This window comes from Cupressus sempervirens, chromosome 4 (genome assembly GCF_028749045.1).
Source record: "Cupressus sempervirens isolate cs-2001-9-10 chromosome 4, ASM2874904v1, whole genome shotgun sequence".
NCBI classification, from domain to species: Eukaryota; Viridiplantae; Streptophyta; class Pinopsida; order Cupressales; family Cupressaceae; genus Cupressus; species Cupressus sempervirens.
In genome coordinates this window covers 86954519-87242876 of record NC_143121.1, presented here as the reverse complement: position 1 = coordinate 87242876, position 288358 = coordinate 86954519, and the positions used below count along the sequence as shown (strand labels likewise).

The window sequence follows — 288358 nt, the reverse complement described above, 5'->3', positions numbered from 1 at the left end:
AGAGCAGAGTATTAAAGAAAAACTACTTCTACAGTTTGTTGATAAAACTCATGCATTTTTATTGTGTAGACATATCCTTTCTGCACATGATAGAAAAAAGATTGAAGACGACCATTTGTACATTTCTTTAAAAAAAAAAAAAGTAGGTAGAACACATTGATTTCTAGGTATATAGAGGTGGAAAGCTTGATGTTGGTTTGCATTTATGTATCTTGCTTTAATAAATATATATAAAGAATGATTTACATAGTGCATCTACATTCTCCTCTTTTCCCTTAAAGTCCATGATCTTTGTCCCAAATAAAAGAATTGGTTTTCAGTTCATAGAAAGTTATTATTGGACCTTGGAGATCAACTACTCTTTGTCATGTTTTAGCTTGGTAATCTACGTTACAAGACATCAAGTTTTGTCTTGCAATAATAAAGCATGGCTACTGGAAATCACATTCAAGAATATGGTAATTTCTACAGAAACATGAAGGGAAACAAATGCTACCGGTTTATAGTGATTATCAGATAGTTAAGAGTATTCTTCAAAGGTTCATACATAATACATCATCATATTCAAGAACTCAAGCTCATAGGAACTTACAATTTTGAGTCACCTTTATTGACAATTATTAAGAGTATCACTCTTCTTTCTATATATACAACTTAACTTTTAGAACATGTATATAAAGATTTATAATATATCTATGTCATGTATGTGTGAACAAACCAACCCATACTTGTACTCCAAGAAAAATAATTCCAAACCCAAATCAACAACTGAATTAATTTGAATTAATTTTAACATCATTCACAATGCCTAAAAAATGACCTCCAAAGTTTGTAGATCTATTCCAAAAGCACAAATTAACATTGTTAAAATAATAAAACATAATTTTGGAAGACCCCAATTGAGTTGGTAGGAGCAACCCTTTTTTACTTCGTTGCCACCTTTTTCCTTGACATCTGACAAAGTAGTGGTGGTACATCCTTTTCCTATGTGGAAGGTAAGTGTGTGTCATGCTTTCTTTTATGGACCCTTTTTATAGTTGATTCTTGGTAGTTGAAATAGTTCACATGACCTAATTGGTGGTTGATGTATTATGGTGGATACTTGATGTATTCTTTATGTGCCTTGTTGATTAAATCAAGGTTACAATAAGTATGTTCAAAGACAAAATTATAATCCACTGATGCAGGAGCATCTAGTGGTGTAAGGGCAATCTTGTATTACCCAAAAATATGCTTAGTGTTAGTTATGTTTAATGTTTTTTTAAAAAAAATTTCTGGATACCAATTTGGGTCAAATAGAGATTCCAACTCTCATAGTTCCACCATTGATTTTTTGGGTTGGTTTTTTTAGCACCTTGGGATATGTGCTTCAAAGTTATATTGAGGCACTAAATGGCCTTGTAAGGGCCCAGAAAATGGTGGACGATCATAGCTCATCCATAGGGCTATAGAGCGCTTGGAGAGCTTTTAAAAAATGTAAACAATTCGTCAATCGGAGTCCTAGATCAAAACTTATGCCTCCCATAAGTTGGACTACCATTTCTGGATTCTTCTAATTTTGCACCAACTTCTGACGTGTTTTCTAGAACCTTATGTTTTGGCAATAGATTCCAAATGGCATATTCTAAATTGTATTCCTAACCCTAAACCTAATTTGGATTACTTAAGGTCATTTTTGGCAATGTAAATGCAGTTTTGGTGGAGTTTGGGAGAAGGTACTATAAGGAGTGTTTATTGTAAGCCCCTAGGGCACGTCATTGATTCTATTTTTATAAATGTAATAGAATATCACTTCTAATAATAATATTCCCCTTTTCCCGTTGGGTTCATTTTTTCTTGGGTTGTGCCCTCATCATCCATGTGCCTTATGGTTCCACCATGGTTATCATGGACGTCAAACACATTTCATTTTGATTTTTGGTATTCAAAACTTATGTAATATATTTAATGTGAATGATAGTATCATTTGGTCATTTGTAAAACTTGGTTTGGTTATTATGTTTTCAAACCCTAGCAAGGTAGTCGTCATCATGATGTTGTTGAAGGCAGATACAAATGGTTCTAACTAGTTCTCTCTTACGGATGTTTGACATGTAATGGACATGCAATAAAGATTAAAATGGTGCTCTTCTCCCATTTTTATGGGATTAATTTGATAGTTTGAGGAGTACACAGAACTATTTTACATTTGTCATTCCAGGTAGCATTGTTTTTCATTTTTACTACTCTTTTCTTAGAAGAGTTACATTTGAAAAGGAAGGAGTTCATATTCTTAATGTAGTTGGGACAATTCGATAGTTTTCAAGATTAAGGTGAAATCAAAATGAAATTTGTGCTCATCTAGTCACGAGTTTAGAAGATTTTATTTATAAAAACTATTAACTAGGGTTTGTATACACCTAGCTTGAACAATATTCTCAACAACATGGTGATGAATTTATTTGGGGTTTTATCAAAAATATTTTAGAGGTTCTTTAATCTTGTGTTAACCCACATTGGATTAGTTACCCTATTTCAAGTGTTTAACTCTGAAGACATTTCTAAAACAAGATTACGTATTATCATTTAAAAATTAAGACATTTTCTTTAACAAGGTTGTTGTATCAATTGTAATTTCTCTCTTCTTACTATTCTTTGTCATTTGTAAAATTATATAGAGCTATGTTCAGAAACTGAAAATAACCATGTGTGTTTGTATATTTGATTGAAAGGACAAAAGAAGATGGGTGTTGTATATCAAAAAAGAGAGAAGGAAAACAAATATGTTCTCACATGCATTAAAAAAATTGTGATAAAAGAAATAGAGTGAGATTTTAAGACAATGATATTGTGCTTCACAAATTAATCATTTACAGTTGTAGTTGGAAATTTTGCAGATCATTTATGTAATCTCATAAGGCTAATGATTGTATAATTGCATACAAGGGCCTACAAAACAATGGTAAATTATGAGCCTCTTATTTGGGAGGTCTTAGGTTTGAGTCCACTCGAGTATAATAAATAATAATAATTCTTGGCTTTAGCCTCACATGACGATTGATATATGGCTTGGTGATCCTTGTAGTCGCTACCACTAAATAGATGTAATTGAGTTGGTGCTAAATTTGGAATAATATAATTTGTCATTTGCATTATTTTTTTATGCTTCGGGATTTTTCCGCTCATCATAGATTCTTATGTAACCGAGTCATGTGCTTAAATTCCTTTCTTCTTGCTTTAATATGAGTGGTTTAGATCATTTGTGTATTTCATTATGCCTTAGCAAGATCCTCTACTATTTTGATACCTTACCATTGTCTTGAGCTTTCATTAAATTCGTGTCTTAAATATTCATATGCTTTATATTACCATTCACTTTAGTATTGATTAAAGCCACAAGGTCACTTTTATCAGATATATACTTAAATGTTGAAGTCTTTGTCTCAATAATGGTGGGAACCAACAAAGTATACTTAATGTCAATCATCATTTACATTGACTAATCATAGAAATACTTTTTGAAGAACTTATGTTAAGTTGACAATCAATTATTTATATTCAATTTTCATATTTCATTAAGGGGTTTAAAAGTTTGAAGTCTTGGAAAAATTCTAGGTTACTCTCATTTTCCTACAAGCCTTATTGCCTTCACTCATTTGATGATTTTTTAGAGAAACCAAAAGAGTTTTCTAATATCTATGTTTTTTGGTATAAGACACACAATCAATCAAAAACATAATTAAAACCCTAAACTACAAAATTCATAACACATCCTTATATTTAGCCTTCACTTATGTACACCAACTTCTTCAAATGTTTAAACCATCAAAAAATTGCTTAGATTATTAATTATCTTGAGTTGATTGAATCATAAGCAATTTTTCAAATTAGGTATCTTCTATAAGTAATACAACCTAGCCATTGAAGTTTACAATGAGAGGAACTTCACTATTGATAAATATCATTGATGAGAGCTTTATTGGAAGATAGAGCTTACAACATATAATGGTTTACACTTTACCTTACTTTAATCCAGTAGATACATAACAAATCTGAAATTCGCATCAAAAATTTTTCTAGACACCAATATTGGATAGAAAATGTAATGTAGGACATAGGGAATTAAGACAAATATAAATAAGTGTCATGTTACCAAAGCTCATTACAAAGAACACAATGCAGCACGTAATAAATAGAGCATAGTCAAAAATAATAAGACAAGGTAATGAAGATCAGGAAGAATCACAATCATTCTTACAGTATCTTTGAGGAAAGGAACACAAAGACTAATATCAAATGTAAGGTAAACATATTTTATCTTGATCTTATATAGAGTATATTTCTTGAAAAGGCTACAAATCCTCAAAACTGTGAGCAATATATGTGTAGGAAAACCCCCGAATGTCCATCATCATTAGAAAAGAAATAGTGAGCTTAAGTGAGAACTCATAAGTTTGCAAACATAGAAACCCTTGTTTTAGGAAAATATAGAAGATTTGACAAACTTAAAAGAAAAAGAATAACAGAGTCATGAATGGAAATATTCAGTCATGGAATAACTCCCTTCTTAGAATCTACAAATACAGATTGAAAAACAATTAAAGAATCCTCACTCCAAGTTGATCAAAGAGCCCTATAGTCACAACATAATCGAATAAATCCTCAAATTTTCTAGTTTTCATTGCAAGGAAGGTGATGGCACTATCGACCTCACAAATGGAAATGAAAAAGTGTTTCTCGTAAAATTAATGTTGAATTAAGGAAAACTTTTAATAAAAATAAAATTAATGTAATTGACACAAAATTTTAGTGAGAACATAGACTAGTAATAAATCACAATGTATCTAAAAGAAATGTTTTTTTTATTATAAATAATTTAGTTCATAAATAGTTGATTCCATTGCAAAATAACTACATGGAAATGAGAACATCGTTAAGGATACAAGAAATATAATATTTTAGATGATAGAGTTTAGAAACCATTTTCTACTTACTATTGACGATGCACCCATAAAGATGGGAAACCTTCTATAATGTCATTCTCCATTCATGAAGCTTTTGTGAACTACATATATTACAAATGTTATTGTGGATGTAGAATTTATCGTGCATTTTTCTATTCTGGTAAAATAGATTGCTCATACCATAAACTGGGAGAAAACATCTCAAGTTTTTCATTCATCCAAATGCATTGAATAACCTAATAAGTGTTTAATATTGTAAACAAAAAATATTAAATAGATTTTATAGTGAATCTCATTATTATTATGTATAATAACCAACTACTGGCATTTAGGGCTACTGAAAAAAAATTGGTGATGATAAATACCACCTCAACAATTTTAACATTTTTTGTCCTTATTTGTGTTGAGTGTCAAATAAGAGCATGGTGTTAATTGTTACGATAAAGAAATAACTCAATCATTAAGTCATCTTGACTTGATCATTAAATTACCTTTACTTCTCTCATAAGATATCACTTTATGCATAAGTGACACTTATTAATTATAGGATGGTTACTTTTTAGGATTTCTTATTTTAGAGCTTTCAATCTCCTCTTTAAGGATTGATCATTGTATAATTTAATAAAATTTTCTAAGATTCATTTGATCTAATAATATAATCTTTCATATTTTTATAGCCCAAACCCTTGCTCTATTATTCAATTCTTCCCCCTAACAGGTTATCTTTGCATGCATGTGATATTGGCTTCATGAAGTTGGATTGACAACTTTTACATGGTATCAGAGCGTTGACCTGCTACAACTTGCTCTAGTTTTTGAATATTTTGAGTGACTGGGGTTTTCTCAGACGGATCACAACTTTTATTCTATTTTTTAATAAATAGGGGGTCACCTATGTTTTGGTACACTTTGAGCCCAAACAAACCTCATTATTGGGTTTTTTGTACCCCAAAACCCCTATTTTCATATAGAAATTGTCAAACAACCTAACAACCTTGTCCTAGTGCCTACATGCATGGTGCACCTTGTATGGCATAGTCCCTTTTGCCATGTATTCGTCAGCTTCTCTACAGGGACACACATGCAACACTAACTGGTAGGGACACACAAGCAATACCAACCAATGCCACGTGGTAGCTGATGATGCATGAAACTTAGTCTAGTTGTTGGCCTACACAACCAAGGCTTCCATGTTATCTTGGACCCACCAATGTTTCCATGTCATCTGATACCCATCATCACGTGATCAACACCACCTCAAAGCCTAGCCAACAATTCCAACATTTCAGCCCACCATTGGCTATGACAACTCTATATCACTCGTGCCACATCATCTATGGCATATTAGTTCCAAGTGGAAGGGTTCACTTTTTGTGTTGATGACCATTTGACTGTCAAATTTAAGCTCATCCTCTAGTGACATCACCATTGCATCATCATTTTTTTGAGCCCTTTTTGGTGTAAATAAGTACTTTACTATTTACACTTACTTAAGTTTACTTAGGTTAATGCATTATTTAATTATATTGCATTATTTTATTATTTTTATTTGTGAGACACTTAGGAGTTTGCACACCTTGTGAGTTGTCATGTTGACAACATAGGAGTATGCACCTCTATTTGAGCACATGGTGTCTACAACACTGTTTTGCATGTCCCACCCTTCTAGGCTTATCCTCTCATCACCGCACTTACTTTCGTGCTTAATGGAGGATAATCCATATCTGGTGGACATGTGCTTGGTTGTATGACACATCATGATGCTAACTTCTATGCATTCTAGAATCTCTCCTGTAGCCTTTATATTCAGGCACTCCTAGTGTACTCTAGTATCAGTTATTGAATACATTGTTATTCTGATCATACTCTCTCCATTTTTGGTCTACAGTTGTGCTTGTGTTTGAGTTCTTAGTTCTTGGGTGAATTTTTCCCTTAGGCAAATTCTTACAGCCCTTATGGCCCTTTTCAGTGCACCTTGTGGTTTTTTAGTTGTATCTTTCTCCTACAAACTCTATTTTTTGCAAACAAGATATCGATGAAATGTTATTTTCGAGCTCATCATAGTGGTGTAGGTTATTTTGACTGTTGTTGTTGTTTGATTGCCTTTTATGCACTAAAAGGCATATGAATGTTTTTTTCACTCCATGAGACATAACTTGAGCATATAGACTCTATTTTTTAGAAAAAAAAAATCATTGGAAAGATGATTCTATGTACTTCCCAATGATATGTGTATTCTTTCAAGATTCTGCTCCAAGGACATTCTATTCATTTTTTGCAATTTTGCACTTTGGTGGATATCTTGGATGTTTCAGGTCTGGGAATCATTTTCATTACATGAAATGACTCGACTTGGCTCAATCTTTATATTTTACCATCCTTGTGTCTATTATGATCTTTGTAGACATATTTTATAAGTATATATTTACAAATACACTAAAATAATGTGTTATTATACCTTGTATACTTGAGATCTACCACATCTTGTGTCTTATTAGACATGCACTACTTATAAAGTCATGTGGATTGATGTTTTCTTTTTTTTCACAATCTATCCTATTCATTTGAGTGTCCCATCTTCCATGACTTTAGCCTCATGATCCATGTCCAGAGACTAATCATCTTATGACACTATCATGTATTTTATGTGCATCTTATTTTTCTTGGTTCCTTGACATGTAGTTCTTGTTGGCCATCTTTTTTAGATTCCTGTCACCTCTCCCTTGTCTATACTATGGGGGGGTTTCTCCTATTGGGTCTAATGCTTATTTGGTTCATTAGAGTGATTTTTGTATATAGTATTTTTTTCCTATGTACTAGGCAGATGTAGTGGCTAGGTACCTATGCATTTTGTTGAGATGAACCATTTCCCATATAGACACATTTTTTTGTTTTTATTTTGGAGTCAACCTTCCATGTCCAATTGATTAGCTCTTTAGACTTTGGTTTTTTATGTCATCTATGCCTTTGAGCTCAATATTTTTCTTTTATTTGCCTCTTAATTTTAATAGTACCATCTAAGGACACTTGTGGAGATTATAGTCTCCTCTACCTAGTCATGTTCCATGTTTAATTGATTAGCTCTTCAAGCTTTGGTTTTTATGCCATATGTATCTTTGAGTTCATTTATTTTCCTTTTTTTGTCTCCTTATTCAAGTAGTTTCATCTAAGGGTACTCGTGTAGATTATAGTCTTCTCTACCTGGTCATGTTCTATTTTCAATTGATCACCTCTTTAGGCTTTGGTGTTTTATGTCATTTGTATCTTCAAGTTCAATTTTTTTCCTTTGTTTGCCTCTTGATTCAAGTAGTGGCATTTGAGGGAACTCATGCAAATTGCATTCTTTTGTACCTGGTCACATTCTATTATAGTGGAGATTCTTCATATCAAAAGTTACTTTTTTACAGTGTGATGTAGAGGCTATGTGAGTTCACCAATAACTTTTACTTCCCCAAACTTGATTCTGAACCATTTTATGGTAATGTGTATCTAGACCTTCCCAAGGTTTCAAAGAGTTGGGTTCTACCTTCACAAGATATTCTCTAGCCCACTCCACTCTTTCCTATCCAATGTCATTAGCCTGAGTGATTCAATTCCTTCAAATACCTAACTCACAAAGCTTCTACCAACAAGATATTTAATCTCTTTATGGTTCCTTGTCCTCCTTCAATAGCCAAGAATAACCCTTAAGTTGGGGATTAATGGGTTCTCAATAGTTTGGCAAGATTCAATTATACTAGTTAACTGGGCCTAATAGACCTACTAGAATTAGCCCTCCATTTCTAGTTGTTTCACCTTCATTCTTGTATCATCTTAAATTGGAAGCACTCCAGTTTAGTGAAGGTTTAGTGCCCATTTAATTCGATTATATCATTTATTTACATTTATCTTATATTGTTCTTCCATTTAAATAGTTAATTACACCTCATTAGACCAATTATTAATTTAAAATTAATATAAATAGGTTGGACCTTTATTTTTATTAAATATGATGTCCTCGTTCAGTTATATTGATATTTAAAATTGATCCTATCGTAGATAATATTTATCTCCCCTATAGATTAATATTATATTGTGATGGTTAAGTTGTTGAGTTGTTATCCTTGCCATCAAGGTTCAAATCTAATGGGGATGAGGTCCCCTATTTGTGTCCTCACTGGTTCATAGCTCCAAGTCAAAGCATTTACCCCTAAAAAGAAAAAAAAGAAAAAAATATTATGTGTCTCCTCTTATTTTATAAATTGGGATAGACCTTTATTATTTCAAATTAATAATCCTTAATTTATCCCCCTAAGAAATATTATTTATTGCTCCACTTTAAGATGGGTCTTACCTCATTTTGAAGTTTGAAGCATTGGCCACCTTGTGATCTCTATTAAAGGGAGCCTCCTCATTTTATTTACACATTAAGCATTCACAAGATCAAGCACTCAAGCATTCTTCAAGCATTTCCTCCATTGAAGATCAAGTATTCAAGCATTCAAGCATTCAAGCATTTGAAGGAGTTTATCTATCAATATCTTCTTCAATATCCTTTGTTGCATCTTCTACATCCATCCATCTTCATCTTCTTAATCCAAATCAATTAGTGAAGTAAGCACACTACATACAATTCAAGAAATTATAATTGTAAGGTGAGTCGTACATTTGATTTACATTTTTGCAATTCAATTATTTCAATCAAGGTTAATTCCTAGACTAGGGTTTGACTAAGGAAACCAACCCCCCCCCCCCCCCCCCCCCAACAACAAAAACCCTTTATTATTGTAGGTTGCAGATCTCAGATTAATGAACAAGTTGCAAATCTAAATACCATTTTTTATTTTCTTTGGAACTGTAAAATCAAAATCATCATCACACACAATCCATCAGGGCCACAGTTCATGTCATGCCCAAATATTCAAGGTAAAAACACACTAATTTTTATTAAAGGGGTATAATTGTGTTACAGATACACTAACTTTGAATGAGGTGCAGTTAGGATAACTATAAGAGAATGTTTACAAGTCTTCAACTTTCAAGGTTACACGAAGAGGTTACAAAGTGTTGGTTAAATGTTTCCAATTAACATTTATAACCTAGGTGATATTCCAATGATGAGGCTAATGTATGCTTAATATTTTTATTGTCATTATCCAAGTTTAACAATACTATCAAATTCAATTTAACTTTCCACTATAATTCACGTCATTATGAAGATATTCTTAATTAAGTTGATAAGACATAATGTCTTTGCTATAGGAACATGAGGTAATAAGGTTTAAAAGGTTTTTCCTTTTTTTTTTCGTAGTGTAGTGTAATTATTAAATTATATCAAAATATCACGATTCCATGAAATTTCCCACCTATGCAATTAAAGTGTAACATACATATAACCTATACATTTGAATGTATCTAGGTAGAAGCATTAAGGTTCATGTGGTAAAATGATTAGGAGCACATAATAGAAAAATAATAAGGGTTGTGATTTTAACTTTACGGGTATATCATTTGTATTAAATAATAATTTCTTAATGAATGAAATATATTATAGTATTCAAATTACTAAGACACATTAACTATGAATACATTACATTCTAACCATAAAAAATTCTCATAAGTAGACTAAAAGCTAAATTACTATCAAATCTAACTACATCCATTATCTAATTTAACCATACCTAATTTCCATACTTAGTAACAACATCATTCTCTAACTTAAATACATTACTTACTGACCACACTAAATAACTATACTAACAACCTCATTTGCTAATACCCAATTACTAATATAGCTTAAATGCAACACAACTAATTAAATCTAAACTATTTCTAACTTCCTCACTTACTAATTTACTAAACAAATTAATTCACCTTAATCTATATATAATACATATTTACCATCTAATTATCCATTTAGCCATTACTAAATATAATTACTAAAGAAATAAACTGCGCACTAAAAAACAAAACTACTAACTAGTTATACCAACTCAATTCACTTACCATTTAATTATGATTTCTTACTACTAAGTTGAAATCATTTACAAAAAACTAAAATTATAAGAAAAACAATTTTTGAAAAAATACTTTACACATTCCCCTAACTAGCTATCCTACTCATCTACTCTTATCTCTATCCTACACCCTAACCTACTCTCCCCCTATCACCCTATCCTTCCCACTGGCCAAGTGGGCCTCTACACTTGGATATGTGGTTACCAAGGGAGTTGTAGGCCCCTTTATTGTCAATTCAGCCTGTGACGAAGAGGATCAGGTTGGAAATGAAGTGAGGAAGGTTGGGGGGTGTTTGCGACCCACCCAACCAAGGGTTCCATCAAACCTTTGCATTCCCTTGTATTTTTTTTGTTTGACAATTAAATCCCTATCAAAGGTACATGAACCAAGGTGAGGAAGGGAGTGGTGGGGTGTGGGGCCCATGTGGGGTCACATCCCGCCATCCCCCACTTATCATTTTAAAAACCATTAATTTTATTTTTTTGTTGATGGCTTTAGAAGGGGTATATTATAAGTTATACTTGTAATGATATATTTTTGTTGCTTTTAATATGCACCTATGTATTTTAAATTTCAAAATATTCTAATGGAAAATTATTTGTTGCAACTTTTAAGGAACTAATTTATGTCTCATACATTTTCGAGAGAGCAACCATGCTCTCCTAGAAAATGTATATGCATATTGCTTATAACTTAGCTTTTTCCTTAAGGCTTATATTTCTTTTTTTTTCCTTAGTGGTCTATGGAGTTTACTAATTTTGAAGGATTATGTTAGTAACATAATGTTTGGTAGGGGCTAACACAAACTTCTTCCCAATGTATTTACTTAATCATTTAAATCTAATGGTCAAAACTATAGAAATGCAATTTCACAAACATGATATGAACATTCCCTCAATTTATGAATGCCATTGAATTTTATAGCTTAACTGAGCACATTACTGACATGAAAAGATTAATATATAAACAAGGCTCAATGTTGTGATCTCCTTAATAGAGTTAATTCATCAAAATCTAACTTTCACTACAATGTTGAAACTACATTTTAACATCAATTTTCTTTCTCTTATGCATTGTATTTGCTCCTAGATTCATTTCATGAACTATATAATTCATTGAAATTGGAATAATTGAATCTACAACACATGATCATGGAAACTACATAATGAAACATTCTTTCACTACTATTACAAAATATGAGGAGAAAGATTCACACAATATTTTTAACTAGTGATATCAACAAATCATCCTTTATTTCAACTTGAAGAATCATACAATGCAAGGAGATTGACATATGGAGTGAGAATTTTATCACTCTACTCATTACAATACATGGAAAGGAATAAAGGTAAGAAATGGAGAACTCTCTAACATTAACACTTAATCACAAACAATCATGAACTTCTTTCTTCACAAGGCTCCAATAGAAAGTTCAAAGACTCCCAAGCTATCCAACAAGAATCCTCAAACCTATAAATAAAATTGAACATAACCATGGAGATATCACCTCCCAACCTAGGTCTTTATGAGACCACCCATTGAGCTTGGAGAACTAAGACTAGATGGGTTACACACAAGCAATACTTACAAATGTATAACATCACTAAACAAAAAAGAACTCCCATACTTAGAGAGCACAATGTGTTACCTATGAATCCATAAGAAAGGGTGAAGGTGTACCAATCTAAGAGGATAAGTCATAAACAATAAGTATTATGTCTCATAAGGGCTTCAAAATCACATAAACTATTTCGTGCCTCACAAGGGATTCAAGATCATAAAACTATTTCATGCCACACAAGGGCTTCAATTTCATAATTTTTCCTTTTGTCACGCCCAAGTGTAAAAATCATTGTTTTGGAACATGAAGCCCATACTCCATGTTTTTTCCCTCTTCCCTCAAAGGGAAGAGACTCTAAAGTCATGGGTTTGCCTGACTAACCCCTTAATCCAAGGCTATTTCTTCCCTCATAGGGGTGAGTAATGCCTTCACACCCACGAACAGTCCCTCAAAGGAAATGCAAGAAAAACAAGATTGAAAACACCATTTCCCAACCCTTTATAAGAAAAAAACAATGCTACATAAAATACATGAATAAGATCTTTAACATGCTAATCTATTACAAAAATTGAAGAACATCCTTGGCAAGAACCACCAACCTTACTCACAATGTGATGGAATGGATAGTTCAGAAGAGCCCTTTCCTTTTTCCTCCAATCTTCAAACCCTAAAGTCTCTAAAGCTAAAGAGTGGGTGAACACCCACTAAGTTGTCCAAGGCCCTCTAAAAAGACCTCCAAAATCTCACTCACCCACTAGCAATAAGTTTTTGAGTTTGCTTCTAGTCCTTAGTCTTCATTCTTGCTTCTTACCATTAATACAAGTTTGGGCAAGTGTGTAGGTAAGTGTGTCAGCAAGGACATAAGACTACTCCATTTTCGCAATGTTTGGAAAATAGGTTGTTTTGAGGGTCCTTGAAGTTACCTAGGCCTTATAGTGGTGAAAATTAGGTCCCTAACTCATACCCCTACCATATGGGCACTTAATTTTCACTAAATTAAGCTCCTAGTATTAGTTTTTGGCCCTCAAAAGTGGACTAAAATTTTGAATTCAAATTCCTATTTGGTGGGACTTCACATAATACTTCTAAATAAATGAGATTAGCTTATGCACTAAATTAAGTTCAGTTTTAGGCTAGGTGTCTCATTGCCAAACCCTAATTTCCATGTCACTTCCACATAGACATCACATGTGTCAATCAACACCATTAAATTACATTACATAAATTATGTGACATGTCTACCAAAAAATGAATTAAATCTACTACATACATTCGAATTATGATTACAAAGTAAAATACACCATAACAAAGTTTAACTTCTTCATTAGGTTAAACTTTGGCTTTCACAGATTACACATATTTTTAGCCATGATCCATTAGTTAGTACTATGGTTAATTTTCTTGCATATTAAATTTGAATATTAGTAGTCCAATGAAAAATCACACACACACAATGTATGTATCAAATTAAAATTGCCTAATTGAATTAACCATTTCACATCCATAATATCATTTCAATGAACTTATCTTTTCTAAGCAATATTCACATAAAATACTTATGTAATTCAAACACCGTGATATAATCCATCAATTTCAGTCTTAAACGTTTTAAACATAATTCATCAAATCAATATGAATCTAATTATGATCAATTTAATATTCAAAATGAACTATTTGAATACATATAAATATAATAATCAAGGTATCATAAATAACATCATCATAAGGTAAAACACCACATATAATCAATAGTACTAATCAATGTTTAAACAATCAAATAATGTATCAAGTCTTGAATCATAGGGTATCAAAATAAGAACGTATCAACTGATATCAATTTCCATTAAAACACCTAAACCATAAAACATTAATTCATTTCCATCATCATAATCAACTAAGTCCATTAATTTTCTAACACTTGGGTACATTGATGTATCCTACAGAAGACATGCGACGTTTATGATTTAAACCATAATTTCTAATAACCAAATAACCCATCTCAATACAGAATAATAACCTCTTGTACATAATGCCCTAATAACCTTAACACACCATGACGTACTTTTGATATTTAATATTAAGTTACCCTAAGGGAACTTCTAGTGGTTTCTGATAATTTATATCTTTATCTATCAGTTGGTACTAATCTTCCTAGATCTACTTACCTTAGAGTTGGGATTGAAAGGATCAATATTTGTAACTCCTTTGAGTTGTGTAATTTTGGTTATGTGATGAAATTATAGTTTTATTTCATTGATTCATGTTTCCCCCTTAAGAATTCTAACATTGATTCAACAAGGCTATGATGTTTTTACTTTTTTAGGAACTCATTTGGATGTTTCAAATAATATCACAAATTTATATATGGGCTTGCTCATAAACCTACCTAACCCTAAATATCCACTTTCTTAGGCTTTTAAGCTTTAGAGGACAATATTTGACATATCTAGATTAAACTTACCACAATGAATGCAAATTTCTAATATAGAACTTGGAGTAGGTACACCAAAGCTTAGAAAACACCTTTACACCAATTGATCGCCTCATTAAATCCAACTATTCAACTATCATGGGTTTTTCCCAAGCTTTCTTGGCTCACCATGATAGAGTGATCAATATAGGATGTCAATTAAAAAATAGAAAATCAATAAAGAACTTCCTAAAACTACCAAAAATTAAATATATACACACATACCTAGCATTCCACTAAGCCATTTGAAATTCTAATTGTGGAATATCAGGATTTTGTCCATTTTTTAGTCAAAAATCTTATTTTGGAGGGTTCAAATCTATCTGGACTATGACTCATGAAAATAACACACCAAATCACTTCTATACTTTAAACCAATTGAAAGTAGAAGGTTATTCTAAACTCTACCAACTCCAATAGCTTTGTTGATGTGACAATATGGAATTGTACGAAAGAATATACATGAAATGCAAAAAATAGTGAAATTTTCTTGAAATTTGATCAAAAAATAGACAAATTTAGTTCTCCAAGGCTTTTTTATGCTCTTGTATTAGTTATGTTACCTTCCACCTGCTAGATGGGTCATAGGTGGTATTTTTTGCACTTTTTACAAAAAGTTGTGAAAGTCATCAAGTTGCAACATTGCAACTTTGACAACTTTGTTGCATCACCTAGAAAGATTGTTCTAATGTGTAAAATACCTCACCTATGTCATCTGAACATAAAATATGACCTCTAGCATGCCTAACCACTCTTTGACTCAACTTTGACCATCCTAAGCAAACTTGACCTATTGGTTGCATAAATGCAACTTTAGGACTTACAAACCAAAATTACATCCCTTTGGATCAATTACACTAGATTTTTTTCCAAGAGGTTTTATTACATCAAGTTACTCAAGCTACAACAAAATGCAAAGTTCTTATGGGTGCTCTTGCACCATAATCCTAGGGTAGGAAGAAACTCACGTCTCATGAGTTGTGAGGCCTAGGATAGTCTTGTCGTGTTTGATAATGTCTCCTTCTATCATCCATGGTGCTTTAGCTTTAGGAAGACCTTCCCATTTCATTAAGTACTCCTTATATACCCCTTTCCTTATTTTCTTAATTTTTTAATATCGAGAATACATTCTAACTACAGGGTTTTGGGTGGAGGTATGTATGTTATCAATTCTACTTCTATATCTATATCTTTTTGCAACTAAGTAGAGTCTCCATTTGGATCTAAACCTTTATAGGCATAGAAGTCACTCACATTGAAAAATAGGCAGCATCCCCATATTAGTAGACATTTCCACTTCATATGCATTATCACCAAATTTATGAACTATTTTCAAAGGTCCAATCTTTTTCATCATAAGTTTAGTTGGCTTACCCTTGGGAATCTTTTCTTTATTGAAGTAAGTCATCACTAAATACCATATTTTAAACTTTTTTATTTTTATTTTTATTTTTCCACTTGAGCCTTCTACTTGTCTTCACTTTGTTGTAAATCCTTTCTGACTTGTTCATGAATATCCTTGACATTTTGTGCAAAGTTCTCCCCCAAAGTACTCATTTTCTCTATTGTTCCTAAGTATCTTAACTCTATTATACCTCTGGGGTGATAGCCATACACTATTTCACAAGGACTTCTACCTATACTCATGTTTACTGAAGCATTATATGCATACTCTACTTAACCAATTACTAAATCCTAGATCTGTCCATCTTGTTTGGTAAGACTTCTCTGTAGGTTGTCCATTGACCTATTTACTACCTCAATATGACCATCTAATTAAGGATGATAAGATAGAGATAATTCCAAACTAGTGCCCAACTTCTCCCAAAGAGTTCTCCAAAATTGTCCAACAAACTTTGAGTCTCTATCACTCACTATGCTTAGTGACAATCCATGGATCCTCACAATCTCTTTGAAGAAGATAACTTCTATATAGTAGGCACAATTGGTACTTTTGCATGGTATAAAGTGAGTCATTTTGTTAAATCTATCCACTACCACATACACACTATTATAACCCCTTACTACCTTAGGGAGTCCCAATACAAAATCCATACTAAGGAACTCCCAAAGCCTAGTAGACATGGCAAGAGGTTGATATAAATATGCATTTTCTCTATGATAGATGGTACATTTCTCAAAAAATTACCTAACATATTGATGTACCTTGGGCCAAAAGTAATACCTTATCATTTACTCAAGCGTCTTGTCTATTCCAAAATGAGCTCCTAGACATCCTTGGTATTTTTCCCTAATGATGTTTTCTCTTATTGAACTATGTGTTGTACATAACTATGACCCTTTGTGTTGGCTCCTGATTTAATAGGATTTCAACTACCTTTTATGATATCAAAAAACCTAGGAATCAACTAGAAACTATATTGGGTGTTCTGAAAACAAAATAAAAGGACCAACTAACAATACCTTAGGGTCTTCTACACTTTAAATTTTGCAAGATTTAGGCAGGTTTACAGTAGGAATTCAACTTGATTTACTTTAAAGACAATGCTCTCAACATGAACTCCTAAAAAATAATAGATTATTTAGCCTTCTTTCTTCTAATTCAATGGTAATGAAGAGATGATAACAAGCTATTTTACCAAACCCTAGACACCATGAATCAAGTATAGATTAACATACATTACTTAAACAACAAAACATTAAAATATTGATTGAATATAAGTTTTCTGCATTATGCAAAACATTCCAATCAGATTAGTTCACAAGGATGGTCAATGCATAATCCATTGGACTATAACTCATAGAGATCACACACTTACTTCTGGATCTTATCTTAACATTTTGTGTTAAGATGTATGTATATTCATTTCTAGATCTCATACATATCATATGTTTGCTTAAAACTATAGTGTTCTTTCAACTTACATTAAGAATTTATATAATCCATTATATTATCATAAAAAGAAAATTGAAATATAATTTAGAATGCATTACAACTGAAACTTAGTAAACTTTTCTATTAAATTTCAGAAAACAATATAGAGACAAGATCTAGGATGAAAGTCAACTCTCAATATTTATATCAATTCCTTTGAAACTGTATACAATTTCAGTGATCATCTCTATCAGAAAATAACACCCATAGACCAGCAACTGTTAACTTGTTGTATTCAATTCTAGAATTGATTTACAATATGCATGGACCAACTCAAAATTTACATAGACTCATGCAACAAAATAAATTCAGACCTTCACTCCACATCTTGGAAATCCCTTTATAGACAAGGATCGCACCGTGCTTCAAATGGGGGGACATTTGTGACTCAAAAAACAAATACAAAGATGTTTTAGATTTTTTTTCTTTTACAAAATATTCTCTATACTTGGACAAAATGGGGAAGGCAGTTCCAACACTAGTAGGTGGCAGCTCTCTTTGGGTGTCTTCAAGATGAGCATGTTCTGCACTTTAACAACCTATCATTATCATTACCTTTTTTCTCTATTTTGTCCCTTCTTCCATCCAATTAACTCTAACTACTTCCTATTGGTAGAGCTTCGATCTCTCCAAGTGCTTCCCAAATGTATATCTCCCTTTTTATGGGCCATTTAGTGTCTTGACTCAATCCAAGTCATTAACTGCTTTGCTCCATTGGGCATCTGTTATAGCCCTTGATTTAGTTGCAAACTTGTTTAAGTCTATTTCTACTTTAAATAGGGAATCAAATAAATCATTGAAAGCAATGTCACTTTCATCTTCAAAATGGATGCTACTCTTGCCTGTGTTACTGTTGAATCAAAGAAATCTGACCATTCTTGTCAATCCTTTAATTTGTTGTTAGCATTCAAAAGTGGTGGTATGTATGGCTCGATCCCTCCTAACAAAATCTTCATTTTGTTTTGTATGATTTTTAATTTGCTAATGAAGAAGCCAATCAATTCTTTCACAATTTTCAAGCCTTTCTTCACTATGAATATTTTGTCAGGCAAATTTGGCTTCTTTTCCATCAACAAGATTAGTCTCTCTAAAAATTGAATGTATGGCCCCCATTGACTGAAAATAGGGGATAGCCATGATAATGCTTCATTGCAAACATGCTCAACACTCTGCAAGGAAATAAAAAGGCTATGTTCCTACTAAGATATATTTTTCAAATTATCTACTCTATGGCCTATTATGCCTTTTAAGACATTAGTCCTCACCTCACCACCTTTCTGTGGAGTTTGATCATCAATGCTCATTCTTCTTGGCTCTACATCATCTTATACCAACTCTATCGTCTGAGGAAACATATCTAGCATGACCCTGGTTGGTTGTTCATTGTTGCTTTATTCTTTGCTCTGTTCTACAGTATTTAGTTGCTCCTTTAAGGATGTAACCTCAACCTCTAGCCCCTAAGCTTTTTCCTCCTACCCTTCTACTCTTTTTCTATAAACATAGCTCTTTCTGAGCTCTTCCTCATAAAGTTTCCCGATATCTATATGATCATAGAAGGTTCTAGCAACTTTTGTTTCTATCTCTTCTACCTTAGCCTCATTCATTAATGAGAAGTGTTTCATGGCCTTAGAGATTTGTGAACCAGATGTTCTCTGCATGGTCCAGACTATCATATTGCCTTGAGTAGTGTTTTGTACATTCATTAACTTAGGCTTGTTTATTTCAGGATCCATGCTCCACACTACCAAGGATTTGGAATCAATATTAAAGCTTGACCCCCTATGAAAACCATCAGTACTGAATGCTTCACAAGAAATTGAATTTTCATGTCTTCCAATTTGGTCAAGCATAAAAGCTTACTCTAGATCCCATCTTGGTACTAGAAGCATTCTACTTCTTGGAACTAGGTCTCTTGCCTTTGTAGGAGTCATTTATTCACTCTCTAGGTCATAGGCATGTAACTTCTCAACCAGTGTTGAAATTAAAAAATGGGAAGAATACCTCTGAGAGGGGGGGGGGGGGGGGGGGTGTGAATCAGAAGTAATACATTTTATCCTTAAAAACTCTTAACTCATAATAAATTGCACACATGTAAACATATTAGATAAACATAAAGCAAACACATGCATCACACCACATAACCCCAAATTTGATCACCCAGAAACCCTCCAAAATGAGAAGGTAAAATTAGGGTGGGGATGATACCCACAAAATATCGCTAGCAATAATGTTTGACCACTTCTGATGGTCTGCCCTATTAAAGGCTTTACATTGTGTCAATAGTGACCTGTCTAAAGGATTTACAAACACTTTAAATGAAGTGTCACCTATCAAAGGATTTTATCACCTTGTAAAAGGTTCTACAACCTAGTTGTTAAGCTAACCTATCAACATAGGATTTTCCTTCTAATACAATTGCTAGAGAGTATTAGATTAATAAACTTGATTGCTTACAATCCATTATTTCTGATTTTAGGCACTTGATCTGCTCATTCTGCTCTGATCCTTGCTTGATATGATATTTGTTTGATGCCCTTGCTCTATTTTGACCAACTGAATATGGAATTGTTGATCAATTCACTAAGTCTTTAACACCCCTGATGCTTGCCCTGTTCTGCAATTTGCTCCCCTCAACTGTTCATCTACTTAGCAACTTTAGATCATGGGGTCTTAGCCTTATTATAAAGGCTTCAAAGACTTAGGGTTAGGTATGAATCCATGAACTTATTTTTCTTGCTCAAATCCTCATACTTTTCCTATTGGTTGCATGAAATCTCCACTTTTCTTATTGGCTACGTGCTAATTGCATAGGTAAAAGAAAAGATTCAATCTTATCTCTAAAATCCTTTGTCATTCATCAAAAAATGGTTTACATCTGAGTTTGTGAAGGCACAAACTCATATGTTGATTCTATATTACTCAGCACATGAAGGATTACTGGTGCTTGACACATATAGGATTTTGGCTTGCTCGGCTCCTATAGCAACTCTGTCTCACTCGGCATCCATTCACTGCTCGACACCTATAGTGATTGAGTAGATATGGTTCACTTGGCACCTAAAGTCACTTGGCACATTTATAACGCTTGGCACCTAAAGTTTGCTTGACAACTATTGGAATTTTGGCTCGGCATGTAAAGTGTACTCGGCTTCTATATGAAAATTGGTTAAGTGTGTTGACACTCAATTGGCAAAACCAATCTAAGACCAACAACCAGTTCTTATATTTTTTCTCCTGACTATCCTAGCTCACATTTAAGAACAAGTTCACTCTACTTTACCTTGTATAGAAAGCTATTGAATTTTTAAAAATTGAGGAACTCATCATCCTCCATGAACTGTTGTGCTTGGATGATATTTTCATCCAACCTTGTTGCTACTAACTCCAAGTTAGTCAAAGAATTTTCTACTACATTCATCCTATCTTGCAAATAATTCTACCTTAGATCAAAAAAATATTGATTCTTCCCAAGCATTAGCTAAAGTGTCATCTGTTTTACCTTTTTACGTATCTGGATCACTTTTTGTCTTTTGTTGCCCTTGGAAACCCTTGACACCTCTACAAGATCTTCTTCCTCAACTTCTAAAATAACATATGGCTCAGGGGATTCAGGGCTCACTCTTCCCTCTTTACCTATTGTTTCTATGTGCATTTGTGCCATGATCTCATTATAATCTTCCACAATCTTCCTTAGTTTGCATAGATAGGGGATATTAGGATAGAAACCTTTGAATCTTGGATCTTCTCTCTTTAGTTCATTGTCAACCCTTAAGACATCTTCAAATTTTGTTAATTTATCTGTAGCTTCCCCTTCAACTACAAGATTTGTAATTAGGTCTTCATAGGGTGACTCCTTGGTATTTGGCAACATATAACCCCTAATTTCTTTTAAAGTGTTCCACATAAAGCCCTTTGGGTCATACATTCTGTATGGATTGGTGGACAAGTTGTAATGGTGGAGGAAAGCAAGAATATGTTCTAGAGATTCTTTTCCAATTGAAAAATCTCCTATTCTAAAACACCTGCATAGAAAGGTTCCTTTATGCACTTTTGGCCCTAGGTATTCCCTATTAACCATGAATATCTACCACATGAATTCAATGATGCAAAGTCTAGGAGGGATATATTTTGGAATTATATGTGGTGCTTGGGGGCATCCATAGACTCCCATGAGGGAAATTTTTTGAAACAAGAATATATCACGCCAATTATGGTCTAGCCTCTTAGGTTTAGGCAATAGGTTTGTTCTCAAAAAACTCTTGAAAATCTCAAGAGCCCTAAAGAAACTAGGGTCTAAAATTATTATAGAATGAAACAAAATCTAAATAATGATATAACCTATCCCATACACATGCCCATAATTACACTGGAAGCTCTGTATTTGCATAAGATGTTTGGTCAATGAAGTCTAGGTTAATGTACCCCACATTCTTGTATAGAATCAGATGCATCAATAATGAATAATGGTAGAATTTGAGATTCCAATGTTCTCTTTCATCTTCTCTATGATGTAAGCTACATAATCATATTCCCCACCATGATATGCATCTTGTACATCTCAGGATATAATGTAGATTGACCCATACACCATATCAAACCTGTCATTTCCCACCACCTTGTGGACACCATATGTAGTCTTTTGGAAATAATTTTTAAACTTGTCCAAAGGCATCATTTTATCCACTTTCTTTGGGTAATCCCCCACTTTTTTGAGGTCCATAGGGATTTGTTGCATCATATCCTTTCTAGTGTAGGCCTTTGTATTCCTCTTGAACTTTCCTTGAAGTTCATCTCTATCTAGTGGCTCTCTCATTTGACCCTCTAATCCAAAGGCTTCAATGAAAGAAGCATGATCCAACGTACACATAATGCTCCTATTGTGCCTATGAAATGATTTGGTTACTAGGTTATAAGATTTGATCAAGGCCTTCACCAAATTGACATCTACAAATACTTCAGAGAATAGGAGCTTTGCTAAATTCTTCTTCCATGGATTGCAAACAAGGATCTTTCCAAATCTATTATTATAGAAATATCTAAAGAGCTCATACCCATTGACACCAGGGAAAATTGTTTCCTTGTAGAACGCATATGGGTCTTTGAAGTCATGATCATTTGCATAAATGACATTTGATGAGTCTTGGAATATCTTCATCCATTCACTTGCAAATTTGTTTGGCTTTCTCTGCTAGGGCTTTCCTCCTTTAGAAGTAGATGTATTAGTAACTTCCATATCCTTAGCTTGAATCTCTTCTACCTCTTTTTTTGACATATTGATTGCAAATTAACAATATGGAAACTCTATAACTAGCAGTGAGAACTCTAAAATCTTCACACTGAAACCCTACAACTTCTCAAATTCCTCATGCGTCTACAAACGATAATTTGTTATTGTAGACACCTAAATTTGATTACAACGCTTTGGCAATCTAATTTAGCCATCTCTAAAGGCATCATTAATTAAATTCCTATTTAATTAATCCTTTGCCATCCCCTAGCTGATTAATTTAATTAATCATCTATAGTCCTAATTGATAAATCAAATAACCTATTATTTATCAATAAATCCTATTCTTCTATCTAATTCCAAAATCCCCATTTATTAAATAAATCTATTTGATAAATAAATCCCTCAAATCTAAAAGCCCCTAACTTATCCCTAAACCCCCTTTTTAGCCTAATCCACCCCATCCACCCATTCTAACCAAGCTTAGCCACTAACTCACCCACCCTCATTAAATTCCATCCACTTGCAAATCTCTAACAAGCCTAATCTAATCCTAAACCCAAGCCTAATCCACCCCCTAATGTTGTCACATTCCCTAAGTAAGCTTAAGACTTTCCTAAGCCAAGGAAAGTCAACAATCTCAACTCCCTCCAAAATATCCCAACCACCAAGCCATGAATGCTCTTACAAAAGCCATAAAGACTCTTACAAGCCCATTCATTGCTCTTACAAGCCATTATGAAGAGTCTTTATGAAGATATTATCCCTTGAGCCTCCTTTGTTGACTCATCCATCTCCTTGCCTCCATCCACTCACCATGTGACATGTGTCACTCCCTGGTTGGCGCTAAACAAGCACAATCCATGTGCTCCCCTTTGAGTGCATCCTAGCCCTCCTTAAGCTTTTTTCTTTCCTTCCATCTTAACCCTCCATTCCTCATGCCCTTAGCCTATAAATTGAATCCCCTCCCAAGCCATATCATCACAACTTTTGAGCTAAAGTTATAATGCTAGTTTGAGAAACAAAGCCTTTAAACCATACCCTTATAATGCCAAATTGAGAGCTCTCAAGCTACCAATTTTCCATTTCCATCTCCATTGAAGCTATTTTGAAAACTTTGAGCATACATCCCACATCCACATAGCAGACTCATCCCTAAATCAAGTGACCATCCTCATTGGGAGAGCCATTCCATGGTTCATATTCTCATTTGAGGGTTTCACTTTGTCTCTCATATATGTTATGATTTTTATGCTAGTTAATGCTTTTGTTGTCTTGATAGATTAGTGTTTCTTGCTAACATATTTCTCATATACATTTTGGCATGCCCGGTGGGACCCCACTATGGGTCATTTAATCATCTATTTCTATCTATATATTATTTTTTGCTAATAATCTAATGTTTCTTGTTGTTTGAGTGTGTTGTAGGATTTAATCTTGTTCTTGCAGGTTAGAGGAAGCATTGGGGAGAAAAAAAAAAAGCTTCAAAAATCAAATTCCAAAATTTTTCTGAAGAAAATTCGCATGTTTTAAACCCAATTCTGCACAGTGTCGTCTCCGCAGATCGGCGTCTCCAACTGGACAACTGTCGTCTCCAAATCTTGAACTATCATCCCCAAAGTGAATTCTGTCATCTACGTAGATCAGCATCTCTGAGTTTCAGCATCTCTTCCTAGCTTTTATTGTCATCTCCGCCTCTAACCATCATTTCCACCTAGCTGATTTTCTTATTCAAAACACAAACTGTCGTCTTTGCTGCCGCCAGTAGTCAAACTATCGTTTCCGCTGTTGCCAACAGTCAAACTGTCATCTCCACTGCCGCCAGCAATCAAACTGTCATCTTCACCATCAAAATTTTTCAACTATCATCTCCGACGGCGCCAGCTGCCTTCTTCATTAGACTGCCATCTGTGAGTTTCAGCGTCTGCGACTTTCGCTGTCTCCGCAGATTGGCATCTTCACAGATCAGCGTCTCCACCTGATGAACTGTCGTCTCTGCCTATTTATGTTGCATTTATATTTTAGCATATCAGTTCTTACACTTTTTAGTTTTAAAAAAAAAAAAAAAAAAAAAGAGCATCCGATGGTGAAAACTTGGCAATTCAAGTGCCTTGGACAAGTACCATGATGAAAACTTGGCAAACAAGCATCATGCGTAATCCTGCCATCCCCAGCTTAGCCTATCACCCTCATGCTTTTGGTCATCTCTTGACATCCACCTCCATCTTCCAATCTATCCACCTATCCTCCACCCTCCAACTTCCATCTCACACCATCCACTTATCTTCTTCAGCTTCAGCCAATCATCCCAACTATCATCCATCTCCCTAGCACCTTCAGCTTTTCCATCCTAGCTTCAATCTTATCACACCCATTGTAAGACCTCCTTCCACATGTCATCTTCTAACTAGGGGCACTGTATTCCTTGGAGATCTTGTCGTGTCCATCCTCCCTTGTCATTGGTATCTCGCTCTAGGCTATCCTCATGCAAATCCAATGTCATCCTCTCATTAGCCATTCACTCTAGTGCCATCTATCAGCTCAGCTACCACCAACCTGAGCATTGTCCCCATCCTTGGTCGCACATCTATCATCATCATTCGATGCATCTTGCCAAATCCATACCTTTCGCTATCACCCCATCCTTAGCTTTCGCATCTTGCACAACATCGAACCATCCCGCTATCCTATCATTCTGAGCTTTTGCCTGCTTGTAACTATCTTGGTTAGCTTCAGCTTGTAAATATCTTGGTCAGTTAGCTTGTACATCCTCTTTAGCTTAGTACCATTGTATCTATCCATCTTTTGTGTCAGTTCCTCTTTGATCAACATCTTACACACATCGCACAACCCTTGGTTAGCTATTCCAATGCATCCTTTAGCTAAATCTCCTATCACCAAAGTGTTATCCTTCATAGTTCAGCTTGCTAGACGCATCACTCATCCATATCCATCCGCTTAGGTGCTCTCCAATAGATTTTTGCAGGATATAGCTTTCCTCGTGTCTGATCTTGGTCCGTTAGTACCTTGTCCCACCCATCTCGTTGGCAAACGGTTCTCTTTTGGATTTTCGATTTCTTTTGATTTGGAATCTTCCCTTTTGGGTCTTGAAATATCTTTTCCAAGCAATCTTTTTGTTCCCTCCTCAAGGTTGCCACGATCTTCCATATCATGGTATACTGCGAATGGGGCAATCTGAGTGTTAGGTCTTGATCATGTATTTTTCTTGTTTTCTTTTCTGCTTGTGGGTTACCCAGTGTCATTTCCACACTGCTTCCTTTGGGATTCATGTGTGATACTGGGGCAATCCTTGCGTGTTTTTTTTGAGTCAGTTCGTCAGTCCTCTGGACGGTTGGTGAAAAGGCCTTGATGTTCTTGGTAACCTTGGCAATTAACTAGTAGTCCTATAGCAAATCTAGTGCTCAACTACATGGTGGTACTTCTCTTTGAAGTATCCCCCTGCTCGAAAGGCTTCAATGGATTCCCTTCATCTCCATTATCCACCATCCATATCCAGCACCTATCCCAGCTTATGCATCAGTATCTCTTTGAATCAATCTTCACTTTTAGCTTTAGGGATCCACAATCCTAGTCTTAGGGATCCACCAATCCAATCAATCCACCAAGCCTCACCGTTCGAGATCCACAATCCTAGTCCTAGGGATCTCCGAAACCCATCTTCCACCAATCTGACTCTTTGAAATCCTGTTGCATCAGCTTTATAATCCCCTCATCCATCTCCCTATCCTGGATTCCCTTTTATAGCGCTCTGCTCCTTCATCCTCCCCCCAATCCTGAAAGTCTTAAGCTTGCTTCCTCTTGTGCCTCTGATTCTCCCTTTATCATTCTCTCATAGTGAGAGTTTGAGCTAACTAAACCTCTTCTCTTAAGCCAATCTGAGTCTCCTTGCTCATCTCGAATTCTTGTACTTTTCAAGAAGTCGTTGAGCCTCATTTTCTTTCCTCGCCATCTTCTTGAGGGGGCATCTCTAAGTCTAGTATCTCCTCTTCTTATTCGAGACTGGGGCAACCTTGTTGCTAAAACATCTTCCTCATGTCATCTCCATTCAAACTTCTTTGAAATAGTGTTGTCTCAACACTATGTCAAAGAGGGGCAAAATGTAGACACCTAAATTTGATTACAACACTTTGGCAATCTAATTTAGCCATCTCTAAAGGCATCATTTATTAAATTCCTATTTAATTAATCCTTTGCCATCCCCTAGCTGATTAATTTAATTAATCATCTATAGTCCTAATTGATAAATCAAATAATCTATTATTTATCAATAAATCCTATTCTTCTATCTAATTCTAAAATCCCCATTTATTAAATAAATCTATTTGATAAATAAATCCCTCAAATCTAAAAGCCCCTAACTTATCCCTAAACCCCCTTTTTAGACTAATTCACCCCATCCACCCATACTAACCAAGCTTAGCCACTAACTCACCCACCCTCATTAAATGCCATCCACTTGCAAATCTCTAACAAGCCTAATCTAATCCTAAACCCAAGCCTAATCCACCCCCTAATGTTGTTACATTCCCTAAGTAAGCTTAAGACTTTCCTAAGCTAAGGAAAGTCAACAATCTCAACTCTCTCCAAAATATCCCAACCACCAAGCCATGAATGCTCTTACAAAAGCCATAAAGACTCTTACAAGCCCATTCATTGCTCTTACAAGCCATTATGAAGGGTCTTTATGAAGATATTATCCCTTGAGCCTCCTTTGTTGACTCATCCATCTCCTTGCCTCCATCCACTCACCCTGTGACATGTGTCACTCCCTGGTTGGTGCTAAACAAGCACAATCCGTGTGCTCCCCTTTGAGTGCATCCTAGCCCTCCTTAAGCTTTTTCCTTTCCTTCCATCTTAACCTCCATCCCTTAAGCCCTTAGCCTATAAATTGAATCTCCTCCCAAGCCATATCATCACAACTTTTGAGCTAAAGTTATAATGCTAGTTTGAGAAACAAAGCCTTTAAACCATACCCTTATAATGCCAAATTGAGAGCTCTCAAGCTACCAATTTCCCATTTCCATCTCCATTGAAGCTATTTTGAGAACCTTGAGCATACATCCTACATCCACATAGTAGACTCATCCCTAAATCAAGTGACCATCCTCATTGGGAGAGCCATTCCATGGTTCATATTCTCATTTGAGGGTTTCACTTTGTCTCTCATATATGTTATGATTTTTATGCTAGTTAATGCTTTTGTTGTCTTGATAGATTAGTGTTTCTTGCTAACATATTTCTCATATACAGTTATTAGCCTGGAGAATGTCTTTTATGCTATGAGTACTTCATCAACTATTTTGTTGCATTGATTTCTTACATGCATGAGCCTTAAACTCTATTTGTCCTATCACCTCAATGGAGCATTGACATAACTATCTAGCTTAGCACTTTTCTGTACCTTCTTCAATTTTCATTGGTTGAGAAGTTCTTACTATTTTCCAGCTCATAGAAAGAAAAAATCACTTTTCATGTCCTATTTTAGGGCTTTTGATCTTATGATTCATTCTAAATTTCAAACCCTTCATAACCTCATAAGAAAAAAAATTGACCTTTAAGATCTTGCGATTAATCATTCATCGTATAAGTGGAGGGCCCTTTTAAGCTTCCTACGATCTTATGCCTAACATCTTATCATAAGATCAAAAACATCATTTGCTATGTCTTCTTCAAAACCATAAACTTGTGCTAGGTGGTTTACAAACCCTTTTGTAGCATCGGTAACAACAAAAATGAACCCTTATGATCTTACAATCATAGCTTCTTGTAGCATCAGAGATTACCTTTTTGTGACTTACAATCTCATTCTCACTTATTTTTCATATGATTGAGGGACCACTTAAAATCTTTTATGCTTATATGCTTTTCCATTCATTGTAAGATTGTAACACCTAATATTCACCAGAAAACACTTACGATGATACAATACCATCATGAGTGTAAGATTGACACCCATATAAAATACTCTCATGATTCTATGATTACATTAGATATAGTATTATCGAGAGATTCAACAATAACCTTTATGATCATGCAATAGCCTTTGTCTCGTAACACTGTTAGACTTGAAACCTTAGACCTACAACTCCATGCTAAACCCTTGATCATAAGAAAAGATAAAAAGCATGAAAATCAAATGTGATCTCCTGATTAACATAAAACCTAGGGTAAAGGCCAAATTTGATTGTAGAATTAAGTAAAACTTTCAAAGATAGGGTACATGATATAAATCTTAGGACATTGCAAGATCCTTTGTTAGGGAATTTTTTTGAAAAGGGTAAGGAAATAAACCTACAAGGTTAGGGTTTTTATTGGAAATTTGACAACAACATTTGACAAACCCTAACTGCAAAACATCCTTCAAAACATTTTCACAGTATATTTTTATAATTTTGGCACAGTGAAAATGAGGGCTATCACTTTGAATAGTAGCCCATCCTGCAACGAATAATCAAAATAATCCACATGAAAGATATTAGAAAAATTAGAGCAAACCTTGTGGACTTTTGCAAAATCTTCATCTCCTGTAGAAAGGTCCTTAAGTGACTCTAACCCCACACTTTGTAATTTAACTTCTAGTAAGACTAATACCCTCCTACTTAGTGTATCACCTAATGTATTGGTAGACAGTTTCTTATGCTTGGTTATGAAAGTATAAGCTTAAAGATATTCAACCCATTTAAGGTGTTTTTGGCTTATCTTGTTTATATAAGAAACTAAGGATATGGTTATCTATATAAAACTATGAACTCTTTTGGTAATAAATAGTGTCTCCACTTCTTTAGGGCTTGCACTATTGCATACAAATTCAAATCATAGGTAGAATACCTCTATTTAGCTTCATTAAGCTTCTCTAAGAATAATGTCACGAGATGTTCCTCTTGGCTCAATTCTACCCATATGGCTAGCTTACTAGCATCACACTCCATGGAAAAAACCTTATTGAAATCATGTACTTAAGATATGATAAGTCTACCACTTTATTTTTCAACATTTCAAAGCTCTCATCAACCTTAGGTTTCCATTTAAAATGACATTTAACTCCCCCTTTTAAGGTATTGAGAATAGGTGCACAAACATGACTAAAGTTTCTTACAAACTTTCTATAAAATGAAGCTAAGGCATAAAAACTTCTAACATCCCATAAATAATTAGGAGTAGGTCAACTCAATATAGCTTCATCCTTTAAACTATCCTTTTTCAAATATCCTTTTAAAACAACAAAACCAAGGTAGACTTATTCAATTTTAAGAAACTCACTCCTTTCAAGATTGATCATCAATTTCTCCCGACGCAATTTCCTCAAGACCATGTCCAAATGTTGTAAATGCTCCTCCTTAGTCCTACTAATGATTAGTATGCCATCAAGGAAAACAATCACAAATTTTCCTATAAATTACAAAAGTACCCCATTCATTAACCTCATAAAGGTGATAGGTGTATTAGAAAGCCCAAATGACATCACCAACCATTCATATAGGCCCACATTAGTCTTGAATAATTGTTTTCACTCATCCCCTAGTCTAATTCTAATATGATGGTGTCATAATAGAAAATTCACCTTGAAAAAGTATCATTTTCCTCCTAAACAGTCCATTACGTGTTCAATCCTACAAATAGGAAATCTATGTCTTATGATAATCTTATATATGGCCCTTTAATTAGTGCACATCCTCCATTTCCCATCCTTTTGGTACTCGCACACTTGGAACTACACATGGGCTCAAAATCTTCCTTATGAGTCCCTTGTCTAATAATTCTTGCACTTGTTTAGCTATCTCTTCATTTTGAGTAGGTGTCATCTTGTACACAACCTTGTTTGGTAGGGTAGACCCTGGTATAAGGTTTAATTGATGGATAAAATCACTCATGGTGGAAATTTATTTGATATTTCTTTAACCATAATATACTTATACTTATTTGATAGTTGGTGTATCTTTGTATGAACTTCAACTAATTTGTCTTGTTTAGGTCTCAAAATGATGGCATATCCTTGTTCTCCCTCAATTTTCAAGAATCTAAGGAACTCCTTTCCACTCATTAACATGATACTAGACCCTACCAATTTCTCATCCACTTGATTAGGTAAAGGATCCATTTGAAACTTTTGGCCCTCTTTGGTTATCATGCATGAGTTCTTTTCCTCATCATGAATGGCTTTATCATCATATTGTCAAGGATGACCTAACAAAAGGTGCCATGCATCTGTAGGTAACACATCACATAAGAACCTATATTTGTAATGTCCTATCTCAAACTCTACATAGGCTTGTTCATCCATTAGGATATGTTGATCTCTATTGAACCAAGATGCCTTGTAAGGGTTTACAGGGGGTAATCTCTTTAATTTTAGTTTATCTACTATTTCTAGAGATAAATATTTTTTCAGTCTACCCTAAATCCATTATGGCCTTACATGTTATGCCAAGAGACTTGCATGTGGTTCTAAAAAAAGTATTTCTTTGAGGAGGCTCCTTATGTTGTGACACCTTCAAGAGTGTCCTTCTGAGCATCAAATTCTCTCCTTCAAGCACTAGTCCAGCTTTGCCAACATGTAACGTCACACTAGTAGTATCTTCTTCTTACACAAGATGTGTCCTCTTTTCACTAACATGGAAACTAGTAGCTTTCTCTAGACATCTACTCATAGTGTGCCCTACTTGGCCATAATTATAACATTTTCCAATGATAATTATGGTACACCTGCCTTGATTACCAAATTTGTCTCTAGAATTATTTTTGCCTCTACAGACCCCTCTAAATCCTTTGTCACTTCTATCTCCACTTCTCTCTCCTAAAGTAGTTTCTCCAATCTTAATAAAGGAATAAATTCTTCCAAAAGACCCTCTTCCTTTATATCCTCTATTACCTCTACCTCTTTGATTTTTTTCCCCTCTTCTCTTGAGTTTATCTTCAACTCTTAAGACCAACTAAAAGCATGTGTGTGCACTATATTAGGTACCAAGATATTGATTTCATCTTTAAATTTTTTGCCTCCATAAAGTTACCTTGATAGCTTCTCTACTTTACTTTCTTTCTACTTGGACTTCAAACTAAGTTTATGAAACTCCTCTATGTATGAACAAATGTCTATGCCTCTTTAGATGATTTTTTGCAACTCCCTATACATCTATACCTCATAATTTATAGGGAGAAATTGAGTTTTGAGTCTTATTTGCATGCTTTCCCAAGAATATTTCTTCTTTCTTCCAGCTTGGGTTCTTTCTTCCTACATGATAGTCCACCACACCAAGGCAGTACCCTTAAGCTTTATTTTAGCCACACTTATCTTTTTGTCATCTGAAATATCCTTATTGGTGTTTTAAAACTACTAGGTTGCAAAATACCCTATACTAGGATACTGAAAACAAAACCCAGTCTAAGGATTAGCTATTTCCATATTCAACCAAATTCATCTCAGATTTAGACCAACTTCAATAGAGCACAAAGACTCTCTACACTTTAGGCTCTGCAAGGCCAAGGCTGGTGCAACTTAGGGATGGAAATAACAAATTATTTGATATTCTTTCTTTAAAATTCATTCACTCACACTCTTCTGTTTAGATCTATCCCTTATAGCAGAAATGGTCAACAATCTTCTAGATTTGTAATAAACTCCTTGATTATAGTAGCCAACTATTACTCAGAGGAAAGGTATTAAAAACAAGTAATGACCAACAATTTGATTCTTCATTACAAAGAGTAATTTGATTTAAATGTGCTTTGTGTAACCAAATAATTGCATCAATTTGCATCACAACTTATGATCATTACCTTATCCATTACTATACAAAGTCACACCAATAAATAATTGATCTATTTAATTGATGTACAATTAAATTCATCAGTTGTTCACCCTAGACTCCATTATTATGATATCCCTCTAATATGCCTAGAAACCCTATCAATTTATGGAAGCATTTACTTAATTGTTTGAATTAAAAGTAATAACAAATTGACATACAACCTACCCCAACTGCATTAAATTGTATGAAATTTTCTCGTTCCATCCCAAGATGATAAACATATAAAAATGAAGACATAATTTAGAGACACATATATTTTAGAACTCCCTCTTTATATTAATATTCCTTGAAAATAATACATCACTGGTATAAATTCAAAATAACTCAAGACATGAAAAAAACTATCATTCAAGATTCATTTGTATTCAATATGCAAATTTGAAACAACATATCATTAACACAAAAACCAGACTGACTGAAAATAGAAAACACATTAAAATTATATAGACTTCGAACCCTCATTCCACATCTTGGAAATTGTTTTATAGAAGGATTGCAATAAGCCTCAGATGGGAGGACATATGTCAAAATTCTATTAGAAAGAAAATACAAAGATATTTCTATACTGTTACATTACAAAACATTCTTTTTACTATGATAAAAAATAGGATGCAATTGCAAAATTGATAGATGACATTCTATGTAGGTGTCTTGAGCATATTTTTGTTTGTATCCTAACTACCTATGGATGTCTTCAAATTTTCTTTATCTTTTTGTCTTTTCTACCTTTAACTATATTTTTATACTGCCTAATCACTTTCTCTGAATGGTAGGGCCTTTATATCTGCTATGACCTCCCAAATAGCAATATCAATGTCTACATTAGGCTAGGTCACATCCCTAACTACATTCAACTCTTCAAGTTGTTTTCTCGACTTTGCATCTATTATGGCCTTGAACTCTGTAGTTATCTTTGACATTTTAGCTTCCAACTTGTATAACATATCTATCAAATCATATACTACTACCACACTTGCCTCATTATTGCAATAGGCCAAAAATCAGAGATGATTCAAAATGTTGTCAAAATAAGTCATTCCATCCAATTCTTAACTCCTCCATCACTGTCCAAAATTGTGGGCACAAAATTGGGTTTTCTTGAGGCAATTACTTTCATTTTGTTCTAAATTAATTACAATTTGCCAGCAAAGAAGTCATTCAAATATTTTACCTTATTTATCATTTTCCTGACATTTATAATTATTACCTTTGGAAAATCCTTATTTTGTGCCAACATTATCAAAAAATGGAGTGTAAGGACCCCATGCATTAAAGAGGGGAGATAATAGAGAAATTGCCTTAGAACACTTAAATTCTTCCCCTTGTAAAATAAGATAATTATTGTGTACATTCTAAGAGATCAGCTTTAATGCATTTACCTTGTGAGCCAGCAAGTTCCTAATAGTTCTAACTTCACTCTCCTTGCTGAACTCCAACTCATCTTCATCTATTGCCATGGCTTGACCTAATGTACCCTATGTCTCAGGTATTTGGCCCTCTATTTGTATGCTCTAGTCTTTAACCTTTGTAGTGGACTTGGTAGTGCTTTTCAAAGTCACTATTTTATTCTCCAACTGAAGATTTCTTTGTTCTAAGACACATGTCTTCTTCATTTTCTCTTCATAATGCCTCATGGTTTTAATGCACCACACATATGCTCCTTCTAGTTGTTCCTCTAGTACACCTATCATGTTTTTGCCAATCATTGATGTTGAATTTTGCAACCTATATATCTGGCTACTAGAAGTAGAATGCGCATTCCAGAATATAAAATTCCCCCTAGGGGACTCTTTAATTTCCATAAGAGTATGCTTCTAGTTTTCTTGAGCTAAGCTTCTTATTGTCATTATCTGGGTATCAATGTTATACCCATAGCCTCTTAATTCTCCCATCTGATTCTCATATTCAAAAGATATGGTTCCTTCTTGTCTTATCATTTGATCCAATAAAAATGAAGAGTTGATGTCCCATCATGGGAAGACAATCATACCACTTCTCTTCACTAGTTCTTTGGCTTCCTCTATGGTGAGGGTTTCACTAGATGAGTCATACTCTTGTAGCTTCTGAACCATCTCATCAACTACTTCATCTAAGTCACCTAGATTCATTTGCAGGGATAGCTCATTTTGTTTCAATTTAAACAACAAACCCTTGAATTCCTTTGTTTTGATGAAGTTATCATCACTCATGAATTCATTTGCCTCTATGATCCTATCATCAAGCATTTGAGCTTGAAGCTCAAGCATTTTGGCCCTTTTTTCATCATCAGTGGGTTGGGTTATCAAAAAATTTCTTCTCACAGTATTAAAATATTGGTTGCCCCTTAGGAAGATTTGTAAGGCTTTCTATGTAGCCTTTGGTGGAATCTCCTCCATTTTCTTCTTCTTATTTATCTATTGGGCCCACTCTAAACTCTCTACCTGGTCTTCCTCATCATCATTGACTTCTACCACAATGTGTTGGTTAGAAGACTCGGGGTCTACTCTTTTTCAAAAAATTTCAGGCACTTGAGCTGAAATTTCATCAAAATTCTCAATACATTTGTTTAGTCAAGCCCAATACTCCATCTATGGATAAAATCCCTTGAAACATGAATCAACCTTTTTCATTTCTTGTTCAAAACTAACAACATCTTGAAACTTAATCATTCTCTCTCTACATACATCTTCATCCAATTTGTCAGCAATGATATCCTCCTCCCTTAGGCATTTTGTTGGAGGCAAGGTATAATTCATCATGTGCTTCAAGGCATTCCTACTTACATTGTTGGGGTCATAAATTCTAGGAGGGGCCATTGGAAATTTGTATTCCGTAAGGAAAGCATTAGTCTCTTTAATTGCATTTTTTCCTATCTCAAAATCTCCTACTTTTGTATGCCTACACAGGAAAGTTCTCTTAACTTGACAATTTTCCCTAAGTATTCCTATTTAATGAAATTAATTACAAGAATATCTCTACAATTCCTAACCTCTCTAGCACAAATTTTGGAAGAAAATGGCGGGGAGGGGGGGCTAGGAGCTTCCAAAAACCCTAATAATAGTATAATCTTCAAAAAGAAAAAAACTACCCCAATTATGTCCTAATAGTTTTCTCTTATCAAAACATAAATTTGGCTTAACTATCTTCTTGACACTATGTAGTATTCTTTCATTAATAGTTCCTATCATCTTTAACACAGGGTGTACAAAGTCACTATACAAAGAAATAACATTAGAATGAGGGTAGAATCTTTGCCATACCCTTGTCCATCTTTGCACAGGTAATCCTTCTCCCCACTCCTCTGTGCACTCAAAGAAACTATGATAAAAAAGATCTACATTTTTGAACAATATCAAATACATGAGCATGGAGTAGTGAAAGAACCTAAAGTTCTCCAATCTTCCCTCCTATGCAACAAAATTTTTATCATGTATTTTGGTGATGATGTACTCAACAAAATCATATCCCACATTTGTGTTGGGATCCTGCATGTTTAATGCCATGATGTAATGTGCACTAGTAGCATACATGGTTCCATCTAAACCTAGAACTTTGTTCAAAGCAAAAACAATATTTTTTATATACCTCTTGAAGAACTCAAGAGGCATGATTTCATCCACTTCCTTTTTCTTTGGTATTTCCCCTTTCTCTTTATGTACTTGAGGGATTTGCCTAGTCATAACCCTGCCCATGTAAAAATTCTTGTGGCTTTTGAAATTTTCGTTAAATTTTCCTATGACAATTGGAAGTGACACAGGGCCTCCCAAGTCAAATGCTTCAATGAATGTCTCGTTATCCAACACCAAGAAGATACTCCTATCCTTCCTATGACATGACTTGCTGACTGGGTTATAACATTCTATTAATGCCTTCACTAGGTTGACATCCACAAAAACCTCTAGCATAATTAACTTTCCTAGATTCTTGGTCCAAGGATGCAAATTGGGACTTTCTCTATTCTATTTTTGTAAAAATACCAGAATAGTTCACCGCCATTCCTGTCAAGCACTTCTACATATCTGGAGAATATGTAAGGATCCTTGAAAGCATGGTTGTTTGCAAATTGTGCATTAGACAAACCAAGTAGAATATGCATCCATTCATCCATGAATGGGCTATGACTTTTCCCTCATGCAATCAGTTCTCCTTCTTTTTACATCATCTCTAAAAATAATCTTAACAATTCTGACTGCTGGATGCTAGAAATTAGCTTGAATTCACTCTACAACTTAATCTTTGCTTTGAAAACTTAAACAATCATGCAACTGGTAATGAAAATCTTCGTGCTTCTTAGAATTTATTTGTCTCTACAAAAGGGAGCATGGCATTAATGGATTTAAAAACCCACATGCTTGAAAACCTTGAAAAGCTAGGGATGTTTTCACTTTTTCAATTATCCATGCTTCCAGTTCATATTTTTCCTTCCAGCTTAGATATGGTCATTTTAAAACTTTTTTATACCTTTAAAAATGAGGGTTACAATTATGTGATGACCTATTTGTCTCTCCTTCACTACGGTTTTCTTAACTGTTATGTTTGGACCACGATGTTGCACTTCCCTTTAATTGCCACTTTGCAACCTCATTTCATTTTTTACCTCTTGGGCTTATGAGACTATGTTCTCTTCATTTTATGCTTTATCATTGCTTCGTAGTTATTTATCACTTTCATTCACTAACTGCTACAATCTGGCGATGACCATCAAACTAACCATCTCGCACCTTCATTGTGGTTCAAGACTTAACATTTCTTTTAGTTGCAAAATAATGGTGGCTAAAAAAATTGCCTTGTCATTTCTTTGTGACTGCCAGAGATAAGGTTTGTTGTAACTATGCGATGTTGCATTGAACTTTTTTGATAAATTGTCACTTCACAACCTCATAGCTCAAAATCTTAACAATAGCTTTGACCCCACAAAGATGCAATCATGAGCATTTCACTACTTCGCAACTTTGACCCTAAGTTAATCTTAACTCCTTGCAATGCTGCAATTGTTTTGACCTTAACTGTCTTGATTATTTTCTGCACCTTTGCAACTTAATATTTACTATAATTCAAACTCTTGCGACGGTGCGATGACCATTTCCTTTAACTATCAAATTCTCTTCTTAGTTTCACAACTTGAAATCTCTTCTTACCTGCTACAATGCAATAGCCATTTAAGGTTAACCATTTCATGCCATTGCAACCTCACAACTTGAATCCTTAACTCATTTCTTAATCTTGCGAAGATGCAATTACATGCTTTCGCTACTTTGCCACCTTAGCTTTGGGTTACTCTTAACCACTTGCGAAGATGTGCTAACCTTAAAACTTAAATAATGTTGCCTTTTGCATCCTCACAACTTAAACTTTAGGGTTATTTTATTTCTTGCGATGGAGCAAATGTTCAAATTTTGATAGCATGGTTCTTAATCACTCCTTTGCAACTTAAAACATCATAAGCTTGATACTTATTGCCACCCTACGATCAATATCTTATCACTTCTTTGCAACTTAAACTTGACATAAAACCTTAATAGCTATGAAGTTGCACTAACCATGCTGAGAACTGTTTCACATCTTGTCATCATTGAAAATAGTTAGCAATCACAAAGGAGCAATGTTGTTATTGAAACACTTTTGCAACATCACAACTTAAAAGAACTAAGAGGCATGAAACATAACATGACAAAAAGTTAAAAGACTTAGGGATATTTAAAATATAAGCAAGATTTTTCACATATCCCTATTTTACATTTGCATGACAATTTATGAATATTTCACCAAAAACAAGACATGTCTTATTTGCCCTAAGGTTTTTCATGAGGGAAAACAAATTTTTAGAAACCTTGAGCAAATTGAAACACAAATTCTTCCTAATTTTCACAAGATTTTACCTAGTTTTTTGCTAGGTGAAAAAGTAGGCCATCAGTGGCTCTGTTTAGGGATGATGGATAACTTGTATCCATGCAATAATTCAAAATTTTTGGGTTAAGAAGACCACATACATGAAAATAACATTGACAAATCTGAGAGAGCAATACATACACAACAGAAACAACAAATATAAAGAGGGGCACACATATGTACAAGAATACCTATTGTTCATGGAGATAAAAAAATACCTTCAACAGAAGTATTTCTTCAAGAATTCTCCATGTACTGGCAAGTCAAGAATGTTCCTTGATAGTTCTTTGATGAGATAAGAGTCTTCCCCCCAATTCTCATGGATGAAATATGGTCCTAATTGGATGGGATCAAATTTACCATGTTTACCTTTGTCTTCCAATCTGGTATTCCATAGCAACACCATGGCTTTAGGATAAAAATTTCTTGATACTACTTTTTTGTCATACAAATGTTTAACCTAAACTTGCAACTTTGCATTTGTGGTAGAGGCCTCTCTTCTTGTCTCATCTAACTGCATAATATCATCCATTCTAATCTTCATCTCATAAATGAGATCATCATCATAATGTTGAACAAATTTGTACATATTCCTATAGTTATTTTGTGGTAATCCAGCTTGTATTCCATATCAACCAAATCAAATGCTAAAAAACCTATGGCTTTCTTTATTGTTACTCTATTAGCCTAGAGTGCCAATGGCAATTTGGAATCCCAAGCTTTCTTCTTTTCTTCTAAAATTCTCTTGATGATCTTAAGCAAACTTTTGTTGCTTGATTCAGCCTACCCATTTCCTTGTGGATGGTATGGGGAAGAGGTGGATCTAGTTATACCATATTTTTCAAAAAAAACATTGTATTCTTCAGATCTGAAGCACATAGCATTTTCTATAACTATTTTATTTGGACACCCAAATCTAATAATGATATTATTCATAATAAAATCCATCACCACTTTACTAGTAAATTTTCTAGTAGGGATTGCCTCTACCCATTTTGTAAAATAATCAGTAGCTACTAGTATCTAGGCATGTCCTCCACTTGACTTGTTTGCAAACTCACCTCTAAAATCTATTCCCAACCGTTGAATAGGTGCTTGCACCTTGTTTTAATGGCAGATTTCTAGAGAATTTTAGTTTCCCACTGAACCTTTGACATGCATCACACTTCCTCACAAGCTTATATATATCCTTAAAAAGAGTAGGCCACCAAAATCCTACTTTGATCACCTTATGGGTTGTTGTAATAGCCATATAATGGCCTCCACATACTCCACGATGCATCTCATCAAGAATTATTGATGCATGTTTCTCATCAACACATTTCAACAACACACCTTCAATACTTCTCCACCATAACTAACCACTTACAATGACATATTTAATAGCCTGTAACTTTAAAGTTTTTCTCTGATTATCATTCAAGCTTGGTGGAGCTTTCATGCATTGCAAGTAAAATATGACATCCTTATACCAAATAAAGGTATCCATATCACATAATCCATCTGTACCATCACCATCAAATTGATTTATTTGATTTGCTTTGAGGTTGGCTTTTGCCATTAGCTTGGCAAGTACTTGACCTCTCACCAACTTAATGATTGAAATATCTATATTAAACTCTTGAGTTTGTTAATCCACCTACATCTTCTTCCTAAAACTCCTTATTGTGAGAAAATGTCTTTTGATGTAGCACTTGGAACAAATGCAATTACAGTAGCTCCCATCAAGTAACATCTAAATGCTTTTATTGACTTGACCAATACATAGGCCTGCTTCTCATTTATAGCATATTTTAATTCTGTAGCTTGCAAAGACTTACTGAATAATGCTATGGGTTGCTCATACCCATCCTCATTCTTTTGCAATAAAACTGTTGCAACAATATGGAATGAATCAAAGGAGAATATGTGCATAGACTTGGAATAATCAGGGGCTCTCAAAACAAGAGCATCTTTGATTGATTACTTTATCTCATGGAAAGCCATGCTTGGTTCTTCATCCCATTTGATCTCAGAACCTTTCTTTAGCATCTTAGAAATGGGTCTACTTATCTTAGGAATATTTTTGACAAATCTTCTAAGAAAATTGATTTTCCCAAAGAATGACTGAGTACCCTTCACATTCTTAGGTTTTTGAATCTTGTCTATAGCTCCAACTCTTTTAGGATCTATTCTGACTCCTTCCTTTCCAACCAAGTGGCCTAATAATTTACCTTCAGTAATAAGAAATGCACACTTCCTAGGATTCAAAGAGATACAAAACTTTAAAGCTTTGATGAATACCTTTTCAAGAAGCATGTAATGATTATTCTCATCTTTTGAATATATTTTCAAGTCATCCTAGTACACCACTAAGAATTTATCAATAATATTAGAAAAGGCCACATCCATGGTTCTCTGAAAAGTGGCATTGACATTGGTTAGGCCAAAAGGAATTCTGCTACAAACATAAGTTCCCCAAGGTGTTGTAAATGTTGTTTTGTATTATTCTAATTCCTTTACAACTACTTGGTTATAGCCAGAGAAACCATCCATCATAGACATCAATTATGATACAGTAACTCTTTGCAACATGGCTTCCATGTTAGGCAATCCATAACTATCCTTCAATGATGACATGCTTAAATTTCTGAAGTCGACACATAGTTTGATATCACCATTTTTTTTCTAATAGGGATTAGATTTGACACCCAAGAAGAATGCCCAATTGGCTTTATAATTTCAGCATCTCTTAGCTTTACCAATTCTTCTTGCATCTTTAGAGCTAATGTTGGATTAATAGGTCTTTTTTTTTTCTCTAAAAGGCCTAGCTCCTTCCTTCAATGGAACCTCATGCTAGAAAAAATCTTCTCTATATGCCTTCAAGTCAGCATAGGACCAAACAAACACATATCTATATTTTCTCAATAATTCAATCAAAATTTTCTTTATTTTAGGAGATAATTTCTTCCCTATGTATGTCTTCTTAGGTGCTTCTATCATCCCAAGGTTTACCTCCTCTAAGTCCTTTGCATCATGCTCTTTTTCACTTGTCTTGAATTTCCCATGATTATCAAAAACAGTTTCCTACACAACTAGACCCTTAGGAATTTTACTTGTTTTTAACACCAAAAAACAATATCCTTACCATCAATGGTTTCTACAAGTGTTGCACAATCAATCTCTTGCCCCCATAATTAGTCTTCACAATTTAAAAATCTTATTATCTCTTTGTCTTCTTTAAAGGCTTACACATTTTAAATATTGTCAGGGATTGAGGGTTTGATTTGTACCTCCACTTTTGATAGACCAGGAAAGGTTATATCATTAGGCTTAATAGCAATGTTTTCCAGTAGATCTGTCATCTTATTATTATTTCTATCCTTCCATGTGATTCCAAAGGCATCAAAAATCTTTATCATGTCCCAAACAACATTTCTATATTGCTTTAGCCTTTTATTCTTAGAAACATATACTTCCCTTACATGGAAAACAATCAATTCTAAATCTCCTATAACATGCAAACACCTTATACTGTGCTTATGAGCTACCTTCAATCCTAATAGTAAGGCCTCATACTCTGCTATGTTATTTGTACATGGAAATTTTAAAGTAAATGAGAACTTATAAGTATGGCCATTAGGAGAAATCAAAAGAATACATGCTCTAGATCTTACTTTGCACTAGACTCCATCAAAATACATCACCCATAAATCACCCTTATTTGATTTTGAGTCAGCTTCCTTTGCAATGGGTGCTTTTATTTTATCTTTATTTAGTACCAACACTTCAACCCCAAAAGAATTTACATCAGTGTCTACAAAACATGTTATATCATCTTCAACTTATTTCTCAATCATATAGATAGACTTAGGTTCTCTATTCACCTTTACCAACTTGTCATCAATCTGAAAAGTTGCATATGCTAGATCACAATGCAAACTCCCCCCATTGCTACACTCCATTTTCTAGATAGTAACATGCCATATTGGGGTGGCATGTCTACATCTAGTACACTCATGGTTTGTTCCTTTTTAGGATAAGAAAGTAGTTTGTAAGGTATTGCATTTATTGTCCCTATGACAATAATTTCCCTTTTGTCCATAGCACAACACCTAACCTAAGGAGTATCCACTTTCAATCCTAATTCCTTCATCACCTCAAAAGGCATTATTGTATTAGATGGTCCAAAGTCAATCATACAATTCTTTAAATTATTTCCATTGACAATAATGCTTAAGAGGAAATGATCCACACTTCTTAGACATTGATTCACTGAATCATCTAAATACATAAGTGGGATTTGAGACACAAAAAAATTAGTTTCTAATTTCTTCTTAAGTTCATCAGGGACTTGATTGGTATTACAATCATGATTAACCTTATTGTCTACATCCTTGGCCCATGCTATAGCTTTGCTCTTATGCTTAGTCTTAACAATTCTAACAGAGGAACTTTTACTGTGATTTGTGACAACAGTGACAACATATCAATAGGAGGAGCAGTAGAATTATCAATTGACATACCTTTTATCTCCTTTTTCTTGTTAGATGAACTTGGAGTATTATGATTTTTTTGTTTCTTACTCATAGTAGTGATTACTAACAATCGCCTTTCCTTCTTATTGTTATTAGTTTGTACTTCAGGACCTTTTGCAATATCTCCTTACTTGGCTTCCCATTTCTTGTTAACAGTTTTAACGTTGATATTATTTTTTCCCTTTGGTTCACTGATCTCTATTTTCTTTGAATCAATCTTCTTGATAAAAACACGAGACACCTTGTTTGATTCATTGTTTTGTAACATACCTTTGTTTTGAACTTGAGCAAACATGTTTGCATTGATCTGATCAATTTCCTCTTTAGTAGGCATCCTTAAGGTCAATTCATTTTTTGATGACACCATATTACAAGTTGTGTCATCCTCATCCTCTTCATTTGAGAAGATTTGTTGATGTATTGTAATATCAAAATGTTTTTTGTCCTGAACATCATTATCATTATCATCACATTCAGAATCATCATCATAATATGACTCAACCATTTTACATCCAACATCTTTAACACCACCATCATAACCAAGTTGTTCTTCATTTTTATCTTGATTAGCAATAAAAGACAAATGCAACAACACAATATTATGGTGCATGAGGTAATTAAAAAATCATAGACCATTGAGGGTCACAATATTCTGGTGCTCGAGCGGGTCCTACCAGCCCATTTAGCTAACTTGTTCAACACTTGCATGCATGGTTCTAGGGAAACACAACTTTTACTTAAAAAAAAAAAAAAACTTTTTGAGGGTACTCGTTATGGGCCCCACCTCCTACATTCTCCATTGTAAGCTTGGACAGACATTAAAGTTTGATGTAAAAAATAAAAAATATTTAAATAATTTAAGGATCAAAGTCCTACACACGGTAGTCCCACAACCCCTATATTGGGTGGCGTGTGAGGACATACCTCTACATACCTTAATAAAGGTACGTCAGGGTATGATAAAAGGTAGTTTTTTAAAAAAATATTCTTTAAAAAAAAATTTATTTGTTTTTAAATTAGATTTTACTAGAAAAAAATTTATCGATAAAAGGTCGTAGCCATATTATTTATATTGATTAAACAAAAAAATTACATTGTCTCCATTCAAATCAACACCGGTAGGAAAGAATGGAGAAGAAAACATCTAGTCTTGCTCGAGACATTTGTCCTATACACTTTTACATCATAAAATGGGCATACCCCAATTTACAAGTTTTTAAGAATTATCATTTCTTTAAATGATTAACTTGTATTCATTTTTTGTACAACTGCTTTGGTTACATTTTCAACTTGAAAGGTTTGCCTTTCATTGTGATTCCATATTTACTTCTTAGAGAAATTTGGTCTCTTGATTAATTTTTGCTTGACTAGATGCCTCCTTTCATTTGAATTCCCTTAGCTTTGATATTGTTTCTTTCTTCATAGCCTCTGTATTTTGCTACAAAATTCACACTCATTTAAACTGTTAGTCTAAATAAGGAATATCACTAAAATGTTTAACCTTTCTCCGCCATGCAATAGGGGGTATTTAATTATTAGTCTACATATATATCAATGGATATAGAAACTATCAATTTTGAGTTTTCTAAACAATATAGAAATCTCAAAGATAGAAGGGAGAGAGATAAAATAATAAAAATCTTCATTACCATGTCTTTTCTAATTTCTCAGAGTGGTGAAAAAAGGGAACATAATTCATCTAAATGTATTAATGTAAAAACTGTTTGAAAAAGGGAAGAAAAGCCCTAAAGTTAGGGGTATTAATGAGAAGGGATAAAGGGATACCATTTGATGACCAACAAAAAGAAAAACCAAAAATATGTGAGGAATTAAGATATGAAAATAGTTTAAATAGGCAACAAAGCTTTACTAATTATTGCTATAGTTAGAAGATTTAAGCTAGATGGAGATTTTAACGCTTGTTTTGAGGATAAGTCTTGATCTATCTAGTTTATCTATTTTAAGAATTTAAATAAGTTCTCAAAGTTTCCAACTAGATTGATTAATGATTCATTCTTCTTAGGTTATTAAGGTTAAAATCCTTGCTCCGTCTCCATTGAATTTTTTGATTCAATCAATAAGTTTCTTTTCATGTCAAATTTTCTATCCCTTGCTTCATCTTCTAGTATCTTTTGAGTCTTATATTTTAGCATTTCCATTTCTTAATTTAGATTTTAAGGTACAGACAAGTTAATCCGTAGGTTTTGAACCTATGTTTTAGAATATATGATTTGATTCAACCTCCTCTGCTTTTGGATTAAGATCACATTCGATTCCATTTTTAAACTGAATTCCTTTTTCTAAGCTATACCCAAGTCAAAGGCGATGCGAGCCATAAAGAAGTAGATTTAAGAAATATATTATATTGACTATCGATATGTTACAATACAAAAATAGTTTTTCATGTATTAACCCCAGAGATTTTGCTAAATGTTATTATTATTTTATAAATATAATAACTATTATATTATGTATAATATTTAAAATATATAGATTATTTAGTTTAATAAGATATATTCTATTAATTTATAAATATATTAAATATTATATTTTATATATTATTTAATATATTTATAATTATATATATAATGCAAAATATTTAATAAACATAATGTGATGAATATTTATATTGCAATACTATTTGGATTTGAAAGTATTTGGTATTATGAATAAAATTGAATTTTAATTAATGAATATTATTTTGTTACATTTCAATTAACAATGATCTACATTTGTTGGGGTATAATTGGAAGCTCAATAAATATTATAAAATCTTAATTAATCTATTTAGGTATTTACTTAAAGTTTCTATAAAACAATGAAAACTGGAACCCTAATTTAAACAATTATTTATTCAAGTGGCATTTAAGGAAGTTTTGACGTAGATGAGTATAATTTGAATGTGAGTTAGATAATGATAAATAAACTTAGTTGATCAACTGAAAACTTTAGTTCTATGAAATTCAAGATTAAGAGATTGAAATTTGAAATAAGATTCACATGAATATTCAACATACGTATTTAACTTGTATTATGAAAACATACAAATCAATTATCAACGTAGTATCAATGTAGTTACAGTTCAACATAGTTAACCATGTCGTTTAACCTCTTTAACTTAGTTTCAAAACTATTAGAAAAAAAATTGTTGGTATTTTTGTGTGTGTTTTGTTCATTAAATTTGGGCATGACACTCCCAAGGTTTCCTTTAGTAGCCTCATAGAAATTTTATTTTAGCCTTTCATTTGGTGAGTGGACCACCTCATCTGTACCTTTTTCTCCTTAAAGATTTCTAGTATAGAAAACCCAAATGCGAAACAGAAGGATACATCCACTCCTTAATCAACTCATCCCATGTAATGAAATTAAGGTCTTGCAATCTCAAAAGCTTACTATTGAGAGTCTTCATACCTGCAAGTTCAATCTTCTTGAGTAGCGCCTCAAAGGAAAGAGAAAATTTTGAAAATAAGTACATATTCTACTCCTCATCGATAAGGAAGGTATGCACTCCCAAACACCACCCCACAAATTGTTTGTGAACAATCTAGGTCACCTATCCATTAAATCAACCAACTAAGATGATTCTTAAGGCCAAGGTTGAGTTTGATTTGTAGCAAATCCTAACAACTTAAGACTACCATGTAATTTTTTAGTAAGTATTCACATGACTTGTCCACATTTAATACCCACCTTTAAGGATTCTTCTATGTTAAGTTGTCTATAGAAAAGATCTTGCTTTTGGAGGGTAAATTTCCCCCAACAAAAATCCTTGTGCCATCCTAATATTTCTTGCACAACCTTTAGAATTTAGTACCCTTATTGTTTTGAGTACCTACCATACTTAGCTTTGCACTATACAATATCATCCTCCCTACAATTAAAATCAATCTTATAATCACTGAATAGCCCTTTGAACAAAGCCTTCGCCTCCTCACTAACCTCCAATTTGTTAATCTCCAATCATTTTTCATCTTGGCATATTAGTCCCTCTAACAAGCTTGAGGTAATCAACCACCTTTGAATTGAATATACTCCAAGGGTGACACAAATATCATTTAATTCCAATCTTCTAGTGGTGGGAAGCCATTTCAACAGTTGCATTGGTTTCTCAAATTGTTGGTTGAAATCCCATGAGCTTGCCACTCAATGCTGGGACGTTCAATATAATTTGGGCAAAGAATGGGTTTGATCCTTTGAGAATCAAACACCCCTGCACTTTAGGCCTTGCAAAACCTAGGCGGCTTCACTTATGCTCTCTTTCAAAATGGTTCTATTGCTTCCAAAGGCAGGCTTTCTTGATGATACTCTTGAAAATGGCAAGTAGTCTTTCAAGGAGAAAGCACAATTATGAAATGAAATACCTTTGGAATGTTTTAGTGCAAGAATATATGTGAAAACATGTAGATGGGTATAGTAATGAGTATCACCAACCACAAAATGTTACCAATTCTGATGAGTCAATAAGACTAGTCCCTTATTTGATTGGGGAATGGAGTCTAGTTCAAACAAGTTGTAAATATCAAACTACTTGAAGATACATGTGCCACCATTAATTACTGGACAAAGAGCTCAAAGTTACATAACCCTAGTCAATTATTTTTAACTTCAATTTTTGAAGACTGATTAAGCAAAGCATACACATGCATATAAACTTCGACAATCAAGGGCTTGCACTAATTTCAATCTATCAACAATAATGTATATCCAAGAGGATAATTTACAAATGCTAGTTATGAAGATCAATTCCCTTCTTTGGAATAGAAATCATAGTATTTTATTAATTCAAAAAATTAGGTACAATTGGGCAATGACTGGTTGCAATACATATATGAATATTGCAAAAATAAGCTTTATCCTTCCTAGTAATATATCTATACATCTATCTTTTTAAATCTATATCGCTATATCTATTCAAGGTCTTGGCACCCCTTCTTATAGAAAGTGAAGGGGTGCACAAACCTTCACACCTTTTCAAAACTATAACTAATTCTAAACTAATTGCAACTAGTCAACATAAATTACAATCACAAACAAAAAAGTAAACCCCGAAAGGGCTAGAGTTCTTGCATCATTTCTAGAATTTCATCAAAATGCCTATTGCCTCACATGTATTAGAATTGAGAAAATATCATCTACAACCCAAGGCAGTCACAAGTATAACTTGCATAATTGGTCCTTAACTCCCATGCATTAACATACATACTATGAAGAATGTCTAGTTGATCTTCTTATTTCGGAGTCAAGTCTGGTTGCATGACTAGCTTCGACTCCTTGTTCTTTGTGTGCTCTTGAATAGGAAGTCTCATTGCCTCTTCATGATAAACTTGCAAACACAAAACAAAAATATGCAACTTATGCTTCAAGATTTTTTTGTTATTGATATGAAACACATGCCCTCGTAATATAACTTATGACTTTAGGGTCCGTTTGGTTCCTGGAAGATGACAGGAATTGGCTTTTTCAAAACCCGGATTTGAAAATTTGTGCGTTTGTTTCAAAATTTGCAAAATGGAATTAGCATATAGGACTTCCAATTTTGCCTCAAAACCAGGGTTTCCAACTTCCTAAAAAAAGTAGGAATATAAAATCAAAACCTGGTTTTGTTTTTTAAGGAGTGTAAAAACAATAGATTGGACTACTTTTTGAAATTTGCCTTCAATACCAAGCTTACGCATAAAAATGTGCCTTCACACGCATCTTCCAAGTGAAGCAAATGATTTCAGTAAAATTCCAAAAATCGGAATGAAGATATACAAAACCTTGATTTGGCTAAACCAAGGTTTGTAGAAATATGAGTTTTTTAAATTCCACGAACCAAACGGACCCTTAATGATCTCCCACTTCGAATTTCATTTGAAAACATATCCTACAAGATCACTTTCATTCATGCTTTAAAATTTTTTCACATTTGCTCAACCATTTAATTCCCTTTTGTACTTCCCAAGACAAATCATCATTTTTTGTTGTTTTGCACGCTTCATCAACAATGGGTTCCAAAAATGTGATCAATGTATCTTTCCCCTTTCATGGTTTTTTCCATTTCAGACCTCAGTGTAATCACCCTCTGTGATCTTGCTGAAATTCACCGCTTCAGAACCTTGTTTGGCCATGCCTTGTGAAATCGTGATTTTGAAAGATAGTTTCCAAGTGTCTTGCGAAATGGCAAATAATCTTTATTTCGCTATGCTCTAAACATAATTTATGCAAAATTCTAAAATCTTGCATCTTCGCTAGGTATCCAGTTTCATGTTTGTGAAATAGCGAAATTTCACTCTTGACCTTAAAATTGTTCCTTTCGAAAATGCGAAAAACTTTCTTATAATAGTTTTCATAATTTTGTTAGAGGCTCCATAAAGTTGATCCAAAAATTGACAAATTTAGGATAATTATTATAGATTATTTCTACTAAACAATAAAGACTTTTATTGCAATATTATAAAGAAAAAAATTCCCACCAAATAACACTTGTTCATTTCATAATAAGACACATTGAACTTGTCCATTTGATAATAAGACAACTATTGATTTTCCAAATATGGGGCATTAACTCGATACATCAAAACTTAATACCTTTCCTAATTATACATGATACGTACAATTATGAACACTTCCCAATCATACATTGATGTTCTAATTTATGGACGACATAGGGGAAGATATCAAATAGTGGATTGGGGTCCAATAGTTGTTCACTCAATTTTAATCATTGAATATAACAATAATGGAACATTTATATACCAATAGTTCAACAGTGGATCATTTATATACCAATAGTTGGTTCAATTTTTGGGTTGTTTGATCTATGATTGACTCATTTGTGCACCACTATTGGTGATTTATGAACCACTAGTAGAGTTTGCTAGTAGCTATGGGGCAACTTATATTTTTCATTCAATCAATCACCAATCACTAATAATTATTCATTCAATCACCAATCACTAATAGTAGTTCACAAAATATCTAATATGAATTCAGAAAACTCTACAGCTTCCTCTACGGAACAACATTTTATGCACCTTTATTCAATGTAAATATTAAAGTCTCCGATGTTTAGCATTAGCAAAGGGTGCATGTAAGTTGCCCTGTAACCATTGGCAAAAATATAGGCACTCTTCCATTAACAAGCGTAGACATCGATGATTGTTCAGTGCCCTTTTTGCTGACGGGTTGCGTGCATGGAAGAAACAAAATGGGCACGACATTTAATATACTATATCTCTCACGTCAAGGGCTTCCTTTATTAAAGATTTTCAAAAATTCAAGTGCGGTTGTAGATTTTCCACTCAATTTTTTCGTATCTAGAAAAAGCAATGTACAATAAGCAATGCACAATGATGAAGCAGTAACAGGACTTAAAAAGAAGAAACTGCAAATGTCATGCCAGAGACTGAGCATCAACGTAAGCAGGCCCAATAATAAATGTCTCTCGTATTTTCTGATCGAATAATGCTCATACAGTTCTTTTTGTCGCCACAACACCGTCACCATGCACGTCCTTCATAAATCCCACTCACAAAGAATACCTACTACCGCCTTTGCTAAAACTAATCCTATTTCTCACTCATATATATATCCTGAGATTTCCCCAATATCTGTATGCTTTGATAATCCTAGTTTTCTCAGATGCCCACTTTCTATTAATGTCTCAGAAGGCTTGACACCGAAGCTAAGAACCCTTTCTGCGAAAAATTTGGGGTTAAAAAACTTTGCAATGTCTACTGAGAATGAAGAAAAAAGCAAGAATAGGATGGAGGAGTTTGTTGAGGTGGGGAACAAGATTGCAGACGCTGCAGGACAGCCTATTCGTCAATATTTTCGCAAACATGTAGATATTGTGGACAAGGACGACTTAAGTAAGTAAATTAAACTATATGAAAAACTTTATATAGTTCCTAAGATTTCGATGAATTATTTATAATTATATGAGAATTTTTCAACCATGTAGATTAAATCAATTGTTTGCAATTATATAATAAATTTCAATATATAAAATTCTATATTGAAAAGTTTCAATCAATTGTTTACAATCATAATATAATTTTCAATATATAGATTCTATAATCTATTTATTGAAAATCTTCAAATAGTTTATGTGACTTCAAATTTTTATCTTTTTGAGAAATTTTAATTTACTTTTCAATTAATCATCTATAAATGTGATTATATAGTTATTCAGGGTGTAGTTTTGTCACAAGCAGAGTGGAATGAATCCACAACTCAGTTGCATCCCATAGTTTTTATGGAATTTGCACCTGTCCCATTGAATGGGTAGACACCACACTCAATGAATGAATTAATGAAGGTATTTTAATGATGTTCATGGGACCCAATGCTCCAAAATACCAAGGGACACCAAATTAATCCATTTTTAAGTTCTTATCCATTTCAACACTTCTGTTATGAATCTCGAGTAAGAAGCTAATTGGTTTGTGAAGTCTTGCCTCTTCAAAAAGCTCATTCAGGGTGTCCACCTTTAAATTGTTTTCAAAGTGACTGAGAATATCTTCATACACTGCACATTCTTTGATTAAATGCCATTCCATTTCCACCACTCCCTTGGCGCAGTAGATGCAAGTCCTTTGTTCCCATTCTTCTTTAGGTAGCTTACATTTGTTGGTTTCACATCTCAAGTGATGAGAACTAGTCCTCAGCTGTGCATTAAATTGTTTAGCCTTTTTCTTAATAGTAGATCTCAAATAAGCGTTTTCATCATGCTGCCATGGAGGCTTAAATTCTTTGACATACTATGCTTTTTTCCTGCTCAGCTGTTTTGCACGCACAATGTTCCTGCAAAGTCGCACGGATATGGATATGGATACAAATACAGATACGCTATTGGGTATGGATACAGCTGGACACGACATTAATAAATAACACATATACATATATTTAACACAGTTTTCTAAGTTATTATAAGAGATTTTCATTGCTTCAAAAACAATTTTGACGCATAAATGCTACATAAATATTTATAAATTAATTTAACACTTCCCAATATGTAAACATAATAGAGTTGCATTAGAAAATAACCCAAAAAATCAGTTGTTGAAATATAAAAACATTTTATTTGTTGTTTTCATTTGCTGCAGGCTTTGTTTATACTAATTTAAAAAATTGCTTTTATAAAGTTTTTTAAAAATTAAATTCGGGAAGATTTACATCAAATCTTAAAAAAAATAAAATTCCATAGTATTTGGCATCATTGGAAAATCAAGTGTTTTTAGGCAGATATGGGTGCAATATTTGACGTGTATCTGGGCAGTATTGGATACGTTTCCAAATTAGATACAGGGATATGCACACCCAGGAGGTACATAGGTGTTTGCCGTAACTCTGTGTTCATGAATTGTTCTGTCAACCACTTTTTTATCTCCTCATTGTTGTTTGGATAGTCATGCAGATGTTTCCTCGCTTGTTCATCTACTTATTATTCTGTATCTTCCGAGTTTTCCTCTTATGACCTAGCTCCTCTTCGACAATTATTTTGGGTTACTGGTGCTTATCCATATTTTCAACCTTTTTTAAGTAGCAGAACAACTTAGTAAATGGCGAAGCCTCAATTGGGAACATACCTGCCTCAGCTAAAATAATCTCACACGTGTTGATTTGACTTTAAGGCAGCTAGTGAATTTGTTTCCATTTGTGGTTTGACATGCTATTCCCCACAAACCTCTTACATGTAGAGGATAACTGGCACTACAAAGTACAAACAAACTGAAAAGAGTTTTCTTAGTTTTCCAATGCCACAACTCCACTTTTCTACACCTGTTTTGAAGAAGGTATAAAGTTCTCCATCCACGTTGGATCCTGTATGATATACACGTCCACCGAGCCTATTGTGAAAAATCAATTCCTAGGTACTTGTATTTCATGACTACCTCCAAAAGGCTAACGTTGAAGATAATACTAATCTGCCACTGTTTCTTTTTCAAAGGGAAGTTCATGACTTTGGTCTTGCTGATTTTCACTTGCATCCCAACCTTTTGATGAAAAAAGTTCAAGCACTTCCAATGCTCTCTCAAATCTTGTAGGGAGTTTCTAATAAGAATAAGTTCATCTGCATATAAAAGTAACTTCACAACATATTTCGCTAGTTGGATACCTTCTTCCATGGTTTTGTTTAACCACTTTACAACTTTGCCAATATATAAACCAAACAATTTGGGGGTGGTCACCCCTGTATTTTATTCAATTTCAGCACTTTAATATGTCTACTGGGCTTTGAGTGGATGCAATACTTTCCCTAATTTAAGCATGTCATTATTTTCCTTGGCCTTTGGACCTAGATCTCTTCTTTTCAACACTTAAGTTTTTCAAATGAGGTTTGAAATTGAGCCTCTGGACCTTAACTTCCACTCATTCCACAATGATTTTGGATGTACGCTTTTCCTAGTTTAAGCATTTTATTACGTTTCTTGGCCTTTTGACCTAGATCTCTTCTTTTCAGCACTTCAGTTGTTCAATATAGTTTTGAATTGAGCCTCTGGGCCTCAGCTTCCACTCATTCCACCTAGCTTTTCTCGATGGCAATTCTCCCTTAGTTTATTTCATACTGTTTGCTTTTGTTTGTTGAACTCCTGCTGTGGCAGTCACCTTTTGCCTGGTCATCTTTTTATTTAGTAAATTTCTTTTGTGGCAATTGCCTCTCGCTTTGATGCCACTACTAGCTGTATTTTGTTTGGTAAATTCTCTATACAAGTTTCTGGATTTGATTGTGTAAATTGTAATAAGTGATATCAGATTTCCACAATTCCTGACAATGAATTTTTACTTCTGGGTTCGATTGTGTAACAGTTTTTACACAATTGAACCTGGAAGTAAGAAGTCATTGTGTAAATTTTGTTTTTCCATCAAATCCTAAAATGTTTACGTATTTACACAATCAAATCCAGAAACTTGTATATCATTCTAATGGATTGTGGAAATCTAGTAGCTTTGATAAATTCTTGTTGAGGCAGTCACCTTTTGCACACTCATCTAGTTTGTTTGGTAAATTTCTGTTCTAGTGGTTTTCGTCTGCCTCAATGTTGCTAGCAGGGATATTGGTTCAATTAGAGTTGTTAGTTTGCATGTATCAATTAGGACTTGAATTAGTTCTTGTTTTTTGCTTTCAAGTCATTACTAGGTACATTCTTTTGATCAAAGTTGTATTATCATTCATGGACCAATCAAGAATTGAAACCAGGACTTCCCATTTTCATGTTTGAATGCTTTACTACTATCCTGCAAGTCACTTCAGTTTTTGCAGGTTCTTTTTTTGAGTTCAACTGCCGCACATTTTCTTTAACACCCGCTCTTGAGGTACACTTTGGTGCTCAAGCACCAAATAATACTGCTGTTTGAGGCACATATTGGTCCTCAGGTATTCAACTTGTCTTTGGCACCATCTTATTTTGCATGGAAGGGTTAGGGCATGAATTACAGGACCTTCCATTTGCATGTTGGTGTGCTCTTCCCTTGAGCTACTGCCACTTTAGTGACCAGGATTTTCGACAATATACTTTTAACAAATTGTTTATAGCCCATTACCTCCAATAAGGCTGACCTAAATTTGCACCTTGCCTTCAATCTGAAGCTAACAGCATATAACTATGAGTGCTGAAACCTTAATTTTCATGGAAACCTTGTATTTTCTAGGAAATATGATATATTCATGAACCCCAAAAAACTTAATCATAAATAATCAGTTTTGACCACTCTTGAACAGATATGGTTATACTTTGTATGTGCCATTCGAGTTTGGCTACAGCCTTGTGAGATCAATGCTGGGCAATATTAATTTGATAAATCAATCATAATCAAATGATTACATCCAACTTCATGACTCTTAATAGTCATCAAATTTTGCATATTGAGATCAAAGAAATTCCTAATGCACAACACTCTAAATTTTGGAACTTAATGCCTCATAAGGGAAAGCAAATGATCTGACACATTCTCAAAGGAAACAAAGGACTCTATCTACACTATCTAATTAGATATACATATGTGTGTTTAAAAAACTGGAAAATGCAAAGGATATATATTTTAGACAAAATAATTGGTATTCCTTGTGTGACCCATAATCTTTCAGTGGTACAGATGAGCATTGTCAAAAAATATCACGTTGACCATGGTCTATGAGGCATGGTTCATGCCTAAGGGATTCCATGCAAGCATCATTCCGTGTTATGGGAAATGTTAAGCATATACCAGATTGAACAGGCCTTAACTAAGTTGGAAGATGGATGTGGTGTTAATAGTAGGGACCATTGAGATGGATTTGCAGTTGATGCCAATCATGGAGTTTGAGCTGTGACATGGATCATCGACTGAATATATGCATTGGAGCTTGGGCTGTAGATCATACTTGCTATGTGGAGTCACATCCACATGGAACCATACTAATGCTCTTTTACTTCTTTATAGTAAATTATTTGAATTGATTCGTTGTACATCTGTTTTCTTACCGATATAACTCATAATAATGTTTATTGTATGAGCATTCATGCTTAGAATTAATTCTTCAAGCTTGACTTGCATGTCTTTATTAGGTTTTTTCATGCAAGATTACTGCAAATGTATGTGTACTTGTCTCAAATATCATTGCATAGCAAAAAAGTCAAATTGAAGTGTGTTTCCTCTGGTTCATAGAACCCTTACCCTTCACAAATGCTTTGTTTTCAATGTGTTTTGGCTGGTCCCATCTCTCAGTTTTATTATGTAGCTACTGTGGGTTAGTTTTGTAATCGTGTGTATTTTAGAGAGCCATAATGCCCTTCTCTTTATTTTTATCCATTGTTTTTTCCTCTTTTATGGGGTTGTTCTGATTTTTTTGATCACTTAAGAAATACTTTTGCTGATACATTTTTTTTCATTAAATGCAGGCCCTGTTACAATAGCAGATCGCGCTGCTGAAGAAGCCATGCGTTCTGTTATTTCTGAGCACTTCCCAACACATGCAATGTAGGGCATGGTTTTAATAGTGTATTTGCAAAAGAGAACATTTTATTTCTTTTATGTTGGGAGATTCCAACCTCTGGTATGCTAGTTAATTAGATTTGCAGAAAAATGGTAACTAGTTTATGTAGTACTTAATCTGCAAAATGATAATGGATCATGGCCGTGGGTATCTATTGTATGTTATTTACATTTTTCAGCAATATCAGCTTTTAAAATTTAAATGTCTTCTAAAAGGATGATTCTAAAAGAGATTGTTCACAGATATGGGGAGGAGAATGGATGGACTTGCAGTGAAGAAAATGCAGAATATATTTGGGTTTTAGATCCCATTGATGGCACAAAAAGCTTTATCACAGGCAAACTTTTCTGTCTTGACTTTTTGAATTCTACTTAATCTACAACATGTACATAAATTGTAATTATAAATAAATTATCCATCTTTGAGTAGTTAAATTGACTTGAGTGAAAGAGGAAACAACAAATGCATAAACTTGTTGGAAGTTTGTGTGTAAAACTCAAATTCTTGAATGATAATGTTAAAATTCTCAACCTTTAGAATAGGAATTGATGATTTGATTTTAGCAGTAAATTTGTTGTGCAGGGAAACCTTTATTTGGGACACTTATAGCTCTTGTTCACAAAGGAATTCCGGTAAGACATGGGGTTACCCTCTCTCTTATTTTGCATAGCAGCGATAGATAGCATATTTTAGTCATCTTTTTTTATCAGGGTAATATATTCTGAAATGTTTTATAAATGTCATATTTCATTTAAAATAAATTTTACCTTTACCAAGAAATCTGTATTTGTTTGAGGTTATTATATTGTATGTGGTAAGATTTGTTGGGTACTATATCTCTTGTTTTGCATGGAAGCAATATATAGCATAATTAAGTTATCTGTTTTCATCATAGTAGTATATTTGGAAATATTTTGTCAAGTAAGTTGTATATTTGGTTTCACTTTCAAATAATTTCACCTTGACCAATGAGCTCGTATTTGTCTGAGATTATTACATGTTATGTATTAGTTTATTAATTCCTTGTTTGTAGCTATTTGTTTATAATCTAGACTAATATTGAGATAAAGTAGAGCTATAGGAGTTTTATCTGATCGCATACGTTACAAAATCAGACCTATGAAACAAGATGAAAGAGATAAGAGGGGTGGGGATATGTTTAAGGATTGGAACTTAGTTGAAAAAGGGAAATCGTCAAGGACCCAAGATTTCCGCCCTGATTTAGAAGGAAGGAAAGGAGAGATTAAGGCGTTGAAATCAAGTGAAAGTTGTATCTGATCACGTACCTTACAAAATGAGACCTATGAAACAAGTTGAAAGAGAGAAGAGGGGGTGGTGATATGTTTAAGGATTGGAACTGAGTTGAAAAAGTGAAATCATCAAGGACCCAAGATTTCTGCCCTGATTTAGAAGGAAGGAAAGGAGAGATTAAGGCATTGGAATCAAGTGAAAACACAATCAGATTGCAACTTAACACAACGATGGAAAGGTAAGATTAAATTAGACCAAGTTTAGGGTGTGATGAAGGTTGAGGTTGTATGAGGAACTCTGATTCCTCTTGGCATCCTGATCTCCCTCTTAGGCTTGAGGGCTTGGAACAAGTTTTTTAAGGATAAAGGGTGATCAAATCAAATAAGTGCAAGATGATCAAGTGAAGGGAGAGTGGCGGAAAACAAGGTGCCATGAGTAGTTTTCCCTCTGACTAATTTCTGCCTTTGATATAAAGGATTCCTAATACATTTAGACTCTCTCCACAATTGACAGTTGGAACCAGAGTTGGCATGCTGACTCGGAAGTGAGGGATTAATATCAAATTGACTAAGTTTAACAAGGAATGGAGGTGCAATTTGGAGAAAGTCAAGGGAAATTCCTTGACTCCCTAGGTGAAATTCTGCTCATCTAGCTAGAGAAAAATCCTAACCATAAAGGTCTCTCACCCTGAATCTACAATGTTTGGAGCTTATTGTGAGCATGAAGAATTGAAAGAAATGAGGTGAAGTAGGAAAGGGGAATGTCGAGTCGGTAAATAATCAGTGAATGAATCCTATCCTAGGGGCAGAATTTGAGCCCTAGCTAGAATTCACAATCCTGACCATGATGAAAATCCCCCCAAAATTGTATGGACAGGGAGAGGTGTGAATATTTGAGAATTTGGTGAGAAAATGTGCCTCTGTCCTCTTTGACCAGTTGGCCTTGAAGGGGCTTAAAAAACAAATTAATTTTGTTAAATTAATAGGATCATTGCAGATTTAATTGAATTGTCTTCTAGGTATATTCTTTCCAAAGACAATGATCTTATATTTATGATAGAGAAAGGATCAAGAGTAGACATGTCCCATGACAGGACATGTCCTTTCATTAACATAATGATAATTATATATATCATTATATTAAATTCTCTAATATAATAATAGTATACAATTTCTCACATTATATATATATATATATATATATATATATATATATATATATATATATATATATATCACATTATAATAACCTCATATCTCAAATATATATAAATTATATCTCATATATAATTATATATATTTTTATAGGCTAATCCGATTGAAGCTACCAAACATCAACACTCCCTCTTAGCTAGGGAGGATAAACACAATATATATATTACACCATTAGTAATATTAGTTATGACAAATTTAAATTTATCTTTGATCACAAGATATTCATTATTTTGATATAATGAGTCTAGGTCTCCCAGAATATTGACATTCAATATCCACCAAGTGCTCAAAAAGTTTTGATATCACATTTGATATCATGAGTATTGGCCTCCTAGAATATCAATGATATTCACCAAGTACTCAAAAATGTTGGATATCACATCTGATATCATGAGTATTAGCCTCCCAGAGTATCAATGATATTCACCAAGTACTCAAAAATGTTTGATATCACATCTGATATCAAGAGTATTGGCCTCCCAGAATATCAATGATGTTCACTAAGTACTCAAAATAAGGTTTGATATCACATTTGATATCACATTTGATATCAAGAGTATTCGCCTCCCAAATATCAAAGACATTCACCAAGTACTCTTTGAGCAATGGCCTCCTAGAACGTTGAGATGCAAGACATTCACCATATACTCAATTGTTTGATCTCATAATACAAGTTATTGTAAGATCATCACCTCGCAAAAACTTCTCCAAATACAAGTGATGATCATGTGGAAGTTGTCACTTCCTCATGATGTACACAGGGGGTGGGCCCATTAAATTCACATGGTCACCATGTATATTCATGAATCATAGTCCTCTTGACTACTACAGTTTTATTTATTTATTTATTTTGATCACTAGAGAATCTATCACAACATGGTTTATTCCCTCTCAATCAAAATGAACGAGATCACTAAAGATTGACTGAGTCATATCATCTATCTTCTCCCTCTCTTTCAAAGTTACCTTCATAAAATGTTAATCTCCCTCTTTTTCCTGCAAGAACAATCTCAGAAGAAAAGATCAAGGCAAATCGCTCTTATAAAATAAAAAATAAGAGAGAAACCATAATAATAATCAAAGATAATAAATAGTTATGCACAATAATATTATTATCCTCTTACATATTTCAATGACACAACTCTTCAATTTAAAATGTTCAAAAATAAGAAATAAGATAACATAAACTCAATCTTCACTTTTCATACTCACATAATAAATCTCTTTAACATTTGGCAAATATTATATCAAAATTATAATGTCATCATTTCCTTACACTATCAAATATCTACCATAATATTAACAATGCAAGAAATTAAAATATATATTTCATAACAATATCATTTAAAAAAACATAATTAATATACCTCCATACTTGGTTGGCGGTGGGTCCCTAGTTCTCAAGATCTGTCAAATATTAATGGCTCTCTTGCATGTTATTCCTTACATGAGTCTCTCCTTTCAATGCATTGTGTGGACCTTTAATTATCAATCATCTTAATAGTATTATAATTGTGAGTTGTAAACTATATATATGTACAAACCCTTTGACCTTGTCATCCTGACCTTACTTGGCAATATATTAATTGACACACACACATATTTGTATCCCTTATTCCCTGACAACGTAGAATCCATATTATTTTTAACATCCCATGTCACTTGTGTATCTATTCTAATTCACAATGTTCTTCTTCTACCGCAGCAATCCTTGATTGGCTTGACTACGTGTTGTACGATACATTCTGCAGTTTCATATTTTTTTTCTTGGAATTCTACTCACTATCCACTTATTTGATTCTTTTCTTTTATCTTTTTCTTGTCTCTCCACAACGAACTTCTGCCTATGATCATGGTCATATCCGTATCCCTCCCCGTTTCTCATTTTTCTGCTCTCTGCTAGTCTCTTCTTAATATCTTCTATATTCATGACCCACTTCTGATTTTTCAATAGACTCTAGATATTTTTCTTCATTGATATTGAGTGAGTTTGTATGTCGCTCTCAGCAAACAAAACCGTAAACTAGTAATATAAAATATCTGATGTTCAATTTTTACCCTGTCTCTTGTTATGATTATATAATCATTTTAAACTTTATTTCTAATTTACCGTGAGAGTGTCCGACTCTTGATAAATAAATCTCAGTTGTATACAAACTCATTACTTTATGTTCACTTGATTTAGACAATGGTAAGATCCACAGGCCTGATTATTGTGCTTCCTTCCTTATTAAAGAGTTAAATAGGGGCTGTTGTACTCAATGGTGAAACTCACTAGCTGTCTCTCATATGCAAAAGGAGATACGTATCATTCTGAAAGTTTTAGATCATTATTATAATCACATTTCAACACCATTTCCCAGTGATATTCAAAGGATAGTCATGAATTTCTGAGCACCATTTAAGAGCACCATGCAACTACCAATCTGTCATGTATTTTTATTTGATTTACATCTACAAATAGGCTTTGATACCATGTGAAATTAATAGGATCATTGCAGATGTAATTGAATTGTCTTCTGGGTATATTCTTTCCAAAGACAATGATCTTATATTTATAATAGAGAAAGGATCAAGAGTAGACATGTCCCATGACGAGACATGTCCTTTCATTAACATAATGATAATTATATATATCATTGTATTAAATTCTCTAATATAATAATAGTATATAATTTTTCACATTATATATATATATATATCACATTATAATAACCTCATATCTCAAATATATATAAATTATATCTCATATATAATTATATATATTTTTATAGGCTAATCCGACTGAAGCTACCAAACATCAACAAATTGAAATAATTCATTGGCTTTCGAGAGCCAAGTCGGCCAGCATTGGGGACTGTGCATTTTCAAGCTCCCATCACCTATATAAGAGAAGCAAGACCAAGCCATTTCCACACAAAACAAATCAATTTCCTCTCTGCCTATGGGCAGCGAATTAGCAGCAGTAGGGCAGCAAACTTGTCCACCTATGGACTGCGAATTTCATTTCTTGAAGCATCAAATTGCATATGGGACAACAGATCACATTGGGAAAGGATGCATCTTCAACAAGGCAGCGAGCTTAAGGGGAAGAATTGATTCAAAGTAAGGGACAAATGAGATAAATTGAAGGAAATCTGGGCATGCTATAGTAGAAACTTATCTAACTTTCCAGATTTTTTCATAATGTTGATTTAATCTTTTTTCATGAAACTTCAGATTTCCAATGCATGTTCCTCTCTCTTGTTTTGCAAGGTGAGTCATTGGAGAGGGTAGGAAGGCACAAAGGAGATAACTCAAGTCGAGGACTCCAAATGAGAAGAATAATTCTAATGAGATTATCAAAGTACAAATTCAAATCAAGTTCAAGATGGAATTCTAGAAATCAAAATCTACAAGTGGAAGAAATTCTTATGAACTTGAATTTCCCCCAGAAATCCAAGTTTGCTTCAAAGGAATCCTTCCACATGAAGGACTTCATCACTTCAAGAAGTCAAGATTCAAGTTTATAAGTTCAAGTAATAGAGAAATTTTCAAATGACAAAGATGGCAAAAATCGAAGATCAAGGCTCCATCCTTCTTTGCAAACTTCTGTTAGGCCATGATAGAATGAAAGCAACTTGGGCTCCACTAGGGTTTTGAGTCTTGTATTGCCAAACAACGAAGCTTCTGAACAAGGTTGCACATTCACATGAATTACATGAAGCCCACTAATAGGAGAACAGTCCAGCTTTTTCCCAACCTTGCACATGTACAAAACTTGTAAAACACAACAAGAACCAACTATGAAGGTTCACCTCCGAACCATAGGCCTCTCATGAGACCACCTCCGAGCTGGAGAACCTTAGCTAGGTGGGGAAATATCAAAATTACAGCCATTCACACACACATAGCAGAACAGATTTACAGAATACACAAATGTTACAACATTCATATTACTCTCAAACCCAAGGCTTGCACGTAGGATCACCATTTATCCATTTAAAAGGGTGAAGGTGGAAATGAACAAATGGGGAGAACCACAATGCATTAATATATAGAAAACATGCCTTCTCAAGGCTATCACATACCATTCATATATCATCAACCTCTATTCATATCCCTTAATATTAGAATAATCTTTATGTTTTTTTTCAATGCTCACTATTGTATCTTATTATATCTTTGTAAATATTAGAATGTTTCTAATATTTAGGTGTAGTCTAGAATAGAATGTTTCTATTCTATTCGACTCTCCTCTTTGTATATATAGATCATTTTGATCTTTGATTAATAAGTCAAGTATTTTGCCATTTACGTTTGTAACATGGTATCAGGGCGTAGTTGAATTATTTTTCGAAAATAATAATTTCTTAATTGAAATTTTCGGATCATTATTTTCGAATTTGTTCCTCACATACCCGCTTCCTAATACCTAGTCACGGCTAGGGTTTCAGAGTAAAGGTTTGCGAATTCGTCTGGAAAAATGTCGTATTTTCTTGGGAGTTTTTTCTGAAAATCGCAAGTTAGTAATTTCTTGTGCGTTTGGTCTGCAATAAAAACGACTTCAGTAATTTCCAGCTCTGTCCGCGTTTACAAACACCTTTGAACAAGGGCCGTTTTTTTACAGATCTGCAAAACGCGTTTGCAAATCGTGTTTTTGTTTTGCCTCAAATATGGTATTTTTTTCTTGACAAATCTGCTTCTTGGCGGCACTCTTTGGTCTGCAAATCAGCTCATGTCTCTAAAACTCCATTTTGCAACCACAGATTGCATTCTTTTGGCCTGCAAACACATTTTTTTTGTTGTCTTTGACCTTCCAAGCCGCCGGCTAGAGTTTTGCTCGAAACCCTAATTTTTGAGGTCAGAAATTTTTTTTGATCACATATTCTTGGTGGGTTTTTCAAGATCTCAAATGGGTCTTCATCAATTTTTTGTGGGTGCCTTGTTTTCTGTGCCTCGATTTTTGAGCCAGTAGATTTGGATTCCGACAGCATATTATTTTTGGGTTTTTCGAGCTCTCGTTTGGGCACCTCCGATTTTTCTAGGTCTTTCATTTTCTCACCTCGAAGTTTGTGCCAACTGAGATATTCACATATTATGAGCATCAGAAGTCAGACTCAATTAAAAAGCAAGCCGATGCTGCCCAACACTCAAAGCAGAAAGAATCTATCTACCATGCCTTTATGGCTAGCATACCTACAGATCATGTGAAATCTTCTGCTTAGTACATAGATTTCGGTGCCTCCCGACATTTCACTCACAGGCGTGATTGGTTTGTTGAATTCACTTCCTATTCTGACTTAGTAATCTTTGGAGGCGGTGAAGAATACAATATTGTCGGCAAGGGCAATGTTCAGATTCAGTCCGGAGGAAGAAGACTCATGTTCCTCAATGTATGTTATGTTCTTGGCATGAAACATAATCTTCTGTTTGTTAGTCAGATTATGAAGCACTCCCCTTAGTTGGATGTCATTTTCAGTGGAAATAAGTGTTCGATTAGTGATCGTTATTCTCGCACTACACTTGCTATCGGTCTTGAGGATCATGGTATTTATAATCTTGTAGATTCAGGCGATTCCCTTTCGCGTGCCTTCATCACAAAATCGTCCACTCTCAGTAGCCTTTGGCATTAGCGATACGGTCACTTGAACATTCAATATCTAGCACAACTTGCTTGGGATGATTTAGTCCATGGTCTATCTGATATCCAGACCCACAAGCATCGTGTTTGCGGAGCTTGCCAAGCAGGGAAGCAACATAGGACACCATTTAAGGATGGTGAATCATGGCGGGCATCTAAAGTACTCTAGCTGGTCCACGCTGATGTATGTGGTCCTATGAATACTCCTTCTGTTGCTGGGAACAGGTACTTCTTACTCTTTGTGGATGGTTTCAGTCGCAAAATGTGGGTATATTTTCTTAAGCAAAAATCAGATGCTTTTCTTGTATTTCAGCAGTTTAAAGCCCTAGTAGAAAAAGATTCTAGTTCCCCCATCCGTACTCTTAGGACCGATAATGGGGGGGAATTCTGTTCTTCTGCTTTCTCTGCTTTCTGTACTACTCATGGCATTAGACGTCAGTTCACCACACCTCACACCCCTCAGCAAAACGGTGTTGTAGAGTGTCGAAACCGTACCATCACAGAAACAACTAGAGCTATGCTAGAACATAGAAATGTTCCCAGAAAATATTGGGCAGAAGCAGTATCCACCACTGTCTACCTTCTTAACTAGTCACCCACCCTTGCAGTTAACCATAAGACTCTTGAGAAAGCTTGGCCTGGTCGCAAACCTAGGATCAACCATTTGAAAGTTTTTGGCTCTCTGGCATATGTATGGATTCCTGATGCCAAACGCACTAAGTTGGATTCCAAAAGCCAGAAACTCATGTTTACAGGATACAATCACACACATAAGGCCTACAGACTGATTGATGTAAACACTGATCATTTAATCTTTAGTCGTGATGTTGTGTTTGATGAGGAACTCAAACCATTTCAGCTCTTTGCCTCCCCACCACATTCCAAGATTCAGTCTTCAACAATCTCTAACTTGGGTCCTTCTAGTTTATATGAGTCATCTGATGCCACCTCCAGACCACCTCGGCCACCTCCAGATAATACAGCTCCTGCTCCTCCTCATCCAGCTATTTTGACAGCATCTGATATTGGCTCCTCTACTCTTCGGCCAAAATGGTGGGCTCAAACGATTAGTGATCTTCATCTTGATGAACTCATTGAGGGTAGAACCTCTAGAAATAAGAGCATTCAACACAACACAGTTAATGTTGCTCTTATGGCCAACATCCACAGTATCCCTGAGCCCCAGACATATGCAGAGGCCAAAGGAATTCCAGAATGGGAACAGGCAATGGATGCTGAGCTTCAGAGTCTTCAAAAGAATCACACCTAGGTTCTTTTAGATCTCCCTCTTGGGAAGAAACCCATTAACTGTAAATGGGTCTATAAGTTCAAGTACCATGTAGATGGTACCTTGGACAAAGACAAAGCCATACTTGTTGCTCGAGGATTCACCTAGCACGAAGACATTGACTATGAGGAGACCTTTGCTCCGATAGCCAAGATGAGCACTATTCGCATTCTTTTTGCCATTGTAGCTTAGTATGGTTGGAAAGTTCATTAGATGGATGTGAAGAGTGCTTTTCTCAATGGTGAATTACAGAAAGAAGTCTACATGATGCAGCCCCCAGGTTTTAAGGTTGCCGGTTCAGAACCAAAAGTATGTAGACTCCAGAAGGCCCTCAATGGTCTTAAACAAGCCCCTCGGGCTTGGTACATAAAGATTGATCAGTACTTGGTTGCTCAGGGATTTCAGTGTAGCCCGTCAGATAGTAATCTATATATTCAACACTCTGGTAATGATATTCTTTTTCTTGTTGTCTATGTGGATGATTTGATCATTACTGGGAGTTCAGAACATTTGATTTCAGAAATCAAACAGGATCTATGTAGAACTTTTGATATGACAGATCTTGGATTGCTTCATTATTGTTTAGGTATTAAGGTTTGGCAGATTGACAACAATATTTTTTTGTCTCAATCCAAGTATGCCAGAAATTTGCTTGATAGGTTTCAAATACAGAATTGCAAACCTGCCTCCACTCCTATGGAGACTTGTTTGAAATTGTCCGCACAATCTGATTCTCCTCCTGTAGATGAAACACTCTTTAGACAGCTAGTAGGTAGTCTCATCTACCTTACTACTACTAGACTTGATCTCAGTTTTGCAGCCAGCTACATCTCATGGTTCATGACGAACCCCAAGACTGATCATTGGATTGCAGCGAAACGTGTGTTACGCTATGTACATGGTACTTCAGATTATGGTCTTCTTTACACAAGGAGTACTACTCCTCAGCTAAGTGGATTCACTGATTTCGATTGGGCCGACTTAGTTGATGATAGGAAATCTACTTCTATCTATGTGTTCAGTATCGGATCTATAGTAGTTACCTGGACCAGTAAGAAGCAACAGGCACATGCACTCTCCTCTACAGAAGCAGAATATAGAGGAGCTATCAAGGCAGCTTGTGAAGTAGTTTGGCTCCGTTAGATGCTTGCAGATATGCATATTCCTCAAGTAGGTCCAACTTCTTTGTTTTCAGACAATCAGGGAGTACTCGAACTTGCCAAGAACCCAGTGTTTCATGAATGAACCAAGCACATAGAGCTTCATTGCCATTACATCCGATAGTTAGTAGAAGATGGATCTATTCAGTTACTCTATGTCCCTACCTCAGAGCAACCAACAGATATTTTTACAAAACCACAAAACCACTTAGTCCTGACAAGTTTGTTAAATTTAGGGGATTTATTGGTGTAATAAATAGATTGAGCATTAAGGGGGGTATTAGAATAATCTTTATGTTTCTTTTTAATGCTCACTATTGTATCTTATTATATCTTTGTAAATATTAGAATGTTTCTAATATTTAGGTGTAGTCTAGAATAGAATGTTTCTACTCTATTCGAATCTCCTCTTTGTATATATAGATCATTTTGATATCTGATTAATAAGTCAAGTATTCTGCCATTTACGTTTGTAACATTATGTTCCCCAAGCAAAATGTGGCATATGGGGCCCATAACACCCATATGCTACCCCATCCATCCCAAGGAGAGACTCTTCACCCAAATGGATTCACTATACCCTTTACCCAACAAGCCTTACCTTCCCTCCCAAGGGTGAGGCTCACCATGAACTCCCATATGCATTTAGTCAAACAAAAGAAACTAAAATGTCAAGAACTCACATGAACACCATAAACACTACACAATTCAAGAACACCACAAAACACATCCACAATGCACAAATTTGCAGAACTACACAAGAAGATACAACACAAGACAAGAAGCATAATTATAACTATTTACCATGAACATAAAATCCACATGATAGGGGTGATGGAACCCTATTTTTTGGCAAAAAACTAGGTCTCCATTTTTGAAATAAGGATGGAAAATTAATGGAAATGAATCTCTTTTCTACTTTATATGATGATTTTGCTGACAGGGAAGAGATTTGGGGTGAGAGATCAATATAAATGAACTCTGTTAATAGTTCTTCTGCTGATGATGTACAGTCTCTCGAGAAAATGAAGGAAAGGACTAAGGCTTGCTCATCTTTGTCTTCTACTAAGGATTCCAGATGCAGTATCACAAAGCAAGATTACTATGCTTCCCACAATGATTCAAAGAAACCTAGTGTATCAACATGTGAAGAATCTTTACAAGAAGTATGCGACTCCAATATTGGATTGACAGCAGACAATTATGCTTGTGGTAATCAAATGACAAAACATTATATTCAGCACAAATATTCAGAGACATCTCAATTCCCTACAGAGTGATATATTCTCAATAGAAGGAAGCTTCAATGAGTTTAATAAGCTTGGGCACATATTTATGCTACCTACAAGATGCTTCTCCTAATCCAGAAACAACTATAAATGTGACACACAACAGGCTGTGTATGTTGCACATACGAAGATTACCAAATACAGTTCCGATGAGCAAAAAGCACTTTCATTATGGTACAGCCATAAAGAACAATAAGAAATTGAAGTGAAAGTACTATTTAGAGCCTGCAATATTCGGTCTATGGAGGAATCGAAACAAGCATGCAGTTGAGACACAATTGGTGTGTGATTAAAGAGAACCATGTCAAGCCCCATCAGCAATAACATATCTACAGATTCTGGAGCGAACAGTTATTTTCTTGACTTGGGTATGCTGAGACTAACTCTTTTTAAAAACAATCTTCTGAAGACCATGCAAATTCGTGGGTACAATTGGAGGGAAAGTACTCACAGTTGCAAAGATTAAAAGTATATTTGCGTATCAGTTTGATCAACACAAAGTTTTTGACCATGTCAATCATTATATTCAGAAAGCACAATTTTTTTAACTAAGCAACCTCAGAGACAAAGAAACCACAGCCATTCATAAGGAATAGATCCACAATGTAATGTCCCTTTTTTGGGACATTAGAAATATTAAAGGCATATTATATATAATATTAAAATTGACTTGGAGAGCGTGGACTCAAAATATTAAAGGTCAATTTAATATTACGAAGTGGGCAAAAAGGACAAGGAGAGATAAGACGAAAAGCCAAGAGGGAAGTCGAAGAGTCACAGCTGTGAGGATAAAAGGAGATGAGATTCTTTCATTTGGCATGCTTGATTTATCATTTAGATTTCAGTTTCTCTCTTGGGAGAGTAATCGGAAAGCTTGAGCTTTCAACCAGTGTGAGGACGTAGCCCTTCGCGCCGGCAGACATTGGATGCAAACCCATTGTCTGGGGAGACATCAATTTAGGTGTTTCATATGCGCTTATAGGTTCTTATTCTAGTATTCCAATCTGACTGTTAAACTGTATTTAAGATTGGATTTGTTAAGTGCTGGTTATTGTATTGCTTTTGTATAGTGCAATAACATATTTTAAGGAGTTATAAGAGTTTGCTGGTTTCTATATTACTGGTTTGTAACACATTGTTATATGCTTGAATCTTGAATATTTTCGGAAAGAATAGGTTATTATCTTGTGGAGAATCTTCTGGTTTTATTGTTGTATCGTATTACATTTGCCTATGTTTGAGTTTTGAATGTTATATTCAAGAAGAAGCTGGATAAATATCTGTTGGCATTTCTACTGGTTTCGATTGTGTTCGAAATACATCTGCAATGTTCAGCCTTGAATATACTGTTGAAAAGGAAATCGAGTAAATATCCGGTATGGGACATTTCAGTGGTATCAGAGTTGTGTTTCCTATCATCTTGTGGAGTTTATTTTAAGACAAGTTTCCAAAAGTTTTATCAAAGGTATTGTCAAGAATTTATGCAACAAATTCATAGGAAGTTCAAAATTATCTCTGTGTTGGCTAAGAATGTCCAAGTGAGGAAATACACGCAAGACTATGATTAGTTTATATTCATTTGGGATAACAAAGATACTTCTATTTGCCCTTTAAATTCGGGTATTGTTGTACTGCTTCTTTTGTCCATGATCAACAAAATCTGGTTTCAAAGAGAGTGATGCACGAAATTTCTTGCACAAGATTGAACTTGAAGCTTGAGTAGCCTTGGTATCCATTCATGGTACGTGAGCAATATAATCTCTACAAATTTCCAGCGTGTGGAAATGGGCAGTTATTTGCAAGATCTTTAAGCTTTAGATTTGATTTTGATTATATCTAACTATATTCATGAGGTTTGAGTCTTCATAATATGATTTATATTGATACTGACTTTTTGAAAGCTTAATTGGCTATGAACTAAATTGTTATTGTTGGCATTCTATAAGGTGAAGCCCTTTTAGGGAAAACACTTCGTATGCCCCTTACTCGCATATCGATTACAGGGAGTCGTCAACTTGATATAGATTGCCAACTCATTTGCAAGTTTTTTTTGTTTATAGTGGAGTAGAGGCCATCGAGGAGTGTATGAGTTGTGATGGAATGTTGAAGGAAATCAGTTGTAGAATATTGTTTACCGAGCACTTGCATGGAAGTGAAAGCTTCTTCATATTTCTGTCCTCATCAAAGTCAAGCCAACAACAAGTGTGTTCAGGTAGAGTTATATCTCAAGCTAGTAATTGTTCTATTGTCTCTTCCAACGTAGCTAATTCTCATGTGTTAAAGTTGGTTGCAGCGGCATCAAGAGACTTGTTTTCCAATGTGCCTAGGTGTGGGAAATTAATGTGCGTTAACGACTTCTTCCATTGCTGAAAATGGTGGTATCAGACGTGGCCCAATAATCTTTTTTTGCCCATACGTTTGACAGTGAAATATAGTTGTTTGGTGACTAGCGATAGTAATCTCCCTCACGTCCAAGTTCAACAATTGACTCAGAGTGCAGTAGGGAGCTAGGCAGCAACATACTAGCCTCGTCTCAGTTGAAGGATTGATCGAACTCCTCCAGGGAGGTTGGGTTGTCTACCATGTGTAAGGGCAGTTGGTACAACGGTCATCAAGGAGTTGCGTGAACAACAAACTCCCTCACAACCAAGTACAAGTTCCATTATCATGCACTCCATTAGCATTAACGTTATTAGCTATACAGGTGTATCATTGTTTTCAGCAACCGCTGGAGGAATATTAATAGGTGTCATTAAGGAGGTAATTTGTTTGAAACGGTTGTTATTGACATGTTTGGTAAGAGTCCTGATAGTTGGCAATACTGGCACATTCTATGAGCGTGGGTTAGCTGGAGTATATTGGTTACAATACAGAGAATAAAATTGGTTGAGTTGTCAAATATTAGCAAAGTTGGGTGCAGAAACAGAGAGGTATGTGTCGAAGAATCAGAAGTTTGAAGCCTTCAAGTAAGACATAATTGGTCAATTTCACCTGTCGGAAATGAAAAATTCAGCAGGCCTTATTAAACTTTCATATTATTAGGCAGAAGTAAATATACGAGCTATGAAGATTGATTAATCAAAGGAAATCACAGGGATACTTCGACCTGTCAGATACAACTATTTTGTCTCATTTCTGCAAAAGACAAAGGAGATTAGTAGGCATCTAATAGGCTTCCACATCATTTAACAAAGAGGAGTGAATTTGTTTTGTGTGACGACTTGAAGACAAAACTATGATCAAGTTGGTTGCCTAGGTGTTAGCTTGATTGCATGAAGTCAAGTCCAGAGGAACGATGTCAGACAGATATGATGTGATTGTTAGTGGAAACTGTTACGAGGCGTATTTTAATGGTAGATATAACATGCACTAGAAAGGTCGCTATGCATTAGCAAATATTGCCGTGATTGGAAATACTGAGAAGTTAAGTATTGGACTTCTGGAGATTCGAGGGTGTTGATGTGTTAGTTGGTGTGGCGAAGAGCGCTCCAAATTTCTGTACTATATATGTCATATCAAAAGGACATCATTATGAGGTCATTGTAATGGCACCTTGAGAAGCGTTTATGTTAGTAAGACATATACCATTGGTTTTTTAGATCAAATAAAAATTGGATTGACATTGAAGGCATGATATAGTAACAATAAGCAACAAGATACAAATATGATTCTCTTATTACAATCAGAATGAAAGTTAAAGGGTGAGACAAAGAAGACCAATAGCAGGGTATATAGCATCCAAAAAAATTAAATCAGCCAATAACACCCAATGTTGGAGCGTTGCAAACAAAAAGCCTTACAAAAAAGAAAGCCAAATAAAGTCTAGAGGTATAATGAGCATAATGAAGATTAGAGGACCGTGGTTGATTAAATAAGCAGTAATTTTAAAGCATCAAAAGTATATGGACACTAAACAAACTTACCATAATATCGAATGGAATTTCAATACAAAGATGACAATCAAGATAGTTTGACTATTTGAAAAAAAGGCAATTCTGGGGCAGAATGTAGCCGTGTTTCATGACTTATAGTAACAGGATAACAACATTCAGCAATGGGAAAAGATTTGGATAAAATCGGGAAGGGTACTATGAAGCCCCAAGAGTATTTAGTTTAGAATTTTGAATCCGATATAAGAACTGAAATACTCAACATTTACAAAGAGTATCAAAGACTTCCTACCCGAATTCAGAATGATTTACCATTCAGCGATTACTTGGAGCTTCATCTAGAGCAGTAAAATAAGATGGATATGGAAAAAAAGAAAGTACTTTGAATTGGTTCAGGATCTGCTCGAAAAAGAGCAGTGCAAAAATTTGTATAAAGAATTTGCAGTAGGTCAAAATCTTCTAATAAATAGTCTTGAAAATGAAGAACTATCAACCACCATTGATTTACAACCTTCACATGATTCCGTAGATGATGTTATGCAGGGTGTAAGTTTCTATGTTTGTGAATGGGAGGCTAGCCTTGACAAGCAGGTTGATAAATTCGGTTGCGCACAGGGTAATAGCATGACAAGGACTTTATATGATGAGTCTTAATATACAAATGATAACCTAACAACACTTTGGCCTTTGCGAGCAAGTCAAGAGAATGGAGGAAAGAAAGCCTATGAACTTGAGAGGTGTGATGAACCAGGCATTTCTTATGCCCATGACATAGAATTAGAAGAACATACTGAGATGACACTGCAAAACGATGAATTGCTTCAAAATGACAATCATGAAATGCATACCTTAAAGAACCAGTTGAAGGTAAATGAAGATAGAGTTGTGGCATCTCTAGTACATTATGACAACACTCACAAGATGGTTGAGGATCTCTATAGGAAGGCACAAAGGAAAAAGAAAGGAGATTGGCCTGTTACTGTTTTGCAAGTGGTCAATGTAATGATCCTGTGTCCTACGTCTACTCTAAAATGATCTTCCGTTCGTGGGGGAAAAACTCACGTGATGGCATTATTGCAAGGGTCGTATGGTGGGTTGGATAGTGGTATGGAATTGAGAAGATATTGTATGGTTATCAAGGAAATAGAAGCCATATGGTATGTTGTGTATGGTGAAGCAAAAGGAAGGATGTCCATACAATAGTATGGACTAGCCGTATGGTGCTTAGGAATGGTTATACAAAGTCTAGAAATGGCCATATGGTTAGCAAGGAAGATCGTACAGATGATATAGGGAGGCCGTACGGATGGGGGATGGAAGATGTAAACACACAAGGCCATACGATGGAGGGAAATAGAGCCGTACAAATGGAAACACCTGGTAGTACAGATGAACGAATGGGTGAGATTGTGATACTTCGAGCTGTGGGGGTATGTTGGAGGGAATGGTCAGTCATGCAATCATAAACTTATAGATTCAAAGTTACTCGGTAAAATCAAACAAGAATAGAGATTGAACACATATAATCTTTAATGAATATTTGCCACAAGATGGTGCTCCGATTTGCCAGATCTGAGAAAAATATTACAAACGACATAATAGGGTGAGGGTTGAATCCCATCGAAACCAAATAAATTTGGCGAGCGTGGACACAAAATATTAAAGGTCAATTTAATATTACAAAGTGGACAAAAAGGACAAGGAGAGATAAGACGAAAAGCCAGGAGGGAAGTCAAAGAGTGACAACTGTGAGGATAAAAGAAGATGAGACTCTTTCATTTGGCATGCTTGATTTATTATTCAGATTTCAGCTTCTCTCTTAGGAGAAAAATTGGAAAACTTCAGCTTTCAGCCAGTGTGAGGACGCAACCCCTTGCGCTGGTAGACAGTAGACAAAAGTCCATTGTTCGGGGAGACATCAATTTAGGTGTTTCATATGCGCTTATAGGTTATTATTCTAGTATTCCAATTTGACTGTTAAATTGTATTTAAGATTGGATTTGTGAAGTGCTGGTTATTGTATTGCTGCTGTATAATGCAATAACATATTTTAAGGAGTTATAAGAGTTTGCTGGTTTTTATATTACTGGTTTGTAACACATTGTTATATGCTCGAATCTTGAATATTATTTTGGAAAGAACGGGTTATAATCTTGTGGAGAATCTTCTGCTTTTATTGTTGCATCGTATTACATTTGCCTATGTTTGAGTTTTGAATATTATATTCAAGAAGAAGTTGGATAAATAATTTTTGGAATTTATACTAATTTCTATTGTGTTTGAAATACATCTGCAATGTTCAATCCTGAATATATTGTTGAAAAGGAAATCCAGTAAATATCCGGTTTGGGATATTTCACATAATAAGAGGCAAATCAAACATGAACATAATCAAAGGATATGTAGGAAAATTGTGGAAACTCCAATGGTTGTCGCGTAATGAATATAGAAGTGTAGCTTCTTGACCATGAGTCATAGTCACACATCATAGCATGGTGAGAAAATGGCAATATTATCATAGGTCATCGAATGATACTAGAAGTCTGTCATGAATTTATAATACACACCACCCAAGTCATCCTCCACGTAGTCCCAAAATAATTTATAATCTAAATATTGGAAACATCATTCTCCACATCGGGTGTATATATGGCTATTTGAAGCCAATAAGACAAGATATTCATAATTGCTTTTCATGCCACAAGAAAAGTCGGAAGGCATAGAATAATCGCAAGAGCACACCCCAGCGGTTGCTAGCCATTGTGGAAATCCAAAGCCTTTGCATTAGCGATGATTAGAAGAAAATAAACCAATAATGGCCTACGTGTTAAGGAGTTACTAAATGTTGGTGGCTTTATACTTTGAAAATGAAAACACCAATTTTGTGAAGCAAAACATGTTTTTGAACACAATACAGATAATGGCTCCAGCTCCGCGTTGAGTTATTGGTAGGTTGCGATTTACTTTGGTAAGGAAAAATATTGAATTGAAGAGCCTCGACACATGTTGCAAACAATTGAATTTGTTAATATGTTAACGAAGCTAATTTATTACTAAGAGAATAGGGGCGATTATGTGGATTAAAAGGAGGTGCTTTTTTATTTTAATAGGACATTGAAAAGTCATATCCTTTTAAGTATCAAGATATAAAAAGAGATTCAACAAGAACAACAAAGACACATTCTAAAAAAATACATTTCAAAGAAGTATTCATATATTCACTTGTAAGGAGGAATAAGGAGCTTAATATAACTTTATAATGTAAATTCAAATATTTTATTTTAATAATAAAATAAAAGGTCCTTTGTTTATTTTCAAATGGCATGGAGATTTAAGTTGTATATGATTCGTCCTATATAATCATTTTTCAAATTCTGTATACAATTTAAATGTCAGATAAGTAGATATGGTCATTTAGCATCTTAAACACTATCATCACAAATATTGTGAAATATTTAATTGTTTTCGTATCTGTGTCCAATTTGTCTCCCTATTAGAGGAGTTAGAGTTCAATTTGGATTAATTTAAGATTGCGTATATATTTGACCTGTCACATCTTGATTATTTAATTGTCGGCAGTATAAGTGCGTAGAACATTATAAAGTTGTATGTGAAAATCTTCATTGAAGTTGACTCTATTGCCCGAATGAGCAGAGGCACTAGTCTTTTTATTATTTAAGTCAAAATATGCATAACTTACCACAACCTCAAATCCATTGTTAAATTAAAAACCTTATACAAAACATTTAGCATTTAATCTCATTTTGATCGAGTTTAAGGACCTTGCCAGCCAAAGAACTCACCAAAGCTTATATTCGCTTTCTAAAAGCTTTGAACCAGGTGACCAGGTTCGAGGAGTGCTACCCATCTAGGTGTAGCAGAGCCTGAAGTGTAGGGGAATCAAGGCGATTCTTGTTTGTTGGCCAGAACTGATTGCGGAATCCATCGGAGAAGTGGCAAGCTCATGGATTTTCAATCTGCGGTTTTGGGAACCAACAAGGGGTACCAACCTCACTTCCAAGCTTGCACAATGGATCACTTGAACTCCTTCCTACCCAAGCTTTCTCTCCTTCCTTCCCAAGTTTCCTCCCTTGCCTTCACCAAATTCTCAAGAATCCTAAAATCTACTAACTTCACTAGTGCTCCCCAAAATTGGAGAGTTGGGAAGGCTCCCAACCACTCTCATCTACCATCCATCATGGTGGAAGATCTCATGAGTGGTTTTCTTCCATCCTTGTCTCCTTATCATGGGGGTAGATTTCTTAATTTTAGTAAAAAGAAGCCTTTTCCTACCCCAAAATTCATCTCTCTCTTCTAAGGCACTTTTGAAGGGTCATCATTGTGTTTGGGAAGTTCAAATGGCCTAGACGACCCTCTAGAGTTAAATTTTACCTCCAAAAGTACACCAAGAGTTGACCTATGAAATTGGGTAATGGGACAATCATCTTGGTTCTGTAAGCAAGAAATCTCACCTAAAACTCATACATGGTTACTTCTCTACCCAACCCAACTCACCTTGGCATACCATATCACAACACATGTCAATTGACACCACATTAAATACATCACTTTACAACTACTAGGCATGCCAACATGGATATTCACAATTACATTTAACAATTTACACCTTTCATTCCGCACAATGTGCAACTAAAATAAAATACAATTACAATTAGGTCATGTCCCTCCTTAGGGTCAGCCTTGGCCTCACAAGGAATTGCACAACAATTCACCTAGCAAAGGTTCTCCGTAGTATCCATGGTTATGCTACTTGCACACTCATGAAAAATATCAGTAGTCCAATATGAGGTATACATAAAATCAATGTACATGATAACATAAACATCATATTCATAAGTCGAGTATCCATGATAAAATAGCCAATACATAAATCAAATTACATAACTTAACATCCACATATTTCACATTCATTGACATTCTCTAATCTATATTGCAGAACATAATACATCATGATCACTTCTTTTTATTTCAATTCATAGAGTCAACTCACATAAACTAATATAGGAATCAAATGTAAAATGTAGAATTTCAATTTCCTAACATTAATAATCATGACATATAAATCATAAGCCCAAATATGTAAGCGTGTCCTAACATGATAAATAGCATCACATGGACTCATCGCATAGTCTGCATAATCGAGGATCACTATCCAAAAGAACCCAATGTATCAAAATAGTGTTTCACTGACATAATCAAAAAGCAAAATGTCAGAAGTGCTAGGATGGGTCGGGGTAGGACCTCACATTACTACCGTTGAAGGCTGCACCATTATCATTTCTGGCCATATAGGCCCTTTGGGAATTTGGTGTGAGGATCCAAGGTTGAAATGCTTAGGTTATGTGGGGTTTTCCATCATAGTTGGTCGTGCCTTGGTTATGGCCATTGCTTTTAGGCCTCATTGCATTGAGCAACCTTAGTTTAGAGGAGTTTTTATATAATTTTAGTGTTGGCCACCTCTGTTTTTTAGCGCCAATAAAGTGATGTGCATGACTGTAAATTAATATCAGACTAGCATGACAAGTTTTCAGCAAGTTTTATTAGTGTTTGGAGCTGATCCTCAAGGAATATTGGATTTGCATTGTTTGGGAATAAAGAGTGAGATGGGAGAGTGTTTTGGAGCGATATTTGTTGTTGTAGACCTGTAGCAGCACTTGCTGAGGACATATCAGAATTGAAGTATTTGTTATTGTCTATCATTTGAGCTATTTTCTTATGGGTATTCTATACTCTTCATTTATATCACACTTAGTCAACACTTTGGAGGGACTTATCATCGTAAAAAATTGTGTTGGCATTGTGTAAACTCTGATTTTATAAATCTAGAACTTGAAATAGTAGTAATGAAATGATGTTTCAGTATGACATACCAAATTGAAATACTTGAACATAGAAAATTCACAACACTAACCAAAACCATTGAACATCTAACATGGTAACTTAGTACATACCCAATACTAACATTAAAAAATCAAAATTCAAGTACTCATCCTAGCTGCAGTGTGGTTGTAGAATGGTGGAGTTGGGGTTACTCGAGTACTCCGAGAACCCAATGCGGAGATGTCTAGGGATAGGTACTTCGAGGCATGTTTAATTGGTTTTGCCCGTTATGAGGCCATCATAGTCTATATTGAAACCACAGTGATAAATTGGCAATTTATTGCTGATAACTTCCAAAAATATTTGTGATATTGTGATATCCCAAGTTTGATAATTGTTGTCGGTAAATTGTATATTGTAGCCGACGGGTAGAATAGTATCTGAAAGGGCGCATGACGGTTGAGTCACCTCTTCGGGAAGGTATATGTACACCATCCGGAATGGTCTTTGCATCATCATTGTAATCAATCATATCGAATATTGTAGTATCTTTTGTATACATGTGAATAATAAAAAGAATACTTTTGTGTTATATGTTCTTGTCTATTGTCTGAATGCATTAATAAACCGTTTACCCTAGACGGTAAACATTTGGCTTCGTTGCCTATAAGGACCGAGTGCTATGAATGTTGAACACATTGAATAAAGATAGAAATAAGAATCCAGAAGATGACAGCATACTTGTGGCACGAGAAATATTAAACCACACACAACAAAGCGACCAGAGGCATAGACTCCAACAACTTGCCGAAGGGTACGACAGTGGTGTCACATGAGGTGACCATAGTACCATGGGAGCACTGACGGACGGAGTGCAGTCACCAAGTCATTCAAGGGAGAGTGTCATATCCCCTTTTTAAAATAGAATTTTAATAATTATTAGATAATACAATGTTATTAAATAAATAATAATTTTATATTAAAACTAATACTAAAATATAAAACAAGAAAATAATAACTATTTAATCTATATTATTAATAAAATAATATTTAGTATGATATTTTAAATAATTAAAAAATAATAAAATTTCAATGAGTAAAGAAAGAAATATAATTAAATAGAAGAGACAATATTGTAGAAAGTATGTTAACTTTCTAAATAGAATTTAATAATAAATAAAATAAACACAAATAAGTAAGTAAATAAATAATATAGCATTGAATAATATAAATTAACTAAATCTAATAAAAATTCAAGAGATGTTTAACAAATAGACATGACTCCTTAAAATTAAGATATAAAAGGGAGGAGAGTTTATTTTAGAGAGGAGAATAAAGGAAGAGAAGAGAGGAGTTCAAAGAGGAAAAATAGAAGAGGAAAGTAATACGAAGAAAATAAGGAAGTGACTTTCTAAAGAGGTATCAATGGTATTGAAAGGATGCGAACCTTTGAAAAGGTCACAATTATGAATAATTGCGACTCTTCAAAGATATTTTGATTATAAAGTATTTGGACTTTTCCAAAGGATTTTAGTTATGAAGTGTCGTGACTTTTCAAAAGGATTGTAATTATGAAATGGTGTGACTTTTCAAAGGATTTGTATTATGAAAGGTTGTGACTCTTGGAAAAGGAGAAACAAAATAGTATATTTTGTCCTTTCTTTATAATTAGAAAATGAAGAATTTTGGAAAGTAAATATAGAGTTGAGATAATCTAGAATGAATAATTCATTGAAGGGCTGACTAAGGATAGAGCCACATGGACCAAGAAAAGAAGGTAAGAAAGGTATGTTTATGGATTATATTTATTTAATTATGTTTATGACTTTATTTATATTAATGAATCTATTGAAGAGAAATGTAGTACACATGTTAAGATAGTCTCATAGGTCTTTGAAGGATAATGGCTAATTAATCGAGGATTGTTTGAGGAACCTAGAGGGTCTTCCTAGAGGATTATAAAGCCCGACTTGAAAGGTAGTTTTAAGGAAGAAGGCCAAATAATCGAAGGCCATTCCTCATGAACACAGGGGATCCTCCTAGAAGGTTAGGAACCCAGAGTAAGGGATCCTCAAAGATGTGTAGAAATAGTAACATTCTTAGATATCAATCATTAGAATTGAATTTAATAGATTATGTTGCTAATAATTTCTATAGGTAAATTTGTCTGTAATAATACATTAATCTATTAGGAGAATTATAAGACTTGAAGCATGGGGGTAGCAAGGTATTAACACCTTGAACTGACCACCATGGCCAAGAATTCTCCATATTGCCAAAATATTCTGATGTTGTCAAACATATGCATATATCGTTGGCCTTAGATAGAGGATGCTCGTCTAAGAAGAATTTTAAGGGGTGCGCTCCTAGGATGATAGTCACGTAGTTATGAGCTATGAAGTCTGATCTGGAGACATCCTTAAGATTGGGGTTAGCTTAGAGGGTAGAATAATATAGTTAGTTTTATTATTGTTGAGATTCTAACCTTTATTTTGCAGGTATTACTTGTCCGTAACTAACCATATTAGTGGGGACATTACAAAGAGGTTGATAGAAGAAGCCCGAGAAAGGCGAAGGGTGATTGAAGGAACAAAGGAAGCCTTGACAAACTGGTGTACGCCAAGGGGGAATTCAGATAGAAAGGAAAGGACCAACACGGCTCAGAGTGTCGAAGGAACACGAGCATGGGGTGAACTCTTCGTCCTTGATACACCTGACGAGCAAATACAATTTGGTCGAAACAACCAAGTCCTTGAGGAAGCCTTCACGCCACTCGAGAACGTAGGTGTCTGTAACGCGGGTGTTCAGAGCAGTATGGGAGTACAAAACAACTCGGGTACTGATAGTAGCGCACAACAAAAGAAAGGGTACCGATGGCCGGTCCAAAGGAAAAATTATCAAAGTTCGACGGGGATGGCACGACTGACCCAATCAGACACTACAAAACTTGTGAAACAATTTGGATAGCAAATGGAGAAAATGACCATGATGAATGGGCAAGGCAATTTCCAGCCACCTTACAAGGTGTAGCAATCGATTGGTTTTCGAACACCAATCCAACAAAGCTAACCACATGGGAAAATGTAAAGAAGGAATTTATTACAAAGTTTCAACTGCTATGAGACGACAACGAGATAGTAGTAGAAATCTACACCACAAAATAAGGAAGAAATGAAACAGTCCGTGTATATGCTAGAAAACTAAAAGAATTAGTAAATAAGATGGAAAGTAAGCCAACAGACGGGCTGAAAAGGAGATGGTTCATAGAAGGACTACTCTCCGAGTTAAAAAAGAAAATGAAGATTGTATCGCCATTGTCATACACTGAAGCGTACAATCAAGCGAGGGACTTAGAGTGAACAAAAAACAAAGAAAAAGAAGAAGAAAAGTAGATCATTAGACTCGGATGAATCCTCTTCTAAGGATAGCAGTAGTGATGAAAATGGCAGTAAGAAGGTCCTAGCCCTCTAGAAGGATATGATAAGGATGATGAAAGAGTTTAAGAATATGTAGAAAGGGAATAGCTAGACCAAAGAAAAAGAGCTATGGTGCACAAAATGCAAGACAAAAGGTCACACTGAGGGATCCTATTCGAAGAATCAGTTCTATGATATCTGCCAAATTGCAGGACATTCCACAAGGAATGCCTGTTCAATATGAAAACAAGAGGGCATCAACAAGTGCTCCTGACATAGGAAGCATCCACGTCAGGAGGGAGCGGAAACACAAACAATGACGGTGCCACCTCGGGTGGGTACAAAAACAATAGAAGGCGACAAAACAACAACACCAACAACAACAATAATAACAAGAATAATGGGGCCACAGTCGGATTTAGTATGATGCGAACAACCGACCGATGGTTTAATGTTGGGCATGCAACTTGTGGGGCCACTTCGCACGAAACTGTACAATGATGAACACACTGTAACTGTTATGCAGATGGTGTGGTCCTAGAGACCATGAAGATGCCAAGTGCCCGTAATTGAAATCATGAGTGAATTTGATCAACATTGAATCGGGAACGGATGAAGAGAAAGTCCTAGCAATTACACGTAAACAGGCAAAGCTGTACCTAGACCCGACGGAAGAAAAGAAGATTGGAAGAAGCACGGGCAGAAATTGAGAAGGGGATGCAGACAGAGAAATCACAAATGGAGAAGGGGGACACTGCGGGTACCTCGATGAGGAACTACGTAGAACGGAACATCATAAGGCAGATATTACAAACTAAAGTGCTAGTAAAATTAAATGATCTGATCCTCACAATGCCCCAACTACGAATGACACTCACAAACATAGCTCCAACTACTAAACTACCAGAAGAACCTAGGAAGGAGAATGGAAGTGGAACAAGCGCAACAGATCCAGTGCTGCTAGCCCTTACATTAGGAAGGCATCCGACAGTCGTAGAAATGGGTATATTGAGAACGATCCTCTCAAACACAATTGTGGACGGAGGTTCGGGGGTAAATGTCCTACCAGAGGATACCTAGAAGAAGTTGGGACAAACGACGTTGTGGCCACCCGTGTTCCAATTTCTAAGTATAGACCAGCGTGGCATTAAGCCTCTAGGGATCCTGATGACAGAACTAGTAACGATTGGAACATAGCCGTTCTTGCTCGATTTTGTAGTCATCCTGCTAAAAAGAAGGGGATATGACGCCATTCTTGGACGAGGGTGGCTCGTATAAGCAAAGGTTAAACATGACTGGAAGAAGAATACACTATCAATGGAGAGCAGAGGATGAAAATTTATTATTGATTTACAAACACAAATGGTGGGAGAAGAAGTCGGATCGTTTGATTCAAAAGGAGAGGATGAAGGTAAGAAATAAATGTAACCGGATGAGGAAGGAGTCCTATGGTTAGAAGGTGGATTGAAGGACAACGATCTAGACTCGGTGAATGGCCTTTTCCACTCGCAAATAGAGGATTACGAGCTCTTTCCAAGCTGTAATATGTTAAGGATTGACGAAAGTGAGAAAGGAGAGGAAAATGAATGTCTGAAGGAATATAGAGAAGCGAAAGAAGGAAAGGTGGTTACGACTGAAGCTAAAGGGAAGAACATATCGTACGAACCCAACAAAGGGAAAGATTCCACCGTAAGGTACACGGTGAATGGACTACGTGGAAAGAAAAGGTTGCACCGCACCACGGATACAGTAGAAAGGTGCCGACAGCAAGGAAAACACATCGTACAGTTTGCATAAAGAAACAAAGAGGAAGGGCTTAATAAAAATTGCAGTTGTACGGAGTGAAGGTTCTAAAATCAAGAATATAGTTATGGACAGCAAGGAGTGACAGCTGATGGAATTCATGGTATGGGCAACGAAGGTTACATAGAACAGGCATAAGGCATGGCACGACAAGCACTTGAAGTTGAATAGACTTCAATCGGGACAGCTAATGTTGAAGTATAATGGACGCAACAAGATCAGATCAGACAAATTTAAAATAAAGTGGGTTAGGCCATATAAAATCTGCAAAGTGGGCAATAATAGAGCAATAAAATTATGGACGCTCGACGGGAAGTAGCTGATGCAGTGAATGGGTCGAAGCTGAAAGTCAATCATGAAAGAAAGAACACACCTCCGTGGACGAACAACTGGGAATAAATAATGAATATTAATGTATATATGTAAATTAGGTGTAAAATAAAATCTTTTTGTTTTTAAGTTGATAGACATAATAAGATATAAATAGGAGAACCTTGTAACAACAACCATACTGTACGGCCTTTGTAAAAATCACCAAATAGGAAATAAGATTGATAAGTACGGCCCGTAAGAAAGCATTAGAAAGGAGCATTGATTACGTTTAGTTGCGAAGAGTAAAGCATCGTACGGTCACATAGCAGAACCACTCGTACAGACATTTGAAAAATCTTGACCGTATGGCCATAAAGGAACCTGTACAGACATAAAGGAGGCATCATACATAGGAGATAAACACTGTACAACGTAAAAGAAAGGTAGGAGGAGAAGCAGGTAAGTTGTACGACCAACAGAGGAACAGTTACGATCATCAACTAAAGGATTGAAGTCATCGTATAGTACGATCAAATTGAAGAAACTGTACGACAAACTTACACAACATTGGTGCGGAGAACTAAGTTGTACGGTCTGTACGGAATCAGTAACCAGAGTAGGAAGCCTGTATGGTATCAGGAGGGCCATACGGCAGCAAGGAAATATAAACATTGGCAAATTATGAAAGAACTCAGATGTAGTGTCCTCCCCTATTTTTTTCCCAAATAAAGAAACTTGCAAGCTACTTTATGATATCAATCAATTTGCTTAATAACTCAAAATAGCATTTTTGTCAAACACTTGGCACACATACTACAAAATATAGGAAAATCTGAAACTTCTTATTTGCTAATTAAATATTAATTTTTGCCATGTAAATGTGCTCATACAATTGTTTAACATGCTGTGATAAATATCAGTCTTGTATTCAACAACTACAATGCAAAAGTATAAAAATTTGACAGAAGAAACTTGGAATTAGTTGTTGTAGTATTTTTGCAGATGTAGTCTGCAGCCTTCCAAACCCCCAAATCAGGAAGAATAAACAATAAACTTGTTGCAAATACTGTTCACGCACTGTAACAAATTCACTATTCATCCGCACTGTAGCAAAACACTATTCACGCGCACTGTAGCAAAACACTATTCATCCGTACTGTAACAAAACACTAAATGAAACCCAGTGTGTTTGGAAACACTGTTAATCCTCTTGACTGTGTCTTTCAACAGCGAAGAGAATGCTAGCAAAGAGGGATTCCATCCTCCAAGCCTGATAATCAGATATCCAGCAACATAACATTAATCTTCATCCAAGCATACAAAAAAGAAGCTCTTCCATTTCTTTTATAGTGTTCTCACAAGAGCTCAATCCTTCGTTTTCTCAATGTGGGATAAAACATAACTCCCTTTATGTAACTTATGTCTCCAATGTGTTATAAAATAAAGGGGACTCTTTTAATTTAAATATTTCCCACAAACTATAGTCTATGCATTAATAAAATTAAATATTTAAATTTAACTTTATAAAATAGCTTTATCAATGCATAACAAATCTTATCAATGATAAACAAGTCTTCTTGTCGATTTTAAACAATTACCATCGACATATCGTTGCCACTGGATGTCTGACCATGTCCAAGATGACTTACTATAAATAGTAAGTACGCCCAAAGTTGCCTCAAAACCCCTCAGAAAGACCTGCAACTGAAACTATGTAGGCAAAATGGCCTCTGAGTCCCTTTAATGTCATGGTTAGCCTACGGGACTGTGGGGAAATAGGCTAACGACAACATCATGCTATGAATGGTAAACAAAGGACATTACAGTCCGCCCTTTCCAAAATTGCTTGTCCTCAAGCAATTTCAACTCTGGATGCTGTAATATTTGCTCATTTTCCCAAATAGCATCCTCCACTGGTAGATTTCTCCACTTGACCAAGTACTCTTTGATGATCCGCCTGCGAAGCACCCTCTCCTTGGAGTCAAGTATAGCCTCGGGAACCAAGATAAACTTTCCCTCATCATCAAGAGGTGGCAATACTACTAAAGGCACCTCATTGTGGCCCAATGCCTTAAGGCGTGACACATGGAACACATTATGCACTTTACTGTTTGCAGGCAACTCCAACTCATAAGCTACTTCACCCACTCTCTTGATTACTTTGAATGGTCCATAGTAGCGTGGTTTCAATTTTTTTGCTCCACTCTTCTTGAGAGAGGACTATCTATACCGCTGTAACATGAGGTACACCATGTCTCCTACCTTGAAAGACCTCTCAACCCTGTGCTGATCAACATATTGCTTCTGTTGATTTTGTGCCTTTTGCAAATTTTCCTTCAAGGATCGCATAATGTCCTGACATTTCTGCAAAATTTCCTTGGCCTTAGGCACCCTATTGTCCCCAAATAACAAATCCAGAAAATCAGGAGCATCATACCCGTACAGTGCCATGAAAGGGGACATTTGAATAGACATATGGAAAGAGGTATTATAGCAGTACTCCCCTAGATGTAGCCACTTCACCCAAGCCTTCTGCTCTCCTACAATGTAGTTTCGAAGGTACCCCTCAACCCATTTATTCACTATCTTTGTTTGCCCATCAGTTTGGGGGTAGTAACTAGTAGTCGGAGTTAGCTCTATTCCACACAACCTGAACAACTCATGCCAAAAGTGGCTCATAAACCTACTATTCCTGTCACTGACTATGCTCCGTGGCATCCCATGTAATCTAAATACCTCTTGAAAGAATAGCTCTGTTGTCTGTACTGCTGAATATGTGAATGAAATCGCAAAGAAATGTGCAAATTTTGTCAATCTGTCTACCACAACAAAAATACAATCCCGACCCTATACCTTTGGAAGGCCTGTGATAAAATTCATGGAAATGCTATCCCACTTCTTCTCCGGTATAGGTAGGGGCTGTAGTAAACCCCCTGGAAAGGAATGTTCCTGTTTGTTCTGCTGACAAACTGCGCACTCCCTAACGAACTGTAGCACTTCTGACTTAAGCCCCTTCCAAGTGAAGCGCTCTCTCACCTGCCGATATGTCTTAAAAAATCTTGGATGTCCTGCTAATGGTGAATCATGAAATGCTCTCAAGATCTTTTGCTTCATGGCAGACCCAGGTACCAAATAAATCCTTCCCTTGTAAATACAACAGTGTATCAACTATCCTGAATAGCTCCTTCAATAACACTAGATGCCCAACTATCCTTGGCATACTCTGCCAAGATCAACTCTCTCCAATCATCCAAGACTATCCCAACATCAAGCAAATTAGGCCTTTTGGATAAAGCTGCGACAATATTTTTCTTCCCTTTGACATAGACTATGTCAAAATCATAGGCCTGTAACTTACTCACCCATTTCTGTTGCCTGTCATTAAGATCCTTCTGTCCAAGGAAATGTTTCAAACTGTTATGATCTGTTTTTACTGTGAATCAGCTCCTTGCTAAGTATTGCCTGAACTTAGCTAGCGTGTGCATGATTGCTAGCATTTCTTTGTCATAGGTACTGTAAGTTCTCTCAACACCTCGTAATTTCCTGCTCACATATGCGATGGGATGTTTGTCCTGCATGAGGACAGCTCCTACGCCCTCTCCCGAGGCATCACACTGCAGCTCGAAAGGTCTGGTGAAATCTGGAATGGCTAAAACAGGACATGTACTCATCAGCTCCTTGAACCTGTCAAAACAATCCTGAGCCCTCTCTGACCACTTGAAACTATCTCTCCGTGTCAAATTTGTAATTGGTGCTGCTATCTGTGAAAATCCCTTCACAAATCTGTGGTAGAACCCGCAAAGCCCAAGAAATCCCTTGAGTTGTGAAGTGTTCCTTGGCGATGGCCAATCCAGAATGGCCCTGATCTTGTCTGGGTCAACCCGAACACTTCCTGCACTAATAATATGCCCTAGATAGAGCAACTCTGTCATCCCGAACTCGCATTTACTCATATTGGCATATAATGACTCCCTCTCTAGAATGCTGAGCACTGCATCAATATGCTTCAAATGTTCCTCCCAAGTACGGCTGTATATTAGTATATCATAAAAAAAATCAACACAAACTTCCTTAACTGATCTCTGAATACTCTATTTATACAGGACTGTAAAGTGGCGGGGGCATTAGTCAACTCAAAGGGCATGACTAAGAACTCAAAATCTCCGTAGTGGCATCTAAAAGCTGTCTTCTCCACATCCACCTCTCTAACCCGTATTTGGTGGTAGCCGGATCTCAAATCAATCTTAGAGAAGTAGCATGCACCGTGCAATTCATCAATAAGCTCATCAATGCGGGGGATAGGGTATCGGTTCTTGATTGTCTTCTTGTTTAGCTCCCTATAATCAATGCACATCCTCATTGTACCATCCTTCTTCTTCACCAATACCACTGAAGAAGCGAAAGGACTCTTGCTTGGCTGTATTTGCCCCATGTCAATCAACTCCTTGATTGCCTTTTCTATTTCATCCTTATATCTCTTTGGATGGCGGTAGGGTGTGATGATGACTGGCTTAGCCCCTTCCTCTAACTCAATAACATGCTCGATTCCCCTATTTGGGGGTCTCCCTGGAGGTACCTCACCAAACACCTTAGTATGTTTGGTTATTAGTTCCTGTATATCAGGTGGATACTATTGTTCATGCTGCTCTGTCATCTCAGGCATTGCTCTGAACTTTGCTGCCCACTGTACCCGATCATGTCTAAAGAAACTCTGCATCCGCTTGAGTGACACTACTCAAAGTCTCCCATCTGACAACCGTCTGAGCACTATCTTCTTACCATTTGCCTCAAACCTCATTTCCATTTTCTGGAGGTTAAATGTGAACTCTTCGAGAGACTTCATCCAGTTCATCCCAAGCACCATATCCTGATCACCAATGTTGACCACAAAGAAATCTCCTGTCATGCCATAATCTCCCAAACGAAGCTGCAAGTTGGAGATTTTCTTGGTACAGTCGATTTTGAAGCCATCGGCAACCATCACCTTAAATCCCCTATGCTCCTCTATATGTAGCCCTCTGCATGACACAAACCTCTCATCAATGAAGTTATGTGTTGCCCCTGTATCAATGAGTGCCACAAATCTCTGTCCATCCAAAGTTCCCCTAACTCTGAAAGTGACGGCCTTCTGTATACTGGACAACTGAGCTATCGTGCTATCACTGCGTGCTTCCTCATGTGAAGAATTATCGTCATCTTCATCTGATTTTGATGACCGCTCTGAATCTCCATCCATTGACTCTTAGGCTGAAAAGTACTTCATTTGCTTAGCTTTTGCTTTCAATGGACACTTATGTGACAAATCCCAAGGCTCCCTGCAATGAAAACAAAGCTTCTTCTTCCTAAGATCATTAAGTGTCTCATTGTCCAACCTCTTACTTTCCTCCTTAGGTGGCTGAGCCTCTCTATGGAAAGGTTTCATGTCCTTATCTTTGCTCGAAGGGAAACTCTTTGCCTGAAATTTATTTTTAGAAGCAGAAGAGGAATCCATGTCACGAGCTTTCTTGATGGCTTCCTGCAAAGTGGGAGGGTTGAGAGCTTTAATCCACCCCCTCAACGGATCAACTAACCCATCCATAAATAGAACCAATATCTTCCGTTCAGATACATCTGTTACTAATACTGCAAGTTTCTGAAACTCTAAAATGTATGTTTCCAATGATCCCCACTGTTTAACTTGAGCTAATTGCTTGAAATGGAGTTCTGGATCCTTCCTGTCAAAATGTTCAAGCAATCTCTCCGTAAACTCCACATATGAGGTAATGTGTGCATGACCCATAGTGACCATACCATGATGCCACCACTCGTGTGCTAACCCATCCAGGTGAATTGCTGCATACTTAATAGCTTCTTCCTCAGGCATAGGGTTCAATTGAAAGTATGTGTCAAGCTTTTGAACCCAAGCTCTTGCTGTAGACTTCCTCGAGCCATCATAATATGGTAACTAAAGTTTCCCTACTTTCTTCCATAGCTCATAGCTCTGGTTCCTGTCATGTCCACGTGGCATATGCTTCATCCGCACATCCATATACTCCCTAAAGGTAATTGCGACAGTAAAATTTGGACCTCTAACTTCCCAATCTCTCCTTAACTAGTCCTGTATATCAGTGATCTGGGGTTCTGGTACGGGCTGCTCTGGAGCTCTAGGAGGAAATGTGGGAATCATGGGCCTCGAACTCACTGTCCTAGTTTGCTGGGGTGCATGACCGAAATTGTTCCCAACTTGTTCGCCTCCATTATGTGTCCCATCTTGGTTATTACTATTTTGATTATTTCCTCCACCCACATTAGCATTCAACCCCATTTGACGAGCCATCATCTGCATCATAAGCTCCAATCTCTGACTCTGTTCCTGTGCTCTCTGCTTTGCTAATCGCTGTCCCTGTGCCAAGGTGTCTAATAACTGTAAGAATCTTTCCTCTCCCTGATCTGGACCAGCATTCCCGCCTGTGCCTAATCCTGTATTCCTGTCATCTCGGTCACCCATATTGCTGTCTTGATCAAAGAATACCTCCTCTGTGTCCGTATGACTGGATTCTATGTCCACCTGCATGGATGAACTAGACTGTTCGCTCTGTTGGTCTGAAATCCTATTTTGTCTTGCTCTGGTATTGCGGAAATTATAAGGTCCCTGTCGCATGATCAAACATAAATTCTCTGATTTTAGTGTTTTGACATTTCATCAAACACTTTCCCCTCTATCCGACTGTTCCAAATTCCCTATAAGACCCCCACAGGATGGCAGGACTTATAGCTTTGATACCACTATAGTGTCCTCCCCTATTTTTTTCCCAAATAAAGAAACTTGCAAGCTACTTTATGATATCAATCAATTTGCTTAATAACTCAACATAGCATTTTTGTCAGACACTTGGCACACATACTACAAAATATAGGAAAATCTGAAACTTCTTATTTGCTAATTAAATATTAATTTTTGCCATGTAAATGTGCTCATACAATTGTTTATCGTGCTGTGACAAATATCAGTCTCGTATTCAACAAGTATAATGCAAAAGTATAAAAATTTGACAGAATAAACCTGGAATTAGTTGCTGTAGTATTTTTGCAGATGTAGTTGGCAGCCTTCCAAACTCTCAAATCAACAAGAATAAACAATAAACTTGTTGCAAATACTGTTCACGCACTGTAGCAAATTCACTATTCATCTGCACTGTAGCAAATTCACGATTCACGCGCACTATAGCAAAACACTATTCACACGCACTGTAGTAAAACATTATTCATCCGTACTGTAGCAAAACACTAAATGAAACCCTGTGTGTTTGGAAACACCGTTAATCCTCCTGACTGTGTCTTTCAACAGTGAAGAGAATGTTAGCAAAGAGGGATTCCGTCCTCCAAGCTCGATAATCAGATATCCAGCAACATAACATTAATCTTCATCCAAGCATACAAAAAAGAAGCTCTTCCATTTCTTTTATAGTGTTCTCACAAGAGCTCAATCCTTCGTTTTCTCAATGTGGGATAAAACATAACTCCCTTTATGTAACTTATGTCACCAATGTGATATAAAATAAAGGGGACTCATTTAATTTAAATATTTCCCACAAACTATAGTCTATGCATTAATAAAGTTAAATATTTAAATTGAACTTTATAAAATAGCTTTACGAATGCATAACAAATCTTATCAATGATAAACAAGTCTTCTTGTCGATTTTAAACAATTACCATCGACATACTACTTCCATTGGATGTCCGACCATGTCCAAGATGACTTACTATAAATAGTAAGTACGCCTAAAGTTGCCTCAAAACCCCTCAGAAAGACCTGCAACTGAAACTATGTAGGCCAAATGGCCTCTAAGTCCCTTTAATGTCCTGGTTAGCCTACGGGACCTTGGGGAAATAGGCTAACAACAACATCATGCTATGAATGCTAAAAAGGGACATTACATCAGAGCCATTCCGCACGATAGGAACTTGAGAAAGAAGAAGAACCGTATGATATAGGCATAGTCAGCTATACAACATAGAAGTCTGAGATCACTGTACTTGAAGGGAAGAAGATTCGAATACACCAGTAAACACAAAGGAAGGGTGATAGGAGGGTCGAAAAAAATAAAATAAAAAAAATGACAACAAATCAAAAAAGTTGAGAATGGAAAATGTATGGTTCTAGAGGGACAAACATAAATAGGTAATGAAGAAAACATAAGCGGTTGGCAGAAAGAGTGTGGGATTGGAAGAAAATCACAAAAAATGGTGTGTTTGTATGCCAGAGGTGGAAAGGGCACTAGAGAAGCCTTTCGAGAAGGGTGCTATGCTTTGAGACACTTGGAGTAGGTGTTGGACATGAGGCTGTCTTGGTGGATGCATAGAGAGCTCGGAGGAGCTGACCATCTAGTTGGAGGCAGTAGAGTGACACTTGGCTTAGTGTACCCAGGAGTGGAAGCATAGAAGGCGGCACAAGTGGCTATCAAGGTCAGATTGGCTAAGGAGATAGTATTGTGTTAGCAGAGGCTACATATGCAACGTGTTTTCGAAGATCAGTTTGGTGCAAGCATAGGAGGAATGTGAATATGATGTGACAGAAATAGATTTGTCTGATTATAGTTAGTCATAGTTAGTTTATTCCGTTTTGTTAATTTGTCTCAAATATTTTGTAATTGTTGTCTGGAGATGACTTTTCTTTTGAGGGGGTGATGTTGTTGGTAAATTCTATATTGTAGCCGATGGGTAGAATAGTATCTGAAAGGGCGCGTGATGGTTGAGACCCCCCTTCGGTAAGGTATATGTACACCATTCGGAATGGACTTTGCATCATCATTGTAATCAATCATATCAAATATTATAGTATCTTCTGTATACATGCGAATAATAAAAGGAATACTTCTGTGTTACATGTTCTTGTCTATTGTTTGAATGCATTAATAAACCGTTTACCCTGTACGTTAAACAATAATTATATTTTAATAAATGAACGAATTAAGTAATCGATTAAAAGAATATATAAAATAAAATAACTAAATGATCATAAGTAAATCAATAATATATCGATTTAATTGCTAACTATACTATCAATTAATTATCCAAATGATTCGTATAAGGGGAACAATAAATGATAATAGCTAATACCTAATCAAAGTCAAACTAATATATCAAATATTATTTTATATACACTTTGATAATCAAACAAATAATAAATAAAAATTAATAAACATAAGTTACTAAATATTAATAACTACTTCCTAAGTGCACTAATATTTCTTAAACACACCGCACAATGGTGGGACACGTCCACACGTTGGATGCCACATTATTTGAAAAGGATGTGACCTGTGGTTTATGTGAGTATATATATACCAAGCATCTCTCGGGGATATGAGCATGGAAGAGAGATAAAAACCATTCTGTGCGAATACTTATATTTGACATGGCCCATCGGCGGGAAAGACATGGAAATATCAAGCGTGCCAAACAAGGACAAATAAACATAGACATAAATTAATTCACTAACCCAATTTTCCTGCAAGGACTTGGTCAAACCATTGATTGGAGTAAACCAGAAGTTAATATTTTACATTGCTTGGTCATGTGGAACGAATAAGGGTGGGCCCTGACGGAGCCCCAACTATTCACAAGATTAAGACCTCCATTTATATTTTTCATTTCATTCATAGGATAAATTTTTATCTTATCAACTATGAGTCTTCTTGCTTGTTCTTAAGATTTATTTTTAAGCTTCATATCATTATTTTCATTCAGCAGTGCTGCTAGTTTTCAACCATTCAAACTATATGTTATTCTATGGATAAAGCTGCTCAGTTTTCATGTAGTAATCTCTAGTCAACCTAAAGGATTATGCATAGAAGAGAATGTGATAGTAACTGTAATGTGGATTGTATAGATGCAGCTTTAAATGATTGTGTCAGTGAGCTTTCTTTCAATGGGGAGGTTTCATGAGATATAGTTAGATGAGAGTGGATATATCCTAAGTGATATGGTTGCAAGGAATATGTCCATAGTAGAAAGACTTGTGTCATAAATGTTAGGTCTTCTTGAGAAGGCAGCAATGACTTCAAACAGCATAGCATAATCAGGCAGAATTTGTAGCATAGAACTATATGTGTACAAGATAAAATTTTGCCTGTGAAAGAGATTGAGATTATATCAGCCTGATCGGTGTTTGAAGAAGCAAGTAAAATGATTTATTCCACATATTTTCTTGACTGAAGTATGTTACATATATGGAAGAGTTTGAGGAACATGTGTAAAATGAAGCCACCTATTTTGATTGTGTATACAAAAGGAAGTTGATTACTGAGGATAAAAGGAATCTGTATGTCCACAGATACAAGCTGCCAGCCTGCTTGTTGATCCATAGAATGAGGGATTGGAAAGGGACTGTATTGATTCAGTTTCCTATAGGAATACTATTAAAAATATATACATCCACAACAACTACACCTAGAACTTTACCAATGTGAGAAAGTAGCCAAAAGGGATCTTACTTCAGAACTGTAAGACTCGGAGAATTTCGAGAAAAGATGACCAAGGGATGTTAAGGCTTTGATGCTGAAACTCACAAGATACAAGTTGTGTTTTTAACATGTCTTTGTCTGGATTCCCCCTGAACATGCAGGACAATTTAGTGGTGTGCCTGAGGATGCGAATGTTTTTTCAAATGCAGTCATGGAGACCATTGGGAGTAATGTCCAAACAAAACTTATTATCGAGGCATGGAAGAAGTAGCAACGATTTGAGGATCATGTGATATACATGAAGGCTATCAGCAATCATTTCCAGATATTCAGTCCTCATGAATAGTGAATTGTTTCTCTTCCAACAAAGCAAAAGAATGGGATCACAAGATAATTGTCAGTATATCAGTACATTCCGAATGAATTCCTATAGTGAAGAGATATCATTGGAAACTAAATGCAAAAGTTAGAATCATCAATCATAAAATATCTGGAATTTTAACAGTAGAGTTGCATCCTTTTAGAGGACCCTTGTTTAGGAGGGATGTGCAAGCAATTATGGTGATCCTTGGCCAAGGTGCAAGGGGCCAATCATAATCGTATGACCATTATTAAAGGATCTGAAGACTACCACGATGAGACTATTCAGGTATATGGAGCATGTGATTGGGAAGTAGTGCTACATACGAGCCATCCTGATGAAACAATGAACAAACAAATACACTTCTGAAAGTTGTCGTATCCTACAGTAGTCTCGTATCCTTCAGCAGCCTCCCAAGCAAGGATTTGTATCTATCATTATTTGATGATTTGTATCTAACGATGCTTCATGTGTCTTGCAGGTATGAATAAGCACATAGAGAGAGAGTGTCAGCTCAACATGGGATGAAGAAATACGTGCAGCAATATTGTATGAAGTTGCATCTGCATGTTTGGCGTTAGCATTACCATCAATACCCAGCCATGGAAAAGGTGTATCCAGTGCTCATGCTATTTTTGCATTGAAACAATCAAGTCTTTTGTCGAAATCCATATTCCATGAATGCGTGCGATGGCGGAGAAGGTATATATGATGCATTAGGGATGAAAGGGATTTACCCCCGATGTTTTGGTATCTCTCACGAGTATTTGAGGATCTCTTGAAATCGACGATGAAGGCAAAAATGTCCATGTCACAGTGCAAGAGGGAGAGTATATACAATGGAAGTTATAAAAATGATGCTGCCGGTTCTATTTTGACAGAATTAAACCATATTAAATGTTTAATATTGGTTAGTTATTAATTATGAAGAGGTGCCAAGTTTGGAAAAGCAACCGATGTCTTTTAGTTGTAGAATGGATATATCACAAATACCGATGTATGCTAACCTCATAGCTATGTTCCCCGTGGACGCATACCTGGCCTAAAACCCGACGTTTCGGAGACGGGGGGACGGGTATGGGACATCCCCTAGCTGTCCCCAAATGACCTTTTTTTTTAGGGGATGTTTCGGAAACTTGGGGATGTGGGGGGGAAAAAAGGGGACGGCCAGCCGTACCCTGTACGGAAAGGGGATGTCTATCCGTCCCTCGACTGTACCGGGTACGGCCGACCGTCCCCCTTTTTTGTATGAACATAACTTAAAAAAAAAAATAAAAAAAACTTTTAAAGCCTCCTTCTTGGTCGGCTAGTGGGCCCCACTCCTCCAAAAGCCCTAAAATGTATATAACTCCACACATTTAAGTTGTTTTAACAATTGTTTGGTTTTCATTTTATGTTGCAGCCTGCTGGAGTTTTCATTTTGCAAGTAGGGGAGATAATATTTTTGCTTCCAAGAGCTTGACCAAGGGTTTGATCTTTTATTTTGTCCACCAAGTAAGTATAAAACTCTTTGTGCTTCCATCTATCATTTTTTTAATAAATTTGCAGCTTGCAAAGTCTGATTTTTTTTTTTCATTGTTTCAGCTCATATATCTATTCAATTGCATATTTAAACACAATGAGCAGCAGTGGGAGTACAAGTAGTAGTAGTGAAGAAGAAAATGTAGGGGTTGATGTTGCTAGTAGTGACACTAGGCAAAAACCCGATCCTAAAGCTGATTTGTTTAAATGCCCTTCTGCCATTATGAAGAATTTTGCAAAGGGTCCTTTCAATAGGAAAAAACCTCTTCTCCAATATGTCACACCTCGGCCAAAAGATAAAAAGAATTCGGGAGGGACTAGGGTGTGGGATTGCTATGTTTGTCTTGATGATTTTAGGGGCAGCTATACAAGAGTGAAGTCACATTTTTTAGTTGTTTCATGCCAAGGAGTCAAAGTTTGTCCTAACCTAACTGATGAACAAAAATTAGAATGCCAAAGATTGCACTTAGAGGCTGAAATAGAGGGGCAAAATTTGACAGTTACATCACCATCCATTCCCTCACAATCATCTAGGCATATTTCATCTGTCATTGGTACTAGTGGCAACCCTACTGGGTCTAGAGGGAAGAGAAAGATGAGTAGTGGTGAGAAGAGCTCAGTGGAAAATATGTTTAATGCACAGGAAAATGAGAAGTGTGAGGCATCCATTGGTAGATTCTTTGTTGCTAATGGTATCCCATATAATGCAGCCCGTTCCACTTATTATAAACAAATGGTGAAAGATATTTTGAGCATGAATTCCTCATTTGTACCCTTCGGTGAACATAAGCTACGAACCACTATCCTAGATGAAGAGTACTCAAAGGTTGCTTTGTTATTTGAGGATACGAGACGCACTTAGGTTAGGAATGGCTGCTCTATTGTGATGGATGGGTGGACCGATGTTAGACATCGACCATTCATCAATATCATTGTCACATCCCCTGCTGGCTCTTATTTTTTGAGAGCCATAGATTGCTCAGGAAAGAAGAAGGATGCAAAATTTCAATTCACCATTTTGCGAGATGTCATAGAGGAGATTGGGCCCTCTAATGTTGTATAGGTTATCACAAATTCTGCACTTGTGTGCAAATCAGCCGGTTTGATGATAGAGAGTGCTTATAGGCACATATTTTGGACCCCTTGTGTTCATTCCTTGAACAATGCATTGAAGGACATAGGGAAGATTGAATGGGTGAAACAAGTGGTGCTAGAAGCTAGAGAAATGCAAATGTTTATTTGCAACCACCACACTTCACTTGCTCTATTCAGGTCCTTCTCTAAGAGGGACTCAAACCAGCCGAGACAAGGTATGTCAATTATAATTATAGTTTATTTTTAGTTTGTTTTAACTTTAAGTTATTTAAAAAAATTATTAATAAGTTTACTTACATGTGATGCTTTTAGTTTTAAATTTTAATCATTAATGTTTAAGTTTAAATTTTTAATTTTTAATTGTTGCTATAGGTATTGCACATATTTCATCTTGATGGAGAGGATGATTGAGGTGTATGAGGCCCTTCAATTGATGGTGGTGAATCCAGAGTGGGGACGATGGCCTCATTCTAAGTCATCTGAAGGAAAAACGGTGAGGCAAAGGATCTTTGATGAGAGTTGGTGGTCCACAATGAAGTAAGTTGCTGATTTTTAAATTTACTATTAGTCTTTTGCTTGCTGATTTTCCTACTAATAGTCTTAAAATTCTTAAAATTCTAATTTTAATTTTGATTTTTGTTGGCATCTTGATCTTGCAAATATATTTGCTCTGTCATAGCACCCATTGTTGATGTCATTAGATATGTTGATACTGATGCTCCTAGTTTGGGAGAGATCTATGAGACTATTGACAGCTTGTTGGGTAAGATAAAGAGAATTGTTGCGGCAAAGGATTCTACAATGGGCTTTTATGAGGAGCATATTAGGCCTATTGTGACGTGGAGGTGGAACATGATGAATACCCCGCTTCATATGGCAGCCTTTGCTCTAAATCCCAAATGGTATGCACAGTTGGGTGGAAGGGGCCTCCCATGTGATGATCCTTAGGTTTTGGATGGCTTCACAAGAGCAATTGATAAGATGTATTCAGCTCAAGATGCCTCTATTCTTCGTGCACAGTTCCTTGACTTCACCAACCTTCGTGGCCCAAACTTGGGTAAGCCACAAGCAAGGTTGGATAGATTTGTTTTGGCACAGAAGGATCCTATTGGATGGTGGACCTGGCATGGGAGAGATACCCCTAAATACTTGCTAGTCGCCTCCTTTCACAGGTTGCTAGTTCTTGAGCTGTAGAGACGAATTGGTCCACATATTCGTATATCCACTCTATCAAGAGGAATAGACTTACCTCTAAAAGAGCGGAGAAGCTAGTGACAGTGCATCATGCTCTTCGACTTGCCGATCGTCAGACTCCAGAGTATAGGCAGACACCAGCTTTGCGATAGGATGTTGAGTTTGAGGATGTGGCCTAGATAGATGAGGATGACACAACACTAGGCTTGGTTGGGGTTCCATTAGATGAGACTATGCTTCTTTTGGAGGATGACAGTGAGGAGGACTCTGATTTTGATGCCATGGTAGTAGAGACAGAATAGGAGTAGCAATCTGCTTCATTTTCTATGTTTTGCTTTTTATGTTGAACATGAACATGATTATGATACATTGATAATATGATACTTATCACTTTATGGCAGCCCTCTACCCTTTGGGCATATTTTGATTTTGATTTTCAGATTTATCATGCTTATCATTATGAGTCTTATGGTATTGACAATTGTTAATAACTTAATGTTCATTGTTCAATGTTCTTTGATACTGTATTGATATGCATTTTGACAATTGGGTACTAAAATAGTAAAATCGAATATTATTTCGTAGATGGCATTCAAATGTTGTATGTTATGGTTCTATAATGTTTAAATGACATGCTTTGTGCTTAGTTTCATATGATTGACATGTATATTTACAAATTTCAATGTATATTTTAAAATTTTCCTATATATATATATAGTCGTCCCCGTTTGCCGTCCCCCCAGTCCCCAAAATCGCCAAAAAAATTTGCTGTCCCAGAAACCCGTCCCGCCGTCCCTCGCTGTCCCTATACGGGAAACTCGAGGGAACATAGCCCCACAGAGTAATCCAATTAATACATAGGAAGTAAAACACAAAACATACCACAATACCAGTAGGCAAGCAAATGATTGTTTTATCAATACCAAAAACCAACATGAGTACATTACCAATGTTCCAAATATTTATAGATGAATCGGTTAGTTGGAACCCAACCGACGCATTTCTTCACCACCTAACTACCCAACCTGACTAGCTTTAACAAGTATTAAACATAACAAGTACTTTATTCCGGCTACATCTATCCCCCCAAAAAAGCAAGTAGTCTTCTAGACGACTTTAGAACATGAAACAAAAACAAGTTTAACTTCAAGAAGGATGGGAGGACATCCTTGTGCTCAGAGTTCCCCTTAGTAGTTGCAGGTCTTGCTCCACTATCTTCTGCTTTGTCGGAACACCTTGCAATACCCGTAGTGCGTCCAACTTTTTAGCTTCTGCCACGGCAACCTTGCTCTCCAAGTCAGCTTTTTCTTTGTTCCAAGCTTCTTGCATAGCAACTTTCTCTGCTGCCCACTACCGTTGAAGACTTTTTCTTTCTAGCTCCCAAACTTTAGCTAGGTTTTTCTCCTTTTGAAGTTTCAAAAAGGTTCCCCAAAAGGAAACCTCCATTGTTGTCAGTGCTTCTAAGAGAGGCGATTGTTCCTGTCCCATAGAAATGATAGAGCTGCCCGTCTATGTGTTAGCCATGTCCTCCTCTAATAGCCACCTTGTTCTAGTAGTTCCCAATCTGTGTGGCAGTCAGTTTGCATAAAGGCAGCCAATGCCTCTACTGCGGTAATGATGTTCTCCAGCATCTGCGCCCTGGCTTGCTACACAATCCTCCTAGTGGATTGCTCCATGGCATGAAGCTCAGTGAGGAATAGTTTGGCCTTGGCTGTAAAAGAGGCTGTGTCTGGTGGTTCCCCACGCTCACTTTGTATTTCAACTTGCTCCTCAGGAGCTGTCTCTATGGGTGAAGACACCATGCCTTCCTCTTCGAGTAACCTGTCCGCTTCCTCTAGGACGGTATCAGTCACATCCGCAACAGCTAGTGGCATCATGCTACCTTGGCTATGAATGTTCCCAATTTTCTTTTCTCCTCCCTACTGGCTGTACCACCAGAGGAACGAGATGGACTACTTCTGGACCTAGAGGTGTTTGTAGCCTCACTTTATGAGCACACTTCGTTTAGCACCTCAAGTCTATAACTTTAGTATGGGAGGGTTGTTCCGGATTGATAAGTGGCGCCATCTTCGGAACTGATACTTTGGAAGCCCCCATGTCGGGATTTGTTGCCTGCCACCTACTCCTGGTTGATTTGGCTTGGACGTATCTGCTGCCTCAGTTCTGTCAGGATCACTAGATGATTTCTGGTAAAATTCTAGAGGTTTTGCTACCCCTGTTGGAAGTGGTCCCTCCGTGGGTGCTAAAAATGTTACTGCTTGCGGAGTCCCCTAGAGATGACTCAGACAGATCTCCGCCTCCTGTGAGTCGGAAGAGGATGAATCCATATCGCTGCCTTCTTCTGAACTTGCATCATCCTCTTCCTCTTCTGCTTTTTCAATCACTGCTGTTTGTTTCGGTTTCTTTTTCTTGGGTTCACCTCCATTGTGAGATCCTACATTCAAGGTGTCCAGATGGAGCTAGTAGGTCATAGTTGGTTTATATGCTTCCACTCTACTAGCTAGTGCCAGTGTTCCCCAGTGTTTGCTATTCACCTGTGTGCGTACGGCCTTCAAAAACAAAGCCACCGTATGATGAGGCATATAAAAAGCTTTATGTTTCAGCTCCATGAATTCTTGAAGCCTATTAGAAAGAAATATAGCCCAGTTATATACCTGTCCTTTATACAATCCTTCTACTGTAGGTAACATCCATAGAGCAATGTCGGACATGCGGTTGCCCACAGTGAGCTTGCTTTTAACCAAATCTACCACACAATGCCATTCATTATTTGCTATGAAAATTTTCTTCAAACCCTGACTATTCTTCAAGATTCCTTCCCATTCCAGGCTTGTAAGATCTTTCCGACAAAATAATTTCAACCATTTTTTCTTGTCTTCTACTGTCAGAGAAATTTTTTCTACTTCTTGCCCTCTGTTTGGAATTCTGAAAACCCTACTTATTTCTTCTGCTGCATAAGAAACTTATTTCTCATACCCTGTGATTAAATTTCGTAATATAGACTCGAACTCTTTTAATTCAAAAATGGGCATGAAAATGATTTTATCTACCTCTGCTATACCTAATGCTTTCTTCAGAGGATGGTTTGTTGCTGCTTTTTCCCACCAAGTCTTGCACTCGCTTCCCATTACACTTTCAAATGTAATATTTTCAGCAGTAATGGTAATTTTCTATGCCACTTTCCCTTTACTCTTTGTCATCTTCCTCACCTCCTTTGCTGCAAATCTCTTCTTTTTGGAGTCAATTATGTTTCCCTTGCTCGGATTTCCAATGCATAGTTTCGCCATTGTGCGTCGCTGTGTTAGTTTCGAGATCTTTTGACCTGAATGTATATGCCACTTGTGCCAACCCTTCCAAAGTGATGCCTTGCAACTAACTTCCACGTGTTGTGGGCTCCGTATGGATTTCTCACATACCTCTGTTTTCCGTACTCGTGCAAACTTCTGTCATACGAAATTACTCAGGATGCCGAAACTGTTCCTTATGCTTCCTTGCCGTATGGGTGCCCATATGGATGAAAATCCTAGCCTTTGATGCCGTATGGGGTTGAATGAAAACCATACAAACGTGGCTGGAATTGATGGAAGTCATATGGAGTTCATTTGCTTCTGTCGTACGCTGCTCTATTCAAATGGAATATGACCCTGCTGTAGCTTGCTTGGGTTCCGTACGGATCTACATTGGTGCTGCCGCACTCTCTAGTTCTCGTACGGAATTAATGTGATGATGCCATACTCTATGTTGCTCTCGTATGAAATTGCATTGGTGATGTCCTGCTGTTGTACGACTTTCTTTGGTACCCTTTTGTACTGTCCACACAGCCGCCCTTTCTTCTACGACCGTCCTTCCCTTTCGTATGGTTGTTTGTACGACTACTCTTTCCTCCGGTCCAGCTGTCCGTACGACTATCTCTGCAATTTCCTGCTACTCACTGCAATTTCTTGTCTCTCACTTCCTTTTCTGTTTCTCCAGGTAACGTTGTGGTTAATGTTTTGTGACTCCCTCTTTTTATAAGGACTTGGTTCGATTTTTTCTCTTTTTGCTTTTCGTCCTTTTTCCTCTTTTATATTTATAAAATAGCTACTTGCCACTTTATTCCGTCTTTCATATGCTTTTAATTTAGACCCATTTACTAGGTCTTAGATAGGTTTGTTATCCAAAGTAGATAACTTTATTGCTCCATTCTCTTTTATCTTTGATATTTTAAATGGTCCGAGTCATTGAACTTTAAACTTTCTTGGTTTTATTTCATTCTTCCCATTGTATCTTAGTACCGGTTGTCTTTGCTTAAAATCCATTTTCTTTAAATGTTTGTCATGCCAAAATTTTCTTCTTTGTTGGGTGACTTCAGTACTCCATTGAGCAAATGTCCTTCTTTCATCTAGTTTGAGTAAAGTACATAGTCGCTCCTTGAGGCTCTCTTTATCCCCCAACCTCTTTTCAACTGCCACCCGTAAGCTTGGTGCTACATGCTCCATTGGCACAACCTCTTGTCTGTACATGAGGTAAAAGGGGATATGTCCAGTAATAGCCTTATATGTAGTTCTGTATGCCAAGACTGCTGCTGGGATTCGCTCTTCCCAATCCTACCCTTTGACTCCACAAGTTTTATATAGGATTGCCACTATTACTTTGTTCGTAGCCTCTGCTTGGCCATTTGCTCTTGCATAATAAGGATTGGATAAAGAATGCAAAATTTTATGCTCGTCATCCTGCTGATGGTGTGATTGATGAAATGTAATCCTTGGTCACTTGTTAGCTAGAGTGGAATCTCGAATTTGGTGACCACTTGCTCATACAAAAATCTGGCCGTGCTGAGAGCAGTATTGTCTGGAAGAGCTCGTAGTTCGGCCCATTTCATTAAGTACTTTGTTGCCACTACTATGTACTTACACCGATGGCCTTTGCTTACTGGTAAGGGTCCCACAAAATCTAGTCCCCACCGTTCAACTAATTCTTGTGGTTTGGACGGAAATAATGGCATGAAGTCTCTTTTGAGTGGCCTTCCTGCTATTTGACAAGTGTCACAACTCACTACCCATTCCCTTGCATTTGCGAACAATGTTGGCCACCATAGTCCTCCCAAAAGTACCTTCCTCGCTGTAGCATCTGGTCCCATATGACCTCCTGCCAGTCCTTCATGGGCCTCGCTTAGAACCCTTGGAATTTCTTCCTCCATTACACATCTCCTCAATATTCCGTCCGGTCCCATTTTGTATAATAACCCTTCAATTAGCTGGAATGTGCTACTTTTTAAGGCAATTTTTCTTCTTTCTGCAGTAGGCATTTCCTTGGGAAAGGTTGTTATTGATAAGTAGTGTCCAATTTTTTCGTACCATTGAGGTAATACTGCAATCCGAAATAGGTGTGCATCTGGAAAATCCTCCCACACCCCGCTACTCGAAGCTTCCCCTGACTTAATCCTTGACAACTGATCAACAATCACATGAGACTTTCTCGGCCTTACTATAATTCTAAATGTAAATTCTTGCAGTAGAATTAGCTATCTACTTACTCTTGCTTGGATCACCGGTTTATTCACTAAATACATTAGTGTTTGGTGGTCAAAAAAATGTAAAGGGTGTAGCTAGTAAGTAATGTGTGAATTTTTGCACTGCATACACCATACCTTATGCTTCCCTCTTCGTGGTATTGTAGTTACATTTTGCTTTCAATAGGAGCCTACTTGCAAAATACACAGGATGGTCCAACCCTTCCTTCCTTGTTTGTGTCAAAGTGGCACCTATTGCATAGTTGGAGGCATCCACATGGACACATAATTCTTTGTCCTAGTCGGGATATATGAGAATAGGGGCCTCGACTAATCTTTTCTTCAGTTCTTGGAAAGCCTCTTCCTTCTCTTTTTCCCACCCAAACCGCTCGCCTTTTCTAGTTAATCTTTCTAGTGGCACTAATACTTCGGCGAATCCTTTTATAAATCTTCTATAGTATCCCACATGACCCAAAAATGACTTGATACCTGTTACGTTGGATGGTGCTTCCATTTCCAAAATCATCTTGATCTTACCTAGATTTGTCTTTAGTCCTTCTTTGCACAAAATGTGCCCAAGTAGTCTCCCATGTGGAACCATGAACCTGCATTTTTTTGGATCGAGAGCTAATCTTGCTCTTCGACATTTGTCCATGCATTCTCTCAAAAGTTTGATGTGTTGCTCCTGCCCACTGTAGACCGACCAGTCATCTAGGAATGCTTTGAAATTTCCCACCGACATTCCATCGAAGATATATGGTATGATCTTCTAGAACGTAGTTGGTGCATTGCATAGTCCAAAGGGCATCCTATTATATGCATATACCCTGTCTTTGACCACAAATGTAATCTTTAGCTTATGTACTTCCGCAATGCTAATCTGATTGTATCTTGAAAATCCGTCCATGAAAGAATACATCTCATTACTACCTACCTCCTTTAGGATGCTATCAATAAATGGGATCGAAAATGGGTCTTTTATTGTTATTGCGTTCAAACACCTGAAATCTACGCATATTCAAATTTGAACGCCATCCTTCTTGAGTGATATAGCTATAGGCGATACCCATTCACTCGTTTGTACTTTGAATATTATCCCTGCTTCTAACATCTTTGTGATTTCTTCCCCAACCTTTTCTGCATAGTTTTAATTCATTCGATAAGGTCTTTTCCATACTGGTCTTGCTCCGAGTACCAATGGAATCCGATGGACACACAGTTTCAGAGGTACTCCTTTCAAGTCTTTATACGTCTAAGCAAAAATATCCTTATATTCCAAGAAGATTCTGAGGGCTGCCGCTTTTCAACACTGGGTCCCAATCATCTCATATCCATATTTCCTTGGGTTGATCTTCTTCTCCGAGGTTCAATGCTTGAAGCTTGGCCTCTTCGTATTCTACCTTCTGTTAAAAAATATGTGCAGGTGTCTTGTTGAGAGTTGCCATCCCTTCCTTATACTCTCTGTATCCTTCTGGGTATTGTTCCTTCGATTCAAATTCTTGTATCTCCAGCAGATTACATTCCGCATGGAAAACTTCATAGTCTCCCATCTGGCAATGAAATAATCCATTAAGGGAACTTGTGTCGTTTTTTGAGCATTCCTTGAATCTCAGTACTCTTTCCTCATCTGGTTCCATCTCTCCATAGCCTTCTTCATCGGAGTCTGAAGCCAAGTCCTAACTTACTGACTGGGTCTTGAGGTCTATAATGTACTTTCTTCCTTTCGACTCAATAGATAGGGTGTTTTGTTTCCAATTATGGGTAGCTTTCGTTGCAATCAACCATCCCCTCCCTAATAGAGCATCGTATCCCTTCTTCTCTAGAGTGATAACCACAAAATCAATAATAAATTGTTGTGTACCAACTATGACTTTTTGTCCCATCAGCATCCCTATACTCTTGATTCCATGTTGGTCCGCTCCAACTAGTTGAAATGTTGGAGGCCAAAGTGTAGGTTTCCCTATTTCCTTCCATGTTTCTTCTGATAAGAAATTTACATTGGAACCTCCATTCACAATAGTATTTGAGAGTTTACATCCTTGTATCTCCATCCTTACTACAACTGGTGTTCTTCCCATCCCTATGGTGAATAATGTATTATCTTCTGTGCGTACTTCTCCCTCTTTTTCTTTCTTTGGGGTTACCCCTTTCGGGTTTGGTCCCAGCGCCACCTGCAGTTGGGGTGTAACATCCGGTTTTCCCGGGTCTAAATTAGCATCTAACATACTCAAAGAATATAGTTATTACTTCGTTTCATAGGAAGGCAGTTATATCATTCATGTTCATGTGAATAAGATTTACTGTTAAAATTAGTTAGATAAAATTTCTTAACTAAAAACTTGAAATACCATCAAATGAAATTACTACAGAAATTGAAAACCACATACCTCGGAAAACTGAGATCGAAATCAAACTAGGGATGCTTCTGCAACCACCCGGGTTAGTCCACAAATACACTATAACAATTTCACATGACGACTATCATCTAAAAATTGCTATCGTAAAATCAAATGATAATTTTAATTAAATATCACTATATTTTAAATTAGGGCATCACTTACCACTGTATCAATTAGGGCATCATTTACCATCGGTTCATTTAGGGCTTCTGATACCGCTATATCACTTAGGGCTTCTGCTACCACAGATTCAATAAGGGCTTCTACTACCACGGATTCAATTAGGGCTTCCGATACCACTAATTCAAATAGGACTTCCAATATCACGGATTCAAGTAGGACTTCCGATACCACTATATCATTTAGGGTTCCAGTCATCTCTCAATCAATTAGGGCTTCAGATTCCTTTACTTCCAATTACTTAACTGTGACAATAACTCAAAATTAGAAAATATACTTATATTCGTTATTTATATAAATGAAAAGCAATCCATGAATCTATCTCTTATATCTAGGTGTAAAATAACAGTAACAATGAAATAACTCAATTTAATCTTACCTCATAAATAAAAGTGATATTACTTGTTTTCGTTAAACAATTGACTGTATTGCTTATCTCTGTCTAACTCATGACTGACATCTTGGGGAGAGGTGAAACATTGCCAGGGGCTTGACCACCCAACCTCGGACCACAACTTGTCCCCACACGATCTCTAACAAGAAAGACCCTCCCTACCCGGAATAGATAGGGGTCATTTTGCCATCCACTGGGCTTCTTGGTAATAAACTCACCATACGACTTGGCAACAGGAGATCACAATAACGGGAATATGCATGAGCTATTAATTAATTCATATTAAATGATAAATATTGAAATGTCATAACTAATACCAATTCATATTATTGATGATTCCTTTCTCACACCTCATCACCCATCTTCTTGGCTACACAACTGGGCGAGTCCCAAGTATTCAAAATTCTCAAAGCAGACGGCTCTATCAATTATTCAAGAAGATTACATACAACCATCATTTCACATTCTGTGTTTACATAAATTATGTTCTTTAAAGATTTTCAAAAATCGAATGCTTAATTACTTAATTTAATCATAATTGAATTCTCTTCCGCGTTCTTGCAGATTATCTCCACCTCTTCACCATTTCATGGCTTTTCTGCCGATGAATTCCTTGGTGTTAATATTATTTTGGATTGTTTGGAGAAGCATGATGATTTATAAAATCAATCAAGTTTTTAAACAACTGCTATTTGAATTTATAAATGATGTATTCTTAAGGTTACTCAATTAATGATTTCTAATGCACTTTAGAAAAAGCTACTACTAGTATTATATATTGATCACTAACTACTATGCCTAGCCGGCTATGGATGAATACTAAATCAGAAAAGAGAAGAGATGAAACATTTAAAAAAAAATTTATTCACAACATTGTTTACACCACCTTCACCTATGATGGCATCATTGCCTGGTGAATGCATTGGTGTTCCGATTTCTTGTTATCATCTTGTAAAAGAAAAATAAAAGAAAATGTATTTTAATTCTGAGATAAATGGTTATACAGAATTGGTAATCTTTCAGGGCGGAGTAAAACATCATTATGCAGATTTCATGAATTCAGTTCTATTAATTATCTTCTTGAATTTGTACCAGAATATATAGATATACGGCAGTGCTATGGTTCCTGTGTATTATTGGCACAAAAGATAAACGACTGATGTTATGATTTGAAAAGAAATAAGGAAGAAATCCGCAGATAATAATTGGTATTCTGCATGTTTACTATAGAGAAGGCATATGGAAATAATGCAAGGTATTTTCAGGGCCTTACATGAAACTTCTACTGCAGTTCGGCTTGCTCTGTTGCTAAGAAAAATACTTCCAATCTGAAACCTGTGGCAAGAAATATCAAAGAGATTTGAGACGGACAAATAAGCAGTAATAGAAATTGATATCCTTCTTAGTTGTCTTGAGAACCACCGATAGCAAGGAGACGATATGGAAATAAGAAAAAGGAAAAAAGATTGGGTTGTAATACGATATGAGACTATCAAAAGAAGAGCTTGACTTTACGACTTCTTGCAGTTACAAGAATCCATTCGAATTCCCAAGAAGTCTATATGAATTCAAAACATAAATTTGATTGAACATGCCAAATAATAATCAATTAAATGCAAGAATAATAAAAAGAAGAGAACAAAATTAGAAGATTAAAATTCGAAAATTATAATAATACAATTATTATAATTCGAACATTATTATAATCTTATTTGTAACATTACTTATTAATTATTAAATTATAATGGTGCCAAATCATTTTATTTATTAAATGCACGTGTATAAATTATTATTAAGATAATATGATGAAAGATAAATTAAAATCCTTTAAGATACGTTTTATATTTTAACTCAAATTATTTTAATTAAATTATTTATTAAATAGCTCATGTGGGTCCTGCAGATGTGTTATGTTCCAAGTCACTAGGTCTTCTACCCATTTGCTCAGTGATGGTGATGCTCTTGCTTAATTCTTTTCTGTCAATGCTTCCACCCCTTCGACGTGTTTTCTGCAAGGAAATTCTCCTGTAATTAAATTATAAATTATGTAATCATAAATATTTGTAACGTTTAACCTTCATCTCAATTCCATGAATTAGTGATTAACGATCATCTAACATATTATCTTCACTTGAAATCATAATGATTAACTATCTTATCGTTTTTCCAGATTATAACAAATTAAACTACCAACCGACTTCATCTGAACCTTAACGGCTATATTCTAAATTAGGTTAAAAATTGGGATGTAACATGGGGTAGTGTTTCTAATAGATCACCTATTTTCACTGGAATGGCAGTTTCTAGGACTTGCCGCACAATATTCGTTACACCTCTATTTGAAGTAGGCTTCTCCGGTTTTAACTTTCCTTCCTCTCTCATGCTTTCTTGAATGGGTTTCTTTGTTTCCTAAAATCTTTCTGTTTCTGTAGTAGTATCTGGATAGGTTAATTTTCTGGCCTGCATCCTAGTGACTGCAAGAATCTCACCTTCTGGATCATCAATGTCTAGCATATTTACTCCTTTTTGTCTTGGGCAATTTGCATCCTCGTGGTGTCCTAGCCCACACCATTTGCAAAGCATCCCTCCATTTTTTCCTCCACCACTTTGACAATCTTGTGCAAAATGTCCCCATTCATTGCATCTCCTACATTGAATCATTGGCCTCCCCTTGGAATCATATTGGAGTGGCTGCCGCGGTGTGTTGTTATTGCTATTATTATTACTATTATTGTTGCTTCCTCTCTGGTTGTTTCTGTATCCTCCTGGTGAGGCTTTTGTATTTATGTTCTTCAGTGGAGTGGAAGGAGGTGTGGATTGCCCCCCTTGGGTCAGGAATACATGGGCACTCCTTGCTTTCAAATTATAGGGGCAATCTTTAATTTTGTGCCCCAATACCTGACATATCTCACAGAATGATTTCTTCGGGCATGCTCCCTTAGTATGGCATTCTTTTTCACAATCCGTACACCAAAGTTCTCTTCTTTCTTTCTTTTCTAACTTGCTCCCTGCCACCTCCTTCATCAAGCACCTCAGATCTTTTCTCAGGGCTTAAATGGTTTTAGATTCTTCCTCACTCTCCTTCGAACTTTTACTTGAACTTCCATGCCTTCTTGCCTTGGAAGTTTTACTCTCGCTCTTTATGTCCATGGCATCGGTACATGCATTTGCAAAGGTTGACGGTGGGACTATCTTCATTTTTCTCCAGAGAGATGGTGTTAATCTTTCTATGAACCACTATTTCTTGAGTCCATTTGCCGTCTTGTTCTTTAGTTTTCTTATCAGCTCTTTCATTCTTCTACTATAGGCCTTGACAGATTCACTCTTCCCTCATCTTGTGTTATAGATTTCCGTTACTGTTTCATTGTCATCTCACAGGAGTCTGAATTCTTCCTTGAAGGCTGTGCGGATGTTATTCTATGTGTTTTTCTTTCCTGCCTTCAAGTCGGTATACCAATCAATGGCAATGCAACTTAATGTGGCTGGAAAGGGTTTTAGCCATTCCGTCATGTCATTTTGTCCATTCGCCTGCCATTTTGTTATACATGTTTTACAATGGCGAGCAGGGTCCTCCGAGCCGTCCCCTGTGAATCTTGGTAATTTTTGTTTGTCTATGGCCATTATTTGAACACTTCGCAATGGAACACCTCCCGATGGAACACTTCCCGATGACACACTTCCCAATGGAATGCCACCTTCGGATGGAACACTTTTGGATGGAACACCTCCCGATGAAACACTTCTTGATGGAACACCACCTCTAGATGGAACACTTTTGGATGGAGCACTTCTTGATGGAACACACCCTCCCGGTTGGAAGTTCGTTCTCGAGGAGGAACTATTGAAAGTATCCCCCTCTTCTTGACTTTGCTCCTATTGGAAGTCTCTGCCTGCCGGTGTCTCTGGGTTTTTGTATCCCAACTTCTTTGTTGGTGTCTCAGAGATGACCAGATTTGCTATACATTCAATTGTATTCTCGATCAATCCTTTCTGGATTCTCGTAGAATCCCCTTGTCCTCCTTTCCAGTTACGATGTATCTCCTCTTGTTGTTGGAGACGTAGTATCCTTAAGACGACTTCTTCCTCAGTTTCTTCTCCCTGTGCCTTCCTGGGATATATATTAGGAATCAGGGGCATGAATCGTTTTAATGTTTGTTTCCTTTTTTGGAATTTTCACGTTCTTCGTGCTCCCTTGTCCTTCGTTCCGCAAATTGTTGTAGTACTTGTTGTCTCCTCCTTTCCCTTTGTGTCTTCACTCTTTCCTCTTCCACTCGTAACAAATTTCGTGCTAAGAGGCGAGGGATCTCGCCCAGGAGATCATACACTACTGGTGGCACCGCAAGTTCATTGCGTACTGTACCTTCAGGGACCGTTCTCTCACGGGCTTCCCTTTGTACGTACTGATTGACCGCAACTTCCTAGGCCGTTACTAGATCCTATGTTAACTGATCTTCCCTAGTTATTTCCTCCTCTTCCTCGTCACTATTTGTTACTTGGATGAGCGGTACAAAGGGCCTTCCCATTACTCCATCCTGTTGACCTTCAGGTTCGGACTTAGGCAATGGTGCCAAAAATGTAGAATGGATATATCACAAATACTGATGTATGCTAACCCCACAGAGTAATCCAATTAATACATAGGAAGTAAAACACAAAGCATACCACAATACCAATAGGCAAGGAAATGATTTCTTTATTAATACCAAAAACCAACTTGAGTACATTACCAATGTTCCAAATATTAATAGATGAATCGGTTAGTTGGAACCCAACCGACGCATTTCTTCACCACCTATCTACCCAACCCTACTAGCTTTAATAAGTACTAAACATAATAGGTACTTTATTCCAACTACATTGGTCTTCTATAAATATATGATGTAAAATCAGACAAAGAACAATTCATATTAAATTTTTACATATCTTATGCACTTTGATATATTATATTCCTTCATTTGTAAAGGAATGAAATTTTGAACCAAGCCCATGGATTGTGGATTATTGAATAAATTTTTATGTGATTCTGGAGTCAAACTGTATTAGATAGATCATCCATAAGGAGTGTCTCCACTTCAATTTCATTTCCGGCATGATTAGTAAGAAATATTTATTTTATTTGCTTGAAGCTTTAGAGTTAAAATATTATATAGTTATGTCCTTTGTAATTATTATTTTTAATTTTATAAATAATTTATATAATAGATAAGTGGATAGGATCAATTATAGCATTTTAAAATTGAACATCATAGATGTTGAGAAATACTTAATTGTTTCCGAATCTATGTTCGGCTTGTGTCCAAACCACAGGAGTTAAAGTACATTCTAGACTTTTTTAAAAAATTGTATCCATATATTTGATTTGTCGCATCTTGATTATTAAATTATTTATAACTAACGTGCATAAATTTTTATAAAGTTGTATGTTTTAAACTTGTAATATTGACTCTATCGCCCTTCGGCACTGGTCTATACTTTTCATAATGTGCAACCCATACGCTGACAATTATTTCATATCTTTCCTTTAAAGAATTAATATATTCATTTGTTGCATTAATCTATACTTATTCTTATTTGAAAACATTCATACATTATCACATCTATCTATTAATTCATAATCTTCAAGTTTAAAGTTTTTCTATAATTCTTTCCGTTAGGAAAACTTTCAATACATTCGTGTTCTAATTAATCTGCTATAAGCGTCTTGGATCTAAGTGTTTTGTCCAGGATCAGGTTCATCTGCCTTGGTTTTGCAGAGCCAGAAGCGTAGGGAATTTAGATCGCGTCGATCAATCCGTCAAGTTGGCCTTAACCGGTTGGATATCCCAGCATTAAGTAGGCAAGGCTTGTAGGATTCCATTTGCGGTTTTCAAAATCAATAGGCCCGAAAGCAAAGGGAAGTCAGACCATTTGGCATACTTGACATCATAGGTTCTTCCATCATGGAAAGACCAATGCAAATCAAGGGGTACAGGTAGCAAGACCCCACTATATCATGCACAATGACGACAACATATGTTAGCATGAATGCTGACGATATTTTTGTTTGGGAGTATCATAGTAGTGCTGGAGACATAATTTGGAGCTTATGTGTTACATTCATGACAGTGTTTGTCATTGATGTCAACATATACCTTATTTGGTGAAGATTTTCAGAGTTACAAAGGTAGATGCATTCAACACAGTTAGGATTATGAGTTGTGTTTTGTGCACTTAACTAGATATTTATCCATGCTTATAGATGCTATAGCTAACTACACAGACACAAATATGGAAATATGACAGAGTTATGCGATGTTTTTTGAAGGTTGCTTTCAGGGAGAGTTTCGAGAAAGCGGTTACTAATAAATTGATTATATCTTTTAATAGAGATGTAATCTGGTTAAGCGAGCTTAGAGGAAGGTTAGAGACATGTTGAAGATGCTATGTTCTAGATGGCGAAAACAAATGTTCATTTTGTGAGGTTTGGCAAAGACTATTTGCAAGATGCTCTTTGTGAGCCGACTATTGCAAATATCTTTGAAAAAGAGTATAATTGTAATGTAATGTGTAATGTAACATCTTAAGGATGTCCTATATTATTATTGTAAATTGGGAAAGCCTTAAGGCCGACTCAATATTTGTTTTAGGACTTAGTATAAAGGAAAGATCATTCTTTTTGGTAAATCATCATGTGCGGTCTTATGCATTGAGATGTTTGGTTATGCGAACTTGGATGCGAATTTGTATTTGATCAGAGTAGAGATTATGTTGAGGATGTACTGTGAGCTTCAAAGCAAGTATATTGGCAAAGGAGTTGTTCTTTAGTCAGTTCAAAGATCTTGGATATGCTTATTTGAAAGATTGTCTAATGAAGAGTGCTTTTGAGGCTATTAGAACAGTGGGTTTAGTTGTCTTCTTTTCAACTCCTAATAGGGTTGGTACAACTCCTAACTAGGTTGGAATCTCTTAATAGGGACTCAAAGTCTCCTAACAGGGCCTCATATGTATTGATTGTGTTTCATTGGCTCTTAACAGAGTCTATCCTTTCACAAGGAATTTTTATATTAGTACATCATCTTGTGGGCGTCATTCCCATTGAGGTTTTCCCTCTGATCAAGGGTTTCCCTAGTTAACATATTTAGTGTTATTGTGCATGGTTATCTTTCTATGGTTGATGCATCTATGTTTACATGTTTCATAATTAATAAAGTTGTTGATAATTACATATGATTCACAACCCCCCCTCCCCCCCCTCCCCCAGTTATCTTGGTGGACTTGACTTTCTAACAATATATTATAAAGGTATGTTAAAGGATTTATAATCATAAACCATACATGTTTATAATTGAGTAAAATCTCACATATGATCTATACTTTAAGTTTATACTAATAATAATAAGTGTCTTCTAATATCAACCCTAATAATGGTCAATTATGGGATCATTTTAAGACATACTCATAATAAGATTGAGATATTTTTCATAGACTACAAATAATCAAAATAATAATGTCTTCAACATTATTTAATTATGATTAGAAAGTTACATTGTTACCAAGGAGGGGCTTGTCTAAGTCCAAGCAATTGGATTTTGTCCCAAGATAGGGTAGGGGTCAGCGACCTATGATCCTTTGGGACACGGGCTTGAACCTGTAAACTTTGAGGGACTCCATTACACATTTGGCATCTAGGTAACTTGGATAACACCTATACCTTTTGTTCCTAAATTCAAGTAATATCATTCTTATTAAGAAAAAACTTGGTTTCCAAGATTATCATTACAAGTAATTAGTAAATGGGGAGTATCTTCAATATTGTTATTTAATCTCTAGTAAGAAGTGTACTATGTTATCAAGGAGGAGCTTGTATAAATCCAACCGAAGGGTTTGCCCAATAGAGGGTAGGGGTTAACCGTTAGAGTCTCGTAAATCTTCGTGAAACGGGCTTGGACCTGTAAACTTTGAGGGAGTCCTTAGATGGTATCTAGGCAACTTGATTAGCATTTGTACTCTTTGATCCTCAATTCAAATGATAATAACATAAGACAATTACTTCCTAATCATAAACTCAGATTTTCAACATTAAATGACTCAATTGAGTAATTTTCACGTCTAAACCCTAAAAGGGGACATTATAGATAATCAAAAACTTCTCTCTTCGGTTTGGGGTTTCATCTACTTTGTTTTGCTATTTTCCTGGACACTGTTTGGTAGTCCCGTTGTTGGTTGTTCCTTTGTTGTACTGTTGCAGTCCCTTATATCCTCTTTGTGGTCTCTTGTTGGACATTTATAAATTTATCTTCTATTTATCTTATCTTATCTCCACGCGAGAACTTTACACAGTTTGTTGGCACATGAAACTCCTCGCAATAAGTTGAAATATCGCAGATATATCTATGATATTTCAATCTATTGTGTAGATGATACAACAGTTTCACTAACCATTTGGATATTAAGTCAGCTGTATGAGCTGATCAAATTTTGACAGGATTTGGCCACAGCGTCTGTCATTTAAACAAGGAGGCAGAAAGAAGATGAGGAAACTGAGGTGATTCAAGTAAGAGTTCAGAAGAGAGTGAGGAGAAATAATAGAATTTCAGTCAGACACTTCGACACCATAGAAGAATGGAAGAAGTTTTTTTTGATAAGGGTTGAAGAATAGAAACAACTGCTTTTTAAAAGAAATAATAATTTGATGAAAGTTGGCAAGGCACTGTAGAATAAAAAATGTCATCTTGAAGAGGTTACTTAGAGCAGCTCTCTCAATATATTTCACCAAAGTAACAACGATATCATCTATTGGGGGGTCGGTATCAACTTCCATTTTACAAGGTTTTAGTTGGGAAATATGAGCTTCTAGAGCTCCTAATCTCAATTTTCCTGGCAGCTACTAATATCGTTGAGACCAATTTCCTTGATAACATTGAGTTGAACTCCTTAAATTAACCTTTAAACAAGTGTCATTAATATAATTTTAAACTATCTTTTGTATCTAGAAGGCATCCTTGATAACAAACTATCATATAATAAGAAGAAAGAAATTATATTAATGTCCGTGAATGACCAAAAATAACAGCAGAATCTTGTAAATTAGTAGAAATAAGAGATTGTATTAAATTGTATTGATATGTGATGAATTAGAGTGAGATAGATGATTATGGATATATTAAGTAAGCTGTCACCTTAGGTAAAGGCTCTTAAGTGCAAAAGCTATCAAGCGTTATATCTTAGCAGATGCTAAATGTAAATCTTTTTTTATCATAACAGTAAGAGTACTCACTTTGATATAAAAACATTCACATTGATATAAAAGCAGGTGCAACAGCATCCACCTAAAGTTCTGCAAAATAAATCTTAGATTGCATTTAGTCACATTCTTTACCATTGAACTTGTTTATTTTAAGTTTGGAGTGGAGGTTGCTTGTTTATTATTAAATTTTCAAAACTGATATTATGAAACTTGAATTCCATCAGCTAAAACTATAAATATAATGCTGTTCTGTTACAGATTCTTGGAATTATTGATCAGCCTATTTTACGTGAAAGATGGATTGGAAAGATTGGAGAAAAAAGTACATTTAATGGACAAGAGATTTCAACCCGCGCATGCGATTCCCTGGCAATGGCCTACATGTATGTTAATCTCATCCAGAGATCAATGCATGGATATCATAATCAAGGCATTTCTTACCTTCATGTAATGTATATGTTAAGAGTGATTGGTTGGAATATCTTGGTCTTATGTTTGTATATCTCTTGTTGCATTCTATTAAATGTTGAAACTTGAAAGCCTATTGAATTAAACTATTTCCTCTTGAATTAGTGATTTCATGTTTGCCATGCTTCTTATTGGTAATTTTCTTATGGTTAATTTTGAGATTACCTTGATTGATTGTTTTTTAACTTAAAATAATAAATTATTGTGACAGGAATATGCACATGTTTACTTTTGGCATGCTAAATATTGTGTACAAGGAAATTGGAGTTTAGGGCCTTTTTTCTTGGACTATATAAGGATTGTCAAATTATTAATTAACTCTCCTCTATTGTAGGATAACTAGGTCATTGCATATATAGCTTTTCCACATATAAGGTTCTTTTAAATTTGCATTGCACATATTTTCCTCCCTTTCTGTAGTTTTGTTTACTTTAATCACATGCCCAGTCTCCTTTTCCATTTTAGGTATAACATTGTATATAGTTGAAGCCTATATTTTGCAGCATGCCATTGCTTTCCTCAGTGTAACATGCAAGAGGCTCTCTTTTCTTTTTGACATGTGACAATTATGGTATGAAAGATGAACGAGATAAAATTGAGTGTTGTAGATGCACAAACATATAGTGCACAGACGTCTTTGAACATCAAGAGGGACAAAATGAGCAAATACTATATGCTCACCTAGAGGGAAACATAATCAAAGAGAATATTCTTACAAAGTCATTGATCAATCATCTCTAGTTGTTTTCGTAATACATGAAGCAAATGACAGCTACTGTGTTGAGGGAGCCTTGGCATCTGGTGGAGAGGAGAAGCATTACCATGGGCTTAACCTCTCAACCACAGACCTTTACTTGTCCCCACACAATCTCTTTCGAGAAAAGGCCCTCTCTACCCCGAGATTAGGCTTGGGGCACCATGGTTCTGCCACCCAAGCATCCTGGTGCTAGAGTGTCGACTAGGTAGCAGACAAGGCTGTGGATATCCTCCATCAACTTCCCCTTTGTCAGCTAGTAGTTTGACCTCTAGTGATCGTTGTGACAAGCATGCATTGACCTACCTTGGCCAAGGATTTTAGTGGGCTACTAATTATGCCTGATCACCCACCGCTCAACTTGACAACAAGAGTTATATATTGGACACCCATGAGCTAACTCAGTTTTCTTTATGCATTTTTATAATTAGATACTTTCATTTCTGATCTCATCTTGTTCTTATAGGGATGTTCTCTCCTCCCACCCTTTTGGCTTGACCATTCCGGTCCTTTTGTGTGCTTCCTAGGAGATCTCGTGATTATATTCAATTCTGGTATCAATTTGTGTATTCAATATTCAATGTCATTGTTCAAAATCCTTTTCATGGCACCATGTGTTGTTCTTATATCAGAGGCATATTGCCAACACCTCTGTATGAGCCAACATGAATAATTATACTCACAATAAGTATTTCAGTGCTTGCATAAAACATATCATACACAAAATCTGAAAGTAGAATATACATATGGATTACTCGCAATGATCATGATGACAATTTATGATTTTCAAAACAATATTATCAGTATACAATCCTTATGCTTGCAACATAACAAGGAATAATCAATGCATAACCTGCTATAGGAGTTGTGCTGCCTTGTGCGGTTAGAGATCAGTGTTCTCGTCTAGTAGATGGAAATGATAACTTTGTAAAAATGAATGCAAGGAAATCTTGGCAGGTCTGAGGCTATATGCTAGGCTGTTGAAGGAATATGAAGCTTGCTCCCAATGAATTTTGTTGTTATCATAGTCCTTGGCTTATTCCTGTGAGGGAGATTGAAATCGCAGAGCATTAAAGAAGCTTGGTAAAAGAATGCTCGCATAACCTTGGCATGAACATAAATAAACAAACCCGCAAATGCATGCTCGGTTACAAGAAAGGCTGATGTGGCAAATGTAAGGCCAGATATTGGTTCCATAAAGAAATAATATTTCTAGTTGATTCAAATAAGTAACTCTATCGATTGAAATATTGAAAAATAAAAACGCAATGGAAAGATGGGCAATCACTCAAAACAATTAAGAGCAAATATTAAAGATAATTATAAAGGTTCTCCTTCCACATGATTTTAAAATTATATTGGCAACATGGTATTTGTGCCACCTTTATTTGTACGTACATAACACAACGATCTTTGATAGAAAAGGTAATAATTTATATTATTATTTAAATGCTTAATTTTCTTCTTGATAAGTGTTATGAACTGATTGGTTAGCTCATGGTTGTCCAAGGTATACTCTTGCTTGCCTAGTCATTAAATTCTTAGCCAAGATGGTTAGAATCCATACCTGATGCCCTATCAGTGGACTTTTGGTGTTGAATCCCTAGCTCCCGTTTAGCAATACTTCCCCCTTCGTCGTGTTCAACAATAGAGAAGAATTTTGATGATAATAACATATTCCTCAATTTAAATCAAGATAACTATAATAAAGAAATTATTTTTATAATCATCATAACAGCTAACCACCATTTCAAATAAGCAACTAACTTTTCCAAAAATAATATGTATTCATTTTCTATTAAAATTGTAACGAAAAACTAACATGTCATCTCTACAGGTTTTAAAATGAACAACCATATTTCCATTTCACATGATCATAATATTCAATTGATTTACTAGCCAACTGACATTCACATGAATTACATAATGACTATATGATATTTTAAATCGAGTAAAATTTGGGATGTAACATACCCTTCCCCTTGTGTTTCATCTCTGCGATGAACTTTACAATCTAAAAGAAACAAAGCATTCTAAATAAATAAAACAATACAAATTTCTAGGTTGCATTCCAACATAGTCTATTCATAGTTCAAATCCTTGAGAAAAGATGAGGAAATTTCTGGAAGATCTCATCAAAGTCTTCCCAAGTAGCATATTCCTTGGAAAACTGATCCCACTGGACCTTGCACTAGGTTATGTCCTGATATTGTAAGCGAAGCTGATGCACCTTGAGTATCCTGGGCGGCTCTACTTCCACCACCCCTGGGTCTTGTACTTGTAAGAGGTTCTAGTCAATTACATGCTCATGATGGGTGATATATTTCTTAAGATATGATACATAGAATATATTATGTATTCTGGCAAGGGCTGGAGGTAATGCAATTCTGTAGACTATCGGGTTTATGACTTCTAACACCTTAAATGGTCCCACATATCTCAGGGCTAATTTGGCATGCCTCCCAAACTTGATAGTGCTTTTTTGTGGTTTTACGTTCAGGAGAACCTTTTCTCCTACTGAGAATTCCTAGGGTATTCTTTTTGCGTCTGTGTAACTTTTCTGTTAGTCATTTACCTCCTTTAGCCTCTGACGGATCTGAACTACCCATTCTTCCATCTCTGGAAGCATCTCGGGTCCAACAATGATTCTATCTTCAATTTGGTTCCAACTCATAGGGGTTCTCCACTTATGCCTGTATAGGGCCTCAAAAGGTGCCGTCTTGAGAGCAGATCGGTAAGAGTTTTTGTTTAGTGGTAAAATGGAAGCACTTTAAATGAGATGTAGACTTCCACTTTACATAGTCACTAAGCCATTTAAAAGTGTGAGGGAAAGAGGGGAATTTTCAAGTACGATTCCACTTATGATCCAAATTAGATTAGCCAAAGGAAGAAGGGAGCTAATACTAAATTCTAATTGTAAAGAGGAATGCAATACAAGGAAACATACTCTCTTAGGCCCTTAATTGGATAATGTGAATGTGGAATTGAACTAATTACTAGAATAATGTAAATCTAGATGCTATATAAACACAATTAGCCCCATTAAGATGCAAATCTAGGGTAAAAATATGAAAGAAAATTAGATATAAATGACTCACCTTGAAATGTGTAGAGGAAGATGTATTTTTGCTCCAAAATTCGTAGATATGAACTGTATCTGAATATTCGTCCGTGGATCTTAGAATGAAACGATGAAAGGAACAAAATCCAGAAATCTCCTTGGAATTTGAAACTAAAGGACTAGGTTGACTTGGGAAGATGTCCTACGACCAGGTTGACATAGTCCGGTGATCTATGACTGAAGACTCCAAAAAGCTTGTGAACAATAGGTTCCAGATCTATAATCCTTTTTGCTCCCAACTTGCAAATCAACACATAAAAGAAAGGTTTGGGGGTTGGGGTTTGATGAGGGCTTGCCTTGGTCAAGCCCTAGGTTAAGGAATTAACCATAATTGAGAGATGTGAATGTAAATGACTGAAAGAAATGATAAATGTTAGGATTTACCTTGCTTGCATGTATGTAAATGTAATATAGATCTTGAATTAGGAATGTAGGGTATCTCTACTCTTTGCAATGGATCTACCATAATCCCATCATGGTGCCATGGATATAAAGGTGCATCAATGAAGAAGCTAATGAATGCTTCAATGTAGACACACGGTGATATAAATAAGACACATGAACATTGATTACATGACTGCTACTTAAAAAACATATCATACGCTGAAATGGTAGAGATAGGATGAAGAAGTAGCCCTTGATCAATTGCAAGACTCTTATACAAAGAGCATAGCAGAAAAACAACATATATAACCAGATCATCATCACAAATAAGTATAAGGCACTTAGCACATGTATGAAGATTCTATCGTAGGTACATATTTCAACACTCCTCCTTAGTAAGAGAGAGTCTTCAGAGTGCCATCTCATGATAAGTACACATTGTTGCAACCATAAATAATGTCAATACAAAATTAAATCATAAATATTCACAATACAAATTGTTATCTCAGCATAACAATATTCACCATAGCTACTCCTATAGGTTGAGATAAAGAAACAACAAATAAAGTTATGGAGTCACACTCCCGGAGGGTGGAAGAAGGGATTTCACCTCAAACTTCTCTTGCAAAGAACAACTCATTAACATAGGATTATATCTCGAATTTCTCTCGCAGAGAAAAACTCATTAACAAAGAATTGCATCTTGAACTTCTCTTGCAAAAAACTCATTAACGAGGGATTGCACCTTGAATCTTGTCGCAGAGGAGAACTCATTAACAAGGAATTGCACCTCGAGATTCTGTCACAGAGAAGAATTCATTAATAAATTAAAGGAATGACTGAAGTTGAAACTCTCTTAGTAAGAGCATCGTTTTGGACTAGACCAAGCTCATCTCGGAAACAACAAAACTTCACTCTCAAAAGTGGCTTGGTGAGACTGTATGTAGTTTGCTCCTCTATAGAAATGTACTTAAGCTCAATGGCTTTCTTTTGAACCATGTCCCTCAAATAATGGTATTTAATTTCCATATGTTTGTTTTTGTCATGATAAAATGGATTGACCGAAAGCTTCACACAACTTTGGTTATCACACATAATCCCTATAGGTTCAAAAGGCTGTCCAAATAAATTTGCAAGCAATTTACTAAGCAACACAACTTCTCTTGCAGCCACATATGCTGCAACAATAATTTGCTTCAGCTGTCCTCTAAGCTACACAAGATTGCTTCCTGCTGCACCATAAGACCATGATGGGGCCTAGGCTGGAACAACATCCTTAAGTACTCTTCCTGTCAGGCACACACTCTTTCCAATCGGAATTAGAGAACCCTTGCAAGTTCAGTTCTATACATGAAGAATATTTCAATCCATATCCCACTATACCATGTACATATCTCAAAATATGTTTAGCTACCACAAGATGAATTTGCCTTGGTTCACACATAAACTAACTCAAAGTATTAACTGCACAACACATGTCAAGTCTTGTATTCACCAAATACATCAAGGAACCAATTAACTTTCTATACATAGTCAGATCAACCAAATCTGAAGAGATTGCATCCTCATGTAATGTCCTTGATTTAGCAGGTCTCCGGAGTGTGGGTTTGTTAGCTCATTATCATGACCCTCATGAGCTGATGTCTAGTTTTGGGGGTGTTTGTCATGAGATTGCTATTTTTGGACTTACTATTTTTAGTAAATCACTATTGGTGAGTTGCTATTTTTGGATTGAGTAGTTCAGGTAGGATGGTCCTCTGATTTTGGATATTTGATCTCTCTGGGATTCTTTATTGACGTTGTTTATCGGTGAGCTTGTTGGCTTAATGATGATTTAATTCACATTTAATAGTCATATTACTTTATATTATAAAGTGTTATAACTTATATTATAAAGTTGCCTTTTAAGTGGAAGGTGTGAGAATGAAGCTGGATGGCTCAATTTGTGTTATAAATACAACTTTTTGCTGAGGAGAGATCATCTTGAATATTATCTCTCATGATTATCTGGCTGAGGGTTTTTGAAGATTTCTGAGAATTCTGAAGTCTGGTGTCTGCAAATTATGCTGAGGTATATAATTTGCAATTCTCTCCTATTGTAAATGCTGTGATTAAGGAGATAGGATCATTGTTTCTGGCACTTGAAATTGGTGAAGGGTTCCATTATATTATTTGCAAATTCTGGAAATTATCTAGAGGGTGCGATTTCTACAATAAATGGTGAGTTCCTGGAAATCCACGTGGGGGCTTGAGGAAGTTTTTGGCATGGAAGAAGCAAGGCGATTCAACTCCCAGCATATACAATTGTAGATTGAGGGGCTCCTGGCATATTTTTTGACCCACGGCTACATTATCAGCCCTGCGATTAACATTTCTGGGCCTGCATTTCATTACCTAAGGCCTGCGTTTTCAGCATTTCATTGTCTAGAAAGGGCCGCAACCAATTTGGAGGTTGGCATTGGCAAATAGAAGGGTCTGTGGTTTTATTTGGTGTTAATTTTTCATTCCTAGGCTAGGGAGAATTATGATCAGCTTGGACATCACTTGGTTATGCTCTGAAATCAGGTTCTAATCTGAGTTTTGTAAATTTTCCTTTCATGCTAATTTAGCAAATTGATTTTATTTGGAACTGGAAATCCATTGTGTGAGCCTTATTTATTTTTAGTTATTTATATTTGCAATTCTGTGATATCAAAAAAACCAAAAAAATACATGTATTCCAAAACTACAAAAAAATCCAAAAAATACCAAAATATAAAAAAATCAGTTTGTTCTTCAGCATTCCAGTTAGAAGCTAGTTCAGGTCATTACACCTCATGTAACTTTTTCAGAGTTGATAGGAGTCACCATAGATTTACACTCTAATATGCCAAATCTTTTCAAAATATCAATTGCATATTTACCTTGACTTAATATCATTTCATTTGATCTTTGCCATACCTCAAGCCCAAGGAAATAGTGCAACAAACCAAGATCTTTCATTTCAAATTCTGAAGCTAATTCCTTACATTTGACAATGAGATCACCATTACCAGTGAGAAACAAGTCATCAACATAAAGCACAATAATCAACACTTTGTCATTATGTACCTTAAAATCTAAATTCAGTTCTGCATCATTCTTATGAAAATCCAAACTTAGAAGATAGTGATCAATTCTCTCATACCAAGTACGTGAAGCTTGCTTAAGGCCATACAATACCTTTTCAACCTGCATACATGAGACTCCCTATCATGAATAACAAAGCCTTTGGCTGTTCAATGTATACTTCCCCTTCAATTACCCCATTTAAGAAGCTTGTTTCCACATCTATTTGATAAAGTTTTCAGCCCTTCACTACCACAATAGCAATGGTGGTTCTAATGGAAGTGTAACGAGCTATGGAAGCAAAATTTTCTTCATTGTCTATGCCTTCCTTTTGTGAAAAACCTCTAGCTTCTAATATGGTTTTATGTTTTTCCATACTTCCATCAACTGCATGCTTAATTTTAAATAACCATTTTGAAGAATCAACTGATTACCTTTAGGTCTTGGAACAATTTTCTATACATCATTTTTAATGATTGATCGATACTCCTCTATCATTGCATCTTTCCATACTTGCTGACTTGAAGCTTCTTCAACATTGGAGTGTTCAGATTCTATAATGTGACTCATCAAAGCTGCATAACTAGCATACTTATGAGGCCTTTTACTCTGTTTGAAAGTGGCAAATGAGGCTGCATATTGTTCAGCTTCTTCCGTAATGTTTCTGACCCACAAAGGTCTTTCCTTGCTGGCTGAAATATTATGGGACCTACTGAAGTATCAATAGGATCTATTGGATTGACTAGATCAACGAAATCGTCCAATTCTGAATTCTCCCTCTGAATCTTTGAAGATGGATCCAGATCAACCATATTTAAATCTTGAGAATGCTCAAAGTCCTCTCTGTCAAATTCCATGTTAGATTCTTTTGATTTCTTACAACCTACATCAAAAGAAATATCCCTGTTGTTTTTAATTTGCTCGTCTTGGAAAGTAGATTCTGCATACTTTTGAAAAATCACTATAGCCAACAAAGATTTCTTTCCTTCCCGAAGGTTCTAACTTTTATCTTTTCTCTTTAGGAACATGGATATAGATAAGGCAACCCAAATTTCTGCAATAAATTATATCTGATTTAACCCCTGTAAAAGCTTCTTTTGGTGTCATGTTGTTTAGAATCTGACGAGGACTTTGATTCTGAAAATGAATTGCTGTCCTGCAAGCTTCAACCCATAAGAAAGTTTCAAGGCTGTGATCATGAATCACGACCTTCATTGCCTCACAATTGTTCTGTTCTTTCTTTCAGCTACACCATTTTGTTGAGGATTATAAGGAGCACATAACTGCCTCTTAATACCAGCTTCATCACAGAAATAATGAAAGATACCAGACACATACTCTCCTCCATTATTTGATCTCAATATCTTAATTTTCTTTTTAGAAAATTTTTCAACAAGAGCCTTGATCTCTTTGAAATGGGACAACACTTTATTAGATTCCTTAGACTTAAGAAAGTAAATCCAACAATTATAAGAAAAATCATCTATGATTTAACATAGTACTATAAATCAGTAAGAGAAGCAACTGACTTAGGACAATATAAATTAGATTGAATTAACTCTAGGATCTCTTTAGCTCTACTTTCACTTCTATGAAAAGAACTTTTAATGCTCTTACCTAGAGCACATCCCTTGCAAACTTCATGATTTTGGTTCCCGTTTGGAATACCAATCACAGCCTTCTCTATAGAAGATAACATTCTAAAATTAAGATGACCAAATCTCTTGTGCCACAGTTCACTTGACTTTTAAGTATCATGAGCTAAAGCTTGAATGGTGTTAGCTGAAAGCTTGTATAGACTGTTACGACGAACTCCAATCTGATGAGCTAATTGAATGTTGGAATTCTTTTTCTGTGCAAATACCTTCCATCAACAAAAGCAATATGATAGCCTTTGTCTTGCAATGCTGATATAGAAATCAGATTCCATTTTATGCCGGGGGCAAAGAGGACATTACCCAAGTGAAGGGGACACAATCAATTTCCAGTATAGCAACAGCACCAAATGTTTACCGTACAGGGTAAGAAACTTAACACATTTAGTATAGCACAATTCAACACATAATAGATACTCTATTCATATATACACTCAGTGATTACAATCCGAATGCAATGACTACAATGATGATTCCAAAGTCCATCTCAGACGTGTACATATACCTTTCCGAAGGGGTGACTCAAGCGTCACGTGCCCGTTCAGATACTATTCTACCTGTCGGCTACACTATACATTTTACCGACAACATGAATAGCTTGCATCATCTCCCATTTTGACTTGAAGGTGAGAGTCATCTTCTCTCAACTTGAAGAGGTATTTTCAATAACCAGTGATAGGTCGCAATGCATCACTATCAATTAGCCATTTATCACTGTTTGTAGATACATTGTTGAAGAGTGCAGAAATAAATTAAAAAGCCTTCAGAGTCTTCATTTGATTCCTTTTGATGAGAACCTTCTACATTTGCAGCAGCAACTTGAGTCTTTGGTCTAGAATTACAATCTCTAACAAAGTATTCATACATGTTGCATTTGAAACACTGAATCATAGAAAGATCCCTTTTTCCTTTCTTGAAGTCAGGAGTTGACTCAGTTTTTATCTCTGAATCCTTTGAAGTTCCCTTTCTTTCCTTTTCCTTTATAAGTGTGAGCTTCAAGCACATGATCATCTTGATTATAACTTTGACATCCATTTCCTTGTGCCTCTAATTTGCATTGTTCTTAAATGCAATCAGCTCTTAACCTGTCAAATTTTGGAATTTCATCCCTTACACTAGCTCTTTGAATGGAAGATTTGAAGAATGAGGAAGTCCATTCATTGCAAGCATCACTAGGTCCTTATCAACAAATTATTCACCAATTGCACTAAGGTGATCCTTTAACCCCGCAAGTTTCATAAAGTATGAAACTACAGATTCATCTCTAGCCATTTTCATATGCAACAGATGACACTGTAGGGTCTCTACTAGTACTGTTGAACTCATATAAACTTTTGAGAGTTTAAAAAAATCTCGTTGGCTGATTCTAGTTTTGAGATAATGGGAATCAAACGGTCCTTAACAGAATCACTCATAATCTTCTTAGCCATAATTTATTCTTTTTCAGTTCTTTTAGTTTCTTCAGATGGCTTTGCAACATCAGAATTAATGTAATCTAGAATATCATTCTCTTCAAGAGCAATAAAAACTCTAGGCTTTCATGAAGATAAATTAGAAGAGCCATCCAATTGGTCTTCCACTTTTATGTAAAAACTCTATGTATGCTTTGATAGAAATTTTAGTGCCAATTGAACAATGTTGCTAGGTTTCTTGTTTTTATTAGAATTAATTTTCACAATACATTAAAAGCGCAAGAGGAATGCTAACAACACAACTTCAGCATTATTCATGATTTTATGTAGAAAGGAATTTCAAAGAACATATATCGAATTCCACCAATTAATTAAGGAACCTGATTTCTTTATAGCTTAATTTGATGTGCTTGCCGGCTGAAAGGGAAGACCAGACTATGAGTCCCACAGCAGCTCCTCAACACACATCTCCAAGGATTTCCACAAATGCAGGCCAAAGACATTGTCAAACCCTCCGTAGTTATTGCGGAATGCCCCCATAGCATATTGCAGCTGGAAGAGGAAAGACGTCCAGCTACTCACAAATCGCAGGCTATTAATTCCGAGTGCCGCCTGGTACAATTCCTTTTGGCAAAAATAAACTTCAGCAATTCACAGCCTTGGTGTCATGCTGATGGGAATCTCGAACGCCAACCTCAGTAGTCACCAAATTCCTCAAAACTTTATCAAATCGATTGCTAGTATGCAGCATAATACAATCAATTTCCTTCAAAAGATTAATCTCCGTAGCCACAATGATTACAATAAGGAGAGTTGGCAAATTGTTTATAACAACACAATTTGCAATGAAATTACCAAAACAATCTCCCAGACACAGGAAACATAGATAGGAGATTTAGTTAGTGAAATCACCATACATCAGTAGTGACTTCAAACATCAGAAACTTCAAAAACCCTTATATATCAGCAAGGGCATACAGTTAAGAACCTAGAAAAGGGCCACAAAGGCATAAAATCAAATATATAATCAAGTGGATGCTTAACTCATCAAATGGGCTCATATTTATATTCTCCAAATGGCACAAAGTTTCGCAAATGAACTTCACTTAAGAAGCTTCCCACACACAACATTAAAATTTAATAAAATGCCATTATAAACTAATTTATTAATAGCTTATGGCTCCGAAAATGACCTTTTCCACCATAACTTCAAATTCTGACATGTAAGGCCATTGTTTCTTGTTCCCATGATTTAAAACTTTTCATCCCGGTTCCAACGAGCTATGATACTGAGGTGACCAACCAACAACACTATCAAAAATAACAACCTCAGCGTATTTATATGAATAATAATAATAATTCACCCGTCTTGCCAAAACAACTGAAGAGGCATTAGAATCAAAATTTGACAACCAAAGTGATCTTGATGATGAAAGATGATGAATGAACTTCACGGGGTGACTTACTATAAATAGACGCTCCCTTTAAGATTCTTGGAGCTCAAACTGGAAGCGCGAAATAAAAACTGAAGGCATCCTCCAACTCCTCTAACTCAACTGAGCTCATCGGAACCAATAGATTGACTTAATATAAATAGTAAGTGCCTCAAATAGAGTCAGAACACACGTTAGGCTGCTGCAAAGCCTATAACCACACAACTGAGACCCTCAAATCTCACTGTCAGCTCACGAGGGTCACGATGGTGAACTGACCTAGCCAATTGCAGGAACCTGCTAAAAATGGGGACATTACATTTTAGCCATTCACCATTGTCGCTAGCTGAAAACAAACAACTCAAAGAAGAACAAAGAGATAACTGATATATAATAATTCTAGTTCTAGATTGAATTCTCAAACTTGGCTCTGAAACCATGTAAAAGATATGAACTAGAAATACTTAAGGTTGCAACAATAGAAATCTAAAATTTATAAACAAATAACACCAAGGATTTTATCTCTGGAAAAAATCTCCTTCTTGAGGGAAACAACCCAGCCCACAAAAATATGACTCCTTTAATCAGAATCCAAACAAATGCAATATCTCATATCCTAGGATGGTCCCCCTCCACCTCACACCAAAACCCGTTGCCATCTCTTCACCTTCTCCAACATCTAGGAGACAATTTGATCTATGAATAGTAGCAGGGCGACAGAGGAGGAAGAGTTTCAAGCGGAACTCTTCAAACTTGGTTTTATGGTTTTGGGTTCCTTTCTCCCGGTGCTTTTTAACAGGGTGGTATGTATTGGTTTCCTCTTTACTTGGTCGCGACATATCATCCATCCGATCCACAAGGTTGGGTCGATTCAAATCTTGACAACTATAGGACCATCATGGTTGGAGACACTTTGGCCAAAATTTATGCCACTGTGCTACACACTATTCTTTCCATGGAGCTTGATCAATACCATTGTCACGCAAGGGGACAAGACGGCTTTCAGATAGACTTTTAGACCATGGACCACACTTTGACTTTAGAGGCCATTATTGAGGAGTCTCAACATCTTTCTATGAAAGTTTAATGTTGCTTTATAGACTTTTGCAAAGCGTTTGATTCGGTCTCTTGTGTGGCTCTTTTCTAGAGACTTAGAGACATTGGGATTCCTGAGATTCTTTTGATGATTATCATGAGATTGTACAAGATTCTGGTCAATAGATTTAGGACCCTATAGGGTTGCTCAGACCCTATCGAGAGTACCATTGGAGGGAAGCAAGGTTGCCCCTTTCCTACCTTGTTTGGCATCTACATTGATGAGCTTAAGGCATTCCTATGGGATTACTCACTTTCGTGTGATCGTTCTACTTGCATTGAATCTTGATCTCTATATTACTATTTGAAGATCATGTGGCTCTCTTAGCCTCCTCGAAGGGTCTTTAGCCAGTTCTGGATTGTTTGGCCTCTTTTTTGATTCATGGTAGTTGGTGGTTAACCTGGGTAAGACCTGAGTGATGGTCTTCAAATTGAAGACCTCTCATCTCCACCTGTTTTTCCAAGGTGTGGAGGTTGAGATCTTGCCTTCTTACATGTATCTGGGGGTTAAGTTCTCTAGATCTCATTTCAGTTTGAGACCTGCCTTGCAAGCCAGGGTCAACAAGGGGTTTGGTTCCCTTTCTCTGCTCGAGAGACAATGTTTTCAGCATCACTTTTAGAACACTGTGTCCAAGATGTCTCTCTTGGACTAGGATGACCGTTCTTTACGACCCTGTAGTTTGGGAGTCCTCTCTCTCCTGGAGTCAAACTAAGGTTCGAAGGAGAGAGTCTAGACTCTACTTCTCTGACATATCATTTGGTGCCACCAGTTCTCTCCTCCCAGTATCAGTTTGGCCGAGTTTGGGGCCCATCTTTTTAGACTCGGGGCCATCTTCGACTTAGTTTGGTTTCTCCACCGTCTTCGAGGTTTCACGGATTAAGTCGACGGATGTCACATATACTCTTACATGAACCTTTTCTCTTCAAAGGCGATTGTGGGTGCCGACTCCACTGGTCGGGCTTGTTGCTGCTATGCTTAGGCCTCTTGTGTTCTTAGCTTGGTGGGGATTGAGATTGACTGCTTCTCCTCTCTGTAGTTGGAATAAAGTAACTATTATGTTAGTACTTGTTAAAACTAGTTGGGTTGGGTAGTTAGGAGGCGAGGAAATGCATCGATTGGTTTCCAACCAACCGACCCTTCTATAAGTATCTGCAATATTGTTAATGTACTCATGTTGATTTTGGGTATTAATAAAGAAATCATTTCCTTGCCTACTGGTATTGTGGTATGAATGGTATGGTTTAGATTTTACTTCATATATATCAATTGGACTATTCTATGTATCTATGAAATTTTGTGATATTTCCACTACATTTTTGGTACCGTTGCCTAAGTCCGAACCTGGAGGTCGGCAGGATGGAGTAATGCGAAGGCCCTTTGTATTGCTCATCCAAGTAACAAATAGTGACGGGGAAGAGGACGAAATAACCAGGGAAAATCAATTGACATGTGATCTAGTTATGGCCTGGGAAGTTGCGGTCGATTAGTACGTACAAAGGGAAGCCCGTGAGAGAACGGTCCTTTAAGGTACGGTACGTGACAAACTTTCGGTGCCACCAACAGTGTACAATTTCCTGGGAGAGATTCCTTGCATGCTAGCACGGAATTTGTTACGAGTGGAAGAGGAAAGAGCTGAGACACAAAGGGAACGAAGGAGACAAGTACTACAACAATTTGAGGAAAGGAGGGCGAGGGAGCACAAAGAACGACGTGAAGATTCCAAAAAGGGAAACAAACATTAAAACGACTCATGCCCCTATTTCCAAATATATATCCTAGGTAGGTACAGGGAGAAGAAATTGAGAAGGAAGTTGCCTTGAGGATACTATGTCTCTAGCACCCGGAGGAGAGACATGGTAACTGGAAAGGAGGACAAGGGGATTCTATGAGAATCCAAGAAGGGTTGATCGAGCATACAATTGAAGGTATAGCAAATTTGGTCATCTTAGAGACACCAACAAGGAAGTTGGGATACAAAAATCCAGAGACACCGACAAGGAGAGACTTCCGATAGGAGCAAAGTCAAGAAGAAGGGGATACTTTAAGTAGTTCCTCCTTGGGAACGAATTTTCATTCGGGAGGGAGTGTTCCATCGGGAGGAAGTGTTCCATCAGTAGGGGTCCCATTAGGAGGTGTTCTGTCATGTCCCCTATTCAAATAATTAAAAAAAAAAAACTTTGTTAAGGCAGGCAGGCTCCAAAAAGGTGAAATTTCGGAAAAAAGGGTTAATCTTTGGAAACCAATGGACTAATAAATAAAAATTATTATTAAATTATATTTTATTAACCCCTCTTGGACGTGAGTTAGGGTTATGCCCTCTTTAAAAGGGGTTTGGAGGCATTTTGGGCTCATTCTACATCTTGATTCTTGATAATTTTCTTGTTGTTCTTCAGAGGCTGCCAAACCTGTGGAGAAGGAGACCCAAGAACGGGAGTTTGCAGGTTTCCAGGAAGGCTAAGGACGGGAGTTTGAAGCCATTCCATGTGCATGCTCATACAGAGTTTGCCCTTGTGCTGAATAGTGCCGATTTGGGTGTTTTCGGGGTTGTTTTTGGTTTGAATTTGGGTTTTCAATTGAGTGTTTCATATCAGTTTGGTTTGCTGTTGTATTTCAGACTTTATGATGTTAAAATAGAGCTGAATATATGTATTGGGTCGTGATTAAACTTCTGAGATAATTTATGAGTGTTTTGTGGTGTTTCCGGGCATTTTTGTGTTAATTTCGGGAGCCCGATTGAGCATAGTTTTGCCCTACATTTGTGATCTGTTGTGTAAGGGCTATACAAATCTGGAAATGTCATTTTGTAGGCTGTTATGCTGCTGAAATCTCTGTAAAAATGTCCATTTTCAGATTTATTAATAATTTGTGAAGTTGTGAAGTTTTTGGCACTAATTTGGACATACCCGATTTGGGTTTTATTGGAAAATTGGCAGATCTTTGTAATATTGGTTGTTTGATTTTAAAGTTCTGATTTGAGGCTGGAAATATCATAAAAAATCAGTAAAGGGACATTACAGTGGTATCAGAGCCGTGATCTTGCCAGCCTGAGTGTTTGTAGAAGTTGCATGTCAGTTTTAACAACTACCCAGATCTTGCATGTCAAGTTTTGATAACTACCCAGATCTTGCATGTCATATTTTATGATTGCATGCAACTAAGTGAAAGAGAAAAAAAGATATTTGCAGCAAGAAAAGAATAAAGAAATTTTGATTAAACCCCCAGTTGAAAGCAAAAGTACAAAATCCAAGGAAGAAAAAAGTATGGCTGATCCAGATGAGATGGCAAAGAAATTCTTCCAAGACATCCAAAATACTCAGAAGCAAATAGTGGATGGTTTGGCTGAAACTAGAGAGGCTTTGCGGATATTGACAGAAAAATTACAAGGAATTGCATCTATTAATGAGAAAGGGAGCACTTCAGAGGAGCAGAGAAATGGGAGATCCACACCATCTAAATCAACCAAATCCATTTTCTTGCCTGCAGATGAGCCACCAGTACCAAATCCAGCCATTAATCCAGTGGAAGAGGTTACAGGTAATTTGATTACATTAAGAGCTACTTACAATGGCTTAGATGATGACTTTCGTAGTTCAGTTCCTTTTAGAGAATATGTGGATATGATGAACGCTTTGATGCCCAAGAAAGAGAATAGGAGGGAGCATGACACAAGTGGAAGAGAGCTCAAAAATAAAATAAGCAAGTTTACAGCGCCTACTTTTGATGGAACAAATAAAATTTCAGCTAGAGCATGGCTACAAAAATTACAAACTTTCTTCACACTTAACCCCATGAAAGAGAGTGATGCTATTCAATTTGCAAGTCTACACTTGGAAGATGCAGCCTATGATTGGTGGTATCATGGAATGACTACTCAAGGTCACGATCAGGTAACTACATTTGAAGATTTCAGTCAAAGGGTGATAGATAGATTTGACCTCAAGGATGATGAAGAGTACTTTAAAGAATTGTCAAAGTTGAAGCAAACCAAATCAGTTAATGAGTATATAGAAGAATTTCAAAAAGTGGCTATTATGGTACCTGATATGAGTGAAAAGAGGATCATTTATCTTTTCCTTGATGGTTTAGAAGATTCTGTTAAGGGTTTGGTTAAGGCTTTCTCACCCTCAACCTTACAGGAAGCTATCAAAAGAAGCTTGCAACTTGAAACTTGCGTGCCTATGAAATCAATCACTAATCAAAAACCCCCAAATCTTTGGCAACATAAGGGAAACTTTCAGAAAAAGACTTTCCCAACACTACCACCAAAAGATGTGACAAATGTGACAAAAAAGAAGGTAGATGAAGAGACTAGGAGTGAATTACGAAGGAAAAAGCTTTGTTTTACTTGTAGAGAACCATGGGTTCCAGGACACAGATGTTTGGGGAAAGGTCAAGTGCACTATATTGAAGTTGCTTCAGAATCTGATTCAGATGAGCATGAGGAATTTCATGATACTAAGGAGGAGGTAGAAGAAGAGAAAGTAAAAGAAATCAGCAAGGATGGCACTTTAGTAGCATTATCAGGAGTCCCAAGATACCATCCCTTCCGAATTCGAGGGGTACTAGCAGGGCAAAGGTTGACTGTTCTTCTTGATAGTGGGGCAACTCACAATTTTATTGATGAGGGATTTGTCATGAAAAGAGGGCTTAAAGCAGAAGATTTTGAGGGATTCAATGTTACTGTAGCTGATGGATTCACTATGCCTTGCACACGGGTGGTGAAACAACTCAAGATGACCTTAGGAGATTATGAGTTATGTGATGACTTCTATGTGGTTGGTATTGGGGAGACAGATCTTGTATTGGGTGTTCAATGGTTGCACTCTATCGGAGGCTATTACATGAACCATCAAACTATGGAGTTTAAATTTCATTCCAATGGGAAAGAAGTCATATTGAGAGGGTTATCGAATGGAGCACCTAAGGCGGTCTCTGCAAAGAGGATGGAGAGGACTTTTCGAAGAGGACAAGTAACATGGGCAGCAGGAGTCATAATCCAACCAACAAGCTCTCCCAAGAATCAAGGTAATTTCCATTTTGAAATTCAAAATATTCTTGATAAGCATAGTATAGTTTTCAATGACTTGCCTCCAGGATTACCACCAGATAGAGGTTTTGAGCATGTTATAGAGTTAGAACAGGGTGCCAAACCAGTTATAACAACCCCATACCGCCATCCAAGAGGTTATAAGGAAGAAATTGAAAAAACTATTAAAGAACTCCTGGACATGGGATTCATAAGGCCTAGCTCTAGTCCATTTGCATCATCTGTGGTACTTGTCAAGAAAAAGGATGGTACAATGAGAATGTGTATAGACTACAGGGCTCTAAACAAGAAGACCATAAAAAATAGGTATCCCATACCACACATAGATGAACTCATTGATGAGTTACATGGTGCTGTATACTTCTCAAAAATTGACTTAAGATTAGGCTACCATCAAATCCGAATGAGGAGTGAAGATGTGGAAAAGACTGCTTTCAGATGTCACTATGGGCACTTTGAATTTCTTGTTATGCCATTTGGACTCACTAATGCACCAGCAACATTCCAATCTTGTATAAATAAGGTATTCAGTCAGCATCTTCGAAAATTTGTTTTGGTATTTTTTGATGATATCTTGATATACAATAAAACATGGGAAGAGCATCTAAAGCACATAGACAATGTTTTGGGAATCTTGGAGCAGCAATCCTTCTATGCTAAGCTATCTAAATGTGAGTTTGGTTTGACAGAGATCCTATATTTGGGACATATTATAAGCTCTAAAGGAGTACAGGTTGATCAACAAAAAATCCAGGCAATTTTGGATTGGCCTCCACCCACTAATCTTACACAGTTGAGAGGTTTCTTCGGGTTGTGTAGCTACTATAGGAGATTTGCCAAGGGATTTTCTCAGCTTGCTGCCCCCTTGACTGATTTGACAAAGAAAGGAGCTTTTGTTTGGACAGAAGAGGCACAAAAAACATTTGATAAGCTGAAGGAGGTAATGAGTTCATGCCCTGTGCTTGCAATTCCAGATTTCTCTTTACCTTTTGTTGTTGAATGTGATGCTTCGGGAGAAGGTATAGGGGCTGTCTTAACTCAAAGGGGACATCCAATAGCATTTGAGAGTCGAAAATTAAATCAATCAGAGAAAGGGTACTCCATCTATGATAAGGAAATGTTGGCAATCATGCATGCACTTCATAAGTTTAGACAATATTTGGTATGTGGGAGATTCATTGTAAAGACAGACCATAATATCCTCAGGTTCTTCTTGAACCAAAGGGATTTGAATGATCATCAACAAAAATGGGTAAGCAAATTGCAAGCTTATGATTTTGATATTGAATACATGAAAGGAAAGAATAATGTGGTTGCTGATGCTCTCTCAAGAAAGCCCACTTTGTGTTCCTTATCATCTATCTCTGCTGATTGGAAAGTCTCCATAATTTTAGAGTATGCTAAAGATTCATTTGCCACCAAGATTTTGGATAAGTTAGTGGATGATAACAGGTACAAGGTTGTTGATGAATTGATTTATTACAAGAACAGGATCTTCTTAGTGCCAGGGTCAAAAACTAAGGAGAGGATATTGAGGGCCTTTCATGACACACCTTTGGCTGGTCACCAGGGATACTTCAAGACATACAGGCAAATTCGAGAGCGGTTTTCATGGAAGGGTATGAAGGAGGATGTCCTTAAACACATTAAGGAATGTATGGTATGCCAACAAAGCAAGAGTGAGCAAAATTTTCCTGCAGGGTTGTTGCAGCCACTTCCTATTCCTGAACAAAAATGGGAAAGTATTTTTATGGATTTCATCACTGGGTTGCCCAAGGTTCAAGGTAAGGATTGCATATATGTGGTGGTAGATAGACTAACTAAGTATGCACATTTCTTTCCTATCACATCTGATTTCAAGGCATCACAAGTGGCCGAATTGTTCTTCAAGGAAATTTTTAGATTACATGGTTTGCCTAGAAACATTGTTAGTGACCGGGACAGTAGATTCCTCAGCTCTTTTTGGAAGGAGCTCTTTCATTTGGCAGGAACTGAACTCACTCCCAGTACTAGCTATCACCCTCAAACAGATGGACAAACAGAGATAGTTAATAAATGGATAGAAGGATATTTGAGGAATTATGTTTCAAATCAACAACATGCTTGGGTGAAATGGTTACACCTAGGGGAGTATTGTTACAATACATCTCATCACATGTCTATTGGTATGCCTCCTTTTCGTGCTCTTTATGGTTACGATGCCCTTTCCTTTGTTGATCTAATACTTTCCGATAGCAGAGTACCCGCAGCAAGTGATTTCATCAAGCAAAGCCAAGACATAATAAGGTCCCTCAAGGATAATCTACAACATGCACAAAACCAACAAAAGATATATGCTGACAGGAAAAGGATTGAAAGATCTTTTGAGGTGGGAGATTTGGTATTTGTTAGGTTGCAGCCATATAAGCAAAGCACCTTGAAGAGAAGTGGGGCAGAGAAACTCAAGCCAAGGTTCTATGGGCCTTATAAAATCATCAAGAAGGTAGGAGAGGTAGCTTATGAATTGGAGCTCCCACCAAACAGCAAAATACATAATATTTTTCATGTATCTTGCTTAAAGAAGGTTCTAGGCCAGCAAACCATAGTATCTACAGAATTACCACCTCTTGATGATGAAGGGAAATTAGTTTTGATACCAGAAGAGATTTTGGATACAAGAGAGAAAAGGTTGAGAAATAGGAGCATCACAGAGCATTTGGTCAAATGGAAAGGATTACCACTTGAGGATGCAACTTGGGAAGGAGAACATATTCTTGAGAATTCCAACCTTCATTGCTTGAGGACAAGCAATATTTGGAAGGGGAGGACTGGTCATGTCCCCTATTCAAATAATTAAAAAAAAAAAACTTTGTTAAGGCAGGCAGGCTCCAAAAAGGTGAAATTTCGGAAAAAAGGGTTAATCTTTGGAAACCAATGGACTAATAAATAAAAATTATTATTAAATTATATTTTATTAACCCCTCTTGGACGTGAGTTAGGGTTATGCCCTCTTTAAAAGGGGTTTGGAGGCATTTTGGGCTCATTCTACATCTTGATTCTTGATAATTTTCTTGTTGTTCTTCAGAGGCTGCCAAACCTGTGGAGAAGGAGACCCAAGAACGGGAGTTTGCAGGTTTCCAGGAAGGCTAAGGATGGGAGTTTGAAGCCATTCCATGTGCATGCTCATACAGAGTTTGCCCTTGTGCTGAATAGTGCCGATTTGGGTGTTTTCGGGGTTGTTTTTGGTTTGAATTTGGGTTTTCAGTTGAGTGTTTCATATCAGTTTGGTTTGCTGTTGTATTTCAGACTTTATGATGTTAATAGAGCTGAATATATGTATTGGGTCGTGATTAAACTTCTGAGATAATTTATGAGTGTTTTGTGGTGTTTCCGGGCATTTTTGTGTTAATTTCGGGAGCCCGATTGAGCATAGTTTTGCCCTACATTTGTGATCTGTTGTGTAAGGGCTATACAAATCTGGAAATGTCATTTTGTAGGCTGTTATGCTGCTGAAATCTCTGTAAAAATGTCCATTTTCAGATTTATTAATAATTTGTGAAGTTGTGAAGTTTTTGGCACTAATTTGGACATACCCGATTTGGGTTTTATTGGAAAATTGGCAGATCTTTGTAATATTGGTTGTTTGATTTTAAAGTTCTGATTTGAGGCTGGAAATATCATAAAAAATCAGTAAAGGGACATTACATGTTCCATCGAGAGGTTTTCACAGAATGGCAATAGACAAACAAAAATTATGAAAGTTCATAGGGGACGGCTGGGAGGATCCTGCTGACCACTGTAGAACACGTATAACAATATCGCAAGTGAATGGACAAAATGATGTGATGAAATGGTTAAAAGCCATTCCGCCACATTAAGGGGTATTGTCATTGATTGGTATACGGATTTGGAGGCAGCAAAGAAAAACACATGGAGTAATATCCGCATAGCTTTCGAGGAAGAATTCAGACTCCTGAGACATGACGATGAAATAGTAACAGAGATTTATGACACAAGGCAAGGGAAGAGTGAATTTGTCAAAGCCTATAGTAGAAGAATGAAAGAGCTGATAGGGAAACTAGATAACAAGCCGACAGATGGACTAAAGAAACGATGGTTCATCGAAGGATTAACATCGTCCCTCAGGAAAAAGATGAAGATAGTCCCACCATCGACCTTTGCAGATGCATGTATTTGTGCCATGGACATAGAAAGTGAGACTAAAACTTCCGAGGCAAGAAGGCATAGAAGCTCAAGTGAAAGCTCGGAGGAGAGAAAAAAAGAATCCAAAACCATTCAAGCCGTGAGAAAAGCCCTGAGGCTTTTGATGGAGGAAGTGGTAGGGAGTAAGGAAGAAAAGAAATAGGGGAGAGAACTTTGGTGTACTGAGTGTGAAAAAGAAGGCCATACTAAAGGAGCATGCTCGAAGAAAGCATTTTGTGAGATTTGTCAGGTATTGGGGCACGCAATTAAAGATTGCCCCTATAATTTAAAAATAAGGAATGCTCAAGTCTTCCTGACCCAAGGGGGGCAATTCACACCTCCCTCCACTCTGCCGAAGAACGCAAATACAGAAGCCTCACCAAGAGGATATAGAAATAATAGGAGAGGAAGTAAGAATAATAGCAATAACAACACACTGCTGCGGCCACTCCAGTATGATTCCAAGGGAAGTCGATCATTCAATGTAGGAGATGTAAAGAATGGGGACATTTTGTATGAGACTATTAAAACGAAGGGCAAAATGGAGGGATGCTCTTCTAGTGGTGTGGGCTAGGCAACCATGAGGATGCAAATTGCCCGAGACAAAAGGGGGTAAATATGCTAGACATTGATGATCTAGAAGGTGAGATTCTTGCAATCACCAGGATGTAAGCCAGAAAATTAACCTATCTGGATGCTATTAGAGGGACTGAAAGATTTCAAGAAACAAAGAAACACATTCAAGATAGCATGAGAGAGGAAGGAAAGACAAAGCCAGAGAAGCCTATTTTATATAGCGGTTGAACGAATATTGTGCCCCAAGTACTGGAAACTGCTATCCCAGTGAAAATAGGTGATTTATTAGAAACACTATCCCAACTGCATGTAGCACTAACATAGGGAGCAAACCTGAAAGTGGTAACCTCAAAGAAAGAGGAGGGAGAAGTACGGTATAAGACAATACACTGTTCACCATAGGGATGGAGAGAACACCAGCGGTAGTAGAGATGGAGATACTAGGGTGCAAACTCTCAAATACTATTTGTTGTTGGTAAATTCTATATTGTAGCCGACGAGTAGAATAGTATCCGAACGGGTGCATGATGGTTAAGTCACCTCTTCGGAAAGGTATATGTACACTGTCTGCAATGGACTTTGGATCATGATTGGAATCATCATTAGAGTTATTGTAATAAGCATATTACATATATGAATAAAGTATCTGTTCTATGTTATATCTTACTATACTACATGTATTAAGTATTCCTTTTACCTGTACGGTAAACATTTGGCGCCGTTGCCAGAAGTAGGGCTCAGAGAGACATTCTTCGCGAATATAGCAGCTCTAGCGACTCGGGCTCACCAGGTGGTGGCCTTTGCAGAGTTGAGGCTTTGGACTCAGTAGTGAAGGAGCTGGAGGGAGTAATATCCTTCATGAGATTAGGATGCCCGACTGCCTTTATAGTCTATTTTGAGAAGCGGGGATGGCCGGATGTGGAGACTGCAGAGATGCGATAGGACTGGGCCATGACAAGAGACCCTGGTATGGAGAGCCGAGTAGAGGCTTTGACTCATGAGATACTGAAGTCACACAGAGAGGCATATTACACTCTTCGGAGGAGCAAGGTAGATCAGGTAGCAGCTGAGAGGGCTCGGGAGGAGTTAGTTGCCAGGTTAGCCATGGAGAGGGCAGCTTGGGAATTCAATAGGGCAGCCCTGTTGGAGAGACAGAGTTAGCTACAGAAGTTGGCAGCAGAGAAGGAACAGATAGCAACAGAGAAAGAGAAAGTAGTAGAGGAGAAGGAGAAAGAGCTGGGAGAGATTGCTGGAATGATGCAATCAACTTTAGAGCTTCAGATGGAGGCCGAAGCAGAACTGAAAATCAAGAAAGAGCAAGTCTACAAACTACGGGTGGAGTTGAACGAGTTGAGGGCGCCGACGACCACTTTCCAGGGACGCATCCCTTTGTTTAGTATCCATACATTGATATAATTAGTTGTTTATTTTTGAGTTTTGTTGTATTGTCGTCCAAAGACGACTTTTCTTTTGGTGGGATGATGTCGGTAAATTCTATATTGTAGCCAATGGGTAGAATAGTATCCAAACGGGCACGTGACAGTTGATTCACCCCTTTGGAAAGGTATATGTACACCATCCAAAATGGACTTTGGATCATGATTGGAATCATCATTGCAGTTCCTGTGATAAGCATATTACGTATATGAATAAAGTATCTGTTCTATGTTATATCTTGCTATACTACATGTGTTAAGTATTCCTTTTACCTGTATGGTAAACACTATTGTGGATAGAGGTTCCAGTGTAAATGTCTTATCAAAAGAAATATGGAAGGAAATAGGGAAACCTACACTGTGGCCCCCGACATTTCAACTAGTGGGAGTGGATGAACATGGAATCAAGAGTATAGGAACGCTGATGGGACAAAAAGTCATAGTTGGTACGCAACAATTTTTTATTGATTTTGTGGTTATCACTGTAGAGAAGAAAGAATGTGATGCTCTATTAGGAAGGGGATGGTTGGTTGTGGCAAAAGCTACCCATAATTGGAAACAAAACACTCTATCTGTTGAGTCGGAAGGAAGAAACTACATCAAAGAATGACTAGGATTCAATAAAAAATCGATGCCAAGAATATAGATACGGACATGGTTCTAGGCCAGTACATGATAATATAAATAAGATGCACGAACATTGATTACATGACTACTACTTAACAAAACATATCATATGCTGAAACAATTGGTATAGAATGAAGAAGCAACTCTCGATCAATCTCAAGAATCTTAGAGAAAGAGCATAGCAGCAAAATAAAATATATATCCAGACCATCATTGAAGATAAGGCTCTTCAACACAGGTATGAAGATTCTATCACAGCTACATATTTCAACAAAAGGCATTATTATAATTCTAAAAGGCGTGCATGAGCTTTGACATGAGATCCTGTATTGATCTTGAATTTGTTGTTGAGCCAAGGGTTTCAAGTTTGGAAGAGCTCAAGATTGATCCAAATTGACGGGTTACAAATGAAGGATTCCATGACAAATCACGACAGTTGCAAGAGCATATTCTCTTTTAGCTTGGTAAACAGTGACTAACTTATTGGAATTTGTGTCAAATATGGTGTCACTTTTGGGTTGTAGTTTTGGCATATGGTCTCTGAGAACCATGTCTGATTTGGGTTTGATATTAGCTTAGCTATTGGATGTAGGGTATGGAGATTTCATAGTGAGTTTTTCAGGTTTTAATATGTTGTTAGAGTATCTCAAAATCTCTTGTTGTTAGTAGTACTACAAGTTAAGGTTGGTGGATGTTGTGTTATAATTGTTTATTGGTGTTAATACAATTGATATGTGTTTTCAAGTGAGATTTTTCCCACACAACTTTTTCTTATGATATATGGATTGAGATTATTCCTCTAAAATGGTAGTATCTAAATTGTCTTTTACACATAGCTTCTCTTATAGATTAGTGTAGGAAGTCTATTATTTTAGTATTTTTCCATTAAAATTGTAAGACCTAAATTATCTATTACACATAGCTTCTCTTATTGATTAGTGTAGGAAGTGTATTATGTATCTTTGCTTCTTTTTTATTTGGTATCAAAGTTTGATCACCTTAGGTTTTAGGTGTTGGGGCAAAAATCTAATATTGGTTTAAGTGCAAGCTTGCATAGAATGAGATTTTGTTGTATGAAAATGGAAATCATGTTTAGGGTATAGATGGAGTAAATTATTGGTGCTAACTTTGAGCTATGGAAGCTCAAGATGGAGGGTATGCTTGTAGATAGATCTCGATGGGAAGTCATGTCTGAATCCAAACTATTATCAATGTCACATGTTGATTGGGATCATTTTGATAGAAAAGAAAAGGACCTTATTAGGCTTTGCTTGGATAATTCATTTTTGTTGAGTACACATGGCTACCTCACAAGATCTTTGGAACTTGGGGACTTATGCTAGGTTGTGTCCTTGGTCAACAAATATTTCTTTTGATAAAAAAAGTTGTACACCTTGAGAATGAATGATGGTGGTTTTGTGGCTAAGTATTTGAATGCATTCAATATGATATTGACTTAGTTGTATTTTGCTGAAATGAAGATGGAAAAGGCTGATTTTTGTATAACATTTTAATGTTCTTTTAGGGTTTAGGGTTTAGGTTACTGTACTAACGAGATTATATGATGGATGAGGTAGTAATTGTTTTACTTTTAGAGTCGACAGTTCATGGAATAATGAAGGAGAAAAGCAAGAGAAGAAAGTAAACATAGATCTAAATCTTGTGGGAGAGCCTTTTCTACAAAGTGCAAGGCTAGGTTTTAGAATTACACTACTTTAGAATATCTACAAAGAGGAGAGGAAGAATAGGTTCAATAATGAGTCTAATAGATCTTCATAGTGGGATGGTGGAAGTGTCATTGTTGTGGCTTTCACAATGCACGAATTTGAAGGTGTATAGTTGATATACTTTGGAGCCTCAAGCAAAAGATTCTTGTTGAGCTTCATGAATCTTTAGGATTGTTGAAGACATATCATCAAATCGAACAAGACTTCTCTTAGGAAGGGCTGAAAGGGGATGTTTAAGGTTTGTGGTAAAATGTATGGTTTGCCAAAGAAATAAAGGTGAGACAATTAAGATACCTAGTCTTTTGCAGTTCTTAGTGATTCCTAGCTAGCATTGGGAAGAGCTTACCATGGATTTCATTTGGGGTTCTCTAAGATCTAAATGTAGGAGTGTCATCATATGAATTGTAGATTGTGTTTCCAAATATGTTCGTTTTATTGCATTATCTTATTCTTTTACAATAAGAACAATGGAAAATGTACTTATGGAGAGTATTTGAAAGTTACATGGTATTTTGAAGGTTATTTGTGATCTTATTATTTCTAGTAATTTTTGGACAAATTTGTTCTCTTGTTTGGGTGCTTAGTTGCTTCATATCTTTGCATACCAACCTTCAATCTAATGGGAAAACTAAATTTGTCAATAAGTGATTGGAAGGATATTTATGTTGTTTCACATCATATAAACAATCTCATTGTGTAGATTGGCTACCTCTAGTAGAATGGTGGTATAACAGTTGTAGTAAGTGTTTATTGCCTATAGAGTAACCAAAATGGTGGATATTGTTTCATATAGAGTAAACAAAATTACTCAATGGAACGTAAGTAACATATAAATCAACAGTAACACAATATGGATAACTTATAACTCAAAAATAACAGTGTAAATAATTTGGCAGAAAGATAAATATTTTCATAGCATAACCTGTCTATACAAGCAACCACAACATAGCTTGTTCTGGTCTGAATACATTTATACTCGACAGTTGTTTAATTCTGCTAATCGTCAACAACTAACACCCCTTCATAACAATGTTTTATTATACTACCAATTTAAACTAACAAAAGCATATTAATTATTATTTGCATAATTGGTATCTACATCATCCCCCCCTTCAAAATTTGTTGTCTTCCAGATGACAGAAAACAAAGCGGGGCAAAATGCATATAACAAAACTACAAAGAGGGGCGAAAAGACATCCTTGTCATTGGAGAAGTTGTAGGAGTGGATTGCTATTATAGGCAATGTAGGCACTGAATGGTTGTCATCTCTAACTGTCTCGTTGCACAAACCATGTTGGCAACCTCCATCACTTCATTTTTTTCAACCTTCTTGTCCTTTCCCTTCATTCCCCCCTCAAGAATCACCAATTGTGTTTCTTTCTTTGCCAATTGTGTGTCCGTTTATGCCAATTTCTCATGAAGTTGTTCTATTGCACTCTCGAGAGCAATCTCCCTAGAGTGGTCTTGTGCCAACTGTGCTTAAGTTTTCTCGGCCAGCTCTAAATATGCCTTATGTGCTTGTTTGGTCTATTGAATGGCCTTCCCTCTAGTTGTACTGGTCTCCTCCACTGCTGTGGTGAGGTGGTTGGCATCATAACATCTCTCTAAAGAAAATTTCCATGCCATAAAGTGCACAAAGAACTTGGTCATGTCAATCGCCGACTTGTGGCCATGGAAGTTGCCAGGCGGTTGTAATCTCCTTTGTCTCCACTTGTAGCCATCCTTTAACTGTGAAACATTAGGGAAACTCCTTTTTCTATACACCCAAGATAAACATGAGGAATTTCCTTGCTGCATAGGTAACTAAGGAGTGTTGGTTCAGCTTTTATAGTTGTAGTATCGTACCCCAGTCTGCCAAAGATATCCATGTGGTTTTTGAAAGGAACCCAAGAGAGTCAACTGACAGTTGTGGGGCCTTTGGTGAAATTCCTAACAACTATGAGTCAATGTTGGCATGGAGCTCACCCTTGACACCCTTAATTGGCATCGTCTCACCTTCAACATCCTCAATTGACAGTTTCTCAACTTCAACACCCTCGATTGGTAGTGTCTTAGCCTCAACTAGCAGCGACTTTCCCTCAACTGGAAGTGATGCCCTTGGCTTGAAGTGTATTGCCCTTGGCTAGGAGCGCCTTGCCCTCAGTTGGCAGTGTTCTCTTGGGTGGTAGTGTTTCGCCCTCGACTGGCAGTGACACCCTCGGTTGGCAATGACTTGTCCTTAACCAATAGTGACTTTCCCTCAAATTGCAGTGACTTGCCCTCTACCGGTAATGTCTTCTCGACTGGTAAAACTAGCTGAAATATTACCATGGATGTGGCCAACAAGGTGGCAATGAGATGAGTATATTGTACAATGATAGGAATGAGGCTTCTATACATGATAGGAATGAGGCTTCTATACGTACACTGTTAGTAGAAAAGGTAGTTTATAATGGTGTAGAGCACACATATGCAACCTAACGAATGCTTGTACAATAGTAGTGACAAATAATCTCCACGGTTCCTATCTCCATACATTGGTAGCACACTAAAAAAGTTGTTGCAAAAGAGGAAAATAATATTGATATGATTCGTATAGTGGCAATTCAAAGTGGTATTTGTATGCTTGTAGTGCAAGGAGATGGCCACACAGTGGTAGTGCAAGGAGGTTGGCACAGGATGATAGTGGAAGGAGGTGGATGTACGATGACAATGCAAGGAGGTGGTTAAATGGTGGTAGTACATGGAGCTAGCTATACAGTGGTAGTACATGGAGGTGGCCAAATGGTAGTAGTGTGAGGAGGTAGCCGTATGGTGGCAAGAGGCCCATAGGTTAATTCCATATGGTGTTCAAGTGAGGCTAGATTCTGTATGGTGGTAGTTTTGGCCACTAATTGTCCTATGGTGGTAGAAAGTTTGAAGGTAACTCTTCAATTGGCATTTCCTCCTTCAATTTGCTAGTTTCTCTCATACTTGTTCTTGCCAACTATTAGTGTAATTGAACTCCTACCTCTTTGTGTAACTTTTGTCTCTTTATTATATTGAGTTTCTACTTTTAATTTTTCTTCTTTCTGTAATTTTTCATGTGTGACTTTTTCTTTCTCACCTTATTCTCTGATTCCCATTTTTCCAAAAAATGCTTTTTGCCTTTTTTTTTTGAAATTTTAATTTCTTGACTTTCATAGCTTACATATAAAACTTTACTTTTGATTCTTTGCTTTTCTTACTTAAGTTTTGGGTACTTTTGTGCTTTTTACTTCTGTCGTAGCCTTTGTCTTCCCTCTTCATTTTTAGCTCCGTTTGTTCTTCATACTTGACTACTTATTCTCTCTCAAACCGCTAGGCCAATGTGTCATGCACTCCTGCCACACTTTCTTTGCACTCTTTGTATTTAGGAGGGTGAGTGTCCTCTACTGCTTTAGCCTCCAACTCGTTACAGTTTGGATGGAAAACTCCAGTCCTCCATTTTCTAGTGGAACAGTCTATTGAAGGAACTAGGTTCATCCTCTGAACAGTTCCCCAATAATAGTAACCCTTTGTCTTCAGGTTCCATCCCTCCTTCCATGTTGAATTTCCCTCTCTTGACTCGGATTCTAATGCCAACTCCTAACTTACTACCTGGTTTTAGAAGTCAATAATGCACTTTTTACTATCACTCTCAATGGAGAGTGTGTTCTTCTTGCAATTGTGGTTGGCCATTGCTGTGATCAGCCAACCTCTTCCAAGGAGAGCAATGTACCCCTTTTCTTCCATCACAAAGCCCAAGAAGAATTGTTGGGTTTTGATGACTACCTTTTGGGCCATAAGTGTTCCAATTGGTTTGATGCCGTGTTGTCGACACTTACCAAATGAAAGGTTGGTGTTTAGTTGGTTTGCCCAAGGCCTTCCATATCTTCTTTGGAAACACATTTATGATAGGTCCACTATCCACAATGGTGTTTGTGAGTATACACCCCATGATTTCCATGTCAACCACTACTGTGTCCCCTCCGGTGCTGACTACCGACTGCCAAAAACATCGGATCTGTGGTACCATTTGTGGAGTCTCCCTTTCACACTTCATCCATTCAACCATTTTCACTAGACTTGCCATTGTCTTGACTACCATGATTATCACCTACCTTAGTGATTTGCACCTTTAGTAGTGGTAATGTCTCCAGTAGGTCTGCCACCTATATTGGTATGGTGGCTTGTAATATCTTTTGTATGATGTTTGCTTCGGATGCTGGCCGAAGGGGAGTACTTGCAGTGCGATGTGATAGTTTTAGTTCTTCCTGAATCTCCCATTCAAGATCCATTCTTACTTCCTTCAATCTCTCTTTCTTCATGCAAGGGTGTGGTTATGTGGTTTTTTTAACCTGCACCTTTGTAATTGCTAGAACTTCCTCCTTAGAGCGTGTGACGTCTATCATGTTCACTCCCTTTCCTTCGGGATAGTCAGCGTCCTCATGGTTGCTTGGACTACACCACTTGCACAACATGCTTCCTCCTCCTTCCCTTCTATGACAGTAAATTTATGCTAGATTTGGGATTGCATGATTTAATATGTAGCTTGTTTCAACATTTCTTGGTCACAATCAGGAAAGAACACAATGAAGATGTTATTGTAGCCATGGAAACTATTATGGCTATGTCAATCAATGAGAGTAATGCTAATTCCCAGCCCCTTATGCATTTGTTAGCAATTTGAAGAGGAGAACAAGATGTTTCTAAATTTGCTTATGACTTGGTCGACAAGGCGCTTGAGCAATGTGAGTGGAAAATTGAGAGGTTCAAAAAACAATTGGCTGAAAAAGAACTAATTTCATTAGGATTACAAGTTCAGGATCTCCCAAAAAGAGTAAGAACCAAATGAGTAAAGAACATATTTTTTCATGTGTTAGAAGGCTTGGACACTTGATCACATTTGTGAAATAAATAAGGAAATTTTTTATTGCAGCCAAGTGGCAATGAGGACAAAGATATATACGTGAATGGTGCCTTGATGCATGAGGAGCACACAAACACAACAAATATGCATGTTACTGGGCATGATGAAACCAAAAAGTATAATGACTTCAAATCACACAAGGTTGATATTATGGAGGAAGAATCAATAGCTACAGTTGAGGGGTATTCAGAACTCTTTATTGGTAACTTGCAAATTCTTACTGATAAAATACTTGAAGAGAAAAAACTGAATTGATGAATCCATGCATGGTCATTATACTGTCTCATTATTCCTACATGGAGAGTGCATGACATGATCTAGAGAGACAATTGAGTGTGATGGTAATAAAAATCTTACAGTTGAGAACAAATCAGAAAATTTAATGCGTGATAGCCCATGTACCCTAGATGAATTTGAACGAAGGACTTTAGCATTGCAAGATTTGATTGATAGATTATTGGTCACAAAGGAGAAGATTGTGCAAGTATTCACAATGGTAGATGAGTTTCCACTCAAATTGAGGATAGACAAAGAGGAGTTGCAAGTGGAGTCACTAGTATTCAATAGCACACAATCTAAAAAGCATTTCAAAAGATGAAATGAGTTTGCTTGTGGCTTTTAATGAATAGGGATCTTGCTATCAAGTTTGCGGAAGACAAGGAAAACTAGGTTGACAATCATTGCTACGAGAAGTATGGCTCATTTCTTTCTATACAAAGTAGAAAATAAATTATCCAATATAACTTCAACCAAGGAACAAGAAGTTGGAGCAAGGCTGATGGAAATCAAACAATAGCAGAAGAGATCGATCAACTTCTTGAGGAGGAAATGGAGCACAATGATTCCAGCATTTTACATACTATGTGTGCATTGTGTGGTGACGTTTTCACACCATTGCCCATTGCAAATGGGACCTCTTCTTTTTTTGGCTTGGCACTAGAGTCGTTGTCTTAGTTTAGCTCTAGTTTGATGGTAATCCCAAGGTCTCCAAGTTAGTGAGATGAGTTTGAGCAACTTTAGATAAAAGTCCTTGCCCAATTGTAAGTTAGAGCCATTCAAGGGAGTAGGATTATCAAGGTCAGCCCAACAATTAGTAAGGATCTTTAGTTGTCTTTGAATGGAGTGCCTTTGCATCCACCTTGCACTTTAAAGGAATCAAAGCCTTGACCAAATTAGGATTTCCAAAACAAAGAAAATGCTCAACAAGTAGCTAGGCATTGATCTGATTTTCCCACTCATAGGGTTTCCTTTGGCATGCAACAATTGAGATGTAAACGATGAATGGTGACATTGGCTTTTGACATGATAAGGGGCAAGGCAAGGGTGGTCTTGGGTAGCAAGTTTTGAAGTTTAAACATTGAATCTGATCTAGGACAACAGAAGAGATCTAGTGAATAACTCCAACACGCCAAAGGCAGATCAAGGGAATAGGCATGGCGTAAAAATCCCTAATTTTGATTCCTGTGTTGAAAGTTTAGAGCTGGCAACCTGATTTGAAGTAGTTGATAACCCAAACGAGGAAATGAAGAATCAACAAAGCATGAAGAAAGTGGGTGTCTTGGCTAGCTTTGAAGAGATATCTTGAGTAGTGTCCAAAGGCTGGTCAAAATCTGACCATACCTTCGACAAGCTTACACAACTTCATGAAGATTTCTGCACAGACATAAAGCTTGAATTCCAAAACAAAGATGGGGCCAATCACTTAGCAAGTTAAATGCATCTAAGGGAAGTTAGCATGAAAATCAGGAGACAAAGTGGACAAAATCTAAGCCCAAGAATATGAAAATTTGAAACTTAATGGTCAGATCTGAGAATGTTCAAGATTGAAAATCATGAGCAAAGGAATGAATTCATAGATGAGCTAAGAAAGGAGTTGAGTTTCAATGAAGAAAGTGCACCCCAAACATAAAAAAATTGCTGACTTTGGAAAATTCCAAGCGGCGATCGGAATATGTCCACCCATTGAAACAACAGTTTCCAAGTGGAGGTCAGGATCTGACCACCCTTTGAACAAGATTTTCTTGTAATGAAGATCTCTGCCGTCTTTGCAAGCACACAATTCCATCATCTCACTAAATTCTGTCCCAGGGTTGATGCATGTTGATATCTTTCAGTTCAAAACACTAGTGTTTAGGGGAGAAAATTGTTTATAATTCTCTATCATATCTGAAGATTAGGCTTCCAGTTGTTTAGATACTGGTCATTTATGATTTTTTTGAGCTTTGTTTTGTGATTGATATATTTAGAGAAGTAAGTTCAAGAGATCAAACACACCCTTTCATCCTTAAGACAATTCTAGTAATTTTTGCTATCTTATGCCTTGAATGATGATGAAATCTGAGAATTGGGTGTAGATTCTATATGAATTTTTATGCTGTGAATTTCCATTATTACTTTCTTTTCTTGCAGGTATACTACAAGTCCTCATCTATTCAATGGAAAAGCTGAAGAAGCATTTGTACGCGTCAGAAATAAGGTCATATTGAATGCTTCCCATCTAGTATAGTACTAAACTGTACTTATATCTGCTGATGTTTTCTTTTTTGTTTATTATTTCATCTGTTATAGCTTCATAATTTTTTTTTGGGTGTTTACTTTCATTTTCAGAATCTGCCTATGCTTTATATTATCCTATACTCCAAAGAAATGTATCTGGTTGGTCAAATATATCAACAGTATTAGGCATGTGGTTATTGTTTGTCTTTTAAGTGTTGTCCTCCATTTTCAGCAAATCCTAAAGTTTTGGACTTGATATATGCTAGCAATGAGAAAATGAAGCAGTTTGTACTTATGCTAGCAATTATAAAAACAAGCAGCATGTATCTATGCTAGCAATTAGAAAAGTTGCAATGAGTATATCAGCATGATAAAAATCACCCAGGCATGGTATAATAATGAATAAACATGTTTCCGCCAGAGTTTGTGAATAATCATTAGGAAATTTTATTTTCTTGGATGACACTGTGATAAGTTTAAAAGATAACTTTTGGATCCCATTTCCAAGGGAAAATCTTTTAATCAAAAGTGTTATATTTTATTGTTCATTCAAGATATCTGTATTATGTCCCATTGAAGCTTCTTTTTCAATAGTTTGGATAGCTGTATCATAATTTCTTTTTTTCTTTTCTTTTCTGGACAGTGTTTTAAGCAGTAAGAAAGCTGTTTTCCTAGTTATAAACGTTGACCAAATCTGTGGAAGTTGATTTGATAGCTCTACATTTCTGGCATCAGAGGGAAAACATATTAATAACAAACTTTTCTTCTTTGGCTTGTGGTTTGTCAAGATTCAATAATATTACCCAGGGACTGTAGGCTTCACTTGACAACCAAGAATACTTTCAATTTTTATTTCATTGATATTACAATGACTAGATTACTTTCTATTATTTGGAAGAGGTCTGAAAGCCTGAAGTAAAACAGAACAATAGTGATCACGATTCGTAATCAATAAAACATAACAGCAGAAAGGAGAGAAGTTCAAATATTTATTATCTAGGGATTTAACTACTGGACGTGGCTTGTTGCTTTTGGAAGAGTCAACGGTGAAGCTATTGAGCAAAGTCCTCTCATCTGTTAGACAAGAATCTTGAAGATTTCCTGAACATCTTTGATATCACCCACATTGTTGTCAATGGTGTTACGTATGTCAGTTCAATCCTCCAGAATGTGCCTCTTATAATCTGCATCCATTTGGATTTGAAATAGATGGTTATTATTATTATCAAGGAGTTCATAAATCAAGAAGTAAATACTAGATATCACGAACACTAATTTTAACTTGTCTGGGTTCTGTCACGTCCCCTTTTTGAGAAGTAAAACAATATAACTACTTAATTTTGCCCAAACTAACTTTATTATAGAAATAATGCAACTAATATTTCATTATCAAATTAAAAAATGCTTCTCAAGATGATATTAAATATCAAGTTCAAAGTGGCGACTAAAGTGGAAGAAGACATAAAGATATCATAAAGTTGCTTTTTAATTGAACAAAAAAAATGAATTGTATAAGAAATTATTTTAGTTGCCTTTCATGTGTAAGAACTCTCTGCGGTTCTAACTTTGTTTAACTTCACACTGCTGGAAATGACTTTTGGCTTGAAGTTTTGATTTTTTTTTTATGTTTTCATGATATTTGCCTTCTTTTTTGAAATTTTGGATAATAAAGGAAATTGAAATAACAGTGCTTGTAGAGACTAATTACAAACAAATTATTCACTACTAACTCTTTTTATTTTCCACCAATAAAGTATACAAGACTATATCATGCTTGTGGAATATATTGAAATCTATTTAAGAACCTGTATCTGTCTGTATGCATAAATTGACACCCAATATTCATAACGCTGCTTCTGAAAACTATCTCAGATTAACTCTGAAGCATTGATATTATGAAGGTAGTCTTATACCAAATGTGCCTTATACCTACTAAATGCAGTCCCATAGTTATTATTGCTGCTTCAACAAGAATGCCATCCCAAATGAGCCACGGTAGTCAATATAAAATCCAATGGAGCCTCTATATTATTGCTGCGGCTTGCTAATGTTGAGACACCCGGACTAACAAAGATGGCAAAGATAAACTGTTGAATGTCTGCTTCAAATTGCATCATTTAAATCCAACCATGGTCTCTGCATGAAGCCATCAATTTAAGCACAATTCACTGGCAAAAGACAACCAATTCAAAGTGCAAAGACTTAGAAGAATTGCCAATTCTTCCAGTTCCCAATTACTGAAACCCTTGGCACAAACTCATCACCAAACTCACCAAATTCGCAAATGCATAATGGAGATCGATTTCCAATGTTTGCTTTTATACTTTTTCATGCTTAAATTGATCCAGAAGCTTCAACCACACTCTCCACACAATTCAACATATGTGCTTTTTTAGCAAAGCTTAAAATATAATAATTTATTATATTTCCCTGCAACCTATGGCACCTATAGTTGAGCTTATCATTTTATCATTAAATGCAAATTGACAACACTTTATAATAAGCTTAAAATCAATCCTTAATTAAGTATAGCTTAATTAATACTTATATAACAAATAATTAGATTATTAATTTCCTCATAATGATCAACACCTTTTTCAGGTGTTCACTGTCTGAACCTAACGCCTAGGTGATCTGCCAAAAATACCATTTATCATAATTTGACTTACTATAAATAGTAAGTCTCAAAATGAAAGCACTGCCGAAGTTCCCACAACTCCATGTTACCACCAATCGTTCAGGTGCCCTTCTCAGAATAGTAACCCTAGCTTCTTGAAATAGTAAACTTACTATAAATAGTAAGTGTGCCAATTTGACTCAAATGAAGAGCAATCTTGAACATCCCTGGTCACTTGAGTGGGAAAATAGCCTTTGGCTTGACCAACTGAGACCTAACCAACTGTTTAGCTTACAAAGGTCACTAATAGGTTCGTCCTCACTGCAACTCAAGGTTAGCTAAAATGGGGACAATTACAGTCCGCCCTCCATGGGTTTGCTTGTCCCTAAGCAATCTTGCATTTGATAGCTCACCGAACTGTACTTATATCTGGTGGTGACTCAGTTGTTTGATTTTCTTACATTCATTATTTATATTAGATACTGATTCCATTCTTTTCATCTTGCAGGGTTAGCCCGCTATTCATTGATTATCATTTCACTCCCTTTATCTCAACTTTATTGGTCATCCTTGATGAATGCCTGGGGGTGACTGTTTTTGCACTGTATATAATCACAGCCATTTATATTCAGCCCAACCTGGCTTATGGCTTAGTAAAAGATGCATATTGCTCTGTAACAATTACTTGCTGGTTCTCCTAAGGGTGTTGTCTCTTATCTCAGAGACATATGAGAGATGCCATTGTATAAGCATGCACGGAAAGGAATTCTTTCTAAACAAATTCTGATAAAGATCACAAAGAAAAATATTCCTTAATTCTTATGTTTGTACTCAGCCAATCACGAGGAAGCAAATGGATTCATTTCAGAGTTACTCTTTCTGTGTTATTATTACTCTCCTTTTCTTTCCAACTGAGAATTGAGAACCTCATGTATCGAATTGGGAAAAGCAAAGTATTAGGAAGAAAAATGCATCTCCAGAATAAGTATTGTCTCCTTATGGTAGAGGAACACTGCGATGTCTGGCTTTTAGCACTTGTTGAGAGTATGTAAGACGAATCATATACTCGTGGAGCTCCAACTTGGCTCACGACACAATGTGCATATTTCACTAAGAAGATACATGTCGTTGTAGATAGCGATTTCTTGCAAAGATACAGACTATAAAGTAAACCGGGTGTATACAATTGTGATTGTGAGACAAAGATCTTCCGGGGGTGAGAAAATCCAGAGCTAAGCGGCTGTATGAAGAAACGAGATTGCAGAGCAATAGGTGACTTGAGAAAAAATGTAAAGTAGTTTGTCCAAGATGAAACAAGACCATCATATATATGATGTGCTCTCTTGCATGCTCGGTTACGAGCAAGAGCAAGAAGGAAGGTGACACGAGAGTTATAAAGAAAACACGGAGTCATCGACAATACCTAGCAACATCTTTTTAAAATGAAAAAGACCATCAAAGGTTATACAGCCCGATGAAGGAATTATAAATATATGACCACCCAAATAAAATGTTAAGCTATTGCCAAGGGTTGGAAAAATAATAACTTCCTTTTAATATTTTAATATAAAAATACCACCCTCTATCTACCTATACTTGTATGTGTAAACACACATATGTATATATAATGTGTGATATTCTAAGCAATGTATCTAATGTATATGCTGTATATTAAGTGGGCATATATGTATGTCTCCTTTGAATTTATGCATACATACATATATGTGCGTGTACATTTGCAAGCATATGTAGATACTATGGTATTGTTATATTAAGACACGGAAAATACCACAGAGAGCTCTGTGATCATCCAAAATATAAGCTAAGACATTTGTTCGTAGTTATTAATTAATGCTTAATGATCTTTTATTTAATAATACATATTTATTGACTGGTTAGCTAATGGTCGTCCAAAGTATACTCTTTCTTGCCTAGCCATTTACCCTTAGCCAAGGTGGTTTAGTATTCATACCTATTTTCCCAATGGTAGGTGGTGCTCCCATGACCAATTCCTTTGCTAGCAATGCTTTCCCCCCTTTGCCGCGTTCCTGCAAGTGAAAATTTATCATGGTAACAACATATTGCTCATCATTTTATGAAGTCAAAATGATCATACCATATGATCATATTAGCTATCCATTTCCAATTCATATATCGTCATAACCACTGACCAATATTGCATTTTCCCATTAAAGCTTAACAAATAACGAACACTTCACTATGATATGAAACCATAACGAATAACTAATTTAACCATTGACTCAAGTTCGCATGAAGCCTCAACAACTATAAAGAAGCATTGAAAATTGAGCCAAAAATTGGTATGTAGCACTCAATCTGGATCTCTATCATCAAAACTTGTCTCCTGCTAAGAGCATTAGCAATCCTATTAGGCTTACCGCTCTCGTGTTTCAAAACAAGTTTGTAACTCTGCAAAAACTCAACTCATTCTAATGTCTCTGATTCAACTTTCCTTGACTAGTCAAATATTTCAAAGCTTGATGATCAGTATATAAAACAAACTCCTTAAGAAGAAGATAATGTCTCCACTTCTTCAATGCCTGGATTATAATATAAAACTCTTAATCATAAATATAATATCTTATTTGGTATGTAGCACTCAATTTGGATCTCTATCATCAAAACTTGTCTCCTGCTAAGAGCATTAGCAATCCTATTAGGCTTACCGCTCTCGTGTTTCAAAACAAGTTTGTAACTCTGCAAAAACTCAACTCATTCTAATGTCTCTGATTCAACTTTCCTTGACTAGTCAAATATTTCAAAGCTTGATGATCAGTATATAAAACAAACTCCTTAAGAAGAAGATAATGTCTCCACTTCTTCAATGCCTGGATTATAATATAAAACTCTTAATCATAAATATAATATCTTATTTTGGCATCATTAACTTCTCACTGAAGTAAGCAACATATCTACCTTCTGAAATGACCCTTACTATAAAGGCCACTAAAAACCCCAATACTGAACTATGGCAATTCGTCAAATACTTAGCATGCAACTGTTAAATGGGCAAGGATGTAATGTCTGAAACAAATTCACCAAATAAGATAGCTATAACAAATGCAATGAATAATAGTAGCACCAACAATATTCAGAAAAAAATCTTATTGTAATTTGCATTTAAGGACTGATCTGTTACATGCTCCAATGGTAATAGCAAATTCTTACAATATTTGTAATAATTGAATTGAAGGTAAATGAATAACAGCGTCTGAGCATATACAATTCTGTACTTAGTTTTTAAACAATGTAAGCAACATCAAGAACCTGGGATTTTCGCCTCCATGAGTTGTCATATGCATGAATTCTCAAAATGGAACCTCTCCCTGCCTGACTGCAGCCCTGCCGATGAAGTTTACTGAATGGTAACTGAAGGGAAAACTCAGGTCTGTTCCTGTCTGGGCATCACAGCCTGTCAACACTGCCGTACCTGTATGGCCTTGGTGCAATTTTTTTATATAATTTCCAGCCTTCAAAATAGTGCCGAAACTGGTATGTACTGAATCGCCTAGGGTGATTAGATAGCCCCCTAAAAACATTAAAGGAAACTCTGAACAATTTGATGACCCAAGCCTTGGTACGGCTCTGACATGTACGGCCCTGCTAAAAAAAAAAATCTGCTGTGTATTGGATGCCGTATTTGGTAGGATTTGAAACGCCTTGGGTTAATGTATAACCCCTCCCAAGCATAAATTCAGATTCCCATGCAAAGTAAAGTTATGTGTAAAATATGAGTCCAGTCCCGTTCACAATCTCATCAGAATATGCACTAAATGTCTCCCGAATTTGGCCAGCTGATTCTGTAAGAAGATGATGAACTCCAACCCTTGTGAATAGCTTAAATCCTCAAAATCAATTATTAGAATAATTCATCATGAAATGGCTAAATACCATCTCCAATGAGCAACCCTTCGGAAGATATCTCACTTCCTCAGTTATGCAGATCCAAGGGAGTTTTCGTTCCCAAAGACCTAATGGAAATTCGCAGACCAAAGACCACAAATTGCTCCAATATAATTAGAAGTTGAATCCACAAAAATCGCTTGTCCAAATGGGTGCCTCCAGCCCTCAATTTATTAACTTTTCTAAGAAGTCACTAGAAACTTCTAGAAACATCTTTTATAAAACCTTATTATAATGCACTTTATTATAAAATAACTTTATAAAATAAAAGTGCCATCTCAACTCAAAATTAGAACATGTAGGCCCCACTTACTGGATGTAGGCTCAATTATAACGCTCTGAGAGCAATATGCAATCATCTGGCAACAGGATGACTCTCTCTCCAAAATCATTTGCCTACGAAAGTCAATGATAGGCAAATCTACTGTGGGTATCATGTCGCTAGAAAGGGGACATGACACGTTCTTGGCTCAAAAAAAATAGAATGGCATTACCACTAGCATGACAGTCTACTTGAAACACCTTTATAAAACCAGAAGTGCTAAACAGGCTGTTCTGTAACTTTCTATTTCAACAATTCAAAACTCTTGTCTCTTCCTATGGTCCACTTAAACTCCTTCCTGGCCCCTTTTGTCCTTCCTGTCAGAGGTCCATAAACATTGCCGAAACTCTTGATAAACTTTCGTTCAAAGCTAGCCAAAACATGAATAGATCTTCCCTCGCTGGCACTCCTTGGATAGGCCATTCGAGGATAGCCTTCATCATCTTTCGATTTTAAGACCTTTTGTTGAAACTACAAATCCAAGATACACTAACTCCTTCACAAAACTACGTTTCTTTAAATTAATCAACAATTTCTCTTCCCTTAACCTCTCAAACACCCTACAAATATGAATTAAATGCTCCTTCATTGTCTTATTGGATATCAAAATGTCATCCAAATAAACAATGACAAAGTTTTCTAGAAATTCTTTTAGTATCTCGTTCATGAGCCGCATGAATGTGTTTGGCCCATTGGTTAGCCCAAAAGGCATGACTAGCTGCTTATGCAACCCCTTCTTTGTCTTGAAGGCTTCTTCCATTCGTCTCTTTCTCTAATCTGGATTTGATGATTTCCACTCTGTAAATCTATCTGTGTAATACACAGAGCCACTCAAACAGTCCATAATATCATCCATCCTTGGCAAGGGAAATTTGTACTTGATAGTGATCTTGTTGATGGCTTGAGAATTTGTACACATCCTCCATTCTCCATTTTCCTTTGGTGCTAATATTGCTGGTACAACACATGGACTCAAACTTTCACAAATCAACCATTTTGGCAATAACTCCTGTACTTGTCTATTCAGTTTTTCACTTTCTGTTGGAGTCATTCTGTGAGTTGTCTTATTTGGAAAGCCGGCTCCTCGAACCATATCCACCTGATGATTGAGCTTGCTCACTGGTGACAATCCATCAAGCACATTATTGGATACAATATCTTTAAACTCATCCAACAAATCTACAACTTCCATAGGTACATCTTCTACTTCCTCTTTACCAGCTTTTGAAATAAAAGCAAAACACATGTGCTCATGCCTTATACCTTCTAGGAACTTTGTTCCATCAACCAAACATATTCTCACATTGCTTCATGCCTTCTCCTTAGATTCCTTCAATGGCTTTAACTTGTATGGAACTCAATGCTTTGTCAAAGAATATGTATTTGCAAACCCATCATGTACTTTGTGACATTCCCTTTAGTGCATGAGAATTTAATAATTAAATAATAAAATTATTAATTTAACTAATTATTTATAATTAAACCATGTATTTTAGATAATTGTATTAAAATAAATAAATAAACAAATAAAACATATGATGTGATCTATTATTGATATAATAATATGATACTAAGATAATATTATAATATTACAAGATAATATTAATTATTAATATCAATTTATATAAGATCACTCATTTTAATGAAATTAATAATTTGTAAATATAATCCAATCAGCATTCTAGAGTCTATAGATACGTAGTGTGGGGATATTACATATTATAACACGCGTGCATATTAAATGAAGGACAAAACTATTCAATAAGCATCAACATGAAGAGGCATATATTGTAACATACAACATTGTAAATTAAAGAAAAAAAACAGAAACACATAGAAATGCTCAGTGAAAACTCCACTTGGCAGCATGGTCGGTATTTCATATTAATGAGAAGATGATATATATAATAAGCAAAAATGAGAATTCTATCGACTCTCATGTTTTCCTTATATGAATAAATATGATGGTCGTCTTCCTCCATACGTTGCTCATGAACATTAGTGTTTTAGTACCTACGTATTTAAGCAAGTATAAATTGCCAAAAATATTAGTGGGTGGAGTGAATTTGGTTAGAGGAGTAACAAAGAAAGTGTTGTGGTCAATATAGTTTGAAAGGTAGAAATTAAAAGATTAGTATAGGAAGTGATATGTACAACAGTAAAAAGAGTGTGATAAGTGTGATTTGTTTCAAACAAATATTCTTATCAATGTTCTGTAAAAAGGAACATTTAATAAGGAATTACCCGATCTTCCATTTGTCTCTGTAATGCCCCCCATTTTTAAATGGAACTTAACAAATATTATTAAACAATAATAATATAGAATTAAATACAAATAAAAATGTATAATAATAAAATTATAATATAAATAATAGTATAATAATATAATATCATTATTATATTATTATTATATAAGATATAGAATAATACAATTAAACTACAGATAATTACAACATAAATAGTAGTAACAATGAAATAAACTATTAGTCCCTGCCTATGAACTCATGTTTTCAGTAGCCCTCGTACAATTAATTTTTATAATCAAATTTGCTGAAGTTTTAAAGTTAAAAATCAATTTTATTTATAAATTAATTTACAATCATTAATTACAATTTTTTGATTGGTCAGTGTTAATTTTCCTAGGGGTAGATTGTTTTTTAAATTCAAAAAAATCAACAAATTTTCGAAGTGCGGCTGTTGACAGAAGTGAGGTTCTCCGAGATTAAAACCCTCAGCATGGTAGATGATACAATCAGCAAGTGCAGGCATGGGCTTCATCACACATGCCAACGATCCCTTCTGTACTTCGATTGTAACAAAGCTCCAGGGAAGGATCCAAACATCACAAACCCCGGACCTCTCCCACCAAATGTCTCAGCCACAATCCACAGTAAATGGATGCAGTCCCTCCTTCTGAAACACAGTCAAAACAGTGACGACTATGCTCGCTCACAGTTCTAGTTTTACATATATTTTCAAGAGCTTCCATGGGTAAGTATGCTGCATCTTTGCCATGCCGAAAGGGCTAACACTTTTGACTATGCTCACTCACAGTTCTAGTTTTACATATATTTTCAAGAGCTTCCATGGGTAAGTATGCTGCATCTTTGCCACGCTGAAAGGGCTAACACTTTCGACTACATGAGCAGCATGCAATTTGATAGTATAAATTGTATAAATTGTGTGTGGTTGATTTTGTGCATGATTTTCTGTGAAAGTGAACAAATTTTCTATTTCAAGCACCATTTTGACAGTAACTCTGTTAATTCGGTGAGATTAGCAAATTATCAAAAAATGATATGGGAATTCCACAAAAGTTGCAGATAATAATTTTAGTATTCTACAGAAGTTGAGCTTAAATAAAGAAAGTTGTCCAGAAGAATGGCATGTAATTTAATGAGAGTGAATTCTGAAACGCGGCTCTTTTGGGCTCTAGGGAAACTTCTTTGGATTGCAAAACAACTTTTCTATTCTCTCGAGAAACTTCTTAACCAGTTTCTGTTACTTCTGGGGCAGCGATGATGTCTATTTAATAGACTAATAAAGACTAATAACATAAATTTCGTGGAATTCAAACTAAAATCAAATGCAATGAAGCCATGTTTTATGTAAGCCAGACCCACAAATTTTTCCATGTTTCTTTGTTACCTGTTACCATATGTGTGCAATTTTTACTACGGTTTCTCAATTATTTATATTTTATTGAATTACGTGGAGTGCTTTGGTAGCATTGCCTTGTAAAAATGGGCATCTATTTCTGATTTATTTTCTGGTTGTTTTTGAGGCGAATGAGAGGTGGTGGAAATTTCATAAGGTAGATATTAGGGCTCATTCTTGAAAGCATGGATCAAAATCCGTAGTATTAGGAAGAAGATATTGGCAAGTATATGATCGTGCTAATAGATATAGGTTTACTATTATTTTTTAATTATGTCATAAGAGATGAATACATAGTTAACGATTTTTCAGCGAAGGAATTTATAATGTAATGGGTTTTTAAGAATGAGTTGACGTTAATATTATTGTAATTAAACTATCCACTCTATCTGGTTTGTGAGTTAGATTGGAAGTATATATTCATTATTTTAAATCGATAGATATGATAAATCTAGCCACACGCTTGCTGCAGTTTAAATCTTATATGCATGAAGTTGTTATTTAAATAAAATTCTACACACTTCCAATTGGCAATTGCAAACTTATTGAAAAACTCAAAGTGTCAATGTTAATTGTGATATCACTTCCTAATTTATCTTATGTAGTGATTAAATAAAAATTTAGATAAATATATTTAAATAAACAAATTAATCGAGTTAAAATATTTTCTTACTAAAGTAAAAACTATCTGTTAGTGCTTCTCCTTATTAAGTGTAAGCATATTAAGAAGGGGACTGTAATGTCCCCTTTTTAGCATTCATAGCATGATGTTGTCGTTAGCCTATTTCCCTACGGTCCCGTAGGCTAACCAGGTCATTAAAGGGGCTTAGAGGCCATTTGGCCTAGATAGTTTCAGTTGCAGGTCTTTCTGAGGGGCTTTGAGGCAACTTTGGGCATACTTACTATTTATAGTAAGTCATCTTGGACATGGGCGGACATCCAGTGGCAACGGTATGTCGATGGTAATTGTTTAAAATCGACAAGAAGACTTGTTCATCATTGATAAGATTTGTTATGCATTGATAAAGCTATTTTATAAAGTTAAATTTAAATATTTAACTTTATTAATGCATAGACTATAGTTTGTGAGAAATATTTAAATTAAAAGAGTCCCCTTTATTTTATAACACATTGGAGACATAAGTTACATAAAGGGAGTTATGTTTTATCCCACATTGAGAAAACGAAGGATTGAGCTCTTGCGAGAACACTATAAAAGAAAGGGAAGAGTTTCTTTTTAGTATGCTTGGGGGAAAATCAAAAAAATTGGAGAATTTTCTGGAGGTTATGTCTCAATAGTTTGAAGGACGAAATCCCTTCAAGCTGGAAAACTTGACGCCATTGAAAGATATGGTCTTGAGATTCAACATGGTAACAGTCCGAAAAAGCAGATACGAAAAAGGAGTCCGAAAAAGCAGGCTGAAAAAAGCAGTCCGAAAAGCGGAACCGAAAAAGCAAGCTGAAAAAAGTAGTCCGAAAAGCAAAACCGAAAAAGCAGGCCGAAAAAGCAGAATCGAAAAAGCAGGCTGAAAAAGCAGAACCGAAAAAACAGGCCGAAACAACAGTTCGAAAAAGCAAGGCCAAAAAAGTAGAATAAAAAAAGCAAGTGGAAAAAGCAAATCGGAAAAAAGCAAAACAGAAGGGGCAACATTGAAGAAAATTATTACAGCAATCTACAACCAAGTTCCTTTGTTAGTATTGCTTTTTTTAGGTGTGATAAGTTTCAGCTATAAGTGTGCGTTATACCAGCATTATCATTTTTTGTAATCCATGTAAATGCCAAAAAGTCTTGGCCATATTTCATGAGCATTGGAAATTTCATTGCAATTAAGGAGATAATAGTTGCTGGTGCCATTTGAGCAATACAATATTATTATTTATCAGCTAGTTAGTTTGCATACCAACTGTTTGTAGAAATGCCAGTTGGCTGTAGGTGTTCATTTCTCATGCTTAGATCATATATATGCATTGAATATTGTCAAAATAAGTTGCACATTCATGTTAAGTCATTGTGTAGTCCATTGTAGTCTTCTAGCACAAGATTCTCATTGATGCAAATTGAAGAAAAAGTCATTTGAAGCTAGCTGAAATACTATATCAGTCATACGTCCCTTGCATGTGAATTGTTTGATGAAATTCCTTGAGCTTTCATCAGCATTTTTGAGAGCAGATTTGAGGTGGCTTATTACAGTGGTATCAGAGCTTGCTTGCAAAGTGTTTGACGAAATGTCAAACAACTGAAGTATAAAGATTTTTGGTGTTTGAAGAAGTTATAACCTATTGGGGTTATTACAATGGTATCAGAGTGGTTTCCTGCCATCCTGTGGAGGTCTTATTGGGAATTTGGATTAGCCAGATAGAGAGAAAAATGTTTGACAAAATGAATGCCGGTCCAGATAAGGGAAAGGAAAGATTCTTACAATTATTAGACACCTTAGCACAGGGACAACGATCAACAGAGCAAAGAGCACAGGAACAGAGTCAGAGATTTGAGCTTATGATGCAGATGATGGCTCGTCAAATGGGGTTGAATGCTAATGTGGTTGGAGGAAATAATCAGAATGGTAATAATCAGGATGGGGCACATAATGGAGGTGAACAAGTTGAGAACAATTTCGGTCATACACCCCAGCAAACTAGGATAGTGAGTTCGAGGCCCATGGTTCCAACATTTCCTCCTAGAGCTCCAGAGCAGCCCGTACCAGAGCCCCAGATCACTGATATACAAGACCAGCTGAGGAGAGATTGGGAAGCCGGAGGTCCAGATTTTATAGCTGCAATTACCTTTAGGGAGTATATAGATGTGCGGATGAAGCATATGCCACGTGGACATGACAAGAACCAGAGCTATGAGCTACGGAAGAAAGTAGGGAAACGTCAGTTACCATATTATGATGGCTCGGGGAAGTCTACAGCAAGAGCTTGGGTTCAAAAGCTTGACACATATTTTCAAATGAACCCTATGCCTGAGGAAGAAGCTATTAAGTATGCAGCAATTCACCTGGATGGGTTAGCACACAAGTGGTGGCATCATGGTATGGTCACTATGGGTCATGCACACATTACCTCATATGTGGAGTTTACGGAGAGACTGATTGAACGTTTTGATAGGCCTAAGGATCGTACCTTCCCTATGACAGGCAGAAACTTGTATGAGGAGTTTAACAGTCATGCTGATTCAATACAGGGAGACATTAGCACATCTTCAGGTAATGGTTTATCTACATCATCTTCACAGGCAGAAGTGGTTTCAGATGTTGTGCAGGTTGAGCCAGTTGCATCAGAAGGTGATATCATAGGCACACCGAATTGCGTGATTGACACAAATAGTGATTCCAGTACAATTGGGCTGGATGAAGTTATAGCAGTTGAGGATACTGTCATGTTTGAGGATAGTACAGTTGATAAGAAAGTGAGCATTCAGGACTTTGTAGAAAATGAGTATCAAGCATAGTTGGATGCTTCTTCACATGAGATAGAGGCTAGTAGCTCTTCACTTGGTTTGGCAAGCCAGCTAAAGACAGGGGACAAGGATATTGTCGCGGCTTTATCTCATCATGACAGGATGCATGGATTGATTGAGAATCACATTTGGATGATTCAACTGCAGGAGAGACAGAAAGGAGTCACAACAGGTTCTTGTGACGACTTACAGAAGATCAAGGAAGGCATGGAGGCAAGGAAGGTAAGTTACATACACCTACTTTCAGATCGCGATCATCTCTTTAATCTTGCAGGGATCTATTTAGATGCATTGAAGAAGGAGGAGGAGGTTGACTGGTTTTCTCATGAGCTGGTGGATACTCGGAATTCCTTGGTGTGTATTCAGTTGGCTCTCCAGGATTTTGAGAGACATGTGGATGAGCTTTGTCTTGAGGTGAGCTCAGTTCGGGAGTTAGCGCATATAGCAGGGACTCAATTTTCTTTTACAGTCAGGTCACATGTTGATGATTTCTCAAAGATGACAGAGTTTACAAGAGAGTCCCAGTATCTAATTATTACAAATGACACCCAAGGGGATGTTGTGGACAGTTTTGAGGACTTAGTTTCCTCAGCAGTTTCTTATGGTACGGAGGGGTTGGACAACGATGCTACAGTTTTTGATACTAATGTTGATATGAGCTTTTGAGTTGATTCACAGGATATGGATGGTAATACTCTAGAGACCAGTAACTTTGAGGATATTCCTTTAGACAGTGCGTCAAAGGAGGTTTGTAGGAGACAGTCTAGCCAATGCCATCATGTGTCTAGTCAGTTGAGAGTTAGTGAACGAGACATTTCTATCGCTTGCCAGCATTTCGACGTTGCTCGTCAGTTGTTAGCAGTTTATGGATGGGGTTCTCCTACTAGTGATGAGCAGGGAGGTAGTTATCTTTCCTTGACAGAGATCCACTCTTTATGGGAGGCTAGTCAGAGTCTGAGACAGGATTATATGCAGTTGGTAGCCGACAGAGATTATCTTATGGAGTGGGGGAGTATAGCATACGATGCATTATTGGCCAAGGAAGATGAGGTGAGTGAGCTTACTCAGCAGCTTGAGGTTACTTCTGAGATTCTTGAGAGTACACAGTTGGCTTTCGAGGAGTCACAGTTTCATTTGGCTAAGGTGACCATGGAGTTAGAGCGACTGCAGTCTTTACCAGATTCTGTACAGTTGTCTGGTGATCCGAGGATGTCCATGGTCGAGATTGTCAGAGACAGTGGAGATGGGGATGCATCCATCCTTGATACTAACATTGGCATATCGGTTTCGTTCCCACTAGAGTCAGGTTCAGTTGAGTTGGGTGCTATAGCAGATTGTTGTGGTATGCCTGACATGGTGGTGGCCTCTAGTACTGATGGCACGGAGACTAGAGATGTTGTATCAAAGATCATGTGTGATGTTGGTGATCCGGCAGTTGGCATGGTTCCTGCTAGTGATACTACTTCCTTGGCGATGTCTTCGGAGGTAGTAGTCAGTTCCAGCTTGGTTAGTGATCGATTGCAGTTAGTTTCATTTGGGTTGCAGTCTGAGCCACTGACTGAGATTGGTGCATTCTATCGGCATTACATTGTGAGGTATGCTCATCAATTTACCTTTGATGACCATGTTGATGAGATGATGATACAGAGATATACTTTGATTCCTAGTGCTTGTCATCAGTTATGGGACGGTTTGACGCCATAGGATGAGAGTTGTGATGGGCATGACATGGCAATAGGTTCTGTGGTTGATAGCTTGATAATACATGACTTAGAGAAAGAGTTTGGGAGTGATGCTTCAGCGGTTGTTGTTATTGATTCTACTCCTTTGGCTATGACATCTCCTGACTTAGCTGGTGATCAGTCACAGTGGGTTGTATCACTTGTTCATGGTGAGTTGTTGACTGAGATTGGTTCTTTTTACCGGCAATATACTAAAGGATATGTTCATTGGTTTGCTTTTGATCCATGTGTTGAGGAGTTGATGGCAGACAGGTTTGGACTAGGCTCTCATTTTTGCTATCTACCGTGTAATGACTATTCACAATTAGCAGTGCATGGGTGTTATGGTTATGAGACAGTGGCCGGTAATCTGCAGAGTTGTGTTGCAGTAGATGTACAGTGTGTGGATTCTTTGTATTTGGTGCAGTTTCATGTGGGAGTGGTCACCATTGTAGCAGAGTTGGAGTGTGCATTCCGCATAACACGATGGGTTGTGTGGATGGTGTTTATTATGTTGACAGTTTGGGTGATCTACTCTACTTGGGGTCTAATATTTTGAGGGTTTGTGCCTCGTGGGTTCCTGACTGTGGCAGTAGTGGATTTGGAGTTCAGTTGCACCGTGATTCACGATTCATTTATGGATTCCTCTTGTTTAATTTTCAGAGGTTGTTGCAGGAGCCTATGTTGACTGACAACAGTATAGTTCATGACTACATTTGGGATCCAGGTGGATTGATTGGGTTGTTGTTCGGCCATTGCTTGGGGACAAGCAATTTTGGGAAGGGCGGACTGTAATGTCCCCTTTTTAGCATTCATAGCATGATGTTGTCGTTAGCCTATTTCCCCACGGTCCCGTAGGCTAACCAGGACATTAAAGGGGCTTAGAGGCCACTTGGCCTAGATAGTTTCAATTGCAGGTCTTTCTGAGGGGTTTTGAGGCAACTTTGGGCATGCTTACTATTTATAGTAAGTCATCTTGGACATGGGCGGACATCTAGTGGCAACGGTATGTCGATGGTAATTGTTTAAAATCGACAAGAAGACTTGTTCATCATTGATAAGATTTGTTATGCATTGATAAAGCTATTTTATAAAGTTAAATTTAAATATTTAACTTTATTAATGCATAGACTATAGTTTGTGAGAAATATTTAAATTAAAAGAGTCCCCTTTATTTTATAACACATTGGAGACATAAGTTACATAAAGGGAGTTATGTTTTATCCCACATTGAGAAAACGAAGGATTGAGCTCTTGCGAGAACACTATAAAAGAAAGGGAAGAGCTTCTTTTTAGTATGCTTGGGGGAAAATCAAAAAAATTGGAGAATTTTCTGGAGGTTATGTCTCAATAGTTTGAAGGACGAAATCCCTTCAAGCTGGAAAACTTGACGCCATTGAAAGATATGGTCTTGAGATTCAACATGGTAATAGTCCGAAAAAGTAGATACGAAAAAGGAGTCCGAAAAAGCGAAACCGAAAAAGCAGGCTGAAAAAAGCAGTCCGAAAAGCGGAACCGAAAAAGCAAGCTGAAAAAAGTAGTTCGAAAAGCAAAACCGAAAAAGCAGGCCAAAAAAGCAGAATCGAAAAAGCAGGCCGAAAAAGCAGAACCGAAAAAGCAGGCCGAAAAAGCAAGGCCGAAAAAGTAGAATCGAAAAAACAAGTGGAAAAAGCAAATCGGAAAAAAGCAAAGCAGAAGGGGTAACATTGAAGAAAATTATTACAGCCATCTACAACCAGGTTCCTTTGTTAGTATTGCTTTTTTTTAAGTGTGATAAGTTTCAGCTATAGGTGTGCATTATACCAGCGTTATCATTTTTTGTAATCCATGTAAATGCCAAAAAGTCTTGGCCATATTTCATGAGCATTGGAAATTTCATTGCAATTAGGGAGATAATAGTTGCTGGTGCCATTTGAGCAATACAATATTATTATTTATCAGCTAGTTAGTTTGCATACCAACTGTTTGTAGAAATGCCAGTTGGCTGTAGGTGTTCATTTCTCATGCTTAGATCATATATATGCATTGAATATTGTCAAAATAAGTTGCACATTCATGTTAGGTCATTGTGTAGTCCGTTGTAGTCTTCTAGCACAAGATTCTCATTGATGCAAATTGAAGAAAAAGTCATTTGAAGCTAGCTGAAATACTATATCAGTCATACGTCCCTTGCATGTGAATTGTTTGATGAAATTCCTTGAGCTTTCATCAGCATTTTTGAGAGCAGATTTGAGGTGGCTTATTATAGTGGTATCAGAGCTTGCTTGCAAAGTGTTTGACGAAATGTCAAACAACTGAAGTATAAAGATTTTTGGTGTTTGAAGAAGTTATAACCTATTGGGGTTATTTTAAGGACGAAGAGACAAGTAGTTCCAAACACCAAACAGCTAGAGTTGTTCAACATGCAAGGAGGCGTGTTACGAGGCCAATGTGGGATTAAGAGGGGACGGGGAGGCAAGTAGTTCTAAACACGAAAGAGCTAGAGCGACTCATGGTGATGGCTCGCTTTAGGGGAGCTGTTAAGCATGCAAGGAGGCCTGTTATGAGGGCAATGTGGGATTAAAATAAAATCCATTTTTAATATTAGTATTAATATGGTCCAGATTTATTTCATTTATTTGACTTCAAATTTTTCACCTTGAACTTTTCACCATAGGCAGGGACTTCTGCTTGAACAGAGCTCTTGTTTATACAAGTTAAATAGTAATATTATATAATGAATAATACAAACAAAGTCTCTAAGAGACAGAACTAGAGCAATGATTCTAACATAGATCATTTATACATATAAAAGATTTCATATATTAATCAATCATTTCATTTCTTAAATGGTGGCAACCACGTCTAAAGATCGTGACCCTTCATGCTTCACAACATATTTATTGGATGACGAGGTCATTTGAAGGGGAAAAGAGACCAGGGATAGGAAACGGACAATATAATTGTTGCAGAGTATAATGTAGCAGAGAAAACGAGAATCACTAACAGAGCAAATAATAATTTATAAGGTATAATAAATAATAATCGAGTGGTGATAGCAAGCAGTACGAAGACTCAAGACACCATATCTTATCAAATGAAAAAATAAAAAATTAAAAAGATGCAGCTGAATGGAAACTGGGCAGAATTCATCCATAGAAAAGGGCCAACAGTGGCATTGGAGTTCATGTCAGTTCTGAAATGTGAGTATGATAATCACACAAGTGCAACAAATAGAAAATAACCAGGAGAGAAGTATTGAAGGAATAATGGGGGAACCTTATGGAGCAATGTCTAAGCCAACAGTATCTAATACGTTTCAGAATGTGAGTCAGTATTCATGAATTCTTCAAAGTCATCTTTTATTGACCTTGATATTCAGGAATCATCACAGAAGATAGGGAGGAGCTGATAGAAGAATGTTAGAAAGAGATCGATAACCATGTAAGAAGGGTTTGGCAAAATATATATAACAGATATACAGGGAGAAACATAAATAAATATATAATTCAGTTACAGTGATATAATACAGACATATCAGAAATGACAGGGTTCATCCCTTAATTACATACGGAGAAGTCTGTGTATGAACCACAGGTGTCTATCAGTACCCATGACATGCAACTCCAACTCTACTGTCATAAGGTAAAAGGGAAAGCCGCAGTTTAACCTAGAGTAGAAAACGTAAGTGTTTTGAGGAATGTGATGAACTCTGAAACTCATTCAATAAACCAACCAAAGATAAAGATAATAGCCAAGAGGATTAATGGAGGAGAAACAATATTCAAGAAGGGAGCATTCCGCTGACTCAGTTGGAAAGAAATAAGCAAGAAAGGAATCAATTAAGAAGGAAGAAGAAAACATGGTGAGTCCCAGGCAGCAGAGGGTTGAATAAGACAAATGACAAAACATAGAAGCACCAAACAAGAGAATATATGCAGAGCCTTCTATTGTTGATACACCTGAATTCTGATCTACACAATTCAGCAGGGGCTCGTGGTAACTTTTATCCATTGGGATATTAATAGAAGCATTCCAATACAAGAAATCTGAATAAGTCCAAAACGATAAAATCCACATCACCAAGTTGGATAAGGCATATAGTCTGCAGATCTGTGCATAGTTATTAGTTCAGCAATCATAATAATATCTCTACAATTGATGATTGGAAAACATTGCACACTTTTTATTTGAAAACCAGAGAAATATAGCATGCAACTGATCTAAATGGAGTTTTCCTAAAGAGAGTGTAATGAAATAAGCTATTTCTACATTAAGGCAAACCTTGAGAACATCGCAATACAATTGTCTTATAATAAACAGTGACCACCCTCATCGGTATAAGTTTGCAAAGGATATTGCGTTAAACAGAAGAGTTTTAATTAGTAAGGAACCTCTTACATTTGAATTTTAGATAAATCAGTCTCAAATCTTTAAGGATCATACCAAGGGACATTACATTCTCCTTCTCTGATCTGGATTTGATGATATCCACTCTTCAGATTTATTTTTGTAAAATAAACATAATATCATCCATCCTTGGCAAGGGAAATCTGTACTTGATAGTGATCTTTTTGATTGCTCGAGAATTTGTCCACATCCTCCATTCTCCATTTTTCTTTGGTGCTAATATTGCTGGTAAAACACTTGGATCCAAACTTTCATGAATCAACACTTTCGGCAATGGCTCCTCTACTTGTCTATTCAATTCTTCACTTTTTGTTGAAGTTATTTTGTGAGTTGTCTTATTTGGAAAACTAGCTCCTGGAATCATATCCATCTGATGACTGATCTTTCTCAATGGTGACAATCCATCAAGCACATTAGCTTTTGGAGTTGAAGCAAAACACATGCACTCATGCCTTATACCTTCTAGAAACTTTCTTCCATCAACTAAACATGTTTTGACATTGCTACATACCTTCTCCCCAGTTTCCTTCAATGGCTTCAGCTTGTATCGAACTCCATTCTTTGTCAAAGAATATGTATTTGCAAACTCATCGTGTACTATGTGACGTCCCCTTTAGTGTACGAGAATTTAATAATTAAATAAAAAAGTTATAATATAACTACTTAATACTAATTAAACCAAGTATTAAAGACAATAAAAATTAAATAAATAAATAAACAAGTGAAACATATAATGTGATCTATTAATGATATAATAATATGTTACTAAGATAATATTATAATATTATAAGATAGTATTAATTATATATATATATATGATCACCTTTAATCAAATTAATAATTGGTAAATATAATCGAATCAGTATTTATAGTCTACAGATACATAGCGTGGGGATATTACATATTATAACACGTGAGTATATCAGTTGAACGAGAGAACTATTCAATAAGGATTGGCTCGAAGAAGCATATATTGTGACATACAACACTGTAAATTAAAGAAAATGACCTCAAATTGACGTAGGGACAAGGAGAAAAACATGAGGAATAAACTTTGGGGAGAGCATGAGGAAGAAACTCGGCTTCAAGCCTTCCAATATTCCCTGTCTAGAGTCGCACACAAAAGCTTTATACTGAATTCAAATAATCAGCAGAGAACACAAGGCTAGATGCAACATTTTATTAGGTGTAATTATTTAGCTTTGCATACAAAACAACAACATGCCTGATTGTGAGGTCTTCCAGGTGGCAACCTTATACAGAACCAAGAATCACAATTCAAAGACCAAGCTCACATCTTTTAACTTCTATCTTCTAAGAATGCTCTCAAACTTGCTTTCCTACATCTAACCAAGCTTCTTATATAGCCAGCTAAGCCAAAAGTCGGCTAGTCAAGCATTTAATTACAATATAGGTCCAGTCCTTGAAGAGGAAACCGAATACAAGAAAAGGACAACATAAAATTGTGCGCACTTAAAGGTAGGTCCACACGTGTGCTAGGAGTCGGCTCCCAATTGTGCAAGATGCCACATAAGTAAAGTAAACTACACCAATTGAAACAACACGCCTCGTTGGATGAAAACAACAGGAAAACAGGACCGCAAAGAACGACACAAAACTTGAAAACTATGAAACGTTAGAACTTGCACACTTAGGACGAGGATCTAGGATGGTCCTCAATATGATATCAATTGTGCACAAAGAGAAACCAAAAGCAAAAATTACTATGTCACGAAAAACATATTGGTATAGAAAACAAGAATTATTAATTTTGAGTGATGCAAGATTGCTTAAGACCCAAGATGCTCATGCATCAGACACCTGGGGTAAGAAGAGACCTGATGTCCACATTAGGACTCAAGAACATTCTGACCTAAATCATATAGATCTAGTTTAGCCAATAATATCCATGAACTGTCTTCAACTGGTTTTCCTTTCCTTTGAACAAGGTATTCCATGTAATCCTTCCCTTTGGTGCTTCTGCTTATTCTGGTATTCAAGATTTGTTCAATGCCTTCCTCTTTCTTCTTGGGATAATTTGGGTTATCAGTCAACTCACTTTCAGGCTCATGGTACTCAAAGATATCAGAAATGTTGAATATGGGTGAAATATCCATATCTTCAGGCAATTTCACTTCAAAAGCATTTCCAATGTCAAATTTTCTTTGAATTTTACACGGTCCAAACTTTTTCATTTTCAATTTGTTGTAGCTTCCAACTAGAAATTTATTTTTCTTTAAATGAACCATTACCTCACCACCTGCATTGAAATATTTGTCTTCACCTCTGATCAACTCGTTGTTTATATTCCTTAGTATTGTTGTGCAAAGTGTCCCTTATATTATCATGCAAATCTTTTATGTAACTTACAAACTCATTAGCATTAGCACTATACTTTTTTTCCTTACTCAAGTTTCTTAGTTCTGTAGTTCCTCTAGGGTGTAGTCCATTTATGACCTCAAAAGGTGTCTTCTTAGTACTTCTGTTCATAGAGTTGTATGCAAATTCAGCTTGTGTCAAGACCAAGTCCTAATTTGTAGGTTTACTTCCAACCAAACATCTCAACATATTACCCAAACTTCTATTTACAACTTCAGTTTGTCCAGCAGCCTGGGGGTGAAATGTAGAACTAAACTTAAGTTCAGTACCCAACTTCTTCCAAAGTGTCTTTCAAAAGTATCCAATGAACTTAGCATCTTTGTCTGAAACATTTGTCTTTGGCGATTTGTGTAACCTCACTACCTCTTTGAAAAATCGCTTTGCAATATGTACTGCATCATACGTTTTCTTGCAAGGTATGAGATGTGCCATCTTAGAAAATCTATCTACCACCACAAATATAGAATCAAAACCTCTCTAAGTTTTTAGCAATCCAAGTACAAAATTCATGCTTATGTCCTCCCAAGGTCTGCTAGCAATAGGCAAAGGTGAATACAAACCCAAATTCTAACTAGTTCTGTTTGCTACTTGACAAACTGCACAACTTCTCACAAATTTGTGAACATCCTACAGCTGTGTCCAATAGTATCTTTCAACAATCAACTTTATTGTCTTATCAATCCTAAAATGTCTAGCGAGTCCACCACAATGTTTCTCTTAAATGATGTTACTTCTCATAGATCCTCTAGGTATGCAAAGTTGAATTCCTTTAAACAACATGTCATCTTGAATGAAATAACCAATCCACTTATCCTGTTCAGCTGTCAAATGGTACTTACAAGCTTTCTAGGTTCTAAAAAATCAAGATCAGTTTCATACGAAGTCTTCAAATCATCAAAACCAAGCACCAAGCACTTCAACCTTCATTTTTGTTAGCAAACTCCTTCTACTCAAAGCATCAACTACTTTGTTTGATTGTCCACTTCTATATTTCAACAAAGGTGAAATTCTTCAAATATTCTACCCAGGTTATATGTCTTTGATTTAGTTTGTTTTGACTTCCAATGTACTTGAAGGCCTTATGATCTGTATACAAGACAAACTCCTTAGGCATCAAATAATGTCTTCATTTCTTCAAAACTTGAACAATAGCATAGAATTCTTGAGTATTTCTTTTTAGCATCATTCAATTTCTCATTAGAGAAAGCTGCAGGTCTTCCTTCTTGACTCAAAACAACTCCAATTGCATTCCCACTAGCATCATAGTCTACTTGAAAATCCTTAGTGAAATCAGGAAAAACAAGTGTAGGTAACTCTGCAACTTGTTGTTTTAATGTTTCAAAACTCTTATTTGCTCCTTGTGTCCATTGGAAATCCTTTTTATCTCCTCTCATAGTTTCTGTCATAGTAGTACATACTGAACTGAAATTTCTAATAAACTTTCTATAAAAACTTGCCAATCCATGGCTTGTTTTAATGAGGAATTGATAGAACTCTTTTGTTTATTACTGAAAAAATCTTCCCATTTGCTTCAACCCTTGCATTTTCCTTAGCAAAACAAAATCATAATTTGACAAGAATGAATTGCCTCTTCAACTTCTTCACTATTCGATCCCATCTTGTGATTTTCTCTTTTTCTCTTTTATTTTGCTCCAACTAAATCTCCTGCCACCAAATTTTTGCATGCTCTTTCAGTTTGACCTTCACAAATTTGACCCTCTTAGGATCTTCAATATCTTCAAATTCAAAATATTCTTCTAGATCATTGATCCAGTTAATTAGATCTTCTGTATTAAGATTTTTTGAAAATGTGGGGACTTTAGTTTTAGGTCTTTTTTTAGTCCTAGAAATGACTCCAAAAAACTTGTCCTCCTCAGTATAGGCGCTTCCGCTTCTTCCTATTCAAGATGTCATTCTTCTTCGAACTCATCCTCGCTTTCATCTCTTACTATAATATTCATTCCTCTACCACTTGTCTCTGGAGGGCTTTAAAACCCTCATTTGTCACACCTCTGGCTCTTCTGCCATCGTTCCTTCATGGAGGCATTTTTGTGCTCATCACTCAAACTGACAACCATAGTCTTGATGCAAACTACCTCATATTGAGGATTTGTCTACACTCTCAGGAAATTCCACTTTGATACCAGTTGATTAAGGGTACTTCCCTTAATAACACAAACACATAAGAAAATAGGGAAATAACAAGTTGCAAGAACAAAAATTTGGCTTCGTATTATCTCCAAAAGTATGGAATTACAAATTCAGAAAAACAACATACAAAGGCACATGAGTTATTTAAAATTTTCTACAAAAAATCTGCGAGCCGAAGCCACCACAAACATCCCCCAGTACTCTGCTAGACACCCCTACACACCTTGATATAGGCAATTTTCCACCACCATAGAAGGTTCTAACAATTTAACCCTAGACCTTGAGGCTGATCAACCTTAAATTATTATTATTTTTTAAATTTTATTACATTAGAGTAGGTCCCAACAACTTTCAGAATTCAAAAGAAGTTTTGAAGGAATTTAATTTTTGCCCATTTTAGGTGGCATGACTTCCAATGAACATAACTGATTGCCATTTACTTTGAGTGACTCTTTTGACCCCATTTAAAAAATGCTATGAATCGCTCTACAATGCCTAATTCACACAAACTGAGTTCAAAGGTTTTATATCCTGTTGCCAATACTGAAAATTTTCATTAAGTTTACAAATAGATTTGATATTACAGTGAAACTTTACTAACAAGCTGATATATTTAAAATGAACCTCTAGAAATGAAATCAGAGCATTCTAAGCTCAAACAACCAACTTACTAAAAATAGTAATCTTCTAGAAATAGTAGCTCTACATTGAGATAACCCTTATTGAAAGACAAAATAGAAATATTTTTTGGTGAGGCAAGATTTCCCTTAGACTGAGGATGCTCCTACAGCAACATGCTTAGTATAAATGAAAGATATTGAATGCCGAATATGAAAAGACTCTTCAACTCACTAATCAATCGATGCCCATCCATTACAAGATGATTATTGGGAAAGAGATCCTATGGTAGAAGATTACTGTTGAGAACAAGGCAAATAAAACATGCTGAAATATGGCACATTAAAAGCATACCTTGAAGAACCAAAGAAATGACCCAACGACGAATCCATTCAATAATAGGAAATGGAGTGCCACAAGTGACTGACGCCAAGTCAGCATTCAGAATATACTTTGAAAAATAATCACAAGCATAGTAAGCTGAAATCAAACGACACCATATGTCACGTAGGCTATCATAGATGACTCAACAAATAAGTCATAAGTTATCGGATAACTCAGTTTGGTTTGATTTGAACAACTAGTCATATAACCGTTATGAGACATATGTCAACTCTTATCAAGTATATGAGAAATATAATACAGAACAATTGTATATGTAGTAATCATAAGTACATATACTTAATATATGTAATGTCCCTGTTTTGAAGGTAATTTGATTAAATTAATTAAATTAATTAAGTTGTCCAAAATAATGAATATTTTATGAGGATGAATAATTAATTATTTTAATTAAATAAATAAGTGGTATTAAGTTAATTACTTATAAAGTTATCAAATAAATAAATATTAAAAGGTAACTTTATATTTAATTAATTTAATAAATTGACTTGAATTATAAAATATTTTATAAAGTCACTTAATAAAATAATGTTCTAGAAGTTTTTGGAGAAAGTGGAGAAAAAAGAATAAATAGGCATCTTGGATTTCATTCTTAGTAGGCAGATTTGATATTGTTGTTTCATCTTGTGGAGCCTAGGGTTTCTGCAGATTACTTCTTTGTCATAGGAAACGAAAACTTCCTATTGATAGCAATTTTGAGGGTGTGAAATATCACTTGAATTATTGCAGTTGGAAGGAAGATACTTTAGTCTTCTATTTGTGCTACATTGAGAAAAATATTTGAGTACAATAGCTGATGTATTATTGTACTTTCTGAATAAAGGGTTTAAAGGTTATTACTTGTAGATCAGATTTAGTGTTGGCTGCTACAGTACCCGTGAATAGTGTCCGCTACAGTGTTCGCTACAGTAACTTGGTGCATCATTCAAGGCATTCTCAGCCTAGGCACAATTTTGGAGAAGCATTACCCTCTTCCTTGGCATCAAATATTGAAAGGAGAAGGTCTGCTATTATTTTCAGATTCTGAAAAATAAAAAACTCAGTCACATTAGGGATGCTTGTGGAGACCACGATTTTGTTTGTTACTCCCTCATCTTGGTTTGATTTCCCTTCCTACCTTGGGCGCACTATATAGGAGGATTATTTGATGAAGCTGGTTGCATTTTCGAGCCCATAACAGTTGAGAATTATTTTATAATAATCTTTTATATCAGAACAGGGGTGGCTGTTTCAGACATTTACATTGGGCATTTGAGGCCATCACTCTTTGGGACATTGCTTGCAACTTCATTGGAGAATCAAGGCGACTTCAAGAACCAGGTTCCTTTGTTCATTCATGCTATTATGTGTCATCTAGTTGCATTTTAGGAGGTACTGCTGTAGGTGAAAGCTCATATCAGATTTAAGCATATGTATGTAAGCCAAGAGTCTTGGTGTCTCATCTCATTGCCATTGTAGAATTGTTGCATTGTCAATAATATATTTGAAGTTGGGAATTCTCTAGTTGAGTTATTGTCTATTTGAAAGTTTAAAAGGGATGTATGCCAACTATTTGATATAATGACTATAGGCTACTTCATCCATTGCATTTCAAAATACAAAAAGAAATCTGTATTGCATCTAGGACCTTGTCTAAACATCATAGTACTCTTTTGCAAGTAGTATATACATTGGATATCATTGGGAAAACATTTATGGACTCAGACCAGCTAGTTACAAGGTTGCACATGAATTGTTTGACAAAATTACAAGCAGCAAATTAGGGCAAATTGTGGTCAGTTTGAGCAAGGGTCATTACAATATAATGTGTACTTCACTTTTACTGAAGCTACACTTTGACAGCGCCATGTATTGTACATTGTCTTGGTGATGCAAAGTACTTTAAATTTTGTGGATGTAACTAGTTGTTCAAATCAGACCGAATCGAAACAATATCAACTTGCTGACTGTGACATTGGTGGCCATCCATTGTGAAGCCTTTCTTTCTATTTGGATTTTTCACTTTTGAAGAGATCTATCATATCTGAAATGTATTCTTGAAAACTCATACTTGTTAGTAGTTCCATGGATGAACTCTGTTAAGGCCCTACTAGCACCAATTTTGTTGATGTGAGTTTTGAGACCACTTCAACACGCAGGATAAAACACTTAGTGTTCTGGAGTGAAATACCAAATATCAAATCCTCTTGTGAATAGGAAAGCATAGATGCTAAACATTGTATATGATTTTGTGATCAAATTAGAGAAATCCAAGGTTCTTTCTAATCATGGACTTAATTCAGTTGTAATGATGGGATATGTTGGGTGTCACTTGGGGACTTATGTTGTTCATTCAATAGCTATCAACTTTCCAACTGAAAATGATCTAACGATGTAGGCTCTTCAACTTATTCTAACCAAACAAATTGCAAAGGGTTAAAGTGCTGAGAAATCTATCTAACTCTTAATTATGCAAGGGATCATTTGATGAGAAGGTGAAACTAACCATTTCTTCCTCAATTAAATCAACTATGTCAAGGAGGTTCTTTCTTATATGGACATATGAATGATTTTCAAATTGTCAATACTCATTTGAACACCCAATGATTGCATGATCCAAATGAACATTTCCAATTGAAGTTAGATGCTTACAATTTGGTCCAAACTAATCTTACATTGATACTTGCAAGTTGCAACTAACAAGTATCAAAAGGTATGGACACTAAATTCACCATAAATTCATGATTTGATAATATCTTTCATTTATGTACTACTAATACTTAACACAAATGAAATCCTAATCTGACGAAATATAGAAACCATGCTATATTCCAAAATAATTCAAGTAATCCACCATGAAAACCATCAATGAATTTGGAATTACTTTGGTAGCATTGTAGAAAAAATTTCAACAAGTCACCTCCTTTTACAAATGATAAGACTTTGCCTTTTCTATTTGTTCAAGTACAATGAGTGGCTAGGATTAATATGAAATTGATGCCCCAGATTTATCCAATAAAGCCATAGTTCAACTACGAACTACTAGCATTAAATCCTGGACCAGCTACATAAAGGCAACACTTTGCAGGCCACTGAGAAAATTCCAATGCTTTGATTGACCAATCGGAAAATAGTTTAGGTATAAGTATTGTATGGGCTCCACACATACACTTCACATGATCTGATTGAATGAACTTGGACACATGCAATTGGAGCTTTCTGATTGGTTGAATATGAATAGGTGCCACCTCGGGATACTTATGTTATAAACTTGGTTAATGTCTCTTGATAGTCAACGTTTTGCAGCCATGGATTAATGGTGATGGTTCATATTCCCAATTTTTTTTATTTTCATAAGTTTTCTCTGTCCTGCTTCACTCAGGAATTGTCTCATTACCATGATTTTGAACACGCTTGCTCTTGAAATCTTGATGTCTTGACCTTGATTTGTTCTTGAACTCCATCTTGATGTTCTTCTCTTGGGTTTTCATCTTCACCTTGATCCTCGACCTGGAACCATCCTCTTGCTTGAAGCCCTGAGCTTGATCTTTACTATAGTTCCTCGTTATCTAAGCATCTCCTTCATAGTTACCTTGCAAAAAAAAACAAAGAGCTTAATGGATTGAATCCAAGAAATATATGTGAAAACCCTTAATAAACTTTGCATTTTCATCTCCAATTTGAAATTGAATAGTTGAATTTAAGTTGAAATCTCCTGTTTTCGACCCTATTTAAATTATTTCAACATGCAATTGTTGGAAGAAATCAAACCTTGAAGGCGGTAAATTGCATCTAAAGGTCGAATTGGAAGCTTATAGGCTAGTGGAAATCTGATGGCTGTTAATGAGTGTTGGACACTAATGTTGAAGGTAGGTACAATTTGCACCTCACCCATGGACAACCTTGCCCAAGGTGGGATTGGATTCCATTCATCCCTTGGACAACATACAAGATTTTATTTTGCCATCTTTCCCTCATCAAACTCAGTTTACCTTTAAGCTTGGTCATGAATTCTCCAATCAGTTAGAGATTTGGTCTTTTTGTTTTCATGAAAATATTGATTTCCACCCCTTTGGATCAGATTTGCCTTGGTTAAAGCTTGGTATGAATCTTGAAATGCTCATGCTCTAATGCAAAAGTCAACATGGAATTGAAATTTCCTCAAGAGCCTAGGGCGAAATTTTGAGGTCTGTTGGACAAACATGTCCAATGTGGGAGTGGATTCCACCTCTCCCTTGGACAGCCCTGTCCAAGGTGAGGGCGGATTCCACCTATACCCTTTGGACAGAATGAAATCTTACCCACTAAAACACTGACTTTCCCTTTTCAATTTCGTACTTGTCAAAAAGTCATTCCTTCTTTGTGATTTTCATCTCATTCATCATTTAGATCTGATGCCAAAAGATCTTAAAATTTCATGCTTTACATTCTTAGATTTCCTCCACCATTGCATCTTCTCTTGGAAGTTTGTTGTCTTTCCTATTCAATTGAATGTCACGATCACTATCTCCATTTTCTCTCAATGATGAGAACTTGAAATCAGACTTGTCATTGTCATATTGATTTCTAGGCTCCTTAAATTTTGGCAAGTGTTGAAGCCTTACTAATGATTTCAGTTCTCTATGTCAAAGACTTAGATCTAGAGCTGTGCAGATATAGTTCCTTTACTTGGAGACCTTGAAATTGCCACCAAACTAGAGCCAAACTAAACAGCTACTCTACTGTCAAGCAAAGAGAGGCATTGTCCAGTTGCAATGGGGTGATGGGGATAAAAAGGTCACAACAATAGTTTTTAATCCTTAAATTTTATACTGAGTTCGTTTGGGATGCAAAGAGTTAATTATTTTTAACCTATTATTGAATTAATTATCTCTAGAAATGGAGTTGGTGTATATGCATAATATCTATTGCAAGACCATATCCTATGGATTCCAGATTTTAAATGTTCTCAAGAATATGAAATTGCATGTCAATTTGATGACTTTTTGAGCTTTGATTGATAGAAGATGATTAGATTCATATGCTTGATGTTAACCATGTCTTAGACTCTGTTATATCTTTGGAGCTATAGATTGAAGTCTTACAACATATTTTTCATATTACAGGTAAAAATACCTCTCTATGGATGTGACTGCTATGCTTATGCACTATTAGCATCTGGACATGTTGATCTAGTGATTGAGTCTGGCTTAAAGGTATACTTGCTCGTATTGCTTTCTTGCATTTTTAGAAATTCATAGAAATTCATATATCACAGTTATTTGACAAATAAATCTAAGCGAATGCTTTTATCATGAGATTTGTTTCTTAATTCAAAGATTGATGTGATACAATGTTTAAGATCTGTTTTACTTGTATGAATATGTTAGAAGAAAATACACTATGTCGCATGATTACATTAAATCCAGACAGGGATCTCAGAAATGATAGATTCGAATAGTTGCAAGTGTTCATGCAAATCACAATTGATAGTATCAATGCTTGAGAAAGCCATGGAATTGTAAGGAACCTTTCTCATCTATTGCTGAAACTCATACATAGTGTAGGAGGCTAACAGGTTGGTGATTCCCACAGGAGGGTTCATGGATAATTAAATTGATTTTTGAACATAAATAACCCATTCATGAACATAAATATACCTCATAAATATTGGTGATTCAACAAAATATAGCTTTTACTTCTTGGCCTCCATTTAAAGATATACCCGTAACACATACAATTGTATTCAATCTGTTCCTTTAGTTAAAAAAGAAATTGCATGTATTTGTTCAAATTCACATTTCATGTGTTGTGTATTAAGGAATTTGACATAAAATCAGATAAGGTTCTGAGTGTCAGCTTTAGCACCAGCCTCATTGTTGATGACATCAAATGAATTGGAAGTTATCATAGCTATCAAAAGTAAGAAGAAAAATCGACAAGATAATCATTCCAATAAAAGGTATGAGTAAGACTGTTGAATTTCGTCATTATGCGTAGGTACATAAGCAAATTCATTGATTATCATATGAGCAAGTTTATTAAGAACAATGAAATAACCAGTCTCATGGATGATGAAGGAAATACAAATCTTTGAATGAAGGCACGTTTTGTAGTTTACCAATATTATAGTAATGCAGCAATACAAGTCAATGATCAAAGAGTGCCATGCCTCTAAGGCCGACTTACAGCTCATGAAGTGTTTCTTATACTCAATAATCTATATATACATATATTTTAATGCCAATATAATCTAATGATCATACTTTTGCAGGTTCTTGTGAACATGCTCATTTCCTTACCTCAGACAGAATTTGGTGATCTGTTTTAGAGCCATAGACTTCACCAGGGTATGTGGCATACCGGGTCATGCGCAGGGAGGAAGGAAAATCAATAATAAACCAAAGAAACTTGACCGGAAAACCAAGGAGCAGTTGGTAGAATTAGTATGTGGGAAACTACCGGAGGTAGAAAGCGAAGCATTGATGGATTCTTCGAAGGCAAGAGGACTAAAGAAATCTGAGGTGCTGGAAGGAAGGACATTGTTGTTGTCTGATGGATTTAGTGAAGAGCAGACACACCGATTCGAGTAGGGCATCGAACATTTCATTTTCGTAGGTGACCATGATGAATGATATCATGAATGACATAGTGTATGATTGGGCATCCTTGTTGGCTGAGAGCATGCAGTAGTTTATGTCACTGCAACACAAAACCTTCTACATGCCACACTACGCCATTGGCCTATTTCTTGATGCTACCCCATGGATGATACCGAATGATATATTGGAAATCAAGCCAGGTCCGATAGAATCGGGGGAGCCACTGATTATGTGGTGGAGGCATCTTGATACTCTTGGAGGGTAGAAGGCCATTGGACAGAAAAGGATGCGACAGGATGCGAGAGGAGGAGGTGGAGGACGAGGATGATGATGAGGAAGTGGAAGTTATTACAGCACCAACCCTACTATTTCCGAGGACCCTCACAGCTACCTCCTACTCGCACTTAGTCCCCACAGGTGTTCACATTCCTGGGTTCGGACAATTTAGGCAACCTGTTGTCATGATGCTAGTTACTGTAGCGGCTAGACCAACAGCATAGCCAACGCCATAGCCAGCAACACAACCAACAGTATTAGAACCTTTAGGGAGTACCGTGTCTTTAATAGTACCAGTAGCAGTACCTAATACAACCATACGGAAGTTACCCATGGGGTTACTTGAAGGAGTCAGCGAAGAGGGCTTGCTAACTGTACCAGAGGCAAGGACTGATATATTTATTTCAGACGAGGAGATGGATACTCAGGAGGGAGTAATGGAGATATCGACAGATGAGGTTTTGAGGACGTCGGGTGTCCACTTGGATGTGGTAGGTTCAGACGCAGTGGTTATGCTGGATGTAACATTGCTAGCACCACCAAAGGAGCTAGACAGAGGGAATAGAGTTCAAAGGTTGAGCTCGTACTTGAGTACGAGGTTTAACCATATGCCAGCGTCACCAGTGACAGACATTCTCACACTTGCACGAGAGAGAAAGAGATCCTTTTCAGACATAGGTGGAGTCACCTGATACTCACCGATGAGGTACCACCTAGCACTGTTGAGCGGATGGCAGAAGCAATGGAGACGACCATGGGTGCCCAGCAGCAGCCTCCAGCGGTATCAAAAACAGGGACGAGAGAGGTTATGGAGACATTCTTTGCTGATGTAGCGACTCTAGCAAGTCGAGCTCGCCAAGTGGTGGCCTCTGCAGAGATATAGGCCTTGGACTCAGTGGTGAAGGAGCTGAAGAACATTATATCTTTCATGAGAGTGGGATGTCTAGTGGCCTTTACAGTTTGTTTTGAGGAGTGTAGATGTCCGAGTGTAGGGACTACCGAGATGCACGAGTATTGGGCCTCTATGAGAGAGATAGGTATGGAGATCCGCATAGAGGCTTTGACTCAGGAGATAGTTAGGATACATAGGGATGCTTAGTACACCCTTTGGAGGAGCCAAGCAGATCAGGCAGTCGCAGAGAGGGCTTGGGAGGAGTCAGTTGGCAGGGTAGCAACAATGAAAGCAAAACTAGATGCAAAGAGGGTAGGCTAGGAATCCGAGTAGGCCGCACTTTTGGGCCGACAGAGTCAGCTACAATAGGTGGCAGCAGAGAAGGAGAGGGAGCTTGGAGAGATTTTTGAAATGATGCAGTTAGCCTTGGAGCTTCAGATGGAGGTTGAAGTAGATCTGAAAGTACGAACAGGGCAAGTGTATTAGCTTGGAGCAGAGCTAGATGAGCTTAGAGCATGGACGTCTACTACACCAAGGACACTTCCCTCTTCTTAGTTATTTAATTGATACTCCCTCCTTGGTCTGCTAGGTGAATGCACTCCCTCTGTCTGTGCTCCTTCACCCCCTCGGTGTCCGTTGGTAAGCTGTTGAAGCTTCTATTTATGCTTCGCCTATTGTGCTAGAATTAATACTTCTTATGCTGTGCCTATCTCATCCTTATCTTTTATCTTATTCCTATCTTTATTAAGCAAATTCGGCATTAATCTTCATAACACTTCCTTTATTCTAGGTTCGACTGGCAACGACGCCAAATGTTTACCATACAGGGTAAAAGGATACTTATCACATTCAGTAAATTAAGATGCAACACATAAAATATACTTTATTTATATATGCAATATGCACTATAGTACAATGCTTATAATGATAATGATTATGATGTCTCGATAGTCTCTTTCGGATGGTGTATGTAACAACCACTTTTTCCTAGGCCTTAATTAACAACTAACATATCAAAGAAATACAGTTATTACTTCATTTTCATAGGAAGATAGTTATATCAGTCATTTATGTGAATGAGATTTACAATTAAAATCAGTTAAATAAAATTTCATAACTAAGAATTCAAAACACCATCAATGAATTTATTATGGAAATTAAAATCTACATAACATGGGATTTGAGATCGAAATCAATCTAGGGATGCTTTTGCAATCACCTAGGTTAGTCCACAAATACCGCTATATCAAAATCAAATGATGATCATCAATAATTACCACTATATCAATTAAGGCATCACATATCGTAGCATCAATTAGGGCTTCTATCATCATCGAATCATTTAGGGCATCACATATCTCTGTGTTAATTAGGGCATCAATTATCATTGGATCGTTTAGGGCATCAAATACCACTATATCATTTGGGGCATCAATACCACTGTATGATTTAGGGCTTCAGATACCATTGTATCATTTAGGGCTTCAGATACCATTGTATCATTTAGGGCATCAATTACCATTGGATCATTTAGGGCATTAGATACCACTATATCATTTAGGGCTTCAAATACCACTGTATTATTCCTTTTCTTACGATTTGCTTAACTGTGGCAATAACATAAGATTAGAAAAATGCTCATAATTATTATTCTTATAAATGAAAGACTGAAATAACAATCCATCAAATAAATCTATCTCGCAAATAAATATATTCCACATTCAGTTAGAAGATCAGCTGATCTAACCGGGTGCCAATTATATTGATGATAAGAGTTGCTTTCATTTAAAAAATAACTGTAACGATGATACAACTCAATTAATCTTACCTTCTATTTGAATATACATCATAAAAGTAAAAATACCTGTTTTCGACAAACGTTTGATTGCATAACTTATCTTTATCTGATGCACGTCCGAAATCTTGTGGAAAGGAGAATGATTGTCAGGGGCTTAACCACCCAACTTCGGACCATAACTTATCCCCACACAATCTCTAATGAGAAAGACCCTCCCTACCCAGAATAGACATGGAACACCTTGTCATCCACTGAGCATGCTGGTATCTAATCACACCACTCGACTTAACAGTAGGAGAATACAATAAACATGATCAAGCATGAGTTATTAAATGATTCTTTTTAAAAATAATAAACATTGCTATGTCAAATATGACTCTGTTTTATGTAATTGTAGATTCCTTTCTATCACCTCTTGACTCTTTTCCTTGGCTATACAGTCGGGTGGGTCCCAGGTGTTTGAATCGTAGAGCAACCCACTTTTTCGGTTGATCTTTAAGTGATAAAAGAATATTATATGTTTCCAGCTTATCACAAACTGTGACTTGAAAGAATATGTTCTTTAAAACTAGCAGAAATATCATTGATTATGATTTCCAAATTGTATATTTAAATCATGATTTTATTGCATCTTAAATAACTCTTTTTCAAAAGGTTCTATCTGATGATTATAACTACAGTTTAGCTGTTATGGAAATCAGAAAACAGTAGCAAATGATAAGAAGTAAACAACTATGCTTGGAACATGATTGATTACATAACCTGTGACAATCTGGAAAAAATATGAGCCTAGCTGGCCGTTATGATTCAACCCGTCCACAAATGTTCTTCAGGTGCAAAGTCCAGTGTAATGATGTGTCGTGTCTTCTGCAAAGAAGACCATTACAAGACAGAAAGGGTTGGCAATGCCATGGAGGCAGCGATTTCAAACTGACATTTGCAGAAAATTGGGTGTAAATGGTAGTTGGAAATGAGAGAGGGAGTTGGGGATGAGAGGAAAGTCGTGTGCTTGAAAAAAAATAAGAATAAAATGCTGCCCTTCGTCTCCTTTGACTTCAAAAAAAGGGAAAAAGACATAACCAGAGTGCATAAATACTTATTCCTCAGTATTAATGAAACTTATATGACAGAGTATTAAAGTGGCGCTGCTTATGAATGGGAAAAGAGTTCAATAGTCTTACAGATATACGATATATGTGTAACAGGTATCGATTAAGAAGGGAGCCGTAATAAGCAAGGAAAGAATGCAGTTTAAAAAGGAAATCGGGAATGAGAGTTCTCATGTCTTTGTCTCACCTGACTCAAGATATAAAAAGGTCTAAGGAGACTCTTTGGCTTCCGTAACTTAAAGAATATTTTGGCTATTTGAACGCCAATTAAAAGTGCCAGGTGTTAGATCGGTTTTAAAAAGAAAAGAAAGAATAAAGGTTGGAAGACGATTTGAAGATTATAAATTGAAAATATTATAGTTTATATCTATCTACGTACACATAGATATATTTGTGAGGTGGCATCATTATATTATGGTGTTACTTTATATTTATCTCTATGTGTATGTACATAGGTATATATATTAAAATAATATTGTGAAAGATCATCAAAACCTTTGAGATACACATTATAATTAATTAAATAATTAATGTTTTAAATGTTTATTTAATAGCTCATCTGGTTTCATCGATTGTATCCTGATGTTCAAGTCGTTAGGTGCTCAACCATGGTGATTCATGATTCATACCCATTTGTCTAGCAATGGTGATGCTCTTGTGCCAAATTCTTTTCTAACAATGCTTCCACCCCTTCGACATGCTTCCTACAAGGAAATTCTCTATAGTTAAATCATATTACCATAACAAGTTATTTAATCATAAATAATCATAACGGCTAATTGCCTTTTCAATTTCATGAATTCATGATAAATAATCAACTAGCATGTTATCTTCACATGAAATTATAATGACCAACTATCTTACCATTTTGCAAGATTATAACAAATTTTACTGTCAACTGACTTCATGTGAACCTCAATGACTATATGAACATTTTAAATTGAGAAAAAATTAGGATGTAACAGTGTACATATACTTTCCTAAAGGGGTGACTCAACCGTCATGCACCCTTTTTGATACAATTCTGCCCGTCGGCTACAATATAGGATTTACCGACAACAAAACACACCACATAGGCATTAGAGATTCATTGTCTCTTGTGAGTTTGACTGTGCCTACGGTTTCAGGTAAAGAATATCTTCAATATTTCCATTTGGTATTCCAGTGAGAATACAATGCTGAAACTATATTTTCCAGTATATAAAGGTGCTCTGTATGACAGTGAATTTCTCCCCCTTTCCTCTTAGCAGTTGATTGGTGCTGAGCATGATTCCGTAAATTGGGAAATTGTTCATTCTTTGGCATATATTTCTGAGCGCCCTTCCCTCTACTTTTCATTCCATCCTATTTGATGAATGATAATGTTAAAGGTTGACCATTTGTATTATAAATGTTGTTGACTGAATTTTATCTTCCTTGCTGTTCGGTGTTCACTTGGACTGTCTCTATCGACATGTTCGTCCTCTCTGTGTTCTATCTTCTTCTCCATATATTCCCTTCTCTTCCTCATATTATAATTTGTTCAATTTTTTGTCATGTGTTGCACTTTATATCCCATGGGGAAGTTACGGCTACGTCTGTCACTCCATTAAATCTAATTGAATTTAATAATTTTATTATTTAGAATTATATTGTCTTTCGAAGCTGTATAATGTATATATATTTTTATTTAGTGCTTAGATCTATATAAAAATTAAATACATAGACAAGAATATTTAATTTTCAATTAATTCTGAACTCCATTATTTGAGATTACAATCTTTTATCATTATAATTAGATTATTATAATATTATTATTCATTCATTTATTTTATATTTTAGTTCTATTTAATATTAGTATTAATAGATAGTGAATTCCCTTTAGGTTTGAGATGTGTATTAAACTATATATATATATATATATATATATATATATATATATATATATAAATTTCTATAATTTAATTTTGTCAATGTTATTATGATTATATTTGTATTTATTTATTTAATTATTTAATCCTATATATTTAACTCTATTATCATTAAATCCCATCATGGAGAAGTGGACGTTACATTTTCGCTTGTAGTAACTTTTTAATTACTATACCCAAATAAATTTTATGAGAAGTGATGATCTTTTCCTACTCCCCTTTCCTTCCTTCTACTTTTCGGTGAACATGGTAATAATACTTAGTTCTTATAAAGATATTATGAGATGTTTGCCAAGTGTTACTTTTGGGAAATTCTTAGTGGCACAATTTTTAATGGACTAATGTTCCTTAGGTTGATAATATTTCTGAATTTAATCTTTCGATCAGGGAAAGTACCTATTTTTCTCCACTTTGAGAATCGTTAAATTTAATTGCAGATGACAACTTTTCTTCTATAAATTGCTATATTCTTGCTTGTGACTACACCAATTCCTTGTTTGCATTGCAATTGCCTTTTCATCCTTTCATAATAACTTGTTCATACATATAAGTTCAATCGCTTAATCTTAACAAGTGACTTTGGTGATTCAAGGGGATTAACAATTTCTTCAAGGTTCATGGAGAATCAAACATCATGCACTTTTAATGATGTCGTTCCTTCCTCCATGCTTTGAATCCAAGCTGACAATTCCATTAAAGAAACTTGAATGGATTCATTATAAGGCTTCCTTGCTTTGTTGTCACGGGCTGTTGAAACTTTTATCAAATCCATACAATTATTGGGCTGTCATTTGTGGATTCTTCATTTCACTAACAAAATTAGTGGCCTCCTTTGTTTCCCTGATTCAATCTATCATTTGCAATCCGATATACTCTGCTTAAGTTATGATATAACCAAAGCTTAAACCACAATCCTGCACTTTTTCTACAACATAGCCTGTGAGTATAGAATGAATACTATTCACATGCACGAAGTGATTACTCTGCTGACATCCCTAGAAATGTGTTCGCAACTGACTGCCAGTGAATTGAATTTGTATTCCTCCTTTTCTTTGTTTACGAATGGATGATAGCGATCTATACAATTGCAAGAACCATTGAGGGTGTCGACCCAAAGTGTGTTGGAGGTAGTGGTAGCACTTGTAAACATATCATGCATTGTTGCAGTTTCTCACAATCCCATCTTGCCATTGCCATACTACTTTGTATTTGTGAATGCCACTGAATTTGAATGGCTTGTCAAGGATTGGGAGGAATTGGGATTCCCAAATCAACCTTTTTGGGTTCCATAGCTTTTAAAGTTACAAATTTCTTGACTTTCACATGGACCACAAACTTTGTTAACTGTTCTTCATATTGCCAAATCGGGTCCACATGGAATGACAAAAGAAGTCGAGCTTTGTGATTGTTTATGTTAGTGGTGTCCTCTATTTTGATCAATTTGGTCAATATTTTATGATTTTTTATGCTTCCATTGGTACTAATATTGAATCCCAATGATTTTGACAAGACATGTATAATCTGAATACTCAATTACCATTTTGATGTGTGTAGTATCCTCCCCTATTTTTTCCCAAATAAAGAAACTTGCAAGCTACTTTATGATATCAATTAATTTGCTTAATAACTCAACATAGCATTTTTGTCAAACACTTGGCACACATACTACAAAATATAGGAAAATGTGCTCATACAATTGTTTAACATGCTGCGACAAATATCAGTCTTGTATTCAACAACTACAATGCAAAAGTATTAAAATTTGACAGAAGAAACTTGGAATTAGTTGCTGTAGTATTTTTGCAGATGTAGTTGGCAGCGTTCCAAACCCCCAAATCAGCAAGAATAAACAATAAACTTGTTGCAAATACTGTTCACGCATTGTAGCAAATTCACTATTCATGCGCACTGTAGCAACCACTATTCACGCACACTGTAGCAAAACACTATTCACGTGCATTGTAGCAAAACACTATTCACGTGCACTATAGCAAAACACTATTCATCCGTACTGTAGCAAAACACTAAATGAATCCCAGTTTGTTTGGAAACACCGTTAATCCTCTTGACTGTGTCTTTCAACAGCGAAGAGAATGCTAGCAAAGAGGGATTCTGTCCTCCAAGCCCGATAATCAGATATCCAACAACATAACATTAATCTTCATCCAAGCATACTAAAAAGAAGCTCTTCCATTTCTTTTATAGTGTTCTCACAAGAGCTCAATCCTTCGTTTTCTCAATGTGGGATAAAACATAACTCCCTTTATGTAACTTATGTCTCCAATGTGTTATAAAATAAAGGGGACTCTTTTAATTTAAATATTTCCCACAAACTATAGTCTATGCATTAATAAAGTTAAATATTTAAATTTAACTTTATAAAATGGCTTTATCAATGCATAACAAATCTTATCAATGATAAACAAGTCTTCTTGTCGATTTTAAACAATTACCATCGACATACCGCTGCCACTGGATGTCCAACCATGTCCAAGATGACTTACTATAAATAGTTAGTATGCCCAAAGTTGCCTCAAAACCCCTTAGAAAGACCTGCAACTGAAACTATCTAGGCCAAATGGCCTCTAAGTCCCTTTAATGTCCTGGTTAGCCTACGGGACCGTGGGGAAATAGGCTAACGACAACATCATGCTATGAATGCTGAAAAGGGGACATTACATTCTGCCCTTCCCAAAATTGCTTGTCCTCAAGCAATTTCAACTTTGGATGCTGTAATATCTGCTCATTTTCCCAAGTAGCATCCTCCACTGGTAGATTCCTCCACTTGACCAAGTACTTCTTGATGATTTGCCTACGAAGCACCGTCTCCCTGGAGTCAAGTATAGCCTCGGGAACCAAGATAAGCTTTCCTTCATCATCAAGAGGTGGCAATACTATTGAAGGCACCACATTGTGGCCCAATGCCTTCTTAAGGCATGACACATGGAACACATTATGCACTTTACTGTCTGCAGGCAACTCCAACTCATAAGCTAATTCACCCACTCTCCTGATTACTTTGAATGGTCCATAGTAGCGTGGTTTCAATTTCTCTACTCCACTCTTCTTGAAAGAGGACTGTCTATACGGCTGTAACATGAGGTACACCATGTCTCCTACCTCGAAAGACCTCTCAACCCTGTGCTGATCAGCATATTGCTTCTGCTGATTTTGTGCCTTTTGCAAATTTTCCTTCAAGGATCGCATAATGTCGTGACACTCCTGCAAAATATCCTTGGCCTTAGGCACCCTACTGTCCCCAAATAACAAATCCAAAAAATTAGGAGCATCATACCCGTACAGTGCCATGAAAGGGGACATTTGAATAGACATATGGAAAGAGGTATTATAGCAGTACTCCCCTAGATGTAGCCACTTCACCCAAGCCTTCTGCTCTCCTGCAATGTAGTTTCGAAGGTACCCCTCAACCCATTTATTCACTATCTCTGTCTGCCCATCAGTTTGGGGGTGGTAACTAGTACTCGGAGTTAGCTCTGTTCCACACAACTTGAACAACTCCTGCCAAAAGTGGCTCATAAACCTATATCCCTGTTGCTGACTATGCTCCGTGGCATCCCATGTAATCTAAATACCTCTCGAAAGAATAGCTCTGTTGTGTGTACTGCTGAATATGTGGACGAAATCACAAAGAAATGTGCAAATTTCATCAATCTGTCTACCACAACAAGAATACAATCCTGACCATGTGCCTTTGGAAGGCCTATGATAAAATCCATGGAAATGTTATCCCACTTCTTCTTTGGTATAGGTAGGGGCTGTAGTAAACCGCCTGGAAAGGAATGTTCCTGTTTGTTCTGCTGACACACTGGGCACTCCCTAACGAACTGTAGCACTTTTGACTTAAGGCCCTTCCAAGTGAAGTGCTCTCTCACCTGCCGATATGTCTTAAAAAATCCTGGATGTCCTGGTAATGGTGAATCATGAAATGCTCTCAAGATCTTTTGCTTCATGGCAGACCCAGGTACCAAATAAATCCTTCCCTTGTAAATGATCAAATCATTTACAACAGTGTATCGACTATCCTGAATAGCGCCTTCAATAACACTGGATGCCCAACTATCCTTGGCATACTCTGCCAAGATCAACTCTCTCCAATCATCCATGACTATCCCAACAGCAAGCAAATGAGGCCTTCTGGATAAAGCATCCGCGACAATATTTTTCTTCCCTTTGACATAGACTATGTTAAAATCATAGGCCTGTAACTTACTCACCCATTTCTGTTGCCTGTCATTAAGATCCTTCTGTCCAAGGAAATGTTTCAAGCTGTTATGATGTGTTTTTACTGTGAATCGGGTCCCTGCTAAGTATTGCCTGAACTTAGCTAGCGCGTGCATGATTGTTAGCATTTCTTTGTCATAGTTGCTGTAAGTTCTCTCAACACCTCGTAATTTCCTGCTCTCATATGCGATGGGATGTTTGTCCTGCACAAGGATAGCTCCTATGCCCTCTCCCGAGGCATCACACTGTAGCTCAAAAGGCCTGGTGAAATTTGGAATGGCTAAAACAGGACATGTACTCATCAACTCGTTGAACCTGTCAAAACAATCCTGAGCCCTCTTTGACCACTTGAAATTATCTCTCTGTGTCAAAGCTGTAAGTGGTGCTGCTATCTGTGAGAATCCCTTCACAAATCTGCGGTAGAACCCGCAAAGCCCAAGAAATCTCTTGAGTTGTGAAGTGTTCCTCGGTGGTGGCCAATCCAGAATGGCCCTGATCTTGTCTGGGTCAACTCGAACACTTCTTGCACTAATAATATGCCCTAGATAGAGCAACTCTGTCATCTTGAACTCGCATTTACTAGTCTTGGCATATAATGACTCCCTCTCTAGAATGTTGAGCACTGCATCAATATGCTTCAAATGTTCCTCCCAAGTACGGCTATATATCAGTATATCATCAAAAAAATCAACACAAACTTCCTCAACTTATCTCTGAATACTCTATTCATACAGGACTGGAAAGTGGCGGGGGCATTAGTCAACCCAAAGGGCATGACTAAGAACTCAAAATGTCCGTAGTGGCATCTAAAAGCTGTCTTCTCCACATCCACCTCTCTAACCCGTATCTGGTTGTAGCCGGATCTCAAATCAATCTTAGAGAAGTAGCATGCACCATGCAATTCATCAATAAGCTCATCGATGGCGGAATAGGGTATCGGTTCTTGATTGTCTTCTTGTTTAGCTCCCTATAATCAATGCATATCCTCATTTTACCATCCTTCTTCACCAATACTACTGAAGAAGCGAAAGGACTCTTGCTTGGCCGTAAGTGGCCCATGTTAATCAACTCGTTGATTGCCTTTTCTATTTCATCCTTATATCTCTTTGGATGGCGGTAGGGTGTGATGATGACTGGCTTAGCCCCTTTAACTCAATAACATGCTCGATTGCCCTATCCGGGGGTCTCCTTGGAGGTATCTCACCAAACACCTTAGTATGTTTGGTTATTAGTTCCTGTACATCAGGTGGATACTTTTGTTCATTCTGCTCTGTCATCTCAGGCATTCCTCTGAACTCTGCTGGCCACTGTACTTGATCATGTCTAAAGAAACTTTGCATCCGCTTGAGTGACACCACTCGAAGTCTCCCATCTGACAAACCTCTGAGCACTATCTTCTTACCATTTGCCTCAAACCTCATTTCCATTTTCTGGAGGTTAAATGTGAACTCTTCGAGAGACTTCATCCACTTCATCCCAAGCACCATATCCTGATCACCATGTTGACCACAAAGAAATCTCCTGTCATGTCATAATCTCCCAAACAAAGCTGCAAGTTGGAGATCTTCTTGGTACAGTCGATTTTGAAGCCATCGGCAACCATCACCTTAAATCCCCTATGCTCCTTTGTATGTAGCCTTCTGCATGACACAAACTTCTCATCAATGAAGTTATGTGTTGCCCCTGTATCAATGAGTGACACAAATCTCTGTCCATCCAAAGTTCACCTAACTCTGAAAGTGACGGCCTCTTGTATATTGGACAGCTGAGCTATCGTGCTATCATTACGTGCTTCCTCATGTGAAGAATTATAATCATCTCCATTTGATTCTGATGACTGCTCTGAATCTCCATCCACTAACTCTTCGGCTGAAAAGTACTCCATCTGCTTAGCTTTTGCTTTCAATGGACACTTATGTGACAAATCCCAAGGCTCCTTGCAGTGAAAACAAAGCTTCTTCTTCCTAAGATCATTAAGTGTCTTATTGTCCAATCTCTTACTTTCCTCCTTAGGTGGCTGAGCCTCTTTATGAAAAGGTTTACTGCCCTTATCTTTCCTCGAAGGGAAACTCTTTGCCTGGAATTTATTTTTAGAAGCTGAAGAGGAATCCATGTCACGAGCTTTCTTAATGGCTTCCTGCAAAGTGGGAGGGTTGAGAGCTTTAATCCACCCTCTCAACGGATCAGCTAACCCATCCATAAATAGAACCAGTATCCTCCGTTTAGATAAATCTTTTACTAACACTGTAATTTTCTGAAATTCTGAAATGTATGTTTCCAATGATCCCCATTGTTTAAGCTGAGCTAACTCCTTAAATGGAGTTTTGGATCCTTCTTATCAAAATGTTCAATCAGTCTCTCTGTGAACTCCACATATGAGGTAATGTGTGCATGACCCATAGTGACCATACCATGATGCCACCACTCGTGTGCTAACCCATCTAGGTGAATTGCTGCATACTTAATAGCTTCTTCGTCAGGCATAGGGTTCAATTGAAAGTATGTATCAAGCTTTTAAACCCAAGCTCTTGCTGTAGACTTCCCCGAGCCATCATAATACGGTAATTGAAGTTTCCCTACTTTCTTCCGTAGCTCATAGCTCTAGTTCCTGTCATGTCCATGTGGCATATGCTTCATCCGCACATCCATATACTCCCTAAAGGTTATTGTAGCAGAAAAATTTGGACCTCCGGCTTCCCAATTTCTCTTCAACTGGTCCTGTATATCAGTGATTTGGGGCTCTGATACGGGCTGCTCTTGAGCTCTTGGAGGAAATGTTGGAATCATGGGCCTCGAACGCATTGTCCTAGTTTGCTGGGGTGCATGACCGAAATTGTTCCCAACTTGTTCGCCTCCATTATGTTTCTCATCTTGATTATTACCATTCTGATTATTTCCTCCACCCACATTAGCATTCAACCCCATTTGATGAGTCATCATCTGCATCATAAGCTCCAATCTTTGACTCTGTTCCTGCGCTCTCTGCTCTGCTAATCGCTGTCCTTGTGCCGAGGTGTCTAATAAAGGTAAGAATCTTTCCTCTCCCTGATCTGGACCGGCATTCCTGCCTTTGCCTAATCTTGTATTCCTGTCATCTCGGTCACCCATATTGCTATCTTGATCAAATAATACCTCCTCTGTGTTTGTATTATTGGATTCTATGTCCACCTGCACGGATGAACTAGACTGTTCGCTCTGCAAGTCTGAAATCCTATTTTGTCCTGCTCTGGTATTGCGAAAATTATAAGGCCCCTGTTGCATGCTCAAACATAAATGCTCTGATTTTAGTGTTTTGACATTTCGTCAAACACTTTCCCCTCTATTCGGCTGTTTCAAATTCCCTGTAAGACCCCCATAGGATGGCAGGACCTATAGCTCTAATACCACTGTAGTATCCTACCCTATTTTTTCCCAAATAAAGAAACTTGCAAGCTACTTTATGGTATCAATTAATTTGCTTAATAACTCAACATAGCATTTTTGTCAAACACTTGGCACACAAACTACAATATATAGGGAAATCTGAAACTTCTTATTTGCTAATTAAATATTGTTTTTTGCCTTGTAAATGTGCTCATACAATTGTTTAACATGCTGCGACAAATATCAGTCTCGTATTCAACAACTACAATGCAAAAGTAGTAAAATTTGACAGAAGAAACCTAGAATTAGTTGCTGTAGTATTTTTGCAGATGTAGTTGGCAGCATTCCAAACTCCCAAATCAGCAAGAATAAACAATAAACTTGTTGCAAATACTGTTCACGCACTGTAGCAAATTCACTATTCATGCGCACTGTAGCAACCACTATTCACGCGCACTGTAGCAAAACACTATTCATCTGTACTATAGCAAAACACTAAATGAAACCCTATGTGTTTGGAAACACCGTTAATCCTCGTGACTGTGTCTTTCAACAGCGAAGAGAATGCTAGCAAAGAGGGATTCCGTCCTCCAAGCCCGATAATCAGATATCCAACAACATAACATTAATCTTCATCCAAGCATACTAAAAATAAGCTCTTCCATTTCTTTTATAGTGTTCTCACAAGAGCTCAATCCTTTGTTTTCTCAATGTGGGATAAAATATAACTCCCTTTATGTAACTTATGTCTCTAATGTGTTATAAAATAAAGGGGACTCTTTTAATTTAAATATTTCTCAGAAACTATAGTCTATGCATTAATAAAGTTAAATATTTAAATTTAACTTTATAAAATAGCTTGATCAATGCATAACAAATCTTATCAATGATAAACAAGTCTTCTTGTCGATTTTAAACAATTACCATCGACATACCGCTGCCACTGGATGTCCGACCATGTCCAAGATGACTTACTATAAATAGTAAGTACGCCCAAAGTTGCCTCAAAACCCCTCAGAAAGACTTGCAACTGAAACTATCTAGGCCAAATGGCCTCTAAGTCCCTTTAATGTCCTGGTTAGCCTACGAGACCGTAGGGAAATAGGCTAATGACAACATCATGCTATGAATGCTAAAAAGGAGACATTACAATGTGCGACCTTCAGATGATTCATAGCTGCTTGATTCTGCATTTACTTGGAGTGGCATTATGATTTTGTCTCTGTGAAATATCGACTCAGAGCTCTTTTTCTTACCTGTGATTCATTATGTCATTTTGACAAAGGCATCATGCTCGATATCTAATGTGATTATGTCAAGAGTGTTAAAACACTTCTTGTCATCGTCGAAGTGGAGTTGTGGTTCAGAAGATTCAAGTAGGGCTTCCATGTGTACATTCACATGATGGCTTCCCAACTATTTTCATGTCAATGTAGGTAATGGGGGCCTCAACTACTGTAATTGAAATGGGAGACAAAAAATCTGAAGTGAGCTTTATATAGAATCCATGCGCACCTATGGCTTTTAATAACCATATTGATTCGTATTGTAACATCCACTTTTTCCCAGGTCTTAACTAACAACTAACATATGAAAGATATACAGTTATTACTTCATTTTCATATATTAGTTTCGTTCATGTGAATGAGATTAACAGTTACAAATCAGTTAAATGGAAATTTCATAACTAAGAATTGCAAACACGATCAATGAATTTACTATGGAAATTAAAATCTACATACCATAAAATTCGAAACCAAAATCAATCTAGAAATGCTTCTACAAACACTTAGGTTAGTCCACAAATGCCACATAGGATCAAATGACGATTACCATCCGATACCACTATATCAAAATCAAATGATGATTATCCATCAAATACCACTATGTCAATATCAAATGACAATTACCATCAAATACCACTATATCAATATGAAATGACGATTATCATCAAATACCACTATATCAATTAGGACATCACATACCGCTGTATCAATTAGGGCAATCTATTATCATTGGATCATTTAGGGCATCACACACCACTGTGTTAATTAGGGCATCAATTACCATTGGATCATTTAGGGCATTAGATACCACTGTATCATTTGGGGCATCAGATACCACTGTATCATTTGGGGTATCAAATACCACTGTATCATTTGGGGCATCCAATACCACACTGTATCATTTAGGGCATCAGATACCGTTGTATCATTTAGGACATCAGATACTGCTATTTCATTCCTCTTCTTCTTATTGCTAATTGTGACAATAACATAAAATTAGAAGATATGCTCATAATCATTATTCTTATAAATGAAAGACTGAAATAACAATCCTATAGATATATTCCGTATTTAGTTGGAAGGTCAACTGATCTAAATGGTTACCAATTACATTGAAAAGAAAGGTTGCTTTCATCAAAGGAAATAACTGAATTCAACGATATAAATTAATCCATCATATCTTCTACTTGTATAAATATTATAAAAGTAAAAATACCTGTTACCAATAAATGTTTGAATGCTTATCTTTATCTGATGCACTTCCTGACATCTCGTGGAGAGGGGAAACATTGTCAGGGGCTTAACTACTCAAATATGGACCTTCAACTTATCCTCACACTTTCTCTAACTAGAAAGACCCTTTCTACCGGAATACACATGGAACACCTTGTTAGCGATTGAGCATCCTGGTACTTAATCACACCACTCGACTTGACAACAGAGAATGAATTGGACATGCATGAGCTATTAAACGATTTTCCTTTTTAAATTAATATATTATTGTTATATCATTTCTGATTTTGTTTCCATGTTATTGTGGATTTCTTTATCGCCTCTTCACCTCTTCCTTGGCCATTCAGTTGGGTGACTCCTAGGTGTATAAATCTCAAGAGTAAACCAATTCATTCTGCTAATCCTTAGCTAATGTATGAATATTACATGTTTCAGTACATCACAACTTTTATGACTTGAGAAAATAATCTTAACACTTGCAAAAGTACAATTCGATTTTGTCTTAAAACAGTAAAATAAAGATGTTTAGACTTATGATGAACAATTGTTCTTGACTCAATACGGAAAGATTAGTCTCATTGATAATACAGTACATATTTCTCATGGACGTACTTTCTTCTACTGTAGTTCTGAGTGCAGGAATAAAAGAATGAAGATGTATCACTTGAAAAGAAAATGACCACTTAACCTAGTCTGATTTAATGGAAATGTGAGCCTTAGCTTGATGTTAAACAGCCGGTTCCCTCACAGAAGCAATCAGTATGCAATTTCTAGAATATTTCTGTTTTCCGACCTTCAACAAGGGGGTAGAACATAAAGTAATAATGTGGAAAAATATGCAGAGGTAAATTGTGTGGAGACAATATTGATCCCCTGCCTTCTCTCGGCTTGGGAAATTCAAACTCTCTAAGGAACTATTCAATGTCATATAACATAGATGATATATGGCATCCTATGGAAATAATCCCTACTGCTGTAAATACATGCACAGTAATATAGAAAAGAAGACTATGTTTAATTCGGAAATGGTATGCTGACCACATAACCTGATTAGCTTGTGAGAAAGAAGAGCTTTTGCTGGACGCTATCAACCAGTCCCTTCTCGTACAATATCTTGTACGCAATCTCAGAGTGATTAACAATCCCATTTTTCAGCAGAGGTAAAGAGAGGGATATAACGTGGCCAGAAATTCAGAATTAAATTCATGAAGGAGAAGAATACTATTTATAATATATGCCTCGGTTTCTCATGGTTTCCAAATATACAAGGAGGCATTTGATTTCTCCAAGGCTTCCAAGAAGCTGTAACTCCTAAAGAAATGTTTCACCTTCTTGGATGCCGATATAATATGCCAAGTGTGCATTTCGGTTTCAAGTAAATAACTGAATAAATAAGGAAAAGAATTTGAAGGTTATAAGTCAAAAGAATATTATAAACATATTTGTTTACTTGCACGTAAATATATCTTATTAAGATGGCATAGGGTAATTGTTTATCCAAGGGCGCACCTTTTAAATATGTCTATCTAAATACATGTTTCATCTTAGAAGATTCATTTTATCTGTGTACATGTATTTAAATGTATGTATTAAATAGATAAAACCTTTTCTAAAAATATTATTATGATGCCACCTTTAATTTATATCTGTGTACGTACATAAATATGTATTATAATGATGTGTTGGAAAAGTCAACCAAAAGCCATTTGAGGTATGCATTAATCAAGTTAATATTTTAAATGTTTATTTAATAGCTCATGCGTGTCTAATGTGTGTATCCTATTATGTAGTTGCTAGGTCCTCGACCATGGTGATTCATGATTCATACCCATTTTCCCAGTGATGGTGATGCTCCTGTGCCCAATTTTTTTCTGACAATGCTTCCACCCCTTTGACGTGCTCTCTACAAGGAAATTCTCCACATTTAAATCATATTACCATAACAAATTATTAATTATAAATAATCATAATGGCTAACTGCCTTTTCAATTCCATGAATTCATGATAAATAATCAACTAGCATGTTATCTTCATATGAAATTATAACGACTAACCATCTTACCATTTTGTAGGATTATAACAAATTTAACTGTCAACTAACTTCATGTGAATCTCAACGGCTATATGGACATTTTAAATTGGGTCGAAAATTGGGATGTAACACGTATGAGTGGGATCATTATTCTGGATATCCATCACACCATAGGCAGTGCAGATATATCTATTGTCTACATTGATCTTTGACTGACTGTATGGTTCAAATATTTGGGCAATTAACACATCCTCCTTGTTACATGGAGCCACCGATTCACAAAATTCACGAAGAACTATATCATGTCGCTTCTGTGAATTATCTTATGTCGGAATGTCAGATATTTCATGAGCATTTGAACTATTCTGAAGTTTCAAACTTTGAACTATTGAACCCTTTCAAACTCTGTAAACCTTTTGAACTATTTGAATTTTGAACCCTGAACCTAGGCATCGTCGACTTTTCAACTCTTTATGTTGAACCTGCACCTTCGAACCTGTTGAACACTTTTGAACTTGAGCCACTGAAACTGTGCCTTTGAATCTGAACTTTGAACATTTGAAGCTTGTGAACCCTCTGAACTATTGAATCTGAATTGTTTCATCTCTGGTTCAACAATTCTTTCAGATGCACTTCTTATGAAGTCTCAGTTTTGCAAAAAGGCGATAAACAAAATCATTGGGGAAAAATGATATAACTATGAAAATTTCACCTTGATCATCATAAACGGGACAAGGGCTTGGCTTTAAAAATTTAAATTGAGGGACCATAAGTGGGCCAACAGATAGCAATATCACAATTTTTATGTTGGTCAAGAATCTTGTCTTTCATGAACAAATCAATCATTTCAATGTACATTACCATTTCTTTCATAAATGGAAGTAGACAAAGTAATGGAGGTGCAATTTTGTCCTACTTAGTACTAGACTGTAGATTTTCTCATCAAGTCTCTTGGTTGAGAGTCGAGACAAGTTTGTCAAATTTAGAGAAACTTGATATATTTTCTTGAATGATCATTGCGGGAGGTTGTAATGCGATGATTAAGCACACTTAAATTATTTTTGTGTTTTTTTCTTTGGTTTATGAGGTTGTGCCCCTATAATGAGATTTTCTCTAGTTATTTGATCATCAATCAAGTATATTTCCTTCTTAGTTTACTCTTCAGTATTCTTGGTACTTTGCGTATTTGATTTTGTAATATTTGTTTCATAGGGAAGAATTTCCTTGCCTCTCAATGAGCAAATGATTAAGAAATGCATTTTAATGTTCAAAAATTGTCTTCTGGTTCCATGCTTGGTGGGTTCTTCTACTTAAGTTTCATGTGTTTGAAACAAAATTGCTTTTTCTGTCTGGCTAATTCTTGTCACTACTACCATTTCAAATTCCTTCTGCTTAATTCTGGTTTAGAAAAGCCTTCAATTCCTGTAGCTTGGGGAACTTTGATGATAAACTTATTTAGAAAAATGGAGTAGATAAAGTAGATAAAGTCTTTCAGTTAATTGTAATGATTTTCTGAAGATGAAATTGTAAGCCCATAATGTTAAAGTGTACTTTATGTCTCTTTTGATGTCTAGTAACTCTGTTTCAGAGACCTTTCCAGTTACTAAATTCCAGGTCTTGCTTAACAATGTTAATGGTTGGGTAGGTTGAAGTAGAGTCCTGTTTGGAGAGTGGAGAGTTGCACTGTTGTAGAGTTGTGCTTGTTTTGAGAGTGGAGAGTACATGCTAGGAAGGGTAGGGTGGGAAGTAAGGGAAGGTTAGGAAGGGCATGACAGCCTGTATTTACAGTAGGCCTTAGGTGGGCTGGAACATCCTCGGTCAGCTTCTTTAGAGGTCAGTGATCATTTATATGGTTCTCAAACAACCAGATGTCAGACTTTGTCCACTAATTGTTGGGTAATGCTGGTTCTCCTTCTCATCCATTATGCAGTGTTGATTGAAGCCTAGGAGTCAAGACCTTTAAGGTTTGGATTTAATTGCTTTCTTAAACACTTTTTCCCCATTTTCCCTCTTTTTAACTTCGTTTTTATTTTCGGTCTCCTTGTTTTTGGGATTTAGATCCGTACAGATTTGTACTTATAAAATTCATATCATTGTTTTTTCTGGTTCAATAATATTCTGATAAAAATCAGTATATGCAGATGGAGCTCGGGTTGGGAAAAACTGAGAAAATGTTCTATAGATACATGATGCATTTTTTCCTTTGCATCTGGTAGTGAGTTAAGTTTGTAATTTGTTGTTGCAGCTATATGATTTCCTGGCATTGGTACCAGTGGTCGAAGGTGCAGGAGGGGTAATAACTGATTGGAAAGGGAATAAGCTTACATGGAAGCTCTCATCTGATGGACATTTTCCAGGTGATAAGGCCTCTATTTAGATTCTTTTAGGAAAAAATATTTTGTGGATAGTTTTTACTTGATTTTTCGCACTTGTATGCACATGTAATTCGGCACTTCGTCTCTTTTTCATGCAACATGATAATGATGGTATCAATTGGCACAGGCATTCAATAATTTTCTCATGATTCAGAGATCATTAGTCTTTGAGTCATAGTCAACATGTTCATAATTTGTTCCACAAGAGTTGTAATTTTGACATTTTGCTTTTTTATTCATGATTTCCCAAGTTTTGGTAAACTATTTGGTTTGTTCAATCAAACCTTCAAATCAATGAATCTCTATGTTTCTGGTTGTCCACTAAAAGGACATCTGGGGTCAGGGATCCTAAGTGCTTGAGTCTGGGACCCCAAGACAACCATCTGAGTTTAAAAGATGACTTCAAAATAGAATGTTGACTGAAGCAAAATATAGCAGACTTGATGGAATGCACTCTTTTTTCAGGCCATTTGAACATTTTTGAAAAATCTTTCTTTGGAAGTGGGAGCACTATCAAAAGGGTATTTTGACAGTGGGAGAGAGTTCCTAGAACCAAGATCTGTACTTCTTGAAGAAGTTGATTATTTTGGTAAACCATCGATATTTGTATAGTTTGAATTCCTATGCACTTAGGGTATTGGTGGAGTTAGAGTTTTTCATTCTTTCTTTACAGAGATTTTGTCAAACGGTTGTTGAACAGATATTTGTTAAACAGTTTCAGTCTGCCAGTGATAGACGATAATTTGGCTAAGTGACTGTTACATCAGGATTGCCAATAAATGCATCTAAACTTAATCTTAAAGATTGCCATCAACACATGCAATATTTTTCCAATAGTAATAGAAAATAAGTATTGAACTTTGAGTTGCTTTAATCATATCCTTTAACTCTAGAGAATTGCAACACGCTCTTCAACTGCTTCCAGCAAGTAACACTCTCCTTCAACAGCAATATTTTTACAAGCAGCTTTCTTTCTCAGACTACATGCTTAGCAATAATCCATCCAACCTCTTGTAATTCCACTTTGTGATCAATAGGTAGCCAGCCCAAGAAAACTGAGCACCATAGAAACAAAAGATATAAACAACATGAAATGACATTTGGAAAGAGTAATGCAGCTTAGTATACATTATTGCTAGATCAAATGCAAACATTGAAGACATACTAGTAATTGATCCTGGAAACATGGGTAACAGTGAGCCCAGAGACGAAGAACATAGTGACCGCTAGGAACCTAGTAAAAGAGATATCCTCAATGATCTGGCTAGAGGACAAAATGAGTTACAGGATAATATAGCTCAAGTGTTTGCACTGATGACTCAAGACGTTATTGTTGATAACAAAACAATGATGCTAATAATGGTCAAAGAGTTGGTTCAGTTAATAACAGGTCTGCAAATTATTGTGCTATGGCTGGAACAGTCAATTCTAGGCCCCTTGTGCCTAACTTTCTTCCAAGGAATAATCCTCAAGTTGAAAATGAACCAACACAGCAAGAGTTGCAGAATCAGATCTTACAAGATTGGAGGGACTCAGATGCTGATTTTCAGGCCGAAATGTTTTTTCTTGACTACAAGATCTCAAGTTAAACATAGACCTCACAAGGTTGGTGGATCGCATATCCAAGATTTGCAGAGGAAGTTTCTTATTGTCATGGCTTTGGGAAAAGTTAAAACTCTAGATAGAGCATCTTTGCATGAACGAGATACTTTTAGAGAATAGATTTCCACAGTCCATAATCGATCTTCTAATTTTGCTTCTGGCTTCAACTGTGTGCAATTTATTTTCCCATCAAGATGAAGGATCACACTCTGTGATCTTTCATATTTCTCTCTCACAACTCCGGCATATTTCTCTCGTAGAACTCTTTCATCTTGATGAATGATCACAGAGTCTGACCAGAAATGTTGATGGTTAATAAAACATGCATACAGCTGAATCCAAAAGGAAAATTAGAAGAACTAGATACTTGTTTTCAGTATAACACCATGCAAAAGGATTAAGCCATTAAATATGCAGCTATTCATTTAGATGACAGTACTCACGAGTGCTGGCATCATGAGATGGTCACATTGGGACATGATCAAATAGACTGACATGCAAAGTTCACTAAGAGGTAGATTGATAAATTTAATAAAAAGGATCTTGAACTTCACTTAAAGGAGTTGACTTAAGCGTTGTGGTCCTCTTGACGTTGTTAGGTAATTACTTTCTTTGTTAATACTTGTTAGTTAGTTGAAGGTGTAGATAGTCAAGATAGTCGCGACACTTGGTGTTGCAGCCCTTCGAATTTTATATATGTAATGTAATTGCATCCGAGAGACAATAAAGGATATCATATGAAAGTGATTATTGGCATTTTCATAATTGTTGTTATCCTTTGTGTAGACATTGTAAGCTTTTGATGAATGAATGAATAAAGAAGCTTCTAAGTTCTCTGAAATATTTTGTTTTGTGTTCTTTTGTTATATTACTAGTTATTCTCATATGCATTGACTGAGACCTTGTTACAAGCCAGGGTCGCTATTGCAGTAAAAGATCAACTAGTCAATGCCTGATATAGCCATTAGACTTATAGAACACACGAGGTGGTTATGCCATGTCACAAATAGCATTCGGAAACATTGGCGCTTAGTCCAACAATCGCCCCCTCAGCATTACCCGAGGTGATTCAAACCTGTGACCAAGCTCTAATACCACTTGTTACATGCTTGGGTTGTCGTTGCACCAAAAGATTGACTTGTCAATGCCTGATACAACCACTAGACTTATAGAACATATGAGGCAGTCAAGCCATGTCATGAATCCCGAAGGGGAACATTGGTGGTTAGTTCAACAAACCTATGGGGAAAACATTTCGCATTGTTGCCTACAGGGATAGTAAAAGGCTAAGAGAAAATAATGAGCAAGGGTAGTAGCAGTGAAGATGACATGTTTCGAGAGTTATTTGAAGGAGAGAGGGCATTGACGTAAGACTTCGTATCTATACTACAAGCATCAATCGTGACCCATCTCCGAAGGGAAACGATACAGGAAGAAGTTCCTGAGAGCATGGTGTGGAGTTTCCTTGGAGTGAGTCTTGTGGTTAACCGGTTAATAAGCCATTTGTAAGATTTTGCCTCTGTCATGTCCCCACTTTAGCAGTTGTACAGTTGTGTGACTGTTAGCCTATTTTTGCGTGGTCTCGGAGGCTAACGAAGAGGTCAGTGGCATCCTGAGATGTTTTGGCCTAGTCATTTCTAGTTCGGGCTAGAATGGAATTGATTTACATGGTGTTGGGCAAACTTACTATTTTTAGTAAGTCAGTAGGGCATGGGCGATGTCAGAATTAGTGATTGGGTTTGATGCTCCTCGATGAGAGCTTTTCGACGAGCTATCACTTATATTATTCCGAGCCCAATTACTATTTTATTTTAATGCTTGAAGTTTATTAAAGTAAAATTTAAATTAAATGTGAAAATAATAAAGTGTTACTTTAATATTATTCATGTTGGGTTGTGTGTTGGAAAACGGAAGCCCGAGGGAGACATAAGGTGTTATTTTGTTTTATTTTATTTTAGAACACTTTATCCCACATTGCTTGTGAAAAGTGGGTCGACCCTATGAAGTAGAAATAAAAAGGCGAGCTTGTGGCCCTTCTTTGGCAGGTTGAATATGAGAAGAAAATGGATGTGTGAGTTGCAGATCTGTTCTTGGCATTAGAGGATGTCTATCCTCTTGTGTGACATTCTAGACGTCATTCCCTTGGGGTTTCGCCTTTGGAATTCATTGCTATCAGCTTTATATCCAGCAGATTGGGTGCATTTCCAGCTACAACCAAGTTCTTGTATCAAGTTACTATAGCTGTCGAGTTATAGTAGTAGCGTGTCACTGTAGCAGTCGTTACTATAGCAGCAGACCCATCTTCGAAGGGAAGCGATACAAGAAGAAGTTCCTGAGAGCATGGTGTGGAGTTACCTTGGAGCGAGTCGTGTGGTTAACTAGTTGATAAGCCATTTGTAAGAATCTCCCTCTGCAATGTCCCCACTTTAGCAGTTGTACAGTTGTGTGACCGTTAGCCTATTTTTTGTAGTGGTCTTCGAGGCTAATGAGGAGGTCAGTGGGATCCTGAGATGTTTTGGCCTAGTCATTTCCAGTTCGAGCCAGAACAGAGTTGATTTACATGGTGTTTGGCAAACTTACTATTTTTAGTAAGTTAGCAAGGCATGGGCGATGTCAAAATTACTGATTCGTTTTGATGCTCCTCGATGAGAGCTTTTCGATGTTCTATCGCTCATTATTCCGAGCCCAATTACTATTTTATTTTAATGCTTGAAGTTTATTAAATTAAAATTTAAATTAAATGTGAAAATAATAAAGTGTTACTTTAATATTATTCATGTTGGGTTGTGTGTTTGAAAACAGAAGCCCAAGGGAGACATAAGGTGTTATTTTGTTTTATTTTATTTTAGAACACTTTATCCCACATTGTTTGTGAAAAGTGAGTCGACCCTATGAAGTAGAAATAAAAAAGTGAGCTTGTGACCCTTGTTTGGTAGGTTGAATATGAGAAGAAAATGGATGTGTGAGTTGTAGATCTGTTCTTGGCATTAGAGTACATCTATCCTCTCATGTGACATTGTAGACGTCATTCCCTTGGCGCTTCGCCTTTGGAATTCATTGCTATCAGTTTTATATCCGGTAGATTTGGTGCATTTCCAGCTACAACCAAGTTCCTATATCAAGTTACTGTAGCTACCAAGTTACTGTAGAAGTCATTACTATAGTAGTCGACCCATCTCCGAAGGGAAGCGATATAGGAAGAAGTTCTTGAGAGCATGGTGTGGAGTTTCCTTGGAGTGAGTCCTGTGGTTAATCGGTTGATAAGCCATTTGTAAGAATCTGCCTTTGTAATGTCCCCACTTTAGCAGTTGTCCAATTGTGTGACCGTTAGCCTATTTTTGCATGGTCCTGGAGGCTAACGAAAAGGTTAGTGGGATCTTGAGATGTTTTGATCTAGTCATTTCCAGTTCGGGCTAGAACGAAGTTGATTTAAATGGTGTTGGGAAAACTTACTATTTTTAGTACGTCAGCAGGGCATGGGCAATGTCAAAATTACTAATTGGGTTTGATGCTTCTCGATTAGAGCTTTCAGACGAGCTGTCACTCATTATTCCGAGCCCAATTACTATTTTATTTTTGTGCTTGAAGTTTATTAAAGTAAAATTTAAAGTAAATGTGAAAATGATAAAGTGTTACTTCAATATTCTTTATGTTGGGTTGTGTGTTGGAAAACGGAAGCCGAAGGGAGACATAAGGTATTATTTTGTTTTATTTTATTTTAGAACACTTTATCCCACATTGCTTGTGAAAAGTGGTTCGACCCTACGAAGTAGAAATAAAAAGGTGAGCTTGTGGCCCTTGTTCGGCAGTTTGAATATGAGAAGAAAATGGATGTGTGAGTTGCAGATATGTTCTTGGCATTACATGACGTCTATCCTCTCGTGTGACATTCTAGACGTCATTCCCTTGGGGTTTCGCCTTTGGAATTCATTGCTATCAGCTTTATATTTGGCAGATTGGGTGCATTTCCAGCTACAACCAAGTTCTTTTATCAAGTTACTGTAGTTGCCAAGTTACTATAGCAGTGTGTCACTGTAACGGTCGTTACTATGGTAGCCATGTCACTATAGCAGTGTGTTACAGTAGCAGCACGTTACTGTAATAGTCGTTACTATAGCAGTCGCGTTACTGTAGCAGTTGCGTTACTGTAGCAAGTTACTATAGCAGTTTCACTGTAGCAGCCGAGTTACTATAGCAAGTTACTGTAGCAGTTGCATATTGTTTGTAGCAAACCAATGCAAGGGCCACGCCCTCAACTATTTGATGTAAACAATGTTTGTTCCGATTTATTGCTGTAGTATTTAGTGAGTCAGCTTTGCACTTGTTATTAAATTTTGGAAATCGATATAAATATAGTGTGCTAGTTATTTCTGCAATATATGTTATGCTTTTTTCAATTCCTATATTTATGTTACATGCCAAACACAACATGATACAAACAACCTTTTAGAGCCATAAGGGTTGTAGCATATAATGGAGACTGCAAGCTAAGTGTTTGATAAAATTACCTTGTAGTTGTGAATACTTGTAAGCAGGTTTTGGGGGTATCCATTATACAGGTATCAGAGCTATAAGTTTTGCCATCCTATGGAGGTCTTATAGGGAATTTGGAACAGTTGGATAGAGGGAAAAGTGTTTGATAAAATGTCAAAATACTAAAATCAGAAATTAAAAAATAGGCTAAGTATTTATGTTTGAGCATGCGACAGGTTATTGGATACATTAGAGTAGGGGCAGCGTATGCAGCAAGAGCAGAATAGGTGAATGGACATGATGCTACAACTTATGGCTAGACAGATGGGCATCAATATTAATCCATTGATGCCAACAATGAAAACAATAACAATGGTGGAAATGATAACAATAGGGGCAATGATAATAATGGAGGCCGAGGCAACAACGGTCCTGAGAATAACATTAATGGTAATAATGGACATGGTAACAATGGAAATGAGGCTGATAACTTTAGACACGTTGCACGCCCAGCTCGAACAACGAGCTCGAGACCTCTTCTACTCACCTTCCCACCCAGAGATCCGTTTCAACCAGTAAATGAACCGCAGATTACCCAGTTATAGGATTAGATAAGGAGGGACTCGGAGGCTAGTGGATCGGAGTTTCAGGTGGATATTTCCCTTAGAGATTATATGGACTTGAGGATGAGACACATGTCTAGAGCAAGAGGGAGGAATCAAAACTTTGAGTTGAGAAAGAAAGTTGGAAAACTTTCTTTCCCTTATTATGATGCTTTAGGGAGGATGATTGCACGAGCTTGGGTGTAGAAGGTAGATACATACTTGCAGCTGAATCCTACGCCTGAGGAGGAGGCTATAAAGTATGTGGCTATTCATTTGGATGGCCTAGCACATGAGTGGTGGCACCATGGCATATTAACCTTGGGGCATAATCAGATCACATCTCACAAGGACTTCACTAAGAGGCTCATAGAGAGATTTGATATTAGGGATCCCAAATTACAGTTTAAGGAGTTGGCACAACTCAAGTAGTGGGGATCAATTGCGACTTATATTAGTAAATTTCAGAGGTTAGCTATGTTGGTCATAGATATTTCAGAGAGGAGCTTAGTAGTGTTGTTTATGGATGGACTCTTAGATCCCTTGAGGGGTTGGGTCAAGGGGCATGACCCAGCTACATTACAGGAGGCTACTAAGAAGGTTCGTGTCTTAGTGCCTTCTTCTTTTAGGAGCAGATTTCAGCCTAGGGATTCTCATACGAAGAAGGATAAGGAGAAGGACAAAAAACATTTTCATCGAGATGCTCAGCCAAAAAGGGATAATAAGCTGGATAATGACACCTTGAATGAGTTGAGGAGGAAGAAGCTATGTTTTCATTGCAGAGAGCCTTGGGACTTATCTCATAAGTGTCCTCTCAAGGCTAAGGCAAATCAAATGGAGTATTTCTCAGCAGAGGAGTCACAGTCAGAGAGGAAGGATCAACACTCTAATTCAGACGAGGGTAGTACTATAGAGGAGAGCATCATTCTTGAGGATGAGAAGTCATTGGCATGATTAATGTAGACTCAGAAGGAAATCATATTTAAGGTTAGGGGTACTATCCAGGGGCAAAAAGTGATCTCACTCATTGACACTGGGGCTACACATAATTTCATAGATTCACAATTGGTAGCTAAGAGAGGTTTACAGGCTGAGGAGCATGTTGGATTTAGAGTCATGGTGGCGAACGGTGTCAAATTATTATGCACTTGGAAGATATCTAACCTTCATATAAGGTTTGGAGATTGCTATGAGTTGGAGGATGAGTTCTATGTAGTAGACATGGGAGATTATGATGTCATCCTTAGCATGACATGGATGGCCTCATTGGTTGAGTTTGCACTCAACCTAGCAAAATTGTATACGAGGTTCCAGCATGAGGGAAGAACTGTTGTACTTAGAGGACTTTCAGATGGGAGCTACAGAGTAATCTCCTTGAGGAGAATGCAAAGATTGTTTCGGCATGATGATGTAGGGTGTGTGGTAGAATGTTTCACTATGCCAACCTCAGAAGTGCCACAGGTGAAGAGTCATCCACTAGAGTCTAGAAGATACTTGATAGGCATGCTAAAGTTTTTGGCAAGATTCTGCATGGGGTTCATCCTAACAGAGGGATAGAGCACGTTATTGAGCTCGAGGAGGGAGCCAAACCAGCTATGATTACTCCCTATTGTCATCCTAAGAAACACAAAGATGAGATAGAGAAGGCGATTAAGGATTTGTTGGAGATGGGGCATATTAGGCCTAGTAAGAGCCGCTTTGCTTTGGCAGTAGTATTGGTAAAGAAGGATGGAACAATGCGCATGTGCATCCATTACATGACATTAAATAAGAAGACCATTAAGAACAGATATCCCATCCCACAGATTGATGAGCTACATGGTGCATGCTTCTTTACGAAGATTGATTTACGGTCAGGGTATCATCAGATCAAGATGAGGGTGGAGGACATCGAGAAGACAACCTTTTGGTGTCACTATGGCCACTTCAAGTTTTTGGTTATGCCATTTGGGCTAAGCAATGCCCTTGTTATGTTCCAGAGTTGCATGAATCAGGTATTTAGGGGGTACCTTAGGAGATTTGTCCTGATTTTCTTTGATGATATTTTGGTCTTGAGTAAGACTTGGGAGGAGGATTTACAACATCTTGAGATGGTGTTGTCCATTTTGGAGAAAGAGTCACTATATGCCAAGGAGTCTAAGTGCAAATTTGGGTTGACTGAGTTACTATACCTTGGGGATATCATCAACGTAGATGGAGTTTAGGTAGATCCCAAAAAGATTAGAGCTATTGTTGATTGGCCTACTCCTATGAACCTCGCACAGCTTAAGGGGTTCTTTGGTCTAGACAGGTTTTATAGGAGATTTGTTAAGGGATTTTCATAGACTACTGCACCCTTGACAAACCTTACCAAGAAAGGGGCCTTCGTGTGGACATGGGTAGCTCAGAGATGCTTCGATCATTTCAAGAAGGTGATGTCATTATGTCCAGTGTTAGCTCTACCTGACTTCACAAAGCCATTTGAGCTTCATTGTGATGTGCCAGGTGATGGGATTGGGGCAATCTTGATGCAGGAGAAACATCCCATTGCTTTTGAGAGTAGGAAGCTCCGTGGAGTGGAGAGGAGTTATTCCATCTATGACTGGGAGATGTTGGCCATTATGCATGCATTTGCCAAGTTTTGGTCCTACCTAGTTGGGGGAAATTTTTTATCAAGACTGATCACAATAGCATGAAATACTTCATGAGCCAGCGTGACTTGAATGATAGACTACAAAAGTGGATTACAAAGTTTCAGGCTTATGACTTTGACATTGAGTTTGTCAAAGGTAAGAAGAATGTGGTGGTAGATGCTTTATCTAGGAGACCTCATATTTGTGTTGTAGCTGAGATTATAGGAGATTGGAGAAGTAAGATTACAACAGAGTATGTGAGGGACACTTGGGCTTCTGGAGTGATTGTAGGCACCACACAGGATGATTTGTACGTGGTGATGGACGGATTGATCAAGTTCCAAGGTAGGATATATTTGATTCCTTCATCATAGTTTAGGAAGGTAATACTGAAGGCATTTCATGATGCACCTACAACTGGACATCTAGGGGTCTTAAGACCTACAAGTAGATCCATAAGCGGTTCACATGGAAAGGGCTTAAGGATGATGTTCAGAAGCATGTCAGGGAGTGTGCAGTTTGTTAGCAGAATAAGGGAGAGCACACGTATCTTGCAAGGTTGCTACAGCCTCTGCCCATTCAAGATAGGAAATGAGAAAGTATTTCTATGGACTTAATCACCGGGTCACCACGAGTACAGGGGAGAGATTGCATCTATGTGGTAGTTGACTGACTGATGAAGTTTGCTCACTTCTTTGCTATTCCATCCACCTACATAGCAGCACAGGTGGCTGATCTTTTCTTCAGAGAGATATTCAAGTTACCTGAGCTACCTAGCCTCATTGTTAGTGATCGGCATAGTAAATTTATGAGTGTTTTTTGGCACGAATTGTTTGGGTTCTGTAGCACAGATCTTACACCTAGCACTAGTTATCATGCATAGGCAAATGGGCAGATGGAGATTGTGAATAAATGGGTAGAAGGATATCTGAGGAACTATGTGACTGCACAACAGAGAGCTTGGGTCAAATGGCTACATATGGGAGAGTACTGTTATAACACCACTTATCATATGTCCATCAAGATGACTCCATTCATGGCACTGTATGGTTATGAAGCACCTAGCTTCATGGATCTGATTTTGGGGATAGTAGAGTTCCCAAAGCCAAAGACTTCTTGCAAGAGAGTCAGGATATTTTGAGGGTGCTTAGGGAGAATATAAAACAGGCCCAGAATCAGCAGAAATTGTATGGTGATCAGCACCAGATAGAGTGCAACTTTGAAGTTGGGGATATGGTTTACTTGAGGCTACAACCATACAGACAATCATCACTCAAGATGAGCCGAGTAGAGAAGTTGAAGCCTAGATTTTATGGTCCTTACAGAGTGATTCGCAGGGTGGGTGAGGTTGCCTACGAGATTGAGCTTTCAAAGGGTAGTCGGGTGCATAATGTGTTTCATGTTCCGAGGCTTAAGAAAGCCATTGGTCAGAGAGTTGTGCCTTCTGCAGATTTGCCACCATTGGATGAGGGGAAGCTCGTATTGATTCCTGACGCCATTTTGGGTACCAGATAGAGGACTCTGGGGAACAGGGTGGTTAAAGTATATTTAGTCACATGGAGAAACCTACTAGAGGGAAATGGTACTTGGGAGAGTGAGCAGGTGTTATAGCAAACAGGACTGAGATTGCTGGAGGACAAGCAATTTCAAGGGGGGTGGACTGTAATGTCCTCACTTTAGTTGTTGTTTGGTTGTGTGACCTTTAGCCTATTTTTGCGTGGTCTCAGAGGCTAATGAAGAGGTCAATGGGATCTTGAGATGTTTTGGCCTAGTCATTTCCAGTTCAGGCCAGAACGGAGTTGATTTACATGGTGTTGGGCAAACTTACTATTTTTAGTAAGTCAGCAAGGCATGAGCGATGTCAGAATTAGTGATTGGGTTTGATGCTCCTCGATGAGAGCTTTTTGATAAGCTATCACTCATATTATTCTGAGCCCAATTACTATTTTATTTTAATGCTTGAAGTTTATTAAAGTAAAATTTAAATTAAACGTGAAAATAATAAATTGTTACTTTAATATTATTCATGTTGGGTTGTGCGTTGGAAAAGGGAAGCCCAAGGGAGACATAAGGTGTTATTTTATTTTATAACACTTTATCCCACATTGCTTGTGAAAAGTGGGTTGACCCAATGAAGTAGAAACAAAAAGGCAAGCTTGTGGCCCTTGTTCGGTAGGTTGAATATGAGAAGAAAATGGATGTGTGAGTTGCAGATCTATTCTTGGCATTAGAGGACGTCTACCTCTCATGTGACATTCTAAATGTCATTCCCTTGGGGTTTGGCCTTTGGAATTCATTGCTATCAGCTTTATATCCAAGAGATTGGGTGCATTTCCAGCTACAACGAAGTTCATGTAGCAACACCTCACTCTAGTAGTTGCGTCACTGTAGCAAGTTACTATAGCAATTTCACTGTAGCAGTCGAGTTGCTGTAGCAGTTGCATATTGTTTGCAGCAGGCCAATGCAAAGGCCACACCCTCAACTATTTGATGTAGACAATGTTTGTTTTGATTTATTGCTGTAGTATTCAGTGAATCAGCTTTGCACTTGTTATTAAATTTTGGAAATCGATATAAATATAGTATGCTGGTTATTTCTGCAATATATGTTGTGCTTTTTTCAATTCCTATATTTATGTTACATGCCAAACACAACACGATACAGACAACCTTTTAGAGCCATAAGTGTTTTAGCATATAACGGATACTGCTAGCTAAGTGTTTGATAAAATCACTATATAGTTGTGAATACTTGTAAGTAGGTTTTGGGGGTATCCATTATAGCCTCAAGCTTGATACAATGTTAGAATTTTCCCAAGGCAAAGAATGGAAATGCTAAGATTTAGATGCTCAAGTGATAGCACAAGCAAGATGGGCAAAATTATGATCAATTGATTAAGTCAATAATGATCAAGAGCACAATGTTCAATAGCCAATTGCCTAATTAATATTTAGATGTGTAGAATGTAGATGTGCTTGAATATATAGGCAATGCATGATAACTGAGAGTAATTATAGAGATAAGCTATCGACTAGACAGGGTGTAATCACATGTCCACCAAAGGTGGATCATCCTCCGTTGTGTAACTAAGTATGTGCAACATGTGCAATAATAAGAGGATGATAATGTGATAAGAACACAAAAATGGAGCTCACAAACAATGAGGTGTGAGACAACAACTATGTGCAAGTGGATTTCTCCTACACCATGTGCTAAAATAAAATGCAAACTCCTAGATGTCTACATGAGAATTAACATGCAAATGCATTATCCTAAGTAAACTAAGTGTAATTAGTAATATTTAATTACACCAACGCCTCCCCTAAGTTGCAACTTAGGGGAATGCACTTATGTTTACAAAAGCTAGATGAAATTGCAAGATGGGTCCCGACTCCCAACTACTAGGCTATGTTAGGTACCCATGTACAAACTGCAAGTGCAAAAGATATGCAATGCAATCTCTCATAAAGCAAAGAAAGGGGAAATACCCCATGGGAAAAACCCTCCCCCAAAAAGAGAGATGAAAAAAAAAGATGCATGCATAGATGGAGTAATCAAGACCCCCCTATTATGACAAATATCGTGCATATACAATAAAGAATCCCTTATAGGAAGGAAAGTGATATCACCCTCATTATGAATAATTTCTTCCAAGGATGGTGAGCCTAAAAACAACATTTCTACCCTTAGGAAAAAGTAGACTAGGTACAAGTGCAAGAATGCTTCCCATTATGGATAGGAAGAACAAAGGAGAATCCAAATGAAGTATGAAGTCATTGAAGTTTGATGATGTGTCGCCATATCCTTGGTTGATGAAGATGCCACAAACCAATCAGGATCAAGCCCAATAGAAGAAGGTGACAAACAAGGTAACAATAATAATTGATCCATGTAGGAATGTGGATCAGCCTCCAAGGACAGATGGCTCTTCAAAAGAAGTGGGAAGGGAAGTGAAGAAGCCCCCCCTCAATGTAGAATGTACACCCATGATAGATGCTCTTGGATCAATGTAAAAGTTGCACCAAGTAAACTGAATGATGTTCCACCCTTTAGGAAAAAATGTTGTCATAGGTGTATAGGAAAAAATGTTGTCATAGGTGTATTAGAGAACCCTCCCCAATCAGTAGGAAGATCCCTCAAAATGTAGTATGTCTAAGGGAATTGAATAGGAATCTTTAATACATGAGTATGATCAACCTGAACCATGCAATGTGACATCTTAATTGAAGTTTGAGACTCATGGAAACCGGTCTTTAAAGGCTCAAATTTCCTCTCTAAAGTGAAAATCATATCAAACTCAAAGGAGTGATCAAGATGATGATAGTGTTCTCTTGTAACAATTGAAGAAGTATCATCCTCAACAAAGAGAAGATGAATATCATCAATGATGTCTCCTAGATCCTCAATGTAGGTTTCCACAAACAAATCTGCAATGTCTATTAAAAAGTCATCCCAAGGAGCTGTAACTAGAATGTCCTATTGCACTAAATCACTAGGAATATCTTGCTGCACTGAATTAGAAACAACTACGGGTGGAATAGTACATGAAACCATAGTTGAAAATATGGCGAAATATCGCCGATCTCATGATATTTGTGTGACAATTTGTAGGATGAAAAAATCGCACCATAAATTGGCTGTGAAATAAATTAAAAAACTGTGGCTATTTAACTTGTATATATCACACATAAACCCAAAAAATGTTGGAAAAATCCGTTGAAAAGTTGTCGGCGATTTCAGTTTAGTATCATTTTTTTGACTTTACATGACGCTAGGTGTCTTGAGTCTTGACTTTACATGACAGGGCATTTGACAACGACAGATTGAATTTGTCCCTATATTTGGCGGCTCCTTGCATTCAGCGACTCGCTACATTTTCGTGCAACACTATTTGGTTGGATTTGTCCCATTTGCCATTCAAAATTGACTTTTATTGCCTTCGATTTGTCTACGTTTTCCATTTACAGTCGACTTTTTCTGCCTTTGATTTGTCTGCACCTCTACATTCACAGTTGGATTTGTCTCCATCGACTTCTAGGTTTTTTTTTGTATGTAAGTTTCAATTAACAACATCAACAAATGAAACAACTGCTAAGCCCAATGTTGGGTATACTATTGGATCACCTGCGGCATACACTTCCATCAACATGCAGAATCTACTGAATCCACTACTACAGCATAAAGCCGTTTCTCCACCTCCACAACCACAATATATTTGGTTACTAAATTTTGTTTAGAACTTAATTTCTTTTGTAAAAATTAAAATGTACTAAATATTTAACTATAATGTTTTGGTTAAAAAAATTACTGTAATATTATTTTTTGCAATTTTTAATATTTAATACATTTTAGTTCTTATTTTACTGTTTACTATTTTGTAATACTATAATACTATTTTGATTTTGTTTTATTTTGTAAAACTAAATGGTATTAAATTTAAAACACAACAAATTTAAATTACGATAAATAGTAAATGGTAAATACTATTATATATAAGTTATAACAATATTTACTAGTCATAAATTACTGTATTTAAATTTTCAGTAATATTGTTTTATATATAAGTATTCACTCTGTTTTTTAATTAGTAGATTTATAATTTATGTTTTAATAGTAAAAAATTACAGTTACCAGTAAAAATTTGTATTGCAGTTCCACTTACTATTAAAAGAATTGCTATATTATAATGCTCATTGTTATTGAAAAATACAAAATTTTACTATTTTTTATATATAGTTAGAAAAATATTGTATATATTTGATATAATTTATAATTGTAATTTGAAATTTCATTATATGCGTTCTAATTATAATTCATTGATTTTTTGCTAGATTCTCAAAGTCTTCCTATTTCTTCACAAGATGGCTAGTGGCAGACATAAGGATCGTTTATGGATACATGGGATCCTAGGAACAAACAAAGAAGAAGTCCAATGTATCCATTCCCTTAAGAAAATGACTTCGGGCAGAAGTTGATTGAAATACCATCTTGCAAAGATTCCATTCAATGATATTACACCGTGTACCATGTGTCCGGAAGAGGTTAGAAGAGAGGCTTTGACAAGCCTTCAAAAATTTGCACAAAATAAGGCAGCAAAAAAGAGGGCATTCGAGGCAATGACAGCCCCATCTTGGACTTTAGTTCTACAGGATCACAAATAGGTGGAGAGGCTTCTTCTATTGGGCCTTGCATACAAGGATCAAGAAGTGTGGGTGGGTCTTTATTAGACTTTTGGGTTCCACTTAATTCTCCTGGTGCTCAACCCAGCTTGCTAGGCACTGCATGGAACAAAGAGATGCATGAGAAGACAAAGGTGGCAATTGCAAAATTTTGGATCCGCAATGATATTCCCTTCAATGCTTTATGTAGTACATAGTGAGGTCAAGTGATAACTTCAATTTCTTTGTCTGGGAAGGGGCTGAAGCCCCCAACTCGTTATGAGATGAGTGGGTCATTGTTAGGTGGTGAGGTAAAAAACGTTTAGCAGCATGTGGAAGAGAAAATAAAAGTTTTGGAACACAAAGGTTGCACTATCATATCCAATGGGTGAATAGATGGCAGGAATGAGATGCTCATGAACTTTATAGTTGCTTCAAGGGGTCAGTTGGTATTTCTAAAATCAATTGATGCCTCTGGTCAAGTAAAAAATACAGAAAATTTGTGCAAAACATGTTGGATGAAGTGGTAATGGAAGTGGAAGTGGCTTTTGTTATCTAGATTGTGACTAATTATGCAGCTGCGTATGTGGCAGCCGATAGACTTCTGATGGAGAGGTATCCCACATTATTTTGGAGCCCTTGTCCTGCCCACTGTCTTGATTGGCTCCTTGTGGACCTATGGAAGAAGGTGGTTGAAGATGGAAGAAATATTGTGAAGTACATCTACAATCATACACGGGGCTTGAGTCTTATGAGAGAGCACGCTAGTAAGGCTCTTGTACGAGCAGGGGTCACATGCTTTGCTACCAATTTTCAAAACTTGAGAAGCATATCTAAGACATTGTCAGACTTGAGGCGCATGTTTCTAGATAACAAATGGTTATAGGGTCCTCATGCCAATAAGTACGAAGCAAAGAAGGTTGTGAAGATTTTGTTTGATGCTATTTTCGAAAAGCTAATGGAAGAGATCCCTAGCGTAAGTTTTCAAGTCTTGATTGTTGATTGTTTATTTGATTTTAAAATATTGTCGTTCACTGACTTTTGTATAATTTTTATGTCCAAGTGTTAACATCGTTGGTGAAGGTTCTACAAATTGTGGAAGGGGATAAAACCCCATAACCCCATGGGGTTTTCATACGAGGTCATGAATAGGGCCAAAGAGGCCATTCAATATTTTTATAGGTCAATTGAGACTAAATATTGACCCATATGGAACATAATTGGTAGTAGGTGGAACCAACAATGCCACCAACATATTCATGCAATTGCCTACTACTTAAACCCCAAGTTCTATTTCTCCAACACTTTTGTAGCAGATCTAGAGGTTCAAATTGGCTTGGACACATGTATTTGAATATTGACTATTGATTTGGACCTCTGAAACCTCATACTTGATAAGTTGCAGAGCTACGAGAGGGAAGAGGTGTCATTGTTTTCTTCTCCTGATCGCAAATGTAGGAGATACACCTTGTATCCATGTAAAAAGAAACATGTGTTTAGTTTTATCATACCATTTATTTCTCTCATGAAGTTAATTGGAAGCTTTACCACATTATAAATGGTTTTTTTAATCCTTGTAGATATGTGGTGGGAAGATTATGGTTGTGAGAGAAACTGGAGTACTTTTGAGAATATACACACAAAGAAGCACAATAGGTTGACTCAAAAGTGCTTGAATGACTTGATTTATGAGAAGTACAACTTTCTCTTGTGCAAAAAAAAGGTGGAAGGGCAAGCTTCATATGAAGCACTTGACTTGGATGACATTGATCCATATTTAGTAGATTGGATTCCTCCTCTTGATAGTGATGATGCAGATGTGCATGTGGGTGATCCTTTATTGATTGATGAGCAATTAGCTGAGTTTGAGATGGAGGTAGATCACTCAGATGGGAAAGTGGTAGCACGTGACGAGGAACATGAGCCTGGTCATTCTTTAGAGGTTTCTATTGAGCCTGAGGCAACTATTTGAGCACCCGTTGAGGATGTTGCCGCAGCAACTATTTCAACACCACCCATCTAGCAAAAACGATCTCTTTTGAGCTTTACTTGTAGATGCAATTTATGATTTCTACTTTTAGAAGTTGTAGTTTTTGGAGTTTGGCTTCTATATGTATTGAACTTATTTATATTCAGATGTGGTACTTGTTTTTTGGTATATGATTCTATCACTATGTTAATCTACTAAGTTTTAGTTGCTATGAAATATTGTTTAACTGAAATGTTTGATTAATATATGGTGGATATCTCAAATCATTATATATTCTATAAATTTGGTGTGTATGTGTGCTTTTTTAAGAATATTTTAAGAAATTGTATATTTTTGAATGTGCGATAAAAGTGTCGATTTATTGCCGATTTTTCATCAAGTTTTTGCTGATTCCAAGATTTACAATATTTTTGTGCTAGTTGAGATATTGCCGAAACAAAAATTTTCAACTATGCATGAAATGTCAGGAGCAACAATGGGAGAAGTGATCTCAATTGGAGAAGTGAGAGCTGCAACTAGAGGATTTGGATCATCAAGGTCCTCATCAGATGCAAGTTCTGTGATGAACTATAATATATCATCACCATAGGGAATATCATCATCATCATCAAGTGGAATGTGACAATCTGCAACTAGATTAGCTAGTAATGGGGAAATATCTGGATCTCCAAAATGTTCCCAAATAATATTCCAAACTGGGTGAGGGGACCTGAACATAAAGTAGAATCGATGATATTGCATGGAAGAGACGCTCCTACGAATCACCCATCTAAAATAAGAATTTGTAATCATCCAAGCTAGTGTCTTCCAATGTCTTTGGCTCAGGGACAAGTCCATAAAGATTAGGCAAGATATTAAGCCATCTACAGCGTGTGATGGTTCCTTTTGCCCATGATGCATAATTATCCCTATTCAACCATATGACAACAGGACGTACGGCTATTCCCATGATACACTTCTCACATGAAATAAAGAATCGATGCACCCCCCCAAAATGCAATGAATCACCCCCCCTGGCTCCCAAAATAGATGATTGTGGTAGTTTATATGTAGCGTGAGTATAATTGCCACTTGCTCAATTTGGCCAAAGGGGACTTATAATTCTAACAATTACAAAAAAAATAAGAACAAAGCAATAAAAAACTCAATACAATTAGGACACAAGATCACTAAAGAATCTACAAAGTACAAATACCGAATAGATCAAAGTCGACTAAATGCTGAAAGTACTATGTCCATTTACAATTTCTCCAAAATGATATGAGATCTGGAAAATAGACAAAAAAAATGCACTTTCAAAAAATATGATACAAGATCTCAATCAAATTCCGTTTAGTAGTGGAGATCAAATTGATCATGCTGAATTCAGATCGATCTAATGTAGATCTATGGCACCAAGCTAATGTGGAAGTTAGATCTTTGTTTGAAGTTACCGAGTGGGGTCTTGTGGGGACAAGGTTGTAGAGTGGAGCTTGGATGAACAAGTTGATTTGGTGCGTGATTGTTATAAACCTATGTGTGTTGTGGTGACTCCACTGTTCTGCAGTCAATGCACTATTGAAGGATGTTGAATAGGGTTCGGGGTAGCTTGGGACAATTAGTCCCACATGGATAGTGGGATAAAACTTTTAGCACATCAAAGCCTTTTTTAGAGGAGCTTGTATTGGCTTCAAGGCTGATCATCATGCTTGCTAGTTGACTTGTGCAGTTACTTGGTGAGTCGTCTTGTGGTATGAACAGCCGATCCAACTTGTCTAAAGGTCGAGGTTTACTTGCCCAACTTTGCTGATTCGACTCCTAAACTAACACTTTCAAAGGTCGATATAGCCAAAAGAAATAATTTTGCCCCAAATAATTATAGGAATTGCAAAATGAAATATTCATGGAAAATGAATATTAGATCTGAAAATAATTGCAAATTATTTTGTTAATAAAAAGTTCAGATCCTTACCACCAATTTGCAAATCGGGCTGGCCAAGCCCGATTTGCAAAAATTTTCTGTGCTGCCCAAGCTTGATTTGCAAGATTGTTTTGCTTCAAATTTGACTTCTGCCCAACATAGGCAAATTTATAGTCACAATTCGTGGAAATGATAACCTAGATGCAATGGTGAGGTCCAATCTTGCTCAAAATGCTCCCACAAAAATGCTGATCCCGGGTCTGAATCGTGGCCTTCCAAAAGATGAAGCAAAATGCCCTCCAATGGCTATGCAATGAAATGATACCATGTAGCAATTTGCCTCAAGCTTGATACAATGTAAAAAAATTCCTAAGGAAAATAATGAAAATGCCAAGATCTAGAGCCTCAAGAGAGATAGGTGAAATGATGATGAATTGATTAGATCAGTAATAATTAAGAGTGCAATGCTCAATAGCCTATTGTCTGGTTGATATTCAAATGTGAACAATGTAGACGTGCTTGAATAGATAGGCAATACATGATAACTAGGAGTGATGATGGAGATAAGCTATCAACTAGACAATGTGTAATCAATGTCCACCAAAGGTGTAGCATTCTCCATTGTGTGACAAAACATGTGCAACAATGAGAGGATGATAATGTGATAAGAATACAAAGATAGAGCTCACAAAAAATGAGGTGTGAGACAACAACTATGTGAAAGTGGATTTCTCCTACACCATGTGCTAAAATAAAATGCAAACTCCTAGGTGTGTGCATGACAACTAACATGCGAATGCATTAGCCTAAGTATACTTAAGTAAAGTGTAATTAGTAATATTTAATTACACCAACACCATCTTTCACATCTTTTGGCACAAATTTTTGGGCCCTACAAGACTCACAGGAAAAGATCAATAGGGAGAACAAATGCCAACAAGTCATTCAGATGTACAAGGAAAACACATGATTAGAAGAGGACCAACGTGATGAAGAGAGGAGGAAATGTATCCTGAACTCTTGGGAGAAAAACAATTAATTCCAAGCCTTCTAAACAAAGACATAAATCGCAAGGAGCAAAGAGACGACTATGAGGCAATCTAGAGGGCCTTGAGATTAGAACAACAAGCTAAGTAGAGCTGAAGGCTAAGAAGATATTGTTAGTTCCCAAAACCGCAGATTGGTATCCTACGAGCCTTGTTTGCTTGATGTTGGGATATCCAACCGGTTAAGGCCAACTTGATGGGATCGATCAATGTGAGCCAAATCCCTTGCGATTCCGACTTTGCAAAATTGAGGCGGCTGTACCTGATCTTGAACAACAACCTTAAATCCAAGATGCTTATAGCAGATAAATTAGAATGCGAATGCAACAAAAGCTTTCAAAACGGCAAGAATTATGGAAAGTTTTAAGATTGCAAATTACGAATTAAGAATAAATGTGATAATGTTTCAAATAAAAAATGATTATAGATTAATGCAACAGACGAATATATTAATTCTTCAAAGGAAAGAAATGGAAGGGTTGCCAGCATATGGATTGTGAATCAAGAATAAAAGACTAGTGCTTAATTAAATGGGCAATTAGAGTCAATATTATAAGTTGAAATGTACAACTTTATAAAGTCTAATATATTTAAACTATAATTTTTTTTAATAATTCAGACGCGACGAATCAATTATAAAAATGCAATTTTAAAATAGTCTAAAATGCACTTTAACTCCTGTGGAGACAAATTAGACATAAATATGAAAATAATTAAATATTTCACAATATTTATGTTTATCAAATTTAAAATGCAATAATGACCCAGTCCACTTATCTGAATATTAAAATATCTATAAAAATTAATAAAAAACATTTATAAAGGATGCAACTTAATAATAATTTAAAACTTCAAAATTTAAAATAAATAACTATGCCCGAAATAAAATCGCAATAAAGACACTCCTTACAGATGATCTATTTACTGAATTTCAATTCTGGAATCACATATAAATTCGCTCCTAATTCAATCCACATGCTTTGTTCAAAAACTTCATTTCTCCGCCATTAAAAGAATATAATATATCAAATGAGCATGAATAGTATAAAAGTTTTATTTTAAATGAATATATTGTATATTGTGTATAATGTGCCTTCACACTTACATATTTTGGAAAGATGTCGGGTGCCTTTCAAACATTACACCCCTTCATAACAAATAACCGAATAAAAAACTTTAATATAGTTTTGACTTAACAATTTTATAACTTCATGAACGGCGGCATATATGATTCAGATGCGAGAATCCTCTACCCCAATTTTGCGCATGTCGTCCTTTGTGTATCCTCAGCGACCCATGATATTAAAACCTTCGATGGACTGGATTTCATTGCAATACTTCATAGTCTTGAGTGACAGAATAGCACCCTGGTTTACACATCTTTATTGTTGATTGCAAATCTTCTAACTTTCTATGCCTCTGCAAATTTGGATGGAACCCTTACTCCCGGTGCTATCATTTTAACCTGCGAATTCCTACGCTCAAGGTCTTGACACCGTTTGTGTTCCTATTTGGACCTGCAAAAACAAAAGGCATTTGTCAAGTACAAGTCGCTACATAACACCCGCCTTGAATTAATGAATAAGATTCATGGCTTCTATTTAATTGCTGTGCTCGGAAACTGATCCTGACGCATGCCATTATTTTTTCTCACAAGGTATGGTCTTTTCCTTCCACATCGCATCTTGATGGGGTTTCCATGGCCAGTGATGAAACAATCATCAACGATTGTATGTGATAGCATGTTATTGAGTCTTAATTAGAGCATTGAAAACTTGTGAAGCAATCACCATACTTGCTAAAACCATCGCTAGACCCCTTTTGGCTACTTGCTTACATTGGTAAAGTGCTAGGTGTAGTTGCTGTATATATTTTTAATAGTATTCCTGTAGGAACTTGAATCAATACAGTCCCTTTTCTATGGATCAAGAAGCAGGCTGGGACCTTATACCTGTGGACATACAGATTCTTTTTATCCTGATTGATCAATCTCCTTTTGCTCACACAATCAAAATAGTTGGCTTCATCTTACATATGTTTCACAAACTCCTTCATATATGTAACATACTTCAGCCAAGAAAATATGTGGAACAAATCATTCTACTTGCATCTTCAAATACCAATCAGGCTGATATAATCTTAATCTCTTTCACAGGCAAAATCTTATCTTGTACACATATAATTCTATGCTACAAATTCTGCTTGATTATTATATGCTATTTGAAGTCATTTCTGCTTTCTCAAGAAGATCTAATATTTATGACATAAGTCTATCCATTATGGATATATTCTTTGTAACCATATCAATTAGGATATATCCACTCTCAACTAACTATATCTCATGAAACCTCCCCATCAGAAGATAGCTCAATGACACAATCATTTAAAACTGCATCTGTATGATCCACATTACAGTTACTATCACATTCTCTTCTATGCATAATCTTTTAGGGCGACTAGAGATTACTACATGAAAACCGAGCAGCTTTATCCATAGAATAACAAATAGTTTGAATGGTTGAAAAGCAAACAGCTCTGCTGAATGAAGATAATGAAGCTTAAAAATAAATCTTAGTAACAAGCAAGAAGACTCGTAATTGATTAAATAAAAAATTCATCCTATGAATGGAATGGAAAATATAAATGGAGGTCTTAATCCTGTGAAAATCTAGGCTCCATCAGATATGAGTAGGGATAGTTGGAAGAAGGGTTGCCAGAGGGGGAACCAAGGGGGCGGTATAGTAAGTGAACCAACCAAAGGTGAAGGATATGTACATGGTATGGAAGAAGGTTACCACATGGAAGTAAACAACGACAAACTAATCGAAGAAACCAAAACTCGATTAAGGAACCTCACTCTTGCGTTGCAAGAAGCAACAAAAGATAGAAGGGAAGTTGAGGAGACCCGGGATAGGGACATAGAGGATACCAGTGCAGTTAGTGCCAGAGGGACATAGGGGCATGGTAGTCAAAACAACTTGCTAGTTAGGGATGATAAATGTGATGAGGATGCAACTATTTCCATCCTTAACATACTGCAGTAGCTACATATGAGATGAGTGCATTAGTGTATGACTACAGAGAGCTTTCTATTGTACCAAGTTTCCTAGTAGTTAGTGTCGGTTCCCAAAACCGTAGATTGGAAATCCAAGAGCTTTGCCAATTCTCCAATAGGATTGCCTAATCAGTTTTGGCCAACAAACGGGAATAACCTTGACTCCATTACACTGTAGGCTTCGCTACATCTTGGCGGGTATACCTTCAAAGGTTTTTCCATAGCAAATTTAAACTTGGTGAGTCCTTTGGATGACAAGATCCTTGAACTCGATCCAAATAAAGTTATGTGAGTGCTTGAAATAATTGAATGCTTTGTATAATGCTTATCAATAATTAATTTGGTGCTTGCAAGAACGAAATATATAGATTACTGATTTCAATTATACATCTAATAATTGTACTTCAATGCTTCAAAAGACCAGTACCTTTGCTTATTTGGGCAACAGAGTCAACCACAATGAAGACTATTAGGTACAAGTTTATGAGACAATATTTGTTTAAAATATCATCAATTACTGTTAAGCTCTAAAAGAGTGTTATCTTCTTCTGTGATAGTCCAATTATTCGTCTTGAAAATTGAAGTTCAAAATATTCTTTTAGTTTTATCCCTTTGATTATTAATTTTAAAATTAATTACTACTAAAGTTGAAAAATTGATTCCAATACAAGTCTTTGATCATCAGAAGTTGCATATGAAATATTGTTTATGTAAGTTTTGTCTAGTTGGTTTATCCAAAGAAATTAAATTCAACTAGACTAATGTTTGTATTGCTAATTGAAGCTTCAGTCTATAAAGTAGTGGTTGGTGTAAGTACTGTCATCTCAGGGTTGTATATAAGTGATTGTTCTGCATTTTATGCTAAGAAAATGGGTTAACGTCTGAAGTCTTGAAGTTCGATTTTCCATCATATCCATAATTCATAAACACTATTCCTTTCATTCAAATAACATTCATTTCACAAACAAATATTAAAGCATCATATAACTTTATTTTAATGGTTTTGAAGATTTGCCAACCTTATAACTCACAAAGACTAAATCCGCTATATAAAAGCTTTGAGCAATGTGATCAGGGTCGAAGTGAAGGTTTACCCACCTAGGTGTAGCGAAGCCTAAAGTGCCAAGGAATTGAAGTCATTCCCATTCATTGGCCAGAATTGATTGATTAGTCTTATTAGAGAATTGGTAAAACTCCTAGATTTCCAATCTATGGTTTTGAGAACCAATAGTTAGCATATTGATAGATGATGTAGAACATGTTATTGAGGGTCTTGATGTGACAGTAGTGGATTCTTCGGAGATTTGTGTGCCAGTTCCTAACATTATCACTCTTCTTCACAAGATTTGTAGGGTATCTTCACTCTTCTTCACAAGATTTGTAGGGTATCATCTGATTTAAGATGAGCTTGCATGGGGCTATGTTTCCTTATGTTGGAAACAAATCTATTACTTCATCTCAAAAGTTGATGTCGATAGATAGTTGGTAGTGCCAAAATTTCAAAGGGAAAAGTTTGACTCCCTTGCACTGTAGGCTTCGCTACACCTTGGCGGGTATACCTTCAAAGGTTTTTCTATAGCGAATTTAAACTTGGTGAGTCCTTAGGATGACAAGATCCTTGAACTTGATCCAAATAAAGTTATGTGAGTGCTTGAAATAATTGAATGCTTTGTATAATGCTTATCAATAATTAATTTGGTGCTTGCAAGAAGGAAATATATAGATTACTGATTTCAATTATACATCTAATAATTGTACTTCAATGATTCAAAGGACCAGTGCCTTTGCTTATTTGGACAACAGAGTCAACCACAATGAAGACTATTATGTACAAGTTTATGAGACAATATTTGTTTAAAATATCATCAATTACTTCTAAGCTCTAAAAGAGTGTTATCTTCTTCTGTGATAGTCCAATTATTCGTCTTGAAAATTGAAGTTCAAAATATTCTTTTAGTTTTATCCCTTGTGATTATTAATTTTAAAATTAATTACTGCTAAAGTTGAAAAATTGATTCCAATACAATTCTTTGATCATCAGAAGCTGCATACAAAATATTGTTTATGTAAGTTTTGTCTAGGTGGTTTATCCAAAGAAATTAAATTCAACTAGACTAAGGTTTGTATTGCTAATTGAAGCTTCAGTCTATAAAGTAGTGAATGGTGTAAGTACTATCATCTCAGGGTTGTATATAAGTGATTGGTTTGCATTTTATGCTAAGAAAATTGGTTAATGTCTGAAGTCTTGAAGTTCGATATTCCATCATATCCATAATTCATAAACACTATTCCTTTCATTCAAATAACATTTATTTCACAAACAAATATTAAAGCATCATATCGAAGTGAAGGTTTACCCACCTAGGTGTAACAAAGCCTAAAGTGCCAAGGAATTGAAGTCATTCCCATTCATTGGCCAGAACTGATTGATTAGTCTTATCAAAGAATTGGTAAAACTCTTGGATTTCCAATCTGTGGTTTTGGGAACCAACAGTTAGCACACTGACAGATGATGCAAAACATGTTATTGAGGGTCTTGATGTGACAGTAGTGGATTCTTCGGAGAGTTGTGTGCTAGTTCCTAACATTGTCACTCTTCTTCACAAGATTTGTAGGGTATCATCTGATTTGAGATGAGCTTGCATGGGGTTATGTTTCCTTTTGTTGTAAACAAATCTATTACTTCACCTCATAAAGTTGATGTCGATAGACAGTTGGCAGTGCCAAAATTTTACAGGGATCAACTGTGGGTTGCAGGGGAGAAGGTTGATGCTTCTTCATATAATTTCTAATGCACAAGTTCATTTATGGAATATCTTCTTAAAAGTTTAGAATTGTAGGAGGGACCATTCAGAGCTTCAGAGGGTACTTTCATCTAGGGCTCTTGTGGTATTTAGTTTTTGGTGGGAAAGATTGTAGAGAATTTGACTACAATGCCCCTTCATAGGGATTTTGTGGTTGGGTTTGCTAAGAGACATGACTAGGATCATGTCCAACCAATTGTTTGGAGACAGAGATTGGAGCCATCTCTTGGTTCACGGTTTGATGATGACAAGCCTCTAATGATGACAACTACACAATGAGTGCTCATCATTTCTCTTTTGGCCTACATGTAGAGTAATTAGTTTCACGCAAGTGTGGGTTGTCTCTACATTCATACTATCTTTATGGGATGGGTTTGCACCATCTACAGTTGACGGGGGTAGTTAATGCAAGTTAGCAGGAGGCTACTTGTAAATCAACATGTCCATGACGATTTTGTAGAGGATGGATATTTGGCTTATGTTACATATGCTTTTGGGAGTACTAGTTCTTGTAGCACACGTAGACCTCATACTCATGACATATTGGTAGGGTGTATACAGAGTTTCATCTAGGAGATGATATTGGATATCCATTTTTCCTTGTAATGGATGGATGCGATTTTCGTCTCTACTAGGATCTAGGTGGAGATAGGATTGGCACTGTAGATTGGGTGAGTCACCATTGTTGGTATGGTGATAGTATGCTCAAGATAGCTTTGTGGATAGTGTTATCATCATTGGACATTATACATATTTATCCTTGGGATCCGTTTGGATCATTGTGGTTTTTAATTTCTGTGATTTCTTGAGGACAAGCAATCTTTGGGAGGGGGGATTGTAATGTCCAATTTTTAGCATGACCATGATAGTGGATTGATTTAGCCTATTACTACATCCTTGTAGGCTAATACTGATGATTAGAGGACCCTGTTGAGGGTTATGGTTCCATTTGGCGGGACTTACTATTTGTAACAAGTCAACTGATAGTTCTGAAGCTGAGATGAGTTAGAGGAGTTCAATGATGCTCTTAGTTTTTAATTTTTGGCTTTTGGTTTGAGCTCCAAGAAACTTGGATAGAGCGTCTATTTTTAGTAACTCACCCTGTCAAGTTCATTCATCATCTTTCTTCATTAGGATCACTCGTGTGCTGTTAGATTTCAATTTTGATGCTTCTTTAGTCATTTCTACAAGACAGGTGAATAATGATTATTATTTAATTAAATATGCTAAGGTTTCTATTTGTGCTGGTACTATATATTGGCCACCTTAGTGTCATAGCTCGTTGGAACCAAGTTGAAAAGTTTTAAATCTTGAGCACAGGTAACAATGACCTTGTGTCTCAGAATATCATGATATTGATAAAAATGTCATTTTTGGAGCCAAATGGAGTTAATAAATTATATTATTCAAAATAAATGCCTAAGTATAAAGCAAAGGGCATTTAAATGTGAAGTGTGCTCATGAAGACTCTTGGAGTTGAGTATGAAGAAGAAGCCTTTGTAGTGAATTATTAAAAATATAATGCCTTGCAAAGATCAAACTATTCCATTATCCATTGTTTATTTGATGAAGTATGAATTCCAACTGTTTAATGCCATGCCACGGTAATTACTTATATTATTGAAAGAATGAAATGTACATATATAGGCAACTACATTGTTGACATTTCCTTAAAACAATAGAATGCTAAAGACTAAGTTAGAAACAAATCTAATTTAGCTAAAAATACAATATTGATCATTGATTCATTAAATTAAATATGCAAATATTATTCTAATATGGCTATAAGGAAGAATAAGGTTTTTATTTAATTTGATTTTTGCCTCAAAAAATGGACTCTATTTTTATTAGTTTGGCCCAATAGAGAAATTCCATTTTAAATTGATTGCAGCCCATAGCTCATGTCCCAACCATGTCATCAAATAAAATATAGTGAAGATACTAGTGTGGTCAGAAAATTTTCTACTTCAAACCAACACAATCAGGCAGTAACGTCAGCAATTATTTGGTAAAGCCTAACCCTAATATGCTTAAATTGTGATTTATGGAAACTTACAGGGCAAATTGGGAAGGGGACATTACACAAGAAGATGGGGTGCAATATACAAGGAAGGTTGTCCCTTAAGAAATATAGTTGAAAACATTTCTTGGACCCATAAATGGGTTCCAAAAAGGAAATTCAGCCACAACGGAAAAATAATTGTTTTGCAATTTGAACTCATCAAAGCAAATTATTTCCTCCTCGCTGAGACGAGCAGATCTCAATTAATTACACCCATGACATCAACGGCAACAAATTTGAAACAATCGATACATGCTTATTGAATATTTCCGGAATCCAATGCATTGAAAAACTTGTTTGCAATGGCATGATGTTTATAGCCGAGTCATGGCCTTTTTTCGTAGTTTCTTGGACTAAGAAATGAGGGATGTCAATAATGCATGAGAATAAGGGTAAACTAAGGAACTGAGCTAGGTCATGGACTTTTTTTGACCTTGTTTGGGTTCCATTCTCCTCTGTGCTGGGCCTATGTACTTTCCAAACCTAGCCGCAGGTCTGAGATGAATGGCATGAGGGTTTGATGCAATATGGGCATATGAAAGTAGAATGGCTCTTTATGGTGCTGGACATCACTTCTACTTGGCTGCTGGGAGTTGTTTGACAGATTTCTGGATTGATTCGAAGCACAAACAAGGCGTAGGATTAGAAGAGGTGCAAAGACACAGGTCTGAACAGTGGACAGGGATTCGACCATCCATCCCACATAGAAATTCATCATATTCCAAGCAGATTGATGTTTATTTTGTGCTATTATATTCCTGCCAAAAAACATTACTAAGCATATAGGTCACCATGATATATTTCAGATCTGTGCAAAATGCCACTATAAATAAAGAGGTAGGCATTGAATAATGTTTTTATCATGTTATCCTTCTATCTACTGTTCATATATTGATATATCAGTGAGGTCACTAGTTTATTTAGTCATATTTAGTGCATGCTATCAAAATGAATATGTATGTTGAAATTACCACACCAAGCAATATACAATACTTGAATATGCATAAACAAGCCATCCACGAAAGAAAGTGGGCAGCTGGAATATTATAAAAAAAAATTGACTGTGGGATTTTACAAGGACCCTTCTGGTTTGCTAAACATCATTTTTCCAAGAGACCTAGTTTGAGGTTAAACAATGGTTACTCTTGCTCTGAAGTGTATCTCGTCAATGAGAAAATATAATTTATGAGAATTTTAAACTAGCTGACCCCTTGTTTGCATTTTCTTGAATTGTACAGTCTTGAAGGTTTGCATCTATTATTTTCTCTATCAAAATGAACGGATTTTGAGAAGTTTGAGTGCTTCCTTCTGAAGTAAGGTGATTTTTTGGGTAAAATTATTTAAATATGGTCTTCTTTCCATTAAATTAAGGTTAGAATTTTTTGTAAACACCTCTAAGTAGAACATGCTAATTTTGCAAGTCAAATTGTAACTGGTATGCATCTAGAAATGGTACTTATCTGGTGAGAGATGGCATCCAGAGAACATCATATTAGATTGTATATAAACACAAGACATTTAACTCCCAAATCCGAGAATGGAACCATAAACCAAAAATGAAGGTTTCTGTTTTGTTGTGTTATTATAAAGAATAAATAATTTTCTGATGTGATTTTTATGACCACCCAACATGCTTGATAATACTAGGTAAATGATCCTTTCTAAAACAAGGAAATCCCGAAAGCTAAACAAGGTAAAAATATTATGTGATCAAGTGAAGTGACACCAAGATTTATAGCGTGTATTTCTGTTGGACACAACAGTTTCATAATGTGATTTGATGATAACCATGCAGGGAATTATGCTATTTATTGAATGGATGTTAGTGATCTGGCTATGTGATTTCTTTAACTACTTCTAACAATGATTAGACAAAAAGTGCAAAAGGGGCATGGGTTTGTAAATCTAAGCTACTTCTAATCTACAAACGCAACAGACTATTGATGATGAGGTGAAACTAAACCAATCCTTGCTTCGCAAACTTAAACAACTATGCAAAAGAAGGTGCTATCTTCTATGGATGTGCAGATGATTTTTGAATTGCTAACATTCATTCAAATATCTAATTCTGGTGCAATACAAATGAACATTTCCAATTGACATTAAGTGCTTTGTAATGAGCTCAGTCTATCCTAACACTGTGTATGAACATAAAGTTTCAATATGAATCAACAACTTCTTCCATTCATCTACTCAACAGCTTCTGCTCAACATAAACAATTCCATTCAAGTGAGAAGTAGGAAACTATACAACACTCTGAATTAACACAAGTATTCACTATGAAATCAACAACAAATCTGCAATCATTTTGGAAGTACCTTAGCAACAATTTCTCCTAATCTCCCTTTACAAATGATTTGATAAAGCTTTGTATAGAGACCTCAATTACAATGGATGGCTCAGATTGATCCAATATGAATGATCCATATTATTTAAAATAACCCCAATCAGGGTTTTCCTTAACTACCACATACAAGCATTACATGCCAACCAATGAGAAAATCACATTGCTTGGAATATGTATAACTTTTAGGATGGACTAATGAGAAAATTCAATGGGGGTAAAAGTTTAAATGCATTGCACATGTTCACTTTGAATAACTTGATTGATGGACTTGGATAGATCAAATGGGAATCATTTGATTTGTTGAAGATTAGTGGGCACCAACTCAACATGTTTTTCTTGCAATCTTTGTTTCAACTCCACTCCATCCTCCTTGTTTTGCAAATCTTCCCATCGAAGTGTTCATGAAATCGTACTTGTCATGGTATCTTAGCCTTGATTCTTCTTCAAGGCTTGAGCTCGGTAACCCTCATCTTTACTTGTTTGGGGCTTGCTCATGATGCTGTCAATTGCATTGCTTGTTCACCATCATCCTCAATGCAATCACTTTGCCTATGAGTTTGATTTGTATCCTAAACTCCCTTATTCCATGAGATGTGTATATTGGCAATTCAAGCATCACTCTAGGTTGTGGTTTCCAACAAGTTTCGACATAAAACATTGCTCATGTTAATCATTTCCTTTTCAATGTTGAAGTTGTGGTATCAGAATAGTTTCTCTGTCAAGCCTTATCCTTGAACTTCCATTTTGTTTTCCAATCACATACTTCTTTTCTTTCTTGATGAATAGCTTGCAAATACCATATCCTATTAATGTCTCCACATAATTGCAATCATGAAATGCTTGAGCTTGAACACCATCCTTGCACACAAAATGCTCAGCCTCCATGCCATCTTCTTGCTTGCTACCTCCATCTTGAAAATCACCTATCACTTGTTTTCTTCTCCATGTATTCTTGCAAAACAAGAGAAAACACGTGGTAAACTCATGAAAGAATAAAAGTGAACAAAATTAAGATACTATTATGATAATAAAAACTCTCCTAATTACATGATTTCAACTTGGGAATGACATTGCATTTGGACATGCCCATCAAGTAACTTGATTCGATTAGAATAACCATTGCATAATCAACTTCAATCTCAAAACAGACTGAGATTTACAAAATTGCTGAGTTCTCACAAGAGTCAAGTTTTCTACAATTTGCATCCTTCAGCGTGCAACTGGAAGAACCTTAATCTCTCCACCTTTCAATCATCTTTATTGTCTTTGGATTTTGACAAACATAACTCCCAATCTTCTCGTGATTTTCACCTCCCTTAAAAGTTAAATTGCTGTTGATTTGTGTTGAATGGTGATTGGAATGAGGCATTGACTGTTCTTTGTTATGTCTCTCTTCAAATGGTCATTGCCCATTGGAGCTTACTAGGTCGACTTAGTCTTGAAATTCATTTGTCTACAACTTACTTGCCTTTCTTCTTTAATGGGGATCGACTATCTTCAAAAGGCATTTAAAGTTGAAGCCCAAGGGAGGTCAGATTTCTGACCTGGGTTGGGCTCTCTGGCTTGAACAAAGAATTAAGCCTATGCTTTTGCCTTTTCAAGTCGAATTCCTCTCCCTTGATTTAAATTTTATCTTTGTTTAATGAGATTTAGTCTTCGATCACTTAGATTCCTCATCTTATTGCAAATCAGATTTGATCTTGCATCTCTGAATTTGCTTCTAGTGCTGGGAAAAATCACCACGTCATTGAGCTTCAAGCCCCAAGGAGGTCAGATTTCTGATGCCTTGGTGGGCTCCTGCTCCAAAGGCAGGTCAGATTTTTGACATCTCTTGGGGTCCTCATCAAAATCAGTTTCCCCAAAATCGCTAAGTAATGAAAATGTTTGTTCAAATGTTGTCTTATTTTTGCCAAGTTTTTTGGATTTCCTTTTCAAATGTCAACCAGATTTTCGTTCTTCACTTGAATTCTTGCAATATTTATTGAAGGCATGATGCTTGTTTGCATGAAGGCATGATGACCAAGCCAAATATGTCTTTGCTTGTCTGAAACTTTGTAATATCCCCTATTCTAGGATAAGTGAACAAATCAATTAAAAAAATCAAAAGAATAATAAAATTTAATAAATATTATTAAATATGTTAAAAATATAATAATAGTAATATAATAACATAAAAGTTGTATTCATAATACAACTAAATATTAGTACTAATCGATAAAATATATAAAAAGAGAGATAATAAATACACATGAATAACAATATAATAATAATGTCAAGTGATTCTAAGAATAAATGCATCACAAATCAATATAATTATCAAGCATATAATTTGGCAAGCTATAATAATTCTTAGTATTGTGATATATGATTAACATTCTTTTTGATTATATATTGAATAATAAACCAACCATTACATATTAAATAATCAAAATGATACCATTGGCTCATATATGCTAATGGTTATGAAGCAACACGACCAGGACAGAAGAACGCATATGAATATGGCATGGGGAACATACGGTAAGGGGGGGGGGGAGACGATAATTTCAAAGGCATCGAACACGTAATCTTGATAGGAGGGGAGACATTCAAACCTAGTCATCGATCAAAATACCCTGTATCGGCAATAGCCAGATCGCACCTTCATGGAGGAGAATTATTGAGTAGCAGCTATATATAGGTTGACGAGAACGAGCATCAATAATAGTGTGGAAGTACGAAAAACCATTAAAGAATATATCATTGCACATATTGCATACAATAATATATAATAGTAAATCCCAAAAGACAGGAAGGACTATATTGTAGGAATTTACAAACAGACACATTTGAACATCTGGACTTTCATTCTTCCTCCAACAAGTAGAAACAAAGACAAGGAATTGGATATAACTAAGCACGTAGTCATCCACACTAGCAATGGTGACTAGAGAAAAACAAGCATATAATGCTTGGCTTCAAATTAATTAGAATATTATAAGGACTATGAGAACCAGATTTGTATTTGAGGATATCCAGATATCTTCTTATTGATAATCTTCCTCACCAACATAATCGTATTGCAGAGGTTTAAAGACCAAAATAGAGATTCCTTATATCAAGCATGTTACCATTAACATCTAGAAATTCCATATCAGTGACTAAAACTATATCAAGGAAAATCAATGACTTTAAGTCACTAATTATAATAGGGGAATCATACTTGACAAAACAATTTCTATACTATAATCAATATTTTCATTCATTCATTGAATATATCCAATAATAATTTAGGAACAAGAATCTATTGGCTATAAATCATAATCATAACTCATAACTAGATTCTTGTCGAGTAAGAGAAGGCTAGTATATTGAAGAACATAAATCAAACTGCATAATTCATAGTGACCAATATCTTATCTGTATATTGTTCATTGAAGACATTATCTTGCCAAAATCAAGGGCTTAGAAGAAGTACGCTTCTCATTTATTAAGTCTTCATAGGAATAATTCTTAATTCCAGACCTAATCTAGTAGGGGACATTACAATGGTATTAGAGCAATAATCCTACCATCCTGTGAGTGAAGGCTTATGGAAACTTACGAGAGGAGGACAAATAAAACAACAATGCACGACTTAGCAAATGAGATGAGATCCTATATGGAACGAAACCACCAAACCATATTGAATCAAATGGAAAAATCGAATTAAGCACTTCTTTAAGCATTGCAAGATATGGAAAACTCTATCAACAATTTGAGAGGTCAACCCAACCAGGCAAGAGAGACTAGCTCCACTCACTTAGAAAATAATAATGCTTTTTTTGCAACCGAAAAACCACAACCATCATTCTTATGCAGAGCAGAGCTACTGAGAGAAGATGATGGAATAGAACAACCAATGACTAGGACTAAAGAGATTGCAAGGGCATACGCAACTCTAGAACCTAACATTAGAGAATTGGTATCTTACAGAAAATTTTGTGATGATAAATGAAGGGAGATGTCTAGAAGGACTGTAAATGAAGAAGTCAAACAAAAAATTAACAAAATAAAGCTTCCACATTTTTATGGTTTAGAAAAGATTACACTGCACGAATGGTTAGAAAAATTAAACGCATTTTTTATTCTAAATCCCATGACAGAACAAGATGCCTTGCAATTCTCTTGAGTGCATTGGTGGACCCATGGGCATATCTCATTGGGACATAAAGATGTAAAATCCTATGAAGAATTCTCCCAAAAACTCATGAACAGATTTGATGATAAGGACATCGAATGGTATTTCCAAGAACTAACTCGACTCAAACAAATTGGAATAGTGGAAGACTGCTCGCAAATTCCAAGAGTTATTAGTTATGGTTCCAGACCTTTCCCAAAAGAGAATCACTCATATATTTATAGAATGATTAAAAGACTCCACCAAACTCTTTGCTAAACCGCATGAACCATAGAACTTGGAAGAAGCCATCAGAAAATAAAAAAATGGTAGAATTAAATCCTTCAAAGGAAAGATCTAAGAATATTTCAGCAAAGACAAAACATAGAAACAATGAGTTGAGAAAAGATGATAAAGAAAAAGAATGTTATTTTTGCAAAGGATAGTGGAGTGTTGGGCATCAATCCCAAGGAAAGAATGCTCTCAAGAAAAAAGAGGATGTAATGAAGAAAGGCTTATGCTTTAGGTGTAGAGAACCATGGGCATCAAGTCACAAGTGTAGCAAAGGGAATCAAATTAATACAATAAAAGCAACATCTGAGAGAGAAACAAAAGAGTCACATAAGAAAGCAAGACATGATCCAAGAGATTTGAATAGTATCCAATCAAAAAATGAAGGAGAGAAGCGATGGTATTTTGAACTTGATGTATAAATTTGAATGGAATTAGTAATCGATATTAGAGAAGAAGGGAAAATAAAATGGGATAAGAAATTATTCACTTTCAGTTAGTATTCATACCTATTTCTTTTGGATTGACAAGTAAAAACAAGTAATTGATAATGAGAATTTGTAATAAGCATATGAATACAAATATTCAGTTGTATTTATACTTAAAATTTTCTAAAAACTCCTTGAATGAAACTATAGAAAGATCATGCACTTCTAGAGGCCTTAGGATGAGATAAAGTATCTCCTATGGATTAAATAGAGAGGGATACTCCTAAATGGATATCCTTAGTGACCTGGGATGAGATGAAGTCTCGCCCAAGGATTATAGAGATGGGTAATCCTAAAGGGATATCCACAGAGGCCGTAGAATGAGATAAAGTCTCTCCTAAGGATTAAATAGAGAGATAGATACCCCATGTGACCTTAGATGGGATAAAGTCTCTTCTAAAGAATCATAGAGATGAGTATATCCTAGAGGGATACTCATAGAGACCTTAGGATGAGATAAAGTCTCTCCTAAAGACTAAATAGAGAAGGATAATACTAAAGGGATATCCCTAGAGACCTAGGATGGGATTAAGTCTCTCCTAAGGAGTATAAAGAGAGATAATCTTAAATGGATATCCACAGATACCTAAGGGTGGGATAAAGTCTCCCGTAAGGTTTACAAATGCATAGCAAAAGAGGGTATCCATAAGGATTTGGAAGTGATGAAGTCTCTACCAATACTTATGAGGATTACTAATGAAGACCTGTCATGGGTCAAAGAAAGGCAAAGGAAGGATCAGGAAGTACAATATACATAAAGATAAGTCCCTTCTTTGAATCACTTTTAGTAATTCAAGTTGAATTTGGTGATCCCTAAATTTATATTTATCACTACCTAACCCCAAAATTGAAATTGTTGTTGCAGGATGATCAATCAAATCACAAGGACAAAACTATCAGTGACCAACTATATCAAGGGTAAACAATACTTCAGATCACTAATTATAATAGGGGAAGTCATACTTGACAAAACAATTTGATTACTATAATCAATATTTCCATTCATTCACCGAATATATCCATTATTAATTTAGGAACAAGAATCTATTGGCTATAAACTAAGTTACCGATTCGGATGCGGATTTCGAAGTAGATCCCGGAAGCGGATACGGGATGTGGGGATTTTATTTTTTTTGGATGCGGATGCGGGAGGAAACGTATATATATATATATAATATTATAATATTAACATATGCAATGAAATGCAAGAAATATACAAAAACAAATCATTTGATAAAGTATAATATGACTATGAATCTATGATACTTAACAGTTAATTGAACCCTTAAACAAAATTCAAGATATTTCAAAATTGATATGATATTCATATATCAATATCAATATGTGCTTGTCCAACATTAGCGTTTAGTCTTGACTCTTAAACAATAAGTTCAAATAGGTCATGTTCAAGATTCCAACAAAATAAAATTTGAAAACATGGTAAATGATTGAAGTCTGAAGATTCAATCAATCAGAGTCTGGCTCTGAATCATAGGGATTTGCAAGAAAATCCACATTCTCATTGTCATCTCCAACTGCTGAAAGATCATTTGAACCAAGCATGGTTCCACTTATGCTAAATGCACCACGTGCCACACTCACATCATCACCGTCTCCAACTGTAACAAGATCATGAAGTGTTGCATCCAAATTTGCACACTCAGGGGCTACATCCCAAAGCTTTGTTGCCCCTTCCTTGTAATGATCATTCTTACGTGACAAAAGACGCAAGTTGGTGTGGACAAAGACCAAGTCCTCAGCTTTCTTGGAGCCTAACCGGTTGCGCTCCATCGAATGGATAAAGGAGTATGTACTCCAATTCCTTTCAGCAGCAGAAGAACTAGCAACCTATATAGTTGTCACAAAACATACAAATGAAAAGAAAATTAATTTTATAGAATGTGTGAAACACTAAATTCTACAATGCAAGTGTAAACATAAAATTTTAAAACAAATTTACAAAACAAAATAAAAAACTTACTTGTGATAGGACTTTGATTGCAAGAGGTTGAAGATGCTTGAAAGGTTGACCATACATGTACCACCATGTGGTAGCTCCCATTCTATTTTGGTCCTTTAGTGCAAATGGAGAATGCTTTAACCCCGAAGCAAACAACCCAAATTCTTCCCTCACTTTTTCATGCATTTCTTCCAGTGGGAAGAGTCTTGAAAGGGCTTTGTGGCACCCCTCAACAACCTCCTCATCCGCAAATGGTGCAACTCTACCCGGCATACCAGCTATCTCCTCACTATAGTACCTAGGAGATAAGGCATATGCAAGGAGGTGCAATGGGGTAGTCATCTTATTCCAGCGATGGTTGATAATTGCTTGCACTTGTTTGCATAAGGCTTCACATTGTGTGGGGTCACCCTCATGTGCTTGTATAGAATGTTTTACCTTCTCAACCATGGTGTCCATGCCATCATGCACATCCCCTAAGCAAGGTGTATCTGTATCAGCAAAACGGAGCATAGTCATGATGGGCTCGGTGAAATCCAATACATATGCCACACGAGCCCACCAACTCTCATTCAAGATCAAATTCCTGATCCTTTGTGCTCTTTCTAAATTTGAGATCTTCCATACACCCCATTGATGACTGATGACCATTTGACTTAATGCATCTTTTACCTTGAGGAGTTGTCTCATAACGATTGTATGAGATGCAAAACGGGTCTCAGCAACCTAAGCAAGTTAACAATATGTTAATTGACAATATAATTATAAATTTTAATTTTTAACTAAATTACAAAACCATGAAACTTAGTAATTTAAAAAAATTAATTTACCTTCAGCAACTCCAATTTGGAGTATGTTCTAAAAATGGATTGTGACATGTGGTGGTTGGTCACAAACATCTGTATGCCCTCCCCCTCTTCATATATTTTCTTCACCCAATCTACTTCAGTGCCAATCCTCTGCATGATCAAGTTAAGGGAGTGAATAGTGCATGGAGTCCAAAAAACATGGTCATACCGACTCTCAACTAAAGCACCTGCACCCCTGCAATTTTTGGCATTGTCAGTGACCACCTATACCACATTCTCACTACACACCATCTCAATGGCCTCAATGAGAATTCTAGAAATGAATTCCGAATCCTTCACTTGCCCTTCACAATCAATGGCCTTCAAAAACATTGTCCCTTTGGGGGAAATTGCAATCACATTAATCAGTGGCCGGTTTCTTGTATCCTTCCAACCATCTGACACAATAGTTAGACCCGAAGTTTTCCAAGATTTTTTGATTGGTTGAAGGTCTCTCTCTATATGTGCCCTCTCTTGTTGCAATAAAGTTGTATGCACCTTTTCATAGCTTGGGCTTGTGTAGTCAGCTGGTGATTCTTTGATTGCTGCCACCATTTCCTTCCAATATGGTGATCTCACCAAGTTGAAAGAAAGCCCATTCGCATAGAGGCAACGTGCAATAGCTTCATCAGCGCAGTCTCTTGCCCCCATTTTAAATGTGGTGTCCAATGGGCCTCTTTTACGGGTTGAAATTTTCACTTCTTCCTCATCCTCTTTTGGCACAGGTACCTGCAAGAATGGGTGTTGGGAGGATGCCATTGGTTCAGTGGGTGTCTTTGGCTTGTTCTTTGAGGAAGGACCTTGATAGTAGCTTTTTTTTGATCTATTGATCAATGCATCAGCAACTTCTTATTCTCTTACAAATGAAAGTATTTCCGCGCTAGTCATCCTAGTACCATTTTTGCCTTTGCACATTCCAAATCCTTTGCCAGCAGGGCCCATAAAATGAAGCTTCACTCGAGAATATGAGCTATTGAAAGGTTTTCCTTTGTTACTTTGACAATAATTGCACTTCCAATAGTATGAGCCACCTCCTGAAACCTGTGATATCCATGTTGTATGTCTCCACAAAGGAGAACCTACATCAATTTTGAAATTATCAGTCCCTTCCCCTCCTTGGCCCCCCACTGAACTTTGACTAGCACTACCACCGATATCCATTCTTGCCTAGTTTTTTGCAAACTATTTTATAAGAAAATAAATAAATTTTAATTAGTTCCTAACAACGATGAACATCAATGATCATGCATACAAGTGGAAAGAAGTGAGAAAAACTACTAAAATAGATACCCAAAGTTGCTTCTACATATCTTTCAAAAAAAAAAATTTGAAAAAAAACTTTAAAAAAATCTTCAAGAACTTAAAAAAATCATCAAAAACTCAAAAAAATTCATCTAAATACTCAAGAAAAGGATTGATCACTTACCTTGAATGGTTTAAACTTCTTTGAGAAAGCTATCTCTCCCTCTTCGATCAATCCTCTTCGAAAATGCTGAACTTAGCTTCACAATGAAGGAGTGGCTGTAGGTGCAAACAAAACTCTAAAATGACTCTTGTGAATGCTTCTATGTTGTCTTCTAGGGTCGTTTTAGGGTTTTATTGTGAAAAAATGCTTTAAAAAATGCTTTTAGTCACATGTTGTTTCATAGTTTTAAGTTAAAATATACTTTATTTTATTGGTTTTCTGCCTAACTCCCGCGGATGCATTCAGATGCTCCCGGATTCCCTGCGGATGCTGCCCGGAAGCCACTACTCAGCTTCCACCCGCATCCGGATGCCTGCGGGTGCCTTCCGGGCAGCACCCGCAGCGCATCCGGAGGCTTCCCGCATCCGTCTATATCGGATGCGGAAGCCAGGCAGCAGGGCCACGAATCGGTATCAGAGGCTATAAATCATAATCATAGCTCATAACTAGATTCTTGTTGAGTAATAGAAGGCTAGTGTATTGAAGAACATAAATCAAATTGCATAATCAATAGTGACCCATATCTTGTCTATATATTGTTCATTGAAGACATTATCTTGCCAAAATTGAGGGCTTAGAAGAAGTACGCCTCTCATTTGTTAAGTCTTCATAGGAATAATTCTTAATTCCAGACCTAATCTAGTAGGGTATATTACAAACTTCAATACCAACACTTAGATTTCATCATTTTCTCAAGATTTTCATTTATTGTGCATGTCAGATTTCACCCATGACTTGGGATTTTGCACCAATTTCCTGGAGGAAATCTTGAGTCTCTTTGGGCTCAAACCCTCAAGGAGGTCAGATTTCTGATCTAGCTTGGGTTTCTCCACAAAGATTGCTTAAAAAAATTTCTCTTTAATTTCCATCAATATTCAGGTCAAATTCTATCACTTGTTCGAAGTTCTATCAACACTCAATCCAATTCCTATGTTTCCCAAACATTTTCTCTCGGTTCGAGATCAAATTCCACCCAAGTATTGAGAACTTTCATCTTGTTCAAATAAAAAATTAGGGGCTTGCTTGATCAAAATTTCTCACCCAAGTTGGAAATCATGTAGTCTTTAGGATTCTTGCTTGGGTTCAAACCAAAGATGTCAAGTGTTTATCTGAACTTGATAGTGAAACTCTTGACTCAGTACAAGATCCTGACTTGCTATTTAAAATAGTCTCGCATCTCTATCTTGCTTAAATTCCTATCTTATCTGCTGATGTTTTTTCCCAAATATTAGATAAACAACAACAAAGAAGAGTAAAAATAATACACAAAAGACTCAACAAATTTATCCTGCGAAAATCCTTCCACTTGAAGGGAAAAAACAAGCCACACTAGCAAAATATCTTGTATTGATCATAAAATATTCAAGTACATGGCTTTCCAATTGATAATTTACAATAACCCAAGCAATCATATAAATAGATTGCATAAAACTCTTCATCTTACACAAGCTCTTTTAAGTCCCAAAAATAAGAGCCTTTATATTTCCACTTAATTAACACTCTACATTTGCATACAGATGCCTCTTCACATGAATGTATGACACGTCTTTTTGCACAATATTAACTTAAATATAATCACAAATATCTCTTTCAGCTGAAGATGACCATAATGGTCATAACACACATATTTCTTTATCATAAAATCAGAGATGAAGATCTCTATTGCAGCTACAAACTTCAACACGCCCTCTTAGCAAGAGAGAGATCTTTAGTCAGACATATAGATGCAACCAAAGAACATATGTTATCTCAACATAACATAATCCACCATAGTTACTTCATAACCATATAGAATGAAGTTACACACATGACTTTCACCATGCCTGCTCTCAGAGGGTAGAACAAAGAATTTTATCTCAAAGCTTCTTCCAAAGAACGATACATTTCTACCGTGCCTGCCTACAGAGGGTGGTCCACTGTACCTACTTGTAGAGGGTGGAATGAGGGATTTCACCTCAATCTTCTCCTAGAGAAGAATACATTTCTATCGTGCCTACTTGTAGAGGGTGGTCCACTATACCTACTCGCAGAGGGTGGAATGAGGGCTTTCCCCTCAAACTTTTCTCAAAGAAGAATGCATTAATAATTGAGATTTTCTCTTAATAGAGACCCCCTCTCAGTAGGGACAACTTTGATAACCGAGACTCCCTCTCAACAAGGACAGATTTAATCTTCATAATAAGATGGTTGACTATTGCATAAGCTTGTAAAGGGTTGGACATCTACCTTTGTCATTTAGCCTTCCTTTGAAGATGAATAGTCTCTCTCTAAACATGATCCTTTTCTTTTTAATGAAGATAATGTGCCACCAATTTTGCAAAATCTCTCACTATCCCATTGCACCTTACAACCAAGAGATTTATAACAACTCATAAGATCCACTTATCATAGAGATTAAAGAAAAAAATCATAGAATACTTATCTCTTTGAAGTTTGATCTCAACACACATAAAAATTCAGCCCAGTATTCATACAAGCAAAATGTGTTAAGAAGAATGTTACCATAAAAATGAGAAATATTCCATTCCCATTAAGGTATCAAATTCAATACTAAAAACTAGAATACTTATTTCCTTTGAATTAGACCACCACATGTCCCGGCATCCATAATTTCATGAACTAAAAAATGATGTTAATGAACACTTCCCTTCTTAAACACATGAAAAGACCTCTAAAATATCATCATTGGCCGATTTCATAATCATGTTCCCTTGACCATATCTTTTCTCTCCTTATAAAACCTTCACTTGCAGGTCCAAACCCACTTCCTAGAGAGTTAACTATATGTGCTTTCTCAAGGATCTTAACAAAAATATCCCATGAATTTTGACTAGAAAATATTTCTACAATGATTCTAGTATAAAATTTAGCAACTTTGAGCATGGCCTTTAACCATTCTGGAGAAAAGCTAGCCAATCCACCATCTTGTGCAATATTAGATGCACCATTGAAACAATTACACATATACGATTGGAATCATTTGCAACAGGGAATCCATCAGAGAACCAAAGCTCATCAGGAACAACCGTCTATCCAAAATGGACACCTGTAAAGCCAACATATTTGGAGAACGACACAGTCTCAATAGCAACCTTTCTTGCTCTAGGAATTTCATATATTGATTTTGTATTATCATTAGACATGTAAATATCATAAACTGAATCATATACTATATCGAGCCATTGTTTTTTCCAAATGCAATGAATTGCTCCATTTGTTTCCTTTTGGCTGCCGATCTTGTAGGATTATTTGGCAAACAAAAGAATATGATATTTGTCTAGAGTTCAAATGACAAATCAGGGAAAAATCATTCTTAGGAATACATTTCATGTACTCAATCTTTCCATACTTCTTTACATCATTCTGAAATGTGCCTGGCGCCATTATAATGCTTGAATCCACATATGCTAGATAAGATGGATCTTGCACTACAATGGTCACATCTGAGCTAAAAACAAGCTAAAGACGAGTGCCAACTATATTTGCAGGAATTTCAATGGTTTATTTGAATATATATAATGTTCGCAAACAACTACTCATTATTATGACTCCATTCGTCGAGGATAAATAAAAGAAATGAATAAGTAAAGATGTCGAAAACTCTCTAAAAAAACATCAAATACGAGGGGGACTTTGTCGTTATGGAATTACTAATAGTCGATAGTTACTAAGAACTAGAGAAAAATATAATAGGTAGAAGAGAGATGATTGCGCACCTTATGTTTCTGTATTCTCAACACTTACCTTCTCGACAACCTTCTTATTATGAGAAATGATTGCCATAGAAATATAGATTGATTGGCAAGGAGAATATACTCGTTGATTTGTGGCATTGAACTCTCCGATTGAGACACAATCAGTATCGCTTCATTCATTTGTGCAGCTCCTGTAAACATATTCTTGATGTAAAAAATGGGGCCAGGGAAATGAGCATAGTGCCTATTCTTTGTCTCATTGTAACAACCTGTTTTCCCGAGTCTTATCTAACAACTAACATGTAAAGACAATACAGTTATTACTTCATTTCATAGGAAGACAATTATTAGTTACGTTCATGTGAATGAGATTAACGGTTACAATCAGTTAAACAAAAATTTCATAACTAACAATTCATAACACTAACAATGAAATTACTAATGAAATTAAAATGTATATACCATGGAATTCAAAACCAAAATCTGTCTAAGGATGCTTCTGCAAAACCCAAGTTAGTGCACAAATACCATTTAGGAACAAATGCCAATTATTGTCAATTACCATTGTATCATCTAGGGCATCAATTACCATTGTATCATTTATGGCATCAGAGACCACTGTATCATTTGGTGCATCAGAGACCACTGTTTCATTTGGGGTATCAGATACCACTGTATCATTTAGGGCATCAGATACCATTGTATCATTCCTTTTCGTCCGATTGCTTAACTGTGGTAATAGTATAAGATTAGAAGATTCGCTCATAATCATTATTCTTATAAATGAAAGACTGAAATACCAATCCTATCTCTTGCATATAGATATATTCCTTATTTAGTTGGAAGATCAACCAATTTAACTAGTTACCAATTAAATTGACAAGAAAGGTTGCTTTCATCAAATTCTAGAAATAACGGAATTTAACAATATAAATTAATCCATCTTACTATTTACTCGTATAAATATCATAAAAATAAAAATACCTGTTACCAATAAATGTTTAAATGTTCAACTTATCTTTATCTGATGTATCTCTTGACATCTTATGGAGAGGGGAAACATTGTCAGGGGCTTAACCATCCAACCACAGACCTTATACTTATCCTCACACTTTTTCTAATTAGAAAGGTCCTCCCTACCTGAAATAGATATGGAACACCTTGTTAGCCACTAAGCATTCTGGTATTTAATCACACCATTTGACTTGACAACAAAGATTGAATTGGACATGCACGAGCTATTAAATGTTCCTTTTAAAATATTAACTAATTGTTATGTCACAACTGATTTTGTTTCATGTTATTGCAGATTTCTATCTCTCACCTCTTCACCTCTTCCATGGCCATATAGTTGGGTGAGTCCTAGGTGTTTGAATCTCAGAGTTTAGCAACTCATTCTACTGATTCCTCAGTTGATGTAATAATATTTCATGTTTCAATATATTACAGCTTATATGACTCGGGGAAAACTTAAGGCTTGCAAAAGAATATCATTTGATTCTGTCATACAACAGTAAGATAAAGATGCAAAAACATATGATGAACAATGGTTCTTGACTTGACTTGGGAAGTTCTGATTCACTAAGGAACTATCCAGTGACATTAAACATAGATGATGTACAACATTCTATGGAAAGAATCCTTGCTGCTGTAAATACACGCACAGTAGCAATTGATAAAAAAAAAATAGTATATTTCATTCGGATATGGTATGCTGTCAACCTGATTAGCTTGTGAAATAGATGAGCTTTTGCTGACGCTATCAACCAGTCCCTTCTCGTAAGATATTGTAAATGCAAACTCAGAGTGATTATCAATCACGACTTCCAACAGAGATAAAGAGAAGAAATAACTATAACATATGAATTTTCCTAACCAAATTGATCTTCTAATTTACTCATAACTGATTCTACTTCACATGAAAAGGATTTCTATTATCTATTATAACTAAAGAAGTAACTGCTTCCTATTCTATTTGCCAATCATATTTCAACTGCTAAATGAAATAAATAAATGAATACGTTAGTAACTTTTCATCCATTCTAAGATCAGCTGAAAGTGAGAACAACTATATTCTTTATCATCTAATATCTTCAAACAAACTGATAACATGTAAAGCTGAAAAAAAAAGTAACAACTAACTAGCTAATCTATTATGAAAACTAAAAGTTAAGGTACAGGAGAAAAACATACAGTAACAATGGGGAAATCCTTTGACATGTTGTTCAAGCCTCGGCATTGGTGAGAGGAGAAGCATTGACATAGGCTTAACCTCCTAACCACGAACCATACTTATCCCCACACATCCTAACTTAATAGAACGACCCTCCATACCTCGGGATCGAGCTTGGGATGTTCTTAAGTCCAGCCATTTGAGTAATTTGGTGGTTTGAGTGTCCCATCAATTATTCCTAAATAACTGAAGCATCTGGACAAACAAATAGATCTCATGATCGACACATCTACCTATATCTACCCTGGCCAAGGATTTCAAAGTTGGGTTCGTAAACCCTGTTGTCGGTAAAATGTATAATGTAGCCGACGGGTAGAATAGTATCCGAACGGACGCGTGACGCTTGAGTCGCCCCTTCGGAAAGGTATATAAACACGTCCGAGATGGACTTTGGAAAGGTATATGATTCCAAAGTCCATCTCGGATGTGTACATATACCTTTCTGAAGGGGCGACTCAAGCGTCACGCGCCCATTCGGATACTATTCTACCCGTCGGCTACATTATACATTTTACCGACAACAAACCCGATCTCCACCACTCAACTTGAGAACGTATTTCATTACCAGAACATGCATGAGCTATTATGTAGTTTTCTGATACTTAATTGATTTCTTTTTTTGAATCTTGCAGGTTATCTTCACCTCTTCACCATTCTTGGCTTCTTGCTGGTGATTCCTAGGTGCTTGAGAAATTATATCCATTTCCTTTTAATTTACACCTCTTCACCTTTAATGGCATCCTTGCTGGTGAGATCCTCGGTGTTTGATCATTATGACAACATTTACTCTTTTATTATATGCATGGAAAGAAATGTAAAATGATAGACAGGATCTTTGATTGATGGATTTTAATACCGATTCCATATAACAAAGCTGAGACAATCTCATAATTCTTTAATAGTAAAGCAAAGGACATTATATCAATTCCTTATGATGGTTTCGTTTAAAGATACTATAGATAACATATTGTTCTCCATATTCAAACCAGTATCCAAACCGACTGCAATAATATCATCAATACAAAATGTGGCACAAAAGCTTATCATAGACTTGATGTAACAATGCAGATAGAAAGGAAGATAGAATAGACAGGCTACGTTATGGACTGACGTGATCTGAAGCAAGTTGTTTCTTCCTCCCACGGCTGGGTTGATGAACTTCCTCGTTTCCCTTGCTCGGTACTTGATATCGAATATAAGAGAAAGATAGAAAGGACTTGAAACGGAATGGTATATTTGAATCTGAGGTCGTTCTGATATTTAGTCGGCTGACTGAGCAATGGACGGACGTAAGGAAGATTGTAGTGTAGTACCAAGTAGAGTTGTGTCAAACACGAATAATGATGTTCTTTTAAATGGTCGGTCTTGGTTGACATTTTCTAATAATGCAATATGTTGTCAAGTCTTTGTATCCTTTCCAAGGTAGTCTTAGGTCATACCTATCGATCTTGATGACTAGACAAATTGACCATCCCCTTCTGATGATCCTATTTAGCAATGCTTCCCCTTTCTTCAATCTTCTTCCTGCAATCACCTAAAGCAAAACATTCTTGCCAAGACATTAATTCAAAGATATATTGATTGTTAATTCCAATCAAACAATTGTCGATCATTTAATGGTAGTTATAGGTTGCTTGATTATTTTCATCAACGTCTATAATAACTAACTCATTTCACATAACTCCTTATCAGTTGGTACAACGTATATAACTAACTCACTTGACATGATTAGGAAAGAATAAATTGATACGTCTATAATTAACTAACTTGTTTCACATGATCAGGAAAGAAATAAATTGATACGATGTCTATAATTAACTAACTTGTTTCACATGATCAAGAAAGAAATAATTCGTTAAACCAATGACTATGATCAATTCAAAACTTAGGGCAAAATTTGGGATGTAACAATAACGTGGCAAGAAAATCAGAGATCAAATCGTGAGGGAGGAGAATTCAATTCATGATGTCCTATGGTTTCTCACGGTATCATAAATAAAGGTATTCAAACAAGCAAGTTGTAACTCATGAACGGTTTTAAAGATTTGTTTTCTTGAACACCTATATTATATTCCAAGTGTACAATTTAGTTTCTAATAAAGAAATGAATAAATATTAAAAAGAACTTGAAAGTTATAAAACAAAGATAATTTATAAGTGTATTTATTTACTTGCACATAAATATATTTATTAAGATGGCATCACGTTAAATGTTTATCCAAGGTCATACCTTTCAAATATGTATATTTAAATACATGTTTCCTCTGGAAGATTATTTTATCTTCTTGTACACATTTAAATGTACGTATTAAATAGATAAAATCCTGTATAAAATAATACCATGGTGTCACCTTTATTTTTATATCTATGTGCACATACATAAATAGGTTTTATAATGAAGTGATGGAAATGTCAACCATAAATCATTTGAGGTACGCATTAATTAAGTTAAGATGATTAATATTTTAAATGTTTATTTAGTAGCTCATGCGTGTCTAATGTGTGCATCTTGTTATGTAGTCGCTAGGTCCTCAACCATGGTGATTCACGATTCATACCCATTTGCCTAGTGATGGTGATACTCTTGTGCACAATTCTTTTCTGATAATGCTTCCAACCCTTTGACGTGCTCCCTACAAGAAATTTTTTTGTAGTTAAATTATATTGCCATAACAATTTATTGATCATAAATAATCATAACAGCTAACCGCCTTTTCAATTCTATGAATTCATGATAAATAATCAACTAGCATGTTATCTTCATATGAAATTATAACGACTAACCATCTTACCATTTCGTAGGATTATAACAAATTTAACTGTCAATTGACTTCATGTGAACCTCAATGGCTATATGAACATTTTAAATTGGGTCAAAAATTGGGATGTAACACATACTCCACTATAGATGTGATAATGGTAATCTCTAACATGTTCCTCTGGTGCTATATCAATCTCATCGAATTTCTTAGGGAACACTCACATCTTGGAAATATATGTGCACTAATCCTTCTATTTGAAGTTGCAGTTGCTAGACCAAGGGAAAAATCGAAAATCTCCAAACTGTCGATCTCCAACAGTGTAGCACAAAATGACCATACCAGCAATAGATGAACATCCGCTCTGACAACAATGATCTCTACCCTTTCTTACTTGAACGAATGGACTTTCAAAGAATACACATGGTTACATGATGAACCATCGCCTTCAGTCAAGCACGCTGATAACTTGAAGAAAGGAGTCAATACACCATTTATTTGATCTTTAAGGCCGCACGATGCAAGAATTGGAACAGCTCCCAAGATACATAACTAAAGAATAACACAGAAACAAGAGATCAAACCACGAAATGGAAATCACCATTAGAAGAAAACACAATGCCATGACATTACATCATATGGATCAAAGAAGGCATCTATGAATTTCTCTCACAGCATACATAATCACATTTGGGCTAACATATTCTTCTTTATTGCTTTTATGAAACTTGGCTCTGATACCATGTTGATGTTTTATCCCAGATATTAGATGAAAAACAAAAAATAAGAGTGAAAATAATACACAAAAGACTCAACAAATTTATCATGGGAAAATCCTTCCACTTGAAGGGAAAAACCTAGCCATACCAACAAAATATATTTTATTGATCATAAAATATTCAAGTACATGGCTTTCCACTTGGTAATTTACAATAAACCAAGAAATCATATAAATAGATTGCATAAAACTCTTCATCTTACACAAGGTCCTTTAAGTCCCAAAAATAAGAGCCTTCATATTTCCACATAATTAACACTTTACATTTCCATACAAATGCCTCTTCGCATGACGTATGATGTGTCTTTTTGCATAATATTAACTTAAATCTAATCACAAATAATTCTTTCAGTTGAAGATGACCATAATGGTCATAACACACATTTCTTTCTCGTAAAATCAGAGATGAAGATCTCTATCACAGCTACAAACTTCAACATTATCAACCTTTGAAACTTTGAAATTGGTACCAAACTAAAACTAAACTAAACAAGTTAATAAGTTGCCAAGCTAAAAAAGTTGGTGTCCCCATTTCCAATGGGGTGTGTGTTTTCAATACAATGCAACTGATAATGGCTTTTGTGTGTTTTGTTCTGGTGGTGTCTTTTTCAATGCTGCTAGAATAGATTTGTGCTCCTCCAATCAAATTCATCCAAAAGTCTAAAGCTTGACTGATTTTTTAAATTTTCAAATGGGATAAAATATAATTCTTTTTCTGAATCAGAATGTCTGAATCCATTGAAATGCTGAATACATAGCGGTTCTTCATTTTTACATGATGTACATAATCTGTTTATCTCAAAATTAGGATTGTGGTAAAAAGACAATGTTTAGTATTTTTAATTTATTAAAACTAGGCTAGACTTTGGCATGTCACAACTCCATCGTTTGACTTTAATGGTTTCTCTTTAATTGGTTCTCCTTGCGAGTAATTTTCACTATTGCTTTACCATTATCGGAACAGTGGCAGTTGGCATGGTTATATAAATGTCTGATCCTCACTGCTTTCTAATATTTCCAGATTTTCAAATGCTTTTTCCTAATTTTTCCTGTATAAATGGTTTTACTTGTGGCTTGATTTCATATCCATTTTATACTTGGGTGTCTCCAGGTTTCAATGTGATTGCTGCAGGAGATGGCCACATTCATCAAGAAGCTTTGTCACTGCTTCAAGCTTAATTGGCTGCTAAAGTTATCTATATTTCACTTCTAGCCAGTGTTAAGATGTGAAATAATCTTTTTCCTGGCCATCCATGTTATGTCTTAATAATTTTTCATTATAAATCTTAAATTTATATACTCCTCGAAGTATGTAGTGCTCTTTTCAAAATTTGAGAAAGAGGCCTGTTAATTGATTGGCTGTAAATTCGACAATGACTATTAAATTTTATTGATTAACGCCAGCTATTATATTCATTTTGTCTAAATTAGTAGTTTTTCTTTAAAACTCAATGGAGCATAGGCACTAGAGGATGTTGGGATGCTTGGGATGTCAAGACGGGTTTCCATGATGGGATAAAAGGGCTTGAATTTGGGGACAGCGGTGAGACAATTGGGGGACAGTGGAGTGGGGCGGGGCAGGGGTGTGGGGTTGCTGAAATACAATACACATATAGCACATTTATAGCACATTAAATGCTAGTTATGAAATGATGTATAATAGTACCAAATACTTGAACATGGAAAAATTGCAACATGAATATAAAAAATATCATAAGGATGATTACAATGAGTAGCACTATATCAAAACAAGTACAAAATCATGTATACACATTCATAAATATGCATATGTAGCGTGTGTGTGGCAATGTCTTTACGGTAGCTATTAAACCCACTTTCTGTCACTAGTGTTGCAGCTGCAACATTTTTTTTGCAGAAAACCCCAACAGCTAGCTGGTGGCACGAAGGCGGTGGTGAGGGGACTTGTAAACACCAAGTCCTTGTTGGGGGTGGGGATCCCGGTGTTACATTGTTAAAAAATACAATAAAGGAAATTAGCGGTCCCAGCTTTACTAAACAACATAGAAATGACAAGTAAACTGCATGGTGTTACAATACAATTCTAAAGTAGGGCTCTCATGATGCACGAGTTAATCTCTATTTTTTAGTAAGAGGGTGGTTCCATGATAAAAAATATTTGGGTTATATGATTATTGGAATCTTTTCCAACATATTATGAGTTCGTACTTTTTAGCATTGCATATTTAAGTGGGTGAAAAAGGGGCTGTGCTAGAAATTACCTCATCAACTTAGGAATGATTTTTGCCACTTCTCAAACATTTCATTCCAAATTTTTCCTAAAAGATAATTTTGGAGAGAATGATTTTTTACATGTTTTTGGTGCAAAAAGTAGCGAAGATAGTTTGCTTTCATGAGACCACCAACTTTCTTAAATTTCAAAGCCTAAATTTTTAAGTTGAACTAGACTACAAATTTTATGGGACTAGATTAAAAGTATATTCGTAAAAAGTTGCAATTCCATCTTTATTTCTTTAGGAAAACCCTTCTATGAGGGCCCATATACAACAATAACGATAGCATGATCACTGGATTAAATACTTGATAATATTGGAACATTTAAAGATGTAATTTTTGACATAATTACCATAATCCATTACTAGCCAATCAATTTCCATGATAAAAATGTGTGGGTAATTACAGTTGTTCATCAATGTCTATAAGTTTTTGGTGTTATGTACATATTTGATAATATATTCCGAGTTGTTGAGGTAGATTTCTTAGCTATATCCCAAATCCTTATACGCATTTATATGAAGACTATAAACAAATTATATAATTATATAGTGCTATATTCTATATTACTCTAATCATAATTTTATTCCTACCATTATTTTCTTCAATTCTATATAATAATAATACAATATTACAATATTAGACTAATATATTTCTTGGATTAATGTAAAAATAGTTTTTGAAGGGATCCGAAACCTTTTACAACTTCAAAGCATAAAGATATTCAACGAAAGTCCAAGGATAAAATGTTGCCAATAGTCGCTAACTAGGAGCCCAAGACAAACCATAGGAATAGTGCAAAGGACAACACTATTCAAGACCAAAAGAAACTAGTAGTATAATAAAATAAAAAGAAAGCCCAAGTTGCCCCATTGGGTTTTAAAACTAGAAATCCAAAACTTGCAAGACATGAGGAAAAACTAGAATTTTCCTTTGCTTGTTTTTTAGAGTGTAGAGTCATGTCGAAATGAGGAGGGGACTTCTTATGACGTTTTCCAATATTCGAGATCAACCCATCTTCTACCATAGCAACCTTATCTTGCCAATCTTGAGAAACCAAAACCCAAGACCCCAAAACATAATCAAGGCAAGAACTAGCAACAATTGAATCAACAAGAGAGTTTTGGATAGGACAAATGTTGGAGTTCTTCATTGGAAAAATGGCATTAGAATTTCGTTGGACAAAATTAACAATAGTCACTACAACATCATACTAGACATTGCCAACAATAGTAGTTATCTTATCATTTCTTTGATCAGGACCAATAGATATAGATCCAATGATCCAATGTTGATTAGAGTTGCCATTTACTGCAAGATGGCTAGGAGAGTTCTCCACTACTGAAACCGGCTATTTCGACCCTATTGGATCACCACTTCTATTTCTGGAGCAAAAATAGTAATTGGAACCTTACCCCCTTCTAAAGTTATCTGTACCTAATTTAACTCACCTTTTCTATGCTTCACCTCCTCATGAGAGGAGTTCTTAACCACTGTATAATGCAGTGAAGAAACTCCCTTCCACCATGAAGAGGGTTTCTTATATTTAACTCTTTTTGAAATCACACTTTGCCACCACATGACCTATTTCAAAAAAAATTCTACATTTAAAAGGAAAACCTTTATAATTAAGGGTTTGAATCCAAGAGCCCTCAGAAGTATGTAGTTTAACCTCAACCAAAAGACCTTTAGAAGCATCTATATCAACAAGAATATGTTCTTAGGTACAGTGCAAAAATTCAAAAGATTCATAATCTACCATTAAAAAATCTTTTAAAACCTCAACCACTTCTTCATGAACAAAGACTATTTAGAGATGAAGAGGAAGATAGTAAAGTTGAAGCAAAATTGATATCTTGTAGAAAGATTCAAAAATTGAAAATAAGTCCCAGTATGAGGGCTTAACCAATAAAGGAAAGCGAGTTTTTTTAGATAAAAAAAATTCACAGAAAAACCTTTTTGTCCTTCGGATTGTCCAATCTAGCCATGAAGAACCCTTTAGCCAAGGGAAAAATCTGGATAGTCTACAATATGTGGTCCCAATGTCTGGATATCCAATCATGAAGTCTCGAGAGAGTTGGCCAAATACCCCTAAATCTACAATAACATCATATGCTTGCTTGCTTGCTGGCTCATTCACTCGCTTGCTTGCCTATATGCCTACCTACCTACTTGGATGCATGCCCGCTTGCTTGCTTACATGCTTACTTCCCTAAGTGGGTGCATGTCTGCCTACCTAATGTTAAAATGGTTGCTAGAAGGAACTAGCCCCTTAAATCGTCCTGCCAAAAAGTTGAGTAGTTGCTGCTAGACAAATAAGCTAAGCAATATTATGGGGACTTAGCTTTAGAGATGGAAATATGATTATAACATTAATGAATTGGAATTAGAAAAATAGATTTTCTTTAACAAATAGAGTTAGGTTCTTGCTTGGTTGCTTGGGATAATTTAGAATCTCTACCTATTTGAATTTAGAACAAGTTTTAAAAGTGGGATTAAAAGAAATAAATTAATGGTAAAATAGTTGTTGAAAGGAAGTAGCATAGGTTATCATTCATAGAGCCATTGGCTCCACAAATTGTTTCGCCAAAAAGTCGATTAATTACTACTAGCCAAAATAAGCTAAGCATGAGGACTTAGCTTTGGAGATAGAAACATGATTACAACATTAAAGAATTGGAATTAGAATTTTCCTTTAAGAAATATAGAGTTAGGTTCGGGGATAACAATGGTGTGAAGGTCATCTTTAGAGTTAAGGTGAATGGTTTAAATTGAAATAGGGTTATGATTAGACTTAGTGATATGATTAAGATTAGGGGTAGGATACTGGTTAGAATTATACATAGTAAGGGAAGGATTGCAATTATGACCATTTTACATAGTTTTAGTTTTAAGGGTTAGAGTTTAATGTTAGGGTTAGAGAAAAGGAATGATTATGATAAGGGTTAATCTAGTAATAGGGTTAGAATTAATGTTAGAGTTGTTGACGACAACTACAATTAGGGGTTATGTTTGGATGCAAAATTATGATATGTGTGTTTTGTTAGAGTTACTTTTGGGATAAATGCACATTTAAAATACTACATGAATGAGGCATGGCTCTAAGGTCATATTAGGGCCATGTTTAGTGTTGGAATAAAGATTATGATAAGGTTTAGGGTTAGAAACATAAATACGTTTAGAATCGTAACTATGGCTATTGTTAGGGTTACACTATAGATAGAATTATGTCTATGACGTAAATGAAATAGGATTATGGTGGGGGCTAAGTTATTTTCATTTTGGGTTAAGGTTATTTCTGCTAAAAGAGCTAGATTTGAGTTTGAGACAGAATAATGAATAAGGTTATAGTTAGGATGATGATTACAAATAAATAATGGTAAACATATTATATGAAAAGTTGTAAGTAGATTTAGGGTTAGGATATAATGGTATTTAGCATTAGGGTTAAGATCAATGTAAGTGGTAGAATCAAAGTTACAATTTTTGATAATATTATAGTCACAATTAGGCTAAGAGATAAAATTATAGTAACCCATTCATTAGATGTAAAATGTTAAGTTTAAGGTTTGGGTTAGTGTTGGACATGATTATGTTTAGTGTTTGGATTATGGTAATGATGATTTAATAACATTACATGTCAAGGTTAGGATTGTGAAAAGGGTTGGGCTATTGTAAGGTTAGATTAGGGATAGTGTTAGGATTAGAATTAGGTTCTATGGTAAGTATATGTGTTGTACCTAATGATATGATTAAGCTTATTATTGTAATTGGGCTTGAGGTTTTGTTTGGTATTGGCATAAATATTATAATTGGAGATGTATTTATTGTTATGGTTTAAAGAAATTTGAAATAAGAAAATGACATTTATATTATCATGGATAATCTAAACATTTTCCCTTTCACATATGTTTTAATGCATAGAATGCTTATTTTAAACATCCTTATAAAATCAAAACTTTAAAAAGAGTGATGATGAAATATGAACATTGAAGAACAACCCATGCAATTGAAAATTTATCAATCTAGCTTAAGGATAATACTTAAGATTTTAATGAAAGAGAAATGGTAAATGTTGTGTAGGGTTATTATCAATTGTTCATGGTTAGTAATAGTTAGTTAATTTTGTTGAAAAAGATTTGAAATTGTGAATGCATTTAATTAATTAATTAATTAATCAATATTGTTACAATATATACAAAATAATATAATTGTTTCATAATAAATAGTCAATTTTTATACTACATTAAAATAAGGATAGTTCTTCATAGGCTGTTATTGAAATAAAGGCAAGTTTTTAGAGTTAGTCAACATTATAATACATACACAAATACATACATACATACATATACATAGATAGATAGATAGATACATGTGTTGACAAGAGAGTTTATCATGGCATAGTATGTTGTTATTTGATGAAACTATTACATTATTCCACAACCAATTTTGGATACTAGTGTTGGAAATCTAGTGGGAAAGCAAGATAATGAGAGGGTGGAGGGGGGCGAATCAGGATCTATAACACTTTAACACTTCAAACAAATATAAAATCTGATAGCTTCACCCCAAACCCTTATAGTAACAATATCATAAATCAAATGAACATTTACTACAATGCATGATTAGACCTAGTATCTAATAGCATGAATATGTCACAAACATGTAAAGTAATTCATAACACATGAACACAAAGATTTGGTTATACATAAACCCTCCAAGCTAAAGGTAAACTTGTGGTGGGGATGACACCCACAAATCTTCACTACTACAACATTAAAGTTTGCCTATTAGGGCTACAAATTTGATCACTTCCGATGATCTACTCTGTTAGGGGTATGCTTTGTCAAGAGCTTACAAGACTTATATAGTCTACCTTGATTAAAGGATTTAACCTTACAACTAAGTAAACTTACTCTATTAAGAGATTTACAAAGGTCTATTAGGACCACTCTGTTAAAAGATTTAAACCCTGACTACACCTATTAAAATGTATCAATACTCGATCCTTTGGTTTGCACTAATATGCGGATAACATATCTCCTATGTACATTAAATGATAACCTCTCTTATATGATGTGTCTCTATCTTTGCACTTCACTGCACTACTTAGTTACTTTGTCTGATCCACCTTTAGCCTTACATGCATCTAATCCTTCATACTTCTCATGCACACACCAACCCTTGCCATTTCCTTTACCAAAGTTGTGCTTAAATAGATTCTATAGAAGTTTCTAGATGTGGATCAATGATCTTGATTCATCCATTTAACCTCTTAGACCTTCCAATTTTCTAATTGGTAAATTCCCTTGTCTAGGGACTAATGATCCTCTTCTAAATGCATAGTCACCTCCATGATTAACTTTCTCGATCTTCAAAACATGCTTCCAACTCGACAAAAATGGTTAACATTGAATTCGGTGTCATTCCAAACAAAAATGTAAGATGTGTTAATCAACACTTACATCACATTGGCGGTCGTCATAAACCATCTCTTATTAGCTCAACAATCATGTGAGCACTTGGTAACCATTAGCACACTTTTCATTAACTACTACTCCGTACTTGACTTAGAATATTTACAAGTCTTCATTCTTATGCTCAATCTATATAGGATGACTTAGTCGCAGTGATGACCGAATAATCTTGCCTTGTGAATGACTAAGTGTTTGACACTAATAGATAACATGACTTAGGGATTAACAATTAGATACTTATTGGAGGATCTACGCTTAGACATTTCTAAGTTTAACAAAAGTTTATTTTCAGATAGTCATTCAGATTGGTTTGTGGTGGATAGAGATAGAAGAATTAAGACTTGTAGTTGCAAAGAAGAAAACCAGACATCTTGATATATCTAATCTGGTCATTGTAGTGATTGATCAAATTGTTTCATGAGGATACTCACCTTTGAATACAAGGTTAGTAGTTTATTGTGTGAGTAGATAGTTCAAACAAAGCATATCGATCAAATGACTTGTGTGGGAAATGAGTTTTGGAAAGTGATACATTATGTTTGGGTCAACTAATGGCTTTCTTATTTCTTTGTCAAGCATGCATTGTATTGTCTTTTGTGATCTACACATTACACTTGTTGGAGTTGGCTAAGATGTATTTGATAAGGACATTGTATGTAAGTTCAGATATGGATTGCAATGTATATATGTGTGACGATATGATTGATGATTATGATGTGAAGATGTGAATTTTTATGCAAATATTTTTTAAAAGCTTCATTAGAATTGTTCAAGCATTGTAGATGTTATCTACTAGTTCGGTAAAGGACATTAAGTCTAGTTTTGTATTACATTTTGATAGGTGAACCTACTTGAGGGTTAGATCTATTATTTTTGTCTTGGAGTAATGAGCTGCATGCAAGTGCCTAAATGCTTATGCTTTCTCAAACAAAATTTTACTTAAGCCTTTGATTGGACAACTTATTATTGTGGTAGCAAGATATTTGTGGGTACCATCCCCACCCTGGTTTTTCCCTTAACGATGTTTTCCTCGAAAGTAAATTACAGTGTTATGAGTTCTTTGAATGGTTTCTTGTTTTGTATTACTTTATTTTTCATATTCTTTATATGGTACTTGTACGATCCATTTAAAGTTATTAAAAGAGGTATATTATTGATTCACCATCTCCCTACTATTTTTAAGTCATAACAACTATTATCAAATCTTTGTGCCTCAAAAGAAGTCTAAATGTTTGAGGAGAATCCTAATGGGATCTAGTACCATTCATAAGAAACTATTGATTGGACTTGAAGATGTTGATAAGTACAAGTTAGAGAACATTGGGTCAAAGGAGAAACATAAGGAAGCTGATGGATCTATGAGGGTGCTCAGATATCAATTGCGCAAATGATGATCCAAGAGGAGGGAACTTGTGGATAAGATAAAATTAGATGGAAACACTATTCTAGAGTTCAACAAATATTCTTTGGAGATACCTTATAAAGTACTAATATGAAAACTTGCAAAATGAGACAAACAATATTTCTAAGGATGTCAAAGGAATTAACTCAAAGATGAGAATGAGGAAAGACTTAGAAAGGCTCTAAAGTTGAAAATTGATGAATGCAACAAATCAAATATTCAAATTTAGAAGATGTAATTTGATTTTAATGAGATAAAATATAATGAGCAAGCATCAGAAAAGGTAAATAACTCTGAAAGAAAGATCAAGTAGAAACAAAGAATTTGAAGGACAAACTCAAATTGAGCATTGAAAAGATTGTTAAACAATGTGAAAGACCTAGTTGGTTAGAGATAAGCAATGTGGATGTTCTAAGGAAGCAAAAAAAATATTGGATTTGATTTAGAAACCTATGGAGACACTTATAAATCATATTCAAGGACAAAAAGTCAATGGAAAAGGCTTTTCACGCAACAAATTTGATCATAGGGAAAAAGAATGTCATAGCAATTCAAATGCTACACCTTTGTCTAGAGATTGTTTTGCATGTTGCTAGCATGACCATAAACCTAGAGAATACAAAACTAGATCTAGATCTGAGATAAGGCCCAATGCTAATAGAGGAAATCTTAAATGCCATACATGCAACAATGTTGGACACATTGTGAGGAATTGCAAATCGAGAACCAATCCAACCAATTAGGGGTATGTAAAGAATATCATTTTCTTTAAATACAATAATTAGGGACATATTGCTAAGAATTGTAAATATCTAGGTAATGGATCAAGGATGAATGGTTTGGTTAATGTAAAAATTGATGTGAACAAAGTTAAGGATGAAATTAAGAAGACGTGAGTTAGAAAAGAACAAATTGATTCTGCATGGCCAATCACACTAGTCTCTATTGTGAACCCTTCAACCTAATTAGGTCAAGGACCTAATGGGGAGGAATTGTCATGCCCAGAATATCGAGGCAAAAATACATGAGATTTTTTTTTAAAGTAGTTAAATAACACCATGTTTAACACATGAAAATTTGAATAAGTTACAGAGAGTTTAAAAGGAATAGAAGTGAGTTTTAGCTGTGATTCAAAATGATATAGAGTCAACATCTCAATTAGAGAGTGACATCATATATTTGAGAAAAGCATTAGGGTTCCATAGTTCCTTAAAATTGAATTAATATGTTTGACTAAGACACATAAGACACTTTAGGTTTGCTATGGTTCCATACTTCCTTTCGTTATGTTGGTTCAAATTTCCTACGTTAACTAAATTTGCATCTCTTAGGAAGTGATCTGGTACTTTAATTTTTGATCTTGTTTAGATTTATACTTTAATCTAACTAATTAAATCATTATTATTCATTATTTAATTTCCTTCAACATTCATTTTATCTCTATGGCACCTTCCAATTTCACTATTAGGTCGACTACCTAAGACCCCTTCATCTACCTCCAATTTTATCATCTTAGCAATTCGAGTTATTAACAACATAATAAAACATTATAAGTAATATACTAAAAGTATTTACCTAATTAACATAATATACTATTTGTACTAATATGACAACTAATATTGCATCATAAATAAATCTAACACTTAAATATAATCCTTTTTAGCTTACCTTTGTAAACAAGCCACTAATTACACATTGAACTGAATTATTAGACTATAAATCTAATTACTTCCTACCACTAAACTTATGATACAATAATTCCCAACAAAACTCTAACCAATTTTTAAAATCTAACCAACCTAACTTAAACCTAAACTTGATTACTCCAACAAACCTTATTACAAATCAACAAAACTTAATTATAAATATCCTCACATTTACCTTTATGCAATTTTAAAAATAACTACTAATTAAATCTACTAACCTAAATTAATATTAAACACATCTAAATCATTTCTTACCTACTAACTACTAACTAATCCCAACTAGCTCATCATAACCATCCCTATCACCTAAGGCCACTTGGCCACTAACCTCTTTCCCATGACATGAGCTATCCCCAATGTCTTGCACATGATCCTAGACCTGCATTTTGCAGCCCAAGACAACAGGTATTGTCTCCTACACATGGAGTATTAAATGCATGGTTTGAAATATTTGCAGCAAGGAACATAGCATTTAAGAATACAGTTTTTTTTTTTTTTTTGAACTTATCTTTCTTTTAAACATGCCATATTTTCCCTCCCCCAAGTCAACATGCCAACAAAGATTCTGTTTCATGGAGAATTGCATGGGAGTTCCAACATAAGAGGATAAGGGGGATTGCAAGTGGGGTGAAAAGTAATGATTTAAAGATTTATAGGTGGGGTTGGGTAAGGTAAATATAGGATAGAGATATTATTATTATTAATTTTATTTGATAATTGTATATATATTATTTAATAAGGTGGTCAAAAGGATTTAAAGGGGAATATTCTTTGTAATGAAATTCGGAAAAAGTTTTCTCCATACAAATTCCATAAAGCATTTTGGCTCTCTTATTAGATGAAATTTATAAGTCTTTTTTTCTTTCTCTTTCAAAGTACTAGGTTCCTATTAGAAATTTTTATAATGACATAATGTATTAATGTGTTGTTCATTTTATTGAGTGAATGATGGATATAATATTGATGTTAAATTTTTCATCTAACTAGGAGTGATTTTAGATGGTTTCTACAACATAAGGTAAATTCATTGAATTAACATAATTTATATGAACTAAGGTTTCCATATGCAAGTAAGATAAATGTATCTAATTCAAACATTGATTTCATCACAAGACTAGAAGGATGAGTTATAGCATCTATTAATTAAATAACTCAATTTTTCATATTCTATAATAAGAGCTTCGAATACAATGTATAAAAACAAGGATTTCATGGAGATAGGTAGAGAGTTATCAACTCAACTTTTGCAAAGCAATCTAATTGAAAGTAAGATATGATTTATGATTTAATAACACTTGGTCACATAACTTGCTAATTCCATACAATAAATGAAAGTTTGATTTATCAATATTGAAGTTACAACATTCAATCCATCCCTTTCATATTCATTTTCAATATGAATATACAATCTAACAAGGGGTATTATGTAATGTCCCACTAATAGGGTTAGTTAAGGACAAATGATACCTGCAAGAATAAATGTTAGAATCACAATAATAATAAACCTAACTATATTATTCTACCCTCTAAGTTAATCCCAATCTTAAGGATGTCTCCAGATTAGGCTTCATAGCTCATAGCTACTTCAGCGTCATCTTAGAAGCGCACCCCTTAAGATTCTTCTTGGACGGGCATCCTTTATCCAAGGCAAATGACGTATGCATATGTTTGACAACATCAAAGTATTCTAGCAATATAGAGAATTCTCAGCCATGGTCGTCAATTCAAAGTATTAATACCTTACTACCCCCATGCTTTGAGTCTTATAATTCTCCTAATAGATTAATGTATTATTACAAAAAAATTTACCTATAGAAATTATGAGAAGTATAGACTATTAAATTCAATACTAATGATTGATATCTAGGAATGTTACTATTTCTACATGCATCTTTGAGGATCCCTTAATTTGGTTTCCTAACCCTCTAGGAGGATCGCCTGTGTTCATGAGGAATGGTCTTTGATTATTTGACATTCTTCCCTAAAACTACCTTTCAAGTCAGGCTTCATAATCCTCCGAGAAGACCCTCTAGGTTCCTCAGAATGATCCTCGATTAGCTAGCCATTATCCTTCAAAGACCTACGAGACTATCTTAACACATGCACTACATTTCTCTTCAATAGATTCATTAATAAAAATAAAGTCATAAACATAATTAAATAAATATAATCCATAAACATACCTTTCTTACCTTCTTCTTTTCTTGGTCCATGTAGCTCTATCCTTAGTCAACCGTTCAATGAATTATTTCTTCTAGATCATCTCAACTCTATATTTACTTTCCAAAATTCTTCATTTTCTAATTATAAGGAAAGGAAAAAAAATATTTTTTCATTTCTTCTTTTTGAAGACTCACAACCTTTCATAATACAAATCCTTTGAAAAGTCACGACACTTCATAGTTATATTCCTTTCGAAAAGTGACAACACTTCATAACAAAAATCCTTTAGAAAAATCCCAATACTTATAATCAAAATATTTTTTGAAGAGTCACAATTGTTCATAATTATGACCCTTTCAAAGGTTCACATCATTTCAATATCATTGATACCTTTTCAGAAAGTCGCTTCCTTATTTCCTTCATATTACTTTCCTCTTCCATTTTTCCTTTTTGAACTCCTCCCCTCTTCTCTTTCTTTTTTCCTACTCTCTAAAACAAACTCTCCTCTCTTTTATATATTAATTTTTAGGAGTCATGTCTATTTGTTAAACATCTCTTAACTTTTCCTTAGATGTAGTTAACTTATATTATTCTATGTTATATTATTTATTTACTTACTTATTTGTGTTTATTTTATTTATTATTAAGTTCTATTTAGAAAGTTAACATACTTTCTACAATATTGTCTCTTGTATTTGATTTTATTTCTTTCTTTGCTCATTGAAATTTTATTATTTTTTAATTATTTAAAAAATCACATTAAATATTATTTTATTAATAATATAGATTAAATAATTATTATTTTCTTATTTTATATTTTAGTATTAGTTTTTATTTAACTTCATTATTTATTTAGTAACATTTTATTATCTAATTCTTATTAAAATTCTATCTTAAAATGAGGATATGACAGTCCACCCTTCCTCAAATTGCTTGTCCTCAAGCAATTAGATAATTTTTTTTGTTGAGTTAAAATATATATTTCTTTTAGTCCAAATTATTAGGTTGCTACAATAGATATGTTTGGATCATGTCTAATATTTATTAACTTTCTACATTAGTCTTTCACGTAAATTATTTTTCTACATCCTCTTTAACCCTACAGGATGGCAAGATCATGCTCCAATACCACTATAATGTCCCCACTAATAGGGTTAGTTAAGGAAAAATGGTACCTGTAAGAATAAATGTTAGAGTCACAATAATAATAAACCTAACTATATTATTCTACCCTCTAAGTTATTCCAATCTTAAGGACATCTCCAGATCAAGCTTCATAGCTCATAGCTACTTCACCGTCATCCTAAGAGCGCACCCCTTAAGATTCTTTTTGGATGGGCATCCTCAGAGATCCAAGGCCAACAACATATGCATATGTTTGACAACATCATAATATTCTGGCAACACAAAGAATTCTCGGCCATGGTGGTTGATTCAAGGTGTTAATACCTTGCTACCCCCATGCTTCAAGTCTTATAATTCTCCTAATGGATTAGTGTATTCTTAGTACAGATAAATTTACCTATAGAAATTATGAGAAGTATACACTATTAAATTCATTTCTAATGATTGCTAGCTAAGAATGTTATTATTTCTACACATCTTTGAGGATCCCTTAATCTGGCTTGCTAACCCTCTTGGAGGATCCCTTGTGTTCATTAGGAATGACCTTTGATTATTTGACCTTCTTCCTTGAAACTACCTTTCAAATAAGGCTTCATAATCTTCCGAGAAGACCCTCTAGGTTCCTCAGAATGATCCTCGATTAGTTAGCCATTATCCTTCAAAGACCTATTAGACTATCTTAACACATGCTACATTTCTCTTCAATAGATTCGTTAATATAAATAAAGTCATAAGCATAATTAAATAAATATAATCCATAAACATACCTTTCTTACCTTTTTCTTTTCTTGGTCCATGTAGCTCTATCTTTAGTTGGCCGTTCAATGAATTATTCCTTCTAAATTATCTCAACTCTATATTTACTTTCCAATATTCTTCATTTTCTAATTATAAAAAAATGAAAAAAATTATTTTTTTCATTATCTTCTTTTCAAAGAGTCACAACCTTTCATAATAAAAATCTTTTGAAAAGTCACAACATTTAATAGTTATAATCCTTTCAAAAAGTCATAATAGTTCATAACTAAAATCTTTTAGAAAAGTCCCAATACTTATAATCAAAATATTTTTTGAGGAGTCACAACTAATCATAATTATGACTCTTTCAAAGGTTCACATCCTTTCAATATCATTGATACCTTTTTAGAAAGTCACTTCTTTATTTTCTTCATATTACTTTCCTCTTCCATTTTTCCTTTTTGAACTCCTCCTCTCTTCCCTTTCTTTTTTTTCTACTCTCTAAAATAAACTCTCCTCCCTTTTATATCTTAATTTTCAGGAGTCATGTCTATTTGTTAAACATCTCTTAACTTTTCATTAGATTTAGTTAACTTATATTATTCTATGTTATATTATTTATTTACTTACTTATTTGTGTTTACTTTATTTATTATTAAGTTCTATTTAGAAAGTTAACATACTTTCTACAATATTGTCTCTTGTATTTAATTTTATTTATTTCTTTACTCATTGAAATTTTATTATTTTTTAGTTATTTAAAATATCAAACTAAATATTATTTTATTAATAATATAGATTAAATAATTATTAATTTCTTATTTTATATTTTATTATTAGTTTTTATATAACTTCATTATTTATTTAGTAACATTGTATTATCTAATTGTTATTAAAATTCTATCTTAAAATGAGGATATGGCAGTCCGCCCTTCCTCAAATTGCTTGTCCTCAATAAATTAAATAATTTCTTTTATTGAGTTGAAATATATATTTCTTTTAGTCCAAACTATTAGGTTGTTACAATGTATATGTTTGGATCTTTTCTAATATTTATTAACTTTCTACATTAGTCTTTTATATAAATTATTTTTCTAGATCCTCTTTAAGCTTACAGGATGGCAAGATCATGCTCTGATACTACTGTAATTTCCCTACTAATAGAGTTAGTTAAGGACAAATGATACTTGCAAGAATAAATTTTAGAATCACAATAATAATAAACTTAACTATATTATTCTACCCTCTAAGTTAATCCCAATCTTAAGGACGTCTCTAGATCAAGCTTCATAGCTCATAGCTACTTCATTGTCATCTCGGGAGTGCACCCCTTAAGATTCTTCTTGGATGGGCATCCTCTATCCAAGGCCAACAACATATGCATATGTTTGACAATATCAAAATATTCTGGCAACACGAAGAATTCTCAACCATGGTGGTTGATTCAAGGTGTTAATACCTTGCTACCCCCATGCTTCAAGTCTTATAATTCTCCTAATAGATTAATGTATTATTACAGACAAATTTACCCATAGAAATTATGAGAAGTATAGACTATTAAATTCAATTCTAATGATTGATATCTAGGAATGTTACTATTTCTACACATCTTTGAGGATCCCTTAATCTGGCTTCCTAACCCTCTGGGAGGATCCCTTGTGTTCATGAGGAAGGACCTTTGATTATTTGACCTTCTTCCTTGAAACTCCCTTTCAAATTAGGCTTCATAATTGTTCGGAAGACCCTCTAGGTTCCTAAGAATGATCCTCAATTTGTTAGCCATTATCCTTCAAAGACCTACGAGACTATCTTAACACAGTACTACATTTTTCTTCAATAGATTCATTAATATAAATAAAGTCATAAATATAATTAAATAAATATAATCCAACATACATTTCTTAACTTCTTCTTTTCTTGGTCCATGTAGCTCTATCCTTAGTCGGCCGTTCAATGAATTATTCCTTCTAGATTATCTCAACTCTATATTTACTTTCCAAAATTCTTTAGTTTCAAATTACAAGGAAAGGAAAAAATATTTTTTTTCATTTCTTCTTTTCGAAGAGTCACAACCTTTCATAAAACAAATCCTTTGAAAAGTCATAACACTTCATAGTTATTATTCATTTGAAAAGTCACAACACTTCATAACAAAAATCCTTTAGAAAAGTCCCAATACTTATAATCAAAATATTTTTTGAAGAGTCACAACTAATCATAATTATGACCCATTCAAAGGTTCACATCCTTTCAATATCATTGATACCTTTTTAGAAAGTCATTTCCTTATTTTCTTGATATTACTTTCCTCTTCCATTTTTCCTTTTTTAACTCCTCCCCTATTCCCTTTTCTTTTTTTTACTCTCTAAAATAAACTCTCCTTCCTTTTATATCTTAATTTTTAGGAGTCGTGTCTATTTGTTAAACATTTCTTAACTTTTCATTAGATTTAGTTAACTTATATTAATTATTTACTTACTTATTTGTGTTTACTTTATTTATTATTAAGTTCTATTTAGAAAGTTAACATACTTTCTTCAATATTGTCTTTTGTATTTAATTTAATTTATTTCTTTACTTATTGAAATTTTATTATTTTTTAATTATTTAAAATATAACAACAAATATTATTTTATTAATAATATAGATTCAATAATTATTATTTTCGTATTTTATATTTTAGTATTATTTTTTATATAACTTCATTATTTATTAACATTGTATTATCTAATTATTATTAAAATTCTATCTTAAAATGAGGATATGCCAGTCTTGCTTATCCTCAAGCAATTAGATAATTTCTTTTGTTGAGTTGAAATGTATATTTCTTTTAGTCCAAATTATTAGGTTGCTACAATGGATATGTTTGGAACTTTTCTAATATTTATTGACTTTTTAAATTAGTCTTTCATATAAATTATTTTTCTAGATCCTCTTTAGCCCTACAAGATGGCAAGATCATGCTCTGATACCACTATAATGTCCCCACTAATAGGGTTAGTTAAGGACAAATGATACCTACAAGAATAAATGTTAGAATCATAATAATAATAAACCTAACTATATTAGTCTACCCTCTAAGTTAATCCTAATCTTAAGGATGTCTCTAGATCGAGCTTCATTGCTCATAGCTACTTCACCATTATCCCAGGAGCACACCCCTTAATATTATTCTTGGATAGGCATCCTCTATCCAAGGCCAACTACATATGCATATGTTGGACAACATCAGAATATTCTAGCAACATGGAGAATTCTTAGGCATGGTGGTTGATTCAAGGTGTTAATACCTTGCTACCTCCATGTTTCAAGTCTTATAATTCACCTAATGGATTAATGTATTATTACAGAAAAATTTACCTATATAAATTATGAGAAGTATAGACTATTAAATTGAATTCTAATGATTGATATCTAGGAATGTTACTATTTCTACACATCTTTGAGGATCCCTTAATCTGACTTCCTAACCCTCTAGGAGGATCCCTTATGTTCATAAGGAACGACCTTTGATCATTTGACCTTCTTTCTTGAAACTACCTTTCAAATTAGGCTTCATAATCCTCCGGGAAGACCCTCTAGGTTCCTCAGAATGATCCTCGATTAGTTAGCCATTATCCTTCAAAGACCTACGAGACTATCTTTACACATGTACTATATTTATTTTCACTAGATTCATTAATATAAATAAAGTCTTAAACATAATTAAATAAATATAATCCATAAACATACTTTTCTTACCTTCTTTTTTTGGTCCATGTAGCTCTATCCTTAGTCGACCCTTCAATTATTCCTTCTAGATTATCTCAACTCTATATTTACTTTCCAAAATTCTTCTGTTTCTAAATATAAGGAAAGGAACCTTTCATAATAGAAATCTTTTGAAAAGTCACAACACTTCATAGTTATAATCCTTTCGAAAAGTCACAACACTTCATAACTAAAATCCTTTGAAAAAGTCCTAATACTTATAATCAAAATATTTTTGAAGAATCACAATTGTTCATAATTATGACCTTTTCAAAGGTTCACATCCTTTTAATATCATTGATACCTTTTCAGAAAGTCACTTCCTTATTTTCTTCATATTACTTTCCTCTTCCATTTTTCCTTTTTGAACTCCTCCCCTCTTCTCTTTCTTTTTTCCTACTCTCTAAAATAAACTCTCCTCCCTTTTATATCTTAATTTTTAGGAGTTGTGTCTATTTGTTAAACATCTCTTAACTTTTCATTAGATTTAGTTAACTTATATTATTCTATGTTATATTATTTATTTACTTACTTATTTGTGTTTATTTTATTTATTATTAAGTTCCATTTAGAAAGTTAACATACTTTCTATAATATTGTCTCTTATATTTTATTTTATTTCTTTCTTTACTCATTGAAATTTTATTATTTTTAATTATTTAAAACATCACACTAAATATTATTTTATTAATAATATAGATTAAATAATTAGTATTTTCTTATTTTATATTTTAGTATTAGTTTTTATATAACTTCATTATTTATTTAGTAACATCATATTATCTAATGATTATTAAAATTCTATCTTAAAATGAAGATATGACATATTACAACAGAGAAATATCCAATAATGTCACACTAAGAAGACTCTGAATCCAAATTTTCTCCATTTCAAGCTTTTATGTAAGCAATCTGCAAATACATAAAGAGAAACTATGCAGAGCTCACCTCCCAACCAAGGCCTTGATGTGAGGTCACACCCTGAGCTAGGAGAACCAGTAATCAACCGAGTGACATTCAAAAAATAATCACAATGACACACTCAACATATAGCTCCTATTCAAGCTATGCACAACAGGTTTCAAAATGAACTTGTGCCTTGGGAGAAGGTATTTTTTTCCAAGTAGGAGATGTCTCTCACAAACACAAATCATATGCCTCTTCCAAGGCTGCCAAATCACATAAACTTCCATTTCTTTCTCTCCCTATTTCTACAAAACAAAATTAGTTTTTATTGACAAGTAATAACACACAACACCTTATTTTCTTGCTCTCCTCAACATGAGAAGAGACTTTGCAATGAAGTGGAGTCCAACTAAACCCCTTCCTCTATACATGGCCACTTTTCCCCTATTTGATGGTGAGTAATGCCAATACTCCTTTCATAGTTTTCCAATAAAACAAGGAAAATAAACATGAAAGGACACAAATAAAACCTCAATGACTCATCCCTCACATGATACAAATACACATACTACAAAATACAATAATTTAACACATACAAGCAATGAACAAGAACATAACCAAGGCAATGTAGATCCTACCTTCACAAAGATTATAGAAATGAAATTTGAGATGACATAAATCCTTTCCTTGTTGGAACTCCAAACTTGACTTCACTAAATATAGAGAATGGGTGAAAAACCTTCAACTCTTCAAAATGACTCTAAATAGCCCCTAAAATCAACCACCCAAAATAGCAATAACTCCATTCTTGACTTAAGCCTCCCATGATCTTCCAACTTGCCCCCATCATAAAGACAACCTTTTAGAAAAAGTGAGAACTTGGGTAACCTCATGTTGATGATCCATTTTCGCACAAATAGAAAAATGAAATATTTTGTGGGTCATAAATGTTGTTAGGAAGTTCTAGAAGGGTGGAAAAGGTTCGTAACCCATACACATACCACTTGGGCACTTGAATTATATTAAATTTGGCCTTTAGAATCATTTTAGGACCTATATAAGTGGCTTGAAATATTTGATCTTGAAAAACCCTAAGGATGTAATCTTTTCACTAAACCCTAATAAAGGAGATATATATAGATTAATGGGTTACTCAATTAACCCTAAATTGACATGTAGGCACACATATGCCTATAAAAGTGTCAAGTGACATCATAAGATTTACTTTTACATAACATTTGACATCTCATGAAATACATAATGAAACACACACATTCAAATTAGTATACAAATAAAACACTTGACAACGAGGTTCAAATCACTTTATTAGATTCAACCTTAGTCTTATAGTTTGCACATAGGGTCAATTACTGATTCTCTGATTAATTCCATGGTTAATTATTCTGCACACTCAATTCAAACATTAGTAGTTTGAGAACATTGCATTCATATATATAAACCAAATTGCATATTCACATTTATCAAAACATTAAACGTTCATTTAAATAACCTTTTTTCTCATTTCTGCACACATTTGATCATCACTGATTGCATAATTAAAGTATTTAACATATTCATAATTCTGAATCATTTACTGAAATACATCATCATAATGCATGCCTACACATTAAACATCAAATAACATGATTAACCACTGTTTAAAGTAAAAAATCACACAACATAAATAATATAGATAATGTCTAGTCCATCAAATAATGTATCAACATATCGAGTCATAATTTGTCAAAATGAAATGTATCAGATGTGTTATGATGGATCAGGCTGAGGCCTCATAGGAATTAGCAAAAAATGTTGATATCTTCGAAGATGAAATTATCACTTGATGTTATTCTGATGACAGATAAAGATTGATCATACAACCAAATTATTATATTCCCATCCATTCGGTAATTTCTACATCTAGGATCATAGGTTGAGATATGACATTTAGATGATTGCAGGAGATTTTATGGATCATTGGTTTTCATTAGCTTTTTGGAGTTAGGTTATGAACTATACTTAATGATTAGAGTTAATAGATAAAAGAGAATTTATGAATCATATTGATCACATTGTGACTAAGAGAGCTCAAATATATCAACTGAAAGATGGTTTGGTAATTTGATTTAGAATTGTTTTTGATTGGCAAGAAAAGCCTACTATTATTTTCATGGTAATTCTCTTCAATAGATCATCTCGATCATTCAATAAGATGGATACACCTTAGATTTTAATTTTCATGGAGAAAATTTGATATAAATTCAAGCTATAACCATTTAAATCTATGGAAGATGACCTTGAAGGTGTATTTTCTCATGTACCACACAAACTTATGTATGCTGAAGACATTAGGCTATACATTCATTGTAAATTGGATGATATGGGCATACTAGACATACACAAGAAATACACATCTATGTGTGAAGATGAGAAATTGAAGGAAAATTTTGAAGAGATATTGGAAATTAACCTACTACAATATATGTTCTTTGATGAATTTAAGGAACTAGAATGTATAAGAATCATTTTATCTAGAATTCACAACTAATTCTTCTAGATTAATTAGCAACCTGTGGAGATAACCAAGGAATTAATTCAACAAGTGACCAAATTTTGTGCTCTTAGAAAAATCCCTAACCTAAAGTCATCAAAGTAGAAGTAATTGAAGATACAATAAATGACATAATTCAACTAGATGTCAATCTTGCAATAATGAAACTTTAATATAAGGTATATCACGATAGAAAAACTAACTCCATTTCAATTACAAGCATTCATATAACCTTTCGAATATTAAAGAAGGATGTGAAATTTGATATTTGTGAGGTTTAAGGATACAACTTTTGGAGATTTTGGATAGGGTTAAGAATGATAGTTTTAATGTCAGAAAATAGGGTTCATTGATGGTACATATCTTTATGCTTTGATGAATTTTTTTCTTGGAATCACTTGGAATAAGGATGTACTTGCAACACAACAAATTTCTCCATTTCATAGATCTCAAGACAAAGAACAAGTTTCTATTGTACTATTTGGAAAATTTAAGATGTTTTAAAAGAGAATGCAACTAACAGAAAGAATTCCAAGAGAAATATGAGAACATTGAATGTTTTATGGTTGAAACCAATCAATGTTGTATACAAGCAGTTGAACAAAGGGAGATGTGGGTTCAACCAATGAGATATGAAGGTATATCAGACATTGTATTGAGATATGTTGAAAAAATGCAATAACATCCTAGAAATCCAAAAGAAGAAAGGTTCAATTCATGTGAGGAGAAGCATATCAAAGTAAGAATTTAGTCAATAGATAAATCAAGGAATAAGAAGATGAAGAAAATAATTGACATTATGAAAGAGAAGGCATGGACAAGCAAAGGATAAATGAAAAAGGTTCAAAATGCAAGAGAAAAGGAAGAAGCAATACTAATGTGGAAGAGGAGTTACAAATTCCATTACCTATTTCTATGCCTTAGACAAGAAGCTCAAGAAGGGCCAAACATTCACTTATGAAGAAATCACAAGAACCTACAAGGGCTAAGGAAGAGAAACTTTAATCAAAACCTAAGAAGAGGAGAACAAATAAAAAGAGTGAAGAACAAAAGAGAAGACATGGAAAATATGAGGATTCCTGTATGAAATTGGATAAACCTAAGAAGAAAGTAAGGAAAAAAGGATTCACAACAATAAAGATTTTATGTTGAATCAAAGAAACACTTACATTTGTTTCATGAAGTAGAGAAGGGGGAAGTGAATGGAGTTATATAATGTTTATTGAAACTCAACAAAACTTTAGTAGAAGTTAAAGATAAGTTACTAGAGGAACGATTTAATAGTGTTTAAGAAAGGAAACTAATTAATAGAATACTAGAAGATTAGAGAAGATTCAATCAGAAAGATGCTAATGATGATGACAACTAATGATATGGATTTTATGTTGGAGAAAGAAAAGATTAAGTTTATTGGAAAGAAAAGAATAGGTTTGTTTATGGTTGGAAATACCAATGATGTAATTGTAGGGACAAACGATGTGTTGAAAATTTTGATAGTAGATAGAAAACTGGATATACATGGATGAAAGGAACCAAGACATAAGATAAAAGAGGACAAACTATTCATAGATGATCAATTCATTTACATAGCAAGAGAACTAGATGCATTTATTTTAGGCATCCTGATCAACATTGATACACATGATGAGATAGATTTCAAACAAGAGGAGAAGGATAAAGATCCATTTATGGAGCCATCTAATTTTTTTAGTGACAAAGAAATATAAAGGATGTTACAATAGAGGAACCATTACTAGTAGAAGAATTATCAAACAATGTTATGGATGGTGTTGAGGGTTTTCTAAATTGAAAGTCATTCACCCATAAGGAATGTTGGAGAAGTAAGAGATGAGAAAGAGATGAAGATACCTAATGTTTCAACCACTAATAAGACACCTACTAGATCAACTACACTTGGTAAGAAATAATTGTTGGCAATAGATTCATCAGAATCACTCAAAATATTTGAGTCTAGCAAGCCAATTGACCTTAAAATTATGGATGAAGATGGCTTAATGAGATTTATAGCATTCACACAAGATAAATCACATGATAAGTCATTGAATAAGATGGAGAAAGAGAATACACTAGTTTTCAAAGTGGTTGAGTTAATTGAAAAGGTGTTACTGGAGTCATAGATCAATACTAATAGTTCACCATTTGATTAATTGGAAGTTTTATTAGAGAAATTTGATAATCATGTTCATAATTTGGAAAAGGTGGTTGAAGAAAAGGTGTGGAAGAAATTTAGATAAAAGTGGTATATGCACCTATGTTCTTTAATTTCTAAGGATAAATCTTCACTAGATACAACTATAAAATGGTAAAAATATTCATTGAGGAAGGTACTTACATTTTGAAAGCATGTATGAAACCTTTTAAGAAATTGTTAGAGTTAGATAAGATGATTGGGGAGAGTAGAGAAGTGTTGGAAATTTTTTTAGTACTCCCCTCGGCATTCATGACAAAGGGATTAACTACCTCCTATGTACTATAAGTTGAGTGGTTGTATCAAGCATTGATAAAATCAGTCTTTTGGTGCAACGAAAACCCCACTCTAACAAGTGGTATCGGAGCTTGGTCAAAGGTTTGAATCCTCAAACCCTTGGGTAACATTGAGGGGGAGATTGTTGGAAATTTGTTTATCACTCCCCTCAAGATTCATGACAAGGGCTTAACTACCTCCTATGTATTATAAGTTGAGCGGTTGTATCGAGCATTGATAGATCGATCTTTTGGTGCAACAACAACCCTACTCTAACAAGAGATTAAAAATGGAGATGATTTATGCAATATGTGGGCAGGTTCAAATTTAAGAACTAGATTCTAGACATAAACTTGTGGAGGAACAATTATTTTGATGTGGTTAATTTATTGTAAGTATTTTCCAGCATACTTGTATATAATGCATATGTATAATATATAGAATTTTGGTAGATGATTTTGGATTATATCCATGCCCTTTCCATTGATGTTAAAGGAGGAGAGATAAAGTGAAAAATGAAAATCATTTAAAGGGAGGTATAGTTGGCACATTTTGGATGGACACTTGATCATTTTTTAACTAAGTGTTGTCATTAATTCCAAAGGGAGAGATTATTGGAAAGAGTCTATCTTGGCACAATATGTTGTCATTAATGGAAACTATACATCATTTTACATCAAATATTGGATAGTAGATACTTAGAGAATTTACACTTGGCATTTCTCAGTTTACTAAAGTTTTTCTTAGAGAGTCATTCATATTGGTTCATTGTGGACAGAGTTAGAAGAGTTAAGATTTTCAATTGTAAAGCAAGAGAGTAGACATATCAATGTCTTATCCAATCACCATAGTGATTGATTAGATTATTTCATGAGGGTGATCATGTATGAGGACTAGTTAACAATTTTTGTGTGTGAGAAGACAATTTGATAAGAGCACACTAATTGTATGACTTGTATCGAAAATAATTTTTGGAATTTGATACAGTATGTTTGAGCTATTTGCGACTTCCTTATTTATTTGTCAAACTTGATATTTTATTTTGTGATCTACATGCTATATTTTTTGGAGATGACTATATATTTGATAAGAACATTAAATATTAATTCAGTGATAAATTGCAATGGATATATTTATGAATATGTGTGATGATTATGATGCAAAGACAAAAAATTTGATGCAGAGATTTTTTCAGAGCTTCATCAAAATTGTTCAGGTTATATAGATTCTATCAAATCTTTTGGTAAAGGAAAATATGTCTAGTTTTGTATTGTATTTTTATCAGTGAACCTAATTGGGGGTTGGACATATTATTTTTGTAATTGATAAGTGAGCTCTAGGTGAGTCCTTAATTGCTTAGGCATTTCACAACTATTGTACTTAAGACTTTAACTAGGCAACCTTTAACAAGGAAAATTATTACTACAATAGTGAGATATTTGTAGGTTCCATCCCTTCCAAGGCTTTCCCCTTAACTAGGTTTTCCTTAAAAATAAATTTTGGTGTTATGAGTTCTTTGAATGGTTTCTTGTTTTGAATTACGTTTCTTTTTGTATGCTTTGTATGGTACTTGTGAAATTGGTTCGAAGTTACTATAAGAGACAGAATACTAATTTAACCCCCTCTTAATGTTCTTCAATCCTAACAATAGACACACACACAAATCTATGTATGTATACACAAACATATTTACATATACATGCATAAGTACATAAACATATAAGTGGCTCATGGATTATGGTATGATCCATGTAAAATTGTAGAAATGCATGAGATTCATAAAGTTTTTTTGATGTAAGAAAGTGTGTGTGTGTGTGTGTGTGTGTGTGTGTGTGTGTGTGTGTGTGTGTGTGTGTGTGTGTATGTACATGATAAAAATAGAAGCAATACAAATATGGTAGATCACCTCTCCTTTTCAATATTTTATATTTAGAAGGAAGACTCCCTAATAAGTTTAAGTGGTGAGTCAAGTGCTAAATGGGACAATGATCTTCACTAAATATGTAATTTGGAAATGGGAAATGATAATAAATACATAAATACAGATTAAGAAAGCTTTCAATGTTCTATAAGTGAAATAGGAAAAAAAAACTTTAAATTTGAATAAATAATAGATAAATGTCAAAACTACCTATATCAATTTTTTTGAGATCTCAATACTGTAACCTGATTACTTGTGAAATTTGAGCCTATTTTTTAGGGTATATATTAACTTTTTGAATCTATTCATGGAGAGGTGATCTATATCCTCCCATGTGATTTGTATGATTTAGGGTGATCTATACCTAGGTATATATCAATTTTTTTGGGTGTATACTTAGGTATATATCAACTTTTTTGGCCCAAAACTTTTAGGATTTCTCTGATTGTTTGTGATTTTCCCAAAAATGTTTTGGTAGTTGTTTGGATTATTATTGCACATACAAAAAAGGAAGTTAGAAGAAGTGGTTTGTCTTGGTCAGAACACTACTTAGGCATCAACATTGAAAATGTAATTAAATTCCACAAAGGAAAGATGAAATTGAAGCCATGTTTGAATCATAAATTACCTTGTGCCTTAATGATACAATGCCTCTTTGGATGTGATCACAAGTTAAATAAAGATCTTGAATTACACAAAAACCCAAAATTGAAATTATGAAAGCAAAACCTTTTGAAAAAGATGTAGTTTACCACAATGATTTATGATAAAGAAGAATTCTTCAAAGACTTGGAAGACTTGGATTCTTGAAAATATTGAGAATACTTGGACATAAATTTCTTGATTTATTGATCATGTATGCTTGAGGATCATAATGGATTAAAAAACAAGGAGAAATATTTATTACCTCTCACAACATCTTGGGGGTATAAATTTAGCTAGGATTATTGCAAGCCCTAAATCCTCCACTATATTGTCCAGATAAGGACTTAATTCATATTTTGGCCCAATCCTTGGGGCACCCTCTAGTTAGGTCCTAGATTAGAACGATGGGTCTCAAGCAATAGGAGGACATGGGAAAATATGGTATCACAAATTTGAAATTTGGAAGAAAATGTAGATGCCATAAATGATTATATAAGACTTGGGTAATTGAATGAATTATTAACTTGGGATAAAATAGAGGATTACACTTAAAAAATAAAGGCTTACCTTGAGTTTTGTAGAAAATGAATTAATACAAGACTTAGAATACCAATTTATAGGTCCAATTAGTGCTAGGAGAGTGTAAAATTATTGTAGGAATCTGTCTAAACTAAAATGGAGATAAAAATTTTATTTAATCATAGATCTTAACTTTTTATGATGATACATTTAGCCCCCTCTTTAGAGAGACTACGATTCCATCTCATTCTTATGGTTAAGTAGAAGAAATATGGAGAAAGAGATGAAGATATGGTCATGGGAAAACTAAAAAGAGATAATATATCTCTAAGTTTAAGGAAACAAGCCCCCAAATAGAGTAAATTAACTTAAAGATCCATATACAAGGATACATAAACAAAGACCAAATCCTAAATCTTCCAAAGTTTCCAATTTAACTAGTTGAAAAAACCCTTCTAAAGGAAATGTCTCCATCACTAGTATTAAACTTTGAAAGATATTTTTAAAGAAATATAAGTGGTAACACAAAATGAGAAAAAGCACACACCAAAGATAAGGAAAAACTCCATGATCTAGTCAAATAGAAAGTGTATTAGGCTATGGAATTATGGAAGACACATGATAGTGAATTATGTTGTGCTAGGTGTTCCATGGGACAAGGATGTAAGGAAGTGAGAGGTGGAAATAGTTTAGAAGATTGGATTATTCTAGTTCTACCCATTCCAGAGAATGTAAACAGGAGGTTTATGACATAGTGCATGTTTTTCCACCCATAAAAATTTATGCAAATGAGAAGTTAACTAATCTAGCAAATTATTTTATCCTAGTCATCTCATGAAAGAGTTAAGCTAAATACTCTAACAATTTATGTTATGGTAGTCAACCAATCTTGTAAATCTATTCAAAGGAGAGGTCAAATATCCTAACAAATTATGTTGTCCTAGCTCAATAATTCCTAAGGATAACTAAGGAAAGAATTGTACCCAAGGAAATCAATCAAAAATGTATAAAGGAGAAAGGAGAAAGATCTATCCCAAGAAAGTTTTATTATGATAGTGTACTCTATTTGACATATATGAAGTATCCCCCTTGCGATGGAAAAAGAGGACCATTTTAGCATTTGAAGGAAAAGAAGAAACATAATAGAGAACCTTTAACCCCAAGGAGTTATCTAAAAAGAAAAATCTAATTCAAGCCTTAATACTCCTATAAGGCCCAAGAAGGGACAAATGTAAAGAGATACCATGCAACAAGTGTAAAGGGGTCCTTTTGAAGGATGGTGAAAAGAGTTCTCAAACAATAAGGGAATAATTGACATCTTACCTATTGATATGTAAAATTATTCTTAAGTAATGGTGACACACTTTTATCCTACAAACAAGTGATTTTTTTCCCCATGGATAACCGATTGCAAACAAAGAAGAGGTTATGACCAAGGATACATACCTCTTGTATAAGAGAGAATCCATAATGAAAACCAACTTTTTTATTTAATATTGTAAATCAGACAATAAACAAATTTCACCTTACTAATGGAAAAGTGGATCTTTAGATAACAATGAGAGATTTACATACTACCCTTTCCCCTAATTATAGAAACGAGAACAAGGAGAAAGATGACCTATTTTTTTCTTACAAAGAATTATTGGACTTGAAAGCATACCACCAAGAATAAAAATCACCTAGTGTGGAGCAACATAATAAGAACTTAAATGTTATTCAAATATATCATATTATTAAAAAAGAAACATTGCAACTTGTTATATGAATGATGTCATATTCAATACGAGTTTGTAAATCTTGTAATAGAGTGGTCAAATATTGACGATACATGCAAAAGGAAAAATTGATAAAGTTTTGATTATGCTTCTTCTTTCATTTAGGTCAAGTAATAAACTAATTAACATGAACAAGGTTAGGAACAATTATTTCTTGATTAAATATAGAAAAATGAAGGGATGTAGACAAGGGATAAGGTTGGGAATAAAACCCTTGAAAAGGAAAGTGTGTGGTAGGTTTCTCATGTGTGTTATCAATTGTTTTGGGTACCCTAAACTATATTGAATATTATTAATTGCAATGTTAGGAGAATTGGGTTCAACAAATGACACACTTGGTCATTTTATGGGTCTCATGCTGAAATTAGGAATGTTGTATTCAATCAAGAAATATGACAAAAAGAACAATGAACCCCAATCATCTTCTAAAAGACAACTTATAGGAGAAGAAGTATATTTGAGAGGGGAAGACATATTTTTATTAAATGGTACAATAATATATGGAGAATTATATTTAAATTTTGTAACAAAATAGAGATCTTATCATAAAAAATAAGGGTACACATGATGCTTTATGAATGATATTACTTCATGATGAAGTGTTGAAGGAAACATGTGCATTTCATGTAGCCATGATCATCCTAAGATAAGATTATAATTAAGATCAATAGGCACTACATGAATATGTGTAGGCAACATTATGAAAGTCACAAATATGAATAGGATAAATTTTAATTGATCAAATATCTAGCTTAATTTTATGCTATAAATCAATGTTGCACACATTAAACCAATATTTATTATCAAATAAAGTGTTTTAAATAAAAGTATCATTAAACAACATGTTGGTAAATAGATTTGTCACTTTGAAAGTTAGGTAGTTTACCCTAATGGAATGTTTGTGGAGAACTATTTTTCCAAATTCTTCTAAGACTTGGTTCGACTAATGATATCATTGACTGCTACACCAACACCTCAAAGCCAATGTGTTCAAATATGATATAATATCTTCTTTGGTATCCCAAAAACCAATATTTGGTTGAAGAAATAGAAACACGTTCTCATGAGACAACACCATCTTGCATCATCATAAGAAATTGATAAATTTCTTTGTTTGGTATTAGAGTAAATAATTAATTAATTATTAATTATTTATTCTATTACTTAAGCTTACTTAGGTTAATACATTTATTTAATATTTAGTATTTAATGCATGTAGTGATGAGTTGTTGACAACATGAGAGTTTGTTCCCTTCTAGCATGTTCCACCTTTTTGTGGAAGAGTGCTTAGTTGTCAACCTTATCTTCTACCACTTTCCATCTTGTTCTACAAACTTCCATGAGGCCTTTATGTTCAGGCTCTCTCATTGTATCTCTCATTCCATTTCTCATTGTAAATACATTTTCCTTGTTTTGCAATATGTTCTCTCTCATGTCTGTTTAGGGTTTTTCCAAGCTCCACCTCTTCCTTCTTGATTTCCCTTCGACAAGTTATTTGCATGCAGGTTGATCTTGGTGAGCTGTGGAGTTGGATTTCATCAACTCCTACATGGTATCAAAGCCTCCCTGCTGCTACTTCATTGAAGGTTTTTTGAAGCCACAATTTGGAGACACAAACCCTAGTTTGTTTGTGCATTTTTCTTTAATCCGAGGGAAGAGCATTTTTTTGGAGCACTTTGGGCCCAAAAAAAATGCTGCCATTGGATTCGAAAGGCTATTTATAGTTAGAATTCATTTAAAACTTTCTAATTTTGGAGACAGGGCTGCAGGAGGAATTTTTTTTTTATACGGAGGGCTTTTTCGTATGGATCGTACGGATGTGCAATGAAAAAAAGAAGAAAAGTCAGGCACCACCAACATGCTGCTAGATAGCCACTCGTGCTCCATCAACCACCGGCTGAGCCATCATGGTAGCACTGTGGCTCGACCTTAGCTCTCTGCTAGCGGCGCCGCTTGATCCTCCCTCCTCTGCCAGGTTCTGCATTTGCTCCATGGGCAGGCTTTGCCATACCTCTGCCTCTACAATGCTCCCACTCCACTCAGCCTTGATGGATTTTTCTATGCCTAGTCAGTGCCCACTCAGCATATTCTATGTGTGACATGTGGCAAGGGTGCCACGTAGCACTTTTCCACGTTGACCCTGCCATGTTAGCTATACCTACCACGTGGCACTGCCACATGGCCTCTTTTTTTGTGGCGATGGCCTTCAAGCCGTCAAATTTATGCTAGGTGATTGATGATGTCAACATGAAATCACTGGTTCATGTGCCACTTGCACCTCTCCAAGCTCCTTTTTGACCTACCTTCATTTAAATGGCCATATCTTATGCATACTGAGGTATTTTTCCAATTTGAAAGAAGCACTGGAAAGTTGGTTCCGAGGCGGAGACATTGGTTCAGGTATTTTTAGGTTTTGATGCAATTTAGTTGCCCCTTTTTTTAGTTGAAGTCTGAAGTTCCTTTTTTGACTCCAACATGCATATCTTTTGTGTCCCATGTCAATTTTTTGAAAACGTTATATTTTTGGAAAGATGGTTTGTCACCTTTTCAGAAATGTGATCTTTTTCCTTAGATTCTGGCCAATGCTCTTTCTATCATATTTTTGGCATTTTTTCTCTATGGTGGATATCTTGGGTGTTTTAGGTCTGAGGATCATTTTCTTGGCATGGTTTCTTTTGTTTTAGGCTATACTATCTTTTTTGTCAGCCTTATTCCTTTTTTGATCATTGTAGACATCATTTGTAAGCACTTTTGTATATGCCTTGAGATAAAGTGCCACTTTTGCATTTTGGGTTCATGAACGTTGTTTTTGAGATAGTTGTACTTGCACTATTTTTATAAAGCACCATGGGGGGGATAGTTGTTTGCTATTTTAGGCCTTCTCCCTTTGTCAAGTGAGTGTCCCTTCCATGACATTAGCCCCATGCAGTGTCAGTGTGACCATGTCTTTATAGGTGTTTGTAACTCTTCCTCTCTCGTCGTTCTTGGTTCTGTCTGCAGGGGAATTTGGCCCACCTTCTTAGTTGCCTATCATCTCACCCCATCTGCATTAAGGGGAGGTTATGTTGTTGCTCTAATGCATCCTTGGTTTGATGGCTTGATTGTGTGAGCTATGTATTTAATGGTTGATACTATATACGAGGTGATTGTAGTGGCTGGCTACCTATGCATTTCGATGAGATGGGTCATCTACCATATAGAAACACTCAGTTTGTGTCTTCTTCTTCCATGGAGGTTCTTCAAATTAGTAGTTTTCTTTTTGATGGAAAATTTTGTGGCTTCTTCATGCTTCAGTGATGCTCTTCATGATCACTTCTTGTTCCTGTTTTAGGGGACATTCCCCTAGTTTGAGGCTTTTTTAGTTCTTCAATAGGTTTACCTCTTTTTGGGGAGGGTTTTTCCCATGAGGTTTTCCCTCTTTCCCCATTTTCAAAGGTTTCTTCTCTTTGCATTGTACATGGGTACCTAACATGGCCTTATTGCCGAGACCCATCCTGCATTTCATCTTAGTTTTGTGAGCTTAAGGCATTCCCCTAAGTTACACTTAAGGGGGGGTGTTAGAGTAAATAATTAATTAATTATTAATTATTAATTATTTATTCTATTACTTAAGCTTACTTAGGTTAATGCATTTATTTAATATTTAGTATTTAATGCATGTAGTGATGAGTTATTGACAACACGAGAGTTTGTTTCCTTCTAGCATATTCCACCTTTTTGTGGAAGAGTGCTTAGTTGTCAACCTTATCTTCTACCACTTTCTAGCTTGTTCTACAAGCTTCCATGAGGCCTTTATATTTGGGCTCTCTCATTGTATCTCTCATTCCATTTCTCATTGTAAATACATTTTTCTTATTTTTCAATATGTTCTCTTTCATGTCCATTTAGGGTTTTTCCAAGCTCCACCTCTTCCTTCTTGGTTTTCCTTTGATAAGTTATTTGCATGCAGGTTGATCTTGGCGAGCTGTGGAGTTGGATTTCATCAACTCCTACATTCACTCACTATTAGAGTTGCCAAAATTTATGTTGGTAAATAGATTTATCACTTTGAAAATTATGCAGTTTAGCTCAATGGAATGTATGTGGAAAACTATTTTCTCAATATTTGGATAGGTCCTTGACACGCCAACTTCCTTTGTGTTTAGAGGGTCAACTCCCTCATATGACAGGGGTATTTTTTATCTTTTAGATTTTTGGAAAGTAGACAAGAAATGAGAATGATGAAAATTAAATGGATATAGAAAAGGTATAACTCATCCTTCTTAGATTACCAAAAGGTAAGAAATGTTAAATAATTCACTCAAAAAAATATTTGATTAAAGTAACGTTATTATAAATGAATATAAAATAATTCAAAATTATACAAGAAAAACATTTGAAAGAACATCCAAAATTTATTCTTTGTTACTTTCTTGAAAATCATTATTCAAGTTTGTACAAAAGATCCTTTGTGAGAAAACATGGAACCCTTCTCCACATGATTTCTTTCATATATATAGGAGATAGATGATATAATTACTTTAACCACTTAACTACCTAGTATAACTAATTAACTACCCTTTTGTAACTACTTTTAGGTAGTTATTTAGAAACCAGAACCCTCATAAGATAACTAAAGATACTACATACATTTTCAAATTAGGATAACTACCATTTTAGGATAAGTTGGGATTACACCCAATATTTACAATCATGTAGATTCAAAACAAAACTTAGAAGAAGGAGATAAAGAAAAGAAGAGAAGAGAAAGTCACATGGAACTACTCCTACCCAAGCCAAAAACATGACTTGCTATCTCAAAAGCCAAAAACTATACATGAATCAATCCTTTCCACTAATCTTTTGTCAATGTTGGTTAATCTTGAGAAGATGCATCCGGTGCCATAGGTTGATCTTCTAGAAGAGAAGACATTTTTTTCAACATTTTGTAAAGCTTAATGGTAGGTCCTACCAATTTATCTTTAGGAATGACAATATTTATCATCCTTTCCTTCCAAGTCATTAAAATCTTATTGATGTAGAGGGCTCCCCTTAATACCATAAACTCATAACAAAAACAAAGAAACAAAAACAAATATGAGAAACAAAATATGGACTTCTTATTATCTCTGCAAATGCGAAATTATAGAATTCTCAATTACAATATTCTAACCCAAATGGGAGTCTTCATTAAAGTAGCCTACAAGCAGTAATCTACAAGATAGTGCTGCAAACTATCACCCAGAGCTATCCTAGACATTGTTTGAGCCTTTCTTAAATAGGCAGTTTTATGCTGCCCCGAAAGGTTCTAAATGCTCAAATTTAATACCTAGGGCCGATAGACCCTAAAAATATACATAGAGTTAGCCAAATACATTTTTGACAAATTATTTTAGAAATTTTGGTAGCCCAACTTTCGAAGGCCATAACTGTTGTTTCAATTGGCTATTATAACCACTTTTTGAAAACACTAGCTTCTGATCTACAGTCTTGAAATTGCGCTAGCACCCTTCCATTGAGTTTTTTGACCTCATTCAAGCACTCTAAGGCCTTCAATGGTGAGCCTAAAGATTTTTTTGCAAATTTTTCCACCAAAAATCGGCAATAACTTCTTTGATACTTAATTTGGAGCAATGAGATTTTTATGGTAGGCTTATATCTCTAAAATGAACCTTCCTATAGAAATTGAGAACTTTTTGAGTTCATATGACAAACTTACTAAAAATGGCAAGTTTTCATAAATAGTAACCACCCTGTCTACTAGTCCTTATTAAAATAGAAAAGGCTAAAAATAAAATATTTTTGGGTGATGCAAGATTGCCCTTGCACATAGGATGCTCTTGCATCACTTATGTACACCACCCAATTGAAATTGGATACTTTCAAAACATGTGGGAGGAGCTTTCAGAGAGGTAGGAATATCACATATTTTCTCCAAAGTTCTTCCATTTAAGAATTCTTTATTGGAAAAATCTCTATCAACCATGCTATATGTTAGTAAACAAATTTGTGCTTTAGATAGGAACATAAACGAGGACTCAACATGCCCAATAAGGAAGGACAAAATGCACTAATAGTTGGATTAGTTATCATTAATTGATAATCATCCTCTAAGTTAAGAGGTACAACCTCATTTACAAATTTGCAATGAATTTAGTGATAGGATATACCTTTAACCTGAAGGTACTAAGGTTTTTTGACATTCATCCATAGACATAAGATAAATGTGATTGCTAGATTTATAAACTAAATAGAAAGAGAAAGATGAATAAGCAACAAGAAGACTATCTAACCAATCTTTTGTATTACAGAAGGGAGAGAGAGATGAAGCTATAAATATCTTTATGCGAAAAAATGTGACTACATGAACACAAGACTACATACATCACATTCAATGTAGTAATACAACACTACATCTAAAATATAAGTAAAAGGACTTAGTATCCTTCCAAATTAGAAATATAAATGTATAGACCATAGGGCCAAGCACATGTATATCCCTCTTTATTTCAAAAACATGACAAAAGAATAATAGTATTGTTCCATCCATTTATTACAATCCATCTACATAAGACAAATATCCTTCCCCTATTACAAATTGTACTCCTCTGCAGTCTCAGCTTCAAAACTTACAGACCCCAATAAGAAGAAGAAGAACCCCCTTACAAATGATTTTCCCCCATTAAATAAATTTTCAAAGAAGTTCGGCAACCACCATATCTTCTTACCAAACTCTTTTTGTCTTCTCTGACACTTTACTATAATAATTAATTCTTATAAAAGAGTTAATTATCTTTACATCCTTTTTCAACTTTAATCAATTGCCCAAGAGGTTTTACAACTTCATTTTGCAAAAATAA

The 288358-nt window shown here is 35.6% G+C and overlaps 1 protein-coding gene and 1 pseudogene across 5 annotated transcripts; one reads left to right on the top strand and one right to left on the bottom strand.

Annotated features, from left to right (window-relative positions):
* Window positions 1–50273: 50273 nt before the first annotated feature.
* IMPL2 (inositol monophosphatase family protein) lies at window positions 50274–253527 on the top strand. 5 transcript variants are annotated; one of them, XM_089824422.1, is made up of 10 exons: window positions 50274–51159; window positions 56173–56251; window positions 56510–56604; window positions 56850–56899; window positions 115922–116046; window positions 149987–150053; window positions 180801–180890; window positions 202663–202774; window positions 247640–247685; window positions 253212–253527. In XM_089824422.1, the coding sequence occupies exons 1-10, from the start codon at window positions 50793–50795 to the stop codon at window positions 253288–253290; spliced, it is 1110 nt and encodes a 369-aa protein (XP_089680548.1). In that variant the 5' UTR covers window positions 50274–50792; the 3' UTR covers window positions 253291–253527. The 5 variants fall into 5 exon arrangements, with proteins under 5 accessions (XP_089680548.1, XP_089680549.1, XP_089680550.1 ...); XM_089824423.1 differs by lacking the exon at window positions 253212–253527 and adding an exon at window positions 247780–247819; XM_089824424.1 differs by lacking the exon at window positions 180801–180890.
* LOC149560045 (putative LL-diaminopimelate aminotransferase, chloroplastic pseudogene) lies at window positions 244992–246922 on the bottom strand (annotated as a pseudogene).
* Window positions 253528–288358: the final 34831 nt, after the last annotated feature.

What these genes read in the sequence shown, in the direction of transcription:
- IMPL2 (XM_089824422.1), top strand. Translation starts at nt 50,793, where the DNA reads ATGCACGTCCTTCATAAATCCCACTCACAAAGAATACCTACTACCGCC. An exon ending in TGTGGACAAGGACGACTTAA is followed by an intron (nt 51,160 to 56,172) that starts GTAAGTAAATTA and finishes CATTAAATGCAG; the next exon opens with GCCCTGTTACAATAGCAGAT. An exon ending in TTCCATGGCCATATAGTTGG is followed by an intron (nt 247,686 to 253,211) that starts GTGAGTCCTAGG and finishes GGGTGTCTCCAG; the next exon opens with GTTTCAATGTGATTGCTGCA.